Here is a 272,702-nt window from a genome sequence, read left to right as displayed (position 1 = left end):
TTAGCCACTGACAATGATAATAATGTTGTGGTTTATAAGTATAAGATACACTTTTAATATTTCATCCGTCAGAGCTTTATAATGGTCCAAGCTGGTTTCTTAGCATGCGTCTCTATCAGAATATAGAAATAAATTGGAGCATGCATATAGTACTCGGTTCACTAGTGTAGATGGACTAGCTCTCCCAACATTCAATAATAATTAAGGGAAAAGAACACTACAGTACAATATACCAAAAATGTATAATATGCTCCCATTAAATATAAAAAGACGTATGCTGAAAATCTGGCTTTTGTGTGGTTTTTTATATTTAATTTTTTGTGTTTTTCTTTTTTGTTAAAAAAAAAATTTATTTTTCTACTTGTTACATATATTCAATGAACATGGGAATACATATTTTCTTTTTTATCCATTGGAATAAGAGTTTTTATATGTTTATAGAATTTAAGAGATTAGATTATGTATATATATTGGAGCTTAACTATAAGCACCTGCTGACGAACTGCATTTTATGCAGTTCAGTAGGACTTGATAATTTGTATATTAATTTTTGTATGTTATTGAAAAAAAAAAAAAAAAAAAATACATATATTTTGTGGATGTAGCATGGCCACTCCATTGGCTTAGAGTTAGTGTCCAGTACCAAACTATAAGCCCTTAAAGTCTCAGGGTGTGCCGGGTTGGAAGACGCTTTGAAGCCATTCATTTGAAATAATAATTATGCATTTAAAATTGATTAAATATTAAATAAATTCAACATCTATGTACACATTCAAAGAAATATTCGTCTCGTTCATACATAGCAGCCAATGCGACACATGAATTACAGTGAAACCGGTATATAGGTAGTGAGTGAGAGAGGGAGACTGTCCCGCTCTGTCAGCATTTCGGACATCACTTTTGAGTCGATATCCATAATTTGCCACAACAACAAATAAATCTTTGTTGCCGTTTAGATCGTCGTGTCTTTGCGAATTTGGGTTTTCAGCGTTTGTGAAAATGTAATTAGTAAAACAAGAGCGTTTACAGGTGGAAGATAAAAAGTGACGTGTTTATTTATCTAATTAAAAGCTGGGTGACATAATTATTCCCTAACAGTAATATAATTATTGCCACCTGTATACTTACAGTAATTACAACATTTGGTTAGCCGAAAGATCATCATTTTGAGAAAAAAAATTGTAGATACCTAGACTTCTGTATTACCTTCTCTAAAATGTTCTTCCTCTCTGTTGTTATATTTTAATATTGACAGCTCCCCGGGGAGTTGAATCCAGTCCTTGTCTACAAAAATTTGGGCGAACTCAAAATATTGTCGGGTTTTAGTCGGGTTGTGGTCCCGTGGCTAGTGTCTCGGACTCACAGACCAAAGGTCCGTGGTTCGAATCCCACTCTACCCCAACTTGATTCCATTTTCTAATAGTGAGTTATTTACAACTCGTTGAGAATGGCCCTCAAAATTAAATATTTGGGTAAATCATAAGAACGCAAATATTTCTTTTTAAAAAAAAAAAAAAAAATTGTTGTTAAATCGACCTGGTCCATGAAGAAGTATAGATATTGAAAAAATAACATTTTTAGGCGTTGCCTAGTACTTAGATGTGACTCACTGCAACCCTACTGACAGCTTGAACCCGAAGACTTAGAAATATTTTTTAAAGTGTTTTTTTTTTTATATTTTGAATCACGTAAACATATTTTTATGTGTTTTTTAATAATGAAAATTTATGTGTAGTTTATATGTTTAATGTCAAAGTTGTTTAACCTGATATTTCTTAACCTTCAGTTTAAATTAACATAAAGTCACAGAGTGAAAACCAAATAATTTGGGTTCACGCAATGTTTGTCTAACTAAGTTCCCTTGGTAACGTTTTTCTAAAGAACTTAATTTTACGCTTTGAATGGCACACTTTTTTTTAAAATCAAAAACATACTAAAATGAAAATACAAATTATCAAGTCCTACTGAACTATATAAAATGCAGTTCGTCAGCAGGTACTCATAGTAAATTTCTAATATATTATGTACATAATCTTATCTCTTAAATTCTATAACGAATAAAAACTTTTATTACCATAGAAAAAAAAGGAAAATATGTATTCCCATGTACATCTAAAATATGTTACACGTAGAAAAATAACATTTTGTACCAATAAAAAAGAAAAACACAAAAAAAAATTAATCTAAAAAAACACGTTCTGAAAGCCAGATTTTCAGCAGACGTCTTTCTCTTGAGCCAGATCAGTTTTTTTGTTTTTCATATTTAATGGGAGCATATTACACATTTTTAGAATATTTTACTCTAGTGTTCTTTTCCCATATTCATTATTGGATTAAGCAAGAGCTAGTCCATCTACACTAGTGAAACGAGTATTATATACATGCTCCAATTTATTTCTATATTCAGATAGAGACGCATGCTGAGAAACCAGCTAGGACTATAATCGAGCTCTTACGGATAAAATATTTATAGATTTACACAATAAGGATATTGGAATATCGTGTCGCTGATAGTACAATTTCTTTCAAATTAATAATTTTATCATTGAAGTTCTGAACAATATTTTTGTTTGTACTCGTATTACTGGAAAAAGCCCATGAGGTTAAAGCGTGTCTTGTAATTGATTCTAAAAGTGACAAATAAATTATTCTTAAAGTTAAGAAAATGATTCGAAAAAGATATGCGAAAATTCGTGAATTTCTTTAATAGCATAATTATACATTTTTACAATTTAAAAAAAATTTCACTTGTTATATTTTTACTAAAACTAAAATCCCAATAAGTCACATTTTGTAGCTTGTTGGTGAAGATTATATTTATACTGACTTAATAATATTATTTACATTTATAAAAACAATGAATAACATATAAAAATTAAAAATTTACAGCCGGAAAGATCAGAATAAACATGTTTATACAAATAATAAAATATAAATTTATTTTTTAAATACAAGAAAATATATGAAAAAATAAAATATTTACACCATTTTTATTAATTCAACTTCTAGATATCATGACAATTGATCAAAGAATCAAATTCAATGTTGCTAATGAAATAAACAAAATTATTAAAGGAATAGTTCCGAGATATTTTCAAAAAAAAATAAAAAATAATGAGTTCTTTCATAACTTTGCAACAAGAGGATCTAAAAATGTAAGACTGGAAAAGAAATCAAAAGCAATGTCCCAGAACTGCCTTATGTACAAGGGAATACAACTATTTGAGGAAATGCCAGAAAGCATAAAAAAAGAAATAAATGTAAATATATTTAAAATTAAATGTAAAAAGTATATATGTGAAAAATATTAGGTAGTATATAGTGTAAATAGTGAATATAATTCATGAAAATGTACATATGAAACAGTTAATATTATAAATTAGGATATTAAGTGTATAATAGTGATAAATAATGTTAGAATAAGTATAGATGTAAATATTGTGTTGTAAATATATATTAGACTTTGTTAATCATAGAACTAAATAAAATAAATAATAAAAAAATACATTTAAAAAGTACTATCAGGGACATAATATTTCAATATATACATTTTACCAACTATTGATCTAAGTCTATTACACAATTTTCGTACATCAGCATCCCATTTAAAATGGCAATCGATTAATCCTAAATATACATACTCACTAATATTTTCTAATATATCACAATTGCAGGTTTGTATTATATTCTGATAGATACAGTGAAAATCATGAGAAACTATACAGGGCTCTATTTCAAATTTGGCATTTGGCGATCAATTTTTAGGGTTTTGCCTGAACTGCGACGATATAATATATTAACATATTATATTGGTAAAATATTAAAACAAATTGTAACCTACACTAAGATTTCCTTGATTCATATTAATACGGTACATTTGCATTTTTATTTATGTGCCGCGGAACAAATCCCATTCGCCAGTGTGCCGCGAAGTAAAAAAGTTTGGCAGACGCAGAGGCACGCTCCAGGGTGTCAAATGCATTATTTTTATTATAAGTTTACATTTGTGGTTATGCGGTTACAAGAGGAAATTTCAGCAGAATGCTCGTACGAGATTTTCATGTAATTTGAATTATTTAATACCAAAAACACGTACGACTTTTGCTCAAAGAAATTTCTCTTTTGTGGCCCCAACAGTGTTCAATGTCCTGAATTAACATATTAAGTTCTCTAAAACGAAAGACATTTTCAGGAGAAGTGCTCAAGTTTGGATTTTGACTAAGAGAAGGGACCATTGCAGGAGACTGCGACGAGACATCGCAAAGATATTGTATTATATACTATTAAGCGTATTGTCCAGATGTTTATGTACTATTTTTTTTATTTTTAGTATTCTTTAATAATATTCATGCTTCCACTTTCCATTATGTTGTATCCCAACTCACCACTGGGCTCATGGTCTCATATTGAGTTAGGGATACGTTATTATCCCTAATGTATGGAAGCGAAGCATGGATTTGGAAAAAAAGGGACGAAAGTAGACTGAATGCTGTTGAAATGCGATCCCTCAGGCGAATGTGCGGAAAAACAATGTATGATAGGTGCCCTAATGTCGAAATTAGAGCAGAATGCAAGGCTGAGTTAAGCATTATCGACAAAATTAAGAAAGGTCTTTTGCGATGGTTCGGTCATGTGGAGCGAATGAATGATGAAAGAACGGCTAAAAAGATTTATGATGCGAATGTGTCTGGTTGTAGAAGTCGAGGAAGGCCGAGAAAGACATGGCATGATCAAGTACAACAAATTCTTGAAAGTGGTCATGTGAAAAGTCGGAATAATCGACGTGCGTGCATGAGAAGATGTATGAATGTGAAGGAAGCAAAGGAAGTGTGCCAGGACAGAGTGGTGTGGCGTTCTATCCTCTCTGCCTACCCCTCTGGGGAAATGGCGTGATGGTTAGTTAGTTAGTTATATTTGTTATAATAAATAAATAAAAAAAAACCTTTAAAAGTGTATCTAGCATCAAGTACAATTTAATTTTTAATTTTTAATCACATAATTTAAAAAAATACATATATTCCCAATAGTTAGTTATACTAGAGCAAAATCTCATGCACTGTTTGACGCACTCAGAAGCCGTACAAATGCAAATCAGAATCCCCTCATTAATAGGACAATTTGCTTGCTGAATACGGATAATATGGTTCTATTTTTCTGTACATATCGTTAGTTTAGCAGATATCTGCTTTCTATTAACTAATTTATAACTTATATTTACAGTCTGCATTAAGTAATGGGTTAAACACCCCGTAAAATAGTGCAGACTAGAATTTTCAAATAAATCAATTTAAATAAGCATTTAAAAAAATGTACTCATTGAAAAAGCAATAAAGAAAAGACTTTCAATGCACATACTTATATTCAGACGTATGAAACGTTTGTTTTTCTTACTACTTTTTTACTGGACTTTATGTGGCAACTGCTTCTCAATAATATAAACAAAAAATAAGATAAATATTTTTTTTTGTTTTATACACCATTTTGTAAAAAGGACCTTAATTGTATTGTTTTAATATTTGTTACAATCAATATAGTGTAAAGTTTCCGCAAATCGAGTTTCGTAAAATTTTCATTGAAAATAAACGTAAAAATTGAATTTTTCAACAAAAAATTATAAAAGCGCCATCTATGAATAATTAGTTTCATATTTTCGTTTCGTTTAGAATTACCTCAAACATCATACCTGTCTGATGATGTTGATGGAGAGGCTAAAACGGTCAATTGTCTATAAAATTACAAACGTTAACGTGTGAACTTTTTAAATTAAAAATATTTTTAATTTAAATCTTTAAAATATCATTGTATTGGTATCGAACAAATTTTCCTACCAATACTACTAAAGTAGAATATATGGATGTATTCTTTTATCTGACCTACATTAGTACGTCCGCTTCAACGACACGTGAATTATGCAAATCCCTTCTTTATTACCCTTTCCACACGGCCTAAAGTTCCATGCATATTCTCGTAAATAGTAGCCGGCGTTGAGCTGGCTTCCCGCGAGAATAGATAGTAGGAAAATGGAGGATGAATTACAATTTACGCCTTCTCTGGGCGGCGGTAGAATGTTCTAGATTCGCATCGTCCGATCGACAACGGACAGTGCTAGAATTTCATGGGTTCTTCCGTCCAATCGACAAAAAACCATACTAAAATGCGTTAAATTCGCGTCGTCCAAGTCAACAAGGGACAGTACTAGAATATCGAGGATCATCCGTTTGCCATCGGATATGGACGCTGCCAGAATGATAATATACTCTTGTGTCTGTGTCAACTAATTGCTCGTACTAACTCAACACGGGACTTTTAGTCCCATGGAGTTGGGACTTATGTCTGATTTTTTTTATATTCAGATAACAAATATTACTATCAAATACAATTTAAAATGAATATAATACATATATTTACATTAACGTTTCCCTTTACGTAAAAGAAAAACAATTCTTGTGTACATAATAAAGAGTGTCTTACAATAGTTTATTTTTTATATAAATTACAAAAAATATATCTAAACGTTGATTTTAATCAGTGCTACACAAAAAATAATTGTTTATTTATTTTAATAAAATAAATAAAACAACTTTGTTTTTAACCACTAATTTTTATTTTTCACCGACCGGTTTCAAAGCAAACAAGCTTCTTTGTCAAGGTTTACGCAACTAATGAATTGATTCCTTTTTATTTTATTTCTATCATGTTCACTAAATACTACACGTAAACCCAATAAATCAAGTGGTTTTTTCTTACACGGGTGGTAATTTGATATCATTATTTTTGAAGTAAGACAGGAGAGGACTAAAAGAAATATTGTTTATTTGGTTATTGTTAACACGTGTTCACAAGAACTTGTGACATTCCAAAGTAATTCATGTGTATTAAAACTTTTTTCTTAATTTTTTTCGTACATTTTCGGGAAGCATCACAGTACAATTAAATACTCTAATTTTATATCCAATTTCCAAAATCACTGAACTTCCTTATTTTCATTAACAAAGTTGAATAACTTTATACTGTATAGACACTGGAAGCACCAACTATCAGGCCTACTAATCTACCAACCTAACAAGGCACCAACAGCGGCTAAACGGAAACGTAAATCAGACTCTAACTGTTCAATGCGGGGTCTAGTTGACCAATACGACACATCTAACGACATTCATCGTAAACGTAAATTCAATTTGCGTTTATTTAAAATGGCTAGATTTCATTCAGTATTGTCCACATCTCTTGTTCATTCTTTTTTTATTTTTTTTTATTAATAACAAATAAAAATACAATATTACAACTAAATACAATTTTTTACATTAATCAAATACATATATTTACATTAACGTTTCCCATTACATAAAATAAATAAACAATTCTTGTGTACATAATGGGGAGTGACGTCTTACAATAGTTTATTTTATTTTAATTGATAATATTTTTAGAATAACATAAATAAATTACAAAAAAGATATAAACGATGTTTTCAATCAGTGTTACATAAACCAGTATACAAAATAATATGAATAGAATATAGCACAAATATAATTGTTATAATAATTTCAATATGGTACATGAAGTATAATTTTTTTTATGTATTTTTTTTTAAATTGTTTTTTTTCCAAAATATATAAGAGGTAAAACAGAGTACACAAAAATAAAGGATAATTACACAGCAATGAAAAACATTTTAACAGTAAAAATAGTGAACTAAAAAATCCCACAAAAGCATGGCCTGTTCGTGGGTATACAAAAAATGTTTATGAATTTTTCTTCCTATTATAAATAGACGCGTATAATAATTTTTATTGTTAAGAAAGAGAAAAGAAAATATTCTGTAAAAGATTATAAGGTACTTTTTTATTTTATAGTAATTAAAGTTATCAATAATGCAACAAAATAACGGTTAAAACGATATTAAAAAATAGATCAAAACATCAAAAAATATAAGTGGAAATAAAGAGTGAGTGATAAGAAAGGAAAGAAAGCAAAAAGGGATAATAAAATTATTTCATTCAATGAATTAATGCGTGCGAGATAATTTCTACTATTTCTGAACCTTGAACAACTTAACAACCCCGTCGTAATAAGGGTTTATGAAATACTGACGAGTAAAAAAAAAACATTTTTCTTACTTTTTAGTACGATAAAAAATATTATTGAATCCTGAAATTCATGAAATTCGGTCTTTTGTCGACAAACATTTGGACGAACTCAGAATATCGTAATTTATATACTTACTTTAAATTTCAGCAGACAAATCGTAACTCCTGAAATTTGGAATAATTTCACAGTCCCAACTGAATCCTTTCGCCGTAGTTAAAAAAGACTTGAATTATTTTAAGGATAAAATGGAGATTTATTATCCTCGGGATATCTACTGTACATTCAAAACTAAAAGAAACTTTACGGTTTCTCGCCCCATATTTTATATCATTTTTGTAATGCAGTGTCTTTCAAGTTAAAATGCCAAAAGGATTACAAAATATTCAAATTTAAATATGCTTGCATAATAATTTCTCGTGCATTTTAAGAATCTTTTTTAGTTATGCAAATTATACTAGACAACACGGTTTAGCATTTAAAAGCTTGGCTGTTTAACGTTTGGGCTAAACACAAAAACTGCCACGTGGTTTATTTCTTTTTTACCGTTATTCCTTAATTTAAAATTTCATTATTTTTCACACTAACAGCTATTAGCCTAAAAACGACGATCTTTTAAAATATATATTTAAAGAAATTAGCTTTTTCTTATAATAGGACTTTATTCGTAGGACTTTTTCAGTGTACAATACAAAATTTAAAGATATAGATTACACAAACATCACTCTGTCAGATTTAAAATTTACACTAAAAATGCATTATGTAACTTAGTAGACATTATAATAATAAATATGTACATGTCCCTTCCCCTCCTTATCCTCTCTTAAGCATTTTTGTCTTAATCCCGTCCAATTTACAATAACTTACTGTCTTAAAAAAAAAAAAAAAAAAATCTTTGATTATTGAAAAATATTTACGAGTACATGAAAATAACATTTTTGTATGTAAAAACTTAAATGTATTTATTTAATATGTAATATATTTTCTTAACTAACTTTGTATACTTTATGGAAATCTGTTATTAGTTCCGAGTTTATACACTATATCTGTTTGTTTACTATAAATATGTATGTAGAACTGTTGATTTCCCAAATAAAATAAAATGGGGAAAAATCACTTTTTTTAATGCACTACTACTACTAATACCATACCGCCATCGCCCCGTAGGGGTAAGCAGAGAGAATGGACCGCCACACACGTCTATCCTGGCATACATTTCTACGTTCTTTCTCATTCATACATATTGTCATACATGCCCTTAGGTTCTGCCTGCTTTTGACATGACCGGACTTAAGATTTTAGTTTATCTGATCATGCCACGTCTTCCTTGATCGTCCACGTCTCATGTTACCGTTCATTTTTGCAATATATATTTGTTTTACCATTCTTTTGTCATCCATTCGTTCTAAATGACCAAAGCATCTCAGAGACCCTTTCTTAATCTTATCAATTATACCTGACTCGAATTTACACTCTTGCCGGATTTCATCATTCGTAACCCTGTCATACATTGGTTTCCCACACATTCGTCTTAGATAACATATTTCAACCGAACTCGCTCGGCTTTCATCCTTTAACGGTCTTTAAATACTTAATGTTGGCCTCATGGTATAGTGGTCAGCACGTTTGCCTACCATGCAAGAGATCTCGATTTGAAATATTTGTTTAAAGTGGTGTTTTTGAACCAGAATATTTCATGGTCCCTGGACTGGTATCTGAAGCTTAAGACTGGCCATATTTCCTTCATGTAACAAAAATGATCAAGACGCGCTACGATTGGTGTACAAATGTATTGCCCTATGCACCATTAGGTTCGGAAAGGGATTGATAATGATTATGATGAAAATCTATCGGAAAAAAAAATAGCTGGATTTTGTTTATTTTATTTATTTTGTTTATTTTATTTATTTTAATCATTTTATTTATTTTATTTCTTTTATTTGTTTTATTCGTTTTATTCGTTTTATTCGTTTTATTCATTTTATTCGTTTTAATCGTTTTATTCGTTTTATTCGTTTTATTCGTTTTATTCGTTTTATTCGTTTTATTTGTTTTATTTGTTGTATTTGTTGTATTTGTTTTATTTGTTTTATTTGTTTTATTTGTTTTATTTGTTTTAGTTGTTTTAGTTGTTTTATTTGTTTTATTTGTTTTATTTGTTTTATTTGTTTTATTGTTTTATTTGTTTTATTTGTTTTATTTATATTATTTATTTTATTTATTTTTTTATTTTATTTTATTTTATTTTATTTTATTTTATTTTATTTTATTTTATTTTATTTTATTTTATTTTATTTTATTTTATTTTATTTTATTTTATTTTATTTTATTTTATTTTATTTTATTTTATTTTATTTTATTTTATTTTATTTTATTTTATTTTATTTTATTTTATTTTATTTTATTTTCTTTTATTTTATTTATTTTATTTATTTAATTAATTTATTTTATTTTATATTATTTATTTATGTATTTCACAGTTTTTAAATTTACGGACTTTCTTTGTTTCAGGTCCCGACTATCTAGGAAATTCCTGTGTTTAGGAAGGACTTTATATTCCCGACACATGGGGCCTATATGTGTGTGCTATGTGCCATTACTTGAAAACAAAAGCAGTTTAAATATGTTAATGTTTAAGATCAAATTATAAATAAAATGACCTATAAAACTTCTTGGTTTCGTTTCACTTATATTTAATTTGACCAACAAGCGCTTTCGCCTAAGAAGGCATTTTCAGGACAGAATCATTTTATTTATAATGTATGTATGTGTATGTATATGTATCAAAATGTGTATACAAGTTTTATTTATTTTTATTTATTTATAAATTTATTGCAAAAAATATGTATACATACTTAATAACAGGGAATCTATATAAAACCAATTATTGTAAAATGAAAACGGAGTGTTCTCTGTTTATGATATGAGTAAGTTTATATTTTATTAGGCTGTGCTCTCTATTAATTTATTAACTATTATCATATATTAGAATGTAATTGCCTAGCTTGGAACGAGGTATGTACCCTTGTTAGCTGGGCAAAGTGAACTTAAAATTGTATTTTAGATAAAAGGTGTAAATAAATAAATCAATAATTTTATCTAAATCATTAACTATGGAGTTTTATCAATAAATATCTACAAAAAACATCAATTTTGTTTGACTATGTCCCCATGTCGGGGTGTTCTAAAGCCTGGATTTATTTGTATTTTATTGAGGAGGTTAGTATCTATGTACTTTATAATTAGGTAAATATTTTGTAGAGAAATTTTGTATCGAAAACAAAGCGGCGTTTTGTCGGGGAATCAAAATGAAAAAGAGTTAGAAGTTACTCGTTATTTGAATTTGAACGTGGGCGTGGGTTAGAAATTTGGGGCTTGTATTATAAAAGGTACTTTCAGAACTTTTATTGAATAGATTATATCAATTTTATATTTGAAGCACCAAATAATTGGGCAAAAACAAAGTTGTTTTATTTATTTATTATTTAGATTATATCAAGTTTATATGATTTGACCGATGAAGCAAGTCATCGATTTCTATAGAATCCATTACAACAATTTATGCAACTCCAACAGTATTGCACCGAAAGACAAGAGCAACGTTCCGCAGTACATTAACATTGTCCCTACCATGGAGATATGAACAACAAATGAACGTGATCTATCAAAAGACCAAAGGGCGTAGTAACGCCTAGCAGTTCAGTTGAGCCAGTCCGAAGACTCAGCTCAACGCAGTCACTCACTTCCAGCATGTAGTTTAAGTGCAGTTATTCCAACTCCTCGTCTCCATTACTCTCGCACTCCAAAACAAAGTGTAATCAATTTATTCAACATGCAATAAATACACGCATAAAACCAAAACATCGTTTCTTTTGCCTATCTCTAACTGGGACGGGATCACCACACCCAGCAATACGCTAAATCCTACAGTGGTGATCGACGCGAGTAAACACGCTCCGTCGTCCTGGCGTGAGTTAAACACGTCCCGTTGTCTTGACGTGCCTCAACAGTGCAGAAGCCTTCTCCAAACGACGCGTTTGGAAACACTGCACTCTACGCAGAAGACCACATGCAGCACGCCAATCTCACACAACTACGCCGATCACGCTGATTTTTGTTCCGCTCAACCGCAACGAACACGCTCAACTACACTGAACTCGCTCCTCTACACTGACTCATCTACGCCGATCACGCAAAACTACGCTGAACTCGCCAATCTACGCCGATTCTGCAAAACTACTCTGAACTCGCCAATCTACGGCGATTCTGCACAACAATGTTTTAACCATGTCGCGCCACGACGGCATTGTTTTCAACAATCCACGTTGACCTGCACAAGCTTCAACGTACGAACAACCATCTTATCAACAAGACAACTTCACCGAAGCATCCTGCAAACATCATATCTAAACTATGGCCTTAATTCTCCAATGGCCCGTCTTTGTCGTATTGTTAACTCAAGACAAGATCTGGACTTTTTTGGTTTAAGTTTACAACGATTTAAACGAGCATTAAATAAATAGTTCAGATCTTGTCTCGATGTCCCTTATGTTTGTCGATGCTTCTTTTCTTTTTTTAAATATTTTAAACTATTCTTTTATTGTTATATTTAAACCCTATAAATTGTATACATGGACAATGTCCGTTAATAAAAAAATATCTTCTAACCTTCGCAAGTCATGGGAAGAATCTTCATACTGCATTCAGATATTCGGTTTGTACTGAAACTCTTCGTTCTCTGTTGAAAAGGTTGCTCTTAGAAGATTTGATCAATGGCAGATTTCGACGATATTATATCGCTTATTTAAAAAAATGCGTTTGAATATTGTTGCGCTAACAACCAAACGTCTGAGTATATATTCTCTAACTCCCACAAATCAACCCCTTTCACCTGCTCCCGTGGGGATGATTTAAAATTCAAAGCATACTTAGCCGTTCGTCACAAATGCACGAATGTTAGTCGGGTTTACGAGTTTACTCTGCATACTCGAATGGCTATAGCATAATAATCATTCAAACATCTGAGATTTTCAGGCTTCCAAATAAGGAAAAACCACATATTAACTATGTATGTATTTTTTACTATAATTTGTTTTAAAAAAGTATTTCTAAAAGTAGTCAAAAACATGCTCGGAGTATTTTTTTTAATGAAAAGAATCGGGCTGCGGTGGCAAGTGTTGCGGACTCGGAGGTCCGAGGCTCGAACCCCACTCTACCTTAACTTGATTACCATTACTATAAAAAAAATACCCTATTATCTTTTACGAAATATTTTATTTTTTCCTAAAATATTTTAACTGTCCATTATTTATTATAGGAGCAAAAATTCATTAATATTTTCTTGTATACCCACGAACAGGCCATGCTATGTGGGATTTTTTCGTTTAATATTTTTACTATTAATATGTATTTCATTGCTATGTAATTATGATTTATTTTTTTAATACTCTGTTTTATCACTTATGTTTATTGTAAAAAAACAAAAAATTTAAATAAAATAAAAAAATATAAAAAAATTCTGCCGTGTTCCCGGTAGAATGCAACTGGGCATTCACAGCATTTTAAAGAATCACATCCTCCAGCAAAATGTGACTCACTGCAACCCTACTGACAGTTCGAACTCCAATTATTACATAAGTTTATAAAACTGAAAAAAATTAAACATTTGTCAGTGTGTAATAAGTTTATGTTCAATTAAATATGTTTATTTTATTATGATATCAAAATTTTAAATTGGTAAACTATATTATAAAAATCCCTCTCCTTCACTGTACTTCCTCATCCCTTAACCTTTTTACGAGCTCTTTTCTCATGTCTTAAATAATATATTATTTTTATCTTTACTGTGTAACATGTTCTCTCATTATATTTGTGAAAAACTTTAACTGGATGTATGTACTATTTTTTATATTTTTTATTCTTATATAACAACTGTTGTTTTTCCTTAATAAATACAAATTTAAAAAAATGAAAAATATTAAAACATATTAAATCAAATTAAAAAATTAAGCAACGAATAATTTTCTTCCGGAAGTTCCTAGTGGTCGTAATTTTATAAAAGATAGATAAATCTGAAAGGTCAAATATAAATCAATCACGACATTGAAACCCAAATTATAAAATGTTTGTCTTTTTTGGGAAACCGTGGCCAAACTAACAACACAGTGGCCACTTGTGAAAAGTTCCGAATATAAATTGAAAAACAATAAAGTGCCGGGAAAATCACAGGCGAGCGCTGAGAATATTGAATAAGACATTTCTACCCTCAAATATTCTGAGGACACGTGTCAATACATATGTATAACATACGTAGAAAACTTTTACGTCACATGTTTTCGACAGGGTTCTGACGAATTTTACGAAAAAATAATCGATTTATCTTGTTTTTCAACGAATCTCACTTCTAGTGCAATTTCTATTTCAATGCCCTCGCTGGTTTTTTGCTTCATTTAATCTACCTCATATTTTCATTTACGTTTATATGATATTAATTAGCCTTTAACTAATTCATGTATTTGTTTATTTTAACACTTAATATACTCGTACATATTTATTTATGTATTTATTTATATATCAAGGGTTCAAAGAACCTTTTACAATAAAAAGTTTTACAGAAATAATCAGAGCAGTGAACAATTCATTATGTAATATACAATATGAAATATAACTATATAATTCAACTAAATAATTAAAACTAAACAAATTAGTAATTTTTTATATATTTTTTTTTAAAACTGCAAAAAAGAAACATACAAATATAAGATGACAAATAAAATACAACAAATTGAAGTAAGAAAACCTTATGTTCTAAATATAAATATAGCAAATTAAAATTGAGAATAATTTAACATAAACATAAAGTGACTAGTATTTAGCTAGGTTATAATGAAAAAGAAAAATAATGCTACAATAAGATTTTATAAATAATACAATATATATGCATATAAGGGCAGGCATATTGCCTTAAAGCATTTTTTTCCTACGTACCCAAACCATTCAGTTTGAGAAAATTACAAGTACATGGACATATTTTAAGGAATTATACTAAAACTTTATTTAAATTAGGTTTACAAATTACTACAGAGGTCGAGAATATTTTAGAGAAGGGAGTGTGAAAGTCTAGGCATTTACATGGCTTATGAGCTGTCGTTGGCTGGTTTAAACGGCCACTTTACACACTATGCAACACTCCCGATTTTGCCTATGTTCGAAAATTCATATTTCTTCAATTCTTCCATCTGTTGATTTTAGTGAAGTTAAAGAGCTGAAACCTTTACTGTTGTGAAGAGATTCATCTGATTAATTGGGTGCTAATGTTCACATGAGTTTTGAACGTTTTAAAAAAAAATTGCGCTTAAAGTGAAACAAAATGGTTAAAGTCATGCGGAAGTAAATTGTATGCTCTACAAGATTTTGTGTTTGCTTTTACGTTGTATTGTTTTATTTGATCACGATCCTTCAAAATGGAATGTCAAGTTGACGAACGTGATCATTTTCGAAACCTCTTTCAGTTGGCGTTTAATCTAGAGAATAAAAGAGAAAACAAATAAGTGGAATGCATACCGTGACCCGGATTCAATAAAAAAAAATTTACTGAGTTTGAAAAATCGGAAAATTTACTCAAAATACATTCTTAAATAATAAATGGTATAAATTAATATTGTTTATCTGTATAGTAAATTAACTAGTAGGTTGTAATGTAATTGTTTATTTTTGCATAAAAATATCTGCCTTAAAACAGGCTGTGCCTAGTTAAGCAGACTAGACATGATCAAGAGAAATCTATTACCTAAGTGGATATGCAGTAGATAAAGTAATTGTTATTTTGTTAATAAATTATGATTAGTATTATTATTAATATTTAAAACATCCACATTGTGATCAAACATGTCACGAAATGTTATTTTATATTTGAATATAACCATTTACAGACCTTCTTTGTCTAACGGTTTCAAAACCTACCCGACTCTTCGTCAGGACACCAATAAACCCAACATCAAAAACCCACTCTACACTTTCACCGTAATTCTTACACAAAAATGTAAAAAAACTTCATTTATAAACATTATATTTGAATCACCAACATTTTGGTTATATTATAATAAAGTTAATAAAACAACTTTGTTTGTAACCACTATTTTTTTTTCTACCGACCGGTTTTAAATCTATACAAGCTTCTTTATCAAGTTATACTTAACTTAAAACCAAACTTAACTTAGTTAAGTATACCTAGAAAAATACATATATTGAGAAAAATATATAAGAAAACTATATTGGTGGCCTCCGTGGTGTAGTGGTCAAGACGCTTGACTCACACACGGAAGGTTCCGGGTTCGATTCCCGGTAAGAACACAAAAATCAAATGTGATTTTTCTCAAGCCCGCGTATTCTGTGATGTAATTCACCACTGTAATTGGGCCTCCTGGCCTGTTGTGGTGAAAAAAAAATACATTAAAATACAAAATACATTAAAAGAAGTATGTATAGCTTTGAAACCAGTCGGAACAAAAATGAAAAAAATACGTTGTTAGAACAAAGTTGTTTTAATTATAATTATAAAAATACTTTATGGTTTTATTCCACTTTTATTTATAATTTTTTTATTAGTTTTTTACCAGTGACCGGGTTTCGTCGTGATCGACATCGTCAGACTGGTGTAATATATAAAAAAAAATTATATATATATATATAAGATTTATTTTATATATAAAGTATTTTTATTATTGTAATTGAAATGCAGTTCCACCAAGAAATGTCAGTAGAAAAACTCAATACAAAGTTGTTTTATTTATTTTATCAAATTTATTTAGTTTAATCATTGTCCTGGCGAAGAGACGGACACGTCTCGAAACTGGTATGTATTTAAAAGTCGGCCAGTCGTTATATACGAATACTAAATAACATTTACTACGATACCGGAGATACTGCAGGAGACTGCTGCGAGATATTGCATAGATGTATATTTTTAAATACTAATAAGCGTACTGTCCATGTGTTTATTGAAATATTTGTATGTTTATATATATATTTATGTTTATTTACTTTTTATTTATTTATATTTGTTTATGTAATAATATTTAGTTTTAATTTTTGCTATTATTTAATTATGTACGTGCTTCTACTTTCCACTATGTTGTCGACACAGGGTCGTTAGCCTCATAGAGTTTGGGATACGTTATTATCATTTTTGTAATATATATTTATTTGTATGAATAAATAAATTAATAAAATACATTTTTGACTTATTTTTTGTGAAATAATGATAAATGAAAAATCAAAATAATTCATAATTAATAGTGATGGCCAATTCGATAAATTGAGAAGGGAGCTTCTAAATTTAATTGAGAAGGTCCGTTTTAGGTGCATTCTGTTTTATCGATGAAGAATTCACATTATTACATTTGGCAACCCTGTTGTCGGATAGTCAAAAAATAGTAAAAGAATAACATTGCGAGTTTCCACAAACGGGTGAAGGAAATCCATAATTCATGATAAGTTTTACCGCTCCGTTTTGCAACTTTAGCTTATTGCAATTGAATTTGTATTTTCCTGACTGCCAAGAAAGTGTGTATCCTTTATGTATACGAGTATTTATCCTTCATTGCGAACCGTCAAGTATGAACTGTTTTAAATCAACAATGTTTGATTATGTCCAAATGCTTGCAGACTGGCTGGATTTCCTCCCTAGGGAGTTGTTCATATTTAAATTTATTTCAACAGAGAGGGAAAAATTTTGAGAAGGGAATATGGAAGTCAAGGCATTTACAGGGCTTATGACCTGTCATTGGCTGGTTTAAGTGGCCACTTTACACACTGTGTAACATTCACCATTCTGCCCAACAGTGTGTAAAGTGGCCACTTAAACCAGCCAATGACAGGTCATAAGCCCTGTAAATGCCTTGACTTCCATATTCCCTTCTCAAAAATTTTTCCTCGCTGTTGAAATAAATTTAAATATAAACAACTCCCTAGGGAGGAAATCCAGCCAGTCTGCAAGCATTTGGACATAATCAAACATTGTTGAATTACTACCTGGTAAAAGAAGAAGTATAAAAATTGAAAAATTGTTTTCAGGCGTTGCCTAGTAGGTGATTTGGTTCAGCCGGATGAATCTCACCCACGTGATAAAGGTTTTAGCGCTTTTACTTCACAAAAGTCAACAGATGGAAGAATTGAGGAAATGTGGATGTTCAAACTTGGGCAGAATGGTGAATGTTACACAGTGTGTAAAGTGGCCACTTAAACCAGCCAATGACAGGTCATAAGCCCTGTAAATGTCTGTGCTCTATATTAATTTGTTAAATATTATAATATATAAAAATGTAATTGCCTAGCTTGGAACGGGGTATGTACCCTTGTTAGCTGGGCAAAGTGAATATGGAATTGTATTTTGAAAAAAAAAAAAATAATAAAAAATAAAAAAAAAAATTTAAAAAAAATGCCTTGACTTCCATATTCCCTTCTTAAAAAATTTTCCCTTTCTGTTGAAATAAATTTAAATGTTTTAAATCAAGCTTCATATGCCAAAATACAGGAAGAAAAAATAACATAATTGCTTTTTTTACTAAAGTTTCAATAAACAGCTTGTCATCAGGTTCACAAACAAACGCTCACTATTTTAATCTTCTCTCTCTCTGTCTTTTCAATCCACGCCTCATGTCTGAGGATGGTGATACGCCTGACTCCAGGCATGGCTCGTCTGTGGATAGTCTTCCTCCATCTGCAACGGTCTTGTGCTCTTCTTTAGCATTCTTTAGTAGTGATTCTGATAATTCAGTGACTAAGCCGCTCCATCTTGTCGGTTGACGTCCACGCGACCTTATCTTACACTTCCCAGGAGAATAGTTTTCTCCAAACTACGAGAGTTCTCCCTGGAAATATATCCAAAGAACTGCAGGATTCTTTTCTCGCACGTGGATATATATAAATAGATGCATTCGTACGTCTGGCCGTCCACAAAATCCGCAGCATTTGCCGCCAATACCACATTTCGAAAGCTTCGTTTATTTTCTTTTCAGATTCCCTCAGTGTCCAACACTCCACACCATACATGAACACTGAGAAAACTGAGGCCTTCACCAGTCTCTTTTTGGTGTTTATGGTTTTACTACGATTCTTCAAAATCTTCACCAGCCGACTCATAGCACTTTTAGCAATACCAATACGTCACCGTATTTCACCTTCACACCCACCACCATCGCTAATGAGAGAACCTAGATAAATGAATTTGTTGACGATTTCTAAGTTGCGCAGCAAGGATTATGGTGCTACTTTATTAGCCCGATCAATGATCATAAGCTTAGTTTTGTTCATATTCATTGAGAGTCCCTGGTCTGAACTAGCAGCATCTATTCCGTCAATAACATTTTTCATTTCAATTTCTGACGATGCAATAAGTGTGGTGTATATTTGAATTAAAGCAATGGAAAACGGATACAAATACAAAAGATGAAAGAAAGGTAATACAAAAGTAAATTTATTATACATAATCAAAAGTTTGAAATAAATAAAGATCCATTGTTCGTTATTCCTTCGATGCCATGAGACCGTAAACAAGGGTTGCCTTTTTCCGAAACGTGTTCTAAGAAAATTTGTAAATTTTCGTTTGGTTTTCGATACACGTTATAATAAATGTGTCAATCCAGGAATTGAATAAAAGAAATAAGGACTTATGTACATTTCTCTTCCTGTGGCACTTGTTCCAGGATAACACTTGATCGTTTTACTAGCATTTCACATTTTTTATTGATCCGGGCGTATTATCTTAGACCGATTTTTAAAATGCGTTTTTCCGTGTGTTGTTCGCTTTGATGCGTTCGTTACAAGAAGGAAAAAAGGAAGTGACGTCAGGGACTGTGGAGATCAAAACACGGACATGATTTCAAAGAATAGGATGGTTTGACACTTGAATCAAAATACACACGAATCCGAAGCATCCATAAACATGTATTTTAAAATAATTGATTTTATAACAAACCAATATACTTTTAAAAACATATAGGGGCGGCCTTATTGCCCTAAGCTAATTTCATTATACCTACCCAAACCGTTCAGTTTGAGAAAATAAAAGTACGTAGACATATTCTAAGAATTAATACAGAATCTTATAATTTTACACTAAGACAAAATCGTCTGTTTTACACAGACAAAGCATCATTAAATATTGGACGATTGAACGCGAACTAAAGGAAGTGTCGAAAATGCGGACTTTTGTTTACTGTTTTGTTTATTTCATTTTAAAGGGTTATAATCAACAATGTTTTGAGTATGTTTAAATGTTTGTAAACAAGCTAGATTTCCTTTTTTTTTGTTGCAAATTTGTTGCAACAGAGAGACCCCAAGGAGGAAATTTAGCCTATCTACAAACATGTTGACATATTCAAAAGATTGTTGATTAAACTAACTAATGTAAGAAGTATAAATTAAAAAACTGTTTGCGTTATTTCGTGAATTTTTTGGGCGAAAGAATCTTACCAACACAACGTGATAAAGGTTTCAGTTCTTTCAGTCAACCACCACAACAGGCCAGGAGGCCCAATTACAGTGGTTAATTACAAAACAGAACACCGAGGCTTGAGAAAAATCACATAAAATGTTTGTGTTCTCACCGGGAATCGAACCCGGAACTTTTTATGCCTGAGTCAAGTGGCTTAAACATTACACCGAGGAGGCCGCCTTGCACGGAGTTCTAAAGAAACGCAAAAGGGCAAAAAAAATGCTTAAAAAAGTTAAATCATCATAAAAGTATCATCATCATTGTTCCCTTTCCGCACCTAAAAGTGCATAAGGCACAGCATTGGTACACTATGGTAAGATAATCAGTCTTACACTTCAGGTACTAGTTTTTTTTTTTACATTTTTTTTTTGCACCACAACAGGCCAGGAGGCCTAATTACAGTGGTGAATTACATCACAGAGCACCCAGGCTTGAGAAAAATCACATTTTATTTTTTGTGTTCTCACCGGGAATCGAACCCGGAACCTTCCGTGTGTGAGTCAAGCGTCTTGACCACTACACCACGGAGGCTAGTTCAGAAACTATGAAATATTCTAAAGTAAAAACACCTTTTTAAATCAATATTTTATATCAACCATGACGAGAAGTGAACCCGAGACCTCTTGCACGGTAAGCAAACGCGCTGACCACTACACTACGAGGCCGACCATATAAGTGTGATCAGCAAGTACTCCTTCCGCAAGAAACACCACATAAAATTATAAATTTGAATTTATTATATTATTATTTAAAATCATTATAAAATTGCCTTTTTGTTACTAAATCTCTCTCCAAAACGCTCCGGCGAGACCCAAGCCAAATATGGCAGTTCTATTCATGTAGAAACGCTGCGATTTCCGTTCCAACTCCGTGCCCTATGCACCTTTAGTTGCGAAACAAGGAATACAAAATACGTAAACTGACATATCGTCTTTCAGGCCCGCGGGAACACTGTAGCGTGTGCACAAAAGGAATCTAAATCCTTTTATTTATTAATTGTAAAATTATACAGCCTTAAAACCCTCCTTCACAAAACACCCTTTGTGGCAAGAGTCCCTAAAATCCAACTATTGTGGTACAAAGCACCGTATTACAGAATTTCAGATTGAAGGGCAGTGACGTCATAAAGAGGAGGTATTTCATATTGATAGAAAAATCTATATCGTCCTTTCCATTGGAAAATGCGATATTTATTTATTTATTCTTTTACAATTTTCGTGATCATTTTTCTTAGTAAAAAAATATTTTTCCTCACTGGGGTGGACGCGTTATTTCGTTTTCGTCAAAATACCATCGCATTTGTATTGCATGATCTGACTTACGACCACATCGATTTACAACCTCTTTGCCGGAACCAATCGCGGTCGTAAGTCGACGAATAGCAGTATTTCGAAACAAGCCTTTATTTATTTTTATTTATTTATTAGTGTACACGGCACAAATGCCTTTTATGAACATAAACATAAATACATTTAACATAACAATTTTCTATTACAAAATTATGAAATAATATAATAACAATATATCTATACATATAAAACAGTTGTTTTATAAATTGTTCCATATAATAAATCTGTGATTTTAATACTTTACATACGTAGGTATAAAATAATAATGAAAATAGAGAAAACGCGGTATATTCGAAATAGCAAAAATCATAAATCATCGATTTGTTGGTATTGTTGCAATGTATATTGAATGCCCTAGGTATAATACTAACTGTCCTCTGATAAGAGCTCGGGGGTTCTCAACTATTTTAAAAATAAAATATTTAAAAAAATTAATAATAAACCTTTTTAAAAATATATATTCAAAATTGAAAAAAAAAACAATTTTTTTTTTTATTTTATTTTATTTTTGCACCACAGCAGGGCCAGGAGACCTCATTACAGTGGTGAATTACATCACAGAACACCCAGGCTTGAGAAAAGTCACATTTAATTTAAAAACCATAAAAAACAAACTTCTAGTCATACGTTTAAATATATATATTTGACATGTATTTATTTATACATTTCTTTATTCCTTTTTCCAAATTAACTTAAATACTTTAACAGCAGTCAGAATCCTAAACTATTTCTTTAATAGCAAGTTTAAACTTCATTTGGCTAATGTAAAAATTATCAATACAACTTACCTGATTCCCTAGACTGTGCGATCTTGGAATACGTGAATTAATAGCATAATGAGTAGCAGCAATATCTATATGAAATGGCACATTAGTCACATTAGTGGCACACGTCTAGTAGTTCTAACAGGTATTCGGAATTGAATTTAGCAAGTCAAGAGAGTCCAACATGCCGTTTATTATCTTAAAGAGAAACATTAAATCAGTTTCTCATCTTCTGGATAAACTTTCCAAATCAAGTGTATTCATTAAGAAGTCATAGTTTAAATATTTAATGGGAATAGATAGCTTGTAATTGATAAAACATAAAAAATTTCTTAAACGAAAAAAAAAAAAACTTTTAAATTTATTATCCTACAAAAACACTATTATACCTGTTTGGCCTGATCCTCTCATCAATTCCTTCCCAACCCCTCTCTATTATCCATTGCTTGATAGCAACTTTATAGTGAAAGTACTTACTAATTGTCCCTTTTGACACATACATTATATAAATTATTTATTTATTTTAATTAAGTAATATATTACATATCGATGTCTCAGTTCTGTAGCGAAACAACTACGAAATAGTTTTTTTCGAAAAATCTCATTTTAAGATTTATTCTGGTTTTAGTTATTTCTTGCAATGCATACTCCATACTAATATTACAAATGCGAATGTGTGTTTGTTTGCTTATTTGTGTTTCCTTCACGTCTCAATGGAGCGACCGATTGACGTATTTTTTTGCATGAGGATAGCCGGAGAGGTGAGAAGTAAAATAAAATACTTATTTTACATCCTGAATTGTGCGCAATTAAAATAATATACAATATATCAACAATGATGTTATTATTGATTTGAAAATGAGTGGGTGAAAATAATCAAAAATAATTAATTTGAAATTAATCATTTAGCCCTTCAATGCCCAATTATTCTTATTCTAAACAAAAACATTTTTTATAAATGTTTTTTATGCAAATACTGGGAAAAATAGTAAAAATAAAATTCAGTTTTGATTTTGTATTTTAGTTTATGTGGACAATATGTTTTAACTGTTTGTGTTTTCTAAACTTTTGAATTTATTTGTTTTTTTTATTACTTTTTTTAAAATTGTGTTTTTAAGTTTTATTATTAACTTCTTTTGGATTTTCTCTATCATAACAGAGTACTTTAGTTCATGTGGCCCCCAAATCATCGAGCCACTCTCGAGTCTACTTCGCACCAAGGAGTTGTAAAGAGTTCTCAGTACTTGGGTATTTTCGAAAACCTTGGCTGTACGTAGAACAAATCCTAACATCTTCAATGCATTACCACTGATTGTCTTTATATGTTCATGAAATGTTGAGGTGCTCACAGATATACCGCCCAGATCCTTAACATTCGATGTTCTTTTCAGATTTTGGTCATTCATTTTCTAGCGAAAATATAGAGTTTTTTGGGCCCTAATGAAGGACGTGACTGAACACTTGGAAACATTAAACCTAAGTTTGTTTCGCCTTCTTCATTCAGATATATTAGATATATCCGCTTGGAGAAGACGAAAATCGTCAGTAGTTGTCACCTTTAAGAATAGTTTTAAGTCATCCGCAAACGACAGAAAATGCGAGTTCAAAATTACATGTTTAATATTATTAATGAAAATTGAGAACAACAATGGACCCAGGTAAGAGCCTTGCGGGACACCCGAGAAAGTATGGAAACACTCTGACGCGAATAGACCGTAGGAGACGTATTGGTTTCTATATATTTCAAACTATGACATCACAATTAAGGTACGTCACTTTAGTTTGTAGATATGTGTTCTGTAGCGTACGCGTCTCCTTGGTACATACCGATGTACCTACCCAAAACTTGAAAGTAGAGGGTCGGTAGTGTATCTTCATAATTGCTCGGGAGAATTTATCTTAATGTATCTACGGTGTCACGGTGAAGGTATGACGTCCTTAACATAATCGCGGCCCAGATCATAATGTAAATCTAAAGAGGGCAGCGCAGGACAGACTTGAGTGGAAAAGGAGATGCAGAGCTTTGCTGCAAACCAATCCAGAGAAAGAGAGAATATTTCACTTTTGTATTTCGCGTGTTATCGTGTTTTTTCGTGACAATATAGTTTATAATACATTTATCAGCAAACGCAATTGCTGCATGTTCTACAGCTCTTTATGCATTGGGTACTCTGTGAATCAAATTGCTACGAAATTTAACAATGGGTTTGAAAGGGTTTTAAAAAAGATGAAAGCATTTTTCTATCGCCTCGAGTGAGTACGCTATTGACAGACAGCTTTATTAAATTCCTTTTCAAATTGAATTTATACTTTCTTTAAATTTCTCACGCAAGGCTCTATACGAACACATTATTTGATAATAAACAGTGTCGGAGATTGGAATTTTATTCATACGGAAACTGAACAAAACAACGGAAAAGTGTGCATAAGTTGAAAGACTTTATTTTTAACCAGTTATTATTTTAATAACAGCAGGTCCTCGACTTATGTGATTAATTCGTTCCAAAGGCTTTCGTGTAAATTAAAAAATCGTGTAAGTCGAAATGGTCCATATAGACAATATTTTTTTCCCTTTCTTTCATTAATATTCCTCTGTTTTTTTTTAACCATCTAAGATTTATTAATTTATTTTTAACATATTTATTACAGCAATTTACAATGAATTATTTATACAACAAATTAATTCAGTAGTAAAAGTAAACATATATGTTTTTTTTATATTTGCTGGTGGTTCGTCTTAACTGCCTAACTAGAGAAAGCTTTCCCGTTTTAAATTGTCAAAATATTCAGTATGTTACCCGAATATTATAAAACCGTGACCCGAATTCAATTAAATAAATTTGTAATAAAATGGTTACTGGATTTAGGAAAAGAAAAATCGGAAAACTTACTAAAAAACATTCTTCAATAATAAATGGTGTAAATGTTGTACAATTTTATAATAAATTAACTGGTAGGTAGTCATGTTATTGTTTATTTTTGCATAAAAATGTCTGCCTTAAAACAGGCTGTACCTAATTAGGCAGACTAGACATAATCCAGAGAAATCTTTAACATAAGTATGTATGTAGTAGATAAAGAATTTGTAATTTTTATTAGTAAACCATTAATATCGAGTTATGGTCCTGTAGCTAGTGTCTCGGACTCACGGACCAAAGGTCTGGGGATCGATTCCCACTCTACCCCAACTTGATTCCATTTTCTAATAGAGTTATTTACAACTCGTTGATAATGGCCGTCAAAATTAAATATTTGGTTAAATCATAATGACGCAAATATTTCTTTTTTTTTTTTTAATAAAATAAAATGATATTATTATTTAGAAATTTTAAATAGAGATTGGTTTCTGGTCTGCGTTACTGGGACTCTAAAATTAATAAGTGATAGAATCTTAGGGCAATCTATCATGATATTTAAAATTTTATACATAAAAATGGCGTCAGGCATATTCCTTCGAGTTTGGCATCATTTTTTTTTTTTTTTAAATAAAAACGTGGAAAGATTTTCGAGGGCAACACACGCGCAACTAAGAAGGGAGAAATCTAAATTATGACTAAATCGTTAATCGCGTCATCAAGCGTTTCGACCACAACACCACGGAGGCCACCAAGTTTATACAGAAGTCGAAATCGCGTAAGTAGAGGACTTACTGCAGTTTTTCCCAGCCTTCTTTACGCCATGCCCCACCGTAGTCTTTTCTAATGTCAGATGCCCCACCGACATATATTTTAATTATAAATCATATTGTAATATGTTTGTAAGAAGATAGACTATTCGATTCATTACAGGGACGATCAAGCAGGCTAAGTTATTTAATAGTGGTATCTAGCTCCTTTTGTTTTTTTAGTCCAACTTTTACGATTTTTTTTATTTTTATTATTTGTTAATGTAATCCTTCTAGAGTTATTTTGTTTATTCTGATTCTGCTTTATTTTTATTATTGTTATCTACGGTGAAAAATGTTAAAGTCAACGGAATATAACCTAAAGATAAATATATTCGATATAACCTTGCACATAACAAAAGCAAGGTACAAATAATTTGCATCTTTAAAATAAATATTATATATATATATGTTTGTAAACATATGACCCCTAATTAAATTAAATAAAACCTATTCTAATACATATATTATAACTGAAATTTTTACTAAACACAAATTGAAAATGTAATTAAGTGGAATAAAATAAAAATTAAAACAATAATAAAACACAATTGACAGTTGTTAACTCACACATATCACGACGCCTAATTTATGATTAAATTTAGTTGCAATGTTTGAGTATGCCCAAATGCTTGCAGACTGGCTGGATTTCCTCCCTAGTTGAAATAAATTTAAATATAAATAACTCCCTAGGAAGGAAATCCGGCCAGTCTGCAAGCATTTGGACATACTCAAACATTGTTGAATTACTACCTGGTAAAAGAAGAAGTATACAAATTGGAAAATTGTTTTCAGGCGTTGCCTAGTAGGTGATTTGGTTCAGCCGGATGAGTCTCAACCACGTGATAAAGGTTTCAACTCTTTTACTTCACAAAAGTCAACAGATGGAAGAGTTGAGGAAATGTGGATGTTCAAACATGGGCAGAATGGTGAATGTTACACGGTGTGTAAAGTGGCCACTAAAACCAGCCAATGACAGATCATAAGCCCTGTAAATGCCTAGACTTCCATATTCCCTTCTCAAAAATGTTTTTTCTCTCTGTTGAAATAAATTTTAATTTAATTACGCTTGCTACAAATAAATTTTATGTCCGGATCTAACTTTGCCAACCGATTTCGTTTTTTAGCGAATAATACGCTTATGGCGCTAAAACCACATTCCACCAAATAAGATAAGGGAAAAGGTTTTTATTTCTTTCATTTTCATTTGAAAACAGGTTTCATTCTATTTTAAGTACAATTGGCGTATATTTCAATTTTGTACATCTTAGGCATTTTTTTGTATGACCGATGAGTATTCCCCTTTATATGTGGAATGCCGACGTGTCTCATCTCTGGAGCGCAGTGCCCCACCTCTGAAGCGTTATGCCCCACCGGTGGGGCGTACGCCTCACCGTGGAAAACACTGACTTACTGTAATGAGGAACTTCAGTCTTACCGGAAATTTGATACAAAAAATGTCTTCTTGCGCGGGGTAAAAATTTAAACATTAAATTGTAGGGCAAAGTTTCTTGAATTTTCAAGAACATTTGTAAGGAAAAAAGAATAAAAAATATTTTTAAAAAAACGCACTACTTTGAATGACGTCACTGGTTCGTGTGAATCAACCTATGATCTATGGAAGACTTCCGGTCTGCTTGTCGCTTCTGGACCAATGGGAAGAATTGAATGAGAATAAGCGGAAATGAACCTCTGACGTTACACAAGGAGTTATTTCAGAAATACAAAACTTTAAAAAATCGTAGCGCTGATAATACGGTATATAAAATTTTTTAATTTTTTTTTTTTGACTAAGTTTAATATTCTTTTAACAAATAAAAAAAATAATCACCACTGAACTTCCTCATTATAATATGTTACTAAAAAATACCAAATAAACGCTGTTTACTGAAACTAAAATCGACTCTATTATAATTACAGAAGCGGTGGTTGAAAGTCAACCGACACATTAATTCCACGAGTATTATGTTCCTGGCACATTGATAATTTGACGCCTAAAATAATCCGAAATAATTTCTACTTCTGCCTACAGTGAAACAAGTACTTAATGTAATAAGTTGGGCCGGATAGTACCGTCATAATTTGCAAGTTCAAAGTGACGTTCAATGCGGGACATGACGGGGAGTGACGGTGAATGACGCTGAATGACGGTAAATGACTCATCTGATGTTTGCCGTCACAAGTTAGCTGGCTAAGGGTTAGATTTGATTAGTTACCCTACACCAGGCGAAATGGAGAGAATTTATCCATTGTTGCAATACGTATAAATTTTGATTAATCCGAAGCGTGTCTACAAAGATTTAGACACGCTCTTCGTTGTACTAAATTAAATTAATTGAATGTGTAGTTATTATTTTAACAAAAAAAGAAACCATCGCGCTTTTCCCCGTGGGGGTAGGTAGCGTGTTTTTGCATACTGATTCCTCCACATTCATATGAACGAGGAATTTTTCTTTTGTGGCCCCAAGAGTGTTCAATGTCCTGAATGAACACACTAAGTTCTCCAAAACGAAAGCCATTTTCAGAAAGGGTGTACAAGGAGACTGCTGCGAAATATTGCATAGATTTATATATTATTAAGCGTTTTGTCCAGATGCTTATTGAAATAATGTATAGACATGTATGTTTATATAATAATATTTTTTTTTTGGCTTTTATTTAATTATGTACGCGCTTCTACTTTCTATTTCGTTGTATCCCAAATCAACACAGGGCTTTTGGCCTCATAGAGTTTGGGATACGTTATTATTATATTTTTTTGTAATATGTATGTGTTTGTATGAATAAATAAAAAAAATAAAAAAACAAAAAAAACGTACAACAATTTTTACGACTTTTGACATGTCCGTCATCAAATGTTTGTTGAACCTGGTCATGCCATGTCTTCCTCGGTCTTACTCGTCTTCTGACTCCATCAACTTTCGCATTGTTAATCATTTTAGCCAGTTTTCTGCTGTGAAAACCGACCCAGCAATCCTATCTTGATTTTGTCAATAGTGCTTGTCACCTTACATAATGCACTGATCTCGACATTTGTGCACCTGTCATACATAATTTAACCATGTATTTGCCTGAGAGATCGCATTTTGACAGCATTGGGCCTACTTTAATTCTTTTTTTTAAATTCCATACGTCGCTCCCATACCCTAAGGATCGGCATTAGGAGTCCATTGTGACCCTCTCATTTTACCTAGTGCGATAAACTTTTATTTGAGAGGCTTGATTTAAGAACACTGTTTACCCTGTTCCCGGGACTCACCCTCTTTTCAATATCTTCCTCAATCTTTCCATCTCTAGTAAACATACTTCCCAGATACACAAATTCTTCTACCTGATTCAGAATATTTCGGTTTATATTGATCTAACATTTAGTCATACAATTACACATTCATCCCTTACAAAAACCATATTAACATTCATCAGCAAATCTGTGTTGCATACATCGTAGACCTTTATTACCAAGAACTGGATGTTTTTTTTAATGCTATCAAGAACCACGGCGTCATTAGCATACAGTTATGATTTTTTCAACATGTTTTGTAATATTAATTATATGCATGCATAAAGAAAAAAATTAATACAGTTATGTAAAGTGTTTTAAAACTGTGGGCAACATTATTATGTCAATTAAAAAATACATTTTTCAATATTGTATTTTCTTTTTGTTTAGATTTTTGGATATATTTTTGTACATTTTCTTATAATTATCACTTTATTTATTCAAACACAAAATCCCACATAGGCATGACCTTTTCGTGGGTATACTAAATCTAAAATACGTTACGAAAGGTATATCGTAGATGTACATAAATAATATAAAAACAGAAAGTTACATTCGGGGTTTTTTTTTGTCTTGAAATAAATTGGAAAATTAAAACAGATTCAAACATAAAATTAATTTAGAAATTTAAATTTTAAAAAGTTACGAACGCAAAAAAAAGGTTTATATGGAAATGAAATCATTGACATTCATATTAGAGGCCCAGTTTACAAATACATTATTTAAATTAATTTCAACAGAGAGGGAAAACATTTTTGAGAGGGGAATATGGAAGTCTAGGCATTTATTTATTTATTTATTTCATTTATTAATTTAACTTTTTGTACATAATGTTATTTGTACATTGGCGGGTTTGTTGCCAAATGGCAATTTCTTCCAACCAACAAATAAAATAAAAGTTTTATTTTTATATTTCGAGTTACAGAACATATTCAATAGGGAAAAAAAGATTAAAAAGCTAAATATATATAAAAATAGAAATAAACGTATTTGTTAATAAAGTACCTTAAATCAAAACTATTACTCAAAGGGAAAAGGGAAAAAGGAAAAAAGAGGAAAGAGGAAAGAGGAAAGGAGGAGAGATTAAGGAAGAGAAAGGAGATGTTTCTTCAGACGTGATTTAAACAGAGATTATGTAGTAACATCTTTAATGGTGGATTGGGGATGATTCCACAGTCGAGCCGCATGGACACTACATATATGAGTTAGAGAAAAAAGAAGAATTGTGGATTTACAGGGCTTATGACCTGTCATTGGCTGGTTTAAGTGGTCACTTTACACACTGTGTAACATTCATAATTCTGCCCATGTTTGTACATCCACATTTCCTCAACTCTTCCATCTGTCGACTTTTGTGAAGTAAAAGAGCTGAAACCTTTATCACGTGGGTGAGACTAGGCAACGCTTGAAAACAATTTTCCGTTTTTTATACTTCTTCTTTTACCAGGTAGTTAATTCAACAATGTTTGAGTATGTCCAAATGCTTGCAGACTGGCTGGATTTCCTCCCTAGGGAGTTATTCATATTCAAATTTATTTCAAAATAAAGGTTCATGTTACACAGTGTGTAAAGTGGCCACTTAAACCAGCCAATGACAATTCATAAGCCCTGTAAATGCCTAGACTTCCATATTCCATTCTCAAAAATGTTTTCCCTCTCTGTTGAAATAAATTTAAATATGAATAACTCCCTAGGTAGGAAATCCAGCCAGTCTGCAAGCAACTTTTCCATCTGTTGACTTTTGTGAAGTAAAAGAGCTGAAACCTATATCATGTGAGTGAGATTCATCCGGCTGAACCAAATCACCTACTAGGCAGTGACCACTTAAATCAGCCAATGAAATTCTTGCCAATCAATGTGAAGCAAACATTAGTCCAGAGCTTACTTCTCCCACTCTTTGATTACGCAGATGTCTGTTACCCAGATGCTAATTCTGAACTGCTCAATAAGTTGGAACGAATTCTGAATCTTTGTATAAGTTTTATCTTTGATCTTCGCAAATTTGACTACAAAACCGAATATCGCACGCAATTACACTGGCTCAGTATCAGGCATAGAAGAAACATACACATTCCATCACTCCTTCACAACATTTTGAATAATCTGACTTTGGCTGTTTATCTGAGAGAGCTCTTCCAACCTCCATCACAACATGGACTATGTCTTTTATAACGAGAGAACCCTTTTAATACCCCTTCACCACTCTAATTTTCTTGCCTCCTCTTTCACAGTGGTAGCTGCTCGATTGTAGAATAATCTACCCACTAATGTTACAGACCCCCTGTCCCTTTTTCATTTACATTTAAATCAAGATTGAAATGTCACGATCTAAATGTTTGAGTTGTTCCTTTCTCCTTCTTTTTTCCATCCTATCGCCTCTCTTCTCCTCTCTTTATAGTGAAATGTATTTTTTTTAAATTAATTTTTGTTTTTAATTTCTGTATACAATTGTATTCTGTTCTATTTCTTTTTTTACTGATAATATTTCATTGATTCCAAACTTTCAAAATTTTTCTTCTTTTAAAAAACACGCATTATCCTGGATTCAAACTTAAAATATGAACTCTTTTTTTCTATGATTTATTTTGTTGTCCTTTAATAATAAGGAATATTATTGTGTTTTTTAAAAATATTTATTTCCTTTTTTAATTACTATAAAAAAATACCATTTAATCTTCTACGGAATATTTTTAATTTTCTTTCTTATGTTACACGAAAATTATTACTGTCCATTATTTATTATAGGAGCAAAAATTCATTAACATTTTCTTGTATACCCACGAACAGGCCATGCTTTTGTGGGATTTTTTGTTCACTATTTTTACTATTAATATGTACTTCACTGGTATGTAATTACGCTTTACTTTTTGAATACTCTGTTTTATCACTTATGTTTATTGTAAAAAAATTAAAAAAATAATAAATATATATTCATGTACTTATGATTTTCTCAAACTGAACGGTTTGGGTAGGTAGGAAGAAATTGCCTTAAGGCAATATGCCCGCCCTTATATGCATAATTGTAGATTTATATAAAGTGTAAAATAAATTAATAAATGACAGGTCATAAGTCTTGTAAATGTCTAGACTTTCATATTTCCTTCTCTAAGGTGTTTTCTCTCTCTGTTATAACAAATTTTGTAATTTTTTTTTTTTTGTTTTTCATTTGAATGTTTTTGTCACTTTGTGTTTTTATTTTTTTATTAAATCAATGAAAACTTAATTGGTCTTCTTATTTCCTCTTTACCTAGACTTGTTTCGGTGACTCACAATCATCATATTGTTTTAAATGTGTTAGGTTTGTTACTGAAGGCTTTTCTTTTTATGGAACTTTCCTCGGCTCTTTGTAGTTAAGTTTAGAAGCACTCAGATAGTTAGACGTTTAACGTTTGTGAAAAATAATGCGCCCTTTGCGGTTTACGACGCTCGCAACTCGCCGAATTGTGGAACGGAAAGTGGGGAGGTATCTCACCTATGCGCGCAGGGTGTGAAGTGGAAATTGTGGGAGAAAAATCACGTTTGTGGACACAGTGAAAGCAAGTGTGTGGAAATGTTTTAGTTCTACATAATGTGTGAGTCCCACGAATGGGATGACCATTCGTTTATAATACGGTTTTTTTACAGTACTCTATTTTACTTTTTGTACATAATTTTAATTGTACATTGACTGGCATATTGCTAAATGACAATTTCTTCTAACCAACCAATAAAATCACAGTTTTATTTTTATAATTCAAGTTAAAACATATTCAATAGAAAAGAAAGATAAAAAAGCTTAAGACATACAAAAATATAAATAAAAGTGTTTGTATATAAATAATCTTAAATCAATAATATTACGCAATGGGAAAAAGAGGAAAGAGGAAAAAGTAAAGGAGGAGAGATTTATTAAGAGAAGAGAGATGTTTCTTCAGACGATTTAAACAGAGATACTGTAGTAACATCTTTGATGGTGGATGGGAGATGATTCCACAGTCAAGCGTTATGGATACTATATGAGTTAGAGAAGAAAGCGGAATAATTGAACTTAGTTAGGCAGAAAGTAGCCAGCCATACAAAAGTGAAACTGAAATAATAGCACCTTTGTGAAAAGAGTGAATAAACAAATCTCCACAACAGCTGGAATGTTTTTGACTTTAACAAATGATAAACAAGGAATACATTAGTTTTTTTTTTACATTACAAATAATAATTCAATTATGTATTTGACCAATTTTAATGATTTTTAAATTCGTTAAGATTTTCTAGTGCTGTGGGTGTTTTCTGCAAATTAAGAAATATCGTTTTTGTGATTGATACCATTTTCAGAAGGTGATTTAAACAATTTTTTGTATGAAAGCGGTCTAGCTGTTTTTAGCAGAATATAGAATTGACCTTACTGCACCCGATAACATCAGTATCTCATGTTTTCAAAATTGTGGACTGGCTGCTTTCTGCATAACTACGTTCAATTGTGGATGGGTATTAAGAGAGTGCCTTGAGAGTTAGAACGAAGAGGCAAACCATGAAGTGATGAGCGTTGAAATTTTTCACGCAGGTATATGGGAGTGTTAGGACTATGAAGTACATCGAACAGAAGTGAGAGGGAGTGATAGTCTCTCTGCTGTCTAATTTTGAGCCATTTCAGTTGCTTACGATAATCAGAATTGTGGTCATATTTTTAAGACCAATAATATACATTATGCATGTATTATTTTTAATACACGTGTTCTATGGGCCTAAAGACACGTGTTAAGTTGAGACAAATAATTAACTTAATATCACAACAAATATTATAAATTGCAAGTGCAGTGCAATTGACCTTTTTGTTTAAGTTGTGGAGGGCAATACCAACAGTTGTGGGGTTGACAGATCCGAACTCGGACGTCGGGGTCACCATTTACAGGATGGTGCGCGTAAGTTGATTTGAGGTTAAATGAGAAAGGTGGATTAGAATTAAATTTATTTATTAAGTAGTTACTCACAAGTTACATCGTATAATTTTGTACAGAAGGAATTTATAATAGCGAACACTGGTGGAGAGCTGGAAGCTAGGCGACATAAAATTCCAAGATAAAATGTTATGAGTTCTTCCTATGTACGGGTGTTTAACATCTTGTCCGAGCTGACGTTGCAGTGGACTACGCGTTGCGAGCCAAAGCGGAGTTCGGACTTGTAAACCTCACGGCTGTTGGTATTGCCCTCCACAGAGTGTTTAATTTTCTTAAAGACTATTTTACATTGAATTTTGATAAATAAATCGGGTTGTGGTTCCGTGGCTAGTATCTCGGACTCACGGCTCAAAGGTCCGTGGCTCGAATCCCACTCTACCCCAACTTGATTCCCATTTTCTAATAGTGAGTTATTTACAGCTCGTTGAAAATGGCCCTCAAAATTAAATATTTGGGAAGATTATAAGAACGTAAATATATATATTTTTTTAAAATTGAGTCTAGATTTTCAACCGCCCATACACTCTGAGCTGCAGGAATGTAATCTAGATTATTTATTAATTAAAAATACTTCTTAACAAAAAAATATGGATGTTGTGTAAATGGAGACTGAATTTCTAAACATCCATGCGCTCTGTAGCTGCAAGACCTGTTGTAATCTAGCTTCTTTATAATCACTCAAATTTAACAAATTTGGAAATGAGTAATTTAAAAATGAATTATAAAAAAATATACAGTGTTATCAATGAGTGTTAGATAAAAAAAAAAATTATAATATCTACTTTTTTTGAAATTTGTTGTATTCTACTGATTGCACTTTTTATTTCCTTTGTTCATTTCTCTATAAGTTATATATTTATGTTGTTTTTTAATTTTGAAATAATTAAAACGCTACCAATTGTTGTAGACATGTAACAAAAATGATCAAGAAACGCTGTGATTGATGTACCAATGTAGTGCCCTATGCACCATTAGATGCGGAAAGGGAATGATTATTATGAGAAAAGATAAATTATAACTTAACTAATCCATACTAATATTATAAATACAAAAGTGTGTTCGTTTGTGTGGCCGTCACGTCACAACGGAGAGACCGATTAACGTGTATAGGAATAGCCGGGGAGAGATGATTATTGAAATAAGCTACTTTTCATCTCGAAAATAAAATATCACTCCCTAGGTAAAGTTGTTAGTTGGAGGACCGGCAATCGACACAGACTACTTTTTTTCTAAATGTATTTTTCTATTTAAAAAATAAAACATAGAGACATACTACTAAATAATGCATAATTTATAAAAATTATAATATAAGCCTGTTATGGCAAAATAAATTAAAAAATATAAATACGTCGGTCATTTAACTTGCGTGCACTTCTCCTCTCTGCTAATAACTCTCTGACTGATTTAACGAATTTCCTCTTTGATTTTTATCCTTTTCACACAAGCACCGGCCACAGAGCGTCTCTGTTTTCCTCGTGCTCTTTCTAATACAGTAAAACAGATTTATTGGTGTATTGGCATCACTCGTATAAATAATTATTATTCGTATATAATAGATAAATAAAAAAACTTTATTCAGCATTTCAAAAACACAACTTCATTATTTAAAAAAATAAGAGAGAATTTTCAAGTTTTGTATCTTATGTAGACTCGTCTTGCAACACAGCCACACAATAGTTAAGAGATATAATGTTTTTTTTCTTGTGTCTTTTTGCTACTAAGATGGCGATTTGTTTTGTTAGATCGTCGCTTTAGTTCGTTTTTGTCCAACAGACCATTTTTTACGAAATTGAATTAAGTGTTCAAGAATTCTGAGAAAGCCTTTATTTATAAAATTAAAATTTTAAAAATATTATTTTCCAATAGTTTAAGGGGTTTTTTATCAAATTTTGTCTTAAATTGTGGTCATTATTTATGCCTATTTCGTAAAAAATACTTTTAAGGTTTATTTCTGCAGATTTGTGTTTTAGTCTGTTGGACAAAAACAAACTGAAGCGATGATATTTTATTTTTATTTTATTTTATTTATTTAAAGAAAACAACAGCCATTACAACAAAAAATACAGTATGTACAAATAAACCAAAATTTTAGGCCAATTATAGTTTTCTATATAAAAACTAAATAGAATGTAAAATTTTTTTAAAAAAGCGTACCTGTATTAAGCCACTCCGTATCATATCACTTGCAAAAAATAAAAAAATCAATAATAACTAAAAGTACAAAATTTAATTTATTATTATAATTTTTAAATAATTAAAAAAAAAAAAACATTTTACGGATCCCCACGGAGTAGCTTCAGATCAGCTTTTCCTCTTAGACATAAATACAAATGTACAAGTATATAACAAATTACAAATGTTAAATAGATAGTACTGATTAAGTTAAATGATTATTATCTGCAATTATAGCCTTGGCATTTTTCTTATAGTTAATTAAAGTTAGAAAATATATATCAATTTCAAAAAAATGTTTGTTATAACTATTTAAGATTCTGGGAAAAGGTGCATTCTTGTTGTTATTTGTGCTTGATCTTCCAACATGAAACAATTGCTGCAGCCGAGTTGTGCGCTGAGGGATACGAATTTTAATTTTCTCAAGAAGTTGGGGACAATCTAATTTGTTATTTACTATTTTGTAAATGAAGACGGTATCAGATATAGTTCTTCTGGATTGTATTCTGGATTATGTTTATCTTACCGGAAATCGAACCCGAAACCTCAGCAATTAAGCAATTTAATTAAACACTTTAATTACTACCCCAACAATTTGTTTACCCTTTTGAAAAATCAGCATGCTGAAATTGAAATGGTTATATTAAGGGTATTTTAGTGGTAATTTTAACAGAGGGTAAGTTTATATTAAGTTGTAAATTGAAGATTGATTTTCTGGATACTATTGTCTGGGGAATTGAGAACCAGACAGAAGAAAAGTCACACAAATTCAAATCAAATTAAGATAATAAATTTGCGCTCAACCTTTTGATAAATTTTCCAAGTAAACTGAGGGACAAAGTAAAACTTCATAAATTAATTTAAATAAAGGTGTTGCTTTGAATACTTTTCAATTTGATTTATTTCGTGAACAGATAGTTATCATTAATTTAAAATTAATATTTCATTGTTGAGAATTGAACTCAGGGCATAAACATGATTAGTCTTAAGCAACAAACACCCGTCCGTGGATTATTTTTATATTTTTATTTATTCATTACATAGTACAGTTGGATGATGTTATTCAAAAATGCGTTAATTCACACCAATCGCAAACTGAGATAATTGATGTTTAAAAGGCGCATCTTTCAAAAATATAATTAATAACTTAGTTCAATATTTAAAAAGTACTTAATAAAACGGGATAAAATGTTTATATTTATTATTTATCAATATTAAAAAAATATTAAAAAGTGGGATAACACATTTTGACAGAACATCTTAAAATCTATTATCTTTGTAAGATCAATAGCGCAGAAGTTTTTTAAACAATGTTACTTCCAACAAAATAAAATGTACATAAATCCATAATTCATATTTTTTTTTTATGTAAAATTATTTAAAGAATATATTTTATTTTGATGGAAAATTTAGAGTAAAAAATTAATTAAATTGAAATAAAAGCTTCTCTTCTAAACCAGATGTTAAAAACACATAAGAATTTACTTGCAATATGAATCCTCAAATTATTTCAAATAAAAAAAATCAGTTAAATAATTTCTAAAGTATTTAACATTAAAAACACCAATTTCATAAATAGGTAACTATTTTAGTACATACGTAAAAATATTTTTTACATCCGCAGGATTTAATTCAGGTCTGAAAGAGTTAAAGAGTAGAAACCTTTATTGATGCGGGTGAGATTTATCAAAATTAATTATTTCAATTTCTAGTTCTTCTTTTATGGTTCTTTTTGGACCAGTATTTTTTGTTTTTCCAAATGTTTGTGGACAAGTTACAGTGTGTAAAGCAGCCAATGACAGGTCATACTCCCTGTAAATGTTCCACGTCTCTGTTGTAATATGTTAGTTAATCTTAATAGCTTCCCTGGGAGTTAAATCAGTTCTTGTCTACAAAAAATTGGACATACTCAAAATATTGATAATTTAATCAATGTTTTGTGATGTTTTGCATCGTGGTCACCCTACATAAGCTATACGAGCGTTGGACAGAGAGAAGTTTTGGGAAAAAAGATACGAAAAAATAGCGAACTAGACTTAAGACAAGAATACAAATTGTTCATTATGGAATATACCTACACACACACAAACATGATGTCTGCTTGAATTTTGCTTTATTTTTTTCTTCATAAATGTTTTTTCCCATTTCATAATACCTTATATAACAGCCTTGTATAAAATACAATTTTGTGACGTTGCCTTTTTTCTAAGTGGGAGTCTGATTTTTACATTTTCTCTTGTATTGTAATTATGTTCATGTTGGCTTTGATAAATTTTTTTTTACAAATTTATAATATTGCATACAAACATCATCGTTTGGTAAAATATTTTTTGCTTATTTATTTATTCATATTTTACTCTTACAAACTATAAACAATAATAAAAATAATGTGACCTCACTGGGTTACCCGCGCCGAGGACACTTAACAATATACTTTTTTGAAATGTTTTTACATTTGAGAATAAACAAAGAAGACTAACTTAATAAACAAAATATTCAGACTGTTTTAAAAACTAGGTATATATGTACATCCATATTATTTATATTACAAAACGCACAATGAAAATAACAAAAACCTAACATAAGCTATTCACTTGTGAAGCAGTTGATTCAATATTGGTTTGGGCGAATGAGACAATCCATTTTACTTCTACCTAGCTCCACTATCCATTTTTTTATAGGTTTTTTAAACATTTTCTCGTTACTAATTGTTTTAATAGATAGTGGAAGTAGGTTATAGATTTTAATTTAATAATACTCAAAATCCCTTTATCCGAAAGTGGTATTAGTTTGTATTTGTTTAAGTTGTCTTTGTGTTGAGGATCTAGTGATAATGTATATGTTAGTACTTTTAATTCATTTAATATCAAATGTACACTTGTGTAGGGTTTATTTTTTCCAAACGATTCTTAAAGCTCTTTTTTATAATATGGTTAGTTTGTTTGAATTTTCTTGGTTTGATTAAAATAATATGTTGCTATAGTAGTTAATTTATTAATTTTCTTACCTTTTCGATTAATTTCCTGGCTGTAATTAAATTCCGGACATGTCGAGCACTCCTTTCTATTGTAAGTTAGGAAGTGCTTATAATAGGAATAAGTCTCACTACAACTACTAGCAGTGAAGTCTTCTTGTAACTGGTAGTAGGTACAGCCTGATCATTAGTAAACGCCTTATATAAAACATAACTGTGAGAAATGACTAGAATTGAAAAATGTAAAATAGGTTTTTACTGGAACAATTAACTTCAATTTACAAGGGTTGATTAGTACGCTACACCCCTGACCTATTTCAAAATGGATGAGAAAAGGTTTTTGCAACTTATATTTTGACGTAGTCCCCCTGGACTTCTTTCGGCGATGCTCCAACATTTCTATAGCTTCCTGGTAGAAGATTTGTCCGACCCCTGCCGACCAGTCATCTACACAGCACATGACCGCATTGTCGTCCAAAAATTTCTTCCCGCACACATGTTCTTTGAGTTTCGGGAGTAGCTGGTAGTTTTCAGATGAATATGGGGGCGGCGCTCAACCAATTCAATCCCAGTTTCGTGAATAGCAACCGTTGACACTATCGTTTCATGTACTGGAGCATTTTCCTGATGAAACAGCCCCCCTTTCACAGTGCAGTGGTCAGCAGCCCGTTGCAACTAAACCGTTGCAGGATTCAACTTGTCACTCGGTACTTTGCGCGTAGTCGTATAGGTATATTAGGCTGCATACACATCAGCTCAACTGGTCAATTCGAAGCAGGTCAGGTGTGGAGCATATCAATCGACCCTCGTTCTTACTTTGTGAAGCAGAAACTAATTTTCAATCAATTAAATTATTATAGTATTATAAATTTTATATTTGAAGTACTAACTTTGTGGTTATTCATTGTAATAAAATAAATAAAAACAACTTTGTTTTTAACCACTTTTTTTTTTTCTGCTGACCGGTTTCAAAGCTATACTTTACTAATGAATTCTATTTTATAATATTGTGCTTCATATGAAAATAATAAATCAATTCTCTTCGTCTTGTAAGAATGGGAAATGTAATTTGAGATGGATACGCTCAAAACTAGACAGGAGTGTACTAAATGAAATACTATTTATTTAGTTATTTATTATTTTTTCCTTATTATCTAATTTTAATATTTTATTTTCAATATGAAGAACTTTTAATCCCGAGTCTTTATTAAAATTATGATTATTTTCCATCTGATGGTTTGCGAATTCAGAAAATGATTATAATTTAGGCACCTTAAGTGTCCTTTTACTCTAATATTACATTTTCTTTTAGTTTTTCGAATGTAGATTGAATCGCAATAATAACAATTTAATTGGTATATGCCAAATTTATTATATTTGCAGCACAATATTGATAGAATAAAATAGGATATAATTCATTCATTAAGTATACCTTGATAAAAAAAAAGCTTGTACTTATAGCTTTGAAACCGATCGGTAGAAAAAACATAATAAGTGGTTAAAAACAAAGTTGTTTTATTTATTTTATTATGGTATTATTTTTATGTTTCTAAAATTTAAGAACACATTAATTCCCAATTCTACGAGACTTCTTTCTTCTTTCCTATGCCAAGTTGAGACATACATAGTTAATTTGAAAACATGAATTACATAAAATCACAATCCAATCATAAAATATAGAAATGTCTAAGTATTTCAAATTTTGGATATACAAAAATATTGAAATCGATGCAGTGATACATTACCTCCAATCGAAAAACACACCCAGCTATATAATCTCCAAAGCTTAGAATAATCAGCTGTCCATTTTGTTTTTTCATTTTCTTCATTCCTTATTATTTTTAGCGGAATAATACCACTCAAGCGACACAGCGACCAAATCATTACAACAAAACGACTTGTCTCATTTATTCCTTCTTCAATTTCCACTTTAAATGGAGTTACTTCAGGTGTATTTCTTTTCTTAAACATTATTTCATAATAAGCAAATGTATTTCTATCATTAATTGATTCAATGAATTAATCAAATCTATTACTTAGAGTAAAGTAAAGCTTTGAATTGTAACACCTATAATTATTTGAATAGTTTACAATTTAAAATATGGAAACCACAAGCTGAGCAGTCGTTAAAAAAATAAATTACATTGCTAATAACACTTGGAATTTAGAAGTCTTTTATTGAATTATTACTTTTATTTTTAGTTCTACGCCAATTTTGAAAATATTTGTTAATGATTTTAATATATCGCATTAACTGATTTGAAGTAAAACTCTTTAATAAATCAAAGCACTTTAAAAACTTTACTAGCACCTAAAACGCCATGAAAATCAAAGAACTATTTTTAAGTATTTATCACCACTTTAGGATACAATCAAACTTATCATATTAATTGTTTTTTACATTTTCTTCTACAATATTTTAGGAAATATAACTTTTTGATTAATGTTTCATTAATATTTTATCACGGTCATTATAAAGCACTTAGGAGTATTTCAATGTAATTTAATTTAACATTCAATCAATCTCTGGGCTTGACATGTATTTATGATTAAATCAAATGGTAACTAACTACATTGTGTGATCCCCAATATGTTACTTTGTTTTACATACAAAAGTTTCATTAATATCAATCAGAAGTTCTGATTCAATCATTTAAAGCTACTAGTAGAAAAAAAAATGTTTTTAAATGATAATACATATGCAGGATTTGCTGGTTGCTGGGGTTGGAGCTTCTACCCCAGTTGGAGGTGGGCGCGAATGTACGGTGATGATAAGTTGAACTGACTTAGACTACATGCTGGAACAGACTGACTGACTTGCTGCATGACTGGGGTTTTGTTTTTTTTTTTTAATATATTTGAACCTCTGTATTTAGTAGCCTCACGTGTCATTTACAAGGCTAAGATACTCGGAAAAATTTATATAACCTTGGAATATTCCATCTTTCCTGCATTCTGCTTCAAGATTACGGCGTTGTAAACTGAAAAATGGTCACTTTTCGGTGCAGTTATTTCTAACAGATGTTCGATACTTTGTGAAGAAATATCATCGCATGGACAATAGTCATCATTCCTTAATTTAAACCTATATAGGTAAAAAAATTTGGGTCGTTTCAAAAGTACTTTGGTGATGACGACGGAAGTTAGCTGCATCAGCCAGCGTTGGGAAAAACATTTTAGTGATTTTACCTGTAGAAGAAGCGCAGTAATGATCCTCCCAACGCTGCTGCATCTTTTGTTTTATACAGCGTTTAGCAAAGCTAAGAGGAAATTCTGAGAAGAAAGGTGCCGTTCTTTTACAAGTTGCGGCTCTTGCTCGTTCATCCGCTCTCTCATTTCCTACGATACCAGCATGTCCTCTTATCCAGCATATTTGAATGTTCATCCCTCTTATTTTTAGATGCTTAATTTTACTCTGAATGTCTACAATGAATGGATTTACCGACCGAGTATCAGTTATAGCTTGAACGCCCGAACGACAATCTGATAATATTTTTGCCATAACCCACCATCATGACTAGGTTGAACTGACTGACGTTACCACGCCCTGTGGTTTATATACCAAATCCCTTTGTTTTTCATGTCTCCATGGCGGGAATGAAATTAATGTACTCCAGGACAACGCACTGAATAATATGTCATTTGATTTTGCTATCGTGTTAACGTCTGTTGTCCAATAATGCTGGTCTTGCAGAATATAATGTATTGTATTCGATAGTAAATACTAAGTAGCTTCTTGTGTCCGTGCTCTATATTTCAGGTAAAATCATTTGGCACATGTGTGTGTCATCAATCAATGGACTTTGGTCCCCACACGTACTAAGTTTGGAAATCCCTGTCTAATTTATATAAAAACCAAAGTAATCCAATCAAACACTTTTGCATAACTTATAATTGTGATAAGAAAATACAATACCTAGATATCTAACATGAATTATTACATTCAATTCCTATTGTCTGAAACTATGAATTAATTTATAATTTCAATCCATATATCATATCATCAGTATCATGATTTTTCATTTATTTGGAAGAAACAAAATGTGTGTTTATGGTAACTAACACTGATAAATTAAGTAGTGTGTTGAAATTCTACTTATCCAAACTGTAATATAACAATTAAATTTGTAATGATGATTCCCAAGACCTGCAAAACAAGAGAAAACATAAGATAAAAATATAAAAGTTATACCTTAAACCATAAATAAAATCAAAAACTATACCGGGGCGAGATAACATGCACTATTCTACGCACTCAGAAGCCGTACGAATGCAACTCAGAATTTACCCATAAATATGACAATTGGCTTTCTGAATACGGCTTCTGCACATATTTTTCTGTATATTTAGCAGGTGGTGTCTCATTTCTGTTCATTAACCTTTTACTCGTCGTATTTATTCTTTCTGAGATTCCTGTGTTATGGTGAGAATAACCCATAAAGTAATACTGACTACAATTGCAAAATAAATCAAAAATGTGAAATTTAGAATTAGCTTTTATTATAATTGTATCATTGAATTAAGAAGGCAGTATTTATTTTAACACCGTCATATTCATAGAAAAGAAAATTCAAGGTCTTCCTATTCTTAGTATTTATAGGAATAAACAATAAATTTTCTTATCATTTCAGAATCTTTTTCAGTTTTTCCATCTGAGTATAACAAATAAAAATAATACAAGTTGGCATTCTTACTGTTCCAACAAGCGAACGATCAATTTGCCAAACGCCTAAAGCTGTAAATTCCAATGGCTGTTCTTCCAATTGTCTCAAGCAGTACTTCAACTCGTATCTTATGTCAACATCTTTAATCATTGTCAGTATATTACTAGCATACTTTTTTGTCCTGTTAGACTGAAAAATAACAACTTTGCTACTGATCAGGGAACTATGTATTTACATTTTCAATAACGCTGTGTTTAAAATCTTAATATTGACTTTAACTTACGATTTGAACAATCCAGGTACAAGACTCAATCAGACCAATCAATTTGAATGTTTCGCCAAATGCTAACAATAACTGAATAATTAAAAATGTCAATGCTTCTTCATTTCCTGAAAACATCACCGAGGTAATAATGTTTTTTAATTATTTAATTCAATTCATTTATTTTAAATAATACATACATTACAAACTAAAATTGAATACGTACACATTATAAAAAGACAAAAAATACATAAAGAGACTCTTGTCAAAATAGTAGGAGAATCCTGCTCCGGAAAACCCCTTCGGATACATGGAACAGATCAACATCCAGAGTGATGTTGTGCAGCATAGCGGTAGCCCTTCCAACAGGAATAAGCATCGGCAGGGTGGTCCTGTATATAGGAATATGAAACAATCTATGCTGACGCTGTCTTAGGTAATTATCAGGAACATACAAACCAATGCTCACCATAATCTCAGGATTATCGATCATACCGCGCAACAATTGATAAAAATGTGTAGTCAAATACACATTTTTATTCTTTCTAGTCTCTAAACTGTTGTAGCCAAGCATACCCTGGAGAAACTCCCGCACTTGTAATGATTTATCAATAAATTATGTTTTCGCAGACGATATATGCATATATTTTTTTAAATAACGGATATTAGTCATTATAAAACTCTGCAATTCAATATTAATAATAATTTGTATAATTGGTGTGAAAAAAATAATCTGTATATCTACGTTAAAAATTTTAAAATTTTTACATTCTTTTGCAACAGGAATCCCAACATTTTCACGTACGGAATAAATTATTCACCCTTAGAGAAAGTCACAGAGATATAAGAGTTAGGTATTATATTTGATGAATAACTGAGCTTTATTAAACATATCCAAAACATGACAAATAAGAGCATGAGAACCTTGGGATTTTTGCTGCGGACGATACGAGATTTTGAGTCTATAAAAATAATGGAAATGTTGTGTATTGCATTAATGCAAAGTCAACTTGAATATAACTCGGTTATTTGGTCACCGTATTACAGGGGATATTGAAAGAGTCCAGCATAAATGTATGATTTTTATCAATTTATACTAAAAATACTCTTACTGAATATATAAATTACACATGCTTAAATTATTATTTGTATATACAAACGTTAGAAAACAGAAGAATATTGAATGACTTGCTTTTTTTATTTGAAATATTAACATCAATGTTCGATTTTTGTCAACCCATAAATTTTATTGGTATGCGAGTACCTGGTCGAGTCGCCTGATGTAATACACTATTCTACTGCGGTAAACCATCAACTAACTAACTACAGTGCAAATCCACCAGTAGTACAGATGCATGTACTTGTAAACCAATGTGTTAACAACATCGATGGCTTTAACATGTTTATATTGTATTATAATATTATGTATCTAGCTTTTCAAACATTTACACAGCGAAAAATTAACAAAATAAAATTGAGTGAGTTAAGGTTAGTATTTATTTTATAAAATATATAAAAACTATTATTCCCTAATATTTTTGTCTAAACAATATAATGATTTGTAATTTACCCAAATTTGCAATTATATTTCGTAAAAGAATTATCAATCGTCCACTTATATGAATAGTCATTATCAATAGAAACGGAGACTGACTATCACTTAAAATCAATCCTGCATCTCCCACTAGGCAACGTGCTTCTATCACTGAAGAGAGCTTAGCTTTTATGTCACGATTCCCACCTGAAATCAGATTGATTCAATAATGAAATAATATATTTTGTTTTATTTCAACATCTTCAAACATATTTTGTTTATATACAGCGTACATGGTAAACCCGGTCACATCCGAAACCACGATGAATGGTATGAGCATGAAGACATATTAGCATGTCTAAAAAAAGCATAGCCAATGTCATCTTGCTCATACTGATCATTGTGGTTTCAGATGTAACAAAGTTTACCATACACACTGTATTTGTATAAACCATTTTAATTTTGAGTTATGCGTCGACTTGTTTCGAGGCTACCACCTCACCGACAAGACTAACTTATTTGCTCTTTTTCTACATCCGCTTCTAAGTGAAGCATGTAGACATCACGAGACGCCTCCGGGAGACCCTATCACTAGCGTTCACCCTCACTTCCAGCCGCGTCAATCCCGCGTCCCTAAGTTCAGCCCAAAGATCGTCATCGACGGGCTTCCAGGACGGAGGGACCACGCAGATGTAAAAAAGAGGCGACTTGGGTTTTAGTTCTCCCGAGGCATGCGTAGCACGTGTCCAAGCTAGGTCCACCACCGCATCCTCAAGACGCTCGTTATAGGAGGCGGCTGCATACGTTCTCGGACTCTAATGTTAGTTCTGAAATTGAACCACCTTATGTTATCTTCAAACACTTACTTTCAAAACTCAGAAGTTTGGTGTTTTGAATATTGGTATGGTGTCAGAATTTGCACCCATATAGGAGCATTGAAATTATTCAAGAGTTAATAATCATCATTTAGCTGTAATAGAACTATACCAAAGTAATTAATGTGGCTTCTACAAATATTTATTTTTTAAAGAAGATCTTTCAATTAAATTCATACTCACTGGATTTATTTTTGTTTCTTTTCAATTCCTGTTCGACAAAATTAAAAGAATGGTGTATATCCGTTAGTACATGTTTCAGAGAGTAGATTGTATTTATAAAGTTAACCACCGTGAGCAATATAGTACTCTGACCCCAAACGAAGACAATACTAAAATATTTTAGAAATGAATCTGGAAATAAACATAGAATTCATAATCATTCCCTTTCCACACCTAATGGAGCATAGGGCACTGAATTGGTACACCAATCGCAGCGTACCTTGGTCATTTTTCGTTACATGAAGATAAAATGATCATTCTTACGCTTCAAGTGCCAGTCCAGGGACTATGAAATATTCTAGTGTACAAATGTCTTTTTTTTTATGCAAAGGAATATTTTCATTATTATGATTTACCCTTATTTATGATGAATACATGTATCTAGGACACAAAGTTAAACTTGGTAAAGATAACCAGACAGCAAAGTTGCCAAGAAGGACAGGGCTAAGTTAGGCTAATGCGGCAAACTAAAATATATTTTTGAAAATAAAGAAGTCTCTAGATGCTTAAAAAGACAAGTTTAGTATATAAATCGTGCATATTGCCGGTGACAACATACGGACTAAAAACCATGTCTGTAAAACAAAAAAGTAGCAAAATGCACGCAACGATCCATGGAAAGACAGATGCTCGGTGTATGTCTAAAAGACAGAGTAAGAAATGAAGAAGGGGCCTAATGGGAGTCGTGGATATCATGGATCGTGCAACGAAATTGAAATGGCAGTGGGCAGGACACTTGATGAGGAAAAATGATGGCAGGTGGACACCCAGAATAATAAAGTGGAGACCATGGAAAAACAAAAGAAGTGTTGGAAGGCCACAGAAAAGATGGGTCAGCGACATCGTCTCTATTGTCGGTAAAACATGGGCGTTGAAAGCGGGTGATAGGAAGGAATGGAGATGTTTGGAAGAGGCCTTTATCCAGTGGTGAAGAGAATAAGGCTGAAGAAGAAGAAGAAGATGATTTACCCAAATATTTCAATTTTGGGGGCCATTTTCAACGAGTTGTAAATAGCTCACTGTTAGGAAATGGGAACCAAATTGTGGTAGAGCAGGGTGCGAACCTGGGATCTCTGATCCGTGAGTCCGCGACACTAGCCACGGGACCATAACCCATTTCTAAATAAAAAGAAATATTTCATGTCAACCATATTGGGAATCGAACCAAAGACCTCTTGCACGGTAGGTAAACACGCTGACCACCATACTATGAGGCTGACAAAATAGAATTTACAGGTAATTAAAATAAACAAACCTACATAAATATTGAATTAAAAAAATTAAAACAGTGTATAAATATTGTTTTATAACAACTATAATATTGTAATATTAAAAAAGTATTTTAATAATGATTCTGTTTGGAAAAGCATTCATTTATAGTTCTTTTTACACCACAATAAGCTATAAGGCCCAATTGTAATGGTGAATTACAGCACAGATCACCCAGGATTGAGAAAAATCATATTTAATATTTGCATTCTCATCGGGAATTGAACCCGGAGCCTTTCATGGATGAGTCAAGCATCTTAGCCACTAAGCTACGGAGGCCGCTTTTAATAATAATAATTATAATAATTAAAGTAATAAATTAGATGTTAACATAAGTTGGGTCCGTTTTTTCCATATTTAAAAATCAGAACTAAATGTTTAAAAAGTACATCATTCAAAAGAAAAATTTCTGCTCTACAAGAAAACCTGTGTTTGCTTTTACGGTACATTACGGTATTATTTCATTTGAACCTAAGCCTTCAAAATAGAATGTCAAGTAAATGAAAGTGAGCATTTTCGACACCTCCTTCTGTTCGGGTTCAAGGGAATAAAGCTGTCAAGCTGCTCGCGATATTTGCGCAGTGTACGGTGAAAATTCTAGGAATTATTCACTAATTTGTTGGAAAACAATAAAGGAATATACCATAGAATTAAGAATAGTCAAGAAAGAGCGTATAATCATATTTGAATACATCGGACTGTGTCCAAAAAAACCCCTACATTCACCGCGCGCATGCGTGAAGTCTCCGTGTAATGTTGCCAGATCGTCAAAAATATAATCATAACAGAAATATAAGATAATTCTTTTTTATAAGAAAAGCGATTTGTTAATTTCTATAAAATTTTATTTTACGCGCTGAAAAATTGATTGAAACAACAGAGTAGATAAGTAAAGGGTCATTTTATAAGAGTAATTGAATAATGAACCGTGAACTTTAACTTGTAAAAAAAAGTTGTGTCCTCTTGTTGTATTCATTTAGAAAAAACAGACACAACTTATGTTAACACCCAATATTACCTAAGGCACGATTTACACTTTGTTTAGTTAACTTGCGAATCTGGCGAGTTAAGTATAAAACCTCGTTTGGACGACGTTCGCCGAGTTAAGTAGTAACTTAACACAAAGCAGGACCCCGTTCTATTTTTTAGCAACTAAAGTGAGAAACAACCCCACCCCTCCTGCATGTCTTCTGCTCCCCGTCAACTTAACTTGCTGACCAATTTTTTGGTACAGATGTGAAAAAACGTAATAGAGAAATGAAGTTTAAACAAAAATCATAATTATACTATTTGAGTGATTCAGGTACATACAGAAAGGTTTCAGTTGATTCAAGATTCTTTGATTGTTCCTAAATCTTAACACTTAAATAACACCTTTTTCAAACATAAAAGTTGAAAAGATAAACCTCCAGAAACCAAGAAGTCTTCAATTCAATTCAATTTATTTATTTAAATATAACATATACATTACAAACATGTATTAAATACGTACATATTATAAAAAAGAGAAAAAATACATGAAAGAGAGAGAAAATACATTAGTTTGAAAATGCACTAACAATTGTCACGGAATTTTAGTTTTTATATTTGTAAAAATAAAATAAAGTATTCAGTAGACTCAAATTAGTGTTTGATTTCTAATATTATAAGTTTACATGAAAGAGACTCATGTCAAAGTAGTAGGAGAATCCTGCTCTGGAAAACCCCTTCGGATACATGAAACAGGTCAATATCCAGAGTGATGTTGTTCAGCATAGCGGTAGCCCTTACAACAGGAATAACCATCGGCAGGTTGGTCCTGTATTTCGGAATATGAAACAATCTATGCTGAATTATCAGGAACATACAAACCAATGCTCATCATAATCTCAGGATTATCGATCATACCGCGCAACAATCGATAAAAATGTGTAGTCAAGTACACATTCCTTCTAGTCTCTAAACTGTTGTAGCCAAGCACACCCTGGAGAAACTCGGTCGGGTAGAGCCAAGGATAATACCCGCACTCTCTCATGTAGAGATATCTCAGAAACTTCTTTTGGATTGTCTCTATCACAAGAGAGTACTTCAGTTCATGTGGCCCCCAAATCGTCGAGCCGCTCTCGAGTTTACTTCGCACCAAGGAGTTGTAAAGAGTTCTCAGTATGCGGGTATTTTTGAAAACCCTGGCAGTACGCATAACAAATCCTAACATCTTCAATGCATTACCACTGATTGTCTCAAAATACTAACTCGTTTTCTGCTAATGTCGATGGATGCATAAAATGAGGAAGACCAAGAAAGACATGGCATGATCAATTCCAACAAATGCTTGAAGATGGACATGTCAAAAGTTGGATAATCGGAGTGCGTGCATGAGAAGATCTATGAATGTAGAGGAAGCGAGGCAAATACAGAGTGATATGGTATTCTTTCCTCTCTGCCTACCCTTACAGAGAAATGGAGTGATGGTTTGTTGTTGTTGTTGTAGGTGCTAACTGTTATTTATACTTAATTTGAAATAATGAAAAATCAATGTCGTTTTAATGTACTTCGGATTTAAGAAAATCATATTTCATAATCATAACAAATACTCTTTTTGTTATTATTATATGCAATTATAAAAAGCTATTGATCCAGGCCCTGCAGTACTCTATAGTTAATAGAATTGTACCAACAGAGATTTACAGACATAGAAGTGATAAAGTTCTCCTGTACAAAACACTCAAAACTCCAGTCACTCCGCCAGTTCGAGGGTTACTGTGGATTTGCATAATTTTAGAACAATTTAATAATAGTAATTTCAAAATTTCTCTCAAACATAACCATCATACACGCTCCACGAATAATGATGGTTTAGTAGTACCAAACATAAATACAAATACTACATTTTCTGTTGATTTGCATAGTTAAAACTGCTAAATACTCACCTATTCCATGGCTCCATATGTTAACAAACAAACATGGAAATGAATTAGATTTACTTCATTTATTTTAATACAAATTAAAATCATTACTTTTGAATCATTTCTATTCTAAATTATAAGAATGTGTTAAGTGTTATACTTATTTCGCTGTTTACACTATGATACATCGCCTTTAATACTTTTTATATTTAAACTCTTTATTTATTGTTAATTTGCTGCATACCTATACTATAATTTCTTGTTTAATTTTGATTTGTTATTTCTTTATTTTCTGCTGATTTTATGTATATATATTTTCTTCACTTGTGTACAGTTGTTTTGTTGAATTATAATTGTTTTTTACTCTTATTTTATACTTTGTTAGGCGTAAGCCGTCAAATAAATAAATAAGTCTGGTAATAAAACTGTTAATTATTTAGTACCTAGCATTTTTAATTTGTTGCCAAAAGAACGTAAATTTAACTCACAATGTAACAAGAGCAAAATAAGAGAGTGGCTACTTGATCAAAAGTTTATATTTGAATAGTTATTAAACTAGCTTATGAGTAAATATTTTTATTTTTTATATATTTTCTTTCATCTATTGGAAAAAAAAAATTGTGTGTATATTACTGATCTTTTCGGCTGTTAATTATATCTGTCAACTTATTGTTTTTATAAATTTAGGTAATATTATATAAGTTAGTATCAATATAAATCTCCACCAACAAGCCACAGAAAGTGTCTTGGTGGAATTTTAGTCTTGTGAGTATTTTAGACTTGTAAGCAAGGAACTAAAATCCTCCAGCTGCTGGCGCACTTCATAATCCGTCTTATCGTCTGCACATAAACATCGCACGGTCTTTATTTTTGTTACTGGCTCGATAAGTTAAATGATATTGGAAAGTCAACTTAACTAAACGATGTGTAAATCAGGCCTAATAGAAACTAATTTCAATGTTTTATAAATGCTTACTTTTATGTGAAAGGGTATATCCAGTGCAAAAAACGGTATAAAAACATACAAGCATCAGTATAATTGCTGTTTTAAAAAATATGTCCTCTTGTTTACTTTTCTTACTCCAAGCTATAGTTGATTTTGCCTGTGACATAGAAAATTGTTCAAATTTTATATATCATTAGTATCAAAAACGGAACATTCAAGAAACAATTAATATGTGAAAACCACAATTTTATTTTATTTATTTATTTTAAATCTTAAAGTAGGGCACACATATCATACATATTGTTATGTGTGTTCTAATAATAATATTGCAAATATATTTTAATCAAGAGATGGGCGTAGAAATTTTACTTATTTATAAAAGTGTTCTTCGTTTAGAGGTTAGACGAAAGATTGCCAACGGGGGCGGTATCGCGCCCCAGTGGGCGCTGTAGACTTCGATAGTGGGTACAGAAACAAACAAGGGGCATTAAGGCAACCAAGGGGTAAATAAATCATTTTTAAACACTGAACTTCCTCATTCTAAGTCCTGACGATGAGGTAGTAACCTCGAAACTAGTCTACGTATAACTGAAAACTGAAGTGATTTTTATAAATGTATAAAAAAATAAATGAAAAAAGAATTTAATAAATATTTTGTATAAAAAATTCTTGAAGTGAAAAAAGAGCATTGTTATTAGTTTCATATGTTTTCTTACTTTCTGTATTAATTTTCTGGCCGATATCAATGCTTTGGCATATTGACCACTTGGTCCGATCCCCATTACAACAGAAGTAATAATTGCAAGAAATATTAGGGTGAATACAAACATTGAAGATGTTTGCGGATTAGGACGGTTCGGTGAATTGGTCGAGTACACTCCATAAGCAATATATATATAGGCACCAACTAAAATGAAAAAATACCATTTTTATTTAAATTATTTAAATATTTTTAATGTATTTAAATGAAGAATGACTAGACAGGTACCACCGTTTTATAGCAACGATTCACGGACAGTATATACTTGTAATGCTGGATTAAATAGACTCCAGGAACTCGGCAATAGTTATTCCCACGTATCCGATATATTTAGTGTAGGATATTGTTCTTATAGATCAAACCTATTGAACTTTTTCAAAGATGGTGAATGGTAACTAAGCCTTTAGTATAATTGTTATTTTTAAAAAAAATGTAAATAGGGGCTAGATTTCTTACTGTCCATGCGCTCTGAAGCTGCAAGACGTGCTGTAATCTAGCTCCTATATATCATAATTGGAGACGAGGAACTAGAATCCCAACCGTCCATGCGCTCTGTAGCTGCGAGACGCGCTGGGATATTTATTTATTGTACAGCGCCCTTGAGGTGATTTTCACAAAAATGGCACTATATTAATTATCCAAACATATATTTATATATACTATATAAAATATAAATATATATAAAATATTTTATTATTTAATTTGATTTTTACATTTATTTTTGATTGTTTTAAACTTTTACTGAATGTGTCATATAATTTTTAGGTTTAATTTTCGTTTCTAAATTTTGAGTATAAAGTAATGTATGTATTTAAAAAAAAATAATTAAACCAAATATGTTTATATTATAAGATTTGTAAAAGGCAATTTTACCATATATGTTAATAAAATAAAATAATTACAAAAGTGTGTTTGTCTGTTCGTTTGTGTTTCTTTTAATGTTTTGCAAAAGAGCGATCGATTGGCGTGGTTTTTTGCATAAGGATAGCTGGAAAGCTGACAAGTGTCTTAAGCTATTTTTTATGCCGAAAAAAATATTGCTTACTTAGGAAAATTCATAGAGGAAAAATGAATTAATATTAGAACAGAACCCATAGACCACTACACTACGAGGCTGATTGTAATATTACAGGAGAGTAATAATTTAACCATTTTGTGGCATAATGAACTGTTTGATGTTTTTGATAACAAATATCAATAAAAAAAATAGTACAATACGTGTATGTGTCTAAAAAACAGCAGTTATTTATAATTAATTGGGATTTTTTTATGTATGCATCTTTTTGATATACGAGTATATTTTCATTTTTTTGGAACAAATTTTTGACCAACTCTTCTTTTGACCAGTCTGTTTTTTAGTTAGCTATAAGATATTGCTTTTAGAAATAAGTCCGCGAAAGTACTTATTCTTTGTACATGAAGTTTTAAATAAATAAATAAATTATTTAAATACACATTTTTTTTTAAAATTAACATCGACCCTCTTCAAAATGATGGAAAGAAAAATATGAAATCCGACATTAGCCCTTCTAGATCCAAGCCACAGATAAACATATTAAATATTAATAAATAAACAGATCATCACAATACTTTACCTCCAATAAGAAGATGAATAATGCTGTATATTCTCCAATTTTTAGAATAATACGCTTTCCATTTTATTTCACTATTTTTTTCGCTTTTTATTATCTTTAGTGGAATTAATCCATTTAAGCGACACAAATACCAAATCATCACAATAAACTTACTTGTCTCATTTATTCCTTCGTCAATTTCTATTTTAAAAGGTGTAACTTTTGACTTACTTTTATTACCAATCATTTTGACAATAAATTTCTGCAACTGAAAATTTAAGTTAAATAATATTTATTTGAGACCACTGCACACTGTTTTTTGCCTCAAATCCAATTAGTAAAACATATTATTACTAAGGAGTTGTGGATAATAATTAATTAATATTCTTTCTTTTCAAGCCAAAAGTTCTTGTTTCTGAGAACAGTTTCAATTGCACGCGAGTCTAGACATAAAATCTTATTTTCTTAATTAACTTAACCACTAACTGAACGGACAGTGAGAAATATAAAACATAATTAGTTCTATTTCAAACTAATCATGTTGACTTTAAGCACATTACTATTTAATATCCTTCTAAATACTTTCAGACTATTTGTTTATTCGTGTGAGTGAAATATTGTCCTCGATTATCTTTGTGATTGATTAATTTGTTGTCAATATTTTTGTCACAAATCATTAAAAAACGCTTAGAAAAATGCCTAAATTACATTTTATGATAATATCATTGTTAATATATTATAAAACCTATCTTTGCCTTATTTAAAACTATTGTAAATAGATTTTGTTTTCTAATACTGAGTTATTTACAACTCGATGGAAATAACCTCTAAAATGAAAATATTTGTGTAAATCATAAACACATTTCTTAATAACTAAAAACAAAATTTTTATTTTTTATTTTTTAATACATAGATAATAAGATAAGTTCTTAGAATGTGCAATATTTTGGATATCTCCAAATGTTTGTAGACATGGCTGGATCCACCCTGTGGAGAGTTATCAAGATTTAAATTTATTGCAACAGAAAGGGGGAACATTTTGGAGAAGGGATTAAGAGGAATATTTTGCAAAAGCAATAATTGAAGGTTTTATCTGAATGAATTCCTAGGAAATAATCATCTCGTTTTTTTTCAAAAAAATAACTGCGTTCTTATGATTTAACCGATTATTTCAACTTTGAGGGCCATTTTCAACAAGTCGTTGAAACTATTAGAAAATGGGAATCAAATTGTGGTAGAGAGGGATTCAAACCTCGGACCATCGATCTGTGACAATAGCTAATCTAATGTCGTGGACTCACTCTACCTAGAATAATCTTAATTTTGTATGATTTATGAGTTTTGTCAAATTTTATTTCAAGATTTAATAATGAAATAGTATGTCATTAACTTTCATGTACTTTTGACTCAGGTAAAAATCCTGAATAAGGAAAACGTGTCGGGAAAAGAATTATGAATGGGATATGATAGAGAGGAATACTTACACATTCATAAAATACTGATCATTTAAAATGTTTACATTAGAGATATTTTATTTTTTTATTATTGACTCTTTCTAGTTTAACTATTTTATTTTATTATGCAACTATGTAGAATTTTGAGATTTTCTGAGTTAATATTAAAATTATGTCAGCTGGTGAATGATGTCCGGCAAAATTTTAATTATCTTTATTGCCCTTTAAGATTTAATGTGTTAAAAACTAGAATCACTTCTTCAGGGCTTCTGGAATAAGTTGGTAACTGCAAGTTTAAAAAAAACGAGGTGTCTTTATAAATGGCATCCATCAGTATTTGTTAAAATAGTAAAAAAAATAATCATATCCTTTAAATAAATAAAGGGGTTCAAACTATCAGTAGGGTCGCAGTGAGTCACATCTTGCTGGAGGGTGTTATTTTATAAAACGCTGCAAACATCCAGTTGCATTCCATCAGCAACACTACTGACTAGTCCAACTCGTTAGCGTCCACGTCGTGAACCCTGGGCAACGGGATCACACTCATAATGGAGTGATCACAGCAGATAACGAGAGGATGAAAGGAAAGTTTCTGGCGCCTCAAAACCAAAACCAACCAGCTAAGGGAAGGTAACCCCGACAGAAAAATCCACCAGAGAAGGCAACGGGAACCACTCTGGTCATCTTTTCCCAGGAATCACTATGGCGAGTAGAGCAGTACCGAGATGCTTTCGCTGTAGTGATCGCCAACGTCGGGGGGACCTGACAAGGAACTACAAGAAGAAGAAGATTCTTTAAATATAAAAAAGAATAATATTTTTAGAAGAATTGTTGATTTGGGGTGAACCTTTAACTTCAAAAGTGCAAAGTAAAATGTTAGTTAACAACTTGTTCCAAAAACCCGACGATATGTAAAAAAAATCATTTAAAAAATATTTTGATAAGTGTCCTTGGCACGGGTGAGGACACATTATTTTTAATGTTTCATGTTGTATATAAGAAAAGAAGGAATTAATAAAATAAGTGTCGATGTGTAGAGGATAATTATTTACCGTAAGTGAAAAAAACAATTACTAGAAATATATCTATGATCTTTAGATTTCAAGAACGTTCTTTTACATTTTAAAACTATGACAAAACATAAATTAATAGAGATAACAGAAAATTAAGTAAATAAAGTTATATTAATGTACTAAATATTTACTTCGCAATAAATATTATTTGTATTCACAGATTTCGGGCATTACCAGTATTTAACACTTAGCTGTGTATTCTCCAAAACTATAATGTAGAAATATTTAAATTGTGCAATGAAACATAAAAAAATTGTTATTAGTATTTTCCAAAATACGAAAGATACAGAATAATTTATTATTTCTTATGTTAATACGTTTAGTTAGGTATTTAATGCATGTGTGAAAATAAATAAAATAAAAATGTACAATCTTCAATCGCAAAGAAACTACAGAATTGGATATTACATCCACATCAAAACTTCCTGAATAGAGTTTTTTACATTTTTAAATATTATTTTAAATACATTTTAAGTTTTTATAAGAGGTATAAAAATTGGAAAATTGTTTTCAGGTGTTGCCTAGTAGGTGATTTGGTTCAGCCGGATGAATCTCACCCACGTGATAAAGGTTTCAGCTCTTTCACTTCACAAAAGTCAACAGATGGAAGAGTTGAGGAAATGTGGACATTCAAACATGGGCAGAATGGTGAATGTTACACAGTTTGTAAAGTGGCTACTTAAACCAGCCAATGACAGGTCATAAGCCCTGTAAAGCCTAGACTTCCATATTCCTGTCTCAAAAATGTTTTCCCTCTCTGTTGAAATAAATTTCAGCATTTTAAGTCTTTAAAAAACAATTGTATTACAACAATGTACTTTTAAACATTATTTACATGTTTTTTTTTTAAAACCAATCAACTTCTTATCAGACTACAGCCTTAATGGTGATTTTATTATATATATAAATCTATGAATCACCATATTTTTATTGTTAATGCAACAATCAATAACTATTTTCTGTGAAAAAAAAGCTAAGTCTTTCAAACTCTCAAAAATATCATCTATTATCAATGGCGGAAATTTACCTAAAATACATTATAAAGAAATTACATAATATAATGCAATTAAGTTTTGTAATATTTAAAAAAAAAAACATAAATTGAAATATATAAGGACCAGTTAATCTTCATGTTTTTATCTATGTTATCTAAAATACTATTAAAGCATGTGCGCTGTCAACTATTCATGTTATGTCGAATGCACGGGTCATTTCTCTAGATATTCTCGTGAGAAATAAAGAGATGAAACGTTCCGTGCGTACATGAACATCGGAAAATTTCACCAAAAATTAGTTTGATCGCGGGCATGACAGGAGGGATATGACAATATAAAACAAGGAAGATAAGAATAAGATTGACAATAATCATATGATATTGGCATTGGTCTAGACTGGAAGAGATACGATGATAAATTAATTCCTATGTGTTTTACATACTTACACAAATGGATTAACATAAGCTTATATTTTCTTGTCCCGTTTTACAAGATTGAAATGAGCTTTGTGAATTAATATTACATTGTTTTTTGCATGTGTTCAATTACCTGGTGTTTGTCCTGTTTCGTATGCATTAAACTCATATAGACTGGTAAAATTTAAATCCTGTACATTTTTAGTAATTTGTTTGTGTTTTAAAAGTTAAATGTGCTAGTAATTTTTATTTGTGGAATTGCGATGACGGCAGTTAAGAGTGAAGGATGTTTTTCGACGCTAAAGGGAATTAAGACCCTTTTATGAAACTCTATGAGCCAAGATAAAGTGCACTCGCTATGTAAGGTATTTTGTAAATTTGTGTATCATATTAAAAAAATCTATAGAAACATGTATTTTTACAAAAAAAAATTGTGTGAAAATTATTGTGAAATACACATGTACCTACATATTTAGTAGAAGTAATGACCCCCCCATTTTTAACCCCTTCATCCGCCACTGTCCATGTAAGTTCAATACCGCGCATGAGCCAAAAAAATTAAAATAGTTTTTTTTGGCATTTTCAGTTGAATGGAACAAATCACATTGATTGGAATTTAATAAATCAGCAGATAGAATTCAAAAACTCACCCTTATTAGCCCCCTTAGTTGGACCCTGTACATTGTAATAAAACAATAAATGTTTTTCATATAATAGAATCTTCTCTTAAAGTACACCACCAACAGATGTTTTAATAATTTGTCTCACACTGTTCCATTGAAATATTGCGTATTGCATATTTTCAACTTATTTTTAAATGTACCTACACTTAAGATAATATTTAGTTTTATATAAATTATCCTTACACTGCATAATATTCACCAGTCTGAAGACGCCCATTAGAGGGTGAAGGCGCTAATTGGTCAAAATAAATAAGTGTACCAAGTATTTTTAAATTAATAACTTATATGTAAATATAAGTTATTACATCATTACATTGAATAGTGTTTTAAAACTTCGATATTGACCAATACACTGCTAGCATTCTATTAAATTCAATACCGCAAACGAATCATCGCCACTAAAAAAAACGCAATACTGTGTATATCCCTAAATCCAATACAGCGGATAAGATGTACTCGATTTGCGTAAAGATAATACAGCGTATATGCCATGCGTAACTGTCAGCTTTGCTGCCACAATTTACTTCGTTCAGATGCATACGATAGTAAAAATAGATTTTCTTATATAATAAAGTGTATTTTTGTAACTAAAATTCTATCTAAATATATGTATGGAAAAATAAACAAACAAAAAAAAATTTAAATAAATAAAAAAATCCACAACACAAAATTAACTGGATTGAAATGTATTTTTTATCTTTTTTATTACCAAATCGTAAGGTTTTTTTTGTCCCTCAAGACTATTTTGACAAATGGTTTTTCCGGTGTACTGAACTTACGTAGACAATATTATCCTTCTTAAATTCGAGAACCGGAGGAGCATCTTCTGGTGTTGTTTTACACAAATAATGCAAAAGGTCCCTAGTACATTTATTATCTGATTTAGAATAAATATATGACCCTTTAAAGACATAAAACTTTACTTTTCATCATTCAAATAAAGAAAATATTTTACAAAAACCATAAGTGTAAGGGAGAATATAACTGAAATACAAAAAAACCTTTAAATAAATATTTTAACTATGGATCAGTTTGATAAAATACTACACATTAAAAAAAAAGTATTATACTCCAGTTATTTTATTCAAATTCTTGGTGAAAGTTCATTGTTATTTATTATAAAAATAAAAGACAATTGATACTTAAATCTACAAATTTGGAATAACTAGCAACTGGTTTCATCGCTTTGGCGACATATTCATATTTTTTTACTATAATAAATCACAATTCCACGAAGAATTTCCACTAACAAACTTGAATGTTTTTGATAATACTGTATAAGATGCCAGTCTCATAGATGTCGCGGAAGCGATGAAACCAGTCACGGGTTATTCCAAATTTGTGGATTTAGATAGCTCGTCTTTAATTTCTATAATAAACCAGTTATTTCAATTATATCCTGGTACGTAAGCAATAGATTCAGCTTCTATTTACAATAACTTAAAGTTGAAAATCATCCAAGTTATAACACTTCTGCTAAAGGTCTGAAACAGAAAAAATATTTATGATTGTTGGTGTTTTGTGATATAAATTTTTTTTGTAGGTTTTATTTTTCTTTACTGAGTTTTATGTAATAATAAGCAGTACTACTCGTATCATGCAGAAAATAAAAAGAGATTTAAAAAAAAAATCTTCCAAACTTCAGATAAAATTTAATAACTATTATTTAATAACAAGTAATTGTCAACAGATGGAAGAGTTGAGGAAATGTGGATGTTCAAACATGGGCAGAATGGTGAATGTTACACAGTGTGTAAAGTGGCCACTTAAACCAGCCGATGACAGGTCATAAGCCCTGTAAATGCCTAGACTTCCATATTCCCTTCTCAAAAACTTTTTCATTCTCTGTTGAAATAAATTTAAACAAGTAATTGTTTTTGTATGCTTATTTTATTTGGTTCCTAAGAAAGCGGTGCTGTTATTGAAATTGAAAGTTATCTAGCGGCCATGATATGCCGTGGGCCTAACAAGACGACCGTCTCAACGGTGACCAGAGACGTCAACTCAAAAAAAGCAGTGCCGTTATCTAATTTTGAAGATAAGAAGTCATCAGAAGTCGATAAATATAATTTGGAGGAGAGTGAGATGTTTTAAAGTCATGTTAGTGTGCATTTCGAGGTTTAATGCAAATCACAAATCTTGTATGATTTCTTCATCATCATCATCATTCCATGTTCACTCCCTAATTGGAGCATATGGTGTCCACAATGATCCTCCAGGCATCAAGTTAGGTTTGCATCCCGTAGTTCTGACATGAACTGCTGACGAAAAGTCAGCAGTTGACGTCCAGGACGTCGAGAACCTGATGCCTTGTAAAGTAGGCAAGCACGGTTGAAGCTCTTGGGAGGCATCCTCAGTGCATGGCTGAGCCAGCCATATCGCCTCCGCTTGGTGACAGTTGTCACTGGAGTTTGCTGCGTCCATACATACGTTACAAAATCAATAAAAATTTAGCCTTTTTTGATAGTCCAAATTGTGTTTGCACTCATTTTCAGACACAAAAATGTTCACCACCGCCCAAGGAAAAACATTCTAAATCTATATGCACCGCTATGACAGCTGCTCTGCATATAATGACACAGCTATTTGATGTTCTGCTTGCAACCAATGCTATCTAGGATAACTGTGCTATCTGGTCTGTACGGACAACATTTTAATGACATCATCCACCACTACATACCGGCCCCTAGATTACGACATCGCTTTCTTAGAAAAGGATAGCTTTACAGCCAGTTTTTTATTAGATTCTTGATTCTCGACATTAAAAATGCATAGATCAGTAGCAATTGTATCATTTAATTTAATTAAATATTTATAAATACCTTTCCATTAGAAATTCATCATCTTTGGTTTCATTTCTGAGAAAGGTGTAGCCCATATCTTTTAAAATATGTTTTAGGGACGATTTTTTTCCTCTGAAATTAATATCTACTTTCAAAGAAGCTAATAGTTGATTTAAGGAAGGTAACACTTTATGCATTAAGTAAAATTCCGAAATTTTCTTTCTAATCGTACTTATATCAGAAGGTCCTAAAAGTATTTCTACTGGTTTATCTTTGCAGTATGTTTTTCCTATTCCAGCTTCTTTTTTTATGCGCATAATGGTCCTTTCTGATACACCTAAAAGGATTAAACAAGACAATATTATAAAAATTAACGACCGAGTTATCAAAGATTCCAACATGATATAGTTACTGGTCAGTTGCTTAATTTGTTATTTATTAAGAGGATATGCGGTGCCAGACAATTTCGATGTCACTCTCTCACAAATGCTTCCCCGATACTGTGCAAAAAAGACAGCTGTGCATCAGACTAATTATTCCTTGTTAAAATATAGAAAATTGACATTTCATAGTTCCATTTTCCGCACCTCTAAATTGAACCGATTTTGTATCTCTTTTAGAATGAGTACAATAATGAAATTTCCTATGTCAGACCTTTTGCATTTTTCAAAAATAGTTATCATATTTGTATACCGTACGTCCAAAGACAGCAGGTAAAATTTGATGCTTTTAAGGGTTTTTGAGTGGTTCTAGTTCCTATAATAAACAATTTATCAAAAAAAGAAAATGATAGGGACACGCCAATGGTAAATATATATATAGTGTGTAAAAAAAACATTGCTCTAGCGCCATAATCCAGGGAGAAAATATGAGAGCACATTTGTATGAAGAAAAGTGAGACCGCGTTTCCTCTTAAGTTCATTCTTTTTTATTTTACTATAAATATTGTTGAAACTTTATTTTCGTATTATTTTTATTATAATATAGTCATATTCTTACTATAATTACATATTTATATTATGTGGCTTTAGAAAAGGTATTTTTATGTCTAGTGAAGCTGCTACGAATATCATCTTGCAATTTTGCATGTCAAGCACTTATTTTTATTTCATTATTTTTTTGTATTGCAAGTATGTATGTACTTTATTATTTTGCCAAATGAACACCGTATTTCGATATATTATTTTTATAAAATTCTTAACAACCTGTTGGACTACCCATTATTATTAAATAGTATCAACATTTGCTTTCTATATTGCAGCACTTGTAAAATTGCCAATTTTAAATTTAGTCATAATTTTGGAAATACTAATTATCCATTTTATAATACTTCGGATCATAGCCGAAGGTAAAGTAATTTGGTATACATACAATTATGTTGGTTTATTTAATATAAATGTTTGATCGATCAAGTCTTTGTGATATAAATTTTAACACATAAATTCTTGATTAAATTTTTTTTCTTAAATTTTTCTTTATCTTCTTCAGAGCATCTTAATTTTTCACATTTTAAAAAGCCTTTTAGGCATTACTTAGATAATATAAAAAATTACCAGAATCATTAAAATTTTTATTTGTGGTTTAATTCTCTAAAAACACAGAAATCAGACTATGGTTGAGCAACCTCTGTAAACAACTGATGGCCACACTGGCTTCTTGGCCACACTTGGCTTCTTTACAAGGTAAGTAAAAGATTATCTTTTTCTTATCGTCCACAATAAGCAAAAAATATGCTACACAAATTTGAATAAATAAATCAACAATATTTTAAGTACCCTCAAATCTTGGTAGATGTGTACTGAATTTTAACCCTGTTGAGAGTATATCATAGATCGGAAACCGGAAAAATTTGTACATTTCCTATCTTTACTTAAACACCTTCTTCATTTCCTCCTCTCCTTTTCATTCATTATTTTTTTAATTATTGACACATACATGTTTTTAAATTATTTCATTTTGATTTATTCATTCGGTACTCAACCAGAAAAAGTATATGTTTGTTCGGAAGAAATTTCCAAAAAGCCTGCTAATGTACAAGAAACACGTATGTAAAAAAAATATTGATCATATATTTATTTATTTACAAACCAAAAACATAATAATCGCAATCTATATCGCTGTCAACTAAAGAACAACAGTATTATTTTAAAAGTTTAATGTGTAATTTAGGTTAAGGTATATTTTTAAATACTCGCCTGTCATTTCTGCACATCTTGTAATGGGTTTGTGCAGTGGAACAATAACTCTATGATTTCTTTTTTCATTCTGACAAAACTTCAAAACATTTAATATGATTTGTCTCGATTCTTCTTGAATTCGTTTAGTTTTTCTATCCATGACGATACCTTTGAAACTATTTAATAATACGCTCACGAAGACGAGGCTGACAATTTATTAATCTTAAAACCAAGATAGTTATAATTATTATTAATTAGAGATGTTTTGTTTCAAAAGATGCAACTGAAATTAATTTAGGAACTATCGAAAAAGTTTTGTTATATTTTTGACAGTTGACAGATTGAGGTTGACAGCTGACAGCACTTACCAACTACCACAGATAACGCAAACACGTACCAAAGACACTTTATTTGACAAATTAGTGATGCTAAACTAAATATATTGTTATCGATTTTTTTATTCCATCGAACTTCAAATTCGTTTATTCGTTGTTCGTCATTCCGTCATTCGTCGTCGGAAAAAAACTGTTCAAGGTAGGGAAAAGAAAATTATTTCAATTAAATTCTTTTTTTTTATACATTCATAGGTACTAAAACAAACATTTTATTTATACATATATATTTATTTTTATGAATAATACATTTCTTTTTCTATTACAATCTACTTTTTTTTAAATGTTACAACTAACTTTCCAAAAAAGAGACTAGCTCTTGTGCTTGGAGAATAACTTACACTGCTATATTTATTTAGTAATTTGAAGTTATATGATTTCGAATATACATGAGAAAAAATTTAAATTTTACAAAATAAAAAGGAAAATAATAGTACAGTTATAATACTAATTGAAATAGAATGCTGTTTTTACCCAGGATCAAAAAATTCCTTTAAATTTAATTCGATTTCATTTACTGATATATTGGTTTTAATCGTTTTTAGTTCGTTGTACAACAAAGTTAGTATTTACGTATTAACAAAAACAAGAAAAAAAAAGAAAAAAAAACGTATTCATAAATGAGTAGTTTTACGTTTGCATTTGCAAAGGACAGGACGTTATAAGCTCTGTAAACGCCTAAACTTCTGTATTCCCTTCTCAAAAGTATTGTTATATTAGGGGCATATGAGGTTGAAATTGTATTTACTATATAATAAAAACCACATAATTACTTTGAATTCTAAAAGTACAGTGATATACGTCCAATTCTGTGCCTACACAAGTATATTAAAAAAATAATTATTTCTCACTTCATCTCAGCATTATATATAAAGCTTTATTCCATTGCATAATTACTATTAATTTGTCAGTTCATAAATTTCCTATTATTATTATTATTATTACGGATAACTTCTATAGCGTCATTTTCGTAATAAAATAACTCAAAGGCACTTTACATAGTGATTCTATTGTTAAATTAATTTAATTGAAGCTTTTAAATTTGTAATTTAATTAAAACAATTTATTTTGTTTTCACATGCTACGGATTCATTCAAATGATTTAGAGAACAAGTGGGTTTTAAGTTTTTTCCGAAACATCACTTCACTTTCACAGCCTCGCACTTCTGCTGGGAGAGCATTCCATGCCATAGGGCCTGCGACCGCAAATGCGCGTTCACTAAATTTAGTGCGCTGTTTGCGTAGAGGTATAATAACTTTTCCTCTCGCCATAGACGTAGCTGATCTAAGCGTGAGACGCCTGTCAGCTAGTTCATCTGGAATGCATAGTTTCCTTAGATATTCCGGAGCATAGTTGTACAGTGACTTATACATAAGCCAACAGAGTTTTTATTCGACCCTCTGTGGAAAACGTAGCCAGTGTAGTTCCCGAAGTAGTGGAGTGATTTGACTGAACTTAGAGATTCCGAAAATAAGTCTCGCTGCGGCATTCAATACAGATTGTAGGCGAGTCATCCAAGGATATTATTACATTTTATCGTAGATACTTGTTAAGATATTTCACACCAAATTTTTTTTCTAAATGTCTCCGTTTTTACACAGCATTATTTATGTAAACTGAATCACCACAATTAAATTATTTAAAACTATGCCCAAAACCTAAAAAAAAAATTCTAAATAAATAATATATATAGGAGCACAAAATATTTACATGACATAATGCATATATATACATTGAATGTGGTTCATTAATAAATTTTTACTAAGCTAAATGATTGTAAAACATAAGAAAACTTTGAGTTAGTATACGTTAGTATTATTTGCAACAGCTGTTTTGTATATAGCATTTTTTCTCAAAGTGAGGGTGGCTATCTCTTAAAAAATAAGGCATGAAATAAAAATAGCTATTTTAAGTATTAAATGGATAACATTTGGCCGACTTGATTACTCCGCATTTTCTCTCAAATCAAAGGGTTGTGACATTGAAAAGGTGGACAAGTTTAAGTACCTCGGCAGCATTCTAACACAGACCCTCGACCCAGATATAGAAATCAAATGCTGAATTGAGACAGCAAGAGCTGCTTTTAATAAAATGAAATCCCTTTTCTGCAATGCTAATTTAAACTTGAAAATAAGACAAAGATTAGTAAAATGTTATGTGTGGTCTGTATTGTTGTATGGCTGTGAGAGGTGAACACTATGAACAGGCTGGAGGCTTTTGAGATGTGGTTGCATAGCAAAATGCTTAAGATATCTTGGATAGACCTAATAACAAACTCAGAAACCTTAAGTCGGGCTAGAACAAACAGAGAACTCTTAACCACTATAAAAGTTCGTAAATTTTCGTATCTGGGGCATATAATTCGTGGAGAAAAATACCACATGCTTAATTTAATTTTGAAAGGCAAGATTGAGGGTCACAGAGGTGCTGGACGAAGACAGATGTCCTGGCTGCGAAATATGCGAGACTGGACTGGCTTCAGGGCTGTGGAGCAGATTTTCCGGGTAGCACAGGACAGAGAGACTTTTGCCAGAGTGATTGCCAACATTGGGGATACCTGACAGGGCACTAAGAGAAGAGAAGAAGGTTTGAAGTATGTAAAAATCTTTATCAACTGTACTGCTTTAAATTGACTAAACTTGTCACTAGTCAGTTTTCATGACAAATGTCATCACATTTTTTGTCAATTGAGTAAAGTAAATTTTAAGATCAAAATATTATAGAGGTCAGAAAATTAATGTTTTGCTTATTTAGAGGTTTACGATACCTAAGTACATAAAATATCGATAATAAATGGCCTGTAGTATATGTTAATAAGAATTTTACAATGCCATTTTCATATGATAGCCAGTTTAATTTAAAACGTAATTTTCATATATTTTACTTACGGTTACAAAGATTTCTCTGTCTACTTTCCAAACACCGAAGACCGTGAATTCAATTGGTTCATCATTTATTTCTTTAAGGCAGTGTTTCAAATCATTCCTTAAACCAAAATCCCATATTGTAGAGAGCATTTTCGTCAAATCATCTTGTGCAACTTTAGACTGCAGTTAACAAAAACATAATAATATTTGTAAAAGCATCAATACAATCTAATTTCAATCAATAAATACCACAGATCTAAAAGTGAATATTTTATTTTACTGTAAAATTAAGTGAGGGGATCCAAGGTGCGAAGTCGGCGTAATTTGTGTTTTTTGAGAATAATTTAAGTATCTTTATGCTGAGCTGATTGAGTCCACTAAATGCAAGATTTATTTTATGGTTACTATTATTGTATACTAGTATATAGTACATCTAAGCACTTTGTTTTAAAAATATAAAATATTAATAGACAACATAAATTTGTGTGCATCCAGAACCGTTTTTGAACTCATTTATCGAGCGTGCGCCAATCATTTTCTCAAGAAGGCTACTCCATTACTCCACAACTAGGTTTCTCAGGAAGTTCTTCCTGGAGTTAGATGTGAAGGAGGTAATGTTTCATTTTAATGAGTGACCTATGAGATCGCGGTTATTATTCATAGTGAACATCGATTTCTACTTCAGTACATTATATTGCTCGGTTAAGATTTTAAATGTTTCAATCAAGTCACCACGCACGCTGCCTCCGCTCTTCCAGCGAACTGAAACTAAGCTCCATTAAGCATTTAAGCCTTCTCTGGACTTTCTCCAACACATAAAAAGTAGGGACTCCAGGTTCGGTAGGCATACTCCTGGAGTTTATTATTATATCAAGATAAGTTACAAAGAACTTTTGGAAATTGAACAAATTCTTTTTTTAAATGAACTAATTAAATAAGATTCACAATTAAATGGTTTAACATTATCTATTCTAGTAACTGTCAAATCAGATTAGAAAACAGTAAAAATTGGAACTACAGCTGATTTTCATCTAGTGACATCATATTATTAGTGACTTGTTTCGTGATTGATGTAATGACAAATCAAGATTACGATGTTCCATTTTGGTAGTAAAAGGAAAACCTCAAAAACAGTGTCTTGAATTCATTTATAATATTTTAAAGTAAATATTAAGTAAATGAATGAATTTCTAATAAATTAATTATATTTACTAATTATTATAAACATGCATTTCTTACCATTTTTGTAACATGATAGCATGCTCCCACAATACAAAATAGCTTAAATAACTCACTAATGACGCACGATAACAGGAAAACTATTATGTGTGTGGTAGAGGTAGATTTTCCTGTGAAAAAATCATATGCGTAAAATTATTGAACCGGGTTGTGGTCCCATGACTAGTATTAAGGACTCGCGGATCAAATATCTAAGGTATGAACCCCCGAACTTGGGTGACATATATATCCCGCTACTCTTGTGTGGCCATGATGTCACACTAGTCTACATACGATACAAAACTTGATATATCTCTCTTATTTTGTTTGATAATGAAGTTGTATTTTAAAAAAAATAATAATGTACATCTTTACACCGGATTCAGGTTTTTTTTTTATTAATATGCTGGATTTTTATATAAAAAAACATTTATCCCTGCTATGCAGATAGTGAATGTGACGCCAATACAGCAATAAATATGTAAAAGAGAGAGCACAAAGATAGAACTCATAACAAGGAAGACAGAGACGCTGTTCTGTGGCCGGTGTTTGTGTGAAAGAGATTCAGTCGATTATTGGCAGTGAGCGGGGGAATACGCATACAAGATGACTTTTACGAGAAATTTATTTTAGTACAACAGATTGAATTTTTATTTTTATAAATTATGAAATAGGAATTATTTAACAGTATGTTTCGTTTTTTTTCAAATGCCTGAACTTCAGAATATTTTGTCTTTTGTTTAATGTAACGCAATGTTATATTCCCACGTGCAAAACATTTTTTTCCCACAACCTTTTAAGAGTTAAGGCGCCTCTGTTTTTTTTTTTTTTTTTTAGAAAAAGAAATCTTTGCGTTATGATTTACCCAAATATTTCCTTTTTGGTGGCCATTTTCAACGAGTTGTAAATAGCTCACTATTAAAAAATGGAAATCAAGTTGCGGTAGAGTGGGGTGCGATCCTCAGATCTTAGATCCATGAGTCCACGACACTAGCCACGGGACCATAACCCGATTCCATTAATTTATGGACAATTGTCCATTTATAAAGGTAAACGAGATACAATTTAAATAAAGTCAAAATTACAAATATAAGAGACAAAAACAAAAAACAACAGAGCTTTGTCAAAGCATTCAATGACATCACCATCACCTATTTGACTGGAAATAAAATAGGTACATTAGATTTTTTTTTTAAAGATTACCTGATTCGGATATGAACTGATGCAAGTAGATAACAGACTTAGATATAATCGATAAAAGTAATACTAGAAGTATGGGAGCTTGACTACTGGTAATAACATCACCAGCTTTATTAACAAGATGACGAGCTTCTATGGCACAGGATAATTTTGTTTGTAATTCACCACGAATTCCTAAAAAAATTGGAATTAATTTATGACAATAAAGTTGCTGTAATACTGCAGGGTGTAAAACTGACAATTATTATTTATGATTTATGATTATTTTCATGGGCCATATAATATCAGAAACATCACTTCGCATCATTCCAACAGACGCAATATTACTAATTATATCTGGATAGTTAGGTAAATATCTAAAATAGTGATAAAATTTATTTTTTTTAATCCCAGGAAAAATAAATACAAGAACTTACGTAAAAACTCATAAAAATGCAAATGTTACAATTTTTTTATTAAAAATCCTTTCATAATCCCAGATAGAATAAATTAATTAATACTAACATTAAAAATACTTCAAAGCACAAGAGGTCATCCATAAAATAAGGTTACAACATTTATGTAGGTAGGATCGAAAAATTCTTGTATCCAATTGAAATTCACAGGATAATTCACAAATATATTAAACTATTTTTCAACGTAATCACCGTCGAAATCGAGATGTTTCTGTAGTCGAGGCACCAGTTGTTGTATGCCAGTGTCATAGAAATCCGCCGTCAGCTGTTTCAGGTGCTTCTTCCCTGCTTTTTCGACCCCTTGATCGTCTGAAAACCATTTCCCACCTAAAAACTCTTTAAATTTAGTGAAAAGATGATAGTCTGATGGCGCCAAGTCAGGTGAATAGGGGGGATGGGTGACAATATCCCATCCAAAGTATGTCAACAGCTCCTGTGTAACTTGCGCGGTGTGGGGCCTGGCGTTGTCATGTAGGAGGCTTACTCCTGGGTCAGCATTCCCCTTCTGCGTTTCTGTATGGCTATTTTCATTAATGAGAGGATTTGCAGTAAGCCTCGGTATTTGGTAGTCCCTTCAGGCATAAAATAACTAAAAGGATCCTCTTACGGTCCAAGAAAACAGATGCCATAACTTTTCCGGCTTAATAGGTCGTTTTGAACTTGAATGACGCCACTGAAATGATTGTCTTTTGGATTCTAGGGTGTAGTGACACCCCACGTCTCATCCCCCGTCACGATAGAGTCCGGAAAATATTCTACTTCCTGTACAAAAATATCACACGCAGTGGTCACGCAATGTTGACAGAAGGGAGATGGCGGGAGCGCGTGAAGCGCTCTCCATGGGAAAAATTTACTGCGACAAGAAAGCACTATCAAATAAACTGACCGTTAGGATCCCCCCTACACATTAGGTGCACCAAATTTGGAACAAAAAATTCCTGTGGCCTAAGGAGTCTTTGTAACTGTATTTTGTGGATGACTCTTGCAATTCAATTGAGTTCAATTTCAAATTCAAAAATTTTGAAAAATATAAGCGGGATGTGGGACTGCATAAGTACATAAAATACCTAGCATTGGCGATTTTATGAAAATAAATGTTTGAAATAATGTTTTACCTGTTTTTTTAGACACTCCTATATGCTTTAAATCTATAGAAATCTGCTTCATTTTTGCATTTACGTTAGAAAGAGCACAACTCAAAAAGTACAGTTTATTAGTTAATTGAATAACTATAAAAGTTGTAGCTATATGTGCTGGTATTTGATGCCATTCAAACAGGAAAGCTTTTCCTTTAAAAAAAATCAACAAGAGTTTGTCAAAATTACATTACAAACATGTAATCAATCAAAACTAGCAAATATTTTTTTTTGTTATTTTATTACATATTCTATGCACAAATCAGTTTTTAAAAAATCACATATGTATATGTATATATATATATATATATCCAGGTTATATAAGGGGTTAAAAACAAAAGTGCCACTGCCCATAATCACTGTTTTTGGGAAGACAATAGGTAAATATAACTATGTTGAAATAAAGCAATCTCTTAATCTGTCTTCACTGGAAAAACGTAAAACGGAGATTTTTCAAAATACTTAATGCTATGAGTGATGTCCCGTCTCTGTTGCAATCAATTTCTTTTCATGTTCCTAACTGTGTCACCAGAAGTCAAAATTTGCTATATATGAAATCTTCTAAGAGCAACTTTTGTTTATATGCCCCAATGTCCAGATTGCGTAGATCAATCAATTCGTCACAACTACATAGTTTTACATTCTTTTTGTTCTGTTTCTTGTACATATTATGTTTCTTCATATAACTGTTGTAACTGGCTTAGGCCGTATGCATAATAAATAAATATAACTTTTGTCGTGCTTTACTACAAATATGTAGATCATATTGGCATAAAATCAAGTAGTTAAAACTTTTACATACCTGCTTTCAAACACGAAATCAATATTCCACTTAATAAATTGGCCCCGCAAAAAGATAAGAAAATTGTAGTTAGTATTTTGTATACTTTGTGATTTACTACCTCTATCTTCCATTTTGTGATGGATTCTGCCTAAAACATAATTTCTTGTTCTTTTTTAATGGCTTTTTTCACCTCCCCTCTGGAGTGTTCTAACCAGTGTCAAGTGGATTTGTATTATTTTTAAATGTGTTAGTATTTAGTACTTACAACATATTCACTACTTAACGCATTTAATTAATAGATATTTACATACAATTTTATACACCAGTTTATTGGGTGGGAATAGTAGAAATAGAATTTAGAATATTATTATTAGTAATTATTAATATTAGTAGGGAATGGTATGTTGAAATTGAAGAGGTTGAAAAGGAACTCGGGATAATTATAATTTATTTGGCATCCAAAAAAACATGGTTAAGATCTTTCTCTTTGAGACATTCGCACATGGCAGAGTCCCGGACATGGATTCTAGACTAATTAAAACCATCACAACCGTGTCCAATGTGCATCCTATATATAGACTTAAAAGTAAAGTAGGTACAGTGCGTTAGAATGTTTAATAACCATATGTTTTTGTGTTAGGGACAACATTTTCAAATAAAATACTTTAGTGTGCCTCCTAATACAAATAAAATTTATATCTTTACTTAGTTCACTGACTGGCAGTCACACATTAACATAGGATTATTAAAAATTAAACAGCACTGTAACTTATCTGTTTTAATAATGTAAAAAAAAAAAAAAAATAGATAGAGGGCATCTTTGTTCTTATGGCTTTCCTCTTTTATTACCATTAACACCTTAAAAACAGTAGTACTGAAGCAAAAAGTTGTGGCCTTGTCGTGACACCGATCACAGAAAAAGGCACTTATAATGTGTTGCCAGCATAAAAATCCACTTTCCTACCTCCGATTTCTACTGCTTTTTTACCACTACTACTTATTTGTTATTTTAAAAAAACCCACCTTTTTTAAAAATTCCAATGCTGTGATCAAACTTTTAGCATTTCCAACACAGCCACCGAGAAATATCAGTATACATACTATCATATTTATTTGATTAAACAATATATTAAATTGCACAGTTGTCATTTTTCCTCCATTCATAGGATTAGTTGCAATGAGATAAAATCCATATGCTATCATTAATACTAGAAACAAAATGTATTTTGAAAAACAAGTAAGAACAGAAACAAGATTAAACCGAAAATAAATCTACTGACAAATGACAAGACTGAGGTAATTAAACTACAAACATTATTTAAGCATCATTTACATGAGGGCAAAACAATAGATATGTCCTAGCTCCGTGAACAGCCTCGACCGCGCAGAACAATACAAAAATTTGGCCGCAGTTCACACATGAGTGCTGCGGAAATGAGTTCACAGTGGCGTTTATTACGAGAGAGTTCACGAAAAATACAATTTATATTATGCCAAGATGTATTGGAATTGTTAAAGAACCAATGACGAAACATAAGAAAAAAATTTGACCAAAAATAAATTATTTTGATTGATGATGCTGAGGCAGTCATTGTATGTGTTTTTTTTTTTAATTTTTTTAGTCGCAAATTGTTTGTACCTTGCTTTTGTTATATGCAAGGTTTTATCAAATATATTTATCTTTAGGTTATATCCAGTTGACCGTAGATAACAATAATAAAAATAAAAGCAGAATCAGAATAAACAAAATAACTCTAGAAATATTACATTAACAAATAATAAAAAATAAAAAAAACAGTCGTAAAAGTTGAACATGAATCAAACAGTCTCTCTTCGTGTATCATTACAGTTCAGAAGCTCAGCTAGGTTATTTGTCGCAGCAATCCGAGTGTTTACTTTGCATTCAAGCTCCCATCTCGGCCTATCGAACATTGGACAGTATATCAAAAGATGTAGTACAGTCTGCTCAGTGATGCCATCACATAGGCAGCAACTATCATCTCGCAGCCTAAAGCGATGCAGATATTCCCTCATGCATCCATACCCCGAGAGAGCCTGAGTTAGTTCACATGTAGGCGTTTCATGCTACCAAAATGTTTTGGCCTCGTCTGTGCTTCTCAAAAGTTGCTTGATCCACTTATTAGCAGTTTCTTCTTCATATATTTTCCTCCACTCATTTTACTTATTGGGAAATCATCTAAGTTCGGCCCCACTTTTTTTACCGTAGCAGCCTTGGCTATCTCATTGTATGTGTTGCAAACTTTAAAAAATATATATATTATTTTATTTTTATGTATTATTATTTTGGGAACTATTATTGGCTTCTTCTTCTCTAGCCTTCAATACTGCACTACTGGATATAGGTCTCTTCCAACTCCTTCCACTCGTCTCTGTCTTGAGCCCTCCTCATCCAGGCACCACCAGCTCTCTGTACAACGTCGTCGGTCCATCTCTTCGGTGGCCTTCCGACACTCCTTTCCTTTGCACAGGGTCAACGTATGCACCCATCTGGCGTCCCCTTGTCTAGCCATGCATGTCCTGCCCATTGCCACTTTAGTTTTGCCACACGGTTCATGACATCAGTATCATTGATTCTCTGTGTAAACTCTTCGCTTCTTACTCTACCTCGAAGACTCACCCTGAGCATCTGCCGTTCCATGAACCGTTGTGAGCATTTTAATTTTTGGACACACTTTACTGTAAAGGTTGTCATCTCTAGTCCATAAGTTATCGACTACAGATTCTGCCAAATGCAAGGCATACTATATTGTAAAAGCTGTATGTTCTCATGAAATAATAATAAATCAGTCAATAAAATTAATATTTTGATACGAAAGTCAACTAAGAAAAACATACCGTTTAAAATATTATTTTCATATTTACCAGACATGATCATTAATCCCCAGCTATAAGCTGCCCAATATGGGGAATAAGACGGAGTCCACATAATTTTACCATTTCTCCGAACTTTTGTTATTTTCAAAGATAATAAACCGTGAAAACGACAAAGAAACCATAAGATTACAATAAACCAGCTATCTTCTGTTATTTCCTCATTGTAACCATGCTCTATGGTGTTGAAGGCACTTATTTTGTTATTTTCAAAAAACATAATTAGTTGATTGTTTTGAACCTCACTGCAAATTTGTATCACAGTACTTATTCTGTTAGTTTATCCAAAATAGCATCAGGCATTGGATTCATAGATCTGTAAAGATATAACGGTGTTAAACCATTTAACCTTTTGTTGGAAGATTAGTTTTATAGATAATTTTTTAAACGTCGTAAAACAGAAAAAAAAACATTCTCCGCAAACACAGACTATAATCAACAATGTTTTAATATTTGGCAGCATAAGTAATTTTTCGCAATATGCCAAAGCAGGCGACTAAAGGTCGAGTGCATAATAAATAATATAAAACTGCACTAAAAACATCAGACCTACGCACCCCAAAATTTAAATTAAATTTTTAGAAAAAAAAAATGTTTTGGAAGATGAGATGCACCCCAATTTTCGAACAATAAGGTATCCATATTTGTTATGAACAGATATTAAATTAAATGTTTGCCTTTCTCCTTATTACTTATTACATATATAAAGGTTTTTTTAAACTTTGAACTCCTCAACACAAAATCACCAAATTGTCTATTTATGACATTTACGCAATACACTGAAATTACCAATATTATTTAATTTCTTGTTATTTTAACCTTGATATGGACAACTTCAAAACAACAGTGCATTTGAAAAGAAGTCATGTAATAAATTTTGTACTACAACAATTTTCTGTAAGTAGGCACAGATATGTAATTTTTTTTTTATAAAAGGTAATATTTTTTACTACCTGTAAGATGTTTACTATACTGTGTAAATTACAGGTCTAAAATAGAAAAAATAAGGCATATTTACTATACCAATGTTCGTTTATTAATTTGAACAGCAGTAAAATAACGTCATCATTAATCAGTGTCAAGTAAAATGGAAAATTGATTAAATCTTGTGATTACAGGACATTAATAAATTTATTTTGACAGTCAAATCTATGATTTACGAACAAAATTCTCAATATATAATGAAATAGTACATGAAGTAGATTTCTACCTACATACAATGATGTTCAAATGCCTGGAAACCCCTATGTTTTTAAACAAAATTTAATTTTACCAATTTATTTCAAAGATATAACAATTTGTTGTTTTAATTTTTCAACACATTTAATCATGTACCAATCTACATATGAATATGTTTCTTTTTTTGGTGATATCGTGTGTGTTGGATTTGTTCCAAAGTTTCGCTACCGTTGCAGGAGCCGGGTAAACTGAGTGTTTTGTAGAAAAAAGTATGTGTTTAAGTACTAGTAATTTGTACCGTTTTGCAGTCGGCAGTAGGCACATTTCTATTCGTTTTTGTAGTATGTAGTGCTGGAAACCATGTTAAGTATAATTTAAGCCCGTCGTCTTTGTTTATGTTATTTGGGTGTCTGTGTATTTCAATTGCCTTTTTTATTATTCGTGCACTGTTGGTTTATGTAAAATTTTCAATTTCATTTCATTTTCTGCAATGGTAGCCGAAACATCGGAACGAACCCAACACACACAGTATCACCCAAAAAAGAAACATATCGATAACAGTGACCGTGAAAACCTTCGCACCAATTCAATCTAGATTTGAATCGGGTTGTGGTCCTGTGGCTAGTGTCTCGGACTCACGGACCAATGGTCCGTGGTTCAAATCCCACTCTACTCCAACTTTATTTCCATTTCTTAATAGTGAGTTATTTACAACTCGTTGAAAATGGCCCTAAAAATTAAATATTTGGGTAAATTATAAGAACGCGAATATTTATTTTTCTTTAAAAAAAAGATATGCTTTGTACTTATATGCAGTATTGTATCTTTATATCTATAAAGTATAGTGTCATTTGATACTTGATTATTATTCTTATTGTTGTTTATTATATTAAGTATCTACATCTTAAGTTGTTCTACCAAAAAACTCAGTAATTTAAATTTTATACCCGTCATGTTGGCATCATTAGGGTTGTCTGATATATTTCCAACCTAACAATGAAACAAGTCTTACTTATTTAAATTTGTTTTTTTATTTTTCTACATAGTCTCCTTTTACATCTATACACTTCTCCCAGCGATGCTCCCATCTCTTCAACCCATCCGAATAGTAGTTAGAGACTTTTCCTGTAAAATAGTCGTTTAATCCCAGTAATGGCTTTACTTATTTATAGTCTTTCTAGATCGTCTATACAAAAAACGCTTTTATAATATGTAAAATTTCAACACACGTTTAGGCTAACATATAACTAAAAAGTTAAAATGATTTATACAAATTTATAAATAAATAATGTAAAATGTCATACCACAAAGTAAAAAAATGTATTTGACATTATTTCACAATATTCCATCCATACACTATTATTATTTGCTATAGACGGAGATTACGTATAATTTATAGACATCTCGTGTATACTGCTATTTGTCTGCGTTCTTCTTCTTCCAAAAAAGCATCCAAACGATTTTTTAACTGGTTGACCGAAATAAAATGAACAACTAGGCTTGGCAATTTATTCCAGTCTGAAACCATCCTGCTGGAAAGTAAGTTTTTCTTGGGATTGAGGTGGAATCGGGGACGATAGAGCTTCCAGTTATAACCCCGAAAATTGGTGTTGAGATGTTATGTATACATCTCGTGCAGGGGGCAGTCATGGTAATCATTTAGTATCCTATAAGTTTCTATCAAGTCTCCTCTCTTCAAATAAATTTATTTAAAAAATTAAAATGTACTTTATTTTAAAAATTAAGCTCCATATTTTCACAATATCTAGCTACATACGTTGATGAATCAAATATATGTGTAGATTAAAAAACAGGTATATTTACTCTTATACTAATAAGAACTCCGTATAAAATATTAGTAATATTCTAAAAAAATGTTGTACTATATAGAATAAAATCATTATTATTTTACAAAACTTATTTAATAAAAAATATTATCAATATATATTTATTTAGTAATATAAAGCTGGGATAAAGCATTGGAAAGTCAGGATCCCTTCATTCTCTATGAGGAGGTTAACAATTTTCTTGTGATCCATGGAACATATTACTTTAGAGTGTGTTATTTGATCTGCACTTAGAAACATTGCAAATTTCTTTATGTCTACTCTACAAACTATAAAAGATTCATCTCTTTGGTCATCATCATCTTCAATAACTTTACCGTCATCTGAAACACAATTTTTTTATTAATTTGACAGTATATTTACTCTGTGTACAATCACGCTATGAAAATTAATATGCCAACCTGTTATGGGACATGCATGTTTCTTTGCAAAGGCATAAAAAAACTAAATGGCATGTCAAAACGCTTGCCTCGCACATGAAGGTTCCGGGTTCGATTACCAATGCGATCACAAAAGTTACTTATATTCACCACTGTTATTAGGTCTTCCGACCTGTAGTGGTGAAAATGGAATGAATATATATTTTTAATCATTTTTTCTGAATATTTTTATAATTTCCCGAAATATTAAAAAATATCTATAAAATGTAAATCAAGTTTTGGTAGAGCAGGGTCTGAACCTCAGACCTCGGATGAATGAGTCGAGACACAACCGAAGGACCACAAACCAGTTCATATAAGACATAACGCACACTCGATAAAATAGTCAAAACTTAACAAAATCTTTGAAAAGGTTGCGAGGGCGGGTGAACGGACGGCGTCAGGTCTAGTTTGCCCTATCGGATATGGTTCTCCCTGTTTACTAACGAGCTACAAACTGACATACTCTATCTTCGTCGCAATTACGAAAATTAGATCGATGGTGACAGACAAATTTACTATATATACTGAGGTGCACGGACAGTAATAGGGGCATTGAAAACAGTAAATGTAAATTCTTAATATTGCAAATCATCTTTGTACAGAATACGTTTGAATTAAGAGGAACCACTGTTTAGCTGTAATATTTATAATTTGTTAAATAATGTATGTACCATCAAAATGTTTCACAGCCATGTTTTTGAACCTGGAGGAAACTGTAGCCATGTCTGTTTTGATTTGAAGAATGAAATGTCCGGAGCTATCAGCCTTTACAATTAGTTCTGGTGACATACTCTTCATTCTATCTACAGTAGATCTCAACTGCTTAAGGGGAGGCATCACAATAGAAACCTATAAAGAAATTTTTTTTTTTTAAATAAAAAACCTTTGTAACAGTTCAATGTTTTCATAGTTATCTAAATAAAAACTTTTGGGATACTTTTATTTATTTTATTTGTTTTTGTTTTTGAGCTACTACGCACTCTTTCCTCGAAGTATAATTATAAAATAAATATTAATTGATTAAAATCAAAGTGTTTTTGTTTTTATTGCATGATGAATAACCACAAAGTTAGTGCTTCAAATATTAAAACAATTATATAACAATGTTGGCGGCCTCCGTGGTGTAGTGGTTAAGACACTTGACTCTGTAATGTAAATCACCACTTTAATTGAGCTTCCTGAGCCCCGATTACAATGGGAAGTTAACATTTTTCTTCAATTTTATCTACAAAGTAAAATTAAGTTTTCTGTGTGAAAAGCAGAATATGCATAAATTTTTCTCTTCTAAACATGTTCAATTATAGGTTACCGACGAAGATACTTTAAATGTTCATACAAATATACTCATTTTCATACACAAAGGTCTTTTATTTCCATAATAAATCACAATAAACTTTCACCAAAAATTTTTCCTAACAAATTTCATTGTTTTAAGAATACATAAATGTCAAAAATAACATTTAAAATGTTAACACACTTTATGCGGGAAAGGTATTTCTACCTGCGCGCCCAACTAGTGCTTATTGGCGGGAGGGGAAGAAATACCCGCTAAGCCAGCTTCACTTTAAAGGTAGATCTACATGATTATTTCGTATTTTATGTCAATTCTTTAAGATTTTTTTTTTTATTTATTTATTTTTTTTTTTTATTTTATTTTATTTAGAAAACATACAGTCATACAAAATCAGTATTAAAAACAACAATTTTTTAACATAAAAAGACCAATTAAGTTTTCATAAATTAAAAAGATATAAACATTAAATGTGACAAAAAATAAAAAATAAATAAGAATTTTAGGTGAAAAAAAGATAATTGTTGACATTTGCGTTTTCCATGGAGGTAATAAATTAAAATAAATAAAAATACCGAATGTACACTCCGAGCCATCCACGCACACACATGAAAGATGCTCCAAATTACACACACACACATCTATAAAAATAAAATAAGCTGTTGTTTCATTTACGTACAATGGATTGTTGTTTGTTCATCGCTCTGCGAATGCGAATACAGACAAATACCAGTGGCGAGCCGTGATTTATTTTATAGGTAATCTACAAAAAATGATAATTAATTTGTACCTACATATAAGTACATAATATGTAAGTAATATAATTATTTTTTTTTTTTTGTGGTTCTGTGATTATCAACCCAAACAACAATTATTATTCACCATGCGATATACGTAGCTATATTCTACAGCATTTTAAAACAATACTTGTACAAAAGTTTATTAACAAATACCACAATGACATTCAGCAGTAACTGTCAACACTGAGCTGAATAATGCCAAAAACGGCCACTGCAAGCGCCACATGTCCTAAGTGATACATAGTATGTCAACGGTATCCTATAAAAGAAAAATAGTCCTTCAGAAATACTGTTTGAAATACTAGTTTCCAAATAAAGAATCTTTAGATAATATTTGTAATCCGCAAGCTTGTTTTAGTACTAAAAAAGGTGACTTGGGTTAAAGATGTAAAATATAGTGAACTTTTTTGTATGGAGTTATTATTATTATTATATATTGTTATTATTGAAAGTCAAATATAATGGTAAGCTGTGCATAATCGCCTATTTTGATGATTCACCCTTGAGAAATACCCAAATATTTTATTGTTGTGATATAAATGTAACGTACGCGTTACCACGATGAAAGTTTCGCCGGTTCGTCACCCGCGTCTGCCGCAGTCAAGCTTCCCGGCGTAAGTGGGAAGCCGCCCTCCCAGACAGAGCCAAAGACAAAGTCGGAAGGTAGGAGCACAGCTGCGCCGACCGCAAGTCAACCTCAATAGCCCTGAAAAGGACTTTCCACCCGGTCCAAGTGGTGCAGAGAGGCGAAGGCAGTCAGCAGGCAGAGCGGAGCGAAGAGCGAAGTGCAGGAAGGCGAACAGGACGGAGAACGGAATAAAACACGTGTGAACTGTTCAGAGTTAGGAACTCAACTGATTTAATATCTCCATTTGACCGCCTTATAAAGCGGTGCGCGTCGAGCTCCGTGAGTCGGCCATCCCACCCGCGCCGGCTGCCTCGGAGTGGTGGGGGTAATCTTTCCCCGCCACTCGCTACATGCCGCCGGCCGCAGGTGGCGTAAATACGGGCGCTCAATGCCCGTACGGGCCATTTCGTCGGCAGCCGCGACGCGCGCAACATGACATTTACATAATATATTTTTATACATTTTATTCATTTTAACCTAGCTATTTTTCCCCGGTAATACTGAGGCCAGGCTCGAAAGTGACCATTTTATCTTTATTGAGAGCCCAGCCATCAGTTCTATACATTTACCGGGGATCCTTTCTAATTATTGTATTATTTTAATTTATTCGATTTTACGCGTCCGGAACACTCCCCCCGTGCAGCTAGTCTGTACTATTTTCCTGCTGGGCGCGTTGTTCCTCTTCCTTCATTAGTACGGCGATCTTCACCGCTGGTCTGGTGTAGGTGCCGTTGGTGGCCCGCACCTCGACGACTCGTACTTGTCCGTCAGCTGCTGGTTCTGCACGGGTGACTCTGCCGCGAGGCCAAGAATTCCGCGGCAGATTTGGGTCCATGATGAGCGCGAGGTCCCCGACCTGTATTGGAGGCGCGGGCTCGCGCCATTTCTTCCTGTGCGCCAAGGTGGGAAGGTACTCCTTCAGCCATCGGCGCCAAAACATGTCGGCCATTTTCTGGGCGATCCTCCATTGCTTATGAAGGCAGGCCCCTTCTTCCTTTTTGTTATAATATGCCAGAGTTGGCTGTGTGTTGGCTGACCCGAGCAAGAAGTGGTTCGGGGTCAGCGGTGCTTCGTCGTTGGGCTTGGTTGACACATGCGTGAGCGGGTGATTGTTCACGGTGTACTCTGCTTCAGCCAATATGGTTTTGAGGGTCTCCTCTCTTGGAGCCTGCTCGTTGAGGGTTGCGTGGAGGGCTCGTTTTACAGATCTCACGAGTCTTTCCCACGCTCCCCCCATATGAGGTGATGAGGGCGGAATGAATTTCCACTCAATTTTGCGAACTGTAAGTTCGGCGAGCATTCTGGGGTCCGCCAGGAGCTCGTCTACGGCCTGTTTCAGCTCTTTGTCCGCTCCCCTGAAGTTGGTAGCGTTGTCCGAGTATAACGCGTGTGGGCAGCCTCTGCGGGCGGCCATCCTTCTTATGGCCATTATGGCGGAGTCGCTTTCGAGGGACGACGCTAGCTCCAGGTGGATCGCGCGTGTGGTGAGGCAGGTGAACAGTGCCCCATAGCGCTTTTCTTTTCTTCGGCCGTTGGTGATCATCATCGGCCCGAAGAAGTCAAGCCCGCAGTGCGTGAACGGCGGCATCCTGAAGGCCAGTCGGGCCTCAGGCAGTTGCCCCATCAGCGGGGGTTGGGGCCGGCTGCGCAGCATTTTACACAGCGGGCACCATCGTGTTATCTTCCTCACAGCCCCGCGGAGTCGCAGGATGAGGCAGCTGGCTCTCAGGTCGGCGATCGTCCTCTCGACTCCCGGGTGGCCACCCTTCCGGTGGCTGTGCGTGATCAGCAGCCGGGTGTATGGGCAGGTCCCGTCCATGATAGGCGGCGCGCTGCAGTCCTCTGCGAAGCTCTGTGCCGCTTGGATGCGCGTTCCCATCCGGATGACTCCCTCTTTGTCTAAGAAGGGTGCCGCTGCATGGAGGCGGCTGTGCGGCGGGATAGGCGCCTTTCGTCTCAGGAGCTCCAGCTCTTCTCCGAAAGCCGTCTCCTGGGACCGCTTCAGCAGCATGATTTCTGCGGCCCGTGTTTCTGAGGCGTGAAGTTCAAAGGTCCCCCCTGGGGACGGTAGGGACTCGTGGCGGCGGCATCGTGCGATGAATCGCAGCACCCATGCCGTCGCCCTGACGAGTCGGGTCCACGACGAGAAGCGCTGCACCTGGGGTAGGGCCTCCGTCCGTCTGATGTGGCCCACGAAGTGGCGGGGTTGTTTCCGCTCCAGCGTCTTCTCGTCCGGTTGTTGTAGTAACTTCTTCTCTTTCGGCCAGTCGGCTTCCCCTTTTCTCAGGAAGCCGGGGCCTCCGAACCATAGTCCCGACCTCGCAAGGTCGGGTGGCCCTTGTCGCGGGTCCCTATGTCGGCTGGGTTGTCCTTGGTGGGGACCCATTTCCAGTCCCGTACGTCTGTGAGCTCGTCAATCTCGCCCAGCCTGTTTGCGACGAACGTGCTGTACCGCAGTGGGTCGGTTCGCAGCCAACACAGGACCGTGCTCGAGTCCGTCCAGAACACGGTTTGGGTGATGAGAGCTCGACTCTCTTTTTTTATGGTGGCGGCCATCCTTGCCGCTAGTAGCGCTGCCTGGAGTTCTAGTCTAGGCACTGACAGAGGCTTTAGGGGGGCCACCTTGCACTTCGCCATTGCGAAACTTGTGGTATCGGCCCCCACAAAGTATGCCACTGTGCAGCATGCCTGCTCTGACGCGTCGCAGAACACGTGCAGTGTCACGGGTTCTTTCTGCCCTTGCAGCGAGCATCTCGGTATTGTACAGCCGTTCGCTGCCAGCAGGTCGCGCCATTCCAACCACTTTTCGGCGTGGTCCGGTTGCAGCGGTTGGTCCCAACCTGTGTTTGTCCTCCAGATGGTTTGCAGCAATATCTTCGCCCGTATCGTGAGGCACGCAATGAAGCCTACTGGGTCGAAGATACTCATGGCGGCGCTCAACATGCCGCGCTTGGTGGGTCGCTCCGGGATGGCTGCACTTTCGGCTCCGTGCCGAAATATAAATAGGTCGCTCTTGGGATCCCATACGATCCCGAGGACCCGCTCCGTCATTACTTCTTCCCCTATGGTGACTGCTGTATTGGCCCGGTCGTCGGCCTTTACTTCTTCCAGGACATCTGGTTTGTTTGAAGCCCACCCGGTGAGCCGGAACCCGCCATTGCCGAGTACGAGGGTAACATCTCGTACCAGGCTTGCAGCTGTTTCTTCGCTGTCTGTGGCGTCTAGGTAGTCATCCATGTACATATTGTGCTCGATCGCCTCTGCTGCGGCGGGAAATTCTTTCGCGTGTGCTCGTGCGACTGTGTTTCGCACGAATTGCGCGCTGCTGGGTGAGCACTTCGCTCCAAACATCATGGACGCGAAGACAAACGTGTCGGGCTCCTGCCCGTCCTGCGTCCGCCATAGGAACCGCTGCGATTGCTGGTCGGCTTCCCGGATTCTTATCCGCAGGAACATCTCCCGTATGTCGGCCGCGATGGCTACTCGTCCCTCTCTGAAGCGGATCACGTTTCCGAGGAGGGATGAAAGCAGGTCAGGTCCCGTCAGTAGATGGTCGTTCAACGCCGTCCTCTGGAACTGGGCGGCGGCGTCGAACACGACCCTTATCTTGCCAGGCTTGTTGGGGTTTGTCACCGCGAAGTGGGGCAGGTACCATTTGCGCGAATGGTGGGCGTCTACCTCCTCGCGGCTTAGTTTGACGGCGTATCCCTTTTCAATGTAGTCCGCCATCTTGGCGCGATATGCGATCGCCAGTATCGGATCCTTCCGTAGTTTATTTTCCAGGGAGTGCAGCCGCTTCATGGCTGCTTGCCGGTTGCAGGGCAAAGAATCTCCGTCTTTCGCCCACAGTAAACCGGTCTCCCATCGTCCGGATGGTAGTTGTGTGGTTGAGCTGCTCATGAGCTCCGCCGCTCGCACATCTGCGGCGCGGCAACGTTCCAGGGTGGTTACACCTAGCGAGTCAACGGCGAAGCTCTTCTTTACCAGTTCCGCTAAGTCCCTTTCACCCTGGCCGTCTGGGGGTAATTCAAAGGCGGGGTGCACAGCCCCGCCGTAGGTGACGGCTCCTAGGGCCGTCTCGATGGTTAGCCGCCCGTCCTCTTGTAGGACTGGCGGGCCTGTAGATACCATTAGGGTGGCGTAATCAAGACCGATTAACATCTTCGGCTTGATGCCTGGCCCGTGTGTCTTGGTGCTCTTTCGGTTGCGGTGCGGCAGATCCATGACCCGCACCGTCTGTGCCTGGACACCAAATTCTTTGTTTCCTTTAACGAGGATTACGGATACACGCTGTGATTGTAGCGTGTCCGTGTTCCCACTGGCACCGATGAGTCTCAACTCCTCGCAGGCCCCGGTGGCGCCCACTGCACGGGCGACATCCTCCTCGAGGAGAGTTACCGATGAACCCTCGTCTAGTAGTGCGTGGATCTCCATTGACCCACGCGGGCCCTTCAAGGTTACTGGCACTACCTTGAAGGTCACTGGGACTTCCGTTCGCCTTGTCAATAAGACTTGCTCGTTCGGCGTACTGTCCACTCTCTCGCGGTGTAGTGACCGATGATGCCGCCCGTGGCACTCGTCGCACTTCGCCGCTTCACAGGTGGTCGTTTTGTGTCCCGGTTCCAGGCATCCGTAGCACACGAACTTGGCACGCACAATTGTCCACCTCTCCTCTACCGTTTTCCGGAGAAACTTCCGGCATTGTCCGAATGCGTGTCCACTCATGTCGCAGAACAGGCATTTTTTGTCCTGAGTGAGAAACACGTGCCTTTCTTGGGTACGCCTTTTCTCCACTCGGGCGGGTTCCGTGCTGATCCCAATGCAACCCGCATTCGGTATTGCACCGGTCAGTCTCGCTAGCCACAGTGCCAGATCCCTGGGGGTAGCTTTTCTCACGGTATCCGCTCGTGACATAATCCACATCATCCTCTCGACTCGTGGCAGCTTCTGAGTCATCTCGGACAGAAGCTTCGGGGAGGAGAGGTGGCTTCCATCGAGGCCCTCTACGGTCGATACGACGTTTCTTATCGCGACCGCGTAGTCCGTCAGGGCCTCCAGGGATGCGTTGTCGGCCAGTTTAGGGAGTTTTCTTATCCGCTCCAGTACTCTGTCCACGACGATCTCCGGGTGTCCAAAGGCGGCCTCTAACATCTTCACAATGTCCGGCACATTTCGGGGATCTACCAGCAAAGACGACACTGTGGCCTTGGCCCGTCCTGTGAGGGCTCGTTGCAGACGGAGAATGTTCTCCGCGTTTGTAAGGGAGCACATCTGTGTCGATTGATCAAATTGCGCCTTAAATATTCGCCATTCTAGCGGGTCGCCGGAGAATTGCGGTAGATCCCTAGCGCCGGTTTGCCTCGCCATGAACGTGTGCCACTCCGGCGGCTGTCTGTATTTCGTCACAGGCTCGCCGGTGGCACCCGGCGGCATGTATTCCGTGGGTAGCCCCTCTTGTACCCACGCGCTCACCGGGTCACGAAACTCGTAGCCCCCCAGTGGTATAGTACGTGCCGCTACGGGCTCGCCTGGCCCGGCGGCGTAGCGTACGTCGGCGTCCTCCCTTCGGCTGTGTGCGGGTGGCGCCTCATTGTCCCGATGCCGCTCATTGTAGCGGCCTTGTAAATGTGCGTTTGTCGCTCCGGCGTAGGCCGGCTCAGCGGCGTAGCGTGTGTTGGCGGGCTCCTTCATCCTGGAGTCCGTCTCTGCGACCGGGTGCCTCCGTGGCACCCCGTCTCTCACCCGGCCGCTGTCGTAGTGGCTCGGCGGAAATGTGTACGCCGCTCCGGTGTCCTCCGGATCAGCGGCGTAGCGTGTGTTGGCGGCCTCCTTCGTCCTGGAGTCCGCCTCTGCGACCGGGTGCCTCCGTGGCACCCCGTCTCTCACCCGGCCGCTGTCGTAGTGGCTCGGCGGAAGTGTGTACGCCGCTCCGGTGTCCTCCGGATCAGCGGCGTAGCGTGCGGTGGCGGCCTCCCTTGCTCTGAAGGCTGCTTCCGTGTCGGCGACAGGGCGCTTCCATGCGGCCCCGTCTCTCACCCGGCCGCTGTCGTAGTGGCTCGGTGGATGGATGTACGCCGCTCCGGTGTCCTCCGGATCAGCGGCGTAGCGTGTGGTGTGGCGTGCGGCGGCGGCCTCCCTTGTGCTGAAGGCTGCTTCCGCGTCGGTGACAGGGCGCTTCCAAGCGGCCCCGTCTCTCGCCCGGCTGCTGTCGTAGTGGCTCGGCTGCTGGATGTACGCCGCTCCGGTATCCTCCGGATCAGCGGCGTAGCGTGCGGCGTGGCGTGCGGCGGCAGCCTCCCTCGTACTGAGGGCTGCGTCGGTCCTAGACGCGTCTGACGTCAGCGGCAGCGGCTTGTGAGCCGGTTCCGACGTCCCGTGCGATGTGAGGTCCCTCTCGATGGTGGGCGTGAGGGGGGTTGCCATGTCTCGTCTGGCGTCCTCTCTCGCGTTGGCGGCCTTCAGCGCGGCGATGATCTCGTTGAGGCTGCTCACCTGCCTCTCGTGATGCGCCTCGCGTTCCTCCATCTGTCGGCGAAATGTCGCCGATGAGATGGACCGCTCCGAGGGTGCGGATCCCTCGTCCGAGTCCTTTTGTTCCTCCAGAAGTCCTTGATGAGGCTCCTCCTGGCAGTCGTGTGAAGGCCCTGGCTGGGGCTCCTCCTGATGTGCTCGTACAGACCCCGGTTGGGGCTCCTGAAGCTCCTCTTCGTGCTCCGTGCCGGCGTCTCGACGCGTTCCCGAACGCGTCGACACAGGCGATCTGTTGACCGGCATGCTGTAGGTGTGTTGTAGACTGGAGACCACTGGCGACGATCCTTAGCTCCGAAGGACCAAATGTAACGTACGCGTTACCACGATGAAAGTTTCGCCGGTTCGTCACCCGCGTCTGCCGCAGTCAAGCTTCCCGGCGTAAGTGGGAAGCCGCCCTCCCAGACAGAGCCAAAGACAAAGTCGGAAGGTAGGAGCACAGCTGCGCCGACCGCAAGTCAACCTCAATAGCCCTGAAAAGGACTTTCCACCCGGTCCAAGTGGTGCAGAGAGGCGAAGGCAGTCAGCAGGCAGAGCGGAGCGAAGAGCGAAGTGCAGGAAGGCGAACAGGACGGAGAACGGAATAAAACACGTGTGAACTGTTCAGAGTTAGGAACTCAACTGATTTAATATCTCCATTTGACCGCCTTATAAAGCGGTGCGCGTCGAGCTCCGTGAGTCGGCCATCCCACCCGCGCCGGCTGCCTCGGAGTGGTGGGGGTAATCTTTCCCCGCCACTCGCTACATGCCGCCGGCCGCAGGTGGCGTAAATACGGGCGCTCAATGCCCGTACGGGCCATTTCGTCGGCAGCCGCGACGCGCGCAACATGACATTTACATAATATATTTTTATACATTTTATTCATTTTAACCTAGCTATTTTTCCCCGGTAATACTGAGGCCAGGCTCGAAAGTGACCATTTTATCTTTATTGAGAGCCCAGCCATCAGTTCTATACATTTACCGGGGATCCTTTCTAATTATTGTATTATTTTAATTTATTCGATTTTACGCGTCCGGAACAATCATTATAATTTAATCTAACTGTACCTACCTAATATTTTATATTTTTGTTCACTTGTATTTGTAATTATTTTCTATTGTTTGAAAGAAAAAAGGAGGGAAGGCTGATCTGGGGTTACTCCGTATGGATCCGCCGGCGAAAGGATTTTTAAGTCCGAGTAAACAAAAAACTTTTTCTTTTATTTTTTTATTATTTCATTGTTAATGCATTTTTTTACGAGTGGAATGATGCGGAGTGGCTTTTTAAAGGTAAGCTTTTCTTCTTCGTTTTTTTGACATTGTATTTAGTAATGTATAGAAAACTATAATTGGCTTTTAATTTTTGTTTATTGGTAAATATTTTTTTTATAATGGCTGTTGTTTTCTTTCTATAAATAAAATAAAATAATAAGTAGAAATGGTCATCACTAATGAAAATCCTTGATCTCCATTAGATAGATGCCTGGTTAGTTTCCTTGGATATTCAGGGAGCACACCGACATTGACCTAATTTCAAAATGGATCGCAATATCCCTACAATATATGTACATTTGTACATGTTAGGAGTTTCTGATTCCCGGGAAAAAAACATTTACCCGACTGGGCATGGGCACATTTACAATGTCATTCCCTCGATTACTCTTCAAGTATCTTAATTTGCTGCAACAGAGAGGGAAAACATTTAGATCTAAATAACTCCCTAGGGAAGAAATCCACCCTGTCTACAAATGTTTTGCTTTACTAAAAACATTGGTGATAAAACTGACTTGTATAAGAAGAAGCATAAAAACTGAAAAATTGTTTTCAGGCGTTGCCTAGTAGGTGAAATGATTCAGTCGGATAAATCGCACAAACATGAAAAAGGTTTCAGCTCTTTTACATCACAAAATTCATAATATTGAATATTTCCGGAAATGTGGATGTTTAAACATTGCTAAAAAGACTAGACTTTAATAATTTTAATTTAATGAAAGTTCTTTCTCATTTTATTCAAGAAGATATGTTTTAATATTTTTTTTCATATTTCTTTTGAATTTAATTAGGTATTTTAATGATGATTAGATAAATATAAGTTGATATGAGAACATTCATGTTTGCACTATTTGAAGACAAAATAAAAAAAGATAACCCTACTGTTGATCATAGTTTAAAATAATACTTAAAGTACTACAAAATAATTTGTGCCCGGTTTATGAGTAAGAAAGTATTTGTCATCAATTTTTGAGTCCCCATACTGCTCGAAAACGAACGATTTTTACTGAGTTCCTACTAACATAATTACTTGAGTCGTGAGTTATATGGTCAAACTCTTCAAGGAAAAATTGCAGCAAAAAAAGTAAATTTAAAAAAGTTTCAAACTAATTTAGAATATGGACTAATAGGATGGGGTTTGCTGCAACTGCACATCTTAAACGAATTTTAAAAATACAAAAATACGTCATTAAAGTTATTCTCAAGGTACTAATAAGCACCCCATCTACAGAAATCTTTAAAACTTTTTATGTGCCTGAGATATGCCAAAAATATGCTAAAATTATTCTACAAGACAGAATAATTTTAACATATTCTTTCGAGATGGACATCGTCATCCCACATTAAAATATTTTTTTAGAACAAATAAAATTTACAAAAATAAAATATTTGAAAAAACAAATGGTTGCTTACTTCTGCAGGGGAGAAACGAGGAGAGGGGACGGGGAGTCTGCTATACCGTCAACCGCGCTGCGGCGCCCCCCTCGCTTTTCCCCTGCAGAAGTGCGAAACCATTTGTTTTTTTAAAATATTTTCTTTAAAAAAAATTTGTTCGTTCTAACTATTTGTTTTAATATGTCAATATGTCTTCTTGCCCATACTGATCATCGTGGTTTCGGATGTGACAGGATTTAAAGAACACCTGTATAAAAAAAAATTAGAAAATGTTGCGTTTTTGACAAAACGAGGAAAACTTGTTGCTTGAAACAGTAAAATAAAACAACCCATTTTGCCACTTTTTACAAAAATGAAACAATTATTTCAATTGAACTTTTTTGGCTCAACTGGCCCTTGGGGAATACTTTGGTTTTTGGGTCAGCAATATAATGTACATATAACATATTATAATAGCTGGAGTTAAGATTAAAACAACTCCCTAGATAAAGCGTATCTTTATTTGTGGATAAGATAGATGATGTAATAAATTAGTAAGACGATACCTCTCCTATTCTATCAATAGCCTGAGGCATATTTATATTTGAACACTAAAAGGCAAATAATGAAAGCCTATACGGTAACACAAATTGTCACTTATTGGTTTTCGGAATAAACTGTGCTAAAAAAAGTTTCGATGGCATTTCTTAAACATTCACAGGGATGTGTTTAACGAATACTTTTTGTATGGAGAGAACAGTTCTGTGTATGAAACAAAAAGATTTTGAGTTTGTCCAAATTTTTGTAGACAAGGACTCGATTCAACTCCCCGGGGAGCTGTTTATATTAACATATTACAACAGAGATGAAGAACATTAAAGATAAGTTTATGTAGAAGTCTAGGCAACTACAGGGCTTATGACCTGTCAGTAGCTGGTATAAGTGGCCACTTTACACACTGTGTAACATTCACAATTCTGCCCATATTTGAACATCTATATTCCTTCAATTCTTTATCTGTTGATGTTTGTGAAGTAAAGGAGCTGAAACCTTTATTTATGCGGGTGAGATTCATCAAATTGAATTATTTCACCTACATACTGGGCAAAGCCTGAAAATCTTATTTATTCAATTTTTATACTTCTTCATGGACCAGGTGGATTTATCAACAATATTTTGAGTTTCCCAAATTTTTGTAGACAAGGACTGGATTCAACTCCCTGGGGAGCTGTTAACATTAACATATTACAACAGAGATGAAGAATTGTGTATGAAATACAAAAAAAATCTAAACGAGTGTTTACGACTCGATAGTGACTCTTAGGTAGTGACTAACCAAAGTTTTGGTTTCGGCCAAAAATTGGCCGAAAATTGGCCGACACTTCGGCTCAGTTGAAACCTGCGGTTGGGACGTGTCGAACAGAACGAACCAAAAAGCGCTAAAAATAAATAATTTAACTTATTACATTTACGTTATTTATTTTATTGTGTATTTCATTTAACACTTACTTTAATAAACTCGCGAGGCTTGGCAATAAAAACGCCTCATTTGGGCGTTTTGAAGTGACTTATAATTTATTAAAATATGTGTCGGTTTCGGTTTGGGCCGAAACTAGAACAGAAGCCGAAATTAGGTGCCGGTTTCGGCTGAAAATCTTGTGTCGGTCGGTCACTACTCTCAGATAAATATCCCGAGAAATCGAGTGGAGATAAAAGTCCGCCTCATGGTGTAGCGGTTGGCGCTTTTACCTTTAATGCTTGAGGTCCTAGGTTCGATTCTTGGCAAGGTCGACAATTCATGTTGATTAAACGGTGGTGTTACACTATAATATTTTACTATACTTACTGGGACTGTTACCCGAAGCGTAGGACTGTTGACCTTATATTTTTTATATATATATTTATATATATGTATATATATCTATATATATCTATATATTCCTTTTTTTAAATAATCTACAAGTTATTAAATAAACCCTTACGAATCAGTATATAAACTAATTTGAGATTTAAAATGTACTAAATTTGTTGCAAAAGAGAGGGAAAACATTAAGAAGAGAATATGGAAGTCTAGGCATTTACAAGGCTTATGACTTGTCATTGGCTGGTTTAAGTGGCCACTTTACATACTGTATAACATTCATCATTCTGACCATGTTTTAACATCCACAGTTCCTTAACTCTTCCATCTGTCGACTTTTGTCAAGTAAAGAAGCTGAAACCTTTATCATGTGGGTGATATTCATACGGCTGAACCAAATCACCTACTAGGCAACGCCTGAAAATTATTTTCCAATTTTTATACTTTTTATTTTACCAGTTAGTAGATTCAACAATGTTTGTCTGCAATGTCTGTAAACATTTTAATATACTCAAAACATTGTTGTACAAAAAGTACGATCAAAACAACATCATGTTACATATTGTAAGCTACATAATATAACAACAAAATATACAAAGAAACAATTATTATATCAGACAGACGAGTCGTTGCCTGTCGGTAAGTTTCATCTTTCAAAAAGTGAGCTAATTATTTATCTTTTGTATAACTCTCTTTGCTGTAGGAATGTGTCTTTGGACACTTCATTGTAAAGCCTAAGCATTCTTGGCATTGCAGAAAAGAAGCCGGTGTTGATTATGTAATTTCCCTCAGCAAATGAAGTGTTAGTACGAGTGGCGCGATTCGGAACATTGATGTTCATTTGAGATATAATATCTTGATCAACCATCTTACCGGATACCACTAATGAAGGTAAAGTTCTCCTAAATTCCAGGCTTAAGGTATGAAAATATTACAGTTTATTTTCAAAAAGTTTTATTTATTTATTCATACAAAAAATACAATAATAACGAATCCCAAACTCTACGAGGCCAAGGGCCCTGTGTTGAGTTGGGATACAACATGATGGAAAATGGAAGAACGTACATAATTAAATCATTGCAATAATAAAATATTATTACATAAAAATACATATATTTCAAAGGGCATCTGGACAACACGCTTAAAAGTATATAAATCTATGCAATATCTCGCAGCAGTCTCCTGCAATGGTCTCTTCCCTTAGAGGAAATTCTGACTTGTACCCTCCTCCTGAAAATGGCGTTCGTTTTGGTGAACTTAATAAGTTCATCCAGGATATTGAGCACTCTTGGGGCCAAGAGAAATTCCTCCGAGCAAACTTCATACGTGTTTTTGGAATTAAATCATTCAAATTACAGGAAAACCTCGTACAAGCATTATGCTGGGATCTCCTCTTGTAGCCGCATGACCAGAAATGTGTCGATGACTCTTTTAAAAAAAATTGTCTAATGTCCAGTACCTTTATGAATTGGAACAATGTCTCAGATGGGAAAGTGGGGAGACAACGCATCACTCTTAGTATTAATTTTTGTACGTTTATTAGGGGGTTCATGATAGACGCAGTGCAACCTCCCCAGCCCACTATATCATAGGTTGCCACTGACTGAAAAATAGCAAAATACACAGTTTTAAGAGTGCCAATGTCCAAGATGTAAGATGTACGGTCAATCGGAGTAATTATCCAAAGTATTGATTAAATTGTTTCGACAAGTAATTGTACTTAGAAACTTGCGTTACACGAATTCAAATCGCCTTTTATGGATTTTCTTGAACCCAGGATTTATAAAAAATAATTGCAACAACTCGGCCTTTGAATGGTTTTGATATTCATATAATGAATCCGCAAATTTTGGATTTATAACAGATCGAGATACGCTGCATTTGATGGAGAGCCCTACGAACTATTAGTTACGGATAAGGAGTCTGATGATGACAGTGGAAATTGTAATTTTTAAATAGAACCTATACAGGTACCAGTATTTATTGGCATTTGAAGGTCCTCTAATAGAAAAACCACCCAGTCGGCACTACCGTAATGCGTTTTAAAAATAGATGTCGACTTCAATACAAGTCAGTTATAATTATTTTTGCCACGATTGTATGACAAAATGCTTTTAATTGGGTCACTGTTTGAATAATTGACACCATACGAATACGATACCATAAAAATAATAGCTATTAAAATGTTTTTAAGCCAGCTGTAGTAAAAAAAATGGACTCTTCCTCTGATCAAGTAAAAAATCATGAAAAACTACTGAAAAAAATCAACATCATTGCTAATTTTTACCGATATTTAATATGATGAAAACAATTACGAAGATGAACACATTAAACTCTTACTATTTTATTTATTTATATGCACACATATTTATTACCAGGAAATCTATATAACACTAGAGAATTTGAACATACATATGAAGCGTCATGTGGGCCCCGATAACAATGGGGATTAACAGATTTTCGACTGTCTATAAAGAAAAACTGATATTTGTGTACGAAAATGAATATATTTGCATTAACATTTAAAGTATCTTCGTCGGTAACCTATAGTTGAATATGTTCAGAAGAAAAAATCTAAATGCATATTCTGCTTTTCATACAGAAAACTAAATTTTACTTCATAGATAAAATTGAAGATAAATGTTAACTTCCCATTGTGATCGGGGAGCTGGTTAGGTTAGTCTCTATCATACAAAGCTCAGCCTTATCTAAGACGGATTTTTTTTGTGTTTGAAATTGTATGTGGTTCTATATCAATATTGATAAACCATTATTAAGAAATCCAAAAATACATAATTATAAATAAATAACTAAAAAAATATAAGAATACAATAGAAATAATTTGATAAATATGTAGCATAGAAAATCATAAAAATATACTAAGAATATCTAATATCACCTAGGACTAAATAATATAGTAATAAATATAATAAAAACTTATATTAACTAATATGTATACAAACACAAAATAATATATGTACCAATTATGGGTAAAAAGATAAACATTATTTCATGGGTAGTTCGGCATTTATTAGTCCCCGCATGTCCGACATACATATATATATTTATTAAATTAAACATTACGATATCTACTGATAAATGTAATATTTGTTGTGCTTTCCAGGGCCGCGATTACATTTGGAAGTTAAGAACGTCATACCTTCATTATGACGTCATAGTTGAAGATAAATTCTCCCGAGCAATTACGAAGATACTTTACCGAATCCCTTACCATGTTTTGAGGTAAGTACATCGGTATGTACCAACGTGACGGGTCTAGTACCTAACGGTACATATATCTACTCAATAAAAGTGACAAAAATTTTGTTCCACCAAGCAGTTTTTGCTTAAACTACAATTTATTTAATTTTTAAATCGTTCTACAGTAACAAGTTTTTTTCTTAAAAGCATATTTAAAATATGATAAAGAAAGAAATCAATTTTGAAGTCGAATTAAATTCTGACATAAATGTCAGTTTTAAATCCGAAAGGCTGTCTTATTAACATTTAAGAGCATCTAGTCGTAAGAAAGTTGCTACCATAAAAAATAAATTCAGTTATTATATTTTTGCCATCTGTTTTACTATCTTCCTTCCTGTAAGTATCGAGATTTAAAAAAAGCTGGCTTTATAATATCTCGGTAGATAAATACTGACAAAATTAAAGCATACCGTTTTGGTAATTGTCAAAAGTTGTCAATAATCATGTTCAAGCAAGCATTTTTTGCTTGAATAAGGATTTGTTGGAGTTTATAATCGCTTTAAAGTGGGTACTTTTTATCACAGAAGCCTATTTAAAATATAAATGAGAACTATTTGAATTTTGAATAAAGTAAAGAAAGCGGACTAAATTTTCGGGGACATTCATTGGTTGGATTCGATCATATGACAAGTCAGTAGAACATACCAAAGTAGGTAGAGGTAGTACAGAAGTTAGTTTGACGGCCTCCGTGGTGTAGTGGTCAAGACGCTTGACTCACACACGAAAGGTTCCGGGTTCGATTCCCGGTGAGAACACAAAAATAAAAATGTGTATTTTCTCAAGCCTGGGTGTTCTGTGATGTAATTCACCACTGTAATTGGGCCTCCTGGCCTGTCGTGGTGCAAAAAAAAAAAAAAAAAATTAAGTGTTGAGTATAGCGTCTCAGTATTTACCGATGAAGACAGCCTTTCTAATCGCAATCTTGAACTTTTTTCAAGTGTCATGATTTAAAAAACACTTTATGTTAACACAAAATATTTCGGTAATGGCAAATACTAATAATAAAATAAAAAAATACGGCGACCTTGTTGGTAATCGGACACTGCACCCTAAGCATGGCATACTTTAGGCAAACGTACTAATCAAAACACCACGAGGCGGATTAATCGCCACTCAATTTTACTTTTCTAGGATTTTTATCCGAGAGAAGTCAATCAAGTCGAAAACACGCGTTTATCGTACAGACAAACTGAACTGTATTCCTGTATTTGCTCCGATACGGAAAAATTGTGGCATAATCCTTTTATTTAGTAGATAAGTGTTAAGGCACCGTGTACTTTGCACACAGAATGCACTGTGAAATAAAAATCTACTAGTGGTAATATGTACATCATATTATAAGAAATTTACTTGACCCCATTTCCTTCTTACTAGAGACATGAATACTCGTATGTTTATACTTTCCCAGCAAATAAATATGCATACTAAAGTATAATATAATAGTATCAGCGAACACGATTCTTCATTCGATATCATATATAATTTATTTAAGGATTTTCACCGACAAGCCAAATAAATCGGCTTGGTGAATTGCAACAAACAATATATTTATCATCAATTTTGAGTACGATTGTTGAATAAAAATATGTTTGTTTTAAAATAAAATAGTTTGATCAAGGAAGAGTTGGGGAATGCATAAATTGTATAGAAGAGGACTGGAGTAGGGTATGAGGTCAAAACCGGCAAAGAATGGCTAGACAAGAGCCTATGGAGAGCACGCCTAAAGAATAATAAATCCCACCCGGGGATGAAGAGAGAGGAGAACAAGATATAGTGTATCAAAATAAATCATATTAGGCTTTTTTAGGTAAGTGAAAAAACAGTCAACTTTACCATACTCTAGAACGCAATTGCGCTCAGCCTCCGTACCGGCTGGGCGTGAATTATAGTTTCTCTCTCCAATAATAGCTTAAAATTCGAAATTAAATTGTTAACTGTTAAACAAACATTGTGTTAATGTTTATAAGTGGTCGATGTGTAGACAAAAAGTGGAAAAAGAAGACTATTCATTTTAAAGCATTATTTTGCGCTTTATTCTTACTAAAATATGTGACAAGTAGTGAATAGAGGAAACTTTCAAACAACAGTGCGCCTACTTTAAAATCATAAAAAAGTATATGAACCCATTAAATCGTTTAAGAATGTATTAATTTGTGATGCGGACGTACCAAGATTTAATTATCTGAAATACTACCTCCCACGATAAATTACAACAGTGCTACCAAAAGTGAACTTATTGATACATACTCAATAGATTTAAAATATCCTTTCTTATATACTCGTACATACAAAATGATACGTCAATCCTTAAATCACTCTCATACACACGTTTGTCTAATAATAATGTCAAAAATTAATAAAATTGAGCGGGAATTTCATACTCATTATAAAACGAAAAAATACAGACTAAAATGGATACAAAGTCGTTGGAACAATAGACTTTTTTCCCCCCTCCGGCAACTACACGTGGACCGGACCATCTTCTAGGAATTTAGCAAACAACATGTGTTTGCACATGTGCGACACTGCGACAGTGACTAGTGACTACCAAACATCTATGAAAGCTACCCTTCGGATATTTTTATCTGTTATGCTATCCATCGTGTTGAAGTGCTTTATCTGTTTGGTTTTTTTTTGTTTACTTTTTAGCACGAACACTTTACAAATTTACTATTATGCTCAATGTTTGTTTTTGTAAATTTTTTGATAATTTTAAGTTGCCAAAATTTTACTCGTCCATGCACTTTGTAACTGCCAGACGATTAGTAATCTAGCTTCAACAGGTAAATGTTATCAACTATCAAATATCCAAATTTAGTAAATGAGGTCTAGAATTCCAACCGTCCATGCGCTCAGTAGCTGCAAGACTTGTTGTTATCTAACTTCTATTTTTATAAATTTGTTTTTTATTTCATTTTTTAAAAAATCACTAAAACTGTACACTCCATTGTCAAATAAAAATATAGAAATGTAAATAGGGGCTAGATTTCTTATTGTCCATGCGCTCTGTAGCTGCAAGACGTGTAATCTAGCTCCTATATATCATAACTGGAGACGAGAAACAAGAATCCTAACCGTCCATGCGCTCTGTAGCTGCAAGACGTGCTGGGATATTTTTTTTATTGCACTGCGCCCTTGAGGTGATTTTCACAAAAACGGCGCTATATAAATTATCCAAATATAAATAAATAAATAAATTGCTAGATAGAGAATAGATTTGATGTGAGTTCACTGAATGAATTCTTAACAGGAAAAATTGATGCACAGATAAATATTTGGCAACAAGCTTAGCCCAACTATTTTGCCATGATTTTCATCACCAAATAATGAAGAAATTAAGAACCACTTTATTTCGATCGTAAATGAGAAATAAAAATGGTCCAAGCGATGCACCCTGAGGAACGCCGCATTGAATATTTAATTAGATCATCAAATATTTTTATGAATCTGTATTCTTTATTGTACCAACAATCGTAAAAGCAAGACGAGACATGCATTTGAAAGCAGAGTCGTGTTTTTATTGTAAATAACTTCCGATAAGATTCCGCAAACATTTATTTTGGAATTGACGTTAATAGAATAACGTTTTATATGGGGAAATAAAATAAGGAATTGCGCTTTATTTTATAAAGCGCTGACTATTGCATCAAATTGAAAACGAAACGTATTTAAATTACGTTAAATACATACCTACTAAGTTTTCCGATGACATGCATTACGTATTCTGTAAATGTTAACATTTCATTTTAAACAGACTGTACCTAATCGGCAAAATCCCGAACATTCCCGAATCGACATGTACAGAAAAATTACCCGAACGAAAGACTCGATTTTACTCGACGAAGAAATAAAACGTAATAATTTTGATTCATTTTAAGAGACGCAAAGTGTATTTGGAAATTTCAATTAAATGACGATGGATTATTGATTGATTGATCATTGGATGTCAAATCAGCAATCGTGTTAGTATCACTTTCCGACACGTATAAGCAAAGTTTTATTCGGAAGTGGAAAATTTAATGAAATGTTTGCTGTTTACCTCGTCAAAGCATTTTCTGTATATACTAGTATATACAGATGTTAGTAGGTTAGGTGTTCCTCAGAACTAGGTCAAGTTGAATCCTATGTGAACCTGTACCAAGAAAAGGTAAATATTTTTCCGAAGGCACGAGTCTTTGCAAAACCATCTTGTATCTATATCAAGATATAAGGGCCTCATTATCTAAAAATACTTCAAGATTGGAAAACATCGCAGAAATGAAAAAGAAATAAATCCTTAACAAGGTCAAATAGTATGTACATTAACTTTGTTTTGATATAATAAAGGGTAACAAGTGGAAACTTTGATATCTTTTATACAACATAAATAAAAAATAAAATTCAAATTAATAGTCCATCACGTGCCCTACGAAATCACTCAACCATTCGAATACCTAACGTCAATACGAACTATTTCCAGAATTCATTTTTACATAGATCTTGTTCAACTTTTAACAGCTTTTTCAACCATATGGATATCTATCATACAGGATTACAATTATTCCAAAACAGTGTATTGAAAACTTTTGAATAAAACTCCCGTTGATCTATTATAAGTTCTTGCCATTTTTCTCTTACATCACAAGACTTACTTTAATATTGATATTTTGAATTAAATTTGCTTATTAAAGTTGTTCGCTGTATACATGTATATATAAAAAGAATTCATTTTTGATTTCAAATAGGCACGATCAGATTTCTGTAACTTAATCCCAAATAACTATCGACGTGCTTATAAGCGACGTGATACCAATTTCTCATCATGGTTGTTTATCGTATTTGATAACAACGCAAAATCCGTGAACACCTAATATTAAATGTCAAAATATTTACGTTTTGCGACGTATAATCCTGCTGCGCTATCACATATTTCAATTTCACCGGCGTAAATACAGAAAATATTTCAAAACTGCTATTTTTATTTATTTATTTATTATTTATCTTGCTAATCATTGCATTCACATGCATGTCAAGAAAAGCAGTCACCATAGTAACTGTGATTTAATTTTCACTTTTTTGTGTTAGATACTCCTTACTATTGAGCAAATGCAATATATTGTTTTATTTTTTATAGTAAACGCCGAATTTTCGCCTGTGAACCGTATTTATTTACGAGAAAAACAAAAAACAAACCGACAAGAGCGTGGACTTAGAGATTACACACGCGTTGACTTGACTGCGATAACTTTAGCATGTTCATTATTGTGCATTGCGATCGCTCAAATGCTTAGAATGTTTTTAAGCATGTCGATAGTTTTTTATGGATTGAGCTACTGGTGGGTTTTTTTCGGATAGTTGGTACTTGTTTCAATTACGTTAAAATTATACAAGTCTTGTTATGCTTGCATTATTATAACCAACTCTTTTATGTTATTCTTGTTTATGCATTACTGTTACGTTATTCTTGAATATGCAATATTTTTATATTTGTGTACATATTTTTATCCTTTGTCCTTTTTTCGATTTGTTGTTGACTTGTTTTCGACCGATATTATTATGTTTTAGTAAAATGTCTCAAAAAAGGTAAACAAAATAGTTTATGCTTTAAAAAAATGACAATCGATAGTTCGAAATATGTTAAAGCTTTATAGTTTAAGAATATAAGAAGATTTCGAACCCCGTTTTTAGCTCTCTGTACAGACTAGGGTAAAATATAAATATTTGTTTTTATTTATGTTCAAACGTTTAAATTAATGTTAGAAAACCTCAGTATTTTACCACTTTGGTTAATTAATATTATGAATAAACTGTATGTTATTTTTATACTTTTAAAGAAGTGTATATAAAAAATATACAACATAAAAAGGCCTTTGAAGGGTTAACTTAACAAAATAAGTAAATTAAAATCGAGATGAGATGGGGTAAGAGATAAAATCTAAAGCTTTCTTCGCACACCCAAAACCACTTTTAAGACGGACGAATGAATATGTAAGAAGGAAGAAGGGTCATAGGTAGTCCATAGTCCTTAGTCGAGATGGGTTGTTACTACGTGACGACGATAGTGATGACAGGAATGGTCTTGAAACTGAAATATTTGAATAAATCATAAATACGCAAATATTATAAGAAACACAGTCATAAAATAAGTTTATGAGATGAGTTGAACATAAATAAGATTATATAAACACAGCATTATGTAAAATAAATCCCATCAAGCCACTTTTTTATAGCTTGTTGGCAATTTTCTTATAACGCCGCCGAGCAACTGGTTTATGTAGACTCGCCTATACCAAAATGATTACTGAATACGAGCGGTGAAATAACAATATGAACATGATAATATCAAATAATGCATACATAATAATATGTTATGTATGTAAAAGTAGCGGCTATCAACATACGAGACGAGTTTAATTAAGATTCACTCAACACAATGCCGTATCGTTATAGTATGTAGTAATAAGTAGTTGATCTACATAGATAATCCCACAGTATTAGAAAAATCTTGTGTTCTGTTAGTGTACCCATGATATAAATACATGCGTCTCAAAAACAAGAGTCGATCAATCTTCAGCTGGAAAATACTATTTTTTTTTTATATTTTTTATTTATTAATAAAACATATAAGACATGAATATCATGATATTATATTCCCAGGAGTTGTACGAGAAAACTCATTTGGGACGGTACATAAAAAAAATAGTACATTTCTTGTAACAATACATAGTATACATTTAAACAATAAAAATTTAAACAAATTTTAACAATCTATGAACTTAATATTAAAAAAGGAAAGAAAACATTTAAACAATCTGTGAACTTAATATTAAAGAAGAAAATAAAAACATTCAAACAATCTGTGAACTTAATATTAAAAAAGAAAAGAAAAACATTTAAACATTCTGTGAAATTAATATTAAAAAAGAAAATAAAAACATTTAAACATTTTGTGAACTTAATATTAAAAAAAGAAAAGAAAAACATTTAAACCTAAAACACAATATATAGACTATTCACAGAAACTGAGCTAAAAACTATCACTTTCAAAAAGATTCAAGAAATAGGTCTTCATTTCTGGTCTTTGAGATTTACCACTCGACATACTATCGTTTGAAAATTGTTAAGATGGTCCATGTATATGAGGTGTGTCAAAACAAAGACGGGATCTCCACTTTTATTTCGTTTCGAGTAATATAAAATAAAGTTTTTTAGGTTTAAAATTGCAAGAATACATTAAAACTTTTGTTAAAAATTGTTGCCAGAAGTTACTATTTTACTGCGATTGATCGGTAAATTATCGACTTATTTAAAATAAATATAAGGTTTTGATTTGTTTTTTGTTCTGAGACTGCCTTTGTTGCGGAACTAAACATATTTATTGAGTCAAAAATGTATGAGATACTACCATTTATTATTGCTCCCAAATCTTTTCAATTATCAGTAGTATTTTCGTTGCATTGTATTATCACACAAACCGCGGCCTATATTTATCATTTTTGTTGAATGAATGTAAGGTGATAAGTCTTACGCTTCAGGGCTCCGATTACGATGGGAAGTTAACATTTATCTACAATTTTAATTTACTTATTTTGTTAAGTTAACCCTTCAAAGGCATTTTTATACTGTATATTTTCTGTATATTTATACTGTATATCTATAAAGTAAAATAATGGTTTCTGTATAAAAAGCAGAATATGCATACAATTTTTTATTCTAAACATGTTCAATTATAATATAGGTTACCGACAAAAATACTTACAATTTTCATGCAAATATACTCATTTTCGTACACAAACGGTTTTTCGGTTTACGGTTTTTCTTTAAAGACAGTCGAAGATAACTCTTTTAACTTCCTATTGTAATCAAAATTTAAAATCAATCTGAAAAAGCACATGATGACTGAACTAACTAGACTAGACGAGACATAAAATGACTAGACAATATTAAATTTCTAATGTAACCCTAACGGGTTTTTTAAAATAGTAAATAAATAAAAAATAAAATCGGGGCCCTGGTGCCAGTTCAGGTACTATAAAATACTCTTGTGTAAAAACACCATAGCGAATAAATATTTCATGTCAACCATCTCGGAAATCAAACCCGAGACCTTTTATACGGTAAGCGAACGCGCTGACCACTTGACCGCGAGGCGTATTTCCATAAAATACGTATTAAAAATAGCTGTTCCTATTTTTGAATTGGATTTATCAATTTACACAAAATAAATTTAATGAAACGCCTTCATTGCAAATGCAAAAAATGCAACTTTAGTTCTACGACAACAACAACAACAACAACAAACCATCACGCCGTTTCCCCGTAGGGGTAGGCAGAGAGGATAGAACGCCATAACACTCTATCTTGGCATACAGACCTAGCTTCCTCTACATTCATACATCTTCTTATGCACGCACGCCGATTATTCCTACTTTTGACATGTCCATCTACAAGTATTTGATGGACTTGATCGTGCCATGTCTTTCTCGGTCTTCCTCGTTTTCTGCATCCATCAACATTTGCATCGTAGATCCTTTTAGTCGTTCTTTCGCTGTCCATTCGCTCTACATGTCCAAACCAACGCAGCACCCCTTTCTTAATTCTGTCAATAATGCATGTCTCAGCCTTACACACTTCACGGATCTCGACATTTGTGCACCTATCATACATCGTTTTACCACACATTCGCCTGAGGGATCGCATTTCGACAGCATTCAACCTACTTTCATCATTATTTTTCCAATTCCATACTTCGTTCCCATACATTAGAGTTGGAACTAGAACTCCGTTGTGAACTGCTAGTTTAGCTTCCTGCGATAAACATTTGTTTGCCAAAGTAGATTTTAGTGCACCGTTCACCCTGTTCCCGGCACTCACCCTCCTTTCAATATCTTTATCGGCCTTTCCGTCCCTAGTAAACATACGAGTTATAATATTATAAGTGTTTTTTTACGGTGAGGTTTTTTTGTTATTTGGTCACCCTAGTTTTAGTAGTGAATCTTTATATTGTAACATTGTATGTTAAATGTCAGGAAACTGTAAACTAACTGGTCCCATTCACACGCCCCCACTGACAAGAAATCCTAACAATAAATTTTATTATAATGCAGTTTTTCCATGTGTGTTACTAATGATAAAAAAAGAAAAGTTGGTCTTCATAAGGTTTATGAAGTCGAAAAGAAAGTACTTAGTGCCTATAGTACAAAGCGATCTAAAACCAGAAGATAGATTTTAAATAAGCAAACAAACGTCAAAAGGATAGAACCTGATTTTTGGTTTACCATTTCAGACCTGAAATTATTTTTGTTGATATAAACAATATTTTGTATTCTGTTCTTGCAGAAGGAATTATTTGAGAACTTTTGGTATATTTTATCTTTTTTTTAAATTTATTTTATGGAAACAAGCAGTCAACAATAATATAATAACATAAAAAATATACGGTTTAAAGACAGACCAGCGAAGTTTCTAAATAAAAATAATACATATTAAATTGTGGTACAACAAAATGGTGTGTTTATGGGTATTTGTATGAGAGTAGGTGAAGAGGTGTGTTTGTGTGTATTTGTGTGGGAGTAAGTGTTTAGGTGTGTGTAAGTGTGAGCATCATTAAATAGCAAGTGGGGTCGTATCGCAGCTAGAAAGAATGAGTCTTACTTTATTTGTAAATAAATTAAGGGGCGTGTTAAATATATCAATAGATTAAAAAAAGCATTATAGGTAGAGCAAGAACGATAGAGGAAAGAGTGTTGTGCATAGTTAGTGCTGCAGACTGGAAAATGGAAAAAATACTTATTTCTTGTCACGCGAAAGCTGACATTAAGATTGATTTTGGGGAAAGTATCTTTTATCATCATCATAATTCCCTTTTCGCACCTAATGGTGCAAAGGGGACTGCATTGGTACACCAATCGCAGCGTATCTTGATCGTTTCTGTTATAGGTAAGATGATCAGTCTTACGCTTCAGGTACCAGTTCAGGGACTGGAAAATATTCTAGTGTGAAAACACCCTTTTAAATAAATATTTTATATCAACCATGTCGGGAATCGAACTCGAGACCTCTTGCATGGTAGGCATTGCGCTGACCATTAATAATGTTATTAAATTAGTAATAAAATATATTAACTTCATTTTTAATGAATATTGTGTCTTAAAATGATAATGAATCGAAAAAAGATCATGTAACATGTGTTATTAGTTATTGTCTTACAGTGTATATTTTTTCGATCAAATTGGTATAATTTTGGTGAATTATATTGAATACTTGGCCTAAATATAATTTGAAAGGACGAATTGAATTCAGCAAACGGGCCACCCTTAGCGAAGCTCAGAGAGCAACTGGCGAACGGTTGTAGTGGTACAGGCTGGCCCGCGTCACATGAAATTTTCTCTATCGCTTGCAAACATAATCTATAACGCCGAGAGCAAGATGTAAAGAGTGTTTGAGACAGTCGAATATTTGGTACTCTTACTTCATCGCCGCGACAATGCGACACATCGGTAAGCTTTTGATTGTATAGGTGATTTATCTCCAATATTTGATAACATGCTTTTTCTGTGCCCGCTACGAGTTCATTATTTTATAATCAATTGTTTCAAACGATACGTAACTGTATTAACAAAGAAATACTAAAAAAATTACACGGTATTTATTATATTTACAAATATGTAAAAGTTATTTGATGCAACGGAAACTGGCTACACATAACCAGAAAGGGAGAGTTAATAAGTCAATTTGTATTTTTCAGATACGCCGATTTTATAAAATTATTTAGTATCTTCTATCGTCCACATAGGACTAATCGAGTTAAGAAACGTTAGAAAATAAGAATAGAAGAGAATATAATAGAAGACAGAATAAGGCCACTGTGGCCTAATTCGTTTCGTAAATTTATTCGTATCGTATAAGAGGGAACGAGAGCGAAGTATTTTTAAGATTGGGTTAGAGTGAGATGGATATATGATGAACGAACGAACTTACGAAACGAAATTGTAGCAGAATAAGCCTGCTGTTTTTAGTACCTACTTTTCCTAGGCACTATCGGAATATGGACGAATTACAAGTTGTAAATCACCCAAGTGAACGGATAAATCAAACCAAATAATCTTATCTTCCTAACATCGTGTTTACATAGGCTATCAAAGTAATACGTGCATTACTGTAGTATCAATTTATATCGAAACTGTTATTTTTACTACGTCTACCTATAAAAAATACTGTAAGGGCATATGAAAAATATAGTTCTGTGTGTTGAGTAGAACCAGAACCTCAGGTCAAAATCCTGAAAAAGAAAATCTAGAGGAGATAAGCCCGTTCTACCACGCTTAAGGTTCGATTTCTGGCAGGGGGGATGTAAAATATTGGCTTTAAAGGTGATTCTACACTACAATATTTCATTCTCCCTGGACTGGCACCCGAAGCATAAGACTGATACCCTTATTTATCTATTAATTTATTTTACACTTTATATACATAAACAATATATATTCATATAAGGGCGGGTATATTGCCTTAAGGCAATTTATTCCTACCGACCCAAACTGTTCAGTTTTAGAAAATTACAAGTACATGGGCATATTGAATCTTATGATTTTATACAAAATTAAAAACAAAAATTAACTATAAAAAGTGTCAAGGAAAGAAGAAGGGTAAAGGAACAACTTAAATATTTAGATAAAGACATTTCAATCTTGACTCGAATGTAAATAAAGAAGGGGGCGTCTATAACATTAGTGGGAAGATTGTTCCACAATCGAGCAGCTACTACTGTGAAAGAGGAGGCAAGAAAATTAGAGCGATGAAAGGGTATTAAAAGGGTTCTCTCGTTACAAGAACGAAGAGATATTCCGTGTTGTGATAGAGGTTGAAAATGCCCTCTCAGATAATCAGGCGAAGTGGGATTATTTAAAATAAATACCTTACCTACAATGCAATCAAATTGATTCAGATTCGCTGCAATTGGGGTACCAATGCAGTGCCCTATGCACCACTGGGTTTCGATAGAGAATTAACTTAAAGATCACAATAATCCGATGACGAAAAAATATTAGGAACAAAGTTCACTAAAAGCTTAATATAACAAAATAATGATGAACAGTAATTTTATTTTTTAAAGATCATAATGATAAACAGTAAACTTAATTTTAAAAGATTACAACAATGTGATGGCAGTTATCCAATATTAATTTATGAGGAATTTATTTTTAGTAAATTTTCCGATTTTTCTCGACCTAAATCCAGTGACCATTTTTTTACAAATTCGTTTAATTGAATCCGGGTCATGGTTTTGCAATCTTTGGGTAACATATTGAATATTTTGGGGCCCAGAAACCTGAAATTTCTTTGCCCGAATTCAGAGTTTGTGATAGACCCCATGACTCATCCTCTAGTTTGACTTCTGGTAGTGTGGGAGTGTTCCTTTTTTGAATTTGATGGAACGTTACGTTACATTACGTTAATATAATAAATAAACGATCAGATGGCGGAATAAAGTTGGTTAAAAGTTAATTAAACAAACCGAATAACATCACGACTGATTTATATTTAATGTATTCCTGTGGATATCTGTCATTGGTTTTATTTTATGTATATTTTGTTTTTCATATGGTTAATCTATGTTACTGCTGATACAATTTTTTTTAATATATTGGGTTCCGTTGTAAATAATTTCTGTATTTCAGTAAAGTAACGATGGTAAGTCAATTTTTGTAGGGATATTCATCGTTAATCATACCGTACAACCGTATCATGACGGTAGAAAGGAAAAAATATTTAAATTACGGCGTAAATAAGTGATAACATAGGAAATTGCGTTCAGGAGGTATTTAATAAACATATCTTTGATATTAAACTCCGCTCGGCGGGCGGAAATAAAAAGCCGCATACTCCATACCAACTTACCCACATTTTAATTTGGAAAATTCTGCCGAGAATTATAATTATAAGTACCGAAAACACAAAGAAAACGTTTTTTTTATATTTATTTGGGATATTGAAGAACGTAGTTAGGGAAAACAGTGATAAATAAGTCACAAAATCGTATAATGAGCGCTATGATTTTTTTAAGTTTTGTATTTATGAAATTACTCCGCGTGTGACGTCTCAAGTTTTCTTCCGCTTCTTCTCGGTCAGTTCGGCCGATTGGTCAGTTGACAAAATGAATAAATAATTATAAAAAAACTATGTTTATGGAATAATAAATAAAATAATTGTTATTTATTATAAATCGCCACCACCGTTTATATCTTCCTACACAAACAAATCTATGAAGTGCGCCCAGCGCCCAGCCCGTTTTCAGTAAACGATAAAACTAATCGATTACCTCAGTACACTACATATATTACATCTTTAACCCAGTCAGGATTTTTAGTACCAAAACAAGCTTGCAGATAAAAAATATTATTTGAAGATTCTCTAATTGGAAACTAGTATTTCGAACATTATTTCTAAAGAACTATTTTTCTTTGATATGATACCGTTGACATATATGTCACATATGACATGCGGTGTTCGAAATGGCTGTTTTTGGCATTATTAATTTTTAAGGGAATCGGCTAGTGCTAACTATTGACATTTCAATTATAATGGAAATACCTGCTGAATGTCATTGGGGTATTTGTTAATAAACTTTTGTACAAGTTGTATTAAAATAGTGTAAAATAAAGATACGTATATAACGAAGAAAACAATTATAATTGTTGTATGAGCTGATTTCCACAAAACCACAGAAAAAATAGCCATTAATAATTATATTACTTATATATTATGTACTTATTACGGAGATATAAATGAAATAACATTTTTTGTAGATTACCTATAAAATAAATCACTGCTCGCCACATATTATTCTTTTTTACTTGTAAAATAACTCCGTATCTATTCTAGGTCCATCCTATATACTTGGATAATTTATATTGCGCCATTTTAGTGAAATCATCTCAAGGGCGCTGGAAGTTTTGCGTTCTTAAAAAAAACAATTATTATGTATAAATAATTAATTATTTGATTATCAAGCGCCCGGCTTGGTAGTCTTGATAGTAACACATCTGACGAGACAAGTTCTGTGCCCATAACACATTTATCAAAAAGGACTGTAGGAGTCCAGGCATTTGCAGGGTTTATGACGTGTCATTGGCTGATTTTAGTGACACTAACTTTACACGCTGTGTAACATTCGCCATTCTGCCAATGTACAACGATTAATTAAGAGGCCAGTAAACAAATACACCCACACACCACACACAAGTAAAATGGGAGTGTGCAATAATAAATTTTATACAAAGATGACGGCAGAACATTTGGTCAGCGTATATCCTTTAAAATTCGCTGGAAGTCCTCGCAAACTGAAAATTTATCAAGTACATAAAATGCCATTCGACAAAAGGCATATTTCAAATACAGAGTCGGGATGAGACGAAGGGAGTTAAAAAAATATTTCTGCAAGGTTGTCTGGATTGTTTGGATGTAGCAGGATACGTGGGGACGTTTGTGGCTTGCAGTATGGCAGAGAGGAATGTGGTTTGATGACATTATGGTGATGTGGATTGGTAGAGAAGGATACAGTGTAGTATTATATAAAACTCGGGTTATAATTTCCTTCGCCGTTGTACTTGACCGCGTGCAACAGTGGCGAACGGTGATTTATTTACAGGTAATCTATAAAAAAATATCATTTATTTGTACCTACACAGTAGGTACATAATTTTTTTAATTTAAAAAAAATATATAATATAAACATACTATAAATTACTATTTTTTCTGTGATTCTGTGTGATACAACAACTCTCATCCATGAAATAACTTAAAAGACGTAATTTGGTGATATATTATATTATATTGATATATTATTCATTACTTTAATACACAACTCATTAAAAAATAAGTAATAAATAGCACTATGAATTCAGTCGATATTAGGTATTCAATTGAAATGTCAACTGGCCGGATTGTTTTAGAAATTAATAGTGCTAAAAACGGCCGCGTCGAGAGCCATATGTCCTGCAATATGACGCATCAAAGTAATTATGGTCTTATGTCAAAAATAGCATCTCAAAGAAAAATAGTTCTTAAGAAATAATGCTTGAAATACTGTTTTCCAAATCACAAATCTTCGAAGAATTTGTGTAATCTGCAAGTTTACTCTAGGAGAAAAATCCTGCCACTGGTTTTAAAATGCTCAAATTATAGTTCGCTTATTTGTATGAAAAAATAAGCTGGAGTAATCGGCTAGTTCCTTGGCTCATTGCTGGCACTGGGCGCGCTTTATTAATATTTTTATTTATATTTGGAGAAAAATACAAATGGTGGCAATGGTTTATAAGAAATAGTAATAATTTGTTTGTTTTTCTGTAAATAAAGTCACGGTAAAATATTATTATGGAGAGTCAAATATAATGGTAAGCTGCGCATAATCGCATCTATACACGGTTCGCCCCTGGCGTGCAAAGGTATAGGGCAAATTAACAACCCGGTTCTGGCCTAGTATCGAGTTGAGTAAAATTGCTAAATTAAAATTTCTAGAAATATTGAGAGCATTAAAAAGGACACCAAATTAAAAATGGTTTATTGTTAAAGACAAGTCAAGAAAGTTTAATTTTTTATCTTTTGTTATTTCGAAGTAAATTTTATTTGTTTGCGTGATGAATTCAGGAAATTAAGGAATGTCCGAAGTTCTCCATCTTTCCATCCAGCGTATCCATCTCAAATTACGCTTCCCATCCTTACACGACAAAGAGACTTGATTTATTAAATCCAGACAAAGTAGCATATTCATAGAATAAAATAGGATAGAATTCATTAGTTAAGCATACCTTGATAAATAAGCTTGTATGGTTTTTGTTTTTTATTTAATTGAATATATGACAATATTTAAGATAGGTGCATTTATCACACTTTGGTAAAATATAAGTACAAATGGTAATAGCTCATCCAACTTTAAGGTGTCTACTGGAGTACCCCAAGCATCAGTACTCGGACCACTCCTTTATCTCCTGTACACCAAAGATATAGAGAATATTATCAAAGAATGTGGATTGTGGTCTCACTGCTATGCAGATGATACACAGATTTATTTTTATTGTAAACCGAGCGAGAGAAATGTGCTTGTTGATTTGATTAATGGATGCATTGAGAAAATAGGAAACTGGATGGCTGAAAATAGACTAACACTTAATCCATCTAAAACGGAACAACTATGGATGACTTCAGCCAGACGACAGAATTTGATTCAGGATACGGCACTACCCGATGTAAGGAGTACCGCTTTACCTACCGTTAAACTACTGGGAGTCATCCTTAATTCTGACCTTTCTCTTGACGCTCAAATTAGTAGAACGATAAGTTCATGCTTTTACCAGCTGAGACAGATTAAATGCATCCGCAAAAATTTGCCAGTGATGCCGCCTGTCAATTAATAAATGCGTTTGTAGTGTCTAGAGTCGATTATTGAAATGGTATCTACGCAGGTCTACCAGTGAATAAAATGACTCGCCCACAGTCTGTATTGAATGCCGCAGCAAGACTTATTTTTGGAATCTCTAAGTTCAGTCATATCACTCCACTACTTCGGGAATTGCACTGGCTACGTTTTCCACAGAGGGTGGAATACAAACTCTGTTGGCTTATGTATAAGTCACTGCACAACTCTGCTCCAGAATATCTAAGGCAACTCTGCATTCCAGATGAACTAGCAGACAGACGTCTTACGCTAAGATCAGCTACATCTACGTCGAAAGGAAAAGTTATTATACCTCTACGCAAACAGCGCACTAAATTCGGCGAACGTGCATTTGCGGTCGCAGGCCCTACGGCATGGAATGCTCTCCCAGCAGAAATCCGAAACTGTGAGAGTGAAGTGATGTTTCGGAAGAAACTTAAAACCCACTTGTTCTCTAAATCATTTTAATAAATTCTTAGCATGTGGTGAAAAAGTAATATGAAAAAGTACATTATTTTCCTACAGTAAAAAGTTAAAATTAAATTTATATCTTTATATAATCACTTTGTAAAGCGCCCTAGAGGAATTATATTACGAAAATGGCGCTATATAAGTTATCCATAATTATTATTATTATTATTATGTTATTTTTTTATGCTGTTCCTTTCCAATAAAGAGACAAGCTTTTATGCTTGGAAAGGGATTTACACCGAGTTAATTATTCGAGTATAATAAGTCTCCACATAAATAATAAAAATATGGAACATGGAAAATTTTCATTAGTCTTTCATATTCCTTCCCTTCTAGTCCTTTATGTTTATCTAGGTTTTTTTTTGTAAAGCGTTCTGAATGATAGAAAAATATGTAAATTGGATAAAAAAAGTCAATATACCTACATTTTTCACAGTGGATGATACAAGTAATTAATTAACTACATTGTAATTATATATCCAGTAATAAAATAAACTTAACTTTAAAAAATAAGAAATATTAGAAATTGCAAAATAATAATAGAAAATTTAATAGTATTTAATTTTACAATACGCCCAAGGAGCATTTACAAAAATAATACAGGTAAGTAAGAACCGGGTTGTGGTCCCGTGGTAGTATTATGGACTCACGGGCGAAAGGTCCGAGGTTCGAATCCCACTCTACCACAACTCGATTTCCATTTTTACAGAACAAGTTATTTACGACTTTAAAGAAATGGTCTGAAAATTTAAATATTTGTTAAATAATAAGAACTCAAGCATTTCTCTTTATAAAAAAAGTACAAACAGTAATTTTAAAAACAATAATAATAAAAAAAAAAAACAACATCATTTTTCTATTTTAAAGATTAAGAAACTAAAAAAACATATTGCAATGCTAGGGTAATAAAAAAGATAAAAATATAGAGATCATGTACAATTAATAATAATTGATTTTTTAATTTAATAAAAATATTGTTAAAAGCAGAAAGTATTTTTACTGTTAATATGTATTTCATTACTATGTAAATATCCTTATCCTTTTTTTAATACCCTGTTTTACCTTCTATGTATATTGCAAAAAAAAAAATACATAATTTTATTTATTTTTTTATTTATTTGAATGGTTCAACATTGGTGATAAAACCTGTTTTAATCCTCGAAAACTTAAAAGAGGGGACATCGGGTTGTCGTCCCGTGGCAAGTGTTGCGGACTTACGGATCAAAGGTCCGAGGTTCAAAACCCACTCTATCCCAACTTGATTCCCATTTTCTAATACTGAGTTATTTACAACTCTTTGAAAGCAGGCCCAGAAATTGAAATATTTGTGAAAATGATAAGAATGCAAGTGTTTATTAAAAAACAAAACAAAACTGATTAATTATATATTCCATTATACAAAAAAAATACATAAAGTGTCAGCAATCGAATTTTACTTTCTAATCTAATTAATTTAGCGTGATAATAATAATAAAATAATTTAATATAGCAATAATCATCACTAATACTAGAAGTAAATACTCAAAGACCATTGCCCAAACAATAATCAATAAGTTAATTTCTACTCGTATACATACAGTATATGGCTTAAGGGTTCAAGGATTCCTTGGGGGATTATATCATTATCCTGTTTGAACTTAATTAAGTATGTCTATCAAAACAAAGGAAAACCGAACGCCTGCCATAGGAAAATTCTAAGGGACATAACGAACATTTAAGGCTGTAATCTGATAAAAAATAAGGGAATTATACGATTTTAAAACGCAATTATTTTAAAAGGCGTATCTGATCATATTTTTATTAAATAAAGAACCGAGTTGTGGTCCCGTGGCAGTATCACGTGCAAAAGGTCCGAGGTTCAAATCCCCATCTACCACAAATCGATTTAATTTTTTTTAGCACAAGTTATTTACGACGTTTAATAAACCGTCCGAAAATTTAAATATTTGAGTACATAATAAAAACTCAAGTACTTTTTTTTATTATAAAATATTTATTATATAGGGTGTTCTTTAAACTATGTCTTTAAAATATGTCTTCTTGCTCATACTGATCATCGTGGTTTCGGATGTGACAGGAAGGTCTGTTGACGAATGACAACAGTCCGCCTTATCCTGGCGAGTTTTCTGTGGTTTCCTCGTCACTAGAGCAAATGCGGAGAAGCTCCTGAAACAGGCCACAACCGAAACATTCCAACTGAACCTTCATCATCATTCCCTTTCCGCACCTAATGGTGCGTAGGGCACTGCATTGGTAGACTAATCGCACCGTATCTTGACCATTTTTGTTACATGAAGGTAAAATGATCAGTCTTACGCTTCAGGTAGCAGTCCAGGGACTATGAAATGTTTCAGAGTGCAAACACCCTTTTGAATAAATATTTCATATCAACCATGTCGGGAATCGAATCCGAGACCTCTTGCATGGTAGGCAAACGCGCTGACCATTACACCACGAGGCTGTTAACTGAACCTTACATATTGTAAACATATCAACTAAATAAAGTTTTTCATTGAAGTCAATTTAAAAGAACTTTGATTTTTGAAGTAAACAAATAAATTACTATCCTTTTGAAGTAAATATAAACCATTTACATTATAAACAAGGTAAAAAAATAATGTGACTGCCATATAAAAAAAGCTTATCTGCATCAATTTTACTACATGTAAGGTAAGGTGATCAGTCCAACGCTTAAGGTGCTAGTCCAGGACAATGAAATATTGCAGTGTAGAACCATCTTTAAAACCAATATTTCACGTCAACCCTGCAAGAAATCAAACGTAATAATATTTTACATCCTACCCCTTACAAAGAATTGAACCCGGGACCTCAAGCACGAAGCGGACTTATTTCCAATTGATTTACTTTGACAGGATTTTAACCTGAAAGTGGCTATCGAGTCAAAAATATTGGTCCACGTTTCTATTATATGCATACGTATTTCGTATGCAACGTGAAACAGTGTGTGTTCAAAAATTGCAATTGTATGCGTTAGTAGTCTGGAACCATTTTGACGAAATTAATTTTCTCACGCGCAGGCGATGTCCCCTTAAAAAAACAACAGCTGTACAGAAAATATTTACATATTATATAACAACTTTATATGCCATTTATAGTTTTCTACAAGTAGATTTTGAAAAAATATTAGGAATTTAAACTAAAACACTTTTTTTTTAAGAAAACTGAAATTATTTATTTATTTTATTTTAAATCTTGAAAGTACCTTCAAATAATAAGCACTTTGGCGGACTTATTGCCAAAAGCAATACCTTCCAGCCAACAAAAAAACAGACTGGTCAAAGAAGAGTTGGTAAAAAATTGTACTAAAAAACAAAACTGGCGGCCTCCGTGGTGTAGTGGTCAAGACGCTTGACTCACAGACGGAAGGTTCCGGGTTCGATTCCCGGTGAGAACACAAAAAAAAGTGATTTTTCTCAAGCCTGGGTGTTCTGTGATGTAATTTACCACTGTAATTGGGCCTCATGGCCTGTTGTGGTGCAAAAAATAAATAAATAAAATAAAATATATGTTCATAAAAAAAACGAATTATTAACTGAGATAAAAGTACATTATGTTATAGGTACATATTAAAGGATGAAGAATGTGGAATCAGGTAGAGTTTGGAAGAAGAGAGAAAGAAGACCCAAGGAAAGAAAAGGAATAAAAAAATATTTAATAGGTATGGTTTAAATATTTTAGGTATTTTAGTGAGTGAACAAGTTACTTTATAAAAATATTGGAAAATAAAAAAAAAACAAAATATAATATAATAAACAAAACATAATACTAAGCAATACGATTTTCAATGGAGGTTCTAGCAGTGCGCCAGTATGCGTATACGCTTAAACAAAATAAATCCAAATCGATGAAGTCTTGTTGCGCGTCAAGGGACTCGAAAGTGAATCCAGGGGTGGTATTCTAAACGCAAAGCGCGCGTAAAAAACGCATTTTTAACGCGTATGAAATAAGAGTGTCAGTTATGGTTCTTCTAGACTCTAGGGTGTCGAGTTTATGATATCTCCCAACTTATTGATAATGACTAAAATTTAAGTTTTAACGATAGTTCAGACGCTTTAGAAATATATCATACACGGAACTGTATTCATAATTTTGGAGCAAAAATTCGTCATCACGCTGTACAGACGACGTTGCGCCGGTATATTGACGGGGTCAATTCCATTGATCTTTTTGATTACTGCATTAAAAAATCATTAACAATAAATAAAATCATCCCACACAATATTTTTGATAGAAAGATTTACACTATAACAAATAAGCATGGCAGTTGACAATATAATTAACGGGAAAACATTAATATTATGTACATACAAACATAATATATATTACGAGGGTTGCTACTTAAGTTTTGAGATAGACAAGTGAAAACAAATATTTATAATCTAAAACTTCCTTGAAGATCAATGCACTTTTGCATGCGTTTGAACCTATTTTTGAAGCACTTTTTCCAGTCCGATTGAGGTACTTCCAAAACATGTGATTGTTGTTTAGTTTCGGGTTCATATGCATAGAACCATGGTTCGTCGCCTGTCACGATCTTATAAACCTCTATTGAAGAACCGCGATTGATTTTTTTTAACATTTGTTTGCACCAATCGACACGAGGCTTTTCTTGAGCGATTGTCAAATTATGCAGTATCCAACGCGAACAAATCTTTTTGACAACAAAACTTTCATGCAATATTTAATGTATGCGAGTGGAACTAATGGCGAAGCATGCCTCAATCTCACGGTATGTCACATGACGATCTTGCAATATCAGTTCACGCAAAGCATAAATTTTTCTGGCACAACATCCGATTTTGACGATCTTCACGAAATTCGTCTTGTAACGAAGTGCGACCACGATTGAATTCAGAAAATCAGCGACACACGGTGGCTTGAGATGGTGCTTTATCACTAAAAATCGCAGCGAGTTGATCGGCACACTGTTGTTGGTTTAATCCACGTCGAAAGTCATAGAAAATCATAGCACGAAAATGTTCACGATTTAGTTCCATTTTAAGTATATTTAGTAATAAAAAATACACCACAACACCCAGACCAATTGAGAAAAAAAATCTTGGATTTTTTTCTTGCAACTGGCGGAAAACGATCCCGCGACGGCAGTTTCACAGTTGACCGTCTTACCAACTGCGCCACGGCGCCTGTCAGTGTAATATATAACATATAATATTATTTACAGTAAAAATAACCTTATTCAATCATAAGAACGCAACAATTTATTTTTAAAAAAACAAAATTTCAACAAAAAAGGACAATTGGAAAACCTCGGTAAGAGTAAGGGTCTTTTAACCTGTCTTAGGCTGGTTTGAGTGATCACGTCCGTACACTGTAAAACATTCTGCATTTTGCTTATGTTTAAGAGTTTAAGCTCGATCATACTCTCAGCTCATTTCACCTAAAAGCCTTGAATTTTAAAACTTTTTTTAGGATTATGAAGATTTAGGCATCGATAATGAGTACCCAAAATATTGTCAGTAATAAGGGAATCAGCTTTCGATTTTAGAAACGCCTCAGATATTCCCAGAACCGGAAGTGGTGCGGTATAATCTATACCAACCTTGACTTCCTGTGCACAAGTTGGCGGGAAAGTGATATGAGCGAACATGGCGGACGAATAGATAACTGTCGCTAAACTTATATCAGAAATGTAATATCCGGTGAATACGAGCAATTTAGCTTACGTTCACAATAATATGTACGTATTAAGTAAGGCGTTTGAATATTGCTTCACGGCGATTCATGGAAATAAATTCGTAGAAACTACGGTCAATTGTCAAGCATAAAAAGGTAAAAGAAAACTAGCTAATGACAGGTTATAAGCCATATAATGTAAATGAACTGAAAATGTTAGATATTTAACACTATTAAAATACACATACAAGAAATATGAGTAAATCGAAAACAAATATTAAATAAATTGTTGTACATGTTGCGTAATTGGCTGGGAAAAGGATAATTTTACGTACTATTTTTTTAAATTTTTTTCATTCGTTTATTTTTCCATACATGTATAATTTACATAGAAATATAATTACAAAAATACACTTAAAAAAATACAACTTAAAATTAAGCTATAACATAAATTGGAAAAAATGCCCACAAAGACTTCGGCGTCTAGCGTGGGCCATTCCTTTTTTAATTATTAAAAAGTTTAAATCACATAAATATGGTATGACATGACCATGAAAAGAAAAGAGAAGAAAAAAGAAAAGAAAAACAAAATAAATGCACATAAAATATGCTATTTTTTTTACGTGTATCTACTAAGATAGTAATTAATATAACGGTTTACAATCTTAATGCTACTGAGCCTCCATGAAAAAAAAACCATTTTTACTCACTGTAAGCTATAACCCAACCGCATTTTTAGTATAAAAAATAACATAGACTAGATATATTTTGAGTTTTCCGAATGTTTGTGGACAAAGACCGGATTTCATCCCCTAGGGAAGTTCAGGCATTTTCAGGGCTCATGACCTGTCATTTGCTGGTTTAAGTGGCCACTTTATACACTGTGTAACATCACCATTTTGCCTATGTTTAAACATCGATAACTTCAGTAAAATCAATAGATGAAAAAAATAAAGAAAGAATCTATTATAATTATCCATTCACAAAATTAAATTTTTTTGAAGGTATTATGGTATGAAAACGGTTTTTTTTATTAGAAAATTTCGGCGCACCTCAACGGTTTCCAATTTGTTAATTATTAATAGTCATTATAAAATGCATGTTTATAGACCTATCTTTCTATAAACTATTGATTTTATGTGTATATTTTCAAACCAGCCTCGCTTCCGTGGTATTAGGTAGAAAAAGGTTTTATCTTTTAAGAGGATAGACGGTGTCAGAGAAATTGGATTAATATGTATTTTAATATAGTTTTTCAAAATCAAGGTTTCGCTGTCCTGTTTTCCGCATCCCAAAACTAAACCGATTTTTGCTTCTTTTTTCACTAAATTAAATTTTTAGTGTCGGTGCCTTTTCCGTTTATAAAAATTGTTTATCATATTTTTATACCGCACGTCCGAGACGGCAGATAAAACTGGGCGCTTTTTTGGGTTTTAGAAGGACCCATCTACCATAAAAAACAATTTATGAAATCAAAACTACAGAAACACGCTAATGGTAAATATCTATAGTGTATAAAAAAATAAAAAATACTGCTCTAGTGCCATAATCTCAGAGTAATAATGCATCAACCTATAGAGAAGCCCTATCATCATGTTTCATAGAGCGCAAGCGATGTCGGTTAGCAACAAATTGGCGGCCATTTTGTTTTGTTTGACAACATAGGCATAACGGTTCTATCGGATGCTTTTGTCGCTGTGCTTGGCTTTGTTTGTAAATTACTTGGATATTTACGTTATAATAAATACAAATCGTCAATGGTGAATTGCAGTATGTTTGGTTGCAGCAGTACCTCAGCGTCAAAGGTGTTAAAGGAGTCAGTATTTACAGGTAATTGATTTCGAATATTTTCCCATGATTAACATTGATTTTTGGCATTTATTGTCCCGAAACGTGAATTATGTTGCTTAAAAACTTTCCTTATATCAACATATTTACTTGAGATACTATTTTTTCTCAATTTAGGGAATAAATTTGTGCACTAAAGTATGCTTACTATTGATAGTGACTGTTGATTACGGGCAATATGTCGGGGCCGCACTAGGCATCTATATAAAGTTGCAGTCTTTATCGAGTAGAGGTCGATTCAAATTTTACTGGAAAATAGCAACGTTAATCTTGAAATCGCTTCTCAAATGACGTGTCCAAATTTCAGGCCGCTACGACTCGCCATTTCAGAGATGTGACGGACAAACAAACAAACTCAACACAGGACTTTGGTTCCATGGAGTTGAGATTTATGTCTCAATAAATTTAACATAGGCATATTGTTAATTAAAAATAAACACACACATATATTTTCAGTTTTATAAAATAAAAATAGGCGAGTTATAGAAAAATAACCCTGCAATAATAAATACACATTTAAAAGTATGTACAATGCAAATTAATACCCATTTGGCAATTCTCGACCTGAGTACTGCCCATTGTTTTTCTGCGAACTGTAGCTAACTCAATACCTAATAGTCATAGAATGGTTTTCCTACGTTTGGGCTCCTCTATAGCTTGGCGCATTATTACTCTGAGGCCATAATCCATCATTTTGTCGGACTCGTGGTGTAATGGTCAGAACGTTTGCCTACCATGCAAGATGTCTCAGGTTCGATTCTCGACATGGTTGATATGAAATATTTATTTTAAAGGGTGTTTCCACACTAGAATATTTCATAGTCCCTGGACTGGTACCTGAAGCATAAGACTGATACGCTGCGATTGGTGTACCAATGCAGTGCCCTATGTACCATTGGGTGCGGAAAGTAAATGATGATGATGATGAGTGCCATAATGGAATAATGGAATGGAAAACGTGTGTATGAAGAAAAGTCAGACCGCCTTTCTTCATAACAGTCAGGCGGCCTCCGTGGTGTAGTGGTCAAGACGCTTGACTCACGCACGGAAGGTTCCGGGTTCGATTCCCGGTGAGAACACAAAAATTAAAATGTGATTTTTCTCAAGCCTGGGTGCTCTGTGATGTAATTCACCACTGTAATTAGGCCTCCTGGCCTGTTGTGGTGCAAAAAAAATGTAAATTAGTCAATTCATCACACGACTTGGAATTTTTTGGGATAGATCTTCCGGCTTTTCGTAGATCTCTTCGCGACTAAACAGTGTGGAATGAAGTTGGATTGGGATGGTTTAGCTCAAAGTTTTTGGTCTTTCGTTTTTTTTAATATATTGTATGCTATTATTGTTTTGCCCTTGTCTGTCTTTGCTAAATAGTTTTATGTTCTTTTTGTTCAGTTTCTTGCATTTATGTTTCTTCATGTAACTGTTGTAATTGGCTTAGGCCGTATGTATATAATAAATAAATAAATAAAAATATTTTTTTACTGAATTACTTTTACGAAAAAAAAATCGTGTTAGGGTCTTATTAAATTGGTTCAAATATTTTCTTTCTCGAAAATAGCTATAGAAATGTGTTTTCGTATTCAGTTCGCAGTTAGTACATATGTAAATTTAAATGCAATTAAAAGCACAAGAAATGACAAGTAAAATACGTAACAAAGTTCAAGCCGTGGAAAAGCAGTTTCAATATTAATTAGTTAGAAAAGTGTGAAAGTTAAAGGCTAACGTATGAAATTATGTAACAAAATATAAATCTAATGTACTTATGTGTAGGATATAGGTGTTGTCATACTTAATATATCATTAACATTAGCAATTTCACATTTAATCACGACTCTACGATGGTATGCGAATTATTCCATTGTAGAAAGAGCGCAGAGCTGGCAACAAAGTTCATACTGCGCAGAAACTATTATTTAATGGCTTCACATTTCCACGAAAGTTTCATTTGGTAAAATGCTTTTAAACTCTAATTTGAATAATAGTACCTGAAACCTCTCATGGGAAAAACGTTCAACAGCAAACTACTAAAATCAAAAGGTTTCCAATATTTTATTGCCTCGTGCTACGGCTCCATCGAGAGAAATGGTAAAATATCCACCAAATTCTACACGAGACTAATGTTGGTAATTTGAGTACAAAAAGATGATGTAATATTTTTTCTGGAAAATCAATTAATTTCTAGTTGTTAATAAAAATAAAAAAACGAAACATTTGTTTTTAATGATTGCATTAATATTTCTCACTCACATTAACTCACTATTTGACGCGCCTGAACTACTGAACTCAATAAAATTAAATATCCCAACAAGAAACCTCAGACAAAACTAACTTTTTTGTACCGATAACTATGGAACAAACTATAGTTTTCATTCCCCTATGCCCAGAATTCTGAAGTCTGCCAACAAATATACCAGTCTTGATTTCTTTGATAACAAATTGTCTTCTTTCATACGTTCACTGAATCAAATTCAATTAAAAACACCTCTCTCCCGCTCCCACTCCCATCAAGTCTACTATATAACATTGTGTCTTTCTACTTTCTTTTATAATAATTTTATGTGTATATATATGTCCTTTAAAATGCCCATTGGGCGTATATATAAATAAAAAAATCAAAATCCCTTCTTGCAATGGCCCCAAGATACCTATCGGACCTCGGTATTAGGGAAAATACATGTCAAAGAAAATATACTCTTAGGTCAGCATTCGATTCTGACAGAGGAAGACTTGTCGAACTGCGGCTTTTCCGAAACACTTGGATCGCAGATCTTCGGCGAGTTGCCGGACCCTCTGCCCAGAACCAAAAAAGAAGTATAGTGATTTAAAAAAAAAATTGTTAATAGACTATTAAACTAAACCAAAATGTGTCGTATTATCAGCGCTATGATTATTGAATTTGTATTTTTGAAAATCGCACGTGACGTCTCAAGTTCTCTTCCCTTTCTTCTCGATGATTCTAGTTCTGCTGATTCGTCAGTTGACTTACCGTTAACCGGAAATCTATCACAACTCCCTTATCATTGGTTGATTTGGAAGAACTTTTACTTATTTACTGAACTTTTTTTACATAATGTTATTTGTACATTGGCGGGCTTATTAACTTTTGACGTCATGCAAAGTACTTCTCATATATATTAACATTCGTTTGAACATTTTCAAGAAATTTCGCCGTACAATTTAACGCTCTAATTTTTACCGCGCGTAAGAATACATTTTTTATATCCAATTTCCCATAAGGCTGAACTTCCTCATTGTAAAGCGCCTTTAAGGTGATTTTTTACAAAAATGTTGCTATATAAATCAACCAAATATTACTATTATTATTGACTAGGCGAAAGCGCTCGATGGTCAATAAAAAAACTGTAATACGAAACCGTGAAGTCAAATACATACGCTGCCTTTTAAATTTTTACAAACGACCATTAGTGTCTTTTTTCGTAAAATTAAATACGATATTTTTATTTGTCAAAACAGTCGCAGCTCAGAAATCGACAAAGTAATTTGTTTTTAGTGAGCAAGTAAAAAAGTAATTTTGTAGAGAAAAAAAATCACGTAAATATTTTTGTTTACGATTTAGGTAAAGGTCTAACTCAATAATTAAGCCTAGAATCGGTTCGTTCAACTTTTTTAAATGAAGTATCATCATAAAGTATTGTTTTCTGTAAAATTGTAGATATACCTACCTTCAGAGTGGAAAATCTGTTTCGAGAATTGGTTCAAACGCATGCGAGAGTGTAAAAATTATTTTGAAAAGCAAGAAATCGATTTGCAATAAATAATTTAATTTATTTCTTTGTTTTGCTACAATTTTAAAAGGCAGCTTTCAAGCATCTGTGGAAGGAAGTGAAGTTATAACATTATCATCTGCAAAAACAAATAATATTGACTACGGTAAAAAAATATTTAACATGTAAAAATTAAGTAGGCACGTATTATTGATAAATTACAACAGAGATGGAGAACATTTACAGGGTTTATGACCTGAAATTTGCTGATTTAAATGCCCTTTGTAAACACTGTGCAACATTAACCGTTTTGCCTTTGTTTACACTTTTTTTTTTTATAAACCCCTAGACTTCTGTTTCTTCTTAAAAAAAATCCGCCTCTGATTTAGTTGAATTATTTTATTTAACTCTAGGGGTTGGAATCCAGTATTTCGTCTGCAAACGGACAAACTCAAAATATGGTGAATAAACCACATTTATTTGTAACAAAATACATCATAAAACCTATACTTATGATACATGTTAGTTTTGTATAAATAATCCTTACACTGTATAATATTTACCAGTCTGAAAATCCCCATTAGAGGGTGAAAGCGCTAATTGGTTAAATAAATAAGTAAAACAGTACCAAGTATTTTTAATTTATAACTGTTATTATGTAACATTATAAAACGTTGATTTACGTTAACATGTCCATACACAGTAAAATGAAGTATTTCTTATTACAGGTTGATAAATTAAAATATTAAAATTAGTGCGATGGTCAAAATAACATGAAAATAATAAAACATTTGAAAAAAATTGGAAACCAAAAATAAAATAAAAACTCACCTGCATGCAACATCAAAAATCAAACAGCATTCAAAAACATAAAGTGAAATCAGTCCCAGTGGAAAGCGGTAACACAAAAATAAAGGTGATTCTGAAAAGAAAGTAAATAAAAAATAAAAATATGAACAGAACAAATTTAAAAAAGAACAAATCGGATGATATATTTAATGACGGTTTGATTGCTTATTGATTTATAATCATTATATTTTTCATTATTCTTTCTAAAGTTCCGGGTCAGATTGCAGTATGGGTAATCAGAGCTAAACCTAAGAAAAAAGGATAGGTAATTTACAATGTAATTAGGCAGTACAAAAAATAAATAAAAACCCTGATATTATAAAAAGCGTTTCAAACAAATTGATGTGCTTTATATTGACAAACAAACTCATTCTAATACGTACTCCTACATATACAAATAATCACAATCGTCGCACACTCAAATTTTGTGTAACTCATAATTATGTATTATTAGATAGACAGTATTTTTTTTAATATAGCTGTAAAATCCAAATAAATCATATAAGAAAAAAATATATAGTAGTAATAAAAACAATTAATTTAAAAAGTTAAAAATGTGAGACAAACAAAATAAATAAAACAATTCAAAATAATGATATAAAAACTGAATAATGATTATAATTAATAAAAAGTTGAATAAGTAAAACAAATAAAATAGTTACAATTAATATAATAAGTAAAAAAAAATAACACAAAATAAATCAAAAACGCAATGTAAATAAAAAAAAAACACAATGAATAAAACGAATTGAATGAATAAAATGAACACACAAACAAACAAAAAAACGAGCAAATGAATAAAATAAATGCCCAAGGAGCATTTACAAAAATAATACAGGTAAGTAAGAACCGGATTGTGGTCCCATGGTAGTATTATTGACTCCGAGCCAAAGGTCTGAGTTTCAAATTCCACTCTACCACAACTCTATTTCCATTTTTCCAGCACAAGTTATTTACGAATTTAAGGAAATGGTCTGAAAAGTTAAGTAAAAACTACATTAAATTTTAATTAGTACGAATGTATTATTGTTTTACGTTTTTTTCTTTATATATGCTGTTTTAATTTTTTTCTCATGCACTCTTATTTAAAGTTATGTTAGTTATTTATAAACTCCTGTAATAAACAATAAACAACTGCAACAGTGTAAGTCACTCTCCAAGCACAAGAGTTAAGAGTCTCTTTTTTGAAGAGTTGCAGTGATAACATTTACTAGATGTGTAAAAGTAGATATGTATAGAATTTTAATCAAAACATGTACCTTTCATGAAATTTATGAATAAAAAAAAAGAAAATAAAAAAGTATTTGAGTTAACAATAAAAACTAAAAAAAGGATTTCTCTTTTTTTTTAATAAATAAATAAGACTTTGCGCAAGATCTTGTATCATTTTCTGACACATGTAATACGAGCTTTATGTATGAATAAGAAAAGTTTTACGCAAGGCCTTTGATGTCTCTTTTAATCCACAAAGAGAAATATTAAAGCAAAACGCGTGTAGCCTTTAATTTTTATAAAAAAGTCCTATTCAGAGAATACAAAGCATTCGTTATGAGCGAATATAAAAATGTTTGGTGTTTTTTTGAAAAAACGTGTCTTTGAGGACACAAAGTCACGGCTTGTGGTATGTAATCAGGGAAAAGAGAAATATACAAAAAAAAACACGTCTGACAAGCAAATTATTTAAGTTACGAAATGTGAAAACTAAAAGGCGTCCATTTAAATCTTAAACAAAACTTGGTAGCGTGTGTAGCAAAAAGTTTTCATATAAATCATTCAAATGTGCGCGCTTACACAAGAAAAAAATGTACGTTTACTTGGTTCAATGACAGGCACTAACACACCACCATAGGCCTAGTAAACGTTCTAACGCACACGTATAAACATGAATATAAATTTAACACGAGTAATTTATTTATTTATTTCACATAAAACATTATATTTTTTCTTTTCCATATAAACACCTCACTGGGCATAACCCGTGTCGAGGCATTCACTAACATTATTTTAATTTGATTAGATTATTGTAACGATGTCCCAAAATTCACGCAAGAAGAAAATTATGATAGAAAACACAGGTTTTAATCAAATGAAAAATAAATGATTAACAAAGTATACAGCATAAGTTTGTATCTATGATCGACAATTTCTCAATCTAGATTGACAAACTTGGCATCTTTGTCAATCGATAACGCAATTGCGGAAAATATAAACTAAAATATGTAAATAAAAGAGTTCGTTGATAGAAAGGCTAGAAAAGTAAAAATTTATTAATAAATGGTTATTTCAGTATAATCATGCCTTTTGTCGTGTGGGTTTAGAGGGGTGGAAGATAAGGGGCGCCGTAGAAATCCCGCCCGGGGCGCTGGTAGTGCTAAAACCGGCCCTGGTCGTGGGCCTATTAGCATAAACTTAGGACTTAAAAAAACACTTTGTGGATGCGTTTGTTTCTGAACAACCCCTCATGAATTGTCTAAACCCCAAATGCAACAATTTAAGTTGAAAATGAGCCTCATAAAATGAGATTTTGTTCGAAAAATCAGCTTGTTGTTTGATAAACCATTCAATGAACGTTCAATGTATTTTCGCTGTAAGTGGTCCGATGTGCTATTTCATGCGCATTCCTACACTGCATAATGTATGAATCAATAAAAAATATATATATATACCTGTGTTTTCAATCAAAATTACTTCGCGACTGAATTTTGGGACACCATTTATTTTATTAAATCTGTAGTACACATTTTTGTATTTCTGTACGTGTATTACTATATGTATCAGAATGACTTTTTCGTGAAATTTAAATTAGTTTTTTTTTATTTCATCATTTCGTCGCTTACATTAATTATAACACCCCAAATCTCAATTTTTTTTTTTTTTTTTTTTAAATACTGGTATGCCATCGTGTGATTTAGATGAAATTTTGAACGCCCAAGATTTATCATCATCCCTGTACACCCTGATGGTGGTGCATAGGGCACTGCTTTGGCACTCAAATCGCAAATCATTTTTGTTACGTGGAAAGTAAGGTGATCAGTCTTACGCTTTAGATGCCAGTCTTGCAACAATGCAATGTTGCAGTGTAAAACCCCCGTTTAAATCAATATTTCACTTCTACCTAGCCAGGAATCGAACCCAGAATCTCAGAAATAGTAGGCGAACGCGCCAACCGCTACACTCGATTTACTTTTTCATGATTTTTCCTGAAAATATCATCATCATTCCCTTTCCGCACCTAATGGTGCATCAAAGTAAAACAGAGAAGTATAGAAGAAAAGTAGTAAAAAAGAGATGCATTTTAGGTTTGTAAATCTTACATAGGCTAGGCGCACATTATTAGGCACACAAATTCAGCAAAAATAAAAATAAATAGATCTTTATATGAGTATATTATACAAACAGACTGAATCTCTGGTTCATCGGTTATTGTTGCAAAATCAGTAGTACTTACTTCCTTTAAGTTTAAGTAAATTTATAAAATAATACAATAAATGTCAATACACTATATTTTTATTGTGCCGTGTGGGTATGGACGATAGTGCGAAATGGGTCAGTAATATAATATGTATTTTGTTGTGCAATGTAAGACAGTAAAATAATTTCCAAAGTAAATTTATTGATATGTATGTAAAATCGAAATGTGAATAATTGTCACTTTAGATGCTTGGCAGATTTTGGAGTTGTTGGGCCAGTCAGCCATTAGAAGCAGGCACAGCCACAGACAACCTCAGTCATCAAGTTATGTTGACCTTCCTCCCACTTTTATTGGAATAAAAGCAGTATTTCTTCTCCCACGGTCTATTTGGAGGAAGCCAGATGAAAAATATTATCGTGTCATGACTCTCAGCTAATTAAGCGTACTTTTAAGAATTACTTCACACTTAAAATGCTGGAATTATGTACGAGTATCTATGCACAATATGAGATATTTGCATTAACCTTTTTCACTGAACAATGGCGATGAATAACATTGTATTATCTGGAATGTGGGAGCATGATTATGGTAGATTTTTTTAATAAATTAAAAACAAATCACCGTCGTATATACTTAGCCACCTTGTTCCCCGGTAAAACAAAAAAAATATAAAGATACACGAAAAAAATAAACAGACTATTAACTTTATCTATCGCAGATAATGTCAGGATTTGGCATAGTATTATATATAAATCACATAATAATTGAACCAATAATGTGTTCCTCGGGATTTTCCAGTGACGAATACATTATAACCAAATCATGTATATTTTTTACCAACCAAATACTTTAAAAAAAAATAAATAGGTATTTAATACAAACACATAATATTATAATACTAATTTTGGAGTAGGTAAAGTCGTCGCCAGATAAGCAAGCCTACGCTAATATATCTTTTACACTGCGGTCACTATGTGAGCGTAGGCATTCTTATCCGAGGAGCAGAATACTACCTAATTAAATCTACGATTGATAAAAAAAAACAATTAACAAGAATCATTTAAATCACGAACCGTAAATAATTCCAAATTTGAATGGTGACAATTTTCAATAAACATGGTTTGTTAATTTTTTAAGTAATTAAAAAACACTGCATTTATTATAATATTTATTCATCAAAATGCCGGTCTTAAATTGCTGAGTACATTATAAATGAAGTTCAAAAGTCACATTTGCGAAACTTTGTCAATTTAACCAATCATTTTCCAGGAATCAACGGATTAATAGATCAAGTAAACCCAAATCACAGTACGAAAAAAGTTATATTTAAGTTATCTTCGTCAGTATCATATTGTCTACTTTTTTAAATAAATTTTATATTAGAGGATATTCGTTTTACTAAATCGATAAATCTGTTACCGGAGCGGCAAAACGGAATATTCTGAATAATGTAGCGATTATTACGTAAAAAAACGGTCGATGAAAAAGTAAGATTTTCGATAAAAAAATATTCCATAAATTACGAATAAAATGACAGGTTGTCATTGTTTTGACTTACGCGAATTGCTATTTTATGAATTATTTTTGTAAGTATTATTGAATTTGCAATAAAGAACCAGTTTTAATGAATTTCAATTATTCAACACCGGAATATCTACTCGAACGGTTCATACACATACCTACACACTGACATATACTTCAATGTGTACAATAAAACGATGACTCAAAATTTGTCAACATTCATCATCGTTGATTATTAATTTCGTTAGAAAAAGGAGTGTTGTGTATTCTAGTTATTTTAATACTACATCATATAATTTGTATAAAATTTGGATGAAGGTTTCAACATTCAACCGTCATTAGACGTAGGTACAATAAAAGAGACGGTTGAGTGAACAGGGGGATTGTACCTATTTACAAACACACCTGCCCTTATAAAAAGGGTAGGGAGCCGTTTTTAAAGAAATTGGATGAAAACTTATAAAACTATATGTATTCAGTATGGGTGCATAAATAACAGAATCCTAAAAACACCAACAATTTTAAACTGTGCTCATTAAATATAAAATAACGACAATTAATATTTACTCACAATGACAGTGACTGCAATCTGTCAAAATGCACTGGTAAATTATCCAGGATTCCAGTTCGACCATCGCGGCGGCTGCCATCGTAATAAATAATTAAAACAAAATGTTTATAAACACTTTCGATTATCCGAAATCGAAAATTCGCGCAAACACCATAGGAAACAAACAATAATACCTGCACACGAGGCGAGATAATTATTTCTGTCAATCTTTCTGACGGCTTGAAAAACAGAGATGGATTGCGCCCTAAAATTACACTGGAATTTGTGCAATTTTGTGCGTTATTCACTCATTTATCGGTTTGCTTGATTTTATAAAAAGATTTAATATAATTCGGAAATTAGTTAACACACAACCGCTCCGGACGAACCGATAATAACACTGAAATTTCTGAGTAAAAAGCGACGGAACACAAGCTGACTGCTGTCTGCTGACAGACATGCGCTGAGAATAACGGGATGGATTATTAATTTGTTCCCCCTACAACGGGCGGATCATTTTACCTGGATGACAATATCACAATACGAGGAACCAACAGATACAAATTGTATCCAGGCGAAAATCATCGCGTTTACTTGTCATTACCGCGCTTTATTGCACTTTGACGGTGTAATAATCTATTATAATTGTTACAATTATAATTGGGAGTTTCAGGGGATTGAGAATTTTAGAAAAATATAAATTTACTAGCGATTTAAAGGCTAAAGTTTTTCTTTTTCAGAAATGGAACGCTTAAATAGAATAAGGTTAGTAGTGGGTATGTTTATTACGACGGATACATTCATAATGATAACATTGAGTTATTTCATTCAAATCACGTTAATTAATTGCATAAACGGTGTTGCATAAAATTCGAAATCTACTACTCGACACCCGCGTAACATATTTGAATTCAATCAGTAGAAAAATATTATAAACAAAAAAAACACTATTTTAAATTGCCGCAATGTTAATCCAGCAATTTATTGTTTTGAGTATTTATAAAAGATGTCACTTTAGTCATTTCCGTTATCGCACCATAATACAATATTTTTTGGCGGGCAAGGTCCGTAGGTACATTATTATTGTCAAAAAATAATAAGCACTCGTGAATATATAAAAAACAAGTTACTAAATTCAGGTTCATAATGACAAAATTATTGTCTGAGCATACAGTTTTGTTCAAATGAACTCAAACTTTTAGTTCATTGTTCCTTTTCATTCCCGCTTCACACTTTTGCATTGTTAATTTTCCATTATTTAAAACGGCGCTCGTAGTGCCCTCTCTTGGAATAAAAAAATATGAAACCTTGGTGCGTAAGCGCGCTTGCGTCGGTAAATTGATTAAAGCCGCGAAATTTCAAAATGGCCACTAACGTTGCAAGAAAACAATATAAGTTTTAGTAATTACGATAATTCGACGTTTTTATTCATCAAGAAGCTGTTGTCTAGTAAGTGTGTTTTACGAATTATTGTTGTTTAAAAAATGGGAAATATATAATGCATGAAAAAAATGGAGTTCTCTCTCTCTCTTCAATAATTAAAAAGTATTTCAAATTAAGACAGGCAATACAGACAAAACGCCTGTTTACTACAAAAAACATTTTTTGGTAATATTCCTTATATTATTTCCCTGATTTGAAAGAAAAAAAGAAGACGCATTCAAATTTGACTTTACATATTCTTGCAATCGCCATTCATTAGTGCTAGTCGTAGTGCTTGTACGATTTTCGTAATAAAAATCAAAAGATAACATTTTTTGCACTAGTTTCATCATCCTCCGACCAGAAGAACTTGTGCAAATTTATTGTGTTAAAGATAGGTCCATTCCTGTGAACCTTTATCTCAAATCTTTCACAAAACTGTATGTTTTTTTTATATACAGAACATACATTATACAGACCACTTTTCATTTAACAGAGCCTTTACTGGTGTGCCCTCAGAGTAATATTTTGCAACCCGCTTATAGAGACACCCATACGGACAAAAATCATTCTAGGATTATCAACTACGAAGTTAGCTACAGTTTACAGCAAAACAGCGGGGCCATAGGTACTCGGGTCGAGAATTGCGAGCGCAGCGACAAACCATCCGTTACATGTTTGTTGTTAAACCAAAAATTTGCAATGTTTTGTTCTATGCAATAGAGCAAAAGGGAGTCTCTATAAATAGATTACAAATTATTAGTCTGAAAGTGTGCCTATATATATATATTTAATTGCTCTTCCTTTGGCCGTTTCTTTAGTGGAATGAAAACCATATTAGGTAAGGTATTCCAGTTTGAAACCTTTCTGCTGGAGGAATTTTTCTTGGGGTTGAGGTCGAATTTGGGAGGATAGTGCTTCCAGTGATGAAATAAATGTTTGGATTTAATTGATACACTCTTGCAGGGAGTAATCATGGTGATCTTATACGAGGGTTGCTACTTAAGCTTTGAGATATGGCAACACCAGTGTGAATATGTCAAATCTGACATTGTCATCGTAAAGTTTGCCATTTTTATTGGTAAACGTACTCAGAAGGTTTTGTCATACACGCAATATTTATGTTGTTTTACAGATACTTGAAAAATTAATTTTGTTAAAAAACTGGAACTAAATTGTGAACATTTTCGTGCGATGATTTTCTATGACTTTCGAAGTGGATTAAATCAACAACAGTATGCCGATCAAGTCCAGCAACTTTTGGTGATGAAGCACCATCTCGAGCTACAGTATTTTGCTGGTTTTCTAAATTCAATCGTGGTCTCACTTCGTTATAGGACGAATTTCGTGAAGGTCGTCCAAAATCGGCTGTTGTGTCAGAAAAAAATCTATGCTTTGCATGAACTGATATTGCAAGATCGTCATGTGACATACCGTGAGATTGAGGCATACTTGAGCATTAGTTCCACTTGCATACATTCAATATTGCATGAACATTTCGTAGTCGAAAAGATTTGTTCACATTGGATACCTCATAATTTGACAATCGCTCAAAAAAAGGCGCTTGTCGATTGGTGCAAACAAATGTTTAAAAAATTCAATTGCGGTGCTTCAAAAGACGTCTATAAGATTGTAACAGACGACGAAACATGGATCAATGCGTATGAACCTGAAACTAAACAACAATCGACTGTATGGGTCTTTCAAGACGAGCCAAATTCAACAAAAGTTGTTTGCGCACGAAGTACTTGGAAGCAAATGGTCGCCTGTTTTTTCACCGACATGTCGCCACCGTTTCATTAGAGCAACGTAGAACCGTCAATTCTGAATGGTACACCACCATTTGTTTGCCAGAAGTGTTCGGAAAAATAAGGGAAACCAATTGCAGAAGACAAATCATTCTCCACTACGACAATGCAAGCTATCACACATCAGCTCAAACAAGTTTATTTTTGAGCATTCAAAACATCGAATTAATGGGTCATCCGCCGTACAGTCCTGATTTGGCACCCAACAATTTTTTCTTATTTCCGCATATCAAAAATAAATTGCGAGGTCAACGTTTTTCGACGCCTGAAGAAGCGGTTGATACGTTTAAATCACATGTTTTGGAGGTACCTCAATCGGACTGGAAAAAGTGCTTCGAAAATTGGTTCAAACGCATGCAAAAGTGTATTGATCTTCAAGGAGAATATTTTGAAAAACAATAAAGCCATTTTCGATTATTATTATTATTTGTTTTTACTTGTCTATCTCAAAACTTAAGTAGCAACCCTCGTATGCGTGTCTATTGAGTCATCACTCTTCCTTCATTCTTCCAATGATACTTCATCTACTGATCTTGCTTAAGATGTGCGGCATAATTGGAGAAGGCAAAAATCAAACACCATTAACGATGATCATGTTCATTTATTGAAACATATTTTCAGTTAAATTTTTGGTAATAAATATTCAGCAACAATGACATAGTTCAAACATTTAATTATCGATACATTATTTATTCTCCTTTCGTATTTGAGGTCATCATGATTCATAAGATTTTATCAATTTCACAAAAGTCACTCATCTGCCTTATAATGTACAGAAACACAATGGACCACTGAGCACTCGGGTAGTGAGAAATACTACTAACATCTGCACTGGTGATAATCTGTATCACTCGAGACGCATTGCATTTCTATATCGACCCGATCAACTGATCTTTCAGTGGTATGGGAACAGTAATGGGAGAAACAACAGGAGATAGGAAAAATAGTTACAGAAATAGTTTCATCGAAATATTTAGTTAAAATCTAACTCCATTACTCGAGTACAATATTATCATGTGCTTTAGACTTGCATTGGGATGTGTCGTATGATACAGTGCTTTTTATATTATATATGTCATATAACACACAAAAACATAATACATTAACTTTATAGAAGTGTTAAATGTGGAATATGAGAGAATTATTCACTACGTTATGAACAAATCACAACAAATTATTTATTTGTAGATTTTAAGTTAGTTATGCAACATTTTAAAAAGTATTGAATAAATAATTGAATTGAAATCTTTTACAAAGAGATAAAAGCACATTTTATTGATACTCGATGTAAACAAATCCATTGACTTTAAATGTTTGTATGTTGCGGAAGATATGTTTAATGTGTGTTTACTAAATACTTGTTTGTTGACATTTCCAGTTGTGCTTGTAGCATTTCGCATATGTTAGTTATATCAAACAACTGAATCATAAATATGTAATAATATTAACAGTTAATATAACACTTAGTTAAATAAAATTGATAATTTCAAATTATATAATACTACTCATAAAGTGACTATCTTTTATCTACAGTAATAATACAGTAACAATATGAAGAGCGTATAATGCTTCCGTACAGACTACATGGCCATAATTTCAATAAATACATAGTCAAGTGTGAGTACACGGACATATCTCACAATAATTAGATTGCACAAAAAAAAGTGTCTATTCTTACAACTGTTTTAAGACAAAAGATCAAAACTAAACATTTAAATGTCCAATAAAACATGAAGAGAATGCGTTTATGGCTGCCACTCACTTTCGTGACTAAGCTTGTCAAAATATTTGTAGAATGAAGCAATAAAAAGGAATGATCGAAACCAGGATTTCCTTTAATAAATTACAAGATTTTAAAAATCTTAACCCGAGACAATATTGGTTTTTATCACCAAGAGAAAATATTCGATGTTCAATTAAACACTTTTCAAATAAAATAAAAAAACAAAAACAACTTTGAATACGAGACGAGCATAAATGAAAGAATTCAATTATTGTTATCGTATATTGTGTATTGGACAAATTAATAGATGCATATTATACTAAAGTCAAAATATTATTCTACAGTGTTACTTTGTCTCGGGTATTTTAATGTATTGTAAAATGAACACATTCGATTATTTTATATACACCCCAATAATTCAGTTATTGCAAGGCCATACAATACAATAAATTACTAAAAATATGCACTAAAATAATGGGATTCTAAAATCAAAGCATCTGAGATTAAAAAATTTTATATTTGCTTTTAGGGTATGACATCACAAGCACGGTTAGTGTATTTTTATAACTTTAAAATTATATCGATGAATTTTTGAAGCCCAGATAACATATTACAAAGAATACTAATTTAAAAATTTATAATTCTCACCAAAATGTATATTCCTACTATCTAAATATTTGAATTCCGGTTAACATCTTTTAGGGGTCTACGAAAACGAATATGATATATTTGTAAGCATCGCCAAGCGTAACACGGAATGCTCTGCTGATTATAAAGATATATCTGAAGCAAAACATTAGACTATGTTCGTAGAATACATATACAAACAGGTGTAGCGAATGCGTCGCAGGTTACGATAATTAGTCTAGCCCGCCTCACAGTGTTAACACATTAATGTTTAGCCGATACCGATAACCTTTCGGCTCCCTACTCTTAACATTCAGTCACAAGGCATTTTGATTTATTGTTGATTCATTACGTACTAAATATACATATCAGATTAAATACTAGTTCACATCAAAATTTAACAATTAAATCAATAATGCAAGTTTCTTTTAAATAACACATAAATATTTTTGGTTTACAATAGTATAATTGCTTTTATTAACATCTTACGGTAAGGTAATATGAATGTAAGCTTCATTATTTATCGAGTAATATGAGAAGAGAACAAATATACGTTAGATGAACCGACGAGACAAACAACGTCAATTATATTAAGAAGAAGTAAAAATTACTTTAAACGCTTAATGAAGAGGACTTTAAACATTTCAATTGCAAATTATGTACACAGAAATAGTTAAGAAGACTTAATTAACAAGTTACACATATTTGTGTGGGAAATATTGAATTAACAAGATGACCGTGTATTCCTTGTCTTGACAAAAGAACACAAATATACAGTACTGACATTCCAGTTCGCTTAAGCATAGTGAGGATAATAAAATTCGCCACGGGGAAACACCAATTGTAAATAAGCACAAAGCTATTTATTCAAATTAGTAATCAAACAACGATTGTCATATCCAATCGTAAAGGGATGGTGTATCCACTCTCGGTATACAGCTGTACGACCATAACCTTCAACTTACGACTTCTCACACATCTTTAGCACCAGAACCATAAACTAGAACATTGATCATTAAAACGTTAAAATAAAAACATCCAAAAATAAATAAATTGTAACCCTCCTTAAAAATAAAGTTAAATCTGAAATAAATATGGTGAATATATCACTAATCTGTATACATTAAACTCTTATAAAACAAAAATATTCAAAACTTGGTTTACAAACTAAAAAATTACTAACACACCTCTGCTAACGTCACTCAATGTTTGATTAGTCTTTAAATGGCATGTTCAGATAAAGCTACGGAAAGTTAATACATTTTGCGTATCAATTAGCGTTTCATTTGATATATTTCTTTAGGAATATAGATTGTATAATATTGAAGAAGAACAATGAATGGCACATAAAAATGAATACTTACCTTTGTTCTAGGGTAAGATAGATTTTTATCAATGGTTGGAGAGGTAGAAACTTTTGTCCAGCAAAATAATTTAACACTTTAATATTTAGTATTAGTAATTTCTGCAATCCATCGAAGGGTTTCTAGCAGGTTTGTTTTATAAATGATCCGGGAATAATTTATATTAAATGTGCCATATCTTACAGTTGGTAGTATCTAATAATATACTAAAATATAATTTTAATTCATTCATAAAGTGTTCATAATACTTATCTGAAAAGCGACATGTATAAGCCAAACTTTAAAGGCATTTCTCAATTAAGTATGCTTAGCATAACATATTTAATTGCAAAAGATAACAAAAACTTAAAACTAATTCTTAATTATAAGCTAAATTTGTGAACACAATACACGAGTAATGTGAAATTTAAAAAAAAATGTAGAATACAGCTTACCACTGAATTATTTTGCAAAGTAAAACAATACATTTGGGATATAATCAATTATTGCATACATACATATAACCTTCTCAGATAAGTAAAATTACTTTTTGCATTTATAATTTATGTCAAAATTATTTTGTAAATGAACATACCTACACAGAAGAAATAGTTTAACAAAAGTAATGGCGTAGAGGTATGTTGATTGCATAACTTGATTAGCAAATATAAAGAGAAAATTCCAGAATAAACATGACATTATAAATTAACTGACATAAGTGTTTAAAAGCTGAGATTTTGAGGAACTAAGCATTTTGCCTACTTTATAAGCGTAACATTGTGCTGAAATGATCCAGCTAGGGTAGATAAATATAATATACCACTTACAGTCGGACAACAATGTATTTACTACAAACATTGAACGAATATACATTTATGTACATAACATGCAAATTGGAAATCATTTAACATTTCGTAAATTGGAAATAATTTAATCTTTATTTTATTGCTAGTTCATACTGCGGACATGTTTAGTCACTGCCAAATCTGTAACAAAATTTAAGTAATTGTAAACAGTGTCATATTTGTAAAATAATAGAAATAGAATAAAAAAAGTCACAGAAATAATTAACCCTTTATTTATATTTTTTTTAATATCCAATGAAAACTAATAAACATCAACCTACTATATACTTATAGATGCATCCTACAGAGTAAAATATCAGAAAAAAAATGTGAAATAAAAACGAATCATAGTTACCGAGTTTGTCCATTTACATGGGGGTGAATTTGATGAAATTGCATATAATTTCAAAAATGGGAGGATGCCCATTTTGGGTACATAAAAAAAGTTTGTATTTAAATGTTTTCAAACAACATTCGCTATTAATGGATCTTAAACTGATTTCTTGTAATTTCAAGCCAATTATTTATTTTCACCGGATTTGAGAATGCAAAAATAATATGTATAACATCAAATTTATTATATTTTTAGAAACATATTCCTACAGTGCATCCCTGCTAGTAAGAAGAACTTCGCTATTGTGCCGATAGGCGTAGTTTGAAATTTAAAATAAATAATACCTATATTTGAATACGCATTATTTTAAGGATTATTAATCACTTATAAACAAATACTTCCCAATGATTAGTTACACCATTTTTTACATGTGTTTTTTAAAAAGGTTTTTATACGCTTTAATATCACAGGCAGGCATTTTGGTTACGATTCTAAATGTCAAGCTCATGTCACACCCGGCTGGCGGTCAAAGAACGACTTAATATGCACCGGGCATCACTGAGCGCTTGGGCATGAGTTAAGTGTCATCATTTTTGAGGGCTCAGGGAGTGTCTATGTGTATTGACAGGTCGGCGGAGAGAGATATTAAAAACTTCTACTATGATAAAACAAATCATAAATATATTTTTATAAATGAATAAAGTTTATACGAGTGTAACTCGTAGTTTATACATGTGAATGGTATTGTACTTTACGTATCAAACTCATTATTCTGTCACAATGGGTTTAAAAAAGTAAATACATATATAAAATAACATAAAGAATGGAAAACAACATCATTTAGTTGATCTAAAACAATAATTTCGAACGGCAAGCTATACCAATTTATTTATGAAGTAAGTCGTTGTTATAAAATAAATAAATAAATAAAATATTTATTACATATGTATATCTATTTGTTACTGGAGAATCCTATGCCGAGGTATAAATATTACAAGTTTTTTTTTATTTTGAACGGTTGTTTCTTTGTAGAAATATTATTGGGCATAAACAAACTGTGAAAAGGAAAATTTTAAAATAGTATCAAAAGTAATAAAAGATACATCATAATTTTACAAGATATTTACATTGTACTACAGTTAGATTGGCGGCAAGAACTGCTATTGACACACGGCGTAACCCAGAAGAATGCTACTAAACTTCAATATATATTTAGGTGCTATAAAAACTGTGGCCGATATTTTTGAGGGGAACACAGGTTGAACGATTCACTCACCTAGATGTGATGTGTCGGCGCGCGCTCAGGTAACTGGCGCACCTTCATGGTGCCGTCAGCCCCGCAGGAGAATAGGCGAGCGTGTGAGTCCATCAGCAGCTGCGTTACTCCCTGGCCGATGTGCTTGAAGAAGGAACTCCGGGCGTGCTCTCCCGGGAACCAGTGCACCATCCCATGACCATTCAGGCCCCAAACCTGGACAATAAATATATATTTTTTTTACTAATATTTATTATTTTCATTGTAAGCCAGCAGCTTAAAGCTGATTTGCTTTAATCTATTTTTAATGAAAGTTACTGGCGTGTTTTATTTAAAGTTGAGAGTACATGCTGAGACTATCATTTTGTTTGTTCACTGCATGAATAAACATATAAAAACTTTAGAAAATGTTACACATGGTGTTTCAGGGCTAGACCGTAACTTCAGAGGAAGATTCACCATGGTAAACTTTTTTAACTCCTAAAAATTTTTTAAAAATATTTTTTTTTACATATTATAATTTGACGATGGAGACAATCGTTAATGTATCAGACTAATATCTCTTCCACAAAACCCCTACCCAGCCGCTTCACTACTCCGCGTCTGGTGCGTATCGCTCAGTTGGTCAAATACCTTTTTAATATCAATATTTTTAAAACAATAAATAAATGCAATTTCCTAAAAAATTTAAGAGGATATTCTTAAAAGTACATTATAAAAAATGTTCCTCAGAAGTTTCGCAGTATGGCCCTGAAGAACCGTGTATTTAACGCACAAACAAAATTAACATAAATGAGAGATGCCTAAAATGTAGCACATAATATAATATGTCCGCCAAAGTACTTATTCATTGTACTTGAAGTTTTAAATAAATAAATAATATGCAATAAAACTTTTAATAGTTCTCCAACCACCATTTTTACTATTTGAAAACACATTTTTTCCGGGTGTAATTAAACATAGAGTTCTGCGTGCGAAACAAAACCAGAAACCTGGACGAGTGTCTTTGTCTTGATGGCTGGTCTTAGATAAAAATTACTACACTCTCAGCAAAACGAAATTGATTGAATGTCTGCCTCGTGATTTAGAGGCACACGTTCACTCAAATTGCACTCGATGCTTTTGTCTATTATGTCCGAGGTCCTAGGTTTGATTTCCAGAAAGGTCTACGTAAAATGTTTGTGGTGAAATACTGCAATTTTTTGTGATCCCTAAATTGGCATCTGAAACATAAGACTGATCATCTTACCATTATGTATGTTACAAATGATCGCTGATACACTGCGAGTGCCGATGCCCTGATAAGCGAATCATGATGTACACAACATTTTAATTAAATGTTATGCTTACCTTGATGTCTCCATCAGCTGCTCCAGTAGCAAAGATGTCTTCGTTGGGCCCGACCGTCAGACACTTGACGGCCGAGTCGTGAGCCTGGAAGCGATGACGCGGGGTTCGCGTTTTGGCATCGAGGACGCACACATCGCCGCGTCTCCCCCCGGAGATGATCAGACCGGGCCCCATGGCATAGCCGAGGCAGTTGGCGCCCGTATCGTGACACGTAAACGCTGGAGTGAAGAAGGGTAATGTGAAAATAACTTTGAATGGCGAACAGAGTTCATGTTTTGTATTAACATTTCTGTGGCTTGGCTCTAAAAGGGTCAATGTCTTGCCAGCATTTTGTAGAGAGTCGATGTCAATTAAAATAATACATATCAATATTCATTTTAAACACGTCTAACAGTTAATTATAACTTCACAAAATGACTGAAAAATTACTCTCTTGTAATATTGTGACATAGGCTTTTTAGATCCGAGCCACAGATTTATTGGTAAAACTGCATACATAATGTATTGTCGATCCAATTTTAATTTCTTATACAATGTTTTTGTAGTGTAAAATTGGCCAAAATACAGATTCACGACATTAGCATTTGTCGAAAAACATATTGGTTGAATGAATGGCGAAAGAAAGGTAAGATTAATATATATGATATTAGAGAGAACGAATGGTAACGTAGGACATTAACGACCAAGAAAGATGTGGTAATCAGATAAACCAAAATCTCAAGTCCGGTCATGACAAGATAAGAACCTAGGAATATATGTCAGGATAGATAGATGTGTGAGGCAGTCCATCTTCTCTGCCTATCCCCACAGGAAAATGCCGTGATGGCAGTAATGGCAAAAGTTGTAAAAATTACATTTTACGTGTAGGGTAAATTTGTGTCTTACAATACAGAAGGAAAAAAAAATAAACAAAGAAGACATTGGGATATTTCAGAAACCATTTTGGGTGCTCAAATATACTCACAAGAAAATATTGAAAATTTGTGTAAAAAGATTTTTAAAAATAATTTTAAAAATGCATTAAATAAAAGGTTTGTATGTGTAACATATTACTGCAGAGATGGTTTACAGGAGGAGATTTAAGAGAAGGAAATATTGAAGTCCAGGCATTTACAGGACTTATGACCTGACAGTGGCTGGTTTAAATGACCACTTTACACATTGTGTAACATTTTCCATTGAATGTTCTTTTATTTATTTTAATGATTTTACTTACCAGAAACAAGAGATTTTTTCCGAGGCATTAGAGAGTCCCAAATGGCGACATTCTTGCTTTCAGAACTATGACCGGCTGAAATAAATATATTAAAAAAACATGTAAATTACTGAAGTTATAGAGTCATACTACATAAATATAAATATACTTATAACATATCTTTACATTAACCTATTCGTTTGCATTTGGTTCTGGAGATTTCGATTTAGAAATGCATGGAATCTGAATTATGGCTCAGTTTCCATGTACTAAGAAAATTTAAATCCCAACTAAAAGCCGATTATCGATGTACAATTTAGATTCTGATAAACAAATTGTAAAAATACATTACATTCGAACTTGGTTATAACGATGATGGAAATCGACAAAAGCGAGATCTTGGATGTAATGAGGAAACATTAGTTGACATTTTAGTTTGTGGTTTTCTCCATAAATTTAATCACTTTTATAATGAGCTACTTCTCAGACATACCAAACAAAAATATTGTCAATAGTTCAACAAAACTTCTCAATTGTTTAAAAACATAATTTTCGAAATAAGTAATAGAATCCTAACGGGCAGCTAACTTTGGACCGATGCCGCTGGGCGTCAGGATCTGTTGATGTTTTGACACTATGTAAGTGTCTAAGTACTTAATTGGTGTTTTCGCCGACAACATTGAAAAAATATCACACACACACGGTTGAAATTGCATGTAAAAAATCCAACTTTGTGAACTCAATAATTACTGGCTCGGCCTCGCATTACAATTTACAATTTCTTTTGTAGTTTATGAATGACATCGTTATTTCGGGGGTTTTTACAGTGTTTTAGTTTTTTTAAATGTTCTATGTATGAACTATATGCATATTTATTAGATTACTTAGTGACAATGGCGATTGGAATTTTCAAAATCCTTTCTTTGGCATAACGAGCAAAATTCAATCAGTCCCATCTTCCTCGTATTTTTTAATTTATTTAATTTTACAACATGCCCAAAGGACATTTAAAAAAATAATATAAACATATTTATACTTCTGAAAATAAGCCACAGCATACAATTTTTTTTTTAAAGACATGTACAAATTATAAAACATTACCTGTAGCAACCAAACTGCAAGATCCGAGGAACACGAAATCGCTGATTCCTTTATTGTGACATTGGTGAGTCTAGAACACAATGATTGTGAGAAATTAATATTGAAACATAAATTTGTTCATCCAAGAAATTACCTGCATAAAAAACAGAAAAAATATTTAATTTAAAGAAATATTCTTAAGTTGTGATGTCTCAAGCATATTCTGCTGACTCTCAGGACGGCATAAAATCTAGGAGGATAACATTACATCGATTCTGATGAGTAGTAAAATATTGTAAAAAAAAAAAAACTTAATTTAGATAGCCATTATCCAAATGAATAAGTTTTGTAATATATAATAAGAATAAGTTTAAGTATAAAAGGAATGGGTATTTTTTGCCATGCAAAATTAACGCAAATATAGATTTTTATGGATAAATAAAAATGATAATACATATTATAGTGAATATTTGCGAAAAAAATTTGGTGATCATGAATGTTTTTTTTCTAATAAACCAATGAAAGTTTCTAGAAGTTTAATGGAATTTTGTCAAAATATTTATTAACCTTAAAATATTGGATTAAGATTGTTCCTTAAATATATCAATCGTTTGATTAAATTCTTTTCAAAGTATATAATAAGATATCTTCTTAAACATTAACTCATCATATTGCCCCTGATAAGGATACATTAAAATAAAAGTTATGGTGTTTGTAAGAGCAAAGTATTCCAATCTAGAATGTAAATACAAGTTGAAATTGTTATTTTACTAAGACTTAATCAAATGACTAACTCTAAAGAACCTCATAATATGTATTGTCACTAGATATTTGTTATGCTTGCAATAACTGCTCTTATGAAATACTGATGATAAGATGTTAAATAAATAATTATTTGAGCAAAAAGAATAAGAAACGTATTTCATCATAGAAAGTTAAGTTCATCATCTTCTATAATTGGACCCAACACCAGTAGTACTCTGTATTATATGTTGGGAGCTTTTGTTGATTTTTCAGTACAAAACTAATTGAGAATTATAATGTAAATACATTGTGCAATCTTCCTATCACTCTAGACATATTTGTTTCAAAATATTGGACAGAAAGTTACTAGCTCACAAATTTGCAATACATATTTTTTTTTACAAAAAAAGATATATTTGCATTCTTATAATTTACGCAAATATTTAATTTTGAGGGCCATTTTAAACGAGTTGTAAATAACTAACTATTAGAAAATGGTCATCAAGTTGGGGTAAAGTGGGATTCGAACCACGGACCTTTGATCTGTGAGTCCGAGACACTAGCCATGGGACCACAACCCGATTCAAAATAAGTATACATAACTGAGAAGAAAAAATTGCTTCGATGTAATTTTTTTAACCCATAAGGGAAAATAAATAGAAAGTAAAATATCCCACATGGGTTGGTTGTACTGATTACAAAGAGATATTAAAATAATTATAATATGTATGTGTATTTGATAAAAATCTAACAAAAAAGACCCAAACAGATGATATCAGAGTAAATGTTAGGACACACACAAAGCATATGAGTGTTAAGGAAATGAGAAGTTTGTAAAGAGTAGGACATAAAAGGATATTCATAAATAAAACTTAAATACAACAGGAGAATTCACATATAATAACATGCTAAAATAATTCTGAGGCTTGGATTCAAATGGGTTAATGTCAAATTTCATTTGTTTCTTGGCAACATTTTGAAGAGGATCGAAGTTAATCAAAAAAATATATGTGTTCGACTAATTTACAAACACAAACTGGTTATGTTTTTTTTTATTTATTAATATTCGTTTTAAACACTTCAAAAAGTTCATTATAATGCCACAAAATGGCTGAAAAATGACTTTCCTGTAGTGTTGCAATAAACAACATTGGCCCTTTTAGATCAGTCACAGAATTATTGAAATACATAACATATTACAGTAGAACCGCAATATAACAAAATCTAACGGACCAAAAGATAAAAATTAGCAATAACGAATTCCCACATATAACTAAAAAAAGGCCATAAAACCAGTCGCATACGGCAGATGCAGCGGCAGCGTGGCTTTGAAAGTGTGAAATAATATTTTCATCTTTTGACATTTTTTTATTTCGTTATAAATTTACATAAATGTATTGGCATTTTTTCATACGGGACAAAAATGACTTTGTTAAACATATTAACGGGATTTCGTTATGTAAATGCGTTTTTGTATGAAAATTTGGTTTTGGTAAATAAATTTCGATTTTTTAAAAATAAACGTCGTTTTTCCCTATATCGCGTTTTGTTATATTGCGGTTTTACTGTATATACATTAAAAATGGACAGATCATTAGGAATTCTTTAACCATCAAACTGCGTGTATATTCTTCACTTTACCAGGAAATGGATTGACTTCTCGACATTTAATATATCAAATCAATAATTATGGAAGATAGAAATATCGGATACATTTGAGCAATGTCTTCGGTCTAACTTACTTGATAGTAACACATATGGATAAATGGAAAAAATGTGATTTGAGTAAAGATTCAAACTGAATGGAACTGTCCAAATTCCAAGGAGAAATAATCCTGACGGGCGGTTGTTTCCCAAAATGTGGTGCGAAGGTATCTTCCGATCTAAGTATTAAAAATCAGTATCATCTTTAAAGGAAAACATTTAGGTAACCTGCGTAAGTGTGGGGTGTTCCTTGGTGCTGGATGAAGTGTGGTGCAGCGTGGCAAAACGATAAATAAACAAAACCAACATACAAAGTACATTCTCGACTTAACCCCACTCACAAAGAATGGCCGTGTGGAGCTCGTGGAGTTGAGGATGAGCACCCAGAGGGACAGGTTGCCGTCGCCATCCGCCACGCCGAACTTGTTGCCGTGCTGCGAGAACTTGACGCGGGTGACCTTGGCGTATGTGCCGGGCGGCCGCGGCGAAGCCAGCGCCTGCGAGTGCGACCACTCCCACAGCTGGACTGAGCCGTCTTGGCCGCCCGTGAGATCTAATGAAACATTGTATAAATATTTAAATAATTACAATTCGTTCTAGAACACTCAAATTAGGCACTGTATAAAACATACTTGGAAGAAAGTACATTAAAAAATATTACATTGTCGGTTGCTATCCCAGAATCTCTAGGGAGATAATAATTAGGATTGTAAGCATTAAAAAAGGCATACTTACATATCAAAAAGTAAATAAATGAAGTTGCGGTAGGTATTGTAATGTATAATTTATATAATAATTATTATATTATTTATTACTCCTATTTCTTACTATAGTATTGAGTGAGTTTCTAGAAAACATATCTCAATTAACAATTCAATTATGTTTTTTATCTATTTATATATTATTCTTTTTCTATTGATTTCAATGATACTATTATTTTTTATTTTTTTTAATACTACTATATTTTGTTGATTTTAATGATCCCATTATTTTGTGTATTTGATTATGTGTGAATCTAAATTTAAAAAATTATTTCTGATTATCTTTTTTGCATTGTATCATTTGGAATTTTATTATTTTGTTAATTTATTTCTATTGCATCACATGTCATTATAATTTAATCTAATTAATTTTACTATGTATTTTTATTGTTAATTATTATGGCTTGACACGGGCATAGCCCAAAGAGCCCTAATTAATATTTTAACTAGTGTAATTTTGAATGAATAAATAAATTACATTTTATCAATTCCTATGATTGTAGTTATAACTATAGAAATCTATTGATGCCACGAATATAGTCATTGGAAAATAAAATTTAATTGAATTTGTTTTATGAATAAATACCACTACGTTGCACTGAACTTAATATATATGTATTGTACATGCAAAATAAAATTTTAAAAACATTCACACCCATAAAATTCTAAAAACTGTAACCAATTTATTTATTAAATAATTAAATTGAAAACTGAAAAATTTACTCCGAGTACTCGGATACGGCAATTATAATTGAGAATATTTACTACAAAGCTGAAAGCTTAGGTTTCTGGATAATAAAACTAAAATGGAGTAAACTATTCATATTTCTTTATTTCGGCTTATTCATAAAATACTAGAGGAAGTTTAATTCAAAGTAAGCAAATAAACTTACATAGAGGGAGAGTAGGGTGTGCACTCATTCTTTTGATGTTGTCAATCTTGTGTTTTAAGATCTGAAAAAACATTAAATTTTAAACACAAATAAAAGGGATCTTCCACAAAACACACTATTTACATTATAATCTACAAAATAAAATAAAATACCCACATGAATGACATTTAAAGTAAGATTCATACTGATACCGAAAAGAGGAAGCTAAAACACATTCTAAGCAAACAGGAGTGTGCAAATAAGCTGTAAGCATAGTGCAAAGATAAAACTAATTTTCATAAAGCTTAGACTTGAGTGAATTGGATTAAAGAATTGAATTTATTTTATCACAGTCGATTAACTATATCAATAACTGCAGTAACACAGTGGAATCTGGATTTTAGAATCCGATCGGTTATGGTTATCATAATCAGTCAATCCCAACACCATCTATGTACAAATGATCCGCATATTGTGATTTAACTTTGCCTATTTTTATCAGTTACAAAGAGTATATGGATATAAAAAAATATTCAAAGAATTGAATTCTCAGACAATAGGTAGGCACATAAGTGGGTATTTACCTGAAGCATAACTACAAATATGAGACCATATAAAGTTATTCTGTTTCGATTTATCTAATTTATTTTGTAATTTTTTGACAACCTGTCGAGTTATAAGACTATAAATACAAAGTTCATTACGATTAGCCCTACATATTATGGTAGACAAAAGGAAAAAGAAACCCATGGACCTGAAAAAATCTATTCAAGAAAAGAGGAAAATTTTAAAGCGCTTTAGTAAGTTGCCTAAAATGCGTCAACGGAATGCAGCTGTGTTCTTTAAATTTCACAACCTTCTTTATGCAAATCTTAAAAAATAGAGCAAGTATAGAAACTTCTCAAATGTCAAGACATAGATTTAAAGAGAGCTCGATCTGGGAGACAAACAAGTTGAGTCGGGATTAAAATTTTGGTTCAGAAATGTTAGTAAATATATTTGTTTCCTATGTTTATGTTATCAGCCGTTAATTGTTATCAAAATTAACATATTCCATAGTGATCGCAATAAGCGGATTCCACTGTATTTATATTTCTGCATATTCACAGTTAAAAATAAATATAATCTGATTTCACTCAAAGAACTACACTGAATTGACATTAAATATAAGAATACAAAAATCTTAATCCTCCGTGTGAGTATATTTTGGTTACAAAGTATAATGGAAAGAGTAGATAAAAACATTAACAGCAAATATCTAGAAAAAGATTTATAAAATACAGGTTACACAAAAAATATTTCAGAATGCAATACATCTTTGAAATAAAAATATTAAAACACAAGATAGACTATACTTAAAGATAATAGAGAACATAATATAATTCCTAAGAGTTATAAAATAAAATAAAATTTAAAAGGGACGAATAAAGAAACATTTTTTAATACAGACATATAGAAAGAAACAAGTAGTTTGAGTAGAATACACTCAGTTTGTTTATGATGCATCTAACATTATAAAAAGTATGTTGTATATTCTGAGGTTTAACAACAACGATTATATTGTTACAAACACCTGTCTAGTTATACATATTTGGCTAGACACTGCTACTGCTATAAGAAAAGTATGTATTAAAATACAAATGATCTATTAATAATTTATCATTCATTCTTATTAATTTTTAACTATGTCTAAATAATGTAATTACTGAAATGGGAGACTTTAAGTAATAAATTAAGGAATTATTGAAATTGTCCTGATTGAAAATTAGTAAAAATAAACAAGCAAAAAAGTAACTGATGCTATCTAACACTAAACACCATTTTCGTGGATAAATAAAACAATTTATCCTTCATTGAAACCTCATGAAATATAAGGTTTCACTAAAAGGAAATGAAAGTATTGATTAAATAATGATATAAATTTTATAAAATTAACCAATGATCCAATAGCTCAAAAAATTTCAGATCTATGTATTAAATTACTTTCATATTAAGATGGTCGATTTCAACAGAACGATGGAATAATTGTCACCAAGCTACCTGTTAATAGTTAAAAACGCAATGCAAATAACTGAATCCAAATCAAAATATATGAAATAATTTGGAGCATTTCTCTCTAAACTGAATACAAAATATGTACAGTAATACTATTACACTATGGGAGGAATATAGCACTGTTTCTAAAACCAAATATTTCCATATGTGGCTATAAATACATACAATGAAAAAATGAATCATAAAACAAAAAATTGTAAAATGTACAGGAAAAAAAATCTGAAAATCAAAAGAGAAACAAAAGAGAAAATACTTATTCTAAATGCTATGTAACTGAGGAAAAGGAGGATTGCGAATGTGAATACTAGAGAATGCAGAATGTCTCCGTTGCACTGACCGGTTTCATGAGCAGTTTGGAGCGATGAATGATCAGCCGACAGTACTTAGGATCGTGACATCCCGGGAACTGCAATCCTTTCATCTGTCGGGCGGACAAGCACGGGAGGAAAACAAACATACAGACAAACATCTCATTGCCACTCGCCAACGACGGTGTCCGAGGAAAACATAGTCGAGGTTCATTATAGAGAGAGCAGTCTTAATGTATGCGTACCAGTTGATGCAAAGATGGAAAAAATCTACACATCGATCATAGTTAATCGAGTCACTAACAAAATGTAATTGTGATGTTCTCTGCCTTTTAACCTTTTCTCCACTTATAGCACTTATAAATGATGAGCTAGTCAAAGCCGATATGCCGTAGGCATATAGAGATGCTGCGGAATTATTTGTTAAAAATATTACTTAAGACGTTGTGTAAGGGTTGACATACGATAAAATAACAAAGATTTCGTCGCATCGATTGTTTATTTATGTATTCTTAGTCAAAAGTTGTAGGGAGAAAAGATCACAATTACTTTAGCCAGTTAAAAATTTACGCCGAAATGGGATTATGAAATGCTTTTGATGATTTTTCACTCTAAAAAACCCAAAACACAAATGTATTTGAGAAGAAAATCTATAATCCAAACTTGCGTGAATATATGTTGCATCAAATATTATTCTGTTACATTACATCTTAACGGCAGATGCAAATACAAAAACTTTAAGGCGTGATGAAAATTTAACATGTTTTAAAAGTTACACCGTATGTTTATATCTCTTGGAAAACATTGATAATTAGAAGAATTTATACTTAAATAACAATTTATGAATTAAAACACTCAAATAAAGGCATAACCTAAATTCAAAAACATCTGAATTAGATGTGCATGGATAAATTGTGTCCCAAAAATTATATTTATGTATGTGAGAAACAAAAATGTCAATCTTGTTAAGTATACAAACAAATCGGGAGATACAGTGACAGTGAAACGCATGATAATATAATAAATTGCATATATTTTAACCCAACTATTTTATCTATCACATTTCAAATGACGCTTGAGTGAAGTATTCGTAAGAATATACAAAACCGGGAAAAAATCACAAATTTGGATGATAGAGTTTCTGCTACATTACCGATACATTTGTTTCACTCCAAATCAAGAAGTTGCTTGTTAGTTTGTACATGGCATCTATTACTATTTACATTTGTAGTTCATCTTTGACACAATAAGTTTGTCTGCAGCATTCAAAAAGACTTTCTCGTATATTTTATATTAAATATACTAAGCTTATACTCATAAATAATGAAAAAAAGGCAATACGGAAGAAAAGGAAGAGAGAGAGTATCATGGCTGAATATAAAATAAGACGCACTGTACCAATGTGCCAAAGAATGCGACAAATATAATATGTATTAAAAGACACAATATAGAGGCTGCCAACGTAAGAATAATTAGACATATCACAATAGCTGCAGTTGGTGATAAACACGCGTATGATGAATGGGGACATACTATTTTTGGAGTTTCAGTTTTGGCTTTTCGTTTCCTGGTACCCGCGTGAGCACATTCTGTCAGCTGGAAAAATGGTTAGGTGAATTCAGTACATGGGCTCGGCGGAAGGGCAAATCCTGGGCTTGTGATGAAGATTGGAGTATAATACTAAACCTATGTAGGCATACATTCATTTTTCCTAATGTACATTTCTGTGTTTACTTATTTGACAATTACTTGACTTTAATTTTGTTATTATTATTTACACATTACGAAATGTAGACTATAAATCTTGGGAAAATCTTCCCAAAATTGTTAATCAACAAGAAGATGAAGATGTCACGTGAGTCTTCATAAAAACAGGCTTAAATTATATGATTATTTTTACAAATTATGGAAAATGCATTACTAAACATGTACATGTATTCAATTTTTGTTTTTAAAAACCTGTAATTTAAGAAATTTTATTGTTAGATAGACAGCATTTTTAGTAGTCTTTAAAGATATAATATTAGGAATGAAAGGCTAATGAATAGGAAGGAAATAGCTGCGAAACCGCCGATATGTACAGAAAAATATGTCCATAGTATGTGCAGAAGCCGTGTTCAGCAAGCGAATTGCTCTAGTAATCGGTGAATTTTGACATACATTTGTACGGCTCTGAGAGTATAAAATAGTTCTCATAAGATCTCGCTCTGGTATACATAGTTATTGGGAACATACAAATTGATCTCTTTCAGTATATTTGGATTATATACACGTCCGGAAATCAGTTTACAAAAATGTTTGCCAAGAAAAATATGACAACGAGATTCAATATTTAGTATACTAGAAGGAAAATTACGATACTTTCCCCCGAGATGAAACAGAAACTGTTGGTCCTGATACAAAGAAAATTTACTTTAATATATACAACAATAATTTAGGACCTATGCACATGACTATGAAAATTCATTTTGTTTTTCCATTATTATCTACAAGTATGAAGCTAAAAAATAATAAAAATTTAAACATGTATTCAGATTTTATGATGATCCTATAACTAAAATAAAAAAAAGCTTTACAAATCTGGCTAAAGTGGATATTTTTCATTAAATTTAGTAATAATTTGCCGAAGCATACATATATTATAAAAATGTACATTTCAATTTAAAAAGACAATAAAATATTTACAAATTTATGAGCTCTTTTAAAAATATGACAGAACTTATATCTACACAAATCAGAAAAGCAATTAACTGTGATAAATATGGTGCATAAAACACAGATTTTTAAATTATAAAATAAAATTTAAATATCTGAAAATAAATAAATAAAATGATTTTGTGCATTTGTGAAATTTCAAATACAAATTAAAAAAGTGTGGTGCATGAGATTGAATAAAACTTAATAAGTGAAAAAATTCAATATTGACATGGTATATTTAAAAATCAAAGCATTTTTAAAAACCTAAGTAAACAAGAATATTTTCAAATTTCAATTAAATCTTTTGAGTTGGCAATCAACTGGTGTATTCGTTGCTGTTACTTTTTGGTAAAACTTAAAAATGAATATGTAATTTTTTAGAAGGCAAAAAAGTCAGCCAAATAAAAATAAATATTGCCAATTAAGAGTTCATAAAAGTGTGCTAAAACTACTCATAGTGTAAGAGCGTAAATATTATATAAATAAAATAATAAAATAAATAGTAGTTGTATAATTTTGTCATTGCAGCATTTTGGTTTGTTTGACGAGATTTAAAATATACAGATCTTACATGCTAAGATAAGCTGAATCTGTTGAAATTGAACAAAGGTTAGAAGGTTACATGGAAAAAAAAACTTGTCTCCAACAAAAAAAGCCAACACTTATGGACACCAGACAGAAGTTTTGGTGATAACATCAAAAACCTCCTTGTATGACATTTGTAAAATCAACATTTTGTCATTTAGATTTACATAAATTTCAAGAATTGTCATTTAGATTTACATCAAATTCAAGAATTGTCATTTAGATTTACATCAAAATCTGTCTATGATATTAGTCTTACAAAGCCCTAATAATTTTACATAACACCCATCTTGCCTACATTATTTTGGGATTGATTCAAAATAAAATAATGTTATTTATTTATTAAGGGTATGGCACGAAACAAAAAAAATAAAAATGAGAAAAATGATGGTCAGATATTCTATCGATTCAGGATCCGCAGTCAGGAAGTCCACTGGATCACCAGGGTAGCGTCTCGCTGGGTAATCCTAAATGATATTTTTGATGGTTTGCCTTTTAGCACCACAGTCACAAACGGCTGAGGGTGCCTTCCCCCGTCTGAGTCACACATCTATGTTATGTTCATTTTACATATTTTTTCAATCTTTAATTGACTCTCCTGCAAAATTGACTTTATGGCGGGTCAGTCATCTGAGTCATTAAATTTAAAAACTTATTGAAATAAATTTTCATAATAGTGAGCAAATCGAGAAAAATTGTAAAGGGGCTAAGAGTTATAAAATGGCGACCGTTCTGATATGACAGATTTTGCAAATAAAATTGATTTTGTTTTTGAAAAATTAAAGAATTAAGACATGTTTTGAAGGTGAAAACTTTTCGAGTGAATAGATATTTCGATATTGTTTCCATTGGCATGCTAATCTCAACAGTTTTTGAAACTCAGTGACTCATTAAGCCTTTTAATCATCAATATATTGTTTTGTTTTAGTGAAGATACACACGTACCATATTTGCAAACTATAAAGCAACACAGACTTTATGATCAAAAGAAAACTTGCAGGATAGGACTTCTGTGGTTCCATAGGGAGTATACCAAATACCTAATATACCAAATACTATATAACAGGAAGAAGGAACATTATCTATGAAGGGGCGGGTTCTGGATAGAGAATGTCCATAAGATATATCAAAAAAATATTAGATAAGAAACCTAACTCACTACTGTGGCTCACAAACTATTTATTTATTGGTTTAAAAAATTATTATAGTAAAATTAACAATACCACATGTTGATAGGAAAAACTTATGGCACATATTTCCATATAAAATTATTGCAGATCTGAAAAGTTTATTATTAGACCTGAAAAAATGAAATTGTAAATAAAAGCTAAAATAAAATGAATATTATTATGTGATATTTTAACAATAACGAAGATACTACATTCGTATAATACCCCAAGTAAATGCAACAAATAAAAGCCCTTTAAAAAATAATTATTCATTATAAAAGATAATTGCAGACATAGTAAATATATGTATTTATTTATTTAATTAAGCAGCCCACAGCACAAGAAAATACTTTTATTTGTTCCTAAGCCGTTATTTAAAATCACATTGAGATTGTGCATTTGAAACAACGGTGTCGTATTTAACTGGCAAGTTTTCCTTGGGCACCCACGCAGAATTACACTACACCCTGTCCGGTTGGGAGGAATTTAGTAAGCGAAGGAGAGAATATATAGAGTACTTACTACGCTGGCACCACGTCCAGTCTGACCGGCCAGGCCCTGGGGCTGTTGAGGAGTAGATGGTACCGGGGGAGACAGGTTGCCCAAGTTACCCGGAGACGATGATCTGAAAGAAAAAAAAAGTGAGAAATTGATAAAGGTGGACGTCAATATAACTGCATCATCATTCCCTTTCTGCACCTAATGGTGTATAGGGCACTGCATCGGTACACCAATCGCAGTGTATCTGGATCACTTTTGTTACATGAAGGTAAGATGATCAGTATTGAGTGCCAGTTCAAGGGATTATTAAATATTTTAGTGTAAAAACAGCTCTTTTTTTTTAAAAATAAATATTTCATATAAACTGTGGAATTTGGTTATTTTGCCATTGGCAATTCACAATTCTCTTAAAACAATCTCACCTACTTCAGTAAAAAAAAAGGTTTCAGATCTTACAACGAACAGAAGAATTGAAGCATGGATGTTCAAAAGATGATTGTTACATGATGAACAGTGATCACTTATAATAGTCAATGTCAGGGTCAGTTAAAGTCTGTGAATGCCAAGACTTAAATTCCTTTCTTAAAGAGATTCTCAACAACGAAATGCTATGAGGGTCGTGTGATTAAAATTGGTGATTGTGTATTAACTTGTCAGTCTGGTGCTGTATGAGGAGGAAGCCAGAGTCAGGGAGGGTAGCCGGGTCTCTGTTGAGGGCCAGAAGGTCCACTTCGCACTCATCAGCTGCCCAAACAGCCGCCCCCCGCAGCAGCAGAGTGATGTCCATCTCCTGCACCTCCCGAGGGCTGGATACCGCCAGGTAGTTGTTGGTGCTCTGCAGACTCGTTCTCTGCAAGAATGAGGAGGACTGTTATTTTGATGGCACTATGAATGAAGAATAGAGTAGTGAATTACAAGAATGTGTGTGAAATAGAACTCCGGACGCACATTCGTAAATATCCAACGCGTTATCCATTGGGTACTTGTTATTATTAGTACTTCTCCATTTTGTAACGCCACATATACACATTTTTAAAAATTATAATTTGAAAATGAGTGATATGGCGTTCTATCCTCTCTGTACTTCTATGGGGACACTGTATGATGGTTTGTTTGTTTTTGAAAATGGAGACCATCCTCAATGTCTCGGATAAACATCCCTTATACAAACACCTACCCCTCCCCTACCCAGCCGCTTCCCTAGTCCGCGTCTGGTGCGTATCGCTTTGTGGGTCAAATACATTTTTAATTAAAAAAAAAATTGTTTAGTAAAAAAACGCGCTTTTCCAAAAAAAAATTGAGATAGTAATAAGTACATCATAAAAAATGATTCTCTGAAGTTTTGCAGTACGGCCCTGAAAAACTGTGTATATACTAGTAAAATATTAAAAACAATTTTTCGTACACAATTAATTCACTTACTCTGTTCAAACAGAAGGCCAGTATGGAATCCTGCTCTTTGTGGATGATTCGAACTGGATGCATGAGATCTGAGTCGCTGGAATCCGAGAGATGTGTGTGGATGTGGTGGAGAGAAGTCAAGGTCACTTCTGATGGGGTACCTTCATTGTAAGGGTCTCGTCCATCGTCTGATGTAGCTCCAGTTGGGCGGGGCTTGGCGAAAATGGCACGTATGAATATATCCTAGAAATAATCATTCATTAAAATAAGATCGGAAGTCAAGAGCAAATCTGAAAGAAAAATTATCAGTCCCTAAATTTGGACAACGGCAATACATCAAGGTAAAAAAATAAAAGTAATTATCACAATGTTGGTGCCTTATATTTATTTGATATAATTTGAAATCATCGGGAAATATTTGATAAATCTAAAAGTACAGATTTTATTTTATAAGATATTTTTGTAGTTGAAACTTTAAAAATAAAACATATTTGCGTATTTTTACAATGACGAGATTAAAACGGAAAGTAATAACAGCAAAATAATTATAGTAAATACCTGAACAAGTTCTTGATGAACAAGATAATTCCAAAGCCTTCTAGCTGGTGCGGCACTCGTCAGATTAGGGTTGAAAGGAGTGTTGAGCTTATCTAATATACACCTGAAATAGATAGTAAAAATCATGGAAATTAGGTGTTGATAAGTTTATTCTGAACCCCACAAATGGAAAAGCTTTTGTAATTTTACAGTCCAAAAATCGAAAACCTCACTGTTCAGGAAATGCTACCGTGGATTATGGTAATGGTGGTGGTTTTGTTGGTAATGGTGCTCATATATATCATAATTGTAATATATCATAAGTAGAGAGGAGGAACTAGAATCCCAACCGTCCATGCGCTCTGTAGCTGCAAGACGTGTTGGGATATTTATTTATTGTACAGCGCCCTTGAAGTGATTTTCACAAAAATGGCGCTATATAAATTATCCAAACATTATTATGTGTTCTGAATTGATTTCTGGAGTCCATATTATGAGAGAAGCGTTCATTTTCTTTCCCGTTGTCTGTGGTTTCGTATCGTCTATTCCTGGGTCAATGTCTTAATCTATGGTCGCTCTGTCCGTTTCCGCCAATTTGGTATCCCGGTCATCCATGGATTTTGTTTTTTCATAAAGCGTCATTTTCCCAACGTGTTAAGACGTTCGTTGATTTTGTCCGATCATTTCGAAAAAATCTCATATATTCCTGGGAAAAACAGCGTTACCATCGATAAAAACTTTTAAGGACGGTTATATTATACAATTTAAATTACGAAAGTTCCGCATTCTCACGTATAACGATCAGTAATCATCGTGTTTTGGGGTTTGTTTACAAAACACCATTTTGATAAGCACGGCTATCGTTTAAAAAACATTGTGAGAGTTTAATATTGTTAAGTGTTGACGCTGAAGTTGTTCCTGTCTTACTATAAAAACTATAAAATACGTGAACAAACGATCTTCATCTACCCGGCATTGTCGCTTATTTACCTAAAAAATATTATTTTTCACCGTCGTAAACAAACGACGCCATCTTGAAAATCACCTGTTGTGTGTTTACAAACATCGCGCGAGTGAATATTTTAAGTGTGACGGATAATTGATCTATTTATGTGACGGATAACTCATTTACTAAGAATTTGGTGCTTCGAGTCAAATTTTGAAATATGTATTTCGTGTAAATTTCAATTTCGTCCTAATTGTCGGTAAACATCGGTCGTCATTTTGAATACTCCGACCTCTTTAGTCTTCAGTACTAAGTTTACTCGACTTTTTAAATAAATCTGCAGACTTTTCGAGATAACAATGAGTGATGCAGAAAATGTTCAACCTCACTCATTATCGCCGGTGGCTGGGCCCTCTCGATGCAGCGAATCGCAAAAAAGATCTCACAAATCGCCCGGTCCTTCATCGTCAGACACAGAGTCTCCCGAGCCGCGACAGCAAAAGCGGCTAAAAGTGTTGATGGACCCGAGAATAGACTATCTAGTCCAACAGATCGGAATTCTGACTGACGCGGTATTCCAAAGTCAAACCGACACCAATGTCGCAGCGCCAGGTAATACTTCTCCCGTAGAGTCGGAACTGCAAGAGGACGAAGATTTTCTCCAACAACCTCCCGGACTAGAGGAACACGTGGATGCTCAAGAAGAGCTGCAGCTGGATTTCCAGGAACCCAGCACGACAGTCAAGGAACCGGTCCATCCAAAAGCTAATCCAAACAGGATTCGAGCATTGGAAAAGCTCCAACACTTCGACAGTGATAACTGGGCCGGCGTGCGATACGCGGAGGTCCAGAAGAAATTTCTGGCAGAACCGTCGTTTGTTGAACTCAAAGTCAACGACGAGCTCAGACGCTGTGATGTCAGCTCTTCTACTCAAGCTTCACTTGAAAAGTCTTTTGCTGCTCTATCGCACGCCCTCCTCATACAGAAAGAGGAGTTTCAGTCAGGGCTCCAAGCATTGGTGAATTGGGCCGCCGGCGAGAGCACGGCTCTTAACAAAAAGACCTTATTTGATAAGGTCAAATTTTTGTTTGCTCCCGACTCCGCATACCAAAGGGTTTCTGAGGACATTCTTCAGATGGTATGTGGCAGGCGAACGGAGGCGGTGCAATTTCGCAGGAAAGCCATCCTCGGAGAAGTTAAAGATGAGCACGTCAGAGAGGGACTTAGCAGAATTCCTCCTAGCTCGGAACACCTGTTTAGCAAGGGAAATCTGACGTCTTTCCTATCTAGGGTAGGTACTTCCGACAGGTTGACGGTAAAACCGGTGATACCTCAACCTTCATTGAGACCTCAGGTACCTATCAGGAAAAAGCCAGACAACCAGTTTTTTCGTGAGCAGCGAAGGCCTCTCACTAGCAAAAATCATGGTTTTCCCAAAGGAGGAGCTGGTCCCAGCAAGTTTTCTACAAAGAAAAAAGGGGGAGGCAAGCCCACCTCTGCTGGTTCAAAAGAGAACAAGCCTAGAGGAAGGCACACCCGTAATTGACGCCAGAAGGAATCCATTTCGTGGGGGGTGTTTAAAGTTATTCCAGGCAGCTTGGTCGACACTGGGAGCACCAACATTTATGCTGGAAATGATCAGGGGGACACGGATACCCTTCGTGTCAAAACCTCCTTTGATAATGCCACACAAAAATACTTTAAACCAATTTTGCACACCGCCCTCTGCCGAGATGGACTTCCAAATAAAGGAACTTACCGAGACCGGTGTCCTGGAAGCTGCGGACTTATCTCCCAGCTTCCTATCAAAAATGTTCCTAACACCAAAATCGGACGGCTCCCTACGTGTAATCTTCAACTTGAAGTCTCTGAATCTGTTTTTAGACCCTGCTCCCTTCAAACTAATAAGCCACTACAAAGTTCCGGAATTTTTGCAACCAAAAGATTGGTTGACAAAAATAGACCTCTCACAAGCCTATTATCATCTCCCGATCGCACCAAAGCATCGGAGATTCTTGCGCTTGGTCTACCGAGGAAATTTACTTCAGATGACAAGTCTGCCCTTTGGCCTTTCATCTGCTCCCAGAATGTTCGCGACCCTTACAAATTGGGTAGCCGAGTTACTGCGTCGGAAGGGTATACGGACAATCGTGTATCTCGACGACTTCCTCCTTGCGAGCCAATCCAAGGAGGATCTAGGCCAACAGACACGGCTAGCAGTAGATACTCTACAATTTCTGGGGTGGAATGTAAATTTCCAAAAGTCAGTGCTCTCCCCAACACAAAACACAGAATACCTGGGGATCGTATGGGACATGCGCAACAATCGCAAGTCCCTGTCAGAACGGAAGTGTACGGCATTCCACCAATCACTTCGAGCGATACTGTCTTGCCGGCAATGGTCTCTAAAGCAAGCGGAAAGTCTCCTGGGAAGGTTAAACTTTGCCAACTTCGTGGTAAAAAGAGGACGAATGCACTGCCGACAGTTGCAGATAGCGAGCAAATCGCTAAAGCACCTTCCACCAAGAAGGTTAGTCCCGATGACCAAGGAGTGCTTGCAGGAGGTAGAATGGTGGACAGAAAACTTGCACTCGTCAAACACCATTCACAAGGAAATGTTCAGCCATTTCCTGACAACAGACGCCTCAGACCTGGCTTGGGGAGCAACATTGGACGATTTAACTTTATCAGGTCAGTGGACCGACCTACAGAAAAAGTGGCATTCAAACCGGAAAGAGTTGTTCGCAGTGCTTGCAACCCTTCAACACTCAGCACACAATCTCTCCGGTTCAGAAGTCTTAGTGCAATCGGACAACAAATCAGTAGTCGCATATATCTCCAAGGAAGGAGGCACCAAATCCATAACACTCTTAAATCTGACCCAAGACCTCCTGACCCTTGCAGACGAGTGGGATATCTCGCTGACAGCGCAGTTTCTTCCCGGAAAATACAACGGCGACGCAGATCACCTGTCTCGGGGAAAAACATCTCCGGAATGGCACCTTTTACCAGCAGCAACCGAACTAATTTTCAATCACTTCGGACAACCCGATATAGACCTGTTTGCTTCCAAAACGGCACACGTGACTTCAACATATGTTTCAAGAGATTGCACAGACTCGTGCGCAATCTTTCAGAACGCTTTCAGTCAATGTTGGGATTACAATCTTGCCTGGATTTTTCCCCCGCCAAACTTAATACCACGAATTCTAGCACACCTGAACAAGGCAACCGGAACCTTTCTCCTTGCAGTCCCGAGGTGGCCGAGGGCGTTCTGGCGACCAGACTTAATACGCCGATCATTAGCACCGCCATTGAAAATAGCCAACTTGGAATCTGTACTAATCGATACATCAACCAGCAAACCTCCACCCAAAATCCAAGAACTGGAAATAGAAGTATGGAAAATTGGGGGTGGGACAGCGTTTTGAACAGATGGAATCCAGAAGAGAAGAATTTACTTCTATCAGGATGGCGAACTTCGACACTAAATACTTATAAGCCAGCTTGGGACAGATGGTGCCGCTGGGCATTAAAGAACAATTTCCATCCTAACAAACCTACTGCAAACCAGGTGGCCAGGTACTTGGCACAGTTGTTTATTGAGGAGAAATTGTCATATAACACTATACTAGTGCATAAGTCAGCAATAGCAACGTTCTGTAACCCAACGGCTGAAGAAAGTCTTAGTTCAAATTTTTTAGTAAAACATACCCTGAAAGCGATAGCTATGGCAAAATCTACTCTTCCAAAATCTCCAATCTGGAATCCACAGATTGTAAAAGACTGGCTATGTAAAAATAGTCCTAAATTAAACTCCCTATACGAGATCTCCTGTAGAGTGGCAACACTATTACTGCTCTCATCGGGACGGAGAGTACACGACCTGATGTTGCTAAATATCTCGGAAGGGAACCTGCAGGACGAAGGTACTTCCATTATCCTACATCCGTCTTTCGGATCAAAGACAGACACCCGGTCACACCAGCAATCCAGCTGGAAACTTTTAGAATCACCGGAACCCAACATAAACCCAGTCTTTTGGATAAGAAAACTAGTAGAATTGTCAAAGGATCGGAGATCGGAAGTAGATAACCTCAAAAGCCTGTTTATAAGCACTAGGGGCCCCGTAAAAGCTGCTACAAGAACCATTATAGGAGGATGGATAAAGACCACACTGAAAATGGCTGGAGTGGAAGCTACTCCCGGCAGTACACGTTCAGCGGTCGCATCCCTCAATTGGTTAGAAAACTACCCAATTGATAATATATTAGAGAGAGGAAACTGGAAAACTGAAAATACCTTCAGAAAATATTACCAAAGAGAGTTGCTAAATCATACAGTTTCAAAAGGTTCCTCTCTAGCAAGCCTGTTTCAACCGGTTAATATCAAATAAAGGCGTCACCCGGTCACCAGGAGATAACAGACAGATCTCTCATAATATGGACTCCAGAAATCAATTCAGAACACATAATATTGGAGTTTTACCTACCATTAAAACTCTTATTATGTTTCTATTGATTTCTGGAGTCCAGGTAACACCTACCTGGTGCATTATGAGCTTTATGAAAAAACAAAATCCATGGATGACCGGGATACCAAATTGGCGGAAACGGACAGAGCGACCATAGATTAAGACATTGACCCAGGAATAGACGATACGAAACCACAGACAACGGGAAAGAAAATGAACGCTTCTCTCATAATATGGACTCCAGAAATCAATAGAAACATAATAAGAGTTTTAATGGTAGGTAAAACTCCAATATTATTATTATTATTATTGTTGGTGAGAAGAGCAGAATTTGAGATTTGCAAAAAGAATTCGATCATAAACAAGTACCTAGGTACAACAAGTACGCTAAATACAATAATTGCATTCATTTAATTTATATTCAAGTATGTACTCAAATCTAACAATAGCAAAGCATTTCCGGGTTCAGCTTGTTTGTTATAAATTACACAAAAACCAATCTCATACCAAAGATTGAAAATAAAACACTAGATCATGTTGTAATTATTGAGTAAGATTATTCCTTACCTATACTTGTTGATAGGGGGCCCGGTGACCTGGTCCTCGGGGTAGCAGGCGGGGATGTAGTGCGGAGGGGCAGCTCGCGAGGCCAACTGCTCCGCCAGGTAAGCCGCCCATTGTGACATGCAGCGCAGCGCCCCGTGCACTAGTGGACTGCTCACAGCCAACTCTAAAATCAACAAATCACTGTTATAAATACAGATCTATAATATAAGAGGATTCTATTTCTATTTCACACAGAACTGTATTCTTAATCGGGCCGGACACTGAGAGAAAAATTATGAATAAGCTGATAAAATACTTATTTATTTATTTATTTATTTATTTACGGACAAAGTCCATTATAAACATTACAATTAAAAGAAATTTTTACAAAGGAATAAAAAAATATAAGGAACAGAAATAAGCAGCAAAGACAGATGATAGATTTTTTAGATTAAGTAAAAAGCATAGGCTAACTATACAGATTCTTTAGCTGATTTGTAAAGAAAGACATCCTTACACCATAATAATCAAGATCTTGATGATCGTTCACCCGCCTGATCATTCTGGGCAAAGGCGACTGTGCACCATAATTGGTCCTGTAGTGACCGAGGAAAAGCATTTCATTACTTATTGTGTTTCCAAAGTTAATAACGGTAACAGTCTCCATGTTTTCAATATTCTGCCATGACAGTCAATGATCACTATTTTTCCGGAATTTCTTGGCTCCATTTCTATCATCAAATTAAAAACCATGTATGTTTGAAACGGGCCATTCTCTGTTTGATATCAAGCGGCTGGTCTGTTAATTTGAAAATTTCAGTCATAATGAACAGACAGTAACCAGCATTACAATAAACATGTATTCTTATTATTAGAATATATTAGGGAATTTGACCTTGCATCTCAATCCCGGCAACATTGAGAAAGTCCTGCAGCTGTCCCTGGGCTATCTTGAGGATGGCCAGCTTCATGATGCACCAGGAGTAGGAGTTGAGATCGCAGTGCTCCGTGTTATCCTGGCGCCGTATCTGCGGCTGGTAGGGCTGAGTGGGGGCAGCCAGAGGATCCCCGAACACGTCTTCTTCGTCTTCTTCTTCCAGGTTGTTCTCGTCGGCGTCGGAAGCCACAGAGTCGGCAGAGTCGTAATCGACAACGTCCGGATCAACATCCAGAGTTGGCTGAAAAATTAATTAATTTTTTATTATAACTCAACCGCAAGGCAAATTTAGAATGGAATAATTGCCAAACATGATTGTCATTTCACTACAGTTTATTAGTTTTGAAAATTTATGTTATTTTTAAAAACAGAGTAAAACAAAGTACGGTCTATTCAAATAACAGAAAATTTTCAGAAAAACATAAAAGTTAAATTGACGGTCCACTAAGATAATTTCAATATACAAGTAAATCGGGTTGTGGTCCTGTGGTTAGTGTCTCGGACTCACGGACCAAAGGTCCGTGGTTTGAATCCCACTCTACCCCAACTCGATTCCATTTTCTAATAGTGAGTTATTTACAACTCGTTGAAAATGGCCCTCAAAATGAAATATTTGGGTAAATCATAAGAACGCAAATATTTCTTTTATTAAAAAAAAAAAAAAAAGTTTGAAAACAAAAATATAGGGATATTTTAATTTCAAATACAAAATTGTAGGAGCCAAATTTTCCCTACATTGGTACACGTGTTTGTACAAACTACATAAAATGAATTCAGAAGTTCTTCTAAATCAAACGATTTCTGGTTTCCGGGAAATCAACTTACCATTTAGGACAACTCACAGAAGAGAACTAGTGACATCACGCACGGAGTAATTAAAAAAAACAAAACATCAAAAATTCATAGGGATGATAAAATGACACATAATTTTTTTTTTGGTTAAGTTTGATAGTAGTAGTAAAAAAAACCACTGAACTTCCTCATTGTACTATCAATTTTTGCCGTACTTTTGGTGCGATCGGCGAAAAAACAGTAGCAAAAGTGAAGGATGAACTGGTGATGATTACATTGAAGGAAACAATATTAATATTGAGGAATAAATAAAGATATGTAAATACAGTAAGACCTCATTTTCACATTCCTCAATTTTACGTGTTCCCTCTTTTTAGACCGAAATGTTCAGTTCTCATTTTTTTTTAAATGTCCTCATTCAAATATTCCCCCAATCAACATTTTTTACGTTTTTCATAATTTCGGTTATATGTTGAAAATTTTTCAAAACTCATTTGATCTGTCAAAAAAGGCCGAGCCATGCGCCAATTTTGACATTTTATTCAATTGTGACAGGCAGTTTAGGAAGAATAAAGTCTTTACATCAATAAATTACAATGCAGAAAGTTTAAAAACGTGGCAATATAAATATTATTTGAAGTTATAAACATACATATTGTGAAAAGGAGATAATTTTTTAAACATTTACTGTAAAAGTGTGAAACAGTTTTCCGCGATGTACGTGACAGTTGAAATTTGGTTGTGCCATAGTAAAAATAATATCCCATATAAATAAAATTTTCCAACACACACAACGAAAAATCATTTTTTGCAAATTCAAATTTTAATTTTTGTGTTTTCAAATAAGAACCCACATAAAATTATTTTAACATGATTTTTTAAATTAAATTTTAAAAAAACACATACACAATAGTCTAATAAATTCATTTTATTTTTATGCATTTTTAATTTCCTCGCTTTATTGTTTTCCCGAGTTTCACACTTATTTTTGTTTCTGCCCTGAAAAACGTTAAAAGGGAGTTTTACTGTATAAACAAATTCCATATATTTTTTTATTAAACATCGTATTTACAAATAAACATTGAACAAAGTAACACATTTGTCAATTATTGGTATCATTATGAAGGCATAAAAAACAATTTTAAAATGAAAAATAGAATAAATGAAGAGTGTTATTGAATGTCAATTTGCGTTCATAGGGAAAATCGGTTTAAATGTTGGCACATCAAATTACCTTGATAATGAGGTAGCTGAGAATGCTCATAACGGGAGGCACAAAGTGCTCCCGGTATGTGGGGCGGCCTTCCTTGATGGGGCGGGGAGCAGCGGGGGTGGGTGCAGCCCCCAGGAGCTTCATGTTCAGCCGAGCCCTCTGGGCGCGCAGGGAAGTCCACACGGAGGTCCCTTCCTGCCTCTCTAATGTAATGGGGCTAGCCTGAAATTAATAAAACTCATTAAATAGCTAATTTTCATTATAAAACATAATCTTGCAATTTTCATTTGCAACGCTACGATAGAATTACATGGAATATTTTTATTCAACTACATTCCAAGCATGTCTTTTTATACATGTTGCCGCCAAATAATTAAATCAGTCACTCAGTAGAGCGGCTAGGCTGTTCATTAAATGCCAGCTTTCACCTGAATGGCTAGGCCCTTCGTTGGATGAATTAAGATAATGATGTAATAACTTATATTTACATACAAGATATTCATTAAAAATACTTGGCACACTTCCACTTATTTATTTGACCATTTTTTTATTTTTAATTCACATAATATTCGAAATGTTTATTTCCACTCATTGTGGATTTTTTGTAATGTAAAAGGCACAGCGTGTTGTGTATATTAATAAATAAATATTAGCGTGTGAGAGTAGGCGATATATGAGTGTTGCCTGTTAGTAAATAAATACATGTTGTCTAAATATTTGTAGACAAGGCTAGATTCCACCTCCTGGCGAATGCTTAGATTTCCATATTCTCGTCTAAAAAATGTTTTCCTCTCTGTTGCAATCAATTTATTATTTAATTTAATTTATAAGAGTAGACAGTCCGTAATTATTTTTATATCTTCACTTGTAAATTAAAAACTGCGCATGTAATTTATTTTGAAACTAATTAAATGGAGGATATATGTTTTTTTTTGGGTAAATATTAAAAGTTTTAGAGTGTTTCAGTTGTTTTCTAAACATTTTTGTAATCCGGAGGTTTTACAAATAAGCCGATAATTTTTATTGCGTTTTTGTCAACAAATAAGAGTACATTTCTGTACCTCAGAGGCGGACGGATGCAAATCCAAACGCCAAATGTTCAACAATAGCCTAAAGAATCTACTTTTTCTCTGAGTGATTTCTAATAATTCAAAACATTAATTTGTATTTTCAGTATCTTAATACATTGGTTCTTTCATTATAAGACTTACATTTCTTCAAAATCAATGGACATAATCACAAACTGGATACGAAAATCGAAATGTCATTTCATCAAATTCTGGATTTGCATCTGTCTGCCTCTGAGGTACAGATTTTATGTAATAAATATGCAGTCCCTAAATGAATTACATTATTGCAAATGTTCTTCGACAAATAAAATACAATGACCTTGCCAGGCATCGAATTGAGGACCTCAAGCATGGTAGGAGAAAGCGCTAACCACTACACTACGGCACGAACTTGTCTAGACTCTATTTCTTTTTTCAAGACTTTTACCATTGAATCGAAAGTGCTAGTCCAAGATTCCGGTTCTGCGCAGACACAGACTAATATAAAATAGGATAAATAAGCATCTCTTACACGGATAGAAGCCGTGCACAGCATTATTTGAGGGAGTTAAAAGCTAAAAGACTGTCCATGATCACTCTTTTTGGGAAGACCTACAAAACCAGTAGGGAAATGACTACCATTTATGTTCAATGTGCACATTGACCTTAAAAGAAAGCCTGGTTTTGTTGTTTTTCCTAAAAAGTCATTATGAACAGTGACATTTTTGGTTTTGCCCCTTCATTTCTCCGCCCAGACACGGACTAATATAAAAAAGGATAACTGAGCGTCTCTTACACTGATGGAAGCCGTTCGCAGCAGGCGCTTGACGCCGCCCCCGTAGAGCGTTGCCCACGAGTCTGCGGTGAAGCGACGCGAGCAAAGACGGTACAGTAGGTGGGAGTCGCACACGCGCAACCCATACACCAAGAGCGAAAGGTAGCACGCCACAAGCGCCTCGCACAGTAGCACGCCCAGGCGGGGAGTGTCGTCGTCGCCGTCACGAGCGACGAGCGCGCGCAGGTTCGTCACACCTACGCAAACAATAAAATCATTTTGGTGTTAAACCTCCACCGGTTTAACACTTCTTGACGAAACAAGCCACGGGCCATTGGAATGAGTTGGAAGTTTAATCAAAGTGATTTTTGTTAAAGCAAAAATCATTGACACAAACATTATTTTGTATTCTGAATGCGCTTGAAAATTTATTTGTAAATCTTTGGTATTTTTGTAATTTAATTTTAATTTTTAATAAACATTACTATTATTGAAGATTAAATTTAAATGAAAAATGGGTCTCAATCTAATAATAAACTGACAAAGCTCATGAAACATGTGTTATTTATTACCTTACAATATATTCATGTTTATTCAATCAATTGGTTAAATTTTAGTGAAATGTATTGAAAACTTGGCTTAAACTTGATTAATGAGAATGTCATGAATTCACTCGCCAGCTGACAAACTAAAAAATGAACTTTTCTGTGCAATGCTGACTGATAAGCAGAAAAAAGTATAGATCTACTTGGAGATAGCAGTAATTAACAAATGAACTTGCAGCTTTTTAATCTCGGTAGTTACAGAAGTAAATGAATCTTAAATTTCGTGTATATTGGAATCAACATTCGGGTTGAAACAAAAATAGAACAATATTAAAATTTTGATAACATCCTTAGGGGAAGTCGAATGTGGAATACGAGTCCCTTTATTTGGCCTTTGTTGGGCCGGTCTATATGCAGAATTGGACTTAGAATAAACATTTTGAGAGCTATGATCTAAAAATATGTTAGAATACAGTACCTGGCCATTTGTTGGGAAGAGTGGTGACGGTAGAGGGCTCATCAGTGGAGGAGTACCTGCGATGTCTTCCTCCCATCAGGTGGGATCCGTGTACTGATAGGCCACTCAGCCTGGACAGAGACTCCATTCCGACCCTGAAATATACAAATTTTCAACATGTATCCCTTGCGAAGCATATATCAAAATTAGTTCATTGGTCAGTTTGCGACAAGTAGTATTATCTTTTGTGGACTTGGTTCAATAACAGCGAGATGTTTTAAAATGATACTTAATTAAGTAACTAACCTGACCAAAAAGGATATTTTGGTGAACTAAAATAAATATTAGCATGCCTTGATTCACGAAGATAACGTCAACAAAAAACTTTCATAACAAATCTTTTATCACTCGAGGTCGAACCGCCATCTTGTAAGTCACATGTCACCTCACGGCTGTGAGAGCTGAGGACGTATAAAGTCGACAACCGTATTTGGGCAAATTAGTTTGTCCTTGAATTGAAATGGAATTAGAAACAATAGAGCTTCCAGTGATGACCCCACAATGGGTGCTCGGATTGAGTTGATACATATTTCACAATGCTTTGTCCTAAGGTCTTGTACTGAACAGGTTAGACTTACGGATCGTGGTGGGGATGCGAGTGCTTCACACTGAAGGTATCAGAGTCACATAGACTCTGGTAGATGCAGGCAGAGAGCGCGACAGACAAGTCTCGGAGGATGAATATTTTGGCCAAGCTGTTGGTGGTGCGTAGTGGGTTAGGGAGACATATCATGGTCTGCAGCATGTCGTGTGCTTGTGACTATAAAAAAAATCATACATTACATACATACTCATAGTAACAATGCCGTTAAGTTAAAGACGATTTACATTTATTTGAGGTCATTTTCTAAAAATCGTATCAAACTGCGCTAGAAATTGGAAATCAAATTGTTTTAGAGCGCGGTTTGAACCTCCGATCTGTGAGTTTGTGACGTTACCACGGGACCGTCACCTAATATTTACAGCCCGTTATATTAAAATTTCATTGAAAATTACATAAAGTTCCTTTTGTGAATGGCATTTTCGTCCACAAAGAGCCTACGGGCCTCTCTGTCGACTGCCAGCTCATGTGTATCCCCAAAGTCAAGTTCGCGACCCGTTCTGACAGCAGTGGACATCCAGGATGTCGAGAAACCGATGTCTTGTAATGTAGGCAAGCGTGGTAAAGGCTCTCAGGACATTTATTTGTTTTATTTAGAAGTAATTATTTTTACAAACAAACTGAACATGCCATCTTGCCCTCCATTGTAGAAAGAGAGGATAGAACGCCATATCACTCTGCCTTTGCGTACATACCCCGTTTCCTCTATATTTATACATCTTTTCATAAAGAGTGCCGATTATTCTGATTTTCAACATTTCCATCTTCAATATTATTTGTTGGATTTGGTCATGTCATGTCTTTTTCGGTCTTTCTCGATTTCTGCATCCATCAATATTCGCATAGTAAATCTTTTAGCCGTTCTTTTGTTATCCATTCCCTCTACATGTCCTAACCAAATGGCAGAACTCTTTTCTTGATTTTGTCGATAATTCTTATCTCAGCCTGTTATTTTTAGGTTATCAATATGTTTTTGTTTCAATAAATAAACAAATGAAATTTTAAAGAAAATATTGAATTTTATTTAATTGTAGTTATTATGAAAAAAGGATTTTTAATTTTTATTTTTTTACCTGCAGGTGTCTCACTGGGTCCGCAACCACAGTCTTGGAACAGGCCACAGAGGCGGACAGCAAGGGTAGCGTTGTGGGGAATGGCAGGGGACTGAGCAGCTGCTGGGGGCCCTTATCCTGTTGCAGCTCCTGGAGAAGCAGCACCAGCTCCATACGCACCGAGGCCAGCCCACCGCCGCCCGCACCCTGAAGGCTGCAGTATGACAGCAGCGTTCGGAGAAGGGTCTCATTGGCTGTGGGATTAAACAAGATGATTACGAATGATGAAATCAGATGAATATGCAAATCTAGGTCAGGTTTGATCATTATTTGTGTCATTTAAATGAGGAACTTCAGCCCTATGGGAAATTGCAATTAAAAAATGTTTTCTTGAGCGGTGAAAATGAAAGCATTAAATTGTACGGCAAAGTTTCTTAAAAATGTATGAAAAAATCATAAAAATTATTTTAATAAAAACTAATTACTTTGAATCACGTCACTGGTTCTTATGAATCAACCGATGATAAGAGAGTTGTGATGAATTTCCGTTTTGCGGTAAGTCAATTGACTAATCGGCTGAACTGACCAAGAAAAAGGGGAAAACAACTTGAGACCTCACACGCAGAGTAATCTCAAAAACACAAAATTTAAAAAATCACAGCGCAGATAATACAATACTTAAAACGTTTTGAACCAATTTTGGCTTAGTATAATTCAGTGGTTAATTAAAAAATCCTGATTTTGAAGTTACCTAGTTGTAATTATTACGCCGTGATAGCAATAATCTTAGTAGTATTTTGACGTCACGTTATATCCCTCGTGAAAAAAAAGGTTCGGACATATCGCACCTTTTAACCACCGTTTCCTTCTCACCGCGCGCTGCACCTTGGCTTCGAAGTCTGCCTTCTCCTGCAGCAGGACCTGGTGCAGGGTGGGCTTCTCCTGGCCGCTGTGGTGGTGGTGGTGGTGCGACGGCTCTCGCTCCCTCATCATGGCCTCCACCAGGTCGGGGAGGTTGAGCTTGGCCGGCGGCTCCTCGCCGGCGCCGCCCGCTGCCGTGGCGTACCCGCAGAGCTGACGCAGGGCCTCCACCTCGCGTTCCAGCCAGATGTACAGCTGGTAGCGGAGGTGCCCACCTGAGAGGATGAACATTAAAAAATGCTATGATTAATTAATTCATCCAGTGCTGCAGAACATTGTAAGTGTGTTTTGTATAACAAACATACATATGAAATACATTTAATATTTACTGTTAAGTATGGGTTATCTCTTTGTTCTAGTAATGAGAGAACCCTTTCAATACCCATTTACCGCTTTAATTTTTTTGCCTCCTCTTTCACAGTAGTAGCTGCTCAATTATGGAATAATTTACCCACTAATCGCTGCTTTAGTTCGTTTCTTTTGTCCAACATACCATTTTTAACAAAATTGAGTTAAGCATACAGGAGTTCTGAGTTAACCTTTACTAGTAGAATTTAAATGAATAAAATATATTTTAAAGATTGTTTAAGGGATTTTTTAAAGTTGTGGTCATTATTTATGCCTATTTTGTGAAAAAAACCTTAAAGCTCTATTTCTGCAGATTTGTGTTTTGGTCTTCCAAGTTCTCATTTATTTTTTAATTAGGCTTCTGTGATAAAAAGTGGCCGCTTCAAAGCGATTATCAACTCCAATAAAGCAAAAAATGCTCACTTGAACATAATTTTTATACGACTTTTAACAATTACCAAGATGGTATGCTTAACGATCGTCTGTATTTTTCTACTGAGTGATTACAAAGCCGGCTCCATTAACGTCTCAATACGTACACTCAGGAAGATAGTAAAACAGATGGAAAAAAATATAATAACAATATATTTTTTTTAAAAGTGGCAACATTTTTACGCCTAGATGCTCTTATATGTTAATAAGGCAGCATCTAGCCAGTCTAGCCACTGTATATATGGCGTTCGTTTCTGAAACTGACAGTTATGTCAGAATTTAATTCGATTGAAAAATTTACTTATTTCTCTCTATATTTTTGACAGGTTTTTAAGAAAAAAAAGTGCCAACCTCAGAAAGATTAAAATTTTGAATAAATCGTAATTAAAGGAAAAATTGCTCGGTGGGGTACTAGACCCGTCGATATATACCGATATGCCTACCTCAAAACTTGAAGGAGGGGGGGGGGGGGATCAGTACTGCATCTTCGTAATGGCCCGGGAGAATTCATTTTCAACTATGATGTCATAATGAAGCTATTTCACTTAAGTGCGTAGATATGTGTACCGTGACGTACGCTTCCCCTTGTTACAAATCGATGTAGCTACCCAAAAACTTGAAGGTGGAGGTCAGTAGTGTATCTTCGTAATCGCTTGGGAGAATTTATCTTTAACTATACCGTCATTGTGAAGGTATGACTTCCCTAGCTTCCCATCACAATCTCGGCCCAGGGGGACTAAGTCAAAAAATAATGTGCAAAACTCTTTCTCTCCACTTAGAAATAGATCAGGGGTGGAGCATATCAATCAGCCCTCAAATGCATAGCAATAAAAGACAGCTTACCATCAACTTCGAACCCTGTGGCCAGAGTAGAAAGTTCTTCCATGAGTATTTTAAGGCAGGCGACAAACTTGAGCTGCTGCGCCATAATGTCCACAGGAGCGGTCTTTGGTTCTTCTTTGACTTTAGATTTACTATCCTTATCTTTGGTATCGGCTTCTTTCTTATCCATTTTCATCTCCAGGGGTGGTGTGTCAGAACCGTTTGACCTGATGATTATAAAGTTGGATTTAGAATCAGATGCTGGATGAAACTAAACCAAAATAATTTACAAATATAAGCTACTGACAATACAATTTTTCTCAATATGAAGAGCTATTGCCTCAAAATATTATTTAGAGACATGTTGACTCAAATTGAATAACAAAATGTCGATTTTGGTTCATTAAATCGACATTTCATGTGAAAAAATTGCATAGCTTGTATAATACATATTTAAGTACGCAGAAATACTTCTACGGCAATTTTTTTTTATTTTTAATATGTCTTATTAGAAACAAAACAATTTAGTGATTTAAATGTAAATGTAAATTTAAAATTATTTTTATATATCAAAACATTGAGAAGTGTAAATGTAATAAAACAAAGTACATAAACGTCAGAGTAAACCATTAGAGATTTTTTTCTGAATTAAAATTCAATATCAATGGTGACATGGTAGTATGTACTACAGTAGAACTCCGTTTATCCGAACCCCAGTCATCCACCCGGATTGCCAAATATCCCGACCGTCATTAGGAAATAAAACTTCAAAATAAGGAGCTTTCTGCTCGTAAATGAGTTTTTTCATCAGAGCAACTAAAGTTTTTAATGTGATTTTTATTCCCTGTATTATTTCAATAGCAGTAAAAAAGTGGTCTTAGAGAAAAGTTTGCGTTTTCTTTAAAAACTTGGCTTAATTTAATGGTTAATCCAACTATCCGGATTTATTAAAATTATTTTATTTTATTAACATATACAGCAAAAATGCCTTTTACAAAAATAATAAGATAAAAATAATTGATATAAAGTTTATATTTGAAGCACTAACTTTGTGGTTATTCATTATAAAAAAATAAATAAAACCACTTTGTTTTTAACCACTAATTTGCCACTTTGTTTTTAACCACTAATTGTCTATGTGTAGTATTTAGTGAACACGGTAAAAATAAAAAAAGAATCAATTCATTAGTTACGTAAACCTTGACGAAGAAGCTTGTTTGCTTTGAAACCGGTCGGTGGAAAATAAACTTTTTTTTAAAACATATTTGGTTTAATAAACGCAAACAACACTTTTTACCCAAGATATAGAAACAAAAATTAAACCTAAAAATTATATAAAACATTCAGTAGAAGTTTCAAACAGTTAAAAAAAAAATGTAAAAATCAAATTAAATAATAAAATATGTTTAAGGATTAACATAACAAGAAAATCATAAAGCACTGTTTCACAAATATATTAATTATACTAGAGGTTGAATTACATTCACCATCTTTGAAAAAGTTCAATAGGTTTGTTTTATAAGAACAATACCCTACACTAAATATATCAGATATGTGGGAATAAGTATTGCCGAGTTCCTGGAGTCTATTTAATACGGCATTATAAGTATATACTGTCTGTGAATTGTTGCTAGGCACCTGTCTAGTAATTCTTCCAGGCACCCTGAAGTTGATGAGAGATAACAGTTCTGAGCAATCCCATATTGAATTTACAATTTTGAATAAATTTAAATAGTCTATAATTTTTCTTCTATCTCTAAGTTTTAACAAATTTAATGTTTTTAATAAAAAATCGTAATTTAAAAATTCACACCTAATTCCAAGTTCAAAATAATGTCCCTCAAGAATTTTTTTGGACTTTTTCCAGAGAATTTTGGTGACAACTGTAGTAAGGAGTTCATATTGTAGAGTTGTACTCTAGCTGGCTTCTCACTAATGAAGTATACACATTTCTTTTCACATTTTGTGGATTTCTGCACATCTGGATAACATCTGGCACTCATTAATCCGGATAGTTGGAGTTTTACAGTATTTAAAAAATATGTTTTACAGAGTGAATTTGAACTAATTTTAAGTATGTTATGAGATGTAAAAAATCCTCACCCTTTGTCATCTTCATCCCAATCTAGTTTGAGTTCATCGTCGACAGCTAATGACTTGGGTTTGGAATCCCAACCCATTGATGATGCACCCCAGTCCATGTCCATGGTTTCAGGTTTTGCTGGCTCTACAAAGAAAAAAAATACAAAACTGTACTGTAGCTGAAATTAATATTGAATATGAGTAGTATTGTTTCTGACGCTAATTACCTTAATAGAGAGTTGTAAAGAAGTACTTAATTAATTTGTTATACTAAATTTAAAAATAATTATGTATTAAAGGAATTTTGGGAAAATTTTTAAGTTTGGTTGACCACACAATCTAAAATATGCACTTTGCAGAAAACAAATATTGAATGATACCTCATTCAAATTTCGAATGTATGAGGTGACATTCTGGCGTTTTTTTTTTTAAATAAATGAATTTATAAAATTAAAACACTTTTGTATTTATCCACATTTAATTATAAAACAGAACTTAATTTATAGAGGCATTATCTTCCCATCAGCATCTATATCAGTGGTGGCCAAACCGTTTTCCTTGTAAAAACATAGCAAGGGGGTTTTACTGTATTTTAATGTGTTGTTAATTTTGTTTATATACAAATGTTATCAATTAAGAGTTTTTGACCATCAAGATTTTGTTCACAAAAGTAAAGATAACACTAATATAACTTTAATTAAATACTGGTACCTTTGGCTTTTTCAGGAACAGGAGTAGGCATGCCCCACTCCAGCATACCGGTATCGATTTGCGTATCTCTTCTCTTGAGTTGCTTGGCGGGGCTGGTTGGGGGCGCCAGATCGTCTAAGATCTTGGTGGGAAGTTTGCTGAGGACTTCGAGCGCCAAGGCCGGGCAGCCGGCCTTGAAGTGCCCGTGTGCGGTGGTGAAGTAGAGCCGCCTCTCTAGCCGCGTGATGCCCTCCTCTCCCTCCTGGAGCAGACCAACGCCACCGCCCTGGATGATGGAAGAATGATGGTGGTGTTATTATCGTGCACTTGAGTTCATCAATTTCTTTAGTAAGTTTGCAAAATATTATGGAACGCGGAACGTATCCCCTGTATAAAGATGTTTATTTTTTTATATTATTTTTGTTCGGTATACATACAATTATAGCAGTAAACACATGTTTTAAAACATTCCTTTCTTAGGTAGGCCGGATGCAGTTGGCCAGCGAGGTACCAGCATAGTGCTGGCGAGGCTCAGTGTAGTTACATTACTTTATATTGTACAATGTGTATAGCACACCTGGGAAGCAATGTACTGTCGTACGAGCAGCGGATGCGTGCGCAGATACACGTAGAAGTTGAAAACGTTGGGGTCAGCCTGTGGCAGCGCGGCGTTCGAAACGGCGTGCGGCTCGCTGTCGTCGTAGGCCGGGTGCAGCTGGCCGGCGCGAGCTACTAGCAGAGTGCCCAGCGAGCCCGCGTGCTCGCGCAGCATCCACAACGCCATGGAGCGCAGGAAGGGGTCGGGGTGCGCGCGGATCATGTCCTGGTTGTTACCCTCCTTGTCGCAACTGCAAAACGGCGATTAGATGAATATTCGGTTGAGGTCCTATGGAAGTGTCACAGACTCGCGGATCAGAGGTCTTTTTGGGCATTTAGAAGAATTATATGATTTGTCATTGACTGTTTTAAGTTATCACTATACACACTGTGATGGATATCGACTGGAGAGCAGGTCTTTATGAGACCACTGCCAATTATGTAAGTTCTTTTAAATAATGGTCTTTCATTATTTGTATGGAACTATTTGTAATTTGAAAGACAAAAAATCTCCATCTTAGAACAGGTTAAGCCATGCTAGATGGATATTAACCTAACCAGAGGATACTGCATATTAAAATATACATAAAAAAAATAGTATCTAGCTAGGGATAGCGACCTCGGTATGTCTTCGAAATGTTCTGGCCCCTCATTTGCGGGGCTGTTTTTACCCTTACTGAGGCATTTAGCAGCAGGATATAACAATGGTACGTAACAGAAATGTTAATATTATGTTATGGGCTGCGTGCTCGTGGCTAGACTGGTGCTGGGTGAGGATGGAAGTACCTTGGAATTGGGTCCTACGATCATTTACCGGAACAGCGATTGGACACTAAGGTCTGAAATAAAGGGTCCTTAGGCCCAAAGACCGATTACATCTTAAAGTTTACTGAGCCGGAATCGGGTCACCCTAGACTTCACTGCCTTACAAACAACCAGTGGACCGGGCGGTATTTCACTGAATACGGTAGTGCATTCGCTACACGAACAATGTAATATTCAGCAAAGCTATTACTGCCTTTAGTACTCACCCAAGTATCTCTTCATAAATTAACTGCTTGTAGCTATCAGGCATCTGAGAATCTGCATCATAAAGTCGAGCCACCACCATTGCCAACTGTAGGTCATTGAGACGAGTCAATATAACCTGTAATGTAATGTTATGTGTAAGTTGAAATGTGAAAAACAATGTCAGTTGATATTCCTAAATCCCAAAAAATTGTCATCAGCAAAGTGGTTTCAAAAATGTATTTATTGTAACTAAATGGATTTAATGAGTCTGTGAAAAAAATATAGTTGACTATACAGAGCAGTCGATTACAATATAGTCAAAGAATTAAAACATCTTTAATGTTTTTCAAAAAAATGCAGTGAGATGTGTGTAAGAGATGGCACGGGATATTTGCCTATATAGCTTAATTATAAGAACAAGTTTTAATGCATAACTTCTAACAAGTGAGGAGTTGATGTTATGAATATTACTAATTCAATTTTCACAGATTCTTCGAGAACAAAGCAAATCAGAATGATGACAGGTATTTCATACTAACCTCCAAAGCATCCTTCAGAGCATCACCAAGAAGGAAGAATGCAGCAGCATGCTCGAACCTCTGCCTGCTAAGAAGTGCATACGCATTTGTTTTTGCAGCCTTTCTCCACCTATCTTGTGTGAAATCGTTGGAAAAGAACTGGAAAAAAATGTATATTATTAAACATTATAAATTTATGTGTTCATCCAGGCGGTTTTTATATCCATTTACTGAGCGTGCACCAATCACATTTCCGGTAAGCCATTGCCCCACAACTCGGTTTACCACGAAGTTCTCTTTAAAGTTAGATGTAAAGGAGGTACTGTTTAATGTTAATGAATGACCTCTGAGAAGACGGTTATTATTCACAGAGAACATTGTTTTTAACTTCAGTTTTATTTAGAGAAACTACCGTTGACTATCTCTGGACTTTTTTCAACTGTGTCTTTCTTAAAATAGGGACTCCAGATATAGTAGGTATTCTCCAAGGGTGAACGAAGATATGTTTTACAAATTTTGAGGAACAAGTTGCGGGTAATGTTGATTACTAAACATATTGTAATTTCTGAGTAATTAGCACAAGGGTTCATTTGTCTGAAGTGAAAAATAGAGCGAAATATGATTATGAAATATTAAAAAACCTCAAATGTCACCAACCAACAATTTTTCAGGAAAGTGTTTTAACTGAATACCATGGTTTTCACAAAAACACCGCATTTTTAACAGTGAAATTGGTACCTATGAATTTTTTAGAAATATTTGGAAAGAGCGATTGTATGGACCCATAGACAGAATAATAAAATCCATTAATATCATTTTGGAAAGTTTTGGACATTTGATGTTTTTAGGACGAGGTCTTGAAATGATATAAGTTTTATTTTATTGCGTGATAAGAGGCCCAAAAAACAGTGGTCATGTTTGAATTACATATTTAAATTGAACTCTTTGAAGGCAATACAGTTTTAGGTCTGTGCACCACAGAGGCCAATACAACAGAACATGGTCGTTCAGATAATTAATTTATTGTATTTGGACTTGTGCAGATTTGTGTAGTTACTTACATTGGTCATTTTTTCGTCTCTCTTGGAACGAAACAGTCCCCAGAGAAGAGCTTTCTTGCGCATGGCGAGGTAGTACAACGCCGCATCCATAGGATCCTGTTTAGCCTGGTACGCCGCGCGGGCAACCCTCTCCATACAAGTCCGCAGCAGTTCGGGTGTCCGCACCCACCACCCCGCACCTGAATATCAAACATCGAATATGATCAATAAAATGAATAAATAAAGTTAATTGCGCAGTTAAATAAATATAAAAACAACTCCATTGCTTACACTTTTTGTATAATGTTGTCAATTTTGCTGTACTAGCACACTTCATTTGATTTAAATTATTTATTGACTATTCTTGATAAAATTCTATTGCGATGATTTAATAACTTGAAATAGAACAATCTCTTAATCTGTCTTCATTGGAGAGACGTAGAGCTGAAATGGACCTTATATGCATTTTCGAAATACTTAATGCGATAAGTGATGTCCCATCTCTGATGCAATCAATTTCTTTTCATGTTCCCAACCGTGTCACCAGAAGTCAAAATCTGCTATTTATAAAATCTTCCAAGAGCAATTTTTGTTTTAATGCCCTAATGTCCAGAATTTGTGGATTAGTCAATTCATCACACGACTTGGAATTCTTTGGGATAGATCTTCCGGCTTTTCGTAGATCTCTTCGCGACTAAATAGTGTGCGATGAAGTTGGATTGGCATGGTTTAGCTCGAAGTCTTATGTCTTTCGTTTTTATGAATATATTGTATACCATCAGTTCAGTTTCTTGCATTTATGTTTCTTCATATAACTGTTGAATTGGCTTAGGCGGTATATATAATAAATAAATAACTTATATTAAGATATAAGTTACTAATTAAAAATATTTGGTACACTTCCGCTAATTTCTTCGATGAATTAGCGCTTTCACCCTCTAATGGGCACCTTCAGACCAGTCTGAATTCCATAAAAAATTGTCAATAAATAATTTGAATCAAACTCAAATATTTTTTATTTTCTGATAACGATTTGGATATTTGGCAATCTGGATTCCTGGAGTTTGGATAAACGGAGTTTTACTGTATTTATATTTAAACACAACATTGTTCATGGAAATTGCCACAATGGTGACTAAATGTTTCACAAAAGAAAGAGTTCGAATTGCTATTCTTCAGAAGAACAATAGCCACAATAGACTACAGCCGGCGACTAAATTATATATTTAAAAAGTAGATTGCCATCAACCAGTAAGTGCCGTGCTCACCTAGTTCCTTGAGGGTGGCCCACTTGGGCTGGGACTTGGCGTAGCCGGGGGCCAGCACGAGCAGCTGCTCTGCGCTGTCCGAGTGGAAGGCCCAGGCAATGTTGGCACTGCCCACACCTTGACGCTGCAGGGGGGCGCGTGCCCCCAGGGGCAGGCAGCGCAGCAGGTAGCCGTAGTGCTTCATGGCCAGGAGGAAACGCAGCCCGCAATCATCCAACGCTTCTGGAAATGCAAGTTTTTATTTGATTTTGTGCCATTTTCAACTGATCGTAAATAACGCAATGGGAATCCAGTTAAGGTAGATCGGAGTACAAACATCAAACTTCTGATATTGAGCTCAAAATCCATCTCGTAAAGGTAAGGTTCCAATTCAGCAACAGTGAAATATTACAGTTTAAAACCACCTTATAAATTAATATTTCTTATCTACCTTCCCAGGAATCGAATCCAGGACCTCAATCATGGTAGGCAAACGCGCCAACCACTACACTATGAGAGTACCCATCGACTCAAAAACAGTCCAGGATTCTGGTTCGATTTCACGTTTAATAGCTATTGACAGGTGAAATAACATTGTTACTAATTTGTAACATTTGATCATTGGTAAGCTCAGTACAATGTTCCTCATTACCTGTGCCAACATCATCTCCCTGCGGAGTGCCCTGCAGGTTCTCTTTGGAAATGGCAGTCTTGGCTGCGTCTATCGCAAATCTCTCTGCAAAGTCAGTCTTGCACGTGGACACCGTGTCAGCTAATGCGAGAAGATGCATCTGGTCCAGCGAACTCAGGCCGGGGAGGTGGGTGTGCGTTAGGAGACGGGACAAAGCTCTTCCTGGAATACAAAGAAATTAATCATTGAAGTAAAGCTCAAACTCCTCCACGTCTAACTTTAAGAAACAATTTTAGATTTGTCAAGTCTTCCACTATTGGAACAGTCGCCCCAATAAAAAAAATCTAGTCGACCGCACATCATAAGAATTCATTTTTTTAATGTGCATTAAATGTACGACCACCAGTTTTGAGCTGCGAACGTACTAGATATTCAATGATAGTATTTTTAATAAAGTATAAAATATTTTTGATACAACATGCATTACATAAGTTTTAAAATTTAAAAGATGAACAGTGAAAATTATAATAACCTGTAGAGACTTAAGATCCAATGATATTATTACACGATTAATGAAAAAGTGGGGAAAAATAATGTTTTTAAAATTCATATATAAAACAATAAAGATAGCTTCAGAAGTTAAAATATTATTGTCACAAACATCAGCCTAGATCTTTAAAGACCAAGGATTGAAGGGCTAAGGAATGGAAATAGTAAATACATATTTTTACATTTCCTGCTAGAAAACATCTTCAAAAGTTCTAACGCACCTTGTCTAGGCCCGAAATGTGATAAGCCCTGTCTCTCAGGAACGGAAGGCCTTCGATCACCTCTCCGAGGACTATCCGGCTCCTCCTGCAGCAGCTCATCAAGATCATCTTCTCCGGAAAGGTTGCCGTCAAATAGCTCATTATAATCCTGGAGAATTACAAATGAGACTAGAAAATGAACAATAAAAAAATAACAAATGGAAAAATCAATAGATGTTGATACGTTTTTAAAAACTTAATAAGGAATGCAGGGCATTCACAGGATTAGTTAACCTATAATTAGTTTGTTAATAAGATTTAAAAAAATATATATATTTAAATAAATATTAGCGATCTTATAATTTACCCAAATATTTCAATTTTGGTGGCCATATTCAACGAGTTGTAAATAACTTACTGTCAGAAAACGGAAATCAAGTTGGAGTAGAGTGGGGTTCAAATCTTTGACCTCTGATCCGTGAGTCCGCAACACTAGCCACGGGACCATAACCTGATTTATTTTGTACATTGTCTAACATCGAACATCAATATTTCCTTCAATTTCTAACATTCACGAATATGATGTCTATTTGATAAGGAACCTCTCACACGCAAGAGACTGTGATCTGTTGAATTTTCATTAAGTACAAGATCTGTAAATAAAACCCTAGTGTTGAAAATTTGAACCAAAAACTAAACTTAATTTTTGATATAAATAAAATATGAAACAAATAAACAAATGTGTAATACACAATTAAATTTACCTGAAAAATAACAATTATTGGTTAAAATTTAGAGAAAGATTTTCGGTACGAGTTTTTATATATTTCAATGAAAATAAGATATCTGTTAGTCTTCAAAACAAAAAAAAAAGTCCAAACCTTGGCTTCCTGCTTGGTGGTCAGGTGTCCAGGCCTTTCTTTATCAGCCACAAGAAGGGTCCACAGAGGCAAAGGCGGGACTGTATTGATTTCTGTATAATCAAGTTGTAGTTCTTCCGGAATTTGCTATGGACGGGTAGTACAACATTAGTATACATTTCACTCGAATAAATAGATAAATGTTTTAACAAAGGGATTTTTAACAAAAGAAAAATTTTAACAAACAACGTGGAAAGTAGAAAACAAAAAACTTATAAGAGAAAAAAATATAGTGTATACATGAAACTTATATTTTTCCAAATTTTCAATACATTTCATTAAATGTAGTTTTATTAATTGATGTACAAAAAAAATATACATATATATGAAAGTTACTTAATCAAGATAAAATATTGACTTTTTTAAGCCGAGAAAAAAAATGTTCAGAAAAACTTAAAACTAAATTAGATTTTTACAGTATGTATATTCCTTAATATTAGAGAAGAAATATTACTCTCCAGTAAAATATTGTTTTTGTCGGTTATGATGTAGCAATCATGGCTCGATAAACAATAAACAGCATACATCAACTGTTCTGAATAAATATTGATTTACATGTTTTCACACAAGAAAAAGTGGAATGTTTTAAAATTTTTGATATTTGAGTTTGATAGATAAAGTTTTTAATTACAATAACATGATACTTATTATTTTTATAATTGCCACACTAAAGAATTGTTAACATGTGTGGGTACCATTTCTTTAGTATGGGTAACAAATGAGTCACCCAGCTCTCTATCGTTTTGTCCGTAGCCAAGTAAAGATCAGTCAGTCGTCACAGATAAAATTCATAACATTACCTCATGAAATAAAATATGTGTATACGGTCCACAAGATCAATACTTCATATTTGGAAGAATTCCAGCACCTGTCTATTTGGACACCTTAACTGCTCATATTTACACAAAACAAATTAATCGTCAACATTACCAAACATATATTCTTCAATACATACATAAATACGCCAGTTTCCTGAAAAATCTATGCTGTTTGATGATGAATGAATATACTAAAGATGATGTTTAAACATGAGATCAACCATTCTAATAAAAGTTGTGTTGATTTCATCACATGATGGTCATTCAAGATTTATGCAATCTACGTGCAAATTCAGCGACAAAATGCTCATGAAGCATCGAGATAGCGGTGTTTCTTTACATTAAATAAAATACAGAGGTGCATGTTTATATTGACTTCACTATCGGCCAAAGAATCTAATATTCTGTGAGGTCCACATTGACTAACACACAAGTGTAGTGACTATGTACGATTTCAAAATACAGTTTCTCTCTGGCATAAATAATAGATGTGTTGCAAAGCGACAGTCAGTATAACGGATAAATAACAAGTAATTTCATAGCACAGTAACGAGCATGCTATTAAGAATAAGCTCTCCATGTAGTAATATTTCATCTCTTCAGAAATACTAAATTAATGTTTTGAGAAGTTAGGATTTTGTTTTTAGAGCGGCATAGTTACAAGGCTCCGCAAATAAGGGTTAGAATATAACAACCAAAACAGATTGTTATAACATAAACTGGACATGGGAGTGCAGAATGATAGCAGTGATTGATTTGGGATGTAAAAATATAATGAATAAGAAACTATTGTTCATTTCTAATAGCATCTGATAATGTATTCATTTTGGAATTGATAAAAAATATTTTTGAAATAAGAATTTTCCAAAATCGAAAATCAATTCCAAAATGAACAGAAAATTTTGAAAGAAAATGAGCAAAACCAATGTTTTCTGGATGTTCTTACAATCAGTCGCAAATCGGACATGGTAAATTTGTTGGTACATTACGAATAAAAGCAATTTAAACTTAAAATAAGCGAGGCAATCACTCGAAAGACTGGGTCAAAAGATTATAATTTAACCTTAATAATCAGCCCCAGCTGGTGTGTGAAAAATCCTAGGAGATTGATAACTTCAAAGATTTCATACTATAGCCCTTAAAATATAGCTTGATTAGAATGACATTTGTCAGAAAAAGTAACGACATAACTTTGTAGTAACGTCAAAGGAGTTAACATATTACAATAGAGATGAAGAACATTTAAGAGAAGGTAATATAGAAGTCTAGGCATCTACAGGGCTTATGACCTGTCAATGGCTGGTTTAAGTGGCCACTTTACACACTGTGTAACATTCACCATTCTGCCCATATTTGAACATCTATATTCCTTCAATTCTATGTGTTAATATAAACAGCTCCCCAGGGAGTTGAATCCAGTCCTTGTCTACAAAAATTTGGACAAACTCAAAATATTGTCAAAGGAGTTATTTATATTGACACTTGAAAAATCATTTGTATCTGGCGTGTTGATTTATTTTTTTTATACAATGCTTGACACATAAATCAACATTAATATATAAAATCAGCTTTAAAACTAAAATAAACCCAATAAATTATCATTTTGCAAAAACGTTAGAGATGGGACAAATTGATCAATGTAAATTGATTGAATAAAAAAAAAATTCATTTGATGTTGTTCATGAAAAAAGAATAAATGTCTCATTTTTTGGTGAATAATTGTAACAAACACACTATAATATTCTTGTTTTTGCGTTTTTTATATCAATTCTCGGAAACAGAGTTTCATGATTGCATGAAATAACTGATAAAATTGATTTGATCAGTGATCAGTAATTTCCCATCACTAATGAAATTAGTTAGACAGCTGTCATCTAATCAAGCTATATTTTAAGGACTACAGTTTTTATGTTGGATACTGGTTTTTGTAACTTAGTAAATTTCAACCATTTTTGTTAGAAACTTGCATGGGGTTTTTCACACATTCTATATAAAATTGGCTGTGTTTAAAAGGGGTAAAAAACTTCAATGGGAAATAATTAATTCATAATATTGCGAAAAATAAAAACAATAATTAAAGCAAGTTTCCTAGTGCGCAAACATCTGTATATTTAAGTAATGGTTCAATAATCGTATGATTCATAAAGAGAACATTGGTTGTGGCAGGAGAAAGGATGTTTGACTTACCTGAGCGTTGTCCAGTGGTGAAGCCGCCCCGGCTACATAAGACACAGAGAGGGTTCGGGATCGTGACCAACCACGCTGAAAATTAAACATGCTCGTACTGCAGACAGCACAGCGGCTCGAGTCCTCATCTCTAACCACTCTCCCCCAATCTCCGGTGAGATTTGAACGCGGCGAATAATGGACAGGACAGATAGAATGATATTGGGACAGTTCAAAGGCAAAACTAGTCAAAGTTATCTCACACACTCGATGATTGCAGGGAGAGATTTTACAATTTAAGCTGTACATTTAACACAAAGGTCCAATAGATTATTCAAGAAACTGCATAAATATTTTTCAAAATAGTATATAACGCGTGAATGTAATTGCAATAAAATTTTGAACATTTCGCAATTTTTCAATTATTTTTCTGATGTGCTTAAATTGAAAATATGTAATTTTATTTGAAGATACAGCATATGTTTACATGGAGAAATTTAAATATAAACTTTTATAAAATAAATTATTTATCTATGCAGATTGAAATTACAATTACAATAAATTTTGTAAATAACACGCCTTAACACAAGTTATTTATAAAGTAAGAGTATTGAATAAAAGATTTTTACAATCTACAATAAGATATGTTCCAAAAGTTTTTTTATACTAGCATCCATTGGTGCTAAATAGTGAGAGATATGTGAAATCAGTTAATTCAAATACAATTTTAAAAGACATTTTCATTATTTCAAAAATCTTTGGAATATGTATTACTAAAAAAGAAGTTAAAAATAAAATTCAACTTCACACTATATTTTAAAATTGAGGCCTTCAAACTTTAGCTCTGTAGAAAACTGTTTTGAATCTAATGGACTGATTGTGCTTCCAATGAAGCGGTTTTAAGCATCATGAACAAAGAGAGGGAGTTACTGACCACTGTCAAAAGAAAAAAAGCCTCATACTTTGGTCACATATTCCGGAGTGATAAGTATGCCCTCCTCCAGATTATTATGGAAGGAAAGATAGAAGGCAGGCGGGGTATGGGACGGAAAGGAGCATCGTGGCTCAGAAATCGTAGCAGTGGTTCGGTGTGCCAGATGCAGCAGCGCTGATTAGACTGGCCCAGAATCGTGATGAATTCAGAATTATGGTTGCCAACCTCCAGTAGGAGTGGCAAAAGATGAAGATTTAAAAAAAATATTATTATTCATTATGCAGGCAGGCAGCCTTTGCTGATGCGCCTATATCTCGTGTACTGCTTTTTGTATGCGTTTTTCTTCCTTCAAAAAAGCATCAAAGCAGTTTTTCAACCGGGTGACCGAAATGGAATGGAAAACTAGACTTGGCAATTTATTCCAGTCTGAAACTACCCCGCTGGAAAGGAAGTTTTTCTTGGGATTGAGGTGGAATTGGGGACGATAGAGCTTCCAGTTATGACCCCGTAAATTTGTGTTGGGATATAATTGATACATCTCATGCAGGGGGCAGTCATAGTAATTATAGAGATCAAGTCCCCTCTTTTCCGTCGTTCTTCCAATGATGTAAGTCTTATTGCTTTTAATCTACCATGGTAAGGCATACTTTTAAGTAATTTGGGGATTTTTCAAAAATTGCATTAGATTCTATCAAGGTGGGTTCAGAAACAAACATTTGCGGACCTTTGTGAGTTGAGTATGTAGAGATATCAAGCAAACTATTACATACTGCCATATTTATAAGAAGACTTGAAAACACAGACTTTATGTATGAAACGAGAAATCAAAATGTTTGGAGTAAGTTGATTTTTAAATAATTATTTGAAATGTTTTCCATTTTCATTTCACGTTTCTCTATGAATGATTTACTAATAAAGAAATATGGTCATCTAGAGAAATGATTTTAAAATAGTGCCATCGCAAACTTTGAAATTGATCAAATTTAAAGTATTCATTTCTTTAAGCACAAATAATGCATTGTTTTAATTTTTTTTAAACGAAATTCAGGAACAAATAGTTTAAATATGCGTAAAGAAGACAAAAAAAATATCAGCCATATTATGTGAAAATATAATATGTATTAAACATTTCATACATGAAAATTACTTACAAAATTAAAGCAATAAATCTGTGCAGAAGAAGGGGCATATGAAAAAGATTAATTGAAAATCTGATTACAAAAAACTTTTGAAAAGTACAAATGAATAAATACACACTGGCATGACTTTTTCCATTACAAAAAAATATTTATAATATATGTTACACAATGTATTCCTTATTTATAATTTAAAGAAAAACAAACATAAACAATAACCTACATAAGTGTTTTAATACCCTTTGACGAGTAAAATAAAAAAAACAAAAACATATATGTAGAGATTTTAAAAGTGAATTGATTCAGTGGTCAAAATTTAAGAAAGAGATTTATCGAATTCAGATTTAAAATAAAATAGAATGATTTTTTCATAAATTTACGAGATAACTCATAACCAAGTTACATAACACATTACAAAAATATGTGTGTCATTGTTTTAATTCATACACAACTAACATTGATAAAAAAATCTAAACAATTTAAATGCAACGTTAAACTGGACAATTTTAATGTATGTACACTAGAAACACAAATTTAACATTTCAAAATATTTAATTATAAAGATTCTATATATTGAGAACACAAAAGAATCTATTTTTAAAGCATAAGAAAGCTATCTATTCACACACACACGTTGGATACTAGAAAACATCACATAACACATATTATAATTACTGTAAAGAAGTTAAGTGTTAGAAGGTGCTAGTTGGTTGAGAGGTAATACAAATGATAGACACGGAGGCGTGGTTTGTTTCTAACAATGATCACAAGGTGCATGTAATGAAGCCAGTCAGTTCATGCGTAAGGTAGACTAGTCACTTACCTGTCTCGTGATGCTGTCGTCATCCCCGGCCGAGCTTCGCGAGTTCAGATTACCACCGAGACATCTGCGCCATGATAAATAACCAATTTAAGATTTAAAAACAGTGCTTTATTTGACGACCGAGGATCATTTGACATGCGGATGACGTCTGTCGGAGAATGATAACTGGACAGACTAAAACAGATTGGGGCTCAGTTATTGAGACTAGTTGAAAATGGTCCCGAAATTTGAATAAATTGTAAGAATGAAAATATTATTTTTTAGATATATTTTAAAATACTGTGACCTATTTAAGGTTTCACACATTTATATTGGCTAATTTATACAGTAGTATTTTTATGATAAATCGGACACACCGGAACATATGTACCTATGGATTGAAAATTCATCTTCATACATTGAGATATAATATAAAGAGACAACACTCCGTGCAAATCCGAGCTAAAAAGTCATCCCCAAAGGAAAGGGAATGGACAGCGAAGGGAGCAAGTATCGTCAGGTCATATCACATCGATCTACTGTAATTTCTATTCAGTATGTCGTTCCCTTCCGCGTACGCGTCATCTTTGTTTATCGTTTTTGTTTATCCATGATAGAGACTAGAGACAGCTTACGACTAGTAAAATATGAAAACATTTTTTAAAATTAAAATCACTATTTTAAACAAGTATTGATTAAGATAAAAACATTGCTTGCCGGTGAAAGGTGATACCATCGCATTTTCTATTTTATCCAGATCGATTTGTGCAGTATCTTAGCGTACATATAGGCATTTTAGTAATTGCAAGGAGAAAAATAGCTGGGGAATGTTCGCAACAGACTAAAGTCAGAAGTCGTTCTATCAAACATACGCCAATTGGCCGCAGGTTGACGGAACATATTTTGAATGCTCATGTTTACTCTAGTTATATACCTCAATGTCTTCATATAACATCCTTTTTCTTAAGCCGTTGAAACATATTAACCCAGGCACAATGAGTTTTCTCACCTGACCAAGTGAGCCAGAATAGCCTTGACCCATCTAATCTTGCCGCTATTGAGTAGTTCCATGAGTTGCTTGGGGTGGTATTGGGGCAGTACTGGACACGCCATGCGGGACGCCTCAAACAGTCCATAGTCCGGCATGTAGTCAAGGAGAGGCTGATGGGAAAAATCAGTTATAAAAACACCGAATTCACTGAAATGAAAAATGTTTGATACCCGTGGTCCTGATGACTCACCCCTTCCCAAAACATATGAATTACCGACAATGCGTGCAACAAGTGATTGTTGACCATATGACAACGGCGCGCATCAGAAGCGATAAATTGTTTATCAAACGAACATAATAACACATAAAGAAAAATCAATTGAAGAGTGATTTTTCAAAGCGGCCAGTCAAAAAAGATCATTTAGACAAAAATAGTTTTTTGTGAATTGTCGGTTTTCATTACATCCAGTGGTTTTTTTAATGTAACATATCAAAGTGTCATGCAATCAGATCACTTAACCCTCCCTCCCCGGTGATGTGTAGCTAGTACACATTGTGTCTAATAACTATAATATCTTTATAAATATAATAAATATTGGGTTTAGATTTTCAGTATTCCTCCATTACACATTTACGTATCGACTGACATAATTTGTTATTAAATAATAAGTACTTATTAGGCACAAAAAAAAGCATTTTATCGGAAATCGGGGATAAATTACAAATATCATCAAAAGTATACTCACAGTATACCAATATCACCTGGCGTTACACGTCCACTACATGTCCAGTCGCGTAGTCCAGTACTAGCTACTTAGTAGCTCTCGGCAAGTTGGCGCGGGTGCATGTTTCGCGCGAGTCTTTAGCGATACCCAATGGTTTTTTCATGTTTTCAGCAGTTAGATTTGAAAAATTATCATCTTTGAATTAAATTATGGTTAATTTAAGCCATTCCCTATAAATATTCCATTTTTCCCTTTTAAACCTCTTATTTTTTTAATGTGTAGTGACTACACAGCACCGTAATGCGCGGGTGTTTTTAGGACAGTAAGCGAAAGGTTAAATACACCATGGTAATTTGCCATGATCAACACTCTTATTAAAATAAGGATTTTTGAGAGCATTTTCAGAAAATATCCGAAATTTTAAAGCTTTATAGTATCAGATTTAGTGACAGAGGACAAATTTTCTTACTGGTTATGCAGCTTTTAATTGGGATTACAATTCTTACTTTGAATTTTTAAAATTTTGACTTGGGACTCTTAGAAAAATCACTCTTCAATTACAAAGTTAACACCATCATTAGACATTGTGGAGAGATTCGGAAAACCGGAGTTCCATTCATTTTTATAGCGCAGCGTACACTTCAATATGGTTTATGAAAAATAATACAGTTATCGGCTGTGCTGACAGTCCCAGAGTTGTCGAAGGAAAATGTTACCAAATCTCCATCAAAAATCAAATTTGGATTCCACGTTAATATTGGTTTCAGAGTATTACAGGGTGGAGAAAATCGGATTCAACTTAAACCCATGGAAGCATTTCCTGAGCAATAGGGAGGTTGATCTTTGGAATAAGCTACTACAAGACCTGGTCTCAACATATAGAAAAATTCCCTTTTCACATTTTTCAAGAGAGCAACAAAAAAGTGTACAACCGAGGAACGTAAAAATGAGGTTTTAATGCAATGATAATAATACTGATGTTTGCAAACCGGCATTTTTGCTATTATTCTTCTCAGGTGAGAAATTTGTTTACATCATACCTGGTGGTCAGTGTTTGCTGCCTGGTTTGGTTTACGCCTCTTGGCCTCTCGATCCATGAGCTGCAGGTTCATGGAGGAAACTCGAGACAAGTGCGGCATGGAGGAGACATTGGCCAGACGTCTTCTGCTCTCTCCGCTCGGGCGAAGGTCTTCATCGCGAAGGTCTCGTGTGTCCGGCCCATCGTCAGATTCCTGTGATAGCATGCAAAATCCACAGAAAAATCTTTTGAGTAGAGAAAAGTCATAATTTAAAGAATTATGTTAAGGAAAAAGTCACTAGATGACTGAGGTTATTTAATTATTTAGTAAGTAATTCAATGACGGAAAAAGTAAACAGGCGCCCGACGAGAGTAGTAATCTGATGACGTAGTAAGTTACACAATGACAGAGTAAGTTACTCGATGATGGATTAGTTGATAAGTAATCTGATGACGTAGTAAATAAATTACATAATAATGAAGTAGGTTATCCAATAATCTACGAAATATCTCAGTAATAAGTAATTAAGTTACGATGATGGAGAAAATAAGTTACTCAAATGACGGAGTTAAAAAGTGACATAATGACAAAGTAATTAGGTCAACTGATGATTAAGTTGTGGGACTCACTCGGAAACCGATGCCCACTGTAGGTAAATCATACATTTCGTGAGTGTAAACGATAAATAAACAAAACATCAAAATTATTGATTACCTAGCACGGATATCAAATTGCTGACAGTCGGGGAAACAAAAATGAATTCGATTCCCCACTAGGAAGTAAAGAGAACCCCATGGACAATAACTTTATAAGCAGTAGCACCTTTAGGTACCATCAGTTAAAACAGTCAGTACTTAGTGGAGTAGTTACTAACCGCCGGTTGCAAAATAATAATGTGCTGTTCCTCGATCAACACAGCACAAACTATGGCTTGCATGCACCAATGTCCCGATTGTGTCGTATTGTAAACTTGAGACAAGATCTGGACTTTTTTGGTGCAAGTCTTAACAGATTTAAAAAATCACTAAGATAGACCGGATCTTGTCTTGAGGTAGTAATTTTTATTGTTTTTGTCCTAACTTTTATTTTATTTTATTAATCCCTGTATTTATTATAAGAAATTGTATTTACCATCGATAGAATGGATTGCATAAGTCCGTCAAATAAATAAATATATATATATAATTCAGTTCAGTTAGAGACAGTTGAGTGTCACTCTCGCGTTCCATTTCCGATTCTGTATTACATTATTCAATCGAAGCATCAACATTCTTCCGCCATCTCCAACTTTAGGAGCTCCTCGCATCAACAAGCAAAAATCCTACAAAGCTGTTACCTGATGCATGAAGTGATGCCAAGTGCTGTTGGCGCAGTTGTTGGGTTCAGGTTTCCACTGTGAGTAGACGTGCATCTCCGAGTCCATCCCCACCACGAGGATGCCGTCGCGGACCCATGAGATCTGCATGGGCAGCGGGGGCAGGCCGTCGGCTGTGTGCAGCTCGATGGAGCGCAGCTTCCTCCAGCGGATCTCCTCCTGGAAGTGGGGCGCGGCCAGTGAGGAGGCCTTCCGCAGAATGGGGCGGTTGGCTGTGATTGATTCTTTCATCGCCTAGAAGGTCAAACAAACAACTCGGTATACCAAGAGCCTTTGAGGGGGTTAAAAGCAAAAACGCAACTGTTCTTTATCACTGTTTTTGGGAAGACCAATAAAACCAGACAAAAATAATTTTGATTGAAAGTTTACCTTCATATTGGCTTGAGCCAAGTCACTAGACACGGGTGTAAAGAGTAAGACTTTTGATCCAACCGCCACAGTTAGGATGTGAGATCCATCTTCCTGGGAGACCCAATCCAACTGGACTAGATGCTTCTGCGTCAGAGGGCACGTGTTGCCATTCTCCGTGATGCTCTTTCTCAGCGACTGGAGGGTGCTGAAGGAGGGCACGGCCAGCAGACCCTTGGTGGAGTCGGAGCTGAGATTCGTCTCGCCGTTTCGAGGGGAACGGAGGTCTTCGTGAGAGAGAGTTTGGAGAACCTAGAGAAAAAATGTTACAGCATATAATATGACTTCAAAGTCAGATGGGTTAGCTGGTGAAGTGCCGAAAACGAGTTAACATGCCCTTCAATTCCGTGCTCGGAAGGCCGGCAATACGAAAATAGCGCGTAAAGTAAAATTTTGCAACTACCATTGCATTTTAGGCATTGGTGTCTTTATTTCGCAAATTTTTATAAATCTTTTTTGTCATATTCCATCATCATCCCCTTTGGTGCATATACCGCATTGGTAAACAAATCGCAGCGTTTCTTGATCATTTTTGTAACAAGAAGGTAAGATGATCAGTCTTACACTTCAGGTGCCAGTCCAGGGACCATGAAATATTCTAGTGTGAAAACACCTTGTTAAATGAATATTTTCATGTTAACCATGTAGGGAATCGAACTCGAGACCTCTTGCATGGTAGGTAAAGGCGCTGACTGCTCTTCAACGAGGCCGACTGTCATATGAGAGTAGTAAAACATTCAATAAAAAAGTCAACTCAAAGTTGCCGTAAACTTGCAGAAATAAAGTACACAGATTATCAATCAGAATATATCAGATATGGCTAGAACCACTGACCTGAGTTAGCCGCTGCTTCTTCTGCAAGAAGCGCGTGTCGTAGAGGTAGCTCAGGTCCAGGTGCGGGTCCACCCTGACCCGGGGCAGGTGGATGTTCCTCAGGTGGATGGTGTCCTCTAGCAGCCATTCGGAGCCGCCCGTGCTCTCGCACTCGTACACGGCTACGCAGAGGTTGACGTAGCGCGCAGGGTCGGCGCCGTCGTGCCCCGCGCGCCCTGGCCGCGTGAACGAGCGCCCGTGCTTGTATGCGCAGGCAATGCGGCCCGAGTACGCAGCGCTGATGTTCAACGGTTGGCCTGCAACGTTCAATACGAAGCTATACAAATGTTGTCCCTAATTCCACCCACCACAATTCTAGGAAAAATTTCCTTTAAAAAAAAATGCTAACATAAGGGTAACTGAAATGGTAGTTTCTCTGAGGAATAAAATATATCGAGTCATAATCAGCAGAACAACGTAAGCGACATTCTTGACGAATTGCATTTTTTAAGGAAAAGTGATCAAAGCTCTATAAAATTCACTTACCGCATTTAAGGATATTTATTTTTATTTATTAAAAGAAAACAACAGCCATTATGACAGAAAAAAATACAATACTTACAAATAAACCAAAATTTAAAGCCAATTATAGTTTTCTATGTCGGCCTCGTGGTGTAATGGTCAGCGCGTTAGCCTGCCATGCAAGAGGTCTCGGGTTCGATTCCCGACATGGTTGATGTGAAATATTTATTTGAATGGGTGTTTTCACACTAGAGTATTTCATGGTCCCTGGACTGATACCTGAAGCGTAAGCCTGATCATCTTACCTTCATGTAACAAAAATGATCAAGATACGCTGCGATTGGTGTACCGATGCAGTGCTCTATGCACCATTACGTGCGGAAAGGTAACGATGATGATGATGGTGATGTATCGCATCATTCCACTCTTAAAAAAAATACATATGTTGTCATATTATTTTTAAGCTAAGCAAAACAACGTAACCGACGACAATGTAGGCGGTTATGCTGACCCGCACCACTGTCAGAGTTAAAGGCAAAACAGCGTTACCGCCACTATCTTAAAAAGGGAAGGCGTTTAAACAATTTGGCTGTCATTTCAGTATTGACAGGAACCAAACATTATAAATCCCATTTACCGAATTATTAAAAAACATATATATGGAACAAAAATTTTATAAAACCTTCTCCTACACAATTCACTATTTGTCGCTCACGTTGTTCTGCCGATTATGACTCGATATGATGATCGTTTAACCCTTTGATCCCTGAACATAGATTTAGTAGAGTTTTTGAACTTTTTCAACTATGTCATTTGTAGCTTGAAAGAATAATTATACATTCTTCATGTTTTTTTTTTAAACTAATAACAAATTTGTACCGTCAGGGATTTACAAAACTAAAAAAAATATTGCAAAAAAAACTTACTTGCAATTAAAGTTATACTATTGAGGTTTGTACAGGTATTTAAGAATAATATAATAAACAGCTTAATACGGTCTTTCCCACTACGGGTAATTAAATTAAAAAACTACTTTGATTTTTTAATAACAATGAAAATAATGTGAACTAGACATAGGCAGTCAATAAGTCGCTCGACTCTTATCTAATAATAATATTTTCAAATAAAACTTCATAAGCTGTCAATTCAATACGAAATTTCGTACAGTTTTTAATGAAACATACACAATCAGTATGAAATCACATTCAAAAAGGAAAATAAACAGCTTGATAAAAAAAAAAACTTAAAACCAGTGAAATATTTTTTAGAATAATTGAATGTGAAAAAAACGTACCCGAGATATCTATAACAGATTCTTGATCTTTATTAATCATTTCCCATTCCCGCCAGCTGTACTCCAGTCTTCCAGATTCATTCTTCTTTACATCGCACTTCCAAAATCTGGAAAATAACAAATGGAACATTGAAATGTTTTCCCCAGGAGTCCGGAATGTTTTTGCGGTAAATTTTATAAGTGAAAAATACAGCTTGCCAATCGCATACTGCACACCGCATACGAGGACTGGAATCTCCTTAGTGGTGCTAAAAGAAATAAAGATTGCTTTTTGCTGAACGAGAATAGCTGCTCAATAAGTATGAAATAATAATAATATTTGGCTGATTTATATGGCGCCATTTTTGTGAAAAATTACCTCAAGGGAGCTTTACAATTTTATATGAACGCATTGGGTGTGCGTAATGCATATGCATTAGCACAAGTTGTGTTAGGTTTTTCCAAATTTAAAAATGAGCAAGTGCTCTACAAGATAATAATAATATTTGATACAATAATAAATCTGCAAGTTTGTTTTAGTACTAAAAAAGCTGACTTGGGTTAAAGACGTAAAACATAGCATACTTTTTTGTATAAAGAAATAAGCTTAGGTAATCCGCTAATTTCATCGTTCACTGAGAACAGGCTGGGCGCACTTCATAGATATTTTTTTGTATGAAGATATAAACGATGGTGGTAATCAATAATAAATAACAATTATTTTATTTATTTTCCCATAAACATGGTTACAATAAAACATTATTATTGAAAGTCAAATATAATGGTAAGCTCTGCATAATCACTTATTTTAACGATTCACCCCTGCATTAGGCAGATGCAATACAGTAGGTTGGGCCACATACTGCAGATAATCACACTCAAAAGCTATGAAAGTCATACCTTCACTGACGGTATAGTAAAAGATTAATTCTCCCAAGCGATTACAAAGATACACTACTGACCCTGCATCTTCAAATTTTGAGGTAAGTACATCGATATGTACGGAGAGTACCGGTATCCCACAGTACACATATCTACGCACTGGAAGTGACCAAAATAATCTTCACTCCGGCATTTTTTTCTTTAGCCGGGATTGATTAAATTTTTCAATAGTTTTGAGGTGGCTACATTTTATCTTAGAAGCCTATTTTAAATACAAAATAGAAACAAGTAAATTTTAATTTGTCATTGAGCAAGGAGTAACTTTTGTCAGCTAAGACAGCACCACTATCTAGTGGATAAGTTTGAAGATGACATAATGCACATTTCGGAAGAAACATTGCAACTGTGAAAAATAATTACAGTAAAACCCCCTTTTTACATTTTTCAAGGGAGCAAGAAAAAAAAAAGTGTAAAACTGAGGAAAACGCTAAAGTGAGGAAATGAAAAATGTATGGAAAAAAAAGGAATTACATGAAAAAAATAAAATGATTTTCTACACTTTAGTGTACATATACTTCCAGAAAAATTGTAAAACCGGAGATAAGTGAAAATTGACAATATTTTTTTTCCTATTTTCAATGATTTCACTAAACATATTTTTATATTTTTTCAAACAATATTATGTAATCTGTTTTTTTATTTGATTTAAAAACAGCATGATAAAATTATTTTATGTGTAAATAAAAAAAAACGAAAATAGAATTTTTATTTTGTATAAAATAACATAAAATATTTTTTCCCCTAAATATTGAGAATTTTTTTTTATACGAAATCACTTTTTTTCTATGGCACCACTAAAAACAACTGTAATAAAGATCGCGGCAAAATTATTTCGACTTTTATGACAACTTTTTAAACCATATTTTTTATAACTTTAAATAATTCTATTGTTTCATTTTAAACATCGCAATTTATTGATATTAAAACTTTATTGTTTCTAAATGTTTGTCAACTGCGTATCATAATTTGTACAAGTCAATATGATTATGATATTGTAACATAAAATCGAGGAATGTAAAAAAGAGGTTTTACTGTATATTATTTTCATCTACCTAAAAGCACATATTGACATGTTGGTAAAATCAGGTTCGTCATACCAAGGTAGATAGAGACAGAAAAGTTAAGTACACCATATCGATAAGATAGCGTTTGTAATTATCCCCTGAGGTCCATCCAACCTGAGGCGGGGGAACGAGCAGGAGTTGGCACGGAGCCAGTTTGTTGCTCCAACTAGATGGAATATTGGTGTTTCTATGAACTCTACTATCTTCCATAGCTCTACCAACGATGTTAGTTCCGGGGCTTTCAATCCACAGGAAGTTATTTGTTTATCGATGAGTACCTTATAGTGCTATCGGAGCAGGCCGTGGTGATGATGTATGGAGCAAAGCAGGCGGGATATATGGAGGCAGAACTCAGATGACCTGCTGCAGGACTGGCATGGATCACCTCCACATCGGGAGGGAGTGGCAACTCACAGGAACATACCTACACGATATTCCAATATAGTACAGCTATTCATATTGACAATCCAATATTACGACAAAAGAACTTATTTAGTTCAAAGACATTTATGTTCAGAAATGTTTAGGTAAACATGAGGTATATAATTTACTGAATTAGAATCAATTTGATTAACAAAAACCTTGATATTTCTTTGTTGAGTAATATGCAGGTTATGTGCAGTTCTGTATGTAAGCACATTATAAATGTACACTATATGGTCAACTATAGTTGTATTATATATTATAATGTGCAACTGTGTGACCAATATTCAAAAGTAGATATATTTTGAATAATATGTATTACATTTACATTTCTAGTAATATTATAAGTTTTGTATGATTAGTTATTTTATGTTATGTATAATTTTTATGTGACAACATTTACAATAACAATATTATGTGGAAGCCTCTAATTGGACTTTATGATATGTATTTATGGTATAGTTGTATCTTATAAATTTATAAATGTCTGTTGGCTTTCCAATGAAATAAAATTAAAATAAAACATGACATTTTTGTAATAAGTACGGTGTATTCTAATGTTTATTATCGAGTTGTGGTCCCGCGGCTAGTGTCATGGAATCACGGATCAGAGGTTCGAGGTTCGAACCGAATGAAAAAAAATAGAAATAAAAAAATGACCCTATTTTAATGTGTCAGTGAAGGAACGTTTCCAAATAAAATAATCTAGTGTGTCTACTACACAAAACGAAATTTGTATGTTTACTTGGTTCACCTACAGGCACTAACATAGGGTTATAAAACATTCAAACGAACAGTACCTACTTCATTGATTTTGAAGATAACATTTTTTTTAATATTACTTTTTTGTTTCATAATCAGTATAAAAATAAATATATGTGCAAAAAAAAGTGGTTTAAGCCGTAAAATATTTTCCCATAAGAAGACATATTACGAAACTGGAATCAATGACGTATAATTAAATAGACTTAATATTTTGTTTTAATAATCTAAATGAGTCTGATAATTTGAGTCAACCATATGGAGAAATGTCTGGCGACCATTCCTAGAAAAGTTGTACTGTAGTAGGTTGTATTTGAATAGATTGGACGTTCTTGTCATAAAGTATCAGACAAAATTGGCAATTACTTTAGTGGTGGTGATGACGACATGCGAGGAAGTAGTGGGGATTGGAAGGGCATCTGCGTCGGCCAGCGACACGGATCTCTTCCTTCCCCCGGGTCCCCCCGCCTCTCCCTCTGCCTCATCCGCGTCCTGGACTAGGGCACTGTCTGGCACGTACATCATGCTGCCCGTCAGGACGTCTACTGTTTAATGACAATATTTATATTAGAATAGATGATTTTACGTAAGAGAAGTCAGATCACAATAAACAATCAAACTTCTTACCAAGTCCTCTCCTATACCCCCTCTCCTAAATACTTTTTTTGCTTACACACCTATATACACACACTTTCATATTCACATGTTACTACAAGAAAGGCCGGAGAGGATAGTTCCTTTTACTCTAATAATTGGGTATTTTTATTTTATTTTATATCTTGTTTTGGTTGCATTTATGAGCACCCACTATTTTTTTTCTTAAGTCTCAAAATCGTAATGTACATGCTTATTCTTAAATTAAAATGTATTTATTTATCTTTTATAAAAACATTTAAAACCATTTTATCTGGTTTTGTTAGGTTATTTAAAAAAAAAAATTAAAGCATCAACAACAAAATAAATATACATGTTAATTATTTTATATGTGTACAATATTACGTCTGTAATTTTTTATTTGAACTCAATTAATACTAATGTCTGAGCACCCGCTGACAAAGTATTTTTTAATAATTTATCAGGACAAATATGTTTTAATACGTTATGTTTTTTTAATTTTTATAATGTATTAATATTGTAATAACATGTATATTTTATTAAATAAAGCCTATAAATGTATTTAAAAAAAAAACCTTTTTTCACATGTAAATTATACTGTTACTTTTTTTCAATTATACCTTGAATATTTTTGTAAGGTACATGAACATTTTGAACAAAGAAATTGAAAAAATGAAATGAAATTATTTGAATTTGATTCTGAATTTACCAGAGGTATCAGGTTGAGAGGCAATGACCAGCCTCCACATGTGGACTGTAGTTCCCGTAGGGGTCCTCTCCAGCACTACGATATAGAAGGGCTCCTCAAACACAGATGTCTGCTGAAGGTCCACCATGGCATCCAATTCTGATTCCATGAGACTCGGCGCGCGCTGGTGACCCCCGGGACCGTCTCCCTGAGTTTCTTCGTTGTTCTGGGTGATTCGTTCTCCTAGAAATTAAATAAATAAAATAGTCATAACTAAAAAAACTGATTTATAGTTAAGCATGCAGAGTAAAATATTTTTAAAAAACTATTATAAGTTAAAAAATTTACATAATTTGTAGCTTTATGATTTACTCGCTTGATGGATAAATGAAACACTCACATAAACAATTATTTGAAAGCTGCTGTTGTTTCCAAACAGCGTCATATTAACCCATTGCAACACAAAGCCACAAAGGTAAATTTGTCTCTAACTCACAAAGCTGGCGATTCGCCGGTTTGTCTTTGAAATGATTTTTTTTACATTAAAACTGAATGACAATAACTTAATTCATAAAAATGACATAAATTAGTATATTTCGGTTACTGATTTCATAATAAAATGTAATAATCATAATTTTGACACATTTTTTTATTACAAAATATTAATTAAGTCTTATACTCGTATGCAGAGACAAAACTTAAGGTGAGGAAAGTACATTCTAATTTCAAATGCAGCGAAAAACCCGAAGGTGAAGACAATAGAATGTACTTTCCTCACCTTAAGGTTTGTCTCTGCATACGGGTATTAATGTTATTGTAATAAAAAAATGTGTCAAAATTAAATAGTGTGTTGTATGAACAAATTATGTCATTTTTATTAGTGGCGCATTGGGTTAACACCATTTTCTTTATAAAAACCTCGGCTTTTTATGGTGCGCGGGGGGGTGTGGGGTGTATAAAACATTGATATTTTATTAATTAATGCACGTCAAAGCGTAATAATCCTTGATAGGCTTTAAATTACCGGTAATGAGTTGCTCTTGGAAGACATGTAGCAGTTGTGTATTCTGCCAATCATGAGTGGCGTCTGCAATGGCGTCCAGGCGAATTACACAGCCAGGCCTTGCGGTGGATTGTTGGCTGACTATCTTAATTCTGTCGTGAAGGGGAGTCTGGTGGATCACACCTTCAGCTGATGATTCAGATGATATTGAAAGCATTGAATCCTGTAAATATAAGGAGAAGTTAGAGAAGCCAAAGTTCAATCTCAATCCAGCTGAACATTTCATTAATGGCAGACCTGTGGATGCGTGGAATGATCTGCCTGAAGAAATAGTCACGGCATCGTATGTTAAAACATTTAAAAACAAATTGGATATATATTAGAAGTAAAACATATAAAAGTATATCAGTTGCCAACTGCCTGTTCTTAATTTAATAATTTATTTATTTATTTACGGACTTATTCAGTCCATTTAAGCAAGCACCTTATAATACATGCAGGTACAATTGAACGTAGTTATGCAGAAAGCAGCCAGCCATAGAAAAGTGAAACTGAGATAATAGCACCTTTGTGAAATGAGTGAATAAACAAATCTAAACAACAGTTGGAATGTTTTTGACTTTAACAAATGATAAACAATGAATATATTAGTTTTTTTTTTATATTACAAACAAGAATCAAATTATATGTTTGACCAGTTTTAGTAATATTTTTAATTCGTTAAGATTTTTCTAGTGATGTGAGTGTTTTCTGCAAATTGAGAAATGCCGTTTTTGTGATGGACACCATTTTCAGAAGGTGATTAAAACAATTTTTTGTATGAAAGCGGTCTTGCTGTTTTTAGCAGGACATAGAATTGACCTTACTGCACCCGATAACATCAATATCTCATTTTTTCCAAATTGTGGACTGGCTGCTTTCTGCATAACAACGTTCAATTGAATATAGAATAATTTTACAAATTAAAAAGTGAACTGCTTCTAAGTGACGTGTTGAAGGGTATCAGGTGCGACAAAGACTGTCACGAGCACCAAACAAGAAGTGGAAACGATTTCAGGCTTCCTAAGGTGAGACGGACTGTAACTCTTGTTTTATAAAGGCTAATGGATTGATAGAAAATCTCCGGGAAGCTAAAAATGTCTCAAGATTTAGAAAATATTAAATAAAAAAAATAGATAATAATATGTGTAATATTTGATATTAATTTACAACTTAATAAAGATACAACATACAAGTGCCAGGCAGTCAACGTTAAAAAAATGTGATAGAACCCCCTCAGAACTGTAAAATCATTTACAATAAAATGTCAATTTTCGAGATGTACATTTTTTAGAGTTAATTTGTCAATTCATCTTATAAAATTATTAATGAAAAAAATCATTTTACACTACTTATGATACAAAACTTGGCATGGATATCAAAAAGATTCCCAAATCATTTTTCAGCAGTGATATTCACTGCTTAGATTTATCATATTGTTTTTATATCACTGGTAGCAAACAATATGATTACATGTCAGGCCGTGTGTAGGCCGTGTCGTCCTCCGTGGAGTAGGGACTATAATATTTGATTCACACACAGAAGGTTCTAGGTTTGATTCCCAATAGGAACACAAAAATTTTAGGTCATTTATCTGAAGCCTGGGAGTTCTGTCATGTAATTGATCACTGTAATTGGGTCTCCTGGCCTGTTGTGGTGCAAAAAAAGTTTATAAAAAAACCAATACCATATTATAGGCTAAATATTTAATACTCTAACTAGACATCTCAAAATCACCTTTTTTTTAGATAATAGCGATCAAGAATTTTGTTGAAACTCTTCAATGAGTACAGGGAAGCCTCTAAATGTTAATACATTTACTAAAAATTATTTCATCATATTAAACATCAAAACTGCCAAAATTTGAGATACTAGTTATAGAATTGAGTCCACGAAACAAAAAAATTGTTTGCTAAAATCTTTTTTGTGTCTTTATATAGAAACACTTTTTGAACTTACAACCATGGCATTAGCGTTGCGGTGCCTTCTCTCAGAACTGGCCACTTCGGCCAATAGAGTTCGGGCATCTATAACAGCTTGGTACACTCGAAGACTCTCCCCGTCACTGGCCACAAAGCAGGCTGAAGGAGAGTTGGACAGGCTTCCCAGAGTGGTACTAGAAATTCAAATATGTAAAAAATAAATAATTTCACAGGCATGAGTCAATTGGTATACAATAGACATATGGACAGAAACTGTAAGAAAAAAAATGTATCTTAATTATTATAATATCAAATAAAATAAATAAAAAATGTCTAATGTGGAAATTGAAACATACAAGATTTGATAAAAAAAAATACAGTAGAGCCTCGCATAATGAGAGTAATTCATTCCAGAATCCTATTCGTAATGCGAAATACTCGTTAAGCAAAATGATTTTTCCCATATAAATTAATGTAAAATCCCACGCTCCAAAATGTCCAAGCTCACACCTCCCTCGTTCCCGCTTTTCAATTATTTTACGTTTCATTTATAGGGTTTTTTTTTATTTCTTATGGCTGTCTTCATGCACTTTTAATTTGGAGAAATTTTAGCAAGGGTGCAAATAGTTGGAAACATTGCACAAAAAGTGTGTTAGAAATACCACATTGTAAAACGAGGCTGGCACAGAGACATGCATATTTTATAGGCACAAAAATTAATATATTTCATAATAATAATATTATAATATTTCATTTATTTCAAACTGTCAAAATTTTCCTTCTTTTAAAAAACATGCACTATCCTGGATTATGAACTAGCAAACTAAATCAAACTAAAGATATGAACATTTTACAACAGAGATGAAGAACATTCAAGAGAAGGTAATAAAGAAGTCTAGGCATCTACAGGGCTTATGACCTGTCAATGGCTGGTTTAAGTGGCCACTTTACACACTGTGTAACATTCACCATTCTGCCTATATTTGGACATCTATATTCCTTCAATTCTTTCATCCGTTGATGTTTGTGAAGTTAAAGAGCTGAAACCTTTATTTATGCCTATGATTTATTTTGTTGCCCTTTAATAATAAGGAATATTTTTGTGTTTTTTTTTTTTTTAATATTTTTTATTTCCTTTTTTAATTACTATTAAATAAAAAAATTCCATATTATCTTTTACAGAATATTTTATTTTTTCTTTTTTATGTTATAAAAAAATATTATAACTGTCCATTATTTACAATAGGAGCAAAAATTCATAAACATTTTCTTGTATACCCACGAACAGTCCATGCCTTTGTGGGATTTTTTGTTTACTATTTTTCTAATAATATTTATTTCATTGATATGTAATTATGCTTTATTTTTTTTAATACTCTGTTTTATTATTATGTTTATTGTAAAAAAACAAAAAAATTAAATTAAAAAAAAAAGTCAAATGAGTTTTTTAATGTATTTAACAGATGTTTCAGTAACTATTTCTTGAGGCAGATCATTCCATGCATCCACAGACCTTCCATTTAAAAAATGTTTAGCTGAATAGAAGTAGAACTGTAGCTTCTCTAATTTCATAAAATGTCCCCTCAGTTATGTATTCCTGGTAAATGTGGAAATTTCATCAAGTCCGCAGTCATAATACTCATGCATCATTTTATAAAACTCAATAAGGTCCGTTCTTGCTTTTCTCTGTTCTAGTGTGGTCAGGTCTACTCTCTGAAGTCTTTCCTCATAAGGGAGTCTACACAAAGCATGTGGTATCTTAATAAATTGTCTTTGCATTCTTTCCAGCATGTCGACCGTCCTTTCAGAAATGCGGATTCCATACTTGGAAAGCATGTTTAATTAAAGTGATATGTCGGTGTTTTATTCTGATTGTTAGTCACACAGACCTGGGCAGCAAGGTGGGTATCCACGCCACGTTGCTGAAGGCGGACGGGTGCGGGGAGTTGATGCGTGCCAGCTCGCCTACGCCCCCCGAGCGGCTCAGCGGCCCCACGGCGTCCACCCGCCACAGGATGAGCTCGGAGCAGAAGCCGTCGGGGCGGCGTGGCGGCACGCCCGTATCTGACCCCGCCCCCGCCCCGGGCTGCCCCGGCACGGGCGGGGCGAGGATGCCGCCTGGCGCCAGGTCTGGTAACACATTTTTTGGAACCATTTGGTATTTTTTTTAAATTTGATTTAACACAAAAAAGTTAGAACAAGAGATGGCTACAATAACTAAAATATAGAGGGTTCGAAGTAAGCCACGAGAAAACAGAATACATGGACGGTAACTATTCAGGAACATCTTAGAACAATACAGGGCCCCAAATTAAGAACACTTTTTGACCATGACATCATTTAAATACCTAGGCAGATAAAGGTGTTGAAAAGGATATCACAAATAGAAACAATACCAGCTGTTTTATGTGATTCACGAATGCCTTTAAAAACAAAAGGTCATGTCAACAAGTGTAAGGCCTGTACTACTATATGGGTCTGAATGTTGGGCTGCTAAACAGTCGGATGAACATCCCTTACAGATCAACGAGATGAAAATGTTAAGGTGGTCCAGTGAAATCACGAATCTGGATAGTCAGGAATTAAGACGTAATGCAACGTGATGAAGAACTCTTAATGCTAAACCTGAAAGTAAGACCAAAAAGTAGAGAAAGGCCAGTTCAGACTTAGAGAAAGGTGATTGAGAGAGACCTCAAGAAACTGAATTTAGCAGAAAAGACAATCCACGACAGATCGACGTGGTGATTGAAGACTAGGAGGGATGACCCCAAGTAAACGGGAAATACAGCCAGGAGGAAGAATAATATTAAACATGTTTGCGGTTATGCCGGCAATAGCCGTCAAAATCGTGAGCCTTATTTAAGAAACGACGGCTATAGCCTACGTGAAACTGAAGTAAATATATGGTAGGATGTGTCACTATAATAAACAGCCAGCAACAAAAGTACCAATCCTAAGAAAAACTTCCTTTCCAGCAGGGTAGTTTCAAACTTTAATAAATTGACAAGTCTAGTTGTCCATTTCATTTCGGTTCAAAAGCCGTTTGGATGCTTTTTTGAAGGAAGGAGAACGCAGACAAACAGCAGTAAACAAGATATAGGTGCACTGGCAAAGGATGCCTGCCTATAACGAATAAAAATAATAATCCCAGTACATTAGTTAAATAAGATTTACCCTAAACCATCTACTACGGTCCAATCGGAAGTTAAATATTCCAACAAATAAGACGATAATATGTGTCTATGAGAAAAGTGTCTGAGAATGAACAATTACATTTAAACAATTATAAACTGTACAGTAAAATCCCAAAATTACATTTTTCAAGGGACCGGCAAAAAAAATGTAAATGGAGGGTACTAAAAAAAATAAAAAAATTTAGCAAATTATTTTTTTTTTTAAATTCAAGGAGAAATGTTTGACCCATTTTTTTATTGCAACTTTTTAAAATATCATATTTATAAATAATAAATGTCTGTAAAACACAATAAGCACCTTCAAAATTTACAACTAAAAGACAAAAATGGCAGAAATAATCATTCCTACTGCAAACAGTAACAAAAATGGCGGCAATAATTTCATCTATTTAACTTACCAACAAGTTGGTATGTATAATAATAGAGACTAACTTCAGACTATTGAGCTGTTAATTTTCAGAGGGGATAGCAATTTTTTCCAACCAACAAGTTGGTATAATGACTAGTTCAGATTCATGAGGTGTAAAAAACACGAAAAAGCGGCAACAAATGTCCGCAAAACACAATACAATGAATATAAAGAAGTGACCCTATCAGGAACAACTCATGCCTGCAGATATGCCCCGAATCACAATAATTTGAGTAAAGTAAAATACTCCTAAAAAAATGCCCACTTTTAATTTGGGATTTTTCACCAGGGACATGGTTTTGTCATGACATGATCAGACTGGAGGAAGGCTAAAAAAATCTTATGTTATATACGTATACAGATGAGAGTAGGAATTGGTAATCTGAGAAAAAGATACAAGGCCCTGGGAATAAATCCGGGTATTATTTCTTAATAAAACATTAAAATTAATAATTTTAATACGCTAAGTATCAATCAACCTGCAATGTTGTGGTGACTAGTTGTTAGAAGAAGAGGTAACACAGGATGGCAGGTGATGTCATTTACTCTGAATCTATGGCCTGAAGCTCTTGATGCGTGCCCAATTGATAAAACCTGAAAAGACAGTAGTAAATACAACAAAATTCTTGTGGGTCAGCGTGAGTTGGTATTATGTTAGTGATTTTATACAAAGAAAGAATATTAATTACTTGAAGTACCATTTAGTTTGCAAAAGCTGATGAATATGTTTAAAACAAGACGGATTGAGAATACAATACTAACCGAGGAAAATTTAGATTTATCCTGGAATGTGAGCTGCCAAAGATTGAGGGTTCCGTTAGCATGATTTGTCACCATAGAGATAACAGGACACGGCGGCGCTGTCAAAAGGTCATCTTTATCACTATCGTCTTTTTCTTTGTCTTTTTCTGGCTTTACGCCTTTATCCTCATCTGCAATATGAAGCATTTTCTAACAGTTAAATTATATCAAACACTAGTAATTATCGAAGAAATTGCAGAAATGATTATGTTAGCTTTAATTAATAAACCAGTATTACCGAGGCTGCAATGGCAGAACGTATGATAAGAATGCACGACGAAAAGGCGTGAAAAGTTTTAACTGTGGGTTCCCCGAAGGAAATGGCCTAGAGGCAGGAAGATAAAGAACTGAAAGAGGATTGCGTGTAAGAGTCAGTGAGAGCGGCGACTTTTATTGTAGGTAAGCACAAAAGATGTAAATAAATTTGTACCAAATAAGACTTCTTACTGATTTTTAGCTATTCTCTTGTATTATGATGAGGTACAAGTTGGCTTTGGTAATTCTTTTTTCAAAATTCTATGTTTTTTCTTGAATATGGTACCAGTATCGTAAAATATAAATTGTCTGTTCGCAAGTATTTTTAATTAATTTAACAAATACTAAATTCTTGCGTATCTGTTTTTTGTCCTTTCCATTTATTTCCTGTATTGACAATTTTAACTTACCCAATTTTCTTCAAACACATTTCGGGAAAAGACAGCCTTGCTTAACAGTCCCAAGGGTATCGAAGGAGTTAACAAAACAGTTAATTTATCAGTATTCAAATTTGGTTTTGGAAGAAAATACAAATGGTGGCAGTAATTCTTAATAAGTTACAGTTATTTTATTAAATTTTCTATAAATATAGTTACTATAAAACATTATTATAGATGGTCAAATATAATCGTAAGCTGTGACGATTCACCCCTAGTAGGAGTTCACAGAAAGAATATCTGGGCTGGTATTCCATACGCTCTTGCGGCCGTAGAAAAACCATTTACCTCGTGTATTTAAATACAAAATACACGAGATAAAAAGTGTTTTCTACAGCCGCGAGAGAGGTTCAGAATAGCGCCCCTGGAGGACACCAAACCCCCCCTGGGATATAAAAAGGAGTTGAATAGACTGATTGGAAGAGGACTGGAACAGAGTAGAACACATGAAGAGGAAAGTGAATACAACCCTTGGATCAACCCACATAATGTATGAAATAAATAATGTGGAATTTTGATGCTCCATGCATTCTGTACTAAGCTATGGTTATAAAGAAAAATCACAGTACCTTTTTGCTCATTTTCGGCCCCCTCTTCACCTGGCTGAGGCCATTCATTTTCTTCTTTTTCTTCTAATACACTCGCTAGGGGTGTAGATACTTCATTTACCATCGGATCTATTGAGAGAAAAAAACAGCATTCAAAATTAATGTGTACTTTTAGAAAAAAATAATCTGCAAAACAAATCAATTGAGAAAGAATAAGTGAGTTATTTACAACTCGTTGAAAGAGGCCACCAAAAATGAAACATTTGGGTAAATTATAATAACGCAAATACATATTTTTTTATAGTAAAAGTACTGACGGGCACCGAAAGTGTAAGACAGATCCCTTACCTTCAATGTAACAAAAATTCCAGAGTTCTAGCGCAGTGCCCTATGTGCGGATAGGGAAATGATAATTGGTAGATCGTAATGACACTGGACAATAAAAAGTATATCTCTGGTCTGATCTAGTCGGCCACCCCTGGTAAATGGAATAATTCAAAATACCCAAAATCGCGTTGGGATTATATTATGTTTGTACCGGGTGGCGGGTGCTGATCCTGCTTGGCAGTTTTCTGGCGCACGTGCAGCAGCAGGCCGGCCGTATGGTACAGTGCGGCGGCCGTGGCCATGGTGGTGGCGTCCCCCAGTGGGAAAGCCCCCGGGATGCGCGTGCTGAACGACACCTGCGCTTGACGGAAGGAGCCAGGGTGGTACTCGTCCAGCCACTCCACCTGCCTGCGAACAAATGTGAGCAACATCGGTATAATTGTTATATCGCAACCCTCCGTCGAGTAAAAAAAAAACTGTGTTTTGAGTAAAGTATGACATTTAGGGGTAAAGGAAAGAGAGATGTTGCGCCTTTGCCTCAGGACGACTGCACACTAGTCCTCATCCTCCCTAGGGAGAATATTTTCAGTCTGTTCAAATATTTGTAGAAACAGATTTCACTTCCTTGGGAGTTTTCAAGTTTAACATAAAAATATTGCTGATTAGTTTATAAGTTAATTTGTTTATTTTAATCCTATTTCAAGAGTTGTTTGACATACCAAATAAGAAAACTGCCATCGATGGGGTGGATGGAGAATAGAAGATCTGGACTGTGATGCCAATCCCGGAGTAGAGATTCTATTTTGGTGTCCAGAGAGTCGGGCAAGTGAGTGCACGTCACATCTGTGGCTATGGAGTTGATTGATGTCGTATTCGATAAACTTGGGTGGCTGTGATTCGCACTGCCTACAAAATTCATACATTCTAATGAGTAACATATTAAGAAACAATATTACCTCAACAATTTATTTACATCGTCCAATTTGTAATACCATATATTACAAATTATAATTTAATTTGAATAAAGGCAAAGCTCATTTTAATTTGTAGTGAAATATTGTATTAAAACTCCATGCAAATATCGAACGGTATTATAACTTTATAAAATCTCTTTTTATTTACAATCTTAGACATGGAATATTAATATTGATTTTATGAAATATGTACTGATAATTATTTTTCAATGCTCCCCTTAACGTAGCATGTATTATAAAGAAAATTGATACAATAAGGTATTTTCATGTTTAAAAAAAATATTATTTTAAATATGCAAAAACTTACGATGGTGATGGTATTACAATGTTTTTCATGCGATGTCGTGTAAATTTTCTACAATGGTTTAAAATATGCATATTTTCAATTATCTGAAAACAATATGTTTCGCGGCCTATGGGACAAATGGCACGTATGACATTACAGTACCATATTTCAGTTTCAGTGCTGCAGAGCAGTGTTTATTCAGTATACTTAGTAATGTATTATAATTAATCCACTAAGTCTAGAGACTTTTCCGTCTTTGCAATGTTTGTTAGAAGCGCACTCGGCAGGCATGTGACGTGTACCAACTGCAAGCCGTTTTGCATGTGCTCGTTAAATATTTACTATACATATTTCCATCATTATTCCGATTTGTAAAAATACCCAATTATGGAACGAACACTTTGAAACCTTTATTATTGGGGTTTGACAGATTCATGGATTTCGTTGCCTAAAATAAAATTCAAATATTTGTTGCTAATAAAGATAACTACAACAACTACTTAAAAGTGGGATTGACATGTTTAAAATATTAATCCACACAATGCTTCATTACAATTATAAACAATATCTAATAATGTATAAAACGAAATACGCAGCAGCGTTGGGAGGATCATTACCGCGCTTCTTCTACAGGTAAAATCACTAAAATGTTTTTCCCAACGCTGGCTGATGCAGCAAACTTCCGTCATCATCACCATGGTACTTTCGAAACGACCCAAATTTTTACCGGACACAGAGCTATGAGAAGTTATCTATATAGGTTTAAATTAAGGAATGATGACTATTGTCCATGCGATGATATTTCTTCACAGAGTATCGAACATCTGTTATTTCAGTGCCCATTTTTCAGTTCGCAACGCCATAATCTTGAAGCAGAATGCAGGAAAGATGGAATATCCTTAACAGATATCCACACTGTAGTTAAAAGTAGTTATCACGCGCCTTTGTTCTTGAACTTTGCAACAATGGTGATTGGACTCATAAAGGTAATAAACCAAAATTAGTGATTGAATATCCCATTTCCAAGATAAACAAAAACGATTTTTTTTTAGTACCTTAGCCTTGTACATGACACGTAAGGCTACTAAATACAGGGGTCCAAATATATATTAAAAAAATATATATAAAAAAATATCTAATAATAAATTGAAAACATCCCTCAATAAATCTGAAATAAGAGTCCCCTTAAGTTATTTTTAGACCTAAAAGTGTAATGGTTATAAAACTACACATTAAAATTATCGATTGATCAATGCGCCTTTATTTCATTATAAAAAATTGGTTGACAAACACAAGCCTGGAACTTGGAGAAATTTTTCAGCTAATATAATTCTAATTTATCACAAAATACACAAAATTATTTATTTTTTAAGACCACATACATAAATTGGTGTTGACTTCTTATCGTTTATTTTTCTTTATCAATAAACACTATTTCTCAAAGATAGGTGCTTTGGGTGCTTGCTAACATAAAATTATTTACATTTGGTGACAGCTAAATTGAAGAAAACACTCTAAGTGATTTTGCACATAACCCAGCATTTTGTTTATTCATGCCAAATGCAAGTATTTCTGTGCAATATTACATGTAAAATAAGCTATGCAATAATTGTTAATACCTACCTACCATAAAATATACACGAAATAAGAAATATGTATATTATGTACAAATTTAAAAAATAAATATATACATAAATGTAATCCGCGATAGTGAGAGATGTGCACAATTAAATTCAGACTGGTAATTTATCGAGAAAAATAAAATAGTTTGGTAATACAATAAATTAATAAACAGTACTTATATTATATACATATGTATATGTATACACAAATATGCGCTGGAGGAATTATGTATTGCTAGATTGGAATTTCGGTAGCGGTCAGCGTATTTGCCTACCACGCAAGAGGTCTCGGGTTCTATTCCCGGCATGGTTGTCATAAAATATTTATTTAAGAAGGTGTTTTTACACTATAATATTTTATAGTCCCTGAACTTGCTCCTGAAGCATAAGACTGATCATCTTACTTTCATGTAGCAAAAAATTGGGTGCGGAAGGGGAATGATTATGATGAAATTAGAATGTTTAAAAAAAACCCTTGATTATTTATTAATGACAAAAAAAACCATAGTAAAATTAATGTTTTTTATGGACTAATAAAATAATAATTTTGACAAAGATGAACATAATACCGTGGAGTAATTACTACAACAAGGTAACTTAAAAATCAGAATTTTTTAGTTAACCACGAAAAACACATCTTGGTATCTTCCTTATTGCAATTGGCCCACGATATAATGTAGAAAAATATTCAGTTAATATAACTACATACAAATAAATAGTGTACATATTATGACAGATTGATGTTGGGTAAAAATGTGTAATTAAAAACCGAAGACCGGTACATTAGAAATTGTGTCAGACATTTGTGTAAATAATACATACCTGATGGTTAGAACCACACATTCAATAAACATGCATTATCATGTAGATAACACCTTACTCATACTACTCGAAGGTTGGTATTATTGTGAATTACGATTCACCAGAAGTGCCGATCTTAATGCTATTTTAAGTTTTGAAAGAATAATGCATACAAATTTGTGTAACATAATTTTTGCAGTAAACAGACGAGATCAGTAAAATACTTGCTGATGCAATAATTTTTGTTTTATAAAGTTTGTTTAAAATTTTATTCTTGGGATGGGTATTTTTCGGATTTAAGGACAAATAGAATAATTATTTTATTCCACCTAGAAAACGTGACATTAAGTTTTAATGTTGAGAACAAATTAGCAGAATGAGATCACTCTTGCGAAATATCATATATCACAGAAGAGCAGGCAGGCAGCTAATATTGCTAAGTCAGCCAAGTATTGCTTATCTGGTTTGTTAACATAATTTCTATGTATAGTTGGGGTCTACGTACAAGGCGTACGGATGGAATGTAGCAGTATTTTATGATGCTGTTCGTTTGAGTTGAGATACAAATTAGCTCGTCAAATTCACGAATATCAAGGCGCCTTGAACGTAAACTGCCATTCATAAAATATTCACTATTCAAATAATTGCGGTTTGTATCTTTTAATCCAGTAAAAACAATAAAAAAAATGAATTTATTAATTAATTCATTTTATCAGTTCCAATAATAATTTATCTCAATGCTGTTGTATGCATTTATTTATAATAAGAAAATCAGCAAGCTCTTATGGCGAATCGGATTTCACAATAATCAGTGCACTGAATGAGAAAAACAACAAAGCCAAATGATAACGGACAATCGTAATCCAGCATAGAAGAGCCAGTGCGTGTAATTTATATTATTTAATCAACGACACAAGACCTGGAAGTTGTTCATCGCTATTGCTGTCATCCTGAGAGCAACACTTGTTCAGTTTCGGTTTACGCTCTGAAATGCAAAAGTTTATTTCCAAATGGTGGCACAGAATCATCTCCGGTAAAAAATGCACATCTTCATAATATAAAGTGGGGAGATAAATAACAACGCAGTAAAACATCCCAGATGCAATGAAAAAGTGACAAGTGTAGTATATGAAAGAATTGGAATTAGTAATCAAAATATGCAAGTGCAGTGTGATTAAACATCAATCAGAACTTCTTGAATTTGATAATCTCCCGTGACTTAATTTGAAAAAAATAAAAGAGGATCAGCGGCAAATAAATAACTTTTTTAACTTGGAAAGACTTCAGCGACGTTTTTACGCTACACACAGTTCAAAAAGGGTAAACCTGTAGATGAAATTTGCTAGCAAACTTTGATGTCCGAATTGAGGTTACCATTGCTCTCCACCAGAAGGACAATGAGGAAGTTCAGTGGTTTAAAAAAAAAAAATATTTGTTAATAGACTGTTAAACTAAGTCAAATTGTTTTTTTTAAATTTTATATATCGTATAATCAGGGCTACGATTTTTTTAAATTTAGTATTTCTGAAATAACTCCGCGTGTAACGTCAGAGGTTCATTTCCGCTTATTCTCATTCAGTTCTTTCCATTGGTCCAAAAGCGACAAGCAGACCGGAAATCTTCCATAGCTCTCAGATCATAGGTTGATTCACATAAACCAGTGACGTCATTCAAAGTAGTGCGTTTTTATCAAAATATTTTTATTCTTTTTTCTGTACATTTTCAAGAAACTTTGCAGTACAATTTAATGCTCTAATTTATACCCCGCGTAAGAAAACATTTTTTGTATCCAATTTCCCGTAGGACTGAAGTTCCTTATTGCTGACCTCACTCTAATGCACAAAGTGATTTGCACCATAATAGATTGCCCAAAATTACTGTCCCTGATCAACTTTCGTTTACCCACAAGGACCACCAGACTCCAACACATGTTCCAGTGAGAGTACAAAAAGACTAACTACAAAAAGACCACCCACCTACAGAACAGCTAATAATTACGCTGAGCTGTTGGACTTCCTACACCACTCCTGCTGCAATTCAATTAGCTATTATTTCCATTGAATGACCATCCCCTCAATTCTCCTCTTTTTGATTTCTTTAAATGTTTACTTTATTCCCTTTTATTTTTGTTTATAATTATTAACATATTAGTGAAATAATTATAATTCTATTTCATGTCAATTGCTATATTGCTAATACTTTATGTACTCTTTAACTAAATATTGTAAGAGACCTTTGGGCATTTATAAATAAATGTTAAATGTCAATAAATGCCTTATTGAAATGATTAACTGGTTTTTTTTTGTGGTGGAATTGCATATTAATTGTGTATTTTGTTTAATGTCCATTTTTAAAAAAACTTTATGTTAATTTGATAGAAAAGCGGGCTAAATACACGAACATTTTGACCTTAGCTCATTACAATTTCAATATGAATATTATTTGTTGGGTATTTTGGGCAAGCAATTTAGAAAACAAAGAAATATCTATGGACATTGTATTTTAAACAAAATATTTTTAAAAAAGAAGGTAATGCGTTAAATCAGGTAGGTATTTAGTGTCAAGAAATTTTGATTGGGTATAAGTAGAATGTTGTAATGTTATCAAACATGTTTGAAATTGAGAAACCATAGCCTTTAGTACTAAAAAAGTGTAAAAGAGCATTCCAAAAATATGAAAAAGGACTTGAAATATGTATGTGTTGCAGTATAATTTTTAAGGCGGTGATTAAAGACTTACTCATGTCATCACCTTCTGTATGGTGGTGGGGGTTATGATTGTGCCCTTCTATTCCGGATTCTTCGGCGTCTTCTTTATCTAAAATCTGAAATAAGCACAGGCAATTTAAATCTTAGTGACGATTTTTTAAAATCCATAGTAAAAAAGAATTCAGCGGATTTTACACAATCACAGGTTTGTTTATTTATAAAATACAGTAAAACCTCGTTTTTACGTTTTCCCGCTGTTTACACCGAAATATTTAGGTCCCATTTTTTTCTATACATTCGCATTCAAATATTCCCCCCAATTAACGTTTTTATACGTTTTTCATAACCCAGGATTAACGTCAAATTTTTTTCATAACTCATTCGATCCGTCAAAAGACTAGGCGCGTGCCGCCACGTGAATGGAGAACTAAAGTCAAGGTTAATAAAAAAAATATGTAAATTATTGTCTCAAAATAAATTCAAAATAGGTGCAGCGAAATTGACTATTTTGTTTATGTGTCTAATTTTGACGTTTTATTAAATTGTGACATGCGGTTGATGCATGTTTAGGAAGAATAAAGTCTTTACATCAATAAATTACGATGCAGAAAGTGAAAAATTTGGCAATAGAAATATTATTTGAAGTTATAAACATAATGTGAAAAGAAGATATTTAAGCAGTTTTCATTAAAGTGTGAAACATTATTGCCGCGATGTAAATGACAGTTGAAATTATATGGTGCCATACTAAAATAAGTGATGCTATATAAAAAATAAATAAAAAAGATTGTATGCATTGTATGCATTTTATGCAAATTCATAATTTTATTTTCGTGTGTTTAAGGTTAAGTAATTACATAAAATTATTTTTGAAATGCTATTTTTTAAATTTAATAAAAAAAAACATATTGTGATATTGATTGAAAAAATATTTTTTTAAAAAATTAAATCATAAGTAAATATGTATAATCCCCAATTATGACCGTTTTTACCATTTTTCAGCAGTATTTCATTTCCTCACTTAAGCATTTTCCTCAGTTTAACACCTTTTTTTGCTGCTCCCTTGAAAAACGTAAAACAGGGGTTTTACTGTATATTAATTTTAAATTAAATATTCCGGCTGCTTTATTTAATTATAATGAATCGTTATTTTTAATTATTATTTTTTTATTTTTTATTCAGGAAACATACAGTACAGTTACAAAGTTTAATATGTTACACAATTAGACTTAATTCTAATAGTTATATTTAGCAAATCTTTTAAAACTTTCCAATAGAAGAATCCTAACATACTTAATATTATTTTATAAAGTGATCAATTCATTCATTGACTGTCCAGATTCGCCAGAGTTTTTCGTTAGAAGATTCTCTTACTTTTTTCACATATTATTCTCTGGATATTATGTATACTTATGTGTAATTTTTATATATGGGGCATTCCATTGTCACGGGTGGGACATTTCTCTAGTTAATTGTCACATATGTATTAAAATTTTGTAACATATATGCAATTTATAATATTACTTTTTGAAGAAATCAACTTATTTGATCTCCAATCAATAATTTAGCAACAGAACATAAACCCTATTTTATTTCATTTGGAGATAATACTAAAACACTCTTCTGTCACGGGTGGGACAAACAATAGACATCAATTTAGTTATAAGAAATGTATGACAAAAACTCTGCGAATTTATTTCACATTTTTACTGCAGTTAAGACATTTTTACATACATTAGATTCTTAGCTATACGAAGTAGACAAATATACTGAGATTAATTGCACAATTTAATAAAAAAACAGCTAAATTGTCCATGTCACGGGCGGGACAACAATTGTCACGGGTGGGACGCGTGCGATTTTATTAATGAAAAATAAGATTTTTTTAACAATATGGTACAAAATAGTATTCAAACACTTTTATTACAAATTCAACCCATTTTTTCCAACTGGTAGGTCGGTGCAAATCATTGGCATCACCTTAGAGAAGATGCAAATCACTGATGCATAGTTCAGTTTCTTTACGTCGCTTTTCATTCAATAGACTACTAAAAAGTTTTCCTTTTTTCTTCCTTTCTGCGCATCTTTTCTTATCTCTCTCCTTCTCTAGCTGCAGGTGATTTTTAAAATGTTCCGGTCTCTCTTTTAATTTTTGCCTATATTTTCTCATTTGCTCGGCAGATGTTGTTTTTCCTATCGTCCTGAAAGTTAAGTAATAAGCAAGCCTTAACAAACAAACAATTAACAATCAATAGCTTAAACAACAATGTAACTATTAATGCTGAAGATGGTACCAAAAAATTTACATTTTGTTGTTAAATTAAAGCTCTGCACCTGATTTTTCCACCCATGGCAAGTGTCCGACCCGAGACAGTCACGGGTGGGACATGATTCAATATTTAAAAACTCATAATTAACCGTATAGATAAGAAAAATAAAATTAGAAATGGCTTTGCTATGACATTCTACCTGTAGTCAACAAGTTCCAAACATAACCTCAAAGAAAGTAAATAAGAACTTTTATTTGTTTTCGTAACGGGTGGGACATGACTAATCATGTGTAGTTCATTATATAATATAAATCAAAAGACTTACCTTACTTGAAATTCAATCACACTTGTTTAATAGAAGACACTTCGCAGTATTTATTTATCAAAACAAACTCGTGAAATGACAAACATAGGGGATTTTACAGTGCTGCCAACATTACTGATCTATGTAGGGTTTATGAAGGTTTCCACCCTTGGAATTTATAAGTGAGCATTTGCGAAACTAAAAATAGTTTTTATTTATTTAAAAAAAATTAAATGTTGAATTTGATGTTTTGGCTATTGATTTATTAAATAATTACATGATTTTTTAAACCTTTTTTATTTTACACCAAGGTTCACTTTCTCATGGAATACCTCATATAGCTAATTTTATCTTATTATTTTAATTATTTCTATATGTATGAATTAAGATATTCCATTTGTAATATAGGTACATATGTATGAATAAATAAAATTGAAATTTAAAAAAATAAAAATAAATAGATAAATAATTTCAAATTCTCACGAAAATGGTTCAATGCATTGGCCAGGTCCTAACACAATTGGATAAAATTTTGAATTTAGTTTGTGACTGCTTAAATTTAAATAGAACATCGTCACAAATCTTGACATCACAACTGTGAAGGCCAAATATGTCGCGTTTTTTAGGAGAGATATTTTTTAACAAATTTATTTTATAGGTTATGCATGAAAACATTTCTCCACAAAATCTATATTGATTTGAAAAAAAAAAAAAAATTCTGTATACATTTAACATATTATATTGGTATTCGTAGTATTTGATATTTTCCTATTATGCTTTCATAATATTTGTCTTTTCACATGTGATAACTACTTTGCCTGTATTAAGCGAAGACGTTGAGTATTTAATAAGTGAAATATGTGAAGCGAAAATATTTTAACTCACTTTCCTAGTGAGATCGTGCAGTATAGTTTCCGCCTGCAGCGTGAAGTGCATCTCCTTGTTATGCAGCCAATGGAGAATGAAATGCGGTCGGGGAGCTCCATCGTCACCCGGGTTAGAGCGCATTGAAGGAACCAGGGGAATGTCTGTCTCTGCATTTATAGAAGCCGCCAGGTGGAAATGCAAACCTGGAAGACAAGAAGATATTATGCTTTATTAAGTGAGTTTGTAACATTTTAAGAACTGATATAAACTTTTAATAACAATACAATCTTTTATCAAGATTTCTCAAGAACATGTTTATAACATATATTATGCCAGCGCTGCTTATTGACGGAGTTATCATTTTAAGATTTTTCTACAAAAATACATATATATATTATTTAGCCTTATTTTTTATTATTTAATATCAGAGCCAATATGATAATAAAACGTATTTGTTTTGTTTTTGAGTTTCCAATATTTTAGGCTGGCAGTACTGTACATGTCTGGCTACTAGTACTGTATTGGCTGTACATGTTATTTATTCTAATACAAATCTACTTTTACACATCTAGTAAATGTTACAACTGTAACTCTCCAAAAAACGAGACTAGCTCTTGCACATGGAGAGTGACTAACACTGTTAAAGTTATTTATTTATTAGGATTTATATAATTTTGAATATACGAGTACACGAGAAAAAAATAAAGGATATAAAAAGAAAAATAATAACACATTAATACTAAATAAAATAGAATGCAGTTTTTACACAGGTTCAAAAAATGTCTTTAAATTTACTTTGAATTTATTTATTGATATATTAGTTTTAATAGATATTAGTTAATTGGGGAGATTATTGTAATGTTTGATACATTCGAAGACAAAGCTATTTTGGCCATGACTTGGGTGGAATTAAGAGATTTTAATATTATTTTGGTATCTGAGTGACTTACTCATCTCAAATTTGTTTATTTTTTCTTCTATTTAAATTTGTATAGTGAAATTAATTTATATATAGTGTCTACTGTGTGAACATTAAATAATTTACATAGAATTTACGTATTTAATGTTGAGGGTTTCTTTAAAATTACTTTAATAATTAATCTTTGTACTATTTTGAAAGGGTTTAATATATTGGCATATGCACCACCCCATCCAACAATACCATATTGTAACAAAGATTGTACAATTGAGTAATAAGCTGAAAGAATGAAAAAAGAAATACATCGACAATTTTAATAGATTGAGACTATCTACTGACTACCGATGAATTAGTTTGTAAACAAAATAATAACCTGCTGTGGAAGAGTTGGAGTGATAGTTGTTGTGGAAGTCATGTACGCTGAAGGTGGACGGTAGTGTAGGGATGGGAGTACCCAGCTGCTTGGAGGACTGTGCCGTGCGGCGAATGTGGAAACAGGTTCTATGAAAATAACAAATCATTCAGTTCACTGGTAAATCATAATGTTGGAAGCACACATTTTGTTCTTGCTTATTTCTTTTTGCACCACAACAGGCCAAGAGGCCCATTTTATTTTATTTAAAAAAATGTTTATTTAGTCAATTTCACTGTTTCGTAATGTACAGAGGTTTTTTGTTTCAGGTCCTGACTAGGTAGGACCTTTATTGGTTACATGTGTTTTTTTCATTAAATTATGCTTAAACAATTAAAATCAATAAAAAATTTAAAAGATTAAAAATTAATACAAATTGGAAAACATACTGATAATAAAAAAAAAATGAAACATAAATATAAATAAAATATATCAATAATAGCAAACAATTTCAACATAAATACAAATAATTATAAAAATTAAAACTAATGTTAATAACAAGACACAAAAATAAAATTATAATAATAAAAAATTACAATTATTGTACTAATAAATTACAGAACACCACATGATAAAAATGATATTTCTGTGGTCTGGGTCGAAAAGAATTAATGTCGTAAAACTGCAATATTAAAGGAGACTACTTACTAAGTCATTTTGTGGTGTTTTAACACATTATTTTAGGTTTCTGAAACAAGAATCAGTACATATATGTGTGTACCACATATGTGTTATGAAGTTATTTAATCAATAATCATGTAAAAATTAAAATAGTTATTTTTGGTTTATTAACTTCATGTGTTTGAGCCTCTGCATGAAGCGGTGTTTGTGGCGGTGAGCGCGGTGGCGGGCCGTGTGGGGCTGAGCCCTCCCAGCCCCGGGCCCCCATCCCTCCTCGGGGGGCAGAGTCTCAGCCCACACGCGGCAGATGTTGTCCAAGCAGGATGTCACCAGCATGTTGCCAACGCTCCCCCTGGCAAACAAATAAAAATAATAATTCAACTACACATTTATTTTAACAATTATATATGCCAACCGGTCTCAGTACACAACTGTTTCCATGTCAAGTAACAAGGCAGATTTATTTTTCCCTTCCAGCTAATGTTTAACCTGCATTTGACACTAATAATACTATTAATAAACTTTTAAGAAAGAATACATTTATTAATATAACAAGGATACACATGAGGTGTTTTATACCTGTTATTCCATGAGGTGTTTGATACCCGTATTCGGAAACAAAACTCAAGATGAAGAAAGTACATTCTACTATTATCACCTTCATGTTACTATCTGCATACGAGATTAGAATGTCCTTCCCTTACCTTTTGTATTTTTTTTTTGTCACTGAATACAAGCATAAGTACAATAACTTTTCTGAATAATTTGATAATTACTTAACTGAAGTATTCACAGTTTCGTAATATTAATGGATTAAATAAATAAAGGGTTTGAACAGTCAGAAGGGTAGCAGTGAGTCACATTTTGCTGGAGGGTGTGATTCTATAAAATACTGCAAACGCCCAGTTGCATTCCACCGGCAACACCATTAACTAGTTCAACTTGTTAGCGTCCACGCCATGAATGGGTAATAATTCCTTTTTACAATATTTTACCTAAAAATTAATATCACAATGTCGAGTTTTGTGTTTTAAATGAGGTGAAAAGTAAATGACAAAAACATTAATAAGAAGCACAAAATAAGATGATGGATTAATACTATGGGCAATGCGATCACACTCATAACGGTGTGATCACAGCAGATAACGAGAGGGTGAAAGGCGAGTTTCTGGCGCCTCCAAATCAGAACCAACAAGCTAAGGGAAGGTAACCCCGACAGAAAATTCAATCAGAAAAGGCAAAGGGAAACCACTCTGGTCATATTTTCCCAGGAATCACTACAGCGAGTACATCCATAAGATCCACAATTAGGTAAAGGATTCAAATTAGTTAATGAAGTTTCTCGGTGAAAGTTATAATTTTTTTAATAAATTAGAGGTTGACACTTTTATCCACTTAGATTTCTGGGCCCATGACTCCCGACATTGTCAGATCACTCATAAATTTGTAAATACTTGCGGTGAAAAGGATGCATATTTAGGTAAAATTTAAGTAGTTAGAATAGTAAATAATGGGTAACTTACTTGGGCATGTACTTGCTCGTTTTTCTCCATGATAGATGTGTGAGTGCTCTGGGATGGGCGACGTATATGAATCCGTAGTTGAGTTCTGTATTGTTAGTCGGCTGTTCGCTGCTCTTGGCTGAGAATAAAACTGTAAACAAATAATAATGAAATTATATGATATATTATGTTGCCGTTGCACCTGCGAAATACGTTAAGTGATTTTTCTTCTTTAAAAGTATTTTCAATTTCTCATTAAGATTACACAACTTTGTTCCAAAAAAATTATATTAAATATTTGTTCATAATAAAATTACGTATATTTCCTTTTATTTTTAATAAAAAAAATTATAAACATTAAAAAAAAGTACATTGTTTAAATAATCTCAATTTTTTTTTTTTTTAAATGACACTTAACGAATATTGCGCGCAGTGACGATGTATATAATACAGAACCTTATAACCTTAAAGCGAACTTCATTCATTCAAATCTAAATACAGTAAAACATCGATTTTACAATCCTCAAGTGTATGTTTTCCCGCTTTTTACACCGAAACGTTCAGGTTCTATTTATCTTCATACATTCTCATACAAATATTCTCCCTAATTAACATTTTTCATCACCCTGGTTTTACATTAAAAAAGAATCTAAATTCATTTGATGCATCAAAAAATCTAAAATTGTGTCAGCATAAAAACATACCGTGCACCACCGCATGTGCCTAAACGCTGAAGACTACAGAATAAAAGCAGGTAAACAACAAAAAAGGGGTAAATTATTGTTGTAAACTAAATTCAAAGCAGGCACCTTTTTCTTTAAGTGTCAGTTCCTTTAAGGTTGGTTTTAGTTTTCATTTGAACAAAAACATCATTTTGATATCTTACACAGTTGACAGAGATTCGACACATTTTTAAAAACAAAATCAATAAATTACAATGCAGAAAGTAAAAAAATGTAGCAATAGAAATATTTGAAGTTATTAGCATAATGTGAAAAGTATGCAGTTTTCCCGCAATCTAAAATGACAGTTGAAATTCAAGGTGTTTCAAGTGATACCATAGAAAAAATGTGATACTACATAAATAAAATTTCTCCACATTTAGAGAAAAAATCATGAACAAAAATATTGTTTGAAAAAATAGAAAATATCAAATAAAAAATATTTTTATAATGAAATCATCAAAAATACATAAAAATATTCAACATTCCCAATTATGACAGTTTTTACAGTGAGGAACTTCAGTCCTACGGGAAATTGGATGCAAAAAATGTTTTCTTGCGCGCAGTAAAAATTAGAGCATTAAATTGTACGATAAAATTTCTTAAAAATGTACGAATTTAAAAAAAATATATTTGAGTAAACACGCACTCTTTGAATGACGTCACTGGTTCATATAAACCATCCAATGATATGAGAGCTTTGAAGGATATCCGGTTTGGTCACTGTAAACGAACCAATCGGAAGAACTTTCATAGAACAACCTCTGACGTCACACGTGGAGTCATTTCAGAAATACAAAACTATAAAAAATCATAGCGCTGATAATAAGGTATACAAAAATAAAAATTTGGCTTAGTTTAATATTCTATTAACAAATAAAAAACTAAAAAAAGACAATGAACTTCCTCATTACAATTTTTCTGACCGTAGGTATATTTATACTAGAATATTAGTTTTATTTTTATGTAATTATTCTATTTTTTCCGTGCATATTTAATTACCGTACATTAGTGCTTTCCTCAGTATCATCAAATAAGATACAACTTCATATCAGTAAAACCCCTGTTTTACGTTTTTCAAGGGAGAAACAAAAAAAAGTGTAAAACTGAGGAAAACGCTAAAGTTCTTGTCTACAAAATTTGGACAAACTCAAAATATTGTTGTTTAAGTGAGGAAATGAAAAATGTACGGAAAAAATGAAATAACATAAAAATATAATTATTTTACTAGACTATTCTAAATAAAGAGCAGAAAAATTGTAAAAACTGTCATCATTGGAGGTTACGAATATTCGTAATTTTCGTATGATTTAATTGAAAATATTTTGTATTTTTTCAATCCATGCTGACCGGACATACTTCGGGCTGTGGGCTGTTGGGAGGCAGCGGAGGAACAATAGTCAACGGTGGCATCCTAAGCCCCAGTTAGCAAGAGGGGTTACTGTCTCGGCGTCAGGTGGCCACCGGCCGTAAAAAACAAACCAAACAACAAATATCCTAGTCCGATGTGTAGACAGAAGACTGGGAGGGCTGACTTCAAGTAAATGGGACATACAGCCAGGAAAAAGAAGGAGAAAAATGAAAAAAAAAGAAGAGTAAGAGAATATTATACTAACTCTTATTTTGATACCAAATTTTGACTAGGCGATCATTCTTCCCAGAAGTAGCAAACAGCGTTCCATCAGGCGAGAAGGCGAGGTGGTATGCTGGTGTCGCTGTGTGACATCTCCATACACAGATCCAACTCTGAAAACAGTGATATTATTGAATTATACCATCCCATTTGTTTATTTTTACAACTATTTACAAATAATGGATTCCTATAGTCTTAATAATTTTTGGCTGTTGATTTGCTTCAATTTAACATGTGTACAATATGTAATTAAGCAATTTTAATAAAATAATGCTCTAAAATAAGTCTGGTCATGTCAGAAGCAGGCAGAACTGAAGGGCATGTATGAATGTGAAAGTTCAGAATGTATGCGAGGATAGACGGACGTGTATGGCGGTCCATCCTCTCTGCCTACCCCTATGGGAAATGGCGTGATGGTAGTAGTAGTAGCAGCAACATTCTTATTAGAAAAGTAAAGAAAAAGCACGTATCAATGAAGATTTCAGCATACAAAAATGAACAGATGTGAAAATTGAAAAATATTGATGTTCAAACAAAGGCATATTACGTTTACCTCAATATATATACAGCACTATAATTGACATTTATTTACATTGAGGTCCGATTACAGTGGTGAATTACAGCACAGAACACCCGAGCTTGAGAAAAATCCACAGAGGCACATTTCATCGATTCGATTTGGGAGTGAGCACATCCCTCAGTAGGACTTTTGGGGTTTATGAACATCAGAAAGAAAATTGAAATTAGCAAATTAATGTAAGGCATACTGTGAAAATGTATGAAAAAAAATAATAAAAATATTTCAATAAAAACTAACTACTTTGAACAATGTCACTAGTTCATATGAATCCAACCAATGATAAGAAAACTGTGAAAGATTTCTGGTTTACGGTAAGTCAACGGACTAATCGACAGAACTGACCGAGAAGAAGCGGAAGAGAATTTAAGACATCACACATGGAGTAACATAGGAAATACAAAACTTTAAAAAATCATAACGCTGATAATACGATACATAAAAATATTTTTTAAATTAATTACCGCATCCTCTTCTTCTGTAACTTTTCCATCTTTGTCCCCGCCTCCTATCTCAAACTTCACCCCAGTTGGACCTGAAAAGAAATTTGCAATATAGTCAAAATATCAGTTTTGAAAATAAAAAAATTCAATAACGAGTTATATATGGCAGAATTGCCAGAAATAAATACATATTTTGAAATACTTTGATGCGACGGAATATCTACATATTGTCAAAAAAACATTTTAATGAAGTAGTATCATGTGGACATACATATGATGCTATGTAGTTATTTGTTAGACAATATTGTCTATTCAATTCTATCCTAAATGACTTTTTTTACAAAATATGATTCTCTGTGAAATTTATTTTTTTATTGAATAATTTCTGTTTATCCTAACTTTTTTTTTTACATATATTTTTTTGCACCACAACAGGCCAGGAGGCCCAATTACAGTGGTTAATTACATCACAGAACACCCAGGCTTGAGAAAAATCTTATCTAATATTTTTGTTCTCACCGGGAATCGAACCCAGAACCTTCTGTATGTGAGTCAAGCGTCTTGACCGCTACACCACAGAGGCCGCCAAATGCCAAACACTCAAAATCATTTATCTAAACTATCCTAAACCCCTAGGACATTCTTAAAAGGCAATTGTACGTTGAATTCTTCACAGGATTTTCTTGCTTTTCACTATTTTACAATACTCTGGAACGTACCATTTTTAAGATGAAAAAATTGCTCTCCTGCACATATTACATTTTGGCGTTTAAAATAGTTTATAATTGAATAGACTATTTATAAAGAAAAACAACAGCTGGTAATAATATTTTCTGATTGTAAAGGGTGTGCCAGGTAAATAATTTTAAATTAAAAATATATATTCATATTGAGAGTTGGTTGGATCATTTGAGAATGTTTTTCTCAGGTTAAGCATTATTATGCTAATATTGGTCGACATGAGAAATCGCAATGTTAGTTCTTCAAATATATTTTTTTATTACCATCTTCATCGTGGGCATCAGCTTGATGCCACAGCTGAAGAAGGGCTCCACCAGTCAGAAGGCGGGTTCCCTCCAAATTCCAGGAGAGGGCAGATAGCGGCCCAGCAGCAATGAGTCTACCAGTTTGTACCCAGCGATACTCCAAGCCCTATAAGGCAATTAAGAAAAACACATTCCGTTACATATTTTTATGAAATTTTTAGCTAAAACACTTACAAATTAATTAATTAAAATAAATGAGGGTGTTTATCAGAAGCAAACTTTAAAATTTCCACCAAACGGAAAATTAGTTATTGATGCCAAAATAAACTGTACATAAAAACCTACCTACCTAAATAGCGTAATTCAAAACCGTCTCTAAATCTTGCAAAAACAGATTTCAATTATACTAATTTGCACCACAAACTTAGCATTCTCCGTTGAGTTGGTGAAGTATAATTAGAAATCTTACAATTCTTTTTTCAAAGTTTTTTGCAAATATCTCAGTAACTCCTTCAATGAATATTTCTAAAATTGCCTCTAATACCCTTAAATATATATTTATATATAAAAAATAAAAGAGGGAAAAAAAACGATGGGGTGCAAATCCACAACAGGGCCTCGATTATGATGGGAAGATAAAGACATCATACCTTCACCTTGATGGTATAGTTGAAGATAAATTCCCTCTAGCGATTATAAAGATATACTACCGAACCCCCACCTTCAAGTTTTGGGTACGTACATCGATATGAATCAAGGGGAAGCGTACGTCACGGTACACATATCTACGCTCTAAAATGACATAGCTTCAGTATGACGTCATAGTTGAAGAAAAAAGTCTCCCGACCGACTACAAAGGTATGGTACTGATACCCCCCCACCATCAAGTTTTGATGTAAGTACATCATTTTATACCGACGGGTCTATAACCCCTCGATAAGTTTATCTACGCATTAAAAGTGTCAAAAATTTTGCTCCACCGAGCAATTTTCCTTTAATTATGATTTATTAAAAATTTTAATAGTTATGAGGCTGGCACTTTTTTTCTTATATTATTATATTAGAGAGAAATAAGTAAGTTTTTAAGTCGAATTAAATTCCGACATAACTGTCACTTTATTTAAACGAACGCCTAGATGTGAAAATAATGTCACTAGGTTCTGTCCTATTAACAAATAAGAGTATCTAGGCGTCAGACACAGATTATATGCGTCAGAAAGTTACCACTCTAAAAAAATAATTTAGTTATTATATTTGTCCATCTGTTTTATTATCTTTTCGAGTGTATGTATCGATACATTAAAGGATTTGGCTTTGTAGTCGATTGGTAGATACATACAGACGATTGTTAAGCGTACCGTCTAGGTGATTTCCAAAAGTCATGCAAAATTCATGTTTAAGCGAGCATTTTTTGCTTGAATTGGGATTTATTGGAGTTTATAATCACTTTGAAGCCTATTTAAAATATAAATGAGAACTATTTTAAATGTCAATGACGTAAGGAACGCGGACCAATTGTTTGCGGTCATTCCATTGGCTTGTTTCGATCATATGATGTCGATATGTCAAGTAGGTAGAACATACCGAGGTAAGATACATATAGTACAGGAGTTAAGTATACCATCTCGATATATGCAAATGAAGATAGCATTCATAATCGAGGCACAGTTTGCTTAGTGTGTAATTATATAGTATGCTACAGAGGTAATAAATAAATATAAGGTACCTACATAATATGTATAATATGGTGATGTGTAAACGCTAAGTTTTGTATTATTTTTTATTTAGTTCTGCGTAAGAGTTGTTAACAAAAATCATATAAATAATAATATAAATTCATAAAAAATATCATTATTGAAAAAAAATATAATAAAATAAATAAAACAACTTTGTTTTTAACCACTAATTTTTATTTTTCACCGACCGATTTCAAAGCAAACAAGCTTCTTCTTCAAGGTTTACGTAACTAATGAATTGATTCCTTTTTTTTATTTCTATCATGTTTACTAAATACTACACGTGGACCCAATAAATCAAGTGGTTTTTTCCCCTACACGGGTGGTAATTTGATATCATTATTTTCGAAGTAAGACAGGCCACCATCTATCGGGCTACCTACAGGCTACCATCAAACATTAAACCGGCTTTCTACACAACTAATAATATAGGAACATTGTTAAAAAATCACAAAGACAAAGTCCATAAATATAATAAATCTGGAATATACCAATTAAATTGTAATGATTGCGATTCAATCTACATTGGAAAAACTAAAAGAAACTTTAATATTAGAGTAAAAAAACACTTAAGATGCTTAAATAATAATAATTTTTCTGAATTCGCAAATCATCTGATAGAAAATAATCATAACTTCAATAAAGACACTGGATTAAAAGTACTTCATGTTGAAAATATTGAAATTAGACAACTCAGAAATCTTAGAAATTAAAAAAGCGATTCATAATAAGAAAACAATAATTAATAACCAAATAAACAATATTTCTTTTAATCCTCTCATGTCTTACTTCGAAAATAATGATATCAAATTACCACCCGTGTAGGGGAAAAAAACCACATGATTTATTGGGTCCACGTGTAGTATTTAGTAAACATGATAGAAATAAAAAAAAGGAATCAATTCATTAGTTACGTAAACCTTGAAGAAGAAGCTTGTTTTCTTTGAAACCGGTCGGTGAAAAACAAAAATTAGTGGTTAAAAACAAAGTTGTTTTATTTATTTTATTATAATGAATAACCACAAAATTAGTGCTTCAAATATAAACTTTATACGAAGAAAAAAAAAAATATTAAGATAATAACAATAATTCGCTTATATTTAGTAAAGACCGTGATAACTTTTAATTCATCAAGAAATTAGTTTCCGATAAAAATATACTTAATATACATACGTGCGAACAGCTTGTGTGTATAAGTGGAGTGGGCTCGAAGATGCAGACTTGGCTGTCGTAGGCTGCAGCTATCTTGCCCGTGTCGGTGCTACAGTCCAAGGATGTGATGCGTACATAGTTGTGGACGGCCCCCGGGATAATCTGCACGCGTTCGAAGTTGGATGCCAAGATCACAATATTGCATCCTGCTGCGTATGCCTGAAAAAATGTTTAATGTTATTTAACATTTTTTAAATAACGTTCGGTAACTATGTAGACTTGAACGGTACAAAATTCCTCAACCAGTTTTTAAGGGAAAATAATAGTACTTGGTAGTAATATCAACAATGAAAAATGTTGTTTTTTTCAAAAATAATCTAAAGACGAATTGAAAATGTTGATGAATGGTAGATTTCGTCCAATGTCAACAAAGGACTTTTAGTCCCATGGAGTTGGGACTTATGTCTTAAATAATGTACAATAAACTTATGTATGTATATAAATAAATAAATATATTTTACCGTGCCTCAAGTCTCAATATCGTGCTATTATTTTTTTTTAAAAACGGTATTTAAAAATAAACACCAGCTCTATCATTAAAGCAAATGCAAAAATATAAATCATCAGATTTATTTATTATAAGACGGATTAAGTATGTATTTAAAAAAAAAAACAAATAGAGAAGTTCCCATATATGTGAAGAAAATACGGGCTTCAATTAATAAATGGTAATTTATTGAGTTATTTATTAGTGTATGCAGAAACATAAAAGATTAAGAATGTTAATTAATTCTATCCATTAGATAATAATTTGACCTTAAGAAGCATTGATAATGGTTATTGAGTAATATTTTTTTACTATTTACTAATATGTATTTCTATTTTATTTGGTAAGTTAAGAAACCAACTTAGTCAAATACTTAAGGTATGCTAATTCAAAAGAGAACAAACAAACTTCCTCGTAATACGTTTTCTAAAAGAGGGAAGTGACATTGAAAAAATAATGCTATTGTGTACGTTAAATTATTTCATTCCCTGGTTCTAGTCTGATTTCCTATAAGTAAAAAATGACAGTTTTGCGAAAAATGTTTGAGTGAGTGTGAATGCATAAAAAAAAAACAAGTTAACTTTGAAAGAAAATTTAATTGGTTTTGTCGTAAGACAATATTATAAACATTTGTTAACGATTCATTATTAATTAAATAAAAACATACATAATTAATGAGATTTGCATAGGTTATCACGTTTCACAAATTAATTTATCTTTATACTACAGAGAATATCTGTGTACTACAGAGAATATCTTTACGTGAATGAGAGTAGGTCTAGTGGGATATATAAGAAAAGTCAACATGCTTTATAGATTGTGGGGTCAGTAACATTGTTCCGGTAAATACACAAAGTAGATTGAATTACGAGCACTATCAACTACGTATTTGTATCACCTGATAATGAGCCACAATAAAGATATTTATTTATACATGATAATATGATGATATCTAATCGAAAGACATGATTTTATTCATAATCAAAAATTTTAGTTGCTTTGAAGACTCGCATAATTCACTATACAAACTCATAATGAAATAAACAAAGTTATGAGGATGAATGCTGTCGAAATAGGATCTCTCAGGCGTGAAAAACTATGCATGAAAGGTGCACGAAATTGTCGAGACCCATGCATTACGAAAGGATGAGATAAGCATTCCTGACAAAATCAAGAAAGGGGTGCTGGGTTGGTATGGACAGTGAAAGAACGGTTAAAATAATATTTGATGCAAATGTTGATGGATCAAGAAAACGCGGAAGACCAAGAAAGACATAGCATGAACAAATTCGACAAACACTTGATGATGGACATTCCAAAAGTCGATATAAGCTCTAAGTATTTCTCTGAACTGACAAATAAATTAATGCATAGTTAGAATTATTTCAGTGTGCTGCTGCCAGCCTTGTCAAAACAAATTTCCATGGAGACAGGCGACTTTAGTATTTCTTAATATTCCCAAAGTTTGATAGGGTTACGGTGAAAAATTTATTACTTTGAAGTGGATTTAACTCTTGAAAGACTGACCTAGAATATTCCTCTGGAAACGGTGCTGTAAAATCATGTTTTTATCTTTACAATTTTGCTTCTGTTGTTTTCCCGTAGATGGTTTTAGCGGTAGGTAGTGGTTGAAATAAATAGATCATACATGTCATGCAATAAACTTGGGCATCTATCAACATAACCTCATAGAAACATTAGTCGATTTGTGTGTGCATCATTAAGTTATATTCGATTTAAAATATAAGTTTACGAGCCAAATTATCGTCATTTGCGGGAGGTTTTAATTTTCTGCATCAATATGAAGGCTTATTGAATGCTCTAAAATACTTATGGTGAGGCCGCTATTAGTAAAAGGAAGGTGTCGTGAGTGGTTTGAAGAACGGTGATTTTCACGTTGAAGACAGCCTTAGCGGTGGAGGAGAGAAGATTTTTGAAGATGCAGAATTGGAGGCATTACTTAATGAAGACTCATGTGAAAGTCAAGAATTAGCAGGATCATTGGGAGTGACTCATGAGCAATTTCGAAATGCCTCAAAACCATGAGAATGATTCAGAATAATATAATATAATAATTTTATTTTTATTTATGGATGTAGCCACTCCACTGGCCCACAGGCACATTCCGGAGTGTCAGTGTATTATTTATTTTATACATAATTGTACATACTTTCACATCAATTGTTGTGTAAAAATTCAAAACAAATATGAAAAAAATAGAGAAAATTTTTTTTTATTTCATTTAAATGTAAGTTGAAAAAACAATTGTGTAGCAGATAAGTTAATTCTTAAAAAGTAATCGCATTCGAGTTGGCTTTAAATAAGGTTTTTTGCGGGTTGTTCAAAAGAATGATTTGATGATTTTTTAAATGAAAATCATTGTATTGAAGGGGTTTTCTTTGTTAACGATGAGTAAGTACTTTAATTAAGTAATTTAGCATTGAATTAACCCTTGTGTACCTGTTTTTTTTCTCGGTATTATTTTTGGAGCTTTTTTTGTAATATGGTGAATTTGCTTAAAATGTTTTGATCTCTGCAATATTTTTCGTGATAGCTTTCAAGTGTACATATATTTATAAGAAATGTTAATAATTAGTTTATATTTTGATGATAATTAGATATAAGTTAATATTAAGACATTCATGTATTATGTTTGCACTATTTTAAGACTAGATTTTTTTTTTTTTTTTTAAGTCCCTGGACTTGCACCTGAAACATAAGACTGATCATCTTACCTTCATGTAACAAAAATGATGAAGATACACTTCTGTTTGTATACCAATGCAGTGCCAAAAGCCATGATGATGAGTAATAATGTTGGTCTTGTACGATATTATATCTTTGATTGGGTTGTGGTCCTGTGGCTAGTGTCTCGGATTCACGGACCAAAGGTCTGTGGTTCGAATCCCACTTTACCCCAACTTGATTCCATTTTCTAATAGTGAGTTATTTACAACTCGTTGAAAATGGCCCTCAAAATTAAATATTTGGGTAAATCATAAGAACGCAAATATTTCTTTTTTCAAAAAAAATAAAAAATTATGCAAGGTCTTAAACAGAAAACGCTGAGTTGCTTTCTGGTAAAATACTTTGGCGTGTGTGTGTGTCATTCATCTATGGACGTTGTACATACAGTACGATTTTTAGGAGTTGGAAGGAGAGTAATTGACCACATTTCTGATTATCGTAGGCAACTGAAATGGCTCAAAATTAGACAGCGAAGAGACTATCACTCCCTCTCACTTCTGTTCGATGTACTTCATAGTCCTAACGATCCTATATAGCTGCGTAAAAATTTCAACGATTATCAGTTCATGGTTTACCTCTTCGTTCTAATTCTCAAGGCACTCTCTTAATACCCATCCACAATTCCTTTTTCTTCTCTAACTCATATAGTGTCCATGCGGCTCGACTGTAAAATCATCTCCCATCCACCATCAAAGATGTTACTACATTATCTCTGTTTAAATCACATCTGAAGAAACATCTCCTTTCTCTTCCTTAATCTCTCCTCCTTTCCTTTTTTCTATTTTTTCCTTTTTCTCATTGAGTAATAGTTTCGATTTAAGGTAATTTATAAACAAATACATTTATTTCTATTTTTATATATCTTTAGCTTTTTAATCTTTATTTTCTATTGAATATGTTCTGTAACTTTAATTATAAAAATACATTTTTTATTTTATTATTTGGTTGGAAGAAATTGCCATTTGGCAATAAGCCCGCCAATGTACGAATAAAATTATGTACAAAAAGTTAAATAAATAATTAAATTTAAGTTATTTCTAATGGGAAAAAATGTTTCTATATTCGTTAAAACTCCAAGGAACAGATTAATAATGAGTACAGAGATTCCATTCTATAAGCATTATCCGCTCTTTACGATTGAATCCCGATAAAAGCTGCCAGCATATACATAAATTGGTATAACAGATAAGTACAGTCTACAATTAATTAATGTACTGCACAAAACACTGATCAAACCAATCCAGAAATATTTCTCCTGATTCATGACTAAGAATATTGGGGGAACCATTGCAGCCAATGAGAGAAGGATCCTCAGAGTTGTCTATGGCCATGTGAGAGAAAACAACTGTCGTCGTCGTCGCTACAATAGGGAGCTATATGACATCTGCGTAAAGTCCAATGTGATCAGCTTCATCACGGTGGGGCGCTTGAGGCGGGCTGGCCATATAATTAGAATGGATGATGACAACCCCATAAAACGCCTATCTCCTTGCCACAAGGACGACGAAGACCAGGACGGCCCAAAATGCAATGGATGGACTTCATCGGTGCGTATACGGCAACGTTACAAGCGGGGAACTGGAGAACAAGGGCAGCAGACTGATAAGAGAGGAGGAGACTTCTGACCGCCCAGAGCTGTCGAGCTTATGATGATAATGGTAATTAATTGATTCTTATATATTTGTTCTCATCCACGTTTGAGCAAAGTTATTTGGTTAGGCACTTGCATGCTAGGCAATAAAAAGTTAACATACCCGGAGTGTATTTTGCATCTTCAAGTAAGTACTTATGCATAATTTTTCAGGTTTACTCATGCAAAAAAAAACAGAAAATACTCAATTAAGTTCTCATTAAAAAAAAAAACATTAATTACTAGTTTAATAATGCAGATGCTTACTGAGAAAAATATCATGATATTAAGTTGGAATCTACCCTATTCATAACAAAAAGTATGCAATGAGTGTAGGTACAAATTTACAACTTTAAAATAAATACAGATGACTATCTGCAATATGTAGATCGAGACATAGATACATAATATTATGTAAAGAGAAGAGTGCTTGTTAATTATTCTAGTAGATTATAAAATAAACTTTAAAGATAAATAATAATAGGCAGATAAGTACGCTTGCGAGGAACTATAAAATACCCATGTTAATATACGCAGCCACACAAACAGAATATATGTATACATCTTAATGGACAAGTATCATCCCATGTCACCGTGTGTGTACAGCGTGTGAGATTTATTATCTTGCAAATTTGAAACAGTTATTAAGATTGTTCTCAATTAGGAATACATGCAGACATGTTTGTGTATCGTGTATGTAGCGGTTTATGAGTACATTTTGTATTTAGTATTTACAGCTACAACAAACAATACATTTAGCCTTGTGGCAATTGTATATCAATTAAGTTCTTCACACATTCGGTCTCAAAACTTGTCTATGTTAATTGAGCGAAAATGTATATTTCAGAAATCAAACAGAAGCTCGACTTACGAATAGATTTTAAATATCTTTACTAAATTAGAAGCAAAGAGTAATTTTAAAAAGATTAATATTCTAATTAAAAAGTAAATTATTGCCCGAATACATGTTCGGAAATATTCAGCATAATAATGAAATTTATTGCTATACGAGGGGAGGTGCATGTTTCAGACTTCCAAAAACAAGAATCAAGGCAACTCGGAACAATCTGTACCATAAGGACTAACGATGTTTAATGAGTTGCCAAAAGAGATTAGGGATGCTGCGTCTGTTGCATCGTTTCATGGAATGGCGATGGTTTTTGTTAAAAACAAACATCTATATAGGTAGCTTAAGTACAAAAAACTTCTGAATAAATAACTTTTTATCTAAATTTGTTGCAACAGAGGGGGAAAACCTTTTTGAGAAAGGAGTATGGATGTCTAGGCATTTACAAGACTTGTGACATGTCATTGGTTAGTTTAAGTGCCCAGTTTACACACTGTAACATTCACCAGTCTGCCTATGTTTTAACACCTACATTTCCTCAACTCCTCCATCTGTTGACTTTTGTGAAGTAAAAGAGCTTAAACCTATATCGATGTGGGCAAGATTAATTTGGCTTCAAGAGTTGAGGCAAATCCAACCTGTCTACAAACATTTGGACATACTCACAACATTGTTGAAATAACCTGTTTTTTAAAAATTATTTCTGTGTATGTATAAGTAATATTTATTAGTTAAGGTAAACTAGTTGTTCAAATTTATTTTGTACCTATCTAAATAAAAAAGATTACATTACAAATATGAAAAATTAACATTGTGGTTTTTCATTAGGATTATTAAGAGATATGTTAATAAATTAATTGTTAAATAACAGAATATTTCATGATTATACTGATAACAAAGTTTATTATTAACCCTCATATGTAATTAAATTTTAAAAACTAAATGCAAGACTACAGTTTTGAAAGAGTAGGTACTTGTTACATCAAGTGAAGAGATGTAAAGTGGTCATCATCATTCCCTTTCCGCACCTAATGGTGCATAGGGCACTGCATAGGTACACCGATCGTAGCGTATCTTGATTGTTTTTTGTTACATGAAGGTGGGATGATCAGTCTTACGCTTCAAGTCCAAGGACTATGAAATATTCTAGTGCGAAAACGCCCTTTTAATTGAATATCTCATATCAACCATGTTGGGAATCGAACCCGAGACCTTTTGCATTGTAGGCAAGCGCGCTGACCATCACACCACGAGGCGGGTAAAATTACCCTGTTATTTAACAGTAATTTACATTTTTTTAGGTAAGATACGGTCATTTTGGATATAAAAGAAATATGAGAAACAAGTATTTCATTTTAAATGGTATTACTAATATAAGTAGCCTTGTCTTAGAATACGTTACAAAATAGTAAAAACCAGATTAAGATCCGAGAGGTTTAATTCCAGTCATTGGATAGTTTTTTAATTTAAAAAAATGGTTAAAATGTTTTAAATCTTAACAGGATCGGTGGATTAGTTTGTGATCTTAAACGACCGCTCATGCGTCCTTTTGAAAAAAAATGGAGCTTAAAATATTTTTTTTGTACAACTTCATCCCCGTAGGTTTTTGGGACAAAAACAGCGGTAGAAATTTGTTATAAAATTACTACTTAATAATTTTTCCTATGCAAATTCAAGCAAAGATAATTATTTATTTTGTTCATTAACGCCCAAAAGGCATTATAGAGAAAACCAGAGCGGCAAGCGGCCAGGCATCGCGCGGTAGACCAAGATAGCATTCATTACTAAGAATAACAGTATTTGTATCCAATACTGGCTTTATTAAATATTCTCCTTGGCTTACACCATTATTTACCATAAAACAATATTTATTAAAAGGAATTGAAAAGATAAAACTGTTAATAAAAGATAAAACACTTTTATTGGCATTTCAATTTATGAAGCAAAAAGGTGTAACTGATACCTTATCAAGTGTTGTAAATAATGTATGCATATTTTACCTCACTTAAGCTATGAATAAAAAAAAAAAATACGACTATTCTGACAGATGAATTAATGATGTACAGAAAAATCAATTAGAATTTAATTACCACAAATTGACCAGTAAAATTTCATTTCGTTTTCAGTTTTTCAGGTGTATTTCAGTTCTAAATGATATCCAGACATTTAAAATTACGTTTTAATGGAAACTCTGTTTCTATGATTGGAGTTTGTGCAGCTGTCATAAAATGTTCGTATTTTAATATGACTGAAATGAGACATGCATAACACATCCCACATTAGTAATCAAAATAAAGACAAACAGAAAGACACCAAGCGGATAGGAGTTCAGTGAGTGTATTACACAAAATTATCTTGACAGCTAACGTATGCTTAGCGGTGTTTCTTTCAACAAGATGTTTTTAGGTCATACTGTCAAAGCGGAGCGAGACAATATATTACACATTAAATTTTAAAGATCCATATAGAAGGTCAGAAATTAAAATAAGTCAGGTGGTTATCAGCTGACAGGAGGCGGCGCCTGTAAAAATCTTTTATGATCGAGCGAAAATAAAAATATTTTTTATCTCCTTCCGAATGTCTTCGTTCAGAGAGAATAAAAATTAAAAAATAAAAGACTTTCGATTACATAAGTATCGAACACCACACGGTGAATTGAATTGAACAAAGATAATATATTTACAAGGGCACACATAATAATAGTGAAATTCTACGTACAGTGAATGGTATCCCTTCAACTGAGCCAACTGCAAAACATTGGTCTCCAGCATTGCACGCACCACTAAGCACCTGATGGCAATTCATATTTCACAAAAACTGTAGGTCGATTAAAATCAACCACCGAAAACTAAAATTAACAATTATATTGCCCACATTTCACAAAAACACTAAATCGAATATGACATTTAAGCCAGCGGACGACATTTTACTATCATCGCGGACAGCGGCCACAAATTTTGATAATCAGCTAAAAGTGTTACTATGTGAGTCGAATTGAGTGGACAGCGTAAAAAATATAATATTTCTCACCTACCCACGACATTAGCGCCGACTAGCGGCAAAGTATTATAAATAAAATAAGAATTTTCTTATGGCAGCATTATTTTGCTTGTCATTCAATTCCACTTTCGTAAGCGGTTCTTGTGGCCACGAATCTGTGTTGTGATTTTAAATTCAACCGTTCTTATTGGAGCCTTTCCATAGTGACATTCGCGAAAAAGTCTGTTTGTGTTCCGTGTATAAGTAAACGTTTGGATATTATTGCGGTAAGTTTAGTTTAATTTAAAACATGTTGATAACGTTGGTGTCCTTGACGTTTGACAAGTGAACAAGTCTACATAATGCCAATTATCGGTTAGTAAAAGAGGGCACGTAGAGCAAAAGAAATAATTAAATTAACACAACGGACACTCTACAAACGTGTATTTTTGTTAGGTGCCTTCGCAATTTACTTTGCACATAGCTTTATTGCAAAAACATAGATTTTGATCGATTATTATTTTGGGGGTTATCAAAAATTGGACAGTTTAAAAAAAGTACATTTTAAATTTATTGACACGAGAAACAGTTTGTTTGCCTCGTGTGAATTATTTAAATTTGTAAATCACGAATTTGCTATCTATATTTTACTTATCTATAAACATTTTCGTGATACTTTGGAAGAACTATCATTATGTCATTACATACATCTAAATGTTTTTTTATTGTATTCCTGTTATTAGTATTGCACGTTATTTTTAGTAAGAACTAAGTATCGCCTAGTTTTTTGCAGACCATTGTTGAAACATGTTTTATTTTTATTTATGCATATTGTGACTGTTTTGTCAATTTATTTATAGAAGAAAACTTATAAGTTTAGTAAAAAAACAAATACACATGCTAATATTAACACCGTTCGGGGCTCACCCATACATAGTCTCCGAAAGAGGTCATGTTTTTTTTAATACCCCCAACGAAAATTAAAATAACTCATTATTACCCACCCAGATACAATATTATTATGTACTTTGTATCACTGATTTACAATAAATAGGCACGTTATTCCTATACCGGCTACATTTAAGATAGGAAATATTGCGTTGCCCTCAACAATAAAAAAAAAGAAATAGCTAATGATACGCATGTAAATGTTCACGTGAGAAAGATAAATATGTATATATTTCCTTAGTATAATTCAGTGTAAATCGTTACCATTGATAGGACCAGGGCCCCGATTACAATGGGATCTTCATTCCCTTTTCGCACCTTATGGTGCATAGGGCACTGCATTGGTACACCAATCTCAGACCTTTTTTTTTTTTTTAAACATGAAGGAAAATGATCAGTCTTACGCTTGAAGTGCCAGTCCAGGGATGACGAAATATTCTAGTGTTAAAACACCGTTTTTTTAGAAATACATATTTCACATCAACCATCAACTCTTGCATGGCAAGCAAACGCGCTGACCACTACACCACGAGGCCGCATAGCAACTATAGATTCCATTATAATCGGGGATACAATGGGAAGTTAACATTTATCTTGAATTTTGTCTACTATTTTATCGATGTATGATAGGTGCACAAATGTCGAGATCCGTGATCTGTGTAAGGCTGAGACATGCACTATCGACAGAATCAAGAAAGGGGCGCTGCGTTGGTTTGGACATGTAGAGCGAATGGACAGCGAAAGAACGGCTAAAAGAATCTAAGATGCGAATGTGGATGAATGCAGAAAACGAGGACGACCGAGAAAGACATGACACGATCGAGTCCATCAAATACTTGAAAATGGACATGTCAAGAGTAGGAATAATCGGCGTGCATGCATGAGAAGATGTATGGATGTAGAAGAAGCGAGGTCTGTATGCAAAGACAGAGTGATATGGCGTTCTATCCTCTGCCTACCCCTACGGTGAAACGGAATGATGGTTTCTTTGTTTTTTCTAAATATCTTCAATTACAGGTTACCGCCGAAGATGCTTTAAATTTTCATACAAATGTACCCATATCCGTACATAAATATAAATTTCACTTTATACCGTCTCGGTGTGTACCGATGAAGATAGCGTTTATTTATTTTATTTATTTATTTATGCTTTATTAAGTTAGTTCATAACATCTTAAGAACTATTATAAACTTTTGATAATATTACAATTTTTTTACCAAAATTTCTCAATAACGTATTTTTCAAATTGTTTTTTAAATTTGTTTCTATTTCCTTTATTTCTTCAGGTAACTCATTGTACAGCTTCAATCTCTTGTAAAATGAATTTTGGGGTTCTGTTTTTCTCCCATTGGTAATCTTATCTTTTTTTACCCCTTGTTTCATATGTATGACATTGTTGGTTAAATTTTATTATTGTTTTTATTTTATTCATCTCCTTAATTATTTTATGCACAAAAATTGCTACATTATATTTAATTTGTTGCTTTACTGTGAGCAAGTTTTTGTAATCGCGGCACAGGTGTCCATGTTTTATTTATGTAGGTAGGTACTTTAACATAGTGTTTGAACATCCACAAAAAAAATAAAAGAGCTGAAACCTTTATCATAAGGGTGAGATTCATCCGGCTGAACCAATTCATCTATAAGGCAACGCCTGAAAACAATTTTTAAATTTTTCTACTTCTTCTTTTACCAGTTAGTTAATTCAAAAATGTTTTGATTATGTCCAAATGCTTGTAGACTGGTTGGATTTCCTCCCTAGGGAGTTATTTAGATCTAAATTTGTTGCAACAGAGAGAGGAAACATTTTTGAGAAGGGAATATGGAAGTCTAGGAATTTACAGGGCTTACGATTTATCATTGGCTGGTTTAAGTGGCCACTTAGCACACTGCGTAACATGGATGGATTAAATCCAGCCAGTCTGCAAGCATTCGGACATACTCAAAACATTGTGGACCAAAACATACGTTTATAATTCAAATATCAACAGAGTAGGATCATCTCATTTAGAAGAATAACTCAAAGAAATGACGCAAATGAAAGTAATTTTGGCTGTGTGCACCTTTATAGGAATACACACTCACCCTGTCCATAAACCCACCCTCACACCCATATATACTCACTCACATATTCACATACCTACCAAAACCACACTCCACTCACTTACCCACGCATCCTCACACACAAAAACTCCCACACATGCACTTCTACATGTATTAATATCGAACTGAACTGGAATTTTTTAATTGTAGTTATGTGGAAAACTGATTTGGCTTTATTTTATGTTTTTTCATTATGTTGTGTATATTTTTTTGTATTGCTGTTGTTTTTCTGAATAAAGAAAAATTTTTATTTAAAAAAAAAATAAAAAAATCGTCCGGGGTTCTGGTTCTATTTCACACACAAAACTGTATTATTCATCCGCCCGGACAAAGAAGTAAACAACCAATGTTTTTTGAGTTAAGTAATTTTTTTTTTTTAAATCCAAGTTTTCCAATAGGTAGCAAAAAATTTTCTTCGTTTGAGCCATGTTGCACTTTCCTGAGAGAATATTACATTTTATTTCCCTTTCCCAGTGGTGCATTTGTAAACCCGACACAGCTTATTTTGATAATCTTTCTTTCTCTCTATTTCCCAATGGTGAAAATAAATTTCCCTTTTGAAATTATTCCAATGAATACATTTGCAATCATTCGATGTACGTAGATAAAGTATGTTTACATGTGATTTACGTAACAATTTTAAACGCGCAAATAGCGTGCTAACCACGCTGACTGATGCTAACGCACGGAGAATATTTTATTACTAGTCTGTATAAAATACTAACATTCTGTTGTGTTGATATAATGCACTATAATCTAATAGCAATTCCATGCATGAAATACATCCGGCCACAGTTAACGTCGTACTGATGGCAGTTAATTGTTTTGCAGTCAATAAACTAGCTTTTTGACAATCTTTATCTGATAACTATTATTTAAAATTTCTACTGAATATGCTGTATAATATTTAGGTTATTTTTTTAAATATAAATTTGTATAATTTTTAGGTTTCATTTTTTTTTTATAAAACTTGGGTATAAGGAAATTTTTGTTTTTTAAAAAAAAAATATAAAGCCAAATATGTTAGTATTATAAATGTTTGTAAAATGCAGATTTGCCGTTTATGTTGATAAAATAAAATAACATTTTTAAAATCTGTAGGCTAAAAAATATTTACCGCAACATAAAACGTGTTTTCATAAAAGTCGAAATTGGTAAAGATAACCAGACAGCGGAGTTACCAAGAAGAATACGGCTAAGTTAGGCTGCTTTCGGCAAACTAAAATACATTTTTGAAAATAAAGAAGTCCCTATATGCTTAAAAAGACAAGTACATGAATCGTTCATATTGCCGGTGACATCATACGGACTAGAAACCATGTCTGTAACACAAAAAAGTAGCCAGAAATTAAAATGCATGCAACGACCCATGGAAAGACAGATGCTCGGTGTATGTCTAAGAGACAGAGTAAGAAATAAAGAAATAAGGCGCCGAACCGGAGATGTGGATCATGAAACGTGCAGCGAAATTAAAATGGCAGTGGGCAGGACACTTGGCGCGACAAATTGATGGCAGGTGGCCACCCAGAATAATAAATTGGAGACCATGGGCAAACAAAAGAAGTGTTGGAAGGCCACAGAAAAGATAAGTCGACGACATTGCCTCTATTGCCGGTAAAACGTGGATGATGAAAGCGGGTGATAGGAAGGAATGGAGACGTTTGGAACAGGACGCCATCCAGCAGTGGAGAGAATAAGGCTGAAGAAGAAGAGGAAAACTTGCTTACATCACAAATTATTTATGTTTTAACAATGTAAATGCTTATTTCATTTTTGTTAGAAAATATATTTTATCATATGAAAATAGAAATAGAAAATATTTTGGCTAAGCCCAAATGTCTGAAAAAAATGACACAGTGTGTAGTCATGTGCCCTGTGAATGTCTTAACTTCCACGTTTTCATTTTAAAACATACATTTTTTAATATGAAATATTGAAAAATAAATATCTCAATGTAAACCTCCTGAGGCAGTTTGCGTTTGCCTGGGATTAAATGAATAAAAAAATATAATAAATATCAATCCACCCTGTGTCAATGTGTGTCAACATAAATCGTGTCCGTTTTTTTCCAAATTTAAAAATGAACGCCAAAAGTTCGAAAGATAATTTTCTGCTCTACAAAGCAGTGGGTTTACATTTTCGTTACATATATTATTTTATTTGATTGCAAGCCTACAAAATGGAATGTAAGGACAGTTAATATGAAGACATTCATATATTATGTTTGTACTATTTTAAGAGTAAATAAAAAAAACAAATAAAATAACGGCATGTAGATAAAAGTGAGCATTTTCGACACCGCTTCTGTTCGCGTTTAATCGAGGGAATAAATCTTCCAAAGCTTCTTGCGATATTTACTCAGTGTACGTACGGTGAAGATGCTATGAGTTTTTAACTGATTTGTTTTTTTTATTTTATTTTTTTATTTTTCTTTTATTCAGGAAACATACAGTACAGTTACAAAGTTTAATATTTTACACAATTGGACTTAATTCTAATGGACCAGTGAAGTTTCCATATTAAAAAGCAATTAAATCTAATGTTAATTATGAAAGTATAAAAAAGAGAAGGAAAAAGAAAACATAAATGAAAGTTGTTTAAAAATTTAAATTTAAGTGAAAAAAAAAAATATTTTAAGGTTTGTAGTTTGTAGTGAGTATTTACAAATGGAAATAATATTAAAAATGAAGAAAACTTGTAAGAGTAATTAAGAATTAAGAATGGAAATAAAGAATGAAAAACATACTCAGATGTAAAAATAAAATAAAATAGTAATAACATTTTTTTTTTAAAAAGGAAAAACATAAACACATATTTATTTTAAGGGATTCAAAAAAACGATGAGAAGAATCTTTAAGTGAAATATAAGACAGTAAATTTAAATTTAGGTCAATTTAAAAAACATCTTCAAAATTAATGACACATTATAGTAAGAGCAGCAATATATTGATTTTATTAACATATATAATATAAGTAATTAAAAGTAGTTTAAAAGTATAACAAGTATAAAAACATGCCAATGGCAGCAGAGAAAAAAGAAAAAATAAAGAAGGAATAACAAGTATGGCAAGTAATCATTTAAAAAATTATTTTCAGTCAATCTTTATTATTTTACATTGTTGTAAAATAATAAAAATTGACTGCTTTGTTGTTTTTTTTTTGTTTGTTGTGTCCTCTTGCTAAAAATCTAATACTTTATCGTGCCGTGTGGATTTTTACTGTCGTCTGGAATGTGTCGGCATGTATTGCACCATACCTATTGTTTTAACCTTTAAAAAAATCTTGTCAGTTTTACAACTGGCTAGATATTCTATTACATAATCTCGCTTAATATATTTATGTTTGTATTAGGTTAGTTTTGTAGAGTACTTACATAAATAAAACATAAACAGAAGTTGGGAGTAGTTTCTGCGCTATTAATGAATTTCGCTCACTTTTACGACCCACGTACGGATATTTGGAGCTACAACATTGGATAGAAATAACTATTTACTTTTTACGTTATTCATAGTATATCATAAGTAAACATTATTCTCGTGTATGCATAGATCTTCGGCGCATTCTGCTGGTGTGATTTTAATTTCTGGCATATTGTGAACACGTGTTCAAATTTGAGCGCCTCGTTCAGAGGTGGTTAACTAACGATCTCATAATTTAAAAAAAATATGGGAAAGGTAAATAAATTAACATTATAATTGGGTGTTGTGAAATATGTTAATTATATAATTAAAGTTTCAAAACGTATTTAATAGACGAAAAAAAAAACTTTAAATGTTCAAAAATAGAAATGGCGGAATATGGATATAATTCACCTTTAATCAATACTAGTATTCAATGGGAATAAAAGGAATAAAGAGGAAAGGAGAATAGATTAAGGAAGAGATAGGAGATGCTTTTCATTGGGCGTTCAGAGTTCAGACATAGTTTGAAAAATTTACATTTTCAGGCCTGAAGTTAAAGAGCTGAAACCTTTATTTATGCGGGTGACATTCATCTAATTCAATTATTTCACCTACATACTAGGCAACGCCCGAAAATATTAATTTTTCAATTTCTATACTTCTTCATGGACCAGGTGGATTTACAAACATCAACAGATGAAGGAATTGAAGGAATATAGATGTTCAAATATCGGCAGAATGGTGAATGTTACACAGTGTGTAAAGTGGCCACTTAAACCAGCCATTGACAGGTCATAAGCCCTGTAGATGCCTAGACTTCTATATTACCTTCTTTTATATGTTCTTCATCTCTGTTGTAATATGTTAAGTAAAACGATATAACAAATTACAACAGGGATGGAGAATACCTTCAAGAAGGGAATATGGAAGTCTAGGCATTTACAGGGCTTATGACCTGTCATTGGCTGGTTTAAGTGGCCATTTTACTAAAATAAATTCATGAAATAATTCAGTCAGATGAATCTCTTCACAACAATAATGGTTTCAGCTCTTTAACTTCACTAAAATCAACAAATGGAAGAATCGAAGAAATATGGATGTTCAAACATAGGAAAATTTGTGAAAGTTACACAGTGTGAAAAGTGGCCACTTAAACCAGCCAATGACGGGTCATTAGCCCTGTAAAAGCCTAGACTTCCATATTCCCTTCTTGGAGGTATTCTCCACCCCTGTTGTAATTTGTTAATCTTTATGACTCCCGAGGGCGTGAAATCCAGTCTTTTGTCTACAAACATTTGGACAAACTCAATTATTGTAATAAAACGATATAAATTGATATTGTGTCTTAAAAGGTTCTTTACCCCTGGATACGTTTGATGCGTTTTCAAAGTTCCCATGGAAAGAGGCAGCTAAATTAGGTAATTTCTTCGAGTAGGCGCGTTGTATACATTTAATTTTATTCAAGTAGAAGCCATATCCATTTCTACCAACTTTCTGGGGCGCTTTGCCGAAATCACAAAATCTTGTTAATCAAATAATTAAATGGGTTAATACGTAACATTACTTCAAAACTATAATTTTAATATCTACCATTGTCGGAGCAAAATCTACGTTGCGTCGTCGGAACAAAAAATATTACGGAATAATTTCTATACATTTTAAAACTGCTATTTTCTATAATTTACCTTTCTTTTATATAAGTAAATATTTATATTTGTTACAGATGTAATATTTATTTTTTATATATAAATACTGTTTACCATTGTATACTTTTCTCGGTGTTTTAGTTCTTTTTTAATATCATGCTATTTTTGGTTGTATTTTTTTTCACTGGTTTTATTGTAATTGTGTGAAAGGGTCATGGACCCATAAATAAATAAATAAATATTATTGAGCTATTTTAGCTTAAGAACATGTGATGAGATTGCCAATGTAAAATAAAAAAAACAGTCCCAATAAAGCACTCGAGTTTTGTTGTACAAGAGTTTCAAATTATACAATGACTTACCCAAAGAAATTAATATTAAAATATTTCTAAACAACAATGTTTTGAGGATGTCAAAATGTTTGTAGACACGCTTGATTTGACTTTAGATCTAAATTTGTTGCGACATTGAAGGAAAACATTTTTGAGAAGGGAATATGGAAGTCTAGGCATTTACAGGGCTTATGACCTGTCATTGGCTGGTTTGAGTGGCCACTTTACACGTTGTGTAACATTCACTATTCTGCCTAATATGGTCCACATGATAAAGGTTTCAGCTCTTTTACTTCACTAAAGTCAACAGATGGAAGATTTGAGGAAATGTGGATATTTAAACTTAGGCAGAATAGTGAATGTTACACAGTGTGTAAATTGGCAATTTAAACCACCCAATGACAGGTCATAAGCCATGTAAATGCCTAGACTTCCATATTCCCTTCTCAAAAATTTTTTCCCTCACTGTTGCAACAAATTTACTTTTAATCAATTAAAAAAAGTATTTTTGTTAAATTTCGATTATAAATGTGGTGCTTAGTGATTTATTTACGCTTTTATAAGTTAGATCGTAACATATTTAAAATGTAAGTACCTCGCTAAAACGAAACAAATTTCATAATAAAATTTTATTCTTCTTCCTCTTCTACTTGTTTTAGGCCTGTTGGCCTGTTTGTCTCTGCATCAAGTTCCCTCTTGAAAGGTGGACTGTCCACTCGGTAGTCAGATGGCAGAAGGGACCATCTGTAATTTTCGAAAATGATCAGGAGAGCTGAAAAATGACTCAATTTTAAGACTTTAATCCAAAAACTAAAGAAAGGTAGTGTTTTTTTTTCAATAATTCATTACCATTTTAAATAACACTTTTTTTTTTAAATTGCGTGTCTTTAATGAAATATTTACTAAAACTCATGACAACTAAAAAGCCGAAAAAAATACAGAAGTCCTTCTGCCATCTGACTACCGAACTGTCTTTTTGATTTCTTTGAGGTCGTCCTTGACGTCTGCTTTCTCGAGGTTAACAGTCCCCTGCATTTCTTACGACCCTTGATGCTGCCAATTTGAAGTTTTCATGCAGAGACGAAATAAATTTGATTTTGAATATTATTTATTTAACTTTTTGTACATAGTGTTAGTTGTACATTGGCGGGCTTATTGCCAAATGGCAATTTCTTCCAACCAACTAATAAAATAAAAGTTTTATTTTTATAATTCAGAATACTATTTGAAAAATCGTATTAACGTCAATGTATCAAAGTGTTTGCTTATTTCTTTTTCGCGAGGTCGACATCCCATCCCATATCATTATATATTAGAAAACCAACCCGTTCAGAGAGTTGATACCGTACGCGATCTGGGTGTTATTCTTGATAGCAAACTTACATTTGAGAATCACTTCGATGACATACTGACCCGTGCACATAGAAACCTTGGTTTTGTTCTTCTAGTTATTATACCTCTACGCAAACAGCGCACTAAATTTGGTGAACGCGCATTTGCGGCCGCAGGCCCTATGGCATGGAATGCTCTCCCAGCAGAGGTGCGAGGCTGTGAAAGTAAAGTGATGTTTCGGAAAAAACTTAAAACCCACTTGTTCTTTAAATCATTTGAATAAATCCGTAGCACGTGACAACAAAATAAATTATTTTAATTAAATTACAAATTTAAAAGCTTCAATTAAATTAACTTTACAATAGAATCACCATGTAAAGCGCCCTTGAGGTATTTTATTACGAAAATGGCGCTATATAAGTTATCCATAATAATAATAATAATAATTCGTACATGTCAGGTATTTAAAGATATCGCGTGTATTAAAATGGTCTAATTTGCTCATGTTCGCAGTTTGCTCGAGTATGCCTCTTCTGTTTGGTCTCCACAATATGTCACACATAAAGAAAAGTTCGAGAAAATTCAATGGACATTTCTTAAACATCTTAACTGGAGATGCAGGTATACCGATCTCAATTATATGTCTTCCTGCAAAAAACACCACTTGCTTACTTTAGAAGCTCGCCGTCTACTGTTGGACATGGGGATGCTTCATGACATACTTAGTAGACGCCTTGATAGTCCGGCTCTTTTGTCGGAGTTATCATTAAATGTCCCCGGCTACCGCACCCGTCACACGTCGAGCTCTCTATTTCATCTGCCAGCAGTTCGTACGAACTATGCCCAGAACTCTTTACTTATACGTTTTGTTAGTGAATATAATTTGAACTTTCCTCTTATTGATCCATTTAATTGTAAAAAAATAACATTTAAAATGCCCGTCTTAAAACATACTTTTTTGTCTTATACTTAGTTTCAATAATAAAGTCTTATTTTATCTTATTTTATTATATTTTATCTCTTATTCTTAATATTTTTAATATATTTATATTTTCGACACTTGACACTTGTGCAATATTTACACACATGTCCACCCTCATTCCAATATAACACCCACCCTCTCACTCATTTACACTCACACAAACACACTAGTATGTATTGTACGTGTATTTAATGTATTTCTGTGGATATCTGTCATTGGTTTTATTCTCTGTATATTTTATTTGGTGTATTTTTGTTACATGTATTACTATTGATATCCCTAATAAATAAATAAAAAAAATATTTAAAAAAAGTTACAGAACATATTCAATAGAAAAAAAGATTAAAAAGCTAAAGATATATAAAAATAGAAATAAACATATTTGTTTATAAATTACCTTAAATCAAAACTTACCAAATTACCTTGAAGAAAAAGGAAAAAAGAGGAAAGAGGAAAGGAGGAGAGATTAAGGAAGAGAAAGGAGATGTTTCTAATTATTCTACACAGTTGATAAACCAATTTGCTTCTGAGACTATAAAGCATCAGAAATTAAGGACAGACTATCATCTGAGAGATCCTTAAACGAAACATACACATCACGCACCAAAATAAACGGCACTTTAATGTATCGGTTATTTAAATTGGTTTATGTATTTTTAATAACATTGATATATCATTAGAAATAACATTTAGTTTCTACAATTTCTATGGCCTAGTTGTGAGGATGCCAGCCTTACAAATATGGAGACATGGTATTTTTCACGCGTGTGTTCGTAGCGAGACTTGAGACCTCGCCGCGGTGTGTGACGTAACGAATCAGAGTAGGAGGTACCAGTCAGTGTAGGAGTGTGGTGATTTTATTAGCATGCGAAATTAATTAGCTTGGCATGTGAAATAATAATAGTTCACGGCTTTGGCCAAGTTGTAAGAGGCCCTTCAACAATTTCCCCACGGAGATTTAGGCCCATTTGCAGTTTTAAAACGCAACCACTTGGTATTGAACTTTAAACTTTATTCAACATGTCTTTTTATTTTGGTGCGATTGGTGACTTTTAATTGAACGTAGTTATGCAGAAAGCAGCCAGCCATAGAAAAGAGAAACTGAGATAATAGCACATTTGTGAAAAGGGTGAATTATCAAATCTACACAACAGTTGGAATGTTTTTGACTTTAACAAATGATAAACCATGAATACATAAGTTTTTTTTTATATTACAAACAAGAATCTAATTATGTATTTGACCAGTTTTAATGATTTTTAAAATATCATAAGATTTGTCTACTGCTGTGGGTGTTTTCTTCGAATTGAGAAATGCCGTTTTTGTGATCGACACCATTTTCTGAAGATGATTAGTACAGTTTTTTTGTCTATGAAAGCGGTCTGGCAGTTTTTAGCAGAACAAAGAATTGCCCTTACTGTACCTGATAACATCAATATCTCATTCTTTCGAAATTGTGGACTGGCTGCTTTCTGCATAACTACGTTCAATTGTAGTTTCTGTAAATGGTTAAATTGTCTAAATTTTCGATAAATTATCTTGCCATTTCCCGTGTTAAATCAGGACTAACGGAGTATATTTGAGTTTACACTGCCATTTTTGCTTTCTATCTCCTTTGATATAACCATTTTTCATTTGTTATTTATGAGTATTTGCATAGTAATTATGTATGTATTTAGCTGATATAGTGTTTTTTTCGTTACTTTTTTTTTGTACATACATGTATTTATTTATTCAAAAATAATTTTATTTCCATTATATTTATTGAGACGCATGTCCCAACTCCATAGGAATAAATTCCTTTGTTGAGTTTATATGATATGATCAGATATACTAAAAAAATAAAGTAGGTTTATCAATATTATTATAGGTAAAATAATAATAATAATATAATATTAACAATATTAATAATATTATTATGTATTGTTCCTATAAAACAAACCTTTTAAACTTTTTCAAAGATGATAAATGGTAATTATATTTATTTATTTACGCATTTTGTTCACATTGCTCAGCTGTATGTAACAGTACTTATAATTTTCTTGTTGTATTACTTTATAATGTTTTATTATTTAAACTTTCTACTAAATATGCTGTTTAATTTTTAGGTAAGGTATTTTTTTAAATATAAATTTTGAATAATTTATGGGTTTAATTTTTTTTTAATAAATCTTGAGTATAAGGAAATATATGTTTAAAAAAAAAAATGTAGCAAAATATGTTAGTATTATAAATGTTTGTAAAAGGCAGATTTGCCGTTAGTGTTAATAAAATAAAATAAAATATTATACAAAACAAAAACATCATTGAAAAATAGCATATAGGTACAGCACATCAATATGAAAATAACAAAAAATGAAAAGCAATAATAGATTAACAAGAATCAACTATTCTTATTCTTAAAGGTGGGAGTCAGTGCTATTCCAGCTCCTTACGTCACTGCGACCTGTGAAGATCTATTGTGACGGGTCCCCGTAAATAGTTCTCGCCCTCCGAGCCCAGGTCTATAAAGAGCCTGGCTGCTGTGTGAAAGGCGAGAGTTTACATTTTGCTGAATCTCCCCCTCTAAGCCCAGCTCTTTAAAGAGCCTGACTACTACTGTCTGGAAGGCGAGAGTTTACATTTTGCTAAATCTCCCTCTCTAAGCCCAGATCCGTAAAGTATCGGGCTTTTAGGCAAGGGGCGACCTCTTTTACATCATAACTTAACAAACAACTAACTCAAATAATTAAAAAATCATCAAGGAGTTTTCAACTCAAATCCCTCACCCCAAGGAAAATCCAGTCCTGGGCCCCGATTACAACGGGAAGTTAACAGAGTTATCTTCGACTGTGTATAAAGAAAAATCGATGTTTGTCTGCGAAAATGGGTATATTTGCATGAACATTTGAAGTATCTTCATCGGTAACCTATAATTGAACATGTTTAAATAAGAAAATGTATGCATATTCTGCTTTTCACACAGAAAACTTAATTTTACTTTGTAGATAAAATTGAAGATAAATGTGAACTTCCCATTGTAATCGGGGCCCTGATCCTCTTTTAAAAATAATTTTTGTCCTTGAGATGTTAATACGCTCTTCCAAAATATAAAACTCTCTCAGTACGCTTTTATATTTATGCGTAAAAGTTCTATGGATGTTTATAAATTAATTAACCTAAATAATAAAAAATCAAATGTTTATAGCAGTTGTTTTTTATCATAAACCATCACTCAGTACAATTTACAGTACTAATGCTAATTAATTCATTACTAGGAGGTAGGCTTTACCTGTTAACTAGGGCCAGTGTTATTAATTTTGTCCAAATTGAGACCCATCCGACGAATTGGTCAGTTACGGCCTGCGTTAATAATGATTTCGCATTAAAATTAATTACCGTTTCGCTTATTCAAGGGGGATATGATCCCTGTTAGAAATGAGATAAAAAGGATGATACCATTGAATCATTTTACCTTCCACATTATCAAATCTTTACACATGGATTATTTTACGAAATAGACATTAATTAGTGATGTTTGGATTAAATATAAAAGCTTTTATTATGTATGCAATCATAAAATCTCCCAAGCGACTAATATTTTCGTTACATTGCTTCAACTATTAGAATAATAATGAATAATATCGGTAATAGTGCGGATCTACTACGAACCGATTGAATTATTTTTCTTGATCTATCTCAGAATCATAGAAATTGGGAATTTCGAATTGGCTTCACCATTATTTCACACGTACATAAGAATACTTAGTTACTGGATCAAACATTGCCACTTCAATATGGCGACGGGTATCGCCTTGTCATTACCACAATAAGGTCCCCAGGGCCTCGATTTTAATGGGAAGATAAAGACGTCATACCTTCACCTTGACGGTATAGTTGAAGATAAATTCCCTCCAGCGATTACAAAGATATACTATCGACCCCCCGCCTTCAAGTTTCGGGTAGATACATCGATATGAAAGAAGGGGAAGCGTACGTTACGGTACACATATCTACGCTCTAAAATGACATAGCTTCAGTATGACGTCATAGTTAAAGATAAAAGTCTGCCGACCGACCACAAAGATATAGTACCGATTCCCCTCACCATTAAATTTTTATGTAAGAACATCATTTTATACCGACGGGTCTAGAACCCCTCGATACGTTTATCTACGCATTAAGTGTCAAAAATTTTGTTTCACCGAGCAATTTTTCCTTTAATTATGATTTATTAAAATGTTTAATCGTTTTGAGGTTGGCACTTTATTTTTTAAAAGCCTATTAAAAATATGAGATAGAAATAAGTAAATTTTGAAGTCGAATTAAATTCCGACATAACTGTCAGTTTAAAAAAACAAACGCCTAGATGCGAAAAAAATGTCGTTAGGTTCTTTCCTATAAACATATAAGAGTATCTAGGTGTTAGAAAGTTACCACTGTAAAATATTATTTAGTTATTATATTTTTTCCATCTGTTTTACTATCTTTCTGAGAGAACGTATCGAAAGTCGCCCTTGTAATTGCTCAGTACTACTTCAGTAGATAAATGCAGACGATCGTTAAGCATATCGTTTTTGCAATGGTTAAAAGTCATATAAAAATCATGTGAATTTGGATTTATTGGCGTTTATAATCGCTTTGAAGTGAGCAATTTCTATCACAGAAGCCTATTTAAAATATAAATAAGAACCAAGCGGACCCGACAGACGTTGTCCTGCCCGAACATTGGCTTGCCTGCTATTACCTTAGAAAAAGACTTTTCATTGATAAGTAGGTACCTAAGTACTTGTTTGTGATTCAATTCCAAAACCAAAAATTGTTAACATTCAAATATTGAATTTAAGTAGGTACCTAGGTACTTGTTTATGCTTGAATTTCAAAACATAAAATAAATATTTTTTCAAATATGGCATTTTTTTGCAAACGTCGAACTCCGGTCGTCTCACCAACAGAGGGGTGTACTTATGTAGGAATACGATTTTTAAAATGTATTGAATTTAATATTATTTTAGTATTACCAAAAATCCATGAAAAATAAACAAATGGGTTGAAATTATAAAGAATTTAAGGAAAGAATCTGATTGAGATCCACAAAAAACAAGTGCTGCTTGTAAACATTCAAAAACACACTTTTTAATACACAAATAAAACACATGTTTCCATTTTTTTGTAAATGCATTCTCCTCGAATGCAACCCTGGTAGACCGATCAATGAAACTTCTTTTTTTACATATTAGATTGAAGATTTTAATATCTACGAACACGCACAGCGCAAATATCTATATTTCTCTGAAAACCGCACGTAAATCGGTTAAGCCGTTTAGAAGGAGTTCAGTGACATCACACGTACGGAGGAATTATATATATAAAGATAATATTATTACAACGAAATACAATTAATTTATATATTTAATACATACATTTATATAACCGTTTCCCATTAAGTAAAAAAAAAGCAATTAAATATAAACTGTGGATTAAAGTGCAAGTTGCAAGACTTTTGGCTTTCATATTATATTTAAATCAAACTTCAGCTGTAAACGGGATCTTGATTTTTAACCCCTCATGCCTCTGTGACTGCAGGACATGTTATCTAGATTCTTTTTGTAAACAAGTAATTATAAATTAGAAACACGTCTTGTTATTTTTTTTTGTGCATTGTAAATGGGAGCTAGATTTCTAAACGTCAGTGCGCTATGTAGCTGCAAGACGTGTTGTAATCTAGCTCTAATATAATTATTAAAATTGAACCTTATTGGAAATGAAGAACTAGAATCCCAACCTCCTATGCGCTCTGTAGCTGCAAGGCGTGTTAGGATGCTTATTGTATAGCGCCCTGAAGGTGATTTTCACAATAAATAGCGCTATATAATTTATTCTAAATAAATAAAGTGAGCAGTAGATTAAATATATATGTTAGAAAATTATTCGTTTATTACCCTTTATATGCATGTACAGTTAACATACATATGCATAAGGGCGGGCATATTGCCTTAAGGGAATTTCTTCATACCTACCAAAACCGTTTAATTTAAGAAAATCTGTGTTGGTATATTATAATATTTTCATTATCGAACAAAATATTGATAAACATACATATTTTTAAGAAATAAAAATTGACTGAATATCTACACTGTACTATAAAGAGCGGAGGAGAAAGGAGAAATTCAAATATTCAGGAAGTGACATTTCATACGAGATTTGAATGTAAATAAAAATGGGGGTCTTTGATATTAGTTGGTAGATTCTTCCATAATCGAGCAGCTACTACTGTGAAAGAGGAGGCAAAAAAATTAAAGCGGTGAATGGGTATTAAAAGGATTCTCTCGGTACTAGAACAAAAAGTTGTTATATAGAGGCTGTGATAGACATTGCGTTGTCGATAAGTTTTGTCTATCGAAGAAAAGTGATAAAAAATATTTTTTGTATATTTTATTATACGGTATTAAACTGTGCAATCACATCATTAACATTGATTTAAATTTTTATGAGTTCACTCGTACAAACGGAAAAATAAAAACAGTCAGCATATTTGTTACACAGCAGTACATCAATCTTAGTAAAAAAATACTTCAAATGGTATTCTGTTTGGCAAGGTTTCACCCTTTATGGGAAAAATACAATTTTCTTAGATGTACTAACCAAAATAGCTTTATAAAGTACCCGCTGTCAGTTTTAACTCTTATACTCAATCTTTATCCAACTTCACGCACGAGGGGCTCGTTTGGGTCATTTAAACTTTATAGTACACCAATGTTTGATTATGTCCAAATGCTTGCAGACCGGCTCGATCTCCTCCCTAGGGAGTTGTTCAAATTAGAATTCAAGGAAATGTGGATGTTCAAACATGGGCAGAATGGTAAATGTTACACAGTGTGTAAAGTGGCCACTTAAACCAGCCAATGACAGGTCATAAGCCCTGTAGATGCCTGGACTTCCATACTCCCTTCTCAAGTTGAAATGAATTTTTATAGTACACCGCCTAAACTTATAAGATTTCAAATTCATGCCAATATTAAATAGATATCGCCTTCAATGTAAAGTGGGTACATACATGTTGTTCATTAAACCATGTCACATCCGAAACCACGATAATCAGTATGAGCAAGAAGACATATTGGCACTTAAAAATATTTTTTTAAAACGAATAAAATTTAAAAAAATAAAATATCAAAAAAGCAAATGGTTGCTTACTTCTGCGGGGGAGAAGCGAGGAGAGGTATCTGAGGGAATCTGATACTGTGCCGCGCTCCCCTCACTTCTCCCTTGTAGAAGTAAGCAACTAGTGGGTTTTTTTCATATTATATTTTTTTTAAAATTCTTTGTTCTAAATATTTTTTTTTAATATGCTAATATGTCTTCTTGCCCATACTGATCATCGTGGTTTCGGATGTAACAGGGTTTAAATAACACCCTGTATATGTTGCCGTTTTCACCAATTGCCCTTTAACCCTTTTGGGCCTGAGGGGGGTATCTAGGTAGCATTTTTTTTCAATAACTTTGTTGTTAACAATAAAATTGATTTCGAATCGAACCCGAGACCTCTTGCATGGCAGGCTAACGCGCTGACCATTACACCACGAGACCGACAATTAATAAATAAACAATACCATGACAATCATAAGCGAAAGAGGAGGCAAAAAAAATAGATTAAAAATAAAATCAATATAGATGTTGTGCAAAATATTTGACGGCCTCCGTGCTGCAGTGGTCAAGACGCTTGACTTACTCACGGAAGGGTGTCCGGGTTCGATTCCCGGTGAGAACAAAAAAAAAATATTTTTCTCACGCCTGGGTTTTTCGTGTTGTAATTCACCACTGTAATTGGGCCTCTTGGCCCGTTGTGCAAAAAAAGTCATTTTTTAAAAATGTATTGAAATCATTTTAGCTGGGGTATTTCTGGTACCCCCTCAGGAACTCGCGGATATTTTTTACCTTCAGACTCTTAAAGATCCGTAACGATTTTGGCAGCCCTGCATCTTCCGTATTTGTTCAATGATTTCACCTCTTGGGAGGTCAATAGTAATTGACACGAATGAACCTAGACGTCGCGGGTCTAAGAATAGCCTTAAGGAGAAGCTGGATGAATATACTCGTACACGAGGGGAGCCTACAAAGCCGTTACGAGATACCAAGTTTATTAAATTAAACATGTTTTACTGAGGTCGGCATTACTCTCCGTTAATGGACTTTCTTCCAGCAACGGTCAAACATGCTCAACATATAGTTTATCCAACTATTTCGGTAACATCATCATTATAACCAAATGCTGGGCTTCATTTTAATAATTTCCAAACCTTTTAAAAAACCGAATACTTTAAAAACTTTATACAACACTTTTGTACTCAGTAATTTGGAGTTTGCATCCGTTGTGTGGAGCCCACAATACATAACAAACATAGAAAGGATTGAAAATGTTCAACGAAAATTTTTAAAATACCTAGATTATAAAAACAATAAAACACTTTGACCTTACAGCCAATCTGCCAAACAAAATGGATTTTTTTGCCCTTGAAAATAGATGCACTGTATCGGAATTATGCTATTTACATAAATTATCAAAAAATAAAGTAGACTCTTTTAACCTACTTTCAAAAAATAATCTTTATGTCCCCCCCTTTCGCGTGACAAGAAATAAATATTTATTCCATCTGCCAGTCCGTAGCACTAACTATGCACAACACTCTTTCCTCTATCGTTCTTGCTCTAACTATAACGCTTTTTTTTCATCTATTTTTTAAAAAACAAATTAAGTCGACCATCGCATTTTTTTTTCCATTGCGATGGCGATGGACCCATTAAACATGTATCGTGCCAATCCACCTTGTCCGTTAAAATTAGGAGGGTGGATACTTATTATTTTCTTTATTCGTTTTATTTCTTTAGTTTCCCCTTGCGGTTGAGCATGTTTCTAGAGGAAATCGTGTGGAGATTAGTCGGCCTCACGGTGTATCTACCGGTTCGGGCGTTTACCTTCCAATAAATAATTTTAATAATATAAAAAATAATTATTATACTGTAAAAGTCAATCCACCCTGTTGTATTTTATCGGGCCGGGTGGATTTTTACTGTGGTGTGAAAACGGCCAAACAGTCAATCTTGTTTACTTTTTCAGACCTGAATTCCCGTAGACAAAAAATCTGTATAATGGAATTATTTGAACATTTTTGGTATTATACATTTTTTATCTTTTTTACGTACTTCAGAAATTATTTAACTTTAATTTGTAATAAACACATGTCTCAAACTGATAGTTGAACGACAAATTCATGAATCATATATTGTTATCTTACTTGACAATTGTGACGTCAAGATACGTGACGATGTTTTATTTAAATTTAAACCGTCACAGTTCAAAATTTAACCGAATCCTAACGTATTAGGGGCTTGCCTAGTGCAATGGACCGTTTTCGCGGGAATTTAAAATTATAAAATTTAAAAATATATATATGCTGTTAATAAGTACAATTTTTTTTTTACCCAACAGTATTTCATAGACTTATTCATTTAATATTGTAAACAAATATTAATCATATTATAAATATTTATGCATTAATTTTGTGGTCAAACATTTTACTAAATGTTATTAAATATTTGTAAATAACCACTTATGAACATGTTGCTGGTTTGCATGTTGGTTTGATTGGTGTCCTGACGAAAAGACGGGTACGTCTCGAAACCGGTAGACATAGAAAAGTCGGTAAGTGGTTATATACAAGTATTTAATGACATTTAGTAAATAATAATCCCTTATGTATTTGTTTAAGTAAATTTGTTTTTAGTGTAATATAATATGTAGTATGCCTTTAATATCATTTAGAAGTACGACAGGAATTTTCTCTGTAAGGAAATCCACCAGAAGCTGCCAAACTAAATAACTAACTTGTTTTGTGTAATGCTGAGTTACCAACATAAACAGAAAAAAGAGAGACGTTCAATGAAATACAAGTTATTAAGACCCTTAACTCTAATTATTGATAATGCTAGTTATGAATTTATTTGTAACTGTATTTTAGTATCTCGAACCTCCCTGTTTTGATTCATGTATCCTAATATGCTTTTTAATTTCGTTAGGTACATACGGAAATAAATACATTTTGAATTTTGTGTTTATTTCAATAATTTCAATACTCAGTATAAAAGTGATAACATTTTGATTATTTACTAAGTCACGCAGTCTTGATTTACACCTGTGTCTATTTTACATCGTAGTCAGATCAGGAGCCGGTAAGGGGCAATTTTAAAATTAATTTATACCCAAATAATATCTGCCAATATTTCTTTCCGTAATTAAAAATACATTTAAAATATAAGGCACTATAAATGCCTTTACATGTAAAGAAACAATTGAATAAATAATCCTGCCATATACCTACCTATCAACGTGTTTTTTTTCAACCAAATAAATTGTCAGTGAAATTTTCGCGTTTAGCAGGAATACGCAACTGAGAGGACACTTGAGGAAATCACGGAATCTTAAGTTAATTCTCAATCCAGCTTAATATTTCATCGATGGTAGATCTGTGGATGCGTGGAATGGTCTTCCTCAATAAAAAGTCACTGCACTCTCTGTTAATGCATTAAAAAGCAAATTGGATAAACATGTTATTTAGTCAATAAAATAAGCGTACCAGGGCCGCGATCACATTGGTACATACCGAGACGGTATACCTAACTTATGTAATATCTCTATCTACCTCCATATGCCTATCGAGTTGTTATCTCTGACGTCATATGATTGAATTGAACCAATAATAAACTCCGAAACTTTACTCCGCGTTGGCGCTTTCCTTACTTAACTATAAAAAAAAACAAAATTTGTTGCAACAAAGGGAAAACATTTTTAAGAACGGAATATGGAAGTCTAGGCATTTACATGGCTTATGACCTGTCGTTGGCTGATTTCAGTGATCACTTTCAGCCAATTTTTAATCATCCACATTTCCTCATCTCTCTCATGTGTAGGAAAGAAATCCAGCCAGTCTGAAAACTTTTGGACGTATCCCAAAATTACTTTTCATTTATATTTTAAATAGGCTTCTGTGATAACAATTGGCCACTTCTAACCGATTCTAGACTCAAATAAATCCCTCAAATAAAGCAAAAAATGCTGCTTGAACATGATTTTCATATGACTTTTGATAATTACCAAGACGGCATGCTTAACTTTTCTCTGTATTTATCTACAGAGGTATTACAAAGTCGGATCTTCTGACATCTCGATGCACTCAGGAAGATAGTAAAAAAGATGGAAAACTCTAAACAGTCATTTAAAAAAGCAGTTTCACGAAACAGTTTTTTTGTGAAACTGGTAACTGTTATTGCTTCTTCTTATAAATAACCGAAACACCTATCTCTACTACATATCTACACGTTATATATATATATATTTGCATACCTAGATTCTTTATATTATGATTGTTTACGCTACTCAAACCTGTTTTCAAGCCTAAGTTAGTTTTGTAGAGTTTATAAGTTGATTATGCGTTGTTATTCCCGACTATCGTCAATCCTTAGAACAAACTGCTGTGTGAATGGTGACGCAATTGTTTTGAAAAATGAACGTTTGAATTAAAAAATCGTTATTTTTTTGCAATCAATTTAGCTTAAACTTGTGATCTGTTATTTTACTGTTCATTTTTAATTCTCAAGTCTGTGTCAGGGCGGATGAAGAATACAGTTTTGTGTGTGAAATAGAACTAGAATCCTGAATGAGTGTTTTCGACCTGATGGCTACTCTCAGGTAAAAATCATAAAAAAGAAAATTGATCGTAAGAAAAGTCGCCTCGTAGTGTAATAGGTCGCACGTTCGCCTATTATGCTTGAGGTCCTGAGTCCGTATTACAATGGCAGGTTAACAGAGTTATCTTCGATGAGAAGTGACGTGGTTTAAAAAAAAACTCCTGTTAATAGACTATCAAACCAAGCCAAATTTAAAAAATATATATTTTTATGTATCGTATATCAGCGCTATGATTTTTTAAAGTTTTGAGATTTTGAAATTTCTCCACCTGTGACGTCACAAGTTCTCTACAGTGAGTTCTACTGATTGGTGAATTGACTTCCCGCCAACCAGAAATCTATCACAACATTCTTTCGTTGGTTGATTCACAAGAACTCGTGACGTCATTTAAAGTAATAATGTTTTGAGTACGTCCAAATGCTTGCAGACTGGCTGGATTTTCTCCTTAGGGAGTTGTTCATATTTAAATTTGTTACAACGGAGAGGGAAAAAAATTTTGAGAAGGGAATATGGGAGTCTAGGCTATTACTGGGCTTATGACCTGTCATTGGCAGATGGAAAAGTTGAGGAAATTTGGATGTTCAAACATAGGGAGAATGGTGAATGTTACACAATGTGTAAAGTGGCCACTTAAACCAGCCAATGACAGGTCATAAGCCCTGTAAATGCCTAGACTCCTTTATTTCCCTCTCAAAAATGTTTTCTCTCTCTGTTGCAGCAAATTTGAACATTTAAAGTAGTTAATTTTTATTATTAAAAGAACATTTTTATTGGATGCGGGTGGTGCATAGGTCACATGTGATGGAGGGGATTTATTTTGGTGAAATGTTGTTTTAGCTTCATATTTTATTTGACTTATCTGGTCGGTGGATGTGAAAGTTTTGGTGGGTGCTTCGCCCCCGGAATTCTGACATCACAAATGGCACATCTCAAATCAAATTTTCATATTTATTTATTTATACTTTTACATTGTTTGGATTCTTTTTTTAATACGGAATAATGTTCCCTCACTGGGGTGTCCCATGCCGAGGGAAACATTTTTAAAAATGTGAAACATGCCTTAGATTATAATAACAATAAAAAAACAGAACAAAAGCAAACAAACAATAATAAAATATAAATATCATTGATATAAAAATGTGTATACACTAGATGCAGCACTAAGCACCCGTGTTGTATTCCATTCAAATTAAGTTCCGGAACTTAACTTGTAGTCAGTAAATGTGAAGCAGCGTAAAAAGGCGCGAATATATAGCTTGAATTCACAGTAAACAACTAGTCTTTTTTACTCTACTACGCGTTTTGTACGGCAATGTTGACGCGACAACGCTCATTTTTCAAAACGTAATTTCAAACTATCGTTCTATTTAATTACACTTCTGAAACAATTATACGCATTTAAAAAAATCGATTTTACTTTATAGACAATCGAAGATATCCCTGTTAACTTCCCGTTTTAATCGAGGCCCTGGGTTCGATTCCTGGGAGGGTCGAGTTGAAATATTTGTTACCTTGATGGTTTTGCATCGCAGCGTTTTACTGTTTCTGAACTGGCATCTGAAGCGTAAGACTGGTCACCTTACCTTTCTGTGACATGTCAAAATACGCTGCATTTACTTTACCAGTGCAGTGATGTATGCACCATCAGTTGCGGATAAGGGTTTGGTGATGATGATTCTTGTGACAATTCTTTTCTAACAGTATTTAGTTTGTTTCATTGTTAAAAAAATAGCATTATTATAAATTCATTTTTAACAGCTAGATGAATGTATAATGATCAAGATCGCGCAGCCGACCGATGGCCGCTAAATTGTATAATTAGTTTTAGTAGTCTTCTGCTCCACAAATGCCACAAACCGCAGACTTTCACGACCACAGAAAGACACAATTAAAATAGTCTAATATTGTTATCTGTTTTGTGACCTCAGGGCCCCGATTACAATGGGAAGTTAGAGAGTTATCTTTAATTGTCTATGAAGTGCGATCGAATTTCCTGTACGAAAATGTGTTAGCATTGAAGTATCTTCGACGATAACCTGCATGTATTTATTTATTTATTTGACGGACTTATGCAGTCCATTCTAACAATGGTAAATACAATTTCTTATAATGAATACGGGCACTAATAAAATAAAATACAATTAAATTAAATTAACTTAAAGCGAGGACAAAAAAAAATAAAATTACTACCTCAAGACAAGATCCGGTCTATCTTAGTGAATTTTTAAATTTATAAAGACTTACACCAAAAAGTCCAGATCTTGTTTCGAGTTTACAATACGACACAATCGGGACATTGGTGCATGCAAGCCATAGTTTGTGCTGTGTTGATCGAGGAACAGCACATTATTTCGCAACCGGCGGATCGGAACATTGAATGCCACTTGTTCCAGTGCGATGGTACATCAATTAAGCCATTCAGCAAATTAAACATAAATATGGAGTCAATATTATTTCTACGTTTTTGTAGACTCGAGATTTTTAACATTGACTCCTTTTCTCCGTAAGTCTAGTCTCCCCTCTCGAGGCCAATCATCCATGCTACTTTTCTTAGCAAACGACGTTGCTGTGATTCGATATGATTTTCCGGCCTACATAGAAGGGGGACCAGATCACGGATGCATATTCTAAAAAAGGGCGAAAAAGTGAGCAATATAGTGTTTTAACCGTGAACATATTAGTAAAGTTACTAGATGTCCTGCTAACAAAACTCAAGAGTTTTAGTGACTTGTTAATCATAGTATAAACATGTTCATTAAAGGTAAGTTTACAGTCCATGATAACTCCGAGGTCCTTAATAGACTTGACTACATCTTAATTAGTATTTTCTATTTTGTAATCAAAGGAGATGGGTTTTTTCATTCTATAAAACGACATTAGTTTACATTTTTTAATATTTAATTCTAGGTAGCTGGCTTTGCACCACATATTAAAAGAATCAATATCTGACTGAAGCAGCAAACAGCAAATTATTTTTTATTTTTTTAAATCGGGGAAATTCACACATTTTTTACAGAAAATTACATTTTACTTTATAGACAATTAAAGTTAACAGGGTTATCTTCGACTGTCTTAAAAGTAAAATCGGAATTTATGTACGAAAGTGTGTATATTTGTGTAAAAGTTTAAAGTATCTTTGTCGGTAACCTGCAATTGAACATGTTTTCAAAAATAAATTGTAAGCATATTATTTTTTTCAGACAGTTAACTTAATTTTACTTTATAGATAAAACTGAAGACACTGTTACTTTCCATTCTTATGCGGGTTCAAATCATGGTCTCTTCAACAGTGGAACTGGATAATGGTCTGTGGTTGAATTTCTTATCGGATCCCATGAATACGAAATATTCATAATAGGGATATATCACTTTTTATACATTTAAAAGTAATAAAGGTCCATGAAATACTGTCCAGTAAAAAAAAAAAAGAATTATATTTATTTATTCCTGGCCATTGAAATTTGTTTAAAACATTATCACGAATCTTGACGTCACAACATCCAAGGTCAAACACGTCGCATTTTTCTAGCAACGCATTTTTATTAAATTTATTTTTTACATTTATATATGAAAACATTTCCCCACAATATCCACATTGATTTTGAAAATACAATTAATTTTTCTAAATCCATTTCATATATTTTTATCGGTACTCGTAGTATGTGATATTTCCCTATTACTGTTTAAATACTACGTACATATATATTCCATTTTTTTTTAGTTTATTCAGTAAAAAGTATTAGCATAAGGTATAATATTACAACTGAATACAATTTTATTTAAATTAACGTTTCCTTTTATGTAAAATAAAAAAAACAATTCTTGTGTCCATAAAATGATCATCATTCCCTGACCTCACCTAATGGTGCACAGGGAACTGAATTGGTACACCGATCCCGTAGTATGATAGTTTATTAGATACATGAACTTCATCATTCATGGCAACATGATCAGTCGCACACTTCAGGTGCCAGTCCAGAGACTAGGAAATATTCCAGTGTAAAAACACCTTGTAAAATAAATATATGATATCAACCATGCCGAGAATCGAACCGAGATCTGTTGCATGGTAGGCAAACGCTCTAATCACTTTATTTTACCTATAAATATTTAAAACAATCAAGGCGGCCTCCGTAGAGTGTGATAGCTAAGACCGCTACGGGTTCGACTCTCGGTAAAAGGACATTTTTTTCTAGTCTGGGAGTCCTATGCTGTGATTCGCCACTATGATTAGGCGTCCTGGCCTGTTGTGGTGCAAAAAATAGATAAATATTTTGTTTTATTATTAAAAAATGACTATTATTGTTATTTAAGAAAAACTTATTTTTACCTTGTATATCATTGTTTTTCTATAAATTATGAATATTTCAATAATGTCTTGTTAATGAACTCGTTTATATTATGTGTATTAAATTTTATAATTATACCTTCTATTTTATTGTTTTTTTTTTAAGGATTAATATTTCAATAATGTTTTAGAAATGAACTCTTAAATATTAAATTTTTGAATACTATTTCATTGTCCGTAATAACATTTTTAAGTTGGTGTAATCTAGTAAGAATCCGCCCATTTTCTGATTCAAGTAATCTTTTCAATTCTACTGACATTTGTAAGTTAGATTTATAGAAGACGAAACGTCTGTAGTCACAATAGAATAAAATTAATATTAATTACCTTCTCGTTGCAAAAACATGAGAAAATTCATGTTTTTCTAGCCTCGTTTCGCTCAAGGGAAACTGGTCGTTACGTTTCCATCAATATAATCTTATTACGTAAAGAATTCTCTGGCATGTCGATACCGCTATAAGGAAAATAACCAAGATTATTAATAGGTTTATCAGTAAATACTTTCATCTCATTAATATAACATTAATTTTCTATTTAGTCGGGGCAAGTTAATGGGCATAACCATGTTTTCAAAATCTAATATTCATATCGGCCATTCGATGGCATTAAAAATTTGCTTAACAATGAAATATTTACAAACAAAATATTATTTTTAAAAAAAAAGAAAAACACGCTTTCATAAATGAAGGTGTTAAGTTTGAACTCAACAATCAAATTTTTAAATACGAATGTTGAAGGCATAATTTAACCTAGAATTTTATAAAAATATCGCGATATTTCTTTTTTAAAACCATAATAGTGTCCTTTCACGTTTTTTTTATTATTTTTATTTTTTAACGGTACTAAAATTGTTTTCGTGCGACGTCGGATAAATTTTCTACAAAAGTTTAAAATAAGCATATTTTGAATTAACCGAAAACGAGACGTTTGCGTCCTGTGGGACAAACGGCACGTATGACGTTTTGGTGCTAGACTTAAACGCAATGCTTACTAGAAACCCAGTCGGCGCGGCGGCCGGAACGCGTGACGTCAAAATGTCGTAATGCCAACTAAGAGCCGTTTTGTATGAGCTCATTTTTAAACCAGAAAATTATAAATGAAAACTTGTTTTGCATACATTGATAGTTATGTCATTAGAATCGTTGAAATTCGCTCTTAATATACATAATATTTTTAACGTTATTTTCGACTTGTGAAAATACCGTATTTAAGTTTTCTTTATGCATATGAGTACCAATGTACCCAAGCTTAGTCTAAATTACGTGACGCGTAATCTGCCAATCGAAAAGTAATTATTATTATGGATATCTTATATAGCGCCATTTTCTTAATAAAATACCTCAAGGGCGCTTTACATATTGATTCTATTGTTAAATTCATTTAATTGAAGCTTTTAAATTTGTAATTTAATTTTAAAAAAATATTTTGTTGTCACATGCTACGGATTTATTCAAAGTATATTTTAGTTGTATAAAACAGTTAAGTACATTTTTCTTTATCAGAATTTCTCGGCAAATGATTGTTCTTATCGAATATTTATTTATTTCATTTTTTAATATTGCGATTTTGAAATAATTTATTTTAATTCGTTTTAAATGATTTGATTCGATTTAAAGTAGCAAAATTGTATGATTTTCTTACTTTTTATCAGACCACAGCCTTTAAAGTGGTTTAATATTGAAAACTGTTTTTAGGCTAAAAATTACATTCTGGACATTTATCTAAAAATAAAAGACATTATTAAATGAATTCGTGAAAAGTTGGTTTACCGGATTTACGTAGAGAAAAAGCGAAAAATTTACTAAAACACATTCTCAAATAATAAATAGTATAATTTAATATTGTATAATAAATTAACTGGTAGGTAGTCATGTTATTGTTTATTTTGCATAAAATTGTCTCCTTTAAAACAGGTTGTACCTAGTTAAGTCGACTAGATATTATCCAGAGAAATCTATTACCTAAAACATGTAGTAGATAAAGATTTTGTAATCTTGGTTAATAAGCCGTGATTATTATTATTATTATTAATGATAAATAAACAAGATGAATACGAATAAGAATCTGGCTAGATACTATGGGCCTTACTTATAAATCGGGTATAAAATTAAGCTTGAGAATAGTGGTAGAATGATGATGGTGTAGCAAAAAGTATTACTTATTAACCTCGCATAGAATTAAACTCGGTTTAAATCTGGGATAGCGACCATATAAACGTATACCTGCACATTATGTGGTATAACGCTGGAATAAGCAAGCGATCTGTCAAAAGTAATATTTTTCGGTAATCAAAATGGATAGTTTATCAGTTTTTTTTTTCGATTTTAAACAATTTCGAAATCCTGCGACCTTCTCAATGCGATTCAAGTGATTTTTAATTATTTTTTTAAATAATATCTGAAATTTTATATGTTTGTACGTGTTTGAATTAATTGTGATAAAAAAGAAACACGAATAAACTGTAGAATTCGTTTTTAACTTCTCCTCTTCTTTCTAATTTTGATTTCTTTTTCTGACGGTTTTCTCCATGTTCTCGATTACACTGACAGTAGTCTCGATTTGACTTTGACGTTTCTTTGTGTTGTTATAAAAGTTACTGCGCACGCCCACATATCAATGTTGACTGTTCAAAAAAATAATCATGAAATAACCTGTGAATTGTTATTCTAGGTAATAAATATTTTTATAAGTAAGCTTTTTTTACATCGGTTATAAGTAGTTAAACCGGGTATAGTTATTTCTCAATATAAACCCGGTATAAGGAAATCTAATTAGTAAGGCCTCAAATGTTTTTTTTTCTTCGTGAAGGCGTGTTTCAGAAAAACGTAAGTATATTTCTGTACCTAAGAGGACAAAATGCGGGAGTCCGCCTTTTGCCGTTTTGAAGTTAAAATTCAGAAATTATCGCAATAAGCTATTTTATATGCGAATAAAACACCTAACTAAATAAGTCCACTTTTGTTGTGAAAGTAAGTACAAGTATAAGTATAATAAGTAAATAATAAAAAGTAAAGTAATAAAAAGTAACGTATAAGTAATCTAAAGTACACTTTTTAAATACAAAAAAAAAACATCAGCAGTCTATTTTATACACTATTTTAATATGTACTATTATTATTGTTAACAAAAACATTATTTTACATTAAGAGTTCTTTATAGGTTAAAATTGAGGGCATTGGAAGCAAAGATAGCAAACTCCCGTTTTGTTGTTTTCGAGAAAAATAACAAAAACTGCTACAATAATGCCAAAGAGTCTTTATGTTGGAAATGTTATTTTCACTGAACTTAAACTTTGAGATACTAATAAATTAGCTTTAATAAAAACACGAATTCAAAAAACTTTCTTAGTATTTGTATGGCACGGCCATTTTGAAAATTTAAATTTCAAGCCTGTCATTGGTCGAATACATTGGCTGATGGATATTGCTATGTTTGCTTACAAACACTATTTTTAAACCATCAGAAGTATGATTTTAAACTACATTTGCAGCTTAAATCACGATTTTTATAAAAATAAAGTTGATAAACTACAGAATGACATCATAACCAAAAAAAAATTTTTTCATGAGGTTGCTATCTTTGCTTCCAATGCCCTCGTATATATTTTTGTCGAAAATGGACATGTCAAGAGTGGAAATAATCGGCGTGCGTGCATGAAAAGATGTATAAATGTAGAAGAAGCGAGGTCTATATGCAAAGACAGAGTGATATGGCGTTCTATCCTCTCTGCCTATCGCTACGGGGAAACGGCGTGATGGTTTGTTTGTTTTGTTTATTACACTGGAATCGCATCAACCCGTTACTTCATGCACCATGACTGTTTACACACCCCAGTAATAATGATCCACCCAGCACGATTAAATAACGTAGCGTGGATTGATTTTTATCGTATTATTATTATTTATTTAATGACAGTTAAACCCATTAACCAGTGCACCATGAGGCCGAATAATATGTACTCGATTTCCTTTTGATTTTTTTCCTTAGAGTAGAAACTAAATAAATAAAACGAAATAATAAATAAGTGTCTACCCCCCTTAATTTTACCGCGCTTTGTGGATTTGGACAATATATGTGAAATGAGGAACTTCACCCTTACGGGAAACTGGGTACAATTTTTTTTTCTTGTGCGCGGTAAAAATTGGAGGATTGTACGGCAAAGTTTCTTAAAAATGTACGAAAAAATAATTAAACATTTTTTTTTTAATCGCACTATTTTGAACGACGTCACTGGTTCATATGGACCAACCAATGATATGAGAGTCGTGAAGGATATCTGGTTTGCTTACCGTAAACATACCCTTCGGGAGAACTGACAGAGAAGAACCTCTGACGTCTCACGCAGAGTTATTTCAGAAATACTAAACTTCAAAAAATCATAGCGCTGATTATACTTTATATAAAAATATATTATTTTGGCTTGGTTTAAAAATAAAAATAATTAAAAACCACTGAACTTCGTCGTTGTCCAGAGAACACTAGTTCAGCAATACTTAGGTCAGCGTCAATATTTTAGTGATGTCGCAAAGTTCGTCATTGGTTCGGAGACCTTTATCTCGGATATATTTTTTACGAATGCCGCATCGTCTGGCGCCATATTTGCCAGCCGTCGGCGTCGGGTCCTTATACAACCCTCCACTATTATCGATCCTGCACAGCATCAGGCGCCAAGGCAATTCTCCAAATCTCACCGTAGACAAAACGTCGCGTCAGTCTGTAATTTTTCATTACATTTTCTGTTAACTTTGCAGGAAATCGCTTCCAACACTTCTTTATGTTGTCTAAAAAATATGTAATTATTCATAATAATCTAGTATTTAAATAAATTAAAAAAATAAAAAAATAATGTATAATAATAACTTTTGGAAAGGCAAACATACAACTGGCGTATTATATACAGCTGTGTGGTAAACTCTGTCTCATCCGAGACCACGGTGATCGGTATCAGCAAAAAGACATATTGGCATATTTAAAAAATATTTAAGAAGCATTTCAAAATTAATCAAAATAATTTAAAAAACTGAGTGGTTGCTTACTTCTGCAGGGGAGGAAACAAGAGTGCCAAGGGGTGATAGCTCTTCGCTCTGCAGAAGTAAGCAACCATTTGTTTTTTTTTTGTATTTGTATATATATTTTTAATTTTGACACGCTTCTAATTTTTTTTTAACAAGCCAATAAGCTCACATCGATCATTGAGGTTTCGGATGTGACAGGGTTTACCACACACGCTGTAGGTACATTTATGTATTTTTATTTTCTTGTATTTATATTATGAATTAAAATTTACATTAGGTGTTTTCTATAAAAGAATGTTTGTTTTTGACACTAATTCTCATTTTCGAAGACAATTAATATGTATACTTTTATTTTTTAACATTAAGTACAAATATATATCCACTTTGGCTTGCTTCATGATAAAAGCAATATCTTCCAGCCAACCAAAAAAAATTGGTACAAAAAAGTGGTCAGAATTTGATCTTGTATGTAAATATGCACATAAATTATTATACATAGGTATTTATTTTCGAAATTCAGATGTTTTAGGGGGCAGATAGAAGTTATATAAATGTATTAATTTAAAAAAAATAATTATACACAAAATATGATGAGGAATGGGGAATTGGATACAGGAAAGAAAAGGAATTTATAAAAAATAAAAATAAAATATAGAAATTTGGGGTTCTAAGCATATTATAATAATATTTCAGGCATTTTTTAAAACAGGCCAACGAAGGTGCATTTTTTATATGAAGAGGTAGCTCATTGCGTAATCTAATATGAGTGGGGATAAATCGGCACCGTAGTGTAGTGGTTGTCACATTTGCCTACCATACTTGTGGTCCCGGGTTCGATTCCTTGCAGGGTCGGCGCAAAATATTTATTTTAAGGGTGGTTTAATGCTCCAATATTTCACTGTCCCTGGGCTGGTACCTGAGCCCGTATCATGTAATATAATACGGGCCCTGAGTACCTACGGCCCGTTGTATTGCTGTAAACTATAGCTAACTTCGTGGTTAATAATCGTATGTTTTTTGTCCATATGGGCGACTCTATTGGGTGGTGTATTATTACTCCGCAATATACCCACATATTTTTGTATTCCTTGCGCAACTTAGCCTCTTACAATAAGATGGTAGGAATTTAATCAGATTACATAGAGAGCTTTTCGCAAGATAAAAAGTACCCACTCTGTGTGTTTACTGCTCTTAGTAAAAATGTAATTAATTAAACCTAAGATATATTTTTCATTGGAAGATAAGGTTTTTATTTTACATTTATTTCACCCTCCCCCTATCGGCACTCGATGGTATATTTATTTATTTATTTATTTATTTATTATCATTATATTACATACACAAAATTATAATTTATGTAAAGTTGCTTTGACTGTCTAACTAGGGCTATTTACCCCGTTCTAAAACAGTCAAAAAAATATAAAAAACAGTAATCAATTTATAGAAACAGTTATAAAGATACAGGACAAAGTGAAAAACAAAGTAAAAAATGGAGTAAAAACATGGTAAAAAATGTAGTAAAAACATAGTAAAATTGTAGTAAAAACATAGTATAATTGTAGTAAAAACATAGTAAAATTGTAGTAAAAACATAGTAAAAATGTAGTAAAAACATAGTAAAAAATGTAGTAAAAAAAACGTAGCAAAAAAAATAAATTATTAAAACAAAGTAATAAATGCAGTAAAAACATAAAAACAGAATACATAGTAAGAAACATAATTAAAGTCATAATAAAAAAATTAATGTATGTTGTATAGCAAAAAGCGTATTTAAAGAAAGAAAAAAAACAGCATATTAAAAAATAAAGTAAAAGATGTGATAAAAATTAAAAAAAATAAATACATAGTTAAAACAAGTTAAAAAGTCACGAGGATCTTAAAAATTAAATCAGCAAAAAAATTAAATCAGCAAAAAACTAAAAATATATATTAACAATTTAAATTAAAACATGTGTTGGCCATCTAACAGCCGCCATTAACCCCTCAGACTCCCTGCGACCAATTTCTCCAAGGAAAGTAGTCAGCAACCTCTTTAGCTTGTGGTTCTTGCAACATTTCCATGACTCTGGCATTATATTATAAAGCTTTTGTCCTATGTAGGAGTATTGTCTCTGTGCTAAGGAAGTTCTAACTATTTGTCGAGAAATCAGATCGTTACTGGAACTCCGAGTCTCATATTGATAGACAACTGATGGATGTATATCTCTGTTAATGTGAGTGACCACCACTGCTCTCAGTAAATATTGCTGTCTTATATGTAGGGCACTACATTAAAACACAAAGTGCAGCGTACTTTGATTATCTGTTACATTAAGTTCAGGTGATCAGTCTTATGCTTAAGGCGCAAATCGCCTCAGAAACAAATGCTTATCGTCGATCCTATCAGGAATCGTATCCGGGACCTCAAACATGGTAGACGAACGCGCTAACCGCTACACTATGAATCTGACTAACTCCCACTCGATTTCCTCGGTCGTACGAGGTTCTATATCACACACAACAGTATCGTTAATCTGCCTGAACACATTTTTGTCCGAATTATAAAAAATCCTTTATTTTGTATGTAAAGTTTCTCGTCAAAAATTATGTTTCGGAGACATTGCCATTGGCCATTTAATTAGGTAACAAACCTTTTTGTGTGGCGAAAAGTATGATACATAAATTTCTTTGTATTTCGTCTTAACCCGTTATAGGACAGTGGAGAATATTTATGACACTTTTTACAAAAGTCATTTTTTAAATTATTATTTTATAAATCATAAAACACAAAGTATTTTACAAGTATATTACATTGAATAACATTCCCAGGAGTTACATCTCAATTCGGGACATAAATAATATTAACATAAAAAAAAACACAAATTGAAAACAACATGGAAACAAAGCAAGTTTAGCACCTTTTTAACTAAATATAGCACAATAATTTATACGCCAAAAACCTTTTCTTACAAAAGCAGAATAAGTATGTAAAAAAAAAAACGGTTTAAAGAATGAAGAAAGTGTTGAATCTACTAAGGGAAATAAGGTCGTTAACATCACATGCCTCGCAGACGATGCAGCCATAGTGATGATGAGAACATATCCATCTCAGTTAGTAAACATCTGGATGCCTAAGAAATGTCGTATGGTACAATGAACACATGATTATTGGAAACATGATTCGGAAATACAAAACGTGTGTCAAACAAATTATGATGTATTCAATAGAGGCGAGGATAGATAAAGAGAAAAGAAAAAATACGAAAAACTAAATAGATAAACTAAATAACTGCTCA

At 33.3% G+C, this 272,702-nt stretch overlaps 5 protein-coding genes and 1 long non-coding RNA gene across 13 annotated transcripts; all 6 read right to left on the bottom strand.

The window, feature by feature from the left end:
• Window positions 1–60,675: 60,675 nt before the first annotated feature.
• LOC148284019 (uncharacterized) lies at window positions 60,676–64,642 on the bottom strand. The gene is made up of 4 exons (XR_015825437.1): window positions 64,309–64,642; window positions 62,346–62,450; window positions 62,153–62,245; window positions 60,676–60,814 (listed from the first exon to the last, which is right to left on the bottom strand). It is a non-coding gene; the product is annotated as an uncharacterized LOC148284019 (long non-coding RNA).
• Window positions 64,643–65,777: 1,135 nt separating this feature from the next.
• Window positions 65,778–71,705, bottom strand: LOC148284018 (uncharacterized). The gene is made up of 5 exons (XM_088242817.1): window positions 71,539–71,705; window positions 69,972–70,142; window positions 68,790–68,899; window positions 67,572–67,730; window positions 65,778–66,341 (listed from the first exon to the last, which is right to left on the bottom strand). The coding sequence occupies exons 1-5, from the start codon at window positions 71,588–71,590 to the stop codon at window positions 66,291–66,293; spliced, it is 543 nt and encodes a 180-aa protein (XP_088098943.1). The 5' UTR covers window positions 71,591–71,705; the 3' UTR covers window positions 65,778–66,290.
• Window positions 71,706–77,339: 5,634 nt separating this feature from the next.
• On the bottom strand, window positions 77,340–80,720 carry LOC148284017 (checkpoint protein HUS1-like). The gene is made up of 3 exons (XM_088242816.1): window positions 80,654–80,720; window positions 79,355–79,532; window positions 77,340–78,584 (listed from the first exon to the last, which is right to left on the bottom strand). The coding sequence occupies exons 1-3, from the start codon at window positions 80,672–80,674 to the stop codon at window positions 78,367–78,369; spliced, it is 417 nt and encodes a 138-aa protein (XP_088098942.1). The 5' UTR covers window positions 80,675–80,720; the 3' UTR covers window positions 77,340–78,366.
• A 1,325-nt stretch (window positions 80,721–82,045) lies between these two features.
• Window positions 82,046–83,413, bottom strand: LOC148284016 (uncharacterized). The gene has a single exon (XM_088242818.1). It carries the CDS (start codon window positions 83,411–83,413, stop codon window positions 82,046–82,048), a length of 1,368 nt encoding a protein of 455 aa, XP_088098944.1.
• A 272-nt stretch (window positions 83,414–83,685) lies between these two features.
• LOC148284015 (uncharacterized) lies at window positions 83,686–88,176 on the bottom strand. The gene is made up of 2 exons (XM_088242828.1): window positions 87,708–88,176; window positions 83,686–87,107 (listed from the first exon to the last, which is right to left on the bottom strand). Exons 1-2 carry the CDS (start codon window positions 88,174–88,176, stop codon window positions 83,686–83,688), a joined length of 3,891 nt encoding a protein of 1,296 aa, XP_088098954.1.
• Window positions 88,177–137,871: 49,695 nt separating this feature from the next.
• On the bottom strand, window positions 137,872–237,581 carry Rbcn-3A (rabconnectin-3 alpha). 8 transcript variants are annotated; one of them, XM_088242822.1, is made up of 60 exons: window positions 237,334–237,581; window positions 228,865–229,062; window positions 225,974–226,121; window positions 224,991–225,061; window positions 223,933–224,062; window positions 221,616–221,745; window positions 220,265–220,444; window positions 219,433–219,560; window positions 218,159–218,343; window positions 214,731–214,815; window positions 209,028–209,214; window positions 208,520–208,716; window positions 208,003–208,110; window positions 206,703–206,872; window positions 206,420–206,534; window positions 204,227–204,467; window positions 202,375–202,531; window positions 200,398–200,599; window positions 199,395–199,616; window positions 198,437–198,615; window positions 197,164–197,309; window positions 194,901–195,007; window positions 193,106–193,401; window positions 192,233–192,523; window positions 191,825–192,097; window positions 190,510–190,701; window positions 188,763–188,914; window positions 187,775–187,838; window positions 184,903–184,977; window positions 181,859–181,984; window positions 180,999–181,146; window positions 180,250–180,450; window positions 179,619–179,840; window positions 178,372–178,550; window positions 177,332–177,469; window positions 176,813–176,928; window positions 175,762–176,032; window positions 175,206–175,470; window positions 174,516–174,639; window positions 172,434–172,639; window positions 170,738–171,025; window positions 169,911–170,143; window positions 168,815–168,996; window positions 168,198–168,331; window positions 167,196–167,431; window positions 165,372–165,572; window positions 163,304–163,586; window positions 162,430–162,592; window positions 156,463–156,565; window positions 155,926–156,147; window positions 155,154–155,353; window positions 154,525–154,627; window positions 151,085–151,147; window positions 147,210–147,270; window positions 145,867–146,108; window positions 143,129–143,198; window positions 142,049–142,123; window positions 140,833–141,050; window positions 139,504–139,698; window positions 137,872–138,034 (listed from the first exon to the last, which is right to left on the bottom strand). In XM_088242822.1, the coding sequence occupies exons 1-59, from the start codon at window positions 237,418–237,420 to the stop codon at window positions 139,504–139,506; spliced, it is 9,984 nt and encodes a 3,327-aa protein (XP_088098948.1). In that variant the 5' UTR covers window positions 237,421–237,581; the 3' UTR covers window positions 137,872–138,034. The 8 variants fall into 8 exon arrangements, with proteins under 8 accessions (XP_088098948.1, XP_088098950.1, XP_088098945.1 ...); XM_088242824.1 differs by having other exon boundaries at window positions 145,897–146,108; XM_088242819.1 differs by lacking the exon at window positions 151,085–151,147 and adding an exon at window positions 149,581–149,664.
• Window positions 237,582–272,702: the final 35,121 nt, after the last annotated feature.

This window comes from Micrasema longulum, unplaced genomic scaffold (genome assembly GCF_059751315.1).
Source record: "Micrasema longulum isolate JH-2025_06_02 unplaced genomic scaffold, ASM5975131v1 h1tg000166l, whole genome shotgun sequence".
Lineage (NCBI taxonomy): Eukaryota > Metazoa > Arthropoda > Insecta > Trichoptera > Brachycentridae > Micrasema > Micrasema longulum.
The sequence above is the reverse complement of the archived record's forward strand: the minus strand, read 5'-3'. Positions and strand labels throughout refer to the sequence as shown.

Bases quoted from the DNA above. Each gene is read 5' to 3' on its own strand.
- LOC148284018 (XM_088242817.1), bottom strand. From the start codon at position 71,590: ATGAAGCAGATTTCTATAGATTTAAAGCATATAGGAGTGTCTAAAAAA. The intron at 70,143-71,538 runs GTAAAACATTAT...CAATTTTTTTAG, and splicing joins AGGAGTGTCTAAAAAAACAG to GAATTCGTGGTGAATTACAA. The intron at 68,900-69,971 runs GTAATCTTTAAA...ATTTTTTCACAG, and splicing joins TCAGTTCATATCCGAATCAG to GAAAATCTACCTCTACCACA.
- LOC148284017 (XM_088242816.1), bottom strand. From the start codon at position 80,674: ATGAACAAACAACAATCCATT. The intron at 79,533-80,653 runs GTACGTAAATGA...ATTTCTTTATAG, and splicing joins TGAACAAACAACAATCCATT to GTTTCTATTGTGATGCCTCC. The intron at 78,585-79,354 runs GTACATACATTA...ATTGTGTTTCAG, and splicing joins GGCTGTGAAACATTTTGATG to ATGACGGTAAAGTTATTGAA.
- LOC148284016 (XM_088242818.1), bottom strand. From the start codon at position 83,413: ATGCTGCTGAAGCGGTCCCAGGAGACGGCTTTCGGAGAAGAGCTGGAG.
- LOC148284015 (XM_088242828.1), bottom strand. From the start codon at position 88,176: ATGCCGGTCAACAGATCGCCTGTGTCGACGCGTTCGGGAACGCGTCGA. The intron at 87,108-87,707 runs GTACGAGGGAGG...ACCCGGTCGCAG, and splicing joins TAGGACCGACGCAGCCCTCA to AGACGGACTCCAGGATGAAG.
- Rbcn-3A (XM_088242819.1), bottom strand. From the start codon at position 237,420: ATGAATTGCCATCAGGTGCTTAGTGGTGCGTGCAATGCTGGAGACCAA. The intron at 229,063-237,333 runs GTACGTAGAATT...ACATTTTTTCAG, and splicing joins TTGAAGGGATACCATTCACT to GCATACGCAGCAGGATGCAA. The intron at 165,573-167,195 runs GTAAGAGACGCT...TATTAATTTCAG, and splicing joins TGCGAACGGCTTCCATCAGT to GCTAGCCCCATTACATTAGA.